The following is a 267,470-nucleotide window of genomic DNA, read 5'->3' as shown; positions in this document are numbered from 1 at the left end:
CTCTCCTTCCCAAAGAAAGTTTTAAGTGACTTGCTCAGGGACAGACAGCTAGTGCCTACAGCAGAAATTCAAGTTATTTTTCTTGAGCTCAATTCTAGCCTCCTATACTCCTATACTAGCCTACTAAATCTCAACCAAATGCCCCTCTCCAGAATGCTGCTGACCCTGGGCCTGCCTGGTGCTGCTTTGTGCTATTACTTTCTGAAACAGTCTCTTCAGAGCCATAAGCTATTAAAGTTCCTGTCTACTGAAGTAGACAGCTGCAAGAACTGTCAAAACCACTAAATCCAGCTAAGAAAAGCCAGCCAGATTGTCCTGAGGCTGAATTAAATCTCCTATAGAGGGAGATCAAAAAGACTCTTAACACTTAGCCGTACCTTTGCATAGTAAGCACTTAGTAAATGGTTACCAACTTAATAAGTTATTAAAGAGAGCTATCTAATTTAGGATCACATATGTCCAAAATCATCTCTGCTTGAGCTTATAAATGGATTTGAACTAAAATCAAAAGTGAGATTAAAGTCAGCCATCCAGCTCAACTTTCTCAACATTCCCCTCCAAACAACTTTAAAATAATGCTTCAGATCAAATTTTGGAGCCACAAATGTTCCAGGGTGAAACATTTTTCCAGCCTAAGAAGATTTAGGAAGTCTGCATGAGAGGCCTGTGGTACCAGGAAGGCCCATCCAGACTGTAACAGAAGAACAGCATCAACAGCAGTGGCTGCAGGAGCTCTTGATCCATGGATGGCAAGGGGTGGGTCAGACAAATGGTCAGAAAGGCATTACAAAAGACTCTTTCCTCCACAGGGTGTAGCTGGTTCCATGTGATGATTCTGTTATTTATATGCAGTTCTGAGTCACAGTCCCAGAGCAGAGAAGACCACTTCTGGTTGGTCATAAGAGAATAGGGGTCCTGGTCACAGTTGTAATTTGTTAATTTGCAATTGCAAGGAAGCAGGGACGCTTACTGGGTAAAAGCACAGCACAGACCAGAAGAGCAGTGCCATAGTTCTTATCAGATCACACCACCTTGAAAGGAGGCTCCCAGAACCAGCTCTGACAAGGGCAACACAAAAAAAACCTCAAGCTTAAGACAGTGCCTCCCTAACACCAGTTGAACTTAGCCCAACTTAAAAAAAAATAACAACTTTTTATTTTTCAAAATACATGGAGAGAGTTTTCAACATTCACTCTTGCAAAACCTTGTGTTCCAAATTTTTCTCCTTCCCTCTTCATCTCCCTCCTCCCCTAGATAGCAAATAATCTAGTATAGGTTAAACATGTGCAGTTCTTCTAAATATATTTCCACATTTATCATGCAGAGCCCAACTTCAACATAAAGTTTAAAGTCAAGAAATAGACTGGGTAAACACCAACAAAATAACTTAACCATAAAAAGCTACTATACTGGACCACAATATAGCATTTCTACTCTCTCTGTTATTGTTTGCTTACATTTTTGTAAGGTTATTTTTACCTTCTTTCTAAATCAGATTTTTCTTGTGCAGCAAAATTGTATTTAACATATACTTTAACATATTTAACATGTGTGGGATTATCTGCCATCTGGGGGAGGGGGGAGAGAGAAGGAGGGGAAAAGTTGGAACAGAAGGTTTTGCAAGGATCAGTGTTGAAAAATTACCCATGCATATGTTTTGTCAATAAAAAGCTATAATAATAATAAATAATAATAATAATGATAAGCTACTACACTAACAGGCAAGAACAAGACATAAATTTAGAAGAAAGCAATATGAAAACAGCTACAACAAAAGTCTCAAAGAAAAATGCTAATTGAACACAAGATAAATGAGAATTCTAGGAATTGTTAAAGAAAGACATAAAAGTGATAAGGGAGAGGAGAAGATGGTGGAGCAGGTTGGTAGATTTCAAGCTCTCCTCATTTCTCCCACAAGTAGAACAAATTTGCACTTCAGGGCAAACATAGCCTAGTGAAAAATAAAGAAGTCTGGGGTAGAAGAAAGGTCCTCCTGATATAACCAGAAAAGATTTGAAGAAAGACTTGGGGCTGGGATTAACCCGAATGAAGTGCAAGTACCTCCCAAGTCAAGAGGCCAGAGTGAGCTGGATGTAGCTGGAGCCTCAGCAGGAACCACAGAAAGCTTCACCTCCTGTTTTGGAGGCACAGAATTCACTAAAGAAAAGAACTCAAAAAAAAGTAGAATTGGCTAATGATTTATGATGGAAAGAGCAATCTGCATCCAGAGAGAGAATTATGGAGACTGAATGTGGATCAAAGCATAGTATTTTTACCTTTTTTATGGTAATTGTTTGCTTGCTTATTTTTTCCCCCTTTTTCTGATTTTTCTTGCACAGCAGGCCAAATATGGAAATATATTTAGAAGAATTGCACATGGTTGCAGAAATGTTTCTGGCAGCCATTTTTGTAGTGGCAAGAAACTGGAAACTGAGAGGAGGCCCATCAGTTGGAGAATGGCTGAATAAGTTATGGGATATGAATGTTATGGAATATTATTGTTCTGTAAGAAACAATCAGCGGGATGATTTCAGAAAGGCCTGGAGAGACTTACACAAACTGATGCTGAATGAAGTGAGCAGAACCAAAAGAACATTGTAAACAGCAGCAAGATTATACGATGATCAATTCTGATGGATGCGGCTCTCTTCAACAATGAGATGACTCAGAACATTTGTTCAGTGATGAAAAAAGTCATCTAGAGCAATCTATACTCAGAGAGAGGACTGTGGGAACTGAGGATGGTTCACAACATAACATTTTCACTCTTTTTGTTGTTGTTTGCTTGCATTTTGTTTTCCTTTTCCTTTTTTGATCTGATTTTTCTTGTGCTGTATGATAATTATATAAATATGTATACACATATTGGATTTAACATAATTTCTGACATGTTTAACATATATTAGATTACTTGCCATCTAGGGGAGGGAGTGAGGAAAGGGGGGAGGGACTTTGGAACACAAGGTTTTGTAAGAGTCAATGTTGAAAAATTATTCATATGTTGTAAAAATAAAAAACTTTAATTAAAAAAAGAATTGCTTATTATTAACCTATATTGGGTTGCTTGCTGTCTAGGAGAGGAGGGAGAGGATAAAGGGGGGAAAACATTTGGAACACAAAGTTTTGCAAAAATTAATGTTGAAAACTATCTTTGCATGTATTTGGAAAAATAAAAAGCTATTATAAAAAATAAAGTCAGCATTTTCCCCATATACACACAAAAAATAGAATTAGACAAAGGAAAAAAAGAGGTACAAAAGCTCACTGAAGAAAATAACTCCTTAAAAATTAAAAGTGTTCAATTAAAAGATAATGACTCCATGCAAGAAACAAAAAAAAAAAGTCAAAAGAATGAAAAAATAAAGGTGTGAAATATCTCATTGGAAAAAATAATATGAATTATTGGACTATTTGAAAGATATGATCAAAGAAAGAGCCTAGATTTCATATTTTGATAAATTATAAAGAAATTATTTTTAAAAACTGCCCTAATATTTTAGAGTAAAATAAAAATTGAAAGATTCCACCAATTACCTCTTGAAAGATATTCCCAAATGAAAACTCCCAAGAATATTATAGCTAAATTCCAAAGCTCAAAGGTCAGGGATAAAATATTATAAGCAGCTGAAAACAAAAAATTAAAGTATTAGGAACCACAGTGAGGATCACACAAGATTTAGCAGCTTTCATGTTAAAGGAAGAAAGAACTTGGAATATGATATTTTGGAAGGCAAAGGAGCTAGGGTCACAACCAAGAATACCCTACCCCAGCAAAACTGAATATAATCCTTTGGGGAGGCGGGGAATGGATATTCAATGAAATGGAATTTCCTTCAAACCTTCCTGATGAAAAGACCAGAGCTGAATAAAAAATTTGACATTCAAACACAAGACTCAAAGGAAGCATAAAAGTAAACATGAAAGAGAAATCATAAGGGGCTCAATTAGATTAAACTTATCATTAGTATGGCAGTTAAAAGAGTTTACATACACAGAAGGCATAGGTATGAGTCGGTTACATTGGAATGATTCCTTCCTGCCTCCCCCACCAAAAAAAAAGCGAAGGGGTAAGAAAGAGGGACATACTGGGAGAAAGAGAAAAAGAGAGAGAGAATGGGAATATTTTTCTCATATAAAAGGGGCACACAAGAAGAGCTTTTACAATGGAGGGAAAAATGAAAGAGGAGGCAGCCTCATTCATCTAACTTGGTTCAAAGAGGGAAGAATATAATTACACACTCAACTGTATATAGAAACATAACTAAGCAGTGAAATAGAAGACAAGAAAAAGGGATGGGGATATGGTGAAGAGGAGTGATAAAAGGAAGGGCAGATAAAAAAAGGCAGTGGTTAGAAGCAAATTAGACTTTTGAGGGGGGACAGGATAAAAAGAGAGAGAAGAAGAAACAGAAGAAAATGGGATAGAAAGAATTACATAGCAATCATATGAATGAAATGGAAGCACATAGCAGAATGGATTAGAAACTAAAATCTAACATGTTCTTAACAAGAAATGCACTTGAAGCAAAAAGACAGACAGAATTAAAATAAAGGGCTGGAGCAGAATCTGGCATGCTTAACTAAAGTAAAAAAGGGAAAGGTCAGATTCATGATCTCAGGCAAGCAAAAAAAATTAAAATAGACCTAATTAAAAGAAATCATCAGGGAAAGTCTATTTTCCCCTGGCTTACTCCCATGCGTGACAGTCTCCCCCTTTTCTATCTCTGCCTCTTGCTTGGCTTCCCTGGCTTCATTCAAGTTCTAAGCTAAAGTTCTGTCTTCCACAAGAAATCTCTTCCAGTTTTTCTTGCTGTTTGGTGCCTTCCTTCTGAAATGATCTCCAATTTATCCTGTATTTGCATAGGGTTGTTTGCATGTCCTTTCTCTCCCTGAATAGATGGTGAATTGGTGGAGAACAGGGTATGTTTTTGGCCTTTTTTTGGATCCCCAGTACTGAGTACCATATTAAATACATGCTTGTTAATTGGCTTGACTTGATCTCAGTGATTAACATCATCATTATCCAGCCAGTCACTAGCATCTCCAAGCTTGTTCCCTCACTTGTAAAACAAGAATAATACCCAGAAGATATTGTGGGTCCAAAGTGTGAGTCCATTTTGCGTCTGCCACTTTGCCGGGTCTCTCAGCATCATGGAACAAGATGTGTAGGATAAACTCATCACTTCTGATTTCACCATCATCCTGCTAACTCAAGCCTTGATTGACGCCGCTTTCCTTAATGTCTTGTCTGCGCTGACTGGAGGGTTGGAGGGGGGACTACCAAACTCAAGAAGGGCAGAAACTGGACTTTCAGATCATTCCACTTGACATCCGGTTCTCCTACTTTGTTTGAACTCCATAGAACAAGACACCCCTCGGTATTTCCTCCTCCCCCAGCTTTCCTGCTTTTTTTGTGTGTTCTCTCCCCTTTTAGACTGTAAGTTCTTTAAGGGCAAGGACTTCTTTTTATTAATTATATCCCCAATATTGAGCATAGTGCTTGGCACATAGTAGGCACTTAATAAATATTTGTTGAATGGATTGGTTAACTGAATACATGGATGAGAAATTTTTCACCTCTTTCTTCAATGAGGTAGGCAGAATGAATAGACTCTCTGACTTCTCTTCATCCATTAAATCAAATCAGCTTTTTTTGAGGTCTCTTTCTTCCTTTCCCTTCTCGTCTGAGAGAAGTCAGGGTGGAGACATTACCAAAGTGCAAGGAGATGAGCATGTTTGGAGAAAATGACATTTTTAATGCCATGTGGCTTCCTTTCTCTGCAAAAATACAGACTAAAAATCAAATTCATCAAATGTTCCCTGCTTCTAGAGAATCTCTAGATTACCAAGCCTGAAGGGTAGTTTCTCGTCCAGTTGAATTAGATGGAATGGATTATCTTTTTCTTTCATCATGGCCACTCATTGAGATTCTATTTGTGGTTTTCTGGGCAAGGATGCTGCAATGATTTGCCATTTCCTTCTCCCACATATTTTACAGATGAAGAAACTAGGCAAAAGGGTCACATGTAAGGCTGCATTTGACTCCAGAAATAGGAGTCTTCCTTATTCCAGGAACAATACTTTCTCCACTGTGCACCTAGCTGTCCCCTTATTCCCTGGTAGTTCTCTAGAAATGTTTAACAAGTCTTTCCCCCCTCCCCAAACACTCCCTATCCTGGAGAAAGCTGTGGGAATAGATCTGGGAAGAAATGCAACTTCCTGATCTTCAACAACTTAAGCCTCTGGGCAAAGTAGTTAGTCCAGCCTTGCCAGAATGACCATTACATTTATGTTTGTCGTAGGGACCAATGAGATAATGACTATAAGGCACCATAAAAATATAAGTTGCTATTAGTAGTAATAATCATAATTTATATGAGGGACTGTTCCAAATAGGAAGTATGGAAAAAAAGGAATTACGGGGCAGACAGTGACAGGAGATAAGAGATTTGGGATCTCCCAGTCTTTTACTAAATAGCCGCGTTAAGTCAAAGCAGCTAGTCTTTACTGAGTTCTTCTTATGTGACAGATACTGTGCTAAATGCTAGGAAACAAAGAGAGGCAAAATTCAGTCCCTGCTGCTTTTAAGCAGAACTCAGTCTAATGGAGGAGACACCATGTAAACAACTATGTACAAATAGGATATATACAGGGTAAATTGGAGATAGAAATCCACATGCAGAAGACAATAGCTTTGGTGGGAATTGGGAAAGGCTTCTCTTAGGCAGTGAGATTTTAGCTGGGACTTGAAGGAAGCCGGGAGAGCCAAAAGGTAGAGATGAGGAGGGAGAACATTTCAGGTGTGGTGGACAGCCAGTGAAAATTCCTGGACTCTGAGGGTGAAGTGTCTGTGTAAGAAGAGGAAGGAGGCTGTATTTATCTCTAGATAGCTGAGTACAAGAGGAAGTGGGTTTAAGAAGTCTGGGAAGATAGCAGGGCTTTGAATGCCAAGGAGAATTGAATGGGGAAGGAGACATGTTTAGATCTGTGATATAGGAAGATTAATGTGACACCTGAGTGGAAGGTCCTGGCAGATCAACCTGAAGCTTATTGCAGGGCTCTGAATTAAGGATCCACACCAGGGTGGTTGGGCAACGAGGTGTTGTCACAGATTGCCAGGCGGAAATTCGGGAAGACCTGAGTTCAAAAATCTGACTTCAGCCGCTTTCTAGTTGTGTGACCTTGAGCAAGTCCCATAACCCTGCTTACTTCAGTTTCCTCATCTGTAACATAAGGAATGACAAAACACTCCAGGCTCTTTTCCAAGAAAACGACAAATGGGATCATGAAAAGTATGACATGACAGAATGACATCACCAGCACCAAGGGGTGGCAGTGCCCAATCAGAAATTGGTAGAAACAATAGGACTAAAAATGTATTCTATGTGTGATCTTGGGCAATGTATTTAAACCCGCTAGACCTTAGTTCCCTTAACTGTAAAGAAAGACTCTGAGTGTCCCTTCCATCTCCAAACTTCTATGAATCTAATTACTGGGCACATAGGATAAAAATTTGATTTTTTTGTTGAGCTGCTTTTTATCCTGGTCGTTCTGATTCATTTTGCACAGGAAATAAAAAATTACGAGTCCCAACCTCTAATAACAGTTACTTCCTGGTGAAACTGGAGAAAACTGAACAGGCATTTCTTCTTCGTCCATAGCCTTTGCCTTACTGAAACAAGTTATCCCAACACTTACCTGATTAATTTGGGCTTGTTTCTGTTTTCCGATTTTCCAGGTATGTCCAGAGTTAGTGCTATACTGGAGAAATTTATCAGTCATTTTTTCCACCAAAGAATTTAAGCAAAATTCAACCCTCTGGTTTGAGCATTGCTGGTGGTAAGTGGCTTCTGAGAACAGGAGCTTCATAATTTTAGCTCTGGGAGGGACATTAGCAACCTGGTTCAAACTGCATTTTGCCAGCAAGGAAAAGTAGGCTGAGAGAGACCAAATTTGTCTGAGGTTCTCTAATTAGTGAGTGGCAAGTCCAAGATTGAAAACTGAACTCCCAATTTAATGCCCACAGTCTACAGTTTTTAGTTTCGAAACAAAATATTGTAGCTGTTTCTGCCATCTGAGAAGAGCTGAAAGTGGTTTTCTGGACTCTTGGAAAGCTAGAGAGGGTAAACTAATCAATGTGCCCGAAGATGTCCACAGATGTGAGCCTTTGCCCGAAGATGGAGTGTGGGATGTTGGATAACGACTTAAGGGAGAGGGATGTCAATTCTTGCTAGTAAAATCAAGAGGTTCCCCCTCCTTCAAGCTGATTATGAGGGTTATAGTTAGGACCCTCAGGTGCGAAACTGTTCATAATGGCATTTTTGGTGACGCCAAAGAGTTGGGAATAAAATATGTACCCACCAAATTATGGCATGTGAAGATGATGGAATATTATTGTGCCATAAGAACGGTGGATATGAAGAACTCAGAGAAACATGGGGAAGCTTGCATGAAGAATGAATAAAGGATAAACAAAAGAGCAATGTATACAATGACTGTAGACTGTAACAATGTAAATAAAGCCAACGTGGAAAGGCAAACCAGATCTAAGCCAATAAAATGTTTAACATGAATGCCATACTGCTGAAAGTAAAGGTTAAGTTAACTTCCTTTTGGTTAATAATTAACATTGTGAACCCAATGAAGAGATAAAAGAAAACACTTCCCCCATCCCTTTGTCAAGGTGGGTATAGAGCGTCGTATATTGTCTACTTTTTTATGACCTCAGTTTTACTGATTTTTCCCTCTTCTTTTTTTTTTTTTTCTTTTTTCTTTCTTTGGATAGGCAATTGAGGTTAAGCGACAGCCACTTTTCAAGTGGCTGAAGCCACATTTGAACTCAGGTCCTCTGCTCTAGGGTTGATTCACTACCCACTATGCCATCTAACTGCCCCATGTTTTTTCTTTTAAAAATATTCTGTTATAGGGATGATTCTCTGGATAGAAGAGTACAAATATAAAGTTAAGAGCATAAAAGAAGATATCAATACAATTTATTTTCAAAAATTGATAAACTTTTTTCAAGAAATATACTTTTAAATTTTTTTCTAACTTTAAATTTTCTTTTTTAACTTAAATTCTCACTGATATCTTTTGTTATTTAATCATCTTTGTTTCCAAATATACTATCCTCTCCCCTTTCCAAACAATCATTCTTCATAGCAAAAAAAAAAAAAAAAAGGAAAAAAATAGTTAAATAAAATACATTAAGCAAGTCTGACACAAGCTGAATTCCATATTCATAGTTTCCCTTCCCCCCTCCCACTTCTGCAAAGAAGAAAAGGGGATCCTTATAGCTCCTTTTTTTGGGTCAAGCTTACTCATTATAATTTCATAACAATCAGCTTTGATTTATCATTGTTCTTTAGTCATCATGTATTTTATTTTCCTGGTTCTGTTCACTTTGCCTTGTACCAATTCATACATGTCTTCCTATGTTTCTCTGCATCATTCATCATCATCATTTCCTATAGTAGGGTATCATTCCAACTCATCCGGTTGCTAACATATATTTAGCCTAGAAAATGTATATTAATTTATTTTGAAAATTTCCAAAATATATTCATGGATAATTTTCAACATTCATCCTTACAAAACCTTATGTTCTAAATTTTTTCCCTCTTTTCTCCTCACTCTCTCCCCTTGATAGCAAATAAGCCAAAATATGTTTATTTATTAAATGTATTTATTTATTAAAGAGCTTTGAGTATTTGTTATGAAGGATCTCTGTATGAAAACAAAATATGTATATTTTAAAATTTAACTTTTCAATTTAGTTCAAGCCAAGACAAAACTAAGAAACAAACAATTATCAGGGTTTTAACTATGTGCCAGGCACTGTGCTAAATGCTGGAAAAACAAATACAAGCAGGAAGCAACCCAATCTCTGCCTTACATTCCAGTGGAGAAAGACATACATAGAAGGGAGCTGAAAAGAGTGTGGGGGTGGAGGGAGAAATGAAAGTACACAGCAAGGGGACCTGGGAGTCCCTATGGAGATGAGTAAGTAGTTGTAGCCTGGAGAGGAATAAAAACAGATGGCCAAGCATTCTCCTTAAAATGGAGGCTCTGTATTGAAGCATACAATTTTCACCTTTTTGTTTTATTTATTTTTTCTTTCTCATGGTTTTTCCCTTTTGTTTTAATTTTTCTTTCTCAACATGACTCATATGGAAATATGTTAAAATTATTTACATGTATAACTTATATCAGATTACTTTGCTGCCTTGGGGAGGAAGAAGGTAAAGGAAAGAGGGAGTGAGAAAAAAAATTGGAACTTAAAATCTTTTTTTAAATTCTTTTTTTTATAAAACTTATTTATTTTCAAAACATATGCACAGATAATCTTCAACATTCACCCTTGAAAAACTTTATGTTCCAAATTTTTTTCCCTTACTCCTCCCAACCTCCCCCTAGACAGAAAGCAAACCAATATATTAAACATGTGTGCTTGTTCTATATATATTTCCACAAATATCATGCTACACAAGAAAGATCAGTTCAAAAAGAAAAAAAAAGAGAAAGAAAACAAAATGCAAGTAAACAACAACAAAAAGTAAAAATACTATGTTGTGATCCAACAGTTCTTTCTCTAAGTGCAGATGGCTCTCTCCATCACAAAATCATTGGAATTGATCTGAATCACCTCATTGTTGAAGAGAGCCATGTCCATCTTGTTGTTGCCATGTACAATGATCTCTTGGTTCTGCTCACTTCACTTAGCATCAGTTCATGTCAGTCTCTCCGGGCCTTTCTGAAATTATTCTGCTGATGGTTTCTTATAGAACAATAATATTCCATAACATTCATATACCATAACTTATTTAGCCAACTGATGGGCATCCACTCTGTTTCCAGGAACTATTGAAAACTGTCTTTACACGTAATCAGAAAAATGATAGGCTATTAAAATAAAATTTAAAAAAAATTTTTTAATGGAGATTTTGGGTGGAACTGAACAGTCAGAGATGTAGGGGCAGAGGATACTTCTATTGTGAGCAGTTATAACCAGGTGGTGTGAAGATCCAGAGTGAAGACATTTCTTTTGGCATCCTAGAGAAAATCCTCTGGACAGAGAAGAGTGTGGGTCATGGCAATCTTGGAAATGGTCAAGTTCCTTTTGTTTTTTACACACTGCAGTCTTCTCTTCCTTACCTTCCCTATCTCTACTCCTCATCTTAGTATGTAGTACCTTGCTGCTCTTTCCATACAACATCCCCTCAAAATCTTCTCTCTGCCACGTGGGATTTTTGCATGTTAAAAGAAAACAATCTAAAACAACAGGATAAGTTACAATTCTGGAACTTCAGGCATGAATATTAAGAAGGAATCTGAAGTGGGAAAGACAACCATCTAGTTTGCTCATAAAAATTATAAAGGATTTCCCCAAAATACCCACCTTGCCTACTTATAAGGTCATCTGGTAGGAGGTTCAAATTTGCAGTATTAAGAAGTCATAGCATATATTGTTCTCCTGGTTCACTTTATAGGAACCCTATAATTAACCCACATATTTCTCTGAATTCCATATATTCTTTTTTTATAGCAATACTATTTCCTTCCATTTACATATTGTAATCAATTGGTCATTTCCCAAATTTATGGGTACCACTTTGCTTCTAGTTTTTTACTGTCACAAAAAGTATTGCTGTGAATATTTTGGTATATAAGAGATCCTAGATTCAGAGCTAGAAGGGGAGTTCATTCCCCCTCCTCCCTCCCCCCATTGCAGATTTAGAAACTCAGAAAGAGACTTGTTTAGTTCATACTTGTAATACATGGAACAGACAAGTTCAGCAGGAATTTTCATGCTACCTTTCCCTATTTTTTCTATCCCTCCCCTTTCCCCCTTGCCCCATATCTCTGACTCTCTTTCTCTTTTTCTCTCTTTCTCTGTCTCTCTGTCTCTCTCTGTCACTATCTCTCTCTGCCTATCTCCCTAGCTGTGTCTGTTTTTGCTTCTATCTCACTGTCTCTCTAGTTCTCTTTCTGTTTCTCTGTGTCTGTCTGTCTTTCCCTCTGTGTCTGTTTCTGTCTCTCTGTCTGTCTCTCTGTTTCTCTCTGAAACTCTCTCTTTCTATTTCTCTATCTCTGTGTATCTGTTTTGCTTGTCCCTTTGTGTCTTTGTCTCTCTCTATTTCTCTCTGCTTGTCTCTGTCTCTCTCTGTCTCTGTCTCTATGTCTGTCTCTATGTCTCTGTCTCTCTCTCTCTGTGTCTCTCTCTCTCTCGGTCTCTCTCGGTCTCTCTCTCTATCTCTCTCTCTGCCTTTCTCTATGTGTGTGTGTGTGTGTGTGTGTGTGTGTGTGTGTGTGTGTGTCTGTCTCTCTGTCTCTCTGTCTCTCTCTTTTTCTTTCTACTTCTGCCTCTGTCTCTGTCTCTAGGTCTCTCTAATCAACTAAGAAAATACCATCTCTGACCTCGAGCATTCATGTTTGAGTCTTCATCATCTCTTTTACGATTTCAAAGTAGCTATTTTAGAGGATATTCCCTGGCAAATTGCAATCAAATTCTAACATCTCTTGTTTTCTTTAAGAAAAAAATCCATCCCTAAATAATGTGCTCCTTCCCACAATATTCTCCTCCTGGAAATTCTTGACCCGAGGCATAGGATGAGCCTCTAGTCTCAGATCTCCTAGTGCTCAGATCTCATAATACTAACAGCATTAGTAAGCATTAGTAAGTCTTTAGTAAGCAGCTTTACGAGCCACTGACTATGGGTCTCAAGACTCTTAATTATGATCTCTCTCAAGTGGCTTGAGAGAATTTTTCCCCACTGGAAAATACAATACAGCAGCTTATAATCAGAGATGATCAGAGTGAGCCGGAACCTTAGAGATCATTTATTTAATGCTGCCCCCTCATTTTACAGAGGAAATAGAAATTTATGGAAAGAAGAAAGCATGGAAGTCTACTCTACCACATTGGACAGTAAATGAGAGCAAAGGCGGGAGTGGGGAAAAATATTTCTAAAATTCCGAAATTAAGTCTGACTTATAGAAAACAAAGGGAATATGACTTCATTGGCAACACTGATTGGTGTTTGAGTAAACTGGCGATTGAGTAAAATCTATCTCTCGGGATTTCTACAGAATTACAATTTGCCCTTTCCAAGGAGAGGCCATCGGCCCGTTGGGAATCTGACCATTAAGGTCGTTAGTGTTAGATACGTAAATGATTCTTTGCCGTTACCCTGTTATCACATGACCTTCCTCCATGCCTTTATTTAAACAACATTGGGAGCTAAGCATCTTAGGCATTATTATCCTTATTTGATAAATGAGGAAGCTGAGGTAGAAAACCTTAGAAGCAAGATCTGAATCCAGCTCTTTCATGGATTAAGATATTTATAAAAAGAGCTGACTTTGGTGGATAGAGCACCAGCTGTGAAGTCAGGAGGACCTCTTCACCCTCAGACACTCGACATTAGCTGTGTGATCCTGGGCAAATCGCTTAACCCCGACTGCCTAAAAAAAACAAGCAAACAAAAAAGCTTACTTTGGGCAGGCGCTGGCCTAAGTCCTGGGGATACAAACAGAGGCAACAACAAAACAAAACAAAAAATCCCAAGGCAAGAGACTGACCCTCAAAGAGTTTACATTCTAATGGGGGAGAAAATATATAAATAAGGAAGGATCTAGAAAATCTATGCAGACTAGATGAAGATACTTTGAAAGGGAAAGGGAAGGGGGGGGGAGGGAAGGGGGACAGTTGATCATGAAATAATACTCTTGTATGAACTGGGACTTGAAGAAGGAAATTACAAGGTGCAGCTGTGAGGCAGAAGGGCTAGCTAGAGCCAAGGGCTGCGAAACAGATGGGCCACACATTTGCCGAGTGCTGATTTGGCAGGGCAGATGTCCCGGAATCATAACAAAATTACAGAAACATGATTTCCCCTCCAGGCAATTCTCAAATCGCTAGACTTTCCCTCTTATGCCAGAGAAACCTTTTAATCCTGAAAGCTCTCTCTCCCCTAGGATTTAACACACTGGAAGGACTCTTTGCCTCGATGGCCTTTCCCTCCCACGGACGAGCTCTTCCCAGGACCTCCGCTTTAAGGGGGGTCTCCGGTCCAAGCCCCAATTAGAATATAAGCTCAGGGCAGGGCCTGATTCTGCTTGAATTTGTACTCCTAGCACTTCTTATAGTACCTGGTCCCTAGTACACTTAACCTCATGGAGATTTTAGAATTGTAAAAGACAGGACTGAGTTGGGGAAGAGGGGAAGAGAACAGGTATTTATCAAGTAGCAAACACTATACTGGGACATACAAATATTAGCTCTTTTGATCTTGGAGGTAGGAGCTGTTATTATTCCTATTTTAAAGATGAGGAAACTGAGTGGGAGATGAAGTGAGTTGCCCAGTGACACAGACAGTGTCTGAGGTCAAATTTGAACCCAGATCTTACCTTCAAGCCTAGTGCTCTATCCACTGCACCACCTAGTGGTCTTATCTGCCTGTGTCCGCAAAAAGACGGTACAAGGTTAAAACTCCAAGAAGACGTGCTTGTTTAAGTGTATATATGCATACATGCACACATATACACACATATATACACATACATGTGTATACACACACATATTTCAAAGGCCAAAAATTAAAATTAATTAAGCTAGGTGCTCAAACCTGGAATCATGAAAACTTAATTGTCCTGAGTTCAAATCAGACACTTCCTAACTGTGTGACCCCGGGCAAGTCACTGCACCCTGTCTGCCTCAGTTTCCTTGTCTGTAAAAGGAACTGGAGAAGCAAATGGCAGCCCACTCCCGTATTTCTGCCAAGAAAACTTAAAAAGGGTCGCAAAAAGTCAGACAAGACTGAAAAACAACACACCAGAAGCCATTTCCGAAATAAATTGTCATTTATTAGAAAAAAATTCACACACACACAATGACTGGAGCATGATCATAAAAGGCAACTATACTCTGTTTAATTGCAGTGATCCATCTGTCTAGCAAACAAGGAAATGCTTTTCTCCTATTGGTTGGTAGAAATAGGGAATAATCTTTTATCATCATCAAATCTCCAAGTTTTACAATCCTTCATCTTTCCTGTAATCTTCCAGCACCGCCGCCTCTCGGTTTAATTCCAAGGCTATGTGCCTTCTGTGCCTTTAAGGTTTGTTGCTAAATCAGCTTAGGATTGGAAGAAAGGCAGTGGCTGAGAGACAGCTGCTTGAAATTCTGTTTGAGAGTTCTGAGATAAGCAGTTGCTGGGTTTTAAACGTGACGAGCTGTTATAAACGGGGGAGACGTGAACAACAAGGCTGGGTTTTGATTGTGGGATGGCTTTATCTGATTTTTTATTTATCCTATTAGAGCATAAGCCCAGAAAGAAAAGGGAAGAGAGAGGAAATAAAAGGAGAGATTTCAAAACTCTATTAGCTAAGTTTAAAGATGGAAATATTGGAAATCTTGCTTTTGAGAAGTCAGAGGGATGGCCTGGCAGCAGGGAGTAAAGGACTCACTCAGCTGATTAAATGGTTTGGCTGAGACGGCTGGCCCAACACTGCCCAGATCAACTGAGCTTAGCAATATAAGCAGCTCTTTAACACAAAAGCTAAACTCTTCAAGGAACCTTTCCAAACAAGCTCTGAGAAAAGAAAGAAGCTATCAAAGTTTGCGAGTCCACAATCGTGAGCTACGTGGAGTACCTAGATTTTCCTCATAATACATGCATCTTTTTGGCAGGGGTCTTCCACATAAATACGGAGTGCATTGGTGAAAAAGTGTGACCTAGATTTATATGTAGACGATGGTATATTATTTATGCATTTGCTTTAAGATTGAAGTTCCTGTAAGATTATTTCTCTTACCCTAATATTAAGTAAATGATTATAGTGAACATCTAAAAATGTCATATTTTTGCGTAACTGATTAGTTTATGTAAATAGAAATGCATTGATGGGGGCTCAAGAGATATACTGATGTGAGGGGCAATGTATTTTCCCTTCAAAAGTATTATCCCTAAGGGATGTGTAGGTGGCAGTAAATGGAGTACCAACTGGGAGGAGGAGTCAGGAGGAGCTGAATTCAAATCTGATCTCAGATTTCCTAGCTGTGTGACCCTGGGCAAGTCACTTAACCCTGATTGCCTCAGCAAAACAAACAAATAAATAAATAAATCAAAAAAAGTATTATCCCTGTGACCTTGAGAGAATTTGGGAGTGAGTGTAACCATGGGGTGATGAAAACTAGACTTAGCAGTGTAAGAGTAGATTGGAAAAAGCTGAGTCAGAGAGTAAATAGGTATGAGGTAGCCCAGCACTTAGCTATTACACCTGCACTGATCACTTTCTGCTTCCTCCCAACCTTTACCTCTTGGTGAACCAGTTTAATTTTAGACTATCTTCTACTTTCAAATCCCTGACCCCTTGTTCTATCACACCTTATGTATATAAGTATATATATATGTATATATAAATATATTTATGCACATATATATGATATACCTTTGGGCTCTATCATATTCCAAAGCTGAGCTTGTGGCTGGAAACGGTTCTATAGCCAATTGTTAAATTTTCATTGAGAGCATTTGCATTTCAGAAATTGTAAACACTATTTGGACGGAGGATTGTCCCTTTTTCCTCTGACTCTCAGGTGCACTTTCTGAGAGCAGCTTCGGGGGCTGCCAACTTCTTCCCTCGGCTCCTGCTTGAGATCTCAGAGAACCAGGCAACAGGGAGCTGCAGAACTTGGCTCAGCTGTCCCAGAAGAAGAGGAGAGGTTGGCAAGGGAATGGGAAAGGAGCCTGAATGTGTCCCTGAGCCCCAGAACTCCGTGGGAGTGCTGCTGACTAAGCTTGAGCCATTGAGGAAGGAAGAGATGAATAGGGCAGACTTGAAGAGCAAACAGGCTCAGAGAGTTTAATAATCCCAGAAAGAACAGTTCCCACAGTGCTTTTAAGAGACCCTTTGTGTGGAGGGGGGGCAGGAGTGGGGGTAAGGGACCCTGGGGTAAAGCAAAAGAAGCTTTAAATAGACTGAAGGCATTTTGACCCGGAAATGGGAAATGACTATGACCCTTTCCCCTTAGATTCCAAAGTAATCCCCTCCCTCCTACTCCCTAAATCTAGCCACAGACTGATGGCTCTTCCTGAGGGGAAGAGCTGGGCAGGATGGATCATCTGGGGAAGGACAGGGGATATGGGGAGAAGCCTCCACACCAGTGGGAGGGAGGTCTACAAGGGGACACCTGTCAGGGAGAAGCAGTAGCCCTCAAACCAGATCTCCACCAATGGCGGCAGGGAAACCAAGTCCTTCCTTGCTGGGGCTGAAGCCAGGGCAGTGAGGGACTCTCGTGGAGAGAGGCCATTCTGGCGGTTAGAGAGTTATAGGCTTTGAGTTTGGTGTCTACTTCTCCAATTCCATTTTATGGATTAGGAAAATGAGATCCAGAGGGCAGAAGAGAGAGGACTGAAACTGAGTTTCTCCTACTCCAAATCTGGAGGAAGACTCATCTTCCTCATTTCAAATCTATTCTCAGACTCTAGCTGTGTGACCCTGAGTAATTCATTTAACCTCATTTATCTCAGTTTCCTCATCTCTCAAATGAGCGCAAGAAAGAAATGGTAAAACATTCCAGCATCTTTGCCAAGAAAACTCCAAACAGGGTCACAAAGAGTTCAACAATAATAATAATTTTAGTAAAAAACCAAAAATAATAATTTTAGTAAAAAAATTAAAATAAAAAGTCTATATAGGTCCTGGATTGAGGATATCTCTTATTAGCAAGGAAAGTGGGTTGTGTCCCTTTACTGTTATCTAAAGAGGTAAGTTCTTTCTGTGTTCTTACTATGTGAATAAAAAGCCCACTTCATGTATTGTGGCAGCTAAATGGTCAAAACTTGCAAATGGCACAAACCAGAACCAGTCAAGGCCCAATGCCCAAGGGTGTTTCCTAAGCAGAGTGAAGAAGGAGAAACTAATTGTGTTGAGATATAGTGAAATGTCTGTGAGGGTTTAGGTGGCCCGTTGTAGTGTTTCTTGGGCTGGGTCCCTAAATTCTCCAGGTAAAGATCAGGCTTGTGATTTCTAGTGTAGGGGATTCTTAGCACAGTACCCAGAACAAGTAGGTGCTTAATAAATGTTCACTGACTTGACTGACTTTTGTGGATTCTTATAGTGCTGGGTGAAATCTTTGGGGAATTTTTTTTTGTTTTAATTTTTTGAGATGTTTATCTCTCCAGGTCCATCCTTCTACTCATCCCTTTGATAGATTTTCTAAAAATTTAGAGGTAGAATTGATCCAGAGTGGATTCCTTGATAATAATTATGGTCTGGAGAAAGTCTCCAGTATTGAACCCGTGGACACAGAAAGTCCTGAGGTTGCCTAAGGGTTAAAGGCTGGGAATACCCGGCTTCTTCCCTGTGGTGCTCAGCTGTAGCAAGCTCCTTGGGAATTCCAAAGGGATGGGCAGGAAATTGCATGGCAGTGAGGTAGGGCCTAACCCCTTATGTCTTTTCGGAAGGCAACACCCTCAGCCTGTGATTTTCACCTGTCTCATTAACTTGTCTGATTGACGTCACCCAGATCCAGGCCCTCGAGCAAATTCAGGAAATAGAGATTGACAACCGGAAAATGGGTCTGGCCTTGGGCAAAATTGTGCAGCCCTCCGAATGATCAACAACATCCCCAGCCTCCTGCTTGTGCTTTCCCTTACTTTGGGGCCCAGTGTCTTCTCCATAGATGTTCTCTTGTCAGAACTTCTCTGGAAATGATCTGAAATTCATTCACACAAAGGTGTAAATAGCTAATAAAGGTAACTTGATCAAATGAGATAATAAGTAAACCCACTTCAAGTATTATAAAAATGTCAGCTATTGTTATTATTTTGAAGTTACCCTTTCAAAAGGTATTTTCATTGTAATAGAGAACGAAAGCCTTTAGTTAAGAGAAATTCAGCTCTAAGGATAGAATTTCAGATAACAGCTAAAGCAGTATTGGGGAGTATGTGTGGAATAAAGGGATCATATTTAAAGCTCTAAAGGTTTACTGGGTAAATGTTTGTCTAATCTTGTGACTGACTTCATGAAGAAATATCTTTTGTACTTATGTCCTGATCCGTTTCTCTTGTGATCCTTAATTTCCCCTACATCTAAGTAAAGAGACAAGGTCCAATATTAAAGTGGGCCATAAAAGAGTAGGCCAGGAAAAAGGGAGGTGTGGACCAAAAAGTAAATAGAGAAACCACACAAAGAAATGGGCGCAGGAGCAGAAATACTGGGCTTCTCTTGATTGATGCTAAATAGATTACAGGATTTGGAGTTGGAAAGGACTTCAGAGATGGACTTAATCCAGTCCTCCGATTTACAGATAAAGAAGGGAGGACTCAAAGACAGTTGACTTCTGGAATCACACACTAAGTAACTGGAAGAAGACGGACCTCAGCCTAAGCAGTTAGTCAGAAATAAAGGCTATGACACATTCAGAGTGACCTTAGAGGACTTGTATGGACAGATACAGAGTGAAGTAAGCAGGACCAGACAAACAACTTGCAAAATGAGAACAGTAAAGAAAAGGAAAGCAATTTTGAGAGACTTTAGATTCTAATTAGACCTATTTTCGACACGGGCATTGTGTTTATTTGTTCTGCTTCTATAAAAAGGGTCTGGCTTGTGCATAAGCTACTTGAGGCGATGTCTCTCCACCTGGAGAAGCTGAGGAACCTGTTTCTTGGAGTCAGGAAGATTATAAATGTAAGGCAAATGCTTTGGAGGGTGCATGTCTGTAAGTGATTCTGTTTGGTTAAGCACATGATGAATCTCTGAAGCCATTTAAGTGTCAGTCAAGTCTTGCCTTCTCTTTTCTTCTCATTATCTAAAACTCTGCTCTTGAGAGATTTTGGTGACTGACTCCTTTGTTCCTGGCCTGGAGGCCTTCTCCCCTCTGAGGCTATGTGGCCCTGTAAAGGACCCTCTCTTCTTGGCCTCTGTCTTTGTTCTCTTTCATTTTAGAAGATTAATAGGTTGAGCCACAGAATTCCAGGAGTCCAAAGTCCAGGACAGTTTTGCTGCCGGTGGATTACTGATGCTACAAGGAGCCACCTTTAGGGCAAGGTGAGGACTCAGGCCAGAGTAGATGAGATAAAGACTCATCTGGATGTGAACTTGGACCAGTTTTAGGTAAGAACGCTCTCCTGAGACCAGCGTGACATAGGGGAGAGTATACCCCTGAGTGCTGAGAGGACATGTTTCTGGGTTTGTTCATGCTATATCTCAACGTAAATATCCCTTTATAAAAGCTAGCTGATTTAAGTGGTTCATTAGACTTGGAGTACTAACAACTGGCACCTAACAGTGGGAGGAACATAGGTGAGAGGAGTTTAAACAGATGGTAGCCGACAAGAGAGATATCCCAGATCCCTGAGGTACCCTTGAACCTGGAGGGGTAGGTGTAGCCTCTCTACTCAGGGAAAAAACAGGAACCTATTTGTTATTCTTAATCATGACTATTTTTAACAAGGGTAGCTTCTACTTTGAGGCTTCTGGGCATTAAGTACTTGTGGTGATGGAGATACAAAAAAGGGAAGAAAAGAATATTTACCAATTTACAAATATGTGGAAAAGGACAGAAGGGGAAGTTCAGAAGGTATAGCAGATAAGTAGGGTGTTTTTGTTACTATGGTATTAAATTTAATACACACATACACAAACCAAATTATATAACAGAAGTTCCTAGTTTCATAAGTCCATAATCCTCTTTTTAGTTCTTCTTTATAAAATATTCATGTCTATTGAGGTTTATTAAATTCAGAATTAAAAAGAAAAAATTCAGTTGGAACTATTATTAGAGGAAACAAAAATTTCTTTTTTCTTTTTTCTTTTTTTGGTGAGGCAATTTGGGTTAAGTAACATGCCCAGGAACACACAGCTAGTAAGAGTTAAGTGTCTAAGGCCAGATTTGAATTTGGATGCTCCTGACTTCAGGGCCAGTGCTCTATTCACTGCTTCATTTAGCTGTGAAATTTCTAAATTGAAACAAAAGAGTCTTAATAATTATAATTCATCTCTGATAATTCTAGAGTATTTTATCAAGTCAAGTATTAAGCCCCTTTTTGTGCTCCAGGCATTGTGCTAAACACACTATGTATGTAAGTTTCTTCATGCTGTATCTCAAAGTAAATATAGTTCATAAGTGGTTCATCAGACTTGGGGTACTAACAACTGGCACCTGGGAGGAGGTGGGAGGAACATAGCTGAGAGGGGCTTAAGCATCTTCCCTTCTTCCTTCCCCTTGTTTCTCTTCCTTTCCCTCTCCCTCTCTCTTTCTCTCTCTCCTCCTTCCTCTCTCCCTCCCTTTGCTCTTCTCACTTCCTCTCTTCCGCTTTCCTTCCTTCCTCCCCCCCTAAGATTTGCATATTTTATTTATAATTTGCAGTATTCCAACAGAACAGCCCTATCTAGAGGAGGTTGGTTGAGCTGGTGAGTGAACTCCAAACCATACACCAAACCATTCAAAAACTTTGTTACAAAGAGAAACTTGTTGGCTAAGGAAAGGAGGAAGGATATATTTGGAAATGAGAGTGAAACAGAAATAAAAGGCATCAATAAGAAAAATTTTAAAACACACCAGAAATGCATGATCAGAAAAAAAGAAAATGATGGGCTTGAGAACAATAGGCAACGGACAGTTGATTTGTTCCATAGATATCCACACAATGTCAAAAGAACCTAAGAGAGGCTCCTGCCACATTGGGTGAAGGCCAGTTTTGGTGGTCATGGGTAATGAGACAAGCTGGTAGAGATGGATCTTCTTCACTAGAGGAATTGCTCATCACTGAGATCGGAGATCCATCCAGTCTTGGAACGAGGGGTAAATGGCTGGGATGTGCCTGTGCTGAACCCATGGCAAACATCCCTGTTAAGGAAACTGAAATTCTACTCTTCTTCACACAGGTTGGTGCTGGTCAAAACCTGTTCTTCTGATTTAATCGCTATAACTCCTTGTGAACCCCTGTGCAGGTAAGGCAAAGTTGATCACCAGGTCCTCAGTTGAGCCACATCCAGAAAGTATCATCACACGATGAAACCTCACTAGAAAACATCCTGCCTGAAGATCAACTCAGTCTGGGAGCTAAATTATGGATAAGAATAAAAGGGAAGGGGTTCCCTGGAGGACATGGGGTTAGGGGAACAGAAGAAATTCAGGAAATTCAATGCAGTTCACAATTGCCAAGCAATGTCTGTTCATACATCTATCAATCTGCTTCATCTCTTATTGTTTATTAAACCACTTATTGCTTTAATAAAGTTAGTTAGGATACATATGGCCTATATCAAATCCAGAATCAAGTATACATGTATATATAGGTATATATGTGTCTGTATAAATAAATAAACATACACACACACACACACACACACACACACACACACCTCTGTGTCATAGCTGTAAGGTCATGTGCTTATGGCTTGCGAGGCAATGATATTATGTAGGAGATTGCTGAAAACATAGATTTGAGTCCTGCCTCACTGACTTGTTTAACAGCTTTGTGATTCTGAGCAGGTCCCTTAACCTCCATTTATCACAGATTTCTCATATATAAAATGGGGATAATAATGCAACCTATCTCCCGGGGTCATTGTGAAAACAAGTGAAATAATATAGTTAAAGAGCTTTTTAAACTTTAAAGTCTGACCAAAATTTTCTCATTATCATCCTTGTCTTGGTTTTATTTGTAAAATTAGTGGGTCAAACTCGATAATCTCTGGGAATCCCTTTGAACACACCATTCATGATTCCATGAGGAAATTATAATTTTTTTGAGCTATTTATCTTATTTTTCTGAACGTCTGTTAAGAGATTCAAACAGTAGGTGTTTAACAGATATATAAATGCTTGTTGAGTTCTTAAACGGATTTCCTTTGTCTAATCGTCTCCAAGTGAAAATCTTTCAAATATAGGAAGCTTTGATCTGGGGGATCTATGGATCTGCCATAGAACATGTCAGCAACTTGACCAGCCCCTGGGGAACTGAAACTGACTGACCATAATTTTATTGGAAACACACACATTTCATGACTCTCACCCCAGCTCCTTCAACCTTTCCCCCCATCTTCCCTGGTTATTGTGAGGTCGAAATAAGATCTGTAAAGTGCTTAGCACAGAACTGGCACATAGTAGGTCCTTAAATCCTTTCCTCCCCTCTCCTATGGGACCTCCTGGATCCCGCTCTGAAGATCCTGCTCCTCCTCCTCCTGGTGAGGAACAGTATTGCAGCCAACACCAAGAGGAAGCCAGCTAATGTGAGTGTGCGCCTTTTGGCCTCCATACCTGCCTTTAAAATAAAGTCTTATGGAAACCATTTGCTTTCCACATCACATTAATTTATGAGCATACCTCCCTCTGGCTCCCTGAACCTTTTATTGTAACAAAGATACCAGATTTTTATCTGATGGTCACCACCCCCGAAGCCTCCGCCTGTCTAATCAAAAAAAAAAAAAAAAAAAAAAGTGTCCTCCTCTGTCCTTGGAGGGGGACACCTTAGTCACCAAGATTACAGATCGTTTGGTTTAGTTTTAGTGCTCTTTTCATTTACATGACTGTAATTCGCCACATTTTTCTAGTTCTGCTTATTTCACTTAATTCAGAAATCTTCCCGTATTTCTCCGAATTTATATTTTCATGGCTTATAGCAGAGTAGCTAATAACATAGTTTAAAGGATCAGAGATCTGAGAACATAGCTTGCCATTTGGAAAGGATCGAGAAGGACCATCTTCCCATCTTTCTCTGAATATATATATATATATACACATATGTATATATACATATATACATATATATATTTCATGGCTTATAGCAGAATAGCTAATAGTAGTTAAAGTTTAAAGGATCAGAGATCAAAGCATAGCTTGCCATTTGGAAAGGATCGAGAAGGACCATCTTCCCATATTTCTCCGAATTTATATTTTCATGGCTTACAGCAGAATAGCCAATAACATTATAGTTTCATAAACAAAGATTTAAGATCTGAGATCATCATTTTAAACTTGGAAAGGCTCAAGAAGGAGCATCTGGACCCATCTCCTTATTTTTTAAAAGAGATCCATGGAGGTTAGCTGCCTTGTCCGCAGTCACAAAAGTATTAATGGTGGAGGCAGGATGTGCCCCTCCCACTGGACATTCAGCCTTCAAGAATCCAAGGTCCAGAAAAGTTAAGTGACTTGGCCAAAACCGCCCCAGAGAGTTGAAGTGATAAGCAGTCGAAACGTGGTTCTTGACCACACGCCCAGCCACCAATTTTCCCTTTGCTCCTCACTCCTTAGGTCTGCTTTCACCTGGGATCAATAGGAATATTGAATGTTATTGTCAGGTCCTTTCATGACTCCTTTGGGACCCCAGGGCAAAGACCCTGGAGTGTTTTTTGCCGTTTCCTCATTCAGTCCATTTGGCAGATGAGGAAACTGAGGGAAACAAGGTTCAGTGAATGGTCCAGGGTCATATAGATAGGGTCTGATGTCATATTTGATCTTGAACTCGGGAAGATGAAGGGGGTGAGGAAGTAGCACTGTGCGCTATGCTGCCACCTAGTGGCCCCATGTGGAGCTACAGCGAACCAACTCAGTTAACCAGCTTTTAAGATCCCCCAAGTGTGGGGCATACAAAAAAGGCAAAAACAATGCTTGCTCTTAGGAAGACTCCGCTCTGATGGGGAGACAACGTGCCGACAACTATACAGAAACAATATCAGCTGAGGAAAGACCATAAGGGGCAGGAGGAAAGGCTCTCATGGGATTCTTAACTGCGACTTCCTGAAGGAAGTAGAGATGAAGAGGGAGAGAATTCCAGGCATGAGCGCCAGCTGTTTACAGCTGGCCAGAGACTGGATTCGAACTCAGGATGTCTTGACAGAATGCCCTCACTCTGTCCACTGCACTATATGGCTGCCCAGCAAACCCAAGGTGCTATATTATTCTGGGGGTTCAGCAGATAAAATGCCATTAGGACATTGAGTTAGGAAGCCTCGAGTTCAAATTCTGCCTCAGATGCTGTGTGAACCTGGGCAAGTCACTTAACTATTTGTCTCCTCGTCTGTAGGATGATGAGAATAAGGGTAAGACCACTAGGTGGAGCCATAGTGCATAGACTTCCAAGTCTGGACTCGGGATGACTCAACTGTGTTCAAATCCAGCAAGTCCCTTCATCCTGTTTGCCTCAGTTTACTCATCTGTAAATTGAGCTGGAGAGAAGGAAAGGGCCAACCACTCCAGGATCTCTGCCAAGAGAACGCCAAAGGGGGTCGTGAAGAATTGGACGTGGTGAAGACAACTGAACGACAAAACTTCCAAGGGTGGTCGTGAAGAGCACATTAGAGAATAATTGTAAGGTGCTTATCACAGTGTCCGGCACATAATAAGTACCATATAAATGTTAGCTACCACCATCATCATCATAGTCATTGTATCCATCCGTTCCTCAGGAACAAAGATTGATTTTTGCCTTTTTTTGTATTCCCAGAATTAAGGTCAGTATAAGGGGCTGTCCTGATTCAGATTTTTTTATTCTGAATTTTTTTTCTATAAATCTTCACATATTTCTTTGTATTCTTCAGAGTTACCATTTTTGTGGCACAATAATATGGTTAGTCTAAGGGAAATAGTTTTTTAGGTTCAAGCTAACTTCCTAATTGCTATCCCTTAACAAGAAACAAAGGTCCTATCTATATATCCAAGGCTTGACTTTTCTCACCAGATACTAGTTTTACAATGAATATATACAGAAATTAGCAAATAAACTCATTTATCCAAGTCTATGGCAAAACAGAAATAAGGGAAAGTATATGCAGAAAAATACATCTGATTCATTGTCTCCATCTAGTTAGTCAACTAGCATTTGAGGGTATACCAAGAATTAGGCACTGTGCTAAGTGTTGGGGATAGAAAGACATATAGAATGAAGGAGCTCTCCCACTGGGAGGGAGCTAACTCACTTTGGCAAGATAACTTAGTAAGAGAGATAGAGGGTTCCAGATCTTAGCCAGAGAGAAATTCCCCAAGTCCCTCGTGTAGCAAGCTTGGAGACAGGGATATGCTAGAGATGGCCGGCTCCTCTACATGTTGATTTCTTCCCACAGTCTCTCTCCTTTTTTCCTTGAAGGGAGTTTGGAACCACATCTCTTGGAAGTCAGAAGAGTCCAGATCTCTTTTCGCTTCTGCTTTTTCCAAATCTACCTGCCCCTCATACAAGCAAAAGGTATTAAGTAATCAATCTCCACCAATGTGGAGAGAATCTGAAACAATTGGTCCTTTGGACCAAGGGTTACATTAATAATTGAAAAGTTTTTCCTCAGAGATGGTTGAAATATTCCTCTTTTAATGTTCAACTCGTGCTCCTGCTTCTGCTCTCTGGAACCAAGAAAAGGAAATCAAATAATCCCCTCTTCTCCCTGGTATACCAGATTCTGATTCATCTGGCTCATTGCCTCCATTTAGCTGGAATTAATCAGTAAACTAAAGTTTAAGTGCCTACTAAGTGCAAGCAAGTGGACAAAGTGCTGGGATATAAGGAAAGGCAAAAGATAGTCTCTGTTCTTTGTGAGCTCAAGCCTCGGGGTGGGGTGGAGAGACAACATATAAACACCCACTTACAAATGAGATGTAACTGAAGATGGTCTTAGAGAGAAAACTTTTAGATTGAGGAGGAAAGGCTTATTGAAGAAAGCATAATTTAATCTTGGGAACTATATTTCTGCTATAAAGATGTATAAAGAATACATGTATACCTTGTTCTAGAAACTAGATGTGGAAAGGACATTGTACCAGAAAAAGGGTAAAGTGGGGGTAGTACATCTCATGAAGAGGCAAAGGAAACCTATTATATCTGAGAGAAAGAATGGAGGGGGATGAATATAGTGGGTATCTTACTGCCTTCAGAATTGGCTTTAAGAGAAAAATTTTAGATATATTCAATCTATGGTGAAACTTCTCCCACCTCATTGAAAAGTGAGAAGAGAAAAGTGAAAAGGGAAGGAATAAGCTAAGCAGAAGGGAACACGGAAACTGGGAGGGAAAGGGGTAAGATAGGGGGAGGAACTTTAAGGCGGGGGGAGAGATACTAAAAAGGGAGGGCTATGAGAAGCAAGTGGTGCTCACAAGCTTAATACTGGGAAGAGGAGTAAGGGGAAAAGAAGGGAGAAAAGCATAAACGGGTTAACAAGATGGCAAGTAATACAGAATTGGTCATTTTAACCATAAATGTGAACGGGGTAAACTCCTCCATAAAGAGGAAGCGGTTAGCAGAATGGATTAAAAGCCAGAATCCTACAATATGTTGTTTACAGGAAACACACCTGAAGCGGGGAGATGCATGCAGGTTAAAGGTAAAAGGTTGGAGCAAAATCTACTATGCTTCAGGTGAAGTCAAAAAAGCGGGTGTAGCCATCCTGATCTCAGATCAAGCTAAAGCAAAAACTGATCTAATTAAAAGAGATAAGGAAGGGTACTATATCTTGCTAAAGGGTAGCATGGATAATGAAGCACTATCTATATTAAACATATATGCACCAAGTGGTGTAGCATTAAATTCTTAAAAGAGAAATTAAGAGAGCTGCAAGAAGAAATAGACATCAAAACTATAATAGTGGGAGATCTCAACCTTGCACTCTCAGAATTAGATAAATCAAACCACAAAATAAATAAGAAAGAAGTCAAAAAGGTAAATAGAATACTAGAAAAATTAGATATGATAGATCTCTGGAGAAATGTAATGGAGACAGAAAGGAGTACACTTTCTTTTCAGCAGTTCATGGAACCTATACAAAAATTGATCATATATTAGGACATAAAAACCTCAAACTTAAAGAAAGCATAACTTTAACTGGGACTTGAAGTAAGCCAGGGGAGCCAGGAGATGAAGAGGGAGAGTTCCAGGCATGGAGGACAGCCAATAAAAGCACCTGGAGTCAGAAGAAGTTGGATGGAAATGGTTGAGATGAGAGGAAAGAATTGAGGATGATACCTAGATTGGGAGGCTGGGTGATTGGGAGAATGCAGGTATTCTCAAAAGAAATAGAGAAGTTAGGAAGAGGGGAAGGCTTGGTAAGGAAGAATGTGAATTTCATTATCTTGAGTTTCCCCAACAGGTTACCCACTTACAAGCAGTCAGACTCACAAGGCTTCAAAAATATAAAATAGTCTTTTTACACGTTCAAAGGCCAAGTAAGATTTCACACCTATGGCCATAGAGTGTCAAGAGAAACTCCCTTCCAAAAAGTCAACCTAGTCCTAGGTACCTCTAGAGTTCTTAGGTTAAGGGTGTGTTGGAGCCAATTTGAATAAGGCTTGGTGGCCTTATTCAGCTTGTGCACTTCTACCTCAGAAATTCCGAATGCTACAACCAAGGGCTTGATTTATTGTTTTGTTGATTGTCTAGACTTAAGAAAGTGATGGTGAATATGTTAAAAAGACAGAATAAACTGAAAAAGTGTGTCTGCATGCATCCCCCGTAATGCTGTTAACCATTTACCAGCACATTGCTCATTGTATACTGGCACTACTTTGGGTGGAGCCTCCAGCAAACATTAGAGCCTCAGCTGACAGTGTTATTGTTATTTCTGGTTTTTGATTCATTAAAATTTAACTCCTTAAGCTTATTGTTCTTTTCTTGGATTCCATAACCCTACTACCGTCTACACAAAGAATTTCTTGGGGCATAATAACTACTAAAAACTTCTCCTTGGACTGATCAATGTTCTAATAAATGTGATCCTAAAAATATTCTAGATGTGACTTGACTAGGACAGAAGAACAATCCTATTCTTGGAAACTAGGCTTTTCCTTTTTCTTTCTTTTTTTTTTTTAATTATAGCTTTTTATTAACAGAACATATGCATGGGGAATTTTTCAACATTGTCCCTTGCACTCACTTCTGTTCCAACTTTTCCCTTCCCTCCCTCCACCTCCTCCCCTAAATGGCAAGCAGTCTTATACATGTTAAACATGTTAAAGTATATCTTAGATACAATATATGTGTGCAGATTCATAAAATTCTCTTGTTGCACCAAAAGAAAAAAATCAGATTCGGAAGGTAAACATAACCTGGGAAGAAAAAAACGCAAACAGTTTATATTCATTTCCCAGTGTTCTTTCTTTGGGTGTAGCTGCTTCTGTTCATCATTGATCAATGGAAACTGAGTTAGATGTTCTCTTTGTCGAACAAATCCCCTTCCATCAAAATACATCTTCATACAGTATCATTGTTGAGGTATATAATGATCTCCTGGTCCTGCTCATTTCACTCAGCATCAGTTCATGTCTCTCCAAGCCTTTCTGAAATCATCCTGCTGATCATTTCTTACACAGAACAATAATATTCCATAATATTCATATATCACAATTTATTCAGCCATTCTCCAATTGATGGACATCCACTCAGTGTCCAGTTTCTGGCCACTACAAAGAGGGCTGCCACAAACATTCTTGCACATACAGGTCCCTTTCCCTTCTTTAAGATCTCTTTGGGATCCCAATAGAAACACTGCTGGATCAAAGGGTATGTACAGTTTGATAACTTTTTGAGCATAGTTCCAAATCGTTCTCCAGAATGGCTGGATATATTCACAATTCCACCAACAATGTATGTGTCCCTCTTTTCCCACATACCCTCCACATTCTAGCCAATCTGACAGGTGTGTAGTGATATCTCAGAGTTGTCTTAATTTGCATTTCTCAATAGTGATTTGGAGCACCTTTTCATGGGACTACAAATAGTCTAAATTTCATCATTTGAAAATTGTCTATTCATATCCTTTGATCATTTATCAGTTGGAGAAAGGGACTAGGCCTTTCTTAATGTGGACTAAAATTACATTATATTTAGAAACCCTATATCATAGCAGATACAGGGCTAACTCAGGATCAGAAACAACTGGGAATAAATCCTGAAACATACTAGCTGGGTGTCTTCTGGCAAGTCATTTAACCTTTCAGTGTTCTTCCTTCTCCAATCTACTTTGTAGACCATAAACTACACAGAATTTACTGCTCTGTATTGGTGGAAGGATTGTGAGTTCCTCATTCTGAAAACATCACAGGGATGTCTCTTAATTACCATGTCATATTGACTCAGACTGAGCCTAAAATCCACTGGAACTTCATGATTTGTTTCACACTAATTGCTATCAAATCATGCATGACTCCCGTGTACTTGTAAAGTTGATTTTTTCAACTCAAAGTGTAAGATACTGCAGGTAGATAGATAAATAGATATATGCAGGTAGATATAAGTAGATAGAAGATCAAATTATGCATCAAACTGTTTATTATGTGTCAAGGTCTGTAGTAAGTGCTGAGGATAAAAATACAAATAAGCAAGATCGCTCCTATTATCAAAAAGCTTCTGTTTCAATGGGATAAATGTCTTAAAAGGGGGCAACTGAAAATTAGGGCAAGGAGGTGGGGAACTCAAGATGCAGTGTGAAGGCATGGCTAGGAGGTGGAGGAAAAGTTTGATTTCTGCTAAGAAAAAGTGAAAGCTGTTTGGGAGTGAGAAGGAGGGTGGGAAATAAGTCAGTCTAAGATTGAACTTATTAGTTCAAGAGTAGAAGACATTATTGATGGAGGTTATGTACCAGAAAAAGGGAACAGAAATGCTAGAATCACACGATTGTAAAACTATCTTTAAACATTGACTTTAAGTGTTAGAATATTTTTTTAACTGAAGCAATTGGGGTTAAGTGACTTGCCTGCAGTGTTAAGTGTACTCTGGTCCTCCTGACTTCAGGGCTGGTGTTCTCTCCACTGAGCCATCTAGCTGCCCTCAACTGTTGGAATCTTAAATATGGACTCCTTATTTAGTCACCAATGCAAACTTTACCAGTTTGCCTTTGACATTCTTGATATAGATGAAAACGAAAGCTAGTAGACAGTTTTTATTATATGCAAAATGGCTCATAGGTTCTTCTTGAAAAAGCAAGTAAAGAAGTTGATTTTACAATACCATATGATGATCAGTTCTGATGGACCTGGCCATCTTCAGCAATGAGATGAACCAAATCAGTTCCAATGGAGCAGTAATGAACTGAACCAACTACGCCCAGCAAAAGAACTCTGGGAGATGACTAAGAACCATTACATAGAATTCCCAATCCCTCTATTTTTGCCCGCCTACATTTTTGATTTCCTTCACAGGTTAATAGTACAATATTTCAGAGTCTGATTCTTTTTGTACAGCAAAATAATGGTTTGGACATGTATACTTGTTTTGTATTTAGTTTATACTTTAACATATTTAACATGTATTGGTCAACCTGCCATCTAGGGGAGGGGGCGGGGCAAAGGAGGGGAAAAATTGGAACAAAAGGTTTGGCAATTGTCAATGCTGTAAAATTACCCATGCATATAACTTGTAAATAAAAAGCTGTTAAAAATTTTTAAAAAGAAGTTGATTTTATCATGTGTTCAAAATTATCATGGGACTTGGTCAGTTCATATTTTAATGAGGAATATTTGTTTTTTAAAAAAAGACCACCATGAAGGCAATTGTTTCTTATGCATCAACGTTTGTTTCAAAGGATGAGGAAGCAGAGAAATCCTTCCTGATCCTTCCTCTGTTCAGACGCTAAAGAGATTTTCCTGAAGAATATGTTGGCTCATGGCCCATTCCCCCAATCCAGACACTCATCACTTTCAGGATCAAATACAAAATCCTCTGTTTAACTTTAAGCCCTTTAGAACCTAGCCATTCTTCTCTATTCCCATCCTTATAATCTTCTTACACTTTACTCCTGAGCATGTGCTCCTCCATGCAGGGACAGTAGTCTGCCTGTTCCATTTAACAAGGCCCTCCATCTCTGAGCACCTAGGATTTTCTCTGAGTCTATGACCAGAATGCTCTCTCTCATTTCCATCTCCTAGTTTCTCGCTTTCCTTCAAGTCCCAAATAAAACCTCAGGAAGCCTGTTGTAAACCTTTCTGAACTCTAGAGCTTTCCCTCTGTTAAGTATTTCTTGTTTATTCTGTATATATACAGCTTGTTTATACATATTTGTTTGCTTGTTGTTTCTCCCATTAGATTGTGAGCTTCTTGAGGGCAGGGACTACCTTTGACATCTTTCTAAATCCCAATTGTGCTTAGCATAGTGCCTTGCACACAATAGGCACTTCATAAATGTGTACAGACTAATTATATTATTGCTTCCGTTTCTTTAGCTGTTGCTCTTCACCTAAATGTTTCTCCTCTTTGGTACACACATCCTCCCCATCTCCCCTTAAATATATCCTTTCCTTCAGTTTCTCTTGTGTATTCTAATTCCTTTCAATACTTGGTTAATTCTATACAAATCTTGGATGTCACACTTTTATCATACATTTTATGCAAATATTTTCCCAATTCATGGAAAAAGTTTCATATAACTGATCTATTTTAGTTTTATTTTGGCAACCATTCTATTTTCCTTTCAATAAGAGTCATATTCTAGTTATATATGACTCCTGCTGCAACAAATAATAATAGCTAACATTTATATATCTATTATTATATGCCTTATACTATAATGGCTTCCACAATTATTATCTCATTTGATCTTCACAACAGCTCTGGGATGCAAGTGCTATTATTATCTCCATCTTACAGATGTAGAAACTGAGGTTAAATGATTTGCTTAGGATGACACAGCTAGTAAGTGTCTGAGGACACTTGAACTCATACATTATCCATTGCGCTACCTCAGTAACCGCTATGATCTCAAATTTGTTGTTAACCAGCTGTTGTGCTACCGGGAGCTACCTGACAGTGGCTGCTGGAGATCCAACCCAGACCTGCAGAATGGATCTTCTCGTGTGAGAGGATGATACAAGGAGACAGAGGCCGTTGGGTTGTCTGGCCTCTCTCCTCTTCCCTCTGCCTCCAATTTATCTCGTTCCCAGTCCGCAACACTTGTGTCAGCAAAGGCTGCCCTGCAGCTCCTCCAGATGCTATGACCCACAGCTGTGGAGGCTCTCGGAGAATTGACCTGCCCCTTAACAGCTAGCTTGTTGACTTATTAATCATATTTTATAATTGTGTGATGCTATGGATTTTATTGCTGACTCCTTTATTGGATTTCTTCTTGTATCAATTTCAGAACACCTATCTTAGTTATTTATATTGTAGATACCTATATTGTAGTTATTTTGAGGGGAGAATTCTTAAAGACTTTAAAAGCTAAAACTGATCATTTCAGTTATGTGAAACCTCATTTTTTTCCTCCTATGGATTGAAATGTCTGAAATTGAAATTTCTATGAAATGAAAATCTGATATTTAAGATATGTGGAAAATTAACAAAACATAGAAAACCTTTACTAAAAAGTTTCTCCCAGAAACAAAGACTCATCTTTTAAAAAATATCTTCAATCGACTAAATGAACAGTCAAACATTTATTAAGCGCCTCTTAAGCACAAGCCAGGCACTTAGTTAAGCACTGGGAGCAGATAACACAAACAGGAGAAAATTTCTCTTCTCCAAGAGTTTACCTTCTGCCGAGGGTATGTAACATAGTGGTAAGGGACGACTGTTACGGGCCAGAACTTGTAACAGGTGCTAAGTCAGGGGAATTGACAGAGACAATAGTTATTTAATTGAGCATGGCTCAGTATGGTTGATTTTATCCTGCAAGGAGAAGTTTGGGGCCAGAACTTGAAACAAGGCACTAAGTGGAACTGAGGGGACAATGGTTAAATCTAGTTTAGCATCGATTTAATCCTACAACAATAATGGTTTCCTAGGGATAGAATGATTGGTTTATACTCAGTGTGGGGCAAATAAAGAGCAGCTCTCAGGGCCGGAGAGGACAAGCGCATTAGAAGCTCTTGGAGCCTCAGCCGGGGCTTAGTCAGGGAGAACGAGGGTAGATTGGAGAAGTGGCGGCAGGCTCTCCTTCCCTTCTCCACTGAAACCAAGATCGGAAAGGCCTCCGAACAACTAGGCGAGCCCCAAGTGAAGGAGATAAGACTCTGAAGGAGACAATAAAGGATTTGGGCTTTAACCCCTGCCTGCCTTTGGGCTGATAAATGAACTGAAACTAAGGCTGCCTCCAGAGACCCTAAAAAACCCCACGAGAGTATTACATTTTGGAGAGAATGTTACAGATGACCTTTTCCCGGGCCCATGTACTCGTGCTCTTTTCACTTGCAATGATATTGTTATTATTATTATTATTTTTGCTGAGGCAATTGGGGTTAAGTGACTTGCCCAGGGTCACACAGCTAGACAGTGTCTGAGACCAGATTTGAACTCGGGTCCTCCTGACTTCAGGGCTGGTGCTCTATCCACTGCGCCACCTAGCTGCCCCGCACTGATATTATTATTGCTTGGACAAGGGGGACGCAGGACTGAGGAGGAGTGATGGTGAGATACCCTAATGAGCCGGTCCAGGGTCCTGCGGACGGCGGGGTGGGACGCTCGGCAGCTGTTCCGCAGACCCCCGTAAGGGGGTGGGAGGAGGGAAGTTAGCCGTGGGTGCGGGGAGAGTTGACCATCTGCACCTGGCGAGGTCGGGCATGCCGGTGGCGGCGGTCGGTCCCAGGACAGCCCGGCGCACGAGCCTAGGAGCGCCCATCTCCAAAGACGTTTCACTCAGAATGGGAGCTTGAGAGGGCTCCCGAGGAAGCGACACAGGGTCACAGCTAGGGGGCGGCCTGCAATCTTGCAGCTAAGCGGTCTCGGAGGAGCCTGAATCCGCTTCTTCCCGGGCAATCTAAACTAGGTACCTCCAGCGGGACAGCTGTACAGCGCCATGAATGGAGCTGGCTCTGGCTCACATCTGCCCCAGACACTTAACGCTCCCCAGCTGCTCAGTGACCCTGGGCAAGTCACTTAATCTCAACTGCCTCAGCAAAAAAAAAAAAAAAAAAAAAAGTTGTAGTAGCTGTTCCCGCAAGGAGGTCAGAGGTTCACCTGGATATATACAAAGGATATGATCAATGTTTAGAACTGCTGACTCAGCGGTCGTAGGAAAACCCGCTCCGAACCATTGTGAATAAGAGGACGCCAATTAAAACACGAGTCCGAGGAAGGTGCTCACCACACAGGGGAAGGGCCCTCCGAGAACAAACTGGCCCGCCCTTAGGGAAGCCCGCAGCCACACAGCCAAAGCGAGAATTTCTTTTTCTTTACTGTGTATTTGTTACAAGGGTTGCAGGTTTTTGTTTTTTTTAACTGGGTGGGAGAGAGACTTTTTTTTGTGTTGTTGCTAAGTGGGGAAAAAAAAATTTCAGAGACAAGCTAGGAAGACAACGTTATTGGTGAGAAGGAGCAAACATTCACGTGTCGCTCATTTGACTTGATAGAAGAGTGTGGAGTCTCCTTCGCGCCACTGGGGGGCAGAAAGACGACTTTCCTCTCAGTCCTTTCCCGAGGTGCCTCTCTTTCCCACGTAGCACCGCGTCAGTCGCCGGCTGTACATACTGCGCCTGCGCACGGGCTCTGGCCCTTTTTTTCCCTAGCGCTGCGAGGCCCGCTGGTCTGTGCCGAGGGCGCGGGTCTCGTTCGGCAGGATGGTGAGTATTCGCTGGACCTTGGCACCCGGGTAGCTTGGTGGTCCTCCCTGCTCGGTCCCATGCCCTCTCGGAGCCCATCCAAGCCACCTGAGCGGCGGATGGATTCCGATTGCAGAGCGGCCACGGCCGGCAGCCTGCTCTGCTCCCAGCGTGGCCTAATGGCGGCTGCCGGGAGGCTGTGCTCGGGCCGCCCAGGGAGGGAAGAGGGCACCGCTAGGGCGCCGGGGTCAGGCTGGGGAGCATAGAGTATCGGTCGGGGGTAGGGGGAGAGCGTCGGGGAGGCCTGGCCGGGGCCTGTCACGGAGGCCGCGCGCTGGGCCCCCGGGGTGGGGAGAGAGGGCCGAGCCTTGGGCCTGCCGATCTCGGGGGCCGCTGCCCCTGCGTGCGGCTGGGGCTGGGGTTCAGCAGAGCTGGGCGTCCGATCAGTCCGAGGGCACAGGGGCCCTCCCCGGCCTCAGGCTCCCCTGCCAGGTTGCAGGGCGCTTGTGCACCCCGGCCCGCTGGAGCTCGCGTCCGGGAGCCGCCGCCGGCCTTCCATGTGCTTGCCCGAGCTTCCGGCTGGGGCCGCGCGTGGATCCCGGCCCCTTGGAGGAGCGGGTCTGGACCGGGCTTCTGGATTTGTGAATGCGGGGAGGACGTGGTGGGCGACTTCCCCACGGCGGGGCGCTTTCTAGCATTGAGGTTGTCTCTTTCTCTCCAAGGGGTTTGTTAAAGTCGTCAAGAACAAGGCCTACTTCAAGAGGTACCAGGTGAAGTTCCGGAGAAGGCGAGGTAGGGCCATTTCATGGGGGTTGTGGCAGAGGCCTGGGCGCTTGAGCCGCGGGGACCTCTACTAACACAAGTCTCCTTTTCAGAGGGAAAAACGGATTATTATGCGCGGAAACGCCTCGTAATCCAGGACAAGAACAAATACAACACCCCCAAGTATCGCATGATCGTCCGGGTCACCAACAGAGATATCATCTGCCAGGCAAGTGGTCCTCTGGCCCCCTGGGGCGCCATCCCCGGAGAATTGGTTAGGAAATGGTGGGCTTGAAGCAGGGTTTCTTTCTGCCGTCAACAGAAACTTGGCAATCTCGGAACTAAAATCAGGGCAGTGGGAGGGGGAAAGTGCTGTCCAGAAACTTCTGAGTCCAGACATTTCCCCTTAAAATAGTGGGTGACTGCCCTCTCTGCTGGGGTCTGGGCCACTGTCATCTCTCCTAGCTCCCTGCAACCCGCTTTCTGCTCACACTTCTTCATTTGGAACGCTCTGCTTGCCTTCATCCTCTACAAACCATTGTTTGCCGCTCTTGACCACTTCATTTTCTCTTAGGTATTCTCTGTCATTCTCCCTCAGAACCTGGAGAGGCTGAATGACTAAAAGGAATAACAAAAACTAATCTTGCAAAAAAAGAAAAATTGCCATGCTATTTCTGCTTAAATTTTTTAACTCCTGGGAGTGATATAAAGAAACGTTTAATCATCCTAATATTTATTGGTGCTTATTCCCTTTCATGAACAGAAATACTTTCCTCCTCATATGTGCTTTCTGGATAGTTGTCTTTTTTTCCACCATACCTAGATTAATCTATGAGAAACAAATGGGTTTGTAGAGAAGTACCCTGAGATCACTTGGTTTCTATATCATTGAGGCCTAAGAGGTGGCTATGTTTTCTTATTTATGATAGGATCCATCATAAGACTTGCAAATTTGAGGGTAAACAAGATTCAGGATTTTTAATATTGGTTCCAGAAAACAAATAAATGAAACATAGCCACTTTTTCCAGGAGCTTGATATTATTTGGGCATATTATTATCAAAAGTTGTCACTGTACTGATTGATATTTGGTGAACTTGGTTACAAGAGTTTTATTTGGGAGGATTTAATAACTGATGTTTATGTTTTATGGTTGCAAAACATTTCATTCTTAGGATAAAAACCAAATACATCAATGAAACATTTAAGAAAAGATGGTGTATGCTTACAGCTTAACTATATAGTATTAAATCAATATAAATTGTTGTTACATATATTTGTCATTATTAGGATTTTCTTATTGACTGGGTCCAATCATTCTGACCATTGAGGTCTACTAGCAAGCTGATTTACTAGCTTTTACGGTTGGAATTCTTTTTTAAAAATCCATTAGATAATAGTCTTTATTATATGTGTGTGCTTTGTAAGCTTGTTTTCAAGCATTTGATATTTCAACCTGAAATAGGGAAAGCTAATACTCCATAGTGATCTAGAAAAATGAATGGTGCATGTTTTTGTTAAGCAGCATTACTAGTAATAGTGATTTGCTTGTCTTTTTAACCTTTCTTAGGCTATTTTTATCATATTAATAACATAATGTTAATTTATAATTATTATGAAAGTTTACTTAGGTAGTGAATTACAGGTCTGAAAAATTACTAAAACAATGACAATGTGGTTCCTGTGGGAGACACTAATCTGATTTTTTCTTTTTTTTTTTTTTTATTAAAGATTGCTTATGCCCGTATAGAAGGGGATATGATTGTCTGTGCCGCTTATGCCCATGAGTTACCAAAGTATGGTGTGAAGGTTGGCCTGACAAATTATGCTGCCGCTTATTGTACAGGCCTGCTGCTGGCCCGCAGGGTATGTTGTGGTAACTTCATTGATATTTGGGGTGGATGTGGCTTTTCCCCTCAGTCAAGTGCTTACATTTGTATTTCCTAGCCAACTGGTTAAGAGTTTATTATAATATGTATAATTTTATATCTTAAGATTTGATTTGATTCTTTAAAATCTCAGTCTCATTAATGGTATTATGAGAGTAACTGAGGGCTTTGAGGCCCTCCTGCTAATTACAGAACATGAAAAGTAGTGATGAAAATATTATAAGATTGATTGAGATCTCTTTGGTTGGACTCTAATTAGCCCAAACTTTTCATGGGTGTGTCTTAAGACATTTTTTGGCCATTAGGTGTGGAGGTGGGTTATTGTTTTGTTATCAGTCCCTAGATGGCAGCATTTTAATTAGAGAAAAATGGAGTTGAAAGGAGTATTATTAGGTAGCCTGATCATATAGCCCCTGCTTGCCCTTGTTTTTTGCTAAGTAGAATAATCGCGTTAACGGGCTTTCATTTTGAGTATGTGTGTATTTTGCTTAGAAAGCATTCAAGAAGTGGCTTAGGGTATGTGAGATGTTTTAAGCTCGTAGAAAGGTTAGGGCCTATAAAAAGACTTTGAAAGGGGAAGAAATTTACATTTTGGAATCTCTGAACTTAATGTCAGAAAATTAAAAAATTTTTAAAAAGAATTCCTAGTTCTGTATATTGAAATGTATGTTTAGTTGGTGTTGTTTTGTTGTTGTTGTCAATAGCTTCTTAACAGATTTGGCATGGACAAGATCTATGAAGGCCAGGTAGAGGTGACCGGAGATGAATACAATGTGGAAAGCATTGATGGTCAGCCTGGTGCTTTTACCTGTTACCTGGATGCAGGTCTTGCCAGAACTACCACAGGAAACAAAGTCTTTGGGGCCCTTAAGGGAGCTGTGGATGGTGGTCTATCTATTCCTCACAGGTAAATAAGATGGGTTTGGAGAGTTTTCCTTGGGAGGTATGGGAGGTAGAGCAACTTAGGCTGTTTAATATTTGCCCTACACCCCCCTAGGAGTAAAATGCTCAGGCCATTGAAGAAATAGATAGGATGAAGATTCTCACTACATCTATTTATTTTGAAATTTATGATTACTTTGGTCGGAAAATCAAGGATTTGTAAGAGCAGGAAATTTGGGAATTTGGTGATTTATATTTAGTGACTTGGGTATAGCTTTTCTTGATAGCGCAGAAATTTTCAACTAGCTTATAGTTTTACTATAGTGCGAGATTTTGAAAAGATTTTATGGAATATTTAAAGATGACTTTGGACTGTGATGAGTGTTATATTGGAATCTCAGGAAGCCCTTGAGCCGTTTTTAATTTTGCTATTTTTCTAGACCTTACTGTTTCAGGTCTATTTACACTTTTTCATTGGAATAGTGTACTGTATTTCCTCCTTAGAGTGGTTTAGGCTTAGCTGCTGAATGATGATATCCCACTGACTGAGTTGCTTATGATGCAATTAGTTTCAAGACGGGACTGATGGCAGATAATGTGTAGTTATTTGTATACAACTGCATTCTGTGGAAATACTAATTTCTAAAATTTTGTTTTAGTACCAAACGCTTCCCTGGGTATGATTCAGAAAGCAAAGAATTCAATGCAGAAGTACATCGTAAACATATTATGGGCCAAAATGTTGCAGATTATATGCGTTATCTCATGGAAGAAGATGAAGATGCTTACAAAAAACAATTCTCACAGTACATAAAGAACAATATAACTCCTGACATGGTAAGAAGTTTGCCATAATAGGCCCAAATTGGCCATGAAGTTTAAGGAAATTGACAGCTGTGAAGAAATAGCTTGAAAAAAGGGAACTGTTAAATGACCATATAAATGGACTGTATAAGCATTAGTTGGGGCTTTTCTAGGTAAGCATGCACATTTGATTAAAAAGGAAAATGGAAGCAGATAGAACTCAATACAAGTAGTTATGAACGTGTTGTGATTTAAATGGTCTCTTCCCCTTAGATCAGTGCCCAAGTAAACTTTATTGGGAGATAGTTTGCCTTGGCCCAGCTGCTATTTCATATAGCAGACATGCATGGTGTGTGGGTAGTACTGAACTCTTCCATGCTTAGTTTCTTTCTAGTCCTCTTCATGAATCAGAACTGCTGAGGTGCTTGTTGGGATGTCTTTCACTAGGGGCCTGCCATGACTTCTTTGGTCACTGGAATATTTAGGTACAATTCCCTGGCACAGGTCTAAAACTCTAATGGAGAACATGGCAGGGATTAGAGTGGCTGCTGCACCAGAGACCTGTCTCCAGAATGCCTTGATTGAGAACCAGCCACTTTCCTAGATGGCAGCTTGTCAACGTTAGGTAGTGTTTAAAGCCAAATATGCAAAGTTATGTAAGGAAGGAGGAATTCATGAGTGGTACCAGGTAGATTTTTTTTTTTTTTTTTTCAGGCAAAGGTAAAACTTGAGACTGAAAGAAAGCTTAGTTTGGTGACAGATTTTCAGCTTAGTTGAGATTTCTTTTTCTTAGTATGTATGTTGGTCCTGATCATTCTCAGGATAGAAACAAAAAACCCCTCGTGATCACATCCTGGTGCCTACCGAGCTAGGTGGACGGGCAGGAGAAAGGCAGGGCAAGTAATTGCTCTTTGGGTAGAGTAAAATATTTTTGCCATTGGCACGTAAAAGTAACTGACATCACATCTTAATCTCAGTCTTGGGTGCCTTTGAGAGGATATTTCCCAGTTAGTTGCAAGGACCATCTGACTTTACAGATGTGTTAAAAGCTACTGGTCCTTGTTATATGTTACTTGTAAGCGAGTTGTGAATGTAGCCGTCATAGGATTCCAAACATTTCAGGAGGGTTTCTGTGCTGTGTGAATGTCAGATCTGTAAACCTGGACGTCCTCTTGCAGAGCTAGCTACGCTTCCAGCCATCAGTAGATCTGGTCCTGATCCCTGCTCATGCTGTGCTCTGTGTAGGAATGACGATACAGATGTAGGTGAGCTTAGGTATTACATTAGTAAAAGAAGCACTTGGGCTTTTTAAAAGAAACAATGTGACCCTAAAAGTTTACTTGTAGACATTTTAATGAATGGGCAAGGTTGAGTAGTGGGTTAGCCAGGTTAAGCAGGAACTTAGCATGTGATTTCTGAACCACAAGCTTTTCATCTGTAAAATGGGAGTCATGATTTTACTGTCTCCCTTACTAGCTTGTCAGTGAGAGCTTTTTGTATGTCAGCTATAAACTAAATACTGAGATAGTTTAACGTAGCACCTTAATGAAAAAGGTCCAGTGCACCCGCCCTGCACCATTGGGTACTTGGTAGGTGCCAGCACAAAGAGCATCAGTGATGGTCTGACAAAAAGGAATGCACTTAGAATTCCTCTAAATTGTGATGCCATTTAACACTCTTAGTGTGCAAGTAGCTCTGGCATTAAAAGCTACTCATGTGCTAAGAGATTTGTTGAGTTAGGATAGAATTGTTTAATGACCATGAAATCCAGGCCCATCAGGAATCTGGTTTATTGGTTCTTTTCCCCTGTTTCCAAATTCTGGCCTCCTGCAGGACCTGGCTTATGAGCTTCCCATGTGCTGATGGGAAGGCTTCTTGGACTCCTGAGCTACTAAATCCCTTGTCCCCAAGGTTATCTTGTATCTGGTTTGTATTTTGCATATTCCTATATACACAGGCATGTTAGAATGGTAACATCTTTGAGGAGAGAAAATATTTCAATTCTGTCTTTATATCCCTGGTGTATATCCTGGTTTCTGGCTTATAGGGACTGTTTAATAAGCCCTGGCTTGATTGCTCTTTATTTAGAAAGTATAGTTGAAACAATTGACCAGGAACTAAACTTTTTATCCAGTCTGAAAATATTTTGACTTGAGAATCCTATGATGTTTGGAAGAATGACCCTTGACTTTTTAACTGCTTTTGAAAAGTCCTTTCAGAAATGGACTGTCCTAAAATAAAGCCTTTTTGAAAGAAGAAAATTGAGTCATTTAAAGAAAACACTATTTTTCTGAGCCTCTTTTCTTTCACAACAAGTGTTCTAACCTATATATAACGTACAAGCCAAGTTTGAATTAAAAGGAAAAAAACGAATACATTGAAAACTAACACGATTATAAATTGTATTTCTTATTTTATATGAGCATAAGGATTAAGCAGATGATAACCATTAAACATTTCAGATTATTTTCCCTTTGAAATTAGTAAAGGCTTTTGGAAGCTGTAGTGGTAAAACTTGCACTTAGTGATGCATAAGGTTTGGCTGGGGCATTTGAAGGGAAACCAAATACTGTTTGGCTCCCTTTATTTCAGATGGAGGAGATGTACAAGAAAGCTCATGCTGGTATACGGGAGAACCCAGTGTATGAAAAGAAACCCAAGAGGGAAGTCAAAAAGAAAAGGTATGTCGCATTCATTCTGGCTCAGTCTCTCTTTTTGTACGAGTACAATGCTGTGAAAATGTTGTACTGGGTTCTGCTACTCTTTTTTCTGCTGAGCCCTTGGTGTGAATTTGCAAACTCGATCACTGGCTCTGCATGACGTTGCAGAAGCAAGGGGAACCAGGTTTGCAAAAGTAATTGTGGTGATAGAAGTTTATTTGCCTCGGAATTGAAATTTTCCAGGCACCTTGTTCTATCCTAAGACAAGATAACTGGGCATTACTTTGTCTTGAAAATCTGGTATAATTGAGCACTTTGGGTTATTTGGGATCGTCAACTTATGATTGAGTTCGTTGGTTAAGAATTTACCATAGGGACCACAGTAGACATCTCAGAGTGACATGAGTGAATCGATAAGGGAATGTTGGGAATCATCTTGTAGAATAGTTAGACCTTGGGAAAGGAAGCCGACCCAAGTCATTGATTGGGGCTGGGGTAAGAAATCATTCACAGCATTCACATGGATACAAAGTAGAAACGGGCAGGGTGGCAGGAGATGGAATTACGAGAGTCTGGTTTGGCTGAAACATGAACTGAAAGACAAAGGTGAGTTGGAACCAAAAGGATGAACAGCAGCAGCATCAGGGGAAGGGTTATTCGTAGTGGGGAATGTCAGTGAATCCTTAGTGAGACCTTGGGCAGGTGAGAGGGAAAGTGAGTGAAGATTTGAGATTGCCAGAGTTGAAAGAACGAACCTGGCAAGTGAGTGGATATGGTTAGGAGGGAAAAAGAAGACTATGAACTTATTGATTCCTAAGGGGGTAATGGCAGTAGTGATGTCATCAACAGAAATTGGTATGCTGGAGGACCCAGTTTGGGGCAAAAATGACTAGTTTTGGATTGTTATCAATTTGAATTACAGACTTGAGGGTATTTAGCTGATCTTAGCCCAGGTGCTAAGGAGGCTCTTCAGGGCTACAAATGTGATTTTGGTATGACAGTGAAGCTATGGATTGGGATGTGGGGAGGGAAAGTATGTGTGGGAAGAGAACTACAATGAGAATTTGGAAGCCAGTAGAGTGCTTGCAATGTCGGGGAATCCAAGGGATGAGAAAGGCAAAGCTGCCAGGGAATAAGGAGGCATTGGTGCTTTGGTGTAGTGTCAGTCGGATTGCAAGGGGTTAAAAGGGTGGGTGGTAAGGAAAGGAGCTCAGTAGTCCTCTGTACAGGTCTGGTGATGAGTCAGGGGAAAGTTAGAGGAGGAGGAAGAAATAAAAGTGAGCAAGATTCCAAAAGAAAGGAGAGGAGGCAACTAACATCCTGAAAGCAGTCAGGGTCCCTTGCTGGAGGAGGGGTCCCTGAAGTATAGAAAGGGATTCAAAAAGAATTAAATGCCAAGTGATGGCCTACATGTGCAAGACCCATTTGTAGATCGAGAAAAAAGGCATATGGGACACTTAAGAAGTTAAGTGGGGTTGGAGTGCTGGCTAGTTTGTGGGACAAACTGCAGTTTGTGCCGTCAGGAGCTTCAGCATTTGCTGAAGACTCAAAGACTCCAGGTTAACATTTGTGAGCTCTGATCATGTTTTTTTTTTTTTTTTGCTTGGTAGATGGAACCGCCCCAAAATGTCCCTTGCCCAGAAGAAAGACCGAGTTGCTCAGAAGAAAGCAAGTTTCCTCAGAGCTCAGGAGAGGGCAGCTGACAGTTAAAACATCAAAATCTGTAATTTTCTATGAAGATTTTCAGATAGACAATAAACTTATTGAACAACAACCGTGTCTATTAATGAAGCTTTTATAAACTATAGCCCAGGAGGATGAAGTTCTTTTTTCCAAGATGGTGGTAATGATATCTGTTTATTTTCTGAACATATAGTCTTAGTTGAACTTGACTGCAGCAAAATGGGACTGGCAGCTGCATCTCCATGATGGTTACAGCCTGTCCCTAATGCTGCTAAAGTGACCATGATAGCCTATTGGATACAATAAGCAACATAGATAATGGCAGCTAGTTTGCCTACTAAGGAATGAATGAGCTGGATGGCCATCCATAAAATAAGTTAAGGTTCCCTTTTGGCTGTGACAGATGAGGAAATGCTACAAATAGGAAATACACTTCCAGCCATTTATTGAAACCAGATGCTTAGTGGAATGGAAAGGAAAAGCACCTTAAATGGTACAACTGTAAAGAAAACTGAAAAAAGAAAGGAAAAAAAAAAACCAAAACCGTGAAAACGCCATGATCAATAAAGTCCACTGCCTGATCAGACCATGTACAATTTAGACACAGCTGGAGGACACAAGCAATTGCAGTTGGAATCTTTTCCAGCAACAAACATTGGCTCTTTCTCTAAAAGTAGAACATTCTACTTTATGGAGAGATCAAAAAAAGATTGTCATTGTGCGCAAGGTTTGAAAATACATGCCAGAACAAAGTATGTACAGGTCAGATGCACTCGGGATCTACTTTGCTGCTAATCTTTTTGTCCTGAGTACATAGAAAGACGGGTGAAGGAAGGCTTTCTCAGTGTGCATACTCATAGACTTGATGTGGGATGCCATTTGGGGGACACAAGATAGCTTAATACTTTTCAGTTGATAACTTAAAGGCCTTATTAAGATTTCGTGATTAATTCCACGTCTGCCACATCTTAAACAAAATGGATAGAATTGAGACTTTGTACCTCAACTGGTTCGTTACCTTTTAAAAGTGTTTTGATCAGGTCAGCTGGCCATTTTACTTCTACTGGAGGTCAAATATGACAACTTTCCTATGCATATTCTGTATCTAATACCTGGTTTTGGAGGCATCTTGGACTGCAAATACTAAATGGCCAGAGCTTGTGAGGAAGAGACCTTTCAGAATTGTGGGAGAGCAGGATTTTAAGACAGTTTTAATTTGTGCCCTTTTACATAACCATTCCATTTCTAATACTTTGTAATTTACTGATGTAAAAAATAGACTAATAACTTGTGTATTGGTAGTTTTAAAGAAATTTCCAGTTTCCCCAAAGTTCTGATATAGAGCTAGAGGAAATATCCATAATTTACTCAAGAGCGTAGCGTTCAAGATCTGAATGAGGTAAGAATGTAAAGAAACTGAAGGTAAGTCCCATTACCTGTTTATACCAAAGAATTTAATTTATCTGCTTAGCAATTTAAATTTCCCATTAATGTGCAAATTCTGCCATGCTGAAACATTAGTAAACTATGTGAAAGTTAAATTAATTTTTAAAACAGCAGCTTGGATTTGACCACATTTCCAGCAGTGGCCTCTTGGCTAACAAAGAATTTCTTGCAAAAACCATTGTCATTAACATGGGTATTCACATGTAATGAGGATTTTCACAGCATTAGGAGTGAAGAACAAGTAGGCGTCTGAGAAACAGACTAGAGGTTCTTGTATTCACATCTCCTAACTTTTCTGGTACCATGAAGGGGCCAGGGACTTAGAAGCTGAAGCTGGGACCCAGAATCCTGGCTGCCACTCACTAGCAGCATTCAGCCTCAGTTTCCTGAGCATACAATGGGAATTATTCTGCCCCACATCCCTTGCAGGACTGTTAGAAAAAGTGGCGACTTATGTAAAATTTTGTAAACTATACAAGTAGAAGACCCTCATCTGCTGACAGTGGCTTAGAGAGGATGGGCTCTGACCTCCGCTAAGCCTTCGGAAAAGTTGCGAGGGGATTGGGCACAGAATGTTGAATTTCTGGGAAGGGGTTGGAAGGGACATTGATGGAGAAGGGGCTCTTTTTTAATGGTCAGGGGCAAGTTTCCCATGTCTGATATCAACTAGGAATCATTTGTATGAGAAATTTTCTTCCACAGTAATGTCTTTAGGTTATTTAATATCAAAGAATGCTCCATTTCCATCTGGTTTGCCGTGACCGTGAGGGCAACACAGGATTGGAGTTGCTTCTCCAACTCTTCCCGGATCTCTGTGGGTGCCCCACGCAGCAGGTAGTCTTTGAGCAAGGTGCAAGCCTTGGCCAGGTTGGGCTGGATCACTTCTGAAGTGCACTTCATCCTGCTCCGGTCACAGCTAGTTCTACAATCTGCACCGTAAACACAGTCCAGGTCAGATTCACAGTGACGATCTTTAATTAACTCTTTGAGATTCATTTCTGGCACAATTTTTCTCATGTCCACCATTTTCAAATCATACTTATCATTATATCCCAAGTTTTTGGCACTCGTGTCACACATAAGGAAGTTTCCGTAGGGACCATGAAAAACATCTTCTACAAATTCTAGAAGTCCTATGGCTATTTTAGCCTTCCTAGGCCATGAGGGTGTGAACAACTGATCCAGGGTTCTCCTGAAACCAGAGGGAATGAAAAGTTCAATTACCCAAGGAAGGCTTATTCCATAAAGAGAGGTGTAGTCCACTCTTTCCATCATGTAGAGATCTCCACAGAAGCCCATTAGCTTTGGTGTGTGCTCTTTGTCCTGAAGGATGACCATGAGCAGGAACTCGTTGAGCTGAAGAAGGGCCCAGGCAGACTTGGCTTCGGGCAGGGAAACTCGGCCATCTTTGTTTCCGTCGGCCACTGAGAGGATGAGATTGACCAGCTCCGAAAGATTTCCTTGGTCACCCAACTTGGCCTGGTGGTGACAAGAATTCTTAGCCATATTTAAAGAAAATCATCAAAATTGCTAAGGTGCACGCACGCACACACACAAACACGCACACACGCACACACACACACCTGAGTTCTGAAACATCTATTCTTGAGATAAGGGAAGCATTTGTTCCTCACTCTGTAATGTCCTTACCTAAATTTCTACACAAGTGAGCTACCTAGTATTCATCACTGTTCTAACCCTCTTTTGGACGTCTCCCAAATGTTGCTATGTGTGTTTTAGGACATTTTTTGCTTGGATGGGTAGATGTGGAAGGAAGGTGAGAGATGGGCCGGAAGAACTTGATTATCTTCTTTATAAAAAAGAGGTCACTCCATGGTTGTTTTTTTGATTATTCTCTTTTTTTTTTTAGCTCTTTAGCTTTTCATATTTATTAAGCATATTTGCAAAAAGCTAAGCATGGTAATCTGCCATACAACAGAAGCTTAATAAATGCTTCCTTTCTCTACTGAGAGGTCATTTCCACTGAATTGAGTACTCTGCTCATCTCCCACTATTGGAGCAATAGAATTCTGCCTCCCACTTTGTTTTTATAGGAATTTAAGGCATTCACTGAGAGAGACCATAAGGACAGCATTTAAACTCAAGGCATATCTCAAGATAGATTTTTTTTTTTTTTTTTGGGAGGGGGAGAGAAGGGGAAGAAGGATGTTTACCTAGGCCAGTGGTCCTCAAAGTGTAGTCCAAAGAATTGTTGGGGTCTTTGAAACCCTTTCAGAGGGTCTACAAATTCAAAATTATTTTTTATTTCTAATATAGTAAATAGCTATAAATATAACCCATGTGAACAAAAACTCTTTGAACAGATCCTCGATAGTTTTTTAACAACATGAAGATACTGAGAACAAAGGTTTGAGAACCACTGGCCTAGGCAATTGGGGTTAAGTGACTTATCCGGTCACACAGCTAGTAAGTGCTAAGTATCTGAAATCACATTTGAACTCAAGCTCTCCTGATTCCAGGGCTGGTGCTCTATCCACTGCACTATCTAGCTGCCCCATCCAGAGAGGTAGATATTAAAAACTACACTTGTACTTTGTCTTCTACATATTTTCATGCTGTTTTTACTACAAAAATTCACTGTTTTGTCAACTTTCCATAGTGCTAGCTTATCTTACTTCAGTATTTAAAAGACTAATTTCTTAATAAATAAAATGATGTTTAATCAATCATAGTTGTTGGAAAGTATTAAATTTTGGTCTTAGAGCCATACTAATATTTCAATCCTGGGCTAAAAGTTTGTTTCAATAAAGGAACTTCCACTGGTCACCAGGAAGTTGGCCACCCATGAGGAGACTCATTTTGGCCACAGCAAATCTTAAATACCATATTCTAATGCATAAGATCCCAGATTAAGAGCAGAAAAGGCCCCTGGGAGGCCTTTGAGTTTAACTCTCATTTAGACATTAGCATATGGAGGGTGACCCAGGTTAAATGATTTAAAGGAGCTCACACAGCTAGTCAGTGAGGTAAGTAGGATTTTGGACCCAGGACTCCTGATTACAGGCCCAATATCATACTGCCTCTGCTCCTCAATAATTACTCAGCTTGAGAACATTATAGATCCTTAAAGTGCAAGAGTTTTAAATGCTAAATCTTTGGTATTTATGATATTTTATTAGCATGTATTATATGTAGTTTCATCCAGCTAATTAGCAAAGTCTTCTAAATAAGAACAAAACATACTAAAACTGACTCAAATCTTGATTTCTCTTATGTTCTCCCACCTTTATTATCTTCAGTAATAAAATTACTAAAAGCAAAAAAACCCCCAAAAACCCAAAACAACTCTGTGACTTGGTCTAGGAAAATATCTTCTCAGCAAACTTGTGTTACATTGTGTACATTGTATAGTCAGAGATGGCTTTCACTTGTTTGCCACAAATCAGTTCCATATCTTTTACTTTAACCATGAAACACCTGCTGTCAACATTTTGCTTGAATATTGGCTGGATGAGTTCAGCTTAAAGAAACTCAAAAAAGCTCCTCCCAAAATGGAAGGTTAGACTCAGCCATATAGGCCAGAAACAGTATGTCCTCGGATGATTTCAGCTACATTCTTTGAGATTCTTACTCTGATTATAATGGGTGAGGGCCCTTCCAGTAGTACTTGTACAAGATGTCTGATCAGTTTAGCACACGGGAGTCAGAAAATGTATCCTAGAAATTTAGGAAATTTAGCTAGAAATTTATATAGAGCGAAAGGAAAAAGGTTTTATGAATGTCATGCTTACTTTAAAGAGACTATACACCATTTCTTTGAATTTCTGGACTGTTGTTCCCCGAGTCGGCTTCTCAAATAAAACAACTTCTTTTCTTGGTTCCAACTCAGTCCCGAAATCAAGGTGAGGGGCTTGTTCCATCTGACACTTGACAACGCCCTGCAGATTTCCCCAAACACCTAAATACATCTATGTGAAAAACATGAAAAGCTCAATGATCTTTTGGGGCTCACACATGAACACATTACTCTGAAAATACGATTTTTTCTTTGTCCTTTCTTTACCTATAAAGAATTGTTTGGATCTGAGCCACAGATTTTTCTTTTTGGGTTGTAGGTATGAAATATTTCCTCAAAACACATATGAGATGATATTTTGGGCTCAGTGAATAAGAAGTCTTTCTAGAGTCTGTGATTGGTTTCTGGAGTGAAGTTATATGCCTGTGTCAACCTCTTTGCCCAGAATCTCTCATCCCCTCTTGGCAGCAGAATCTTAAACCTGAAGACTCTTTCTTGAGTTTTTGAAGGGCTGTGATCTGTCCTTCACAAAATCACAAAAATGAAATTACAGATTGTTGAAATATTTGCAGTGCTTTAGCAATCTTGCGAAAAATTAGGGAAGCTAAAAGAATTTGTAGTCATAAACAGTTCTGCTCTGCCCAGCAGACTGTGAGTTCCTTGGGATCAGGGACTGATTTTTGAGTTTCTTTGTATTCCCAGTGTTTAGCACAGTGCTTGGCACATAGGCAATGCTTAATAAATGCTTGTTGACCTGCTCTGTCATGCTAGTGTGAATTTTCAGTGTGGATTTGAATCCTATTCTGGTTACAGGGAAAATGACGGATTGAGAGTTTCATGCATCCCATGTTTATTCCTCCTGGCCACACAGCACTTGCTTTAGGAGAGATTGCTCTGTGCACTTGAGCAGCATTGACTACTTGGCAATTGGTGTCAAGTCCCTATATTTGCAATACATCTCATTTGAAACAAAGGTCTATCAGTCATGGTCCTCTGTGTAATATTTAGGAATTCTACAGCTCCTTTCCTAATGTGAATATTGAAAATGATTAATCTGGATATTCAGAACATCTTACCCATATGGCTGCTATTACAGGTATAAACATGAGGATTAGGAAAAAGATGGATGACTCATGTTGCCAGCAGAGCAAGCTCTGGAAGTCTGGCTGATACCATAACCTTTTATTAATCTCCCATTTTGTAGTGCTTGATGGAAGCTTGCTGAATCATTTTTTTTCCCATAGTGATGAATACCTAAAATGCCTGTACTAGACAGTATTACCTGTGACCATGAGAAGCCTCCTGGAAGGAAGGTACTTACTTCTCACCTACGAGTGCTTTTCAGTCCTTCACTTTACAGGAAAGACTGTTAACAAGGGAATTGCTTATCTAATATTGAGAAGTTTAGTTCCTCATATTTAACATATATAGGACTGCTTGCCATCTAGGGGAGGGGATGGAGGGAGGGAGGGGAAAAATCGGAACAGAAGTGAGTGCAAGGGATAATGTTGTAAAAAAAAATTACCCTGGCATGGGTTCTATCAATAAAAAGTTATCATGAAAAATAAATAAGTAAATAAATGAAATAAGTGAAAATAAATAAATAAATGAATTTTAAAAAACCATTAAAATAATGTAATCTAGGAAAAAAATGTATAAGGCTATAAATTTAGGGAATTCTTTTTAACTTAGTATGTGTTAGTCTTATAGAATTATGGTTATTAATGCCAAAAGTCTTGTTCACCACAACTAAAATGTCCAATATATTAATTTAATGAATACTGAATTCACAATAAAACAATATTATAACCAAAAAAAAAAGAGAGAAGCTTAGTTCTTGGCCCCACCATGCATGTGTAGGCAATGCAACTTGGTGTCTGTCACTGAATATGAAACCTCAGTTATCTCTGAGATCATTTAGTGTAACCCATAATGAGTTACCAAGTAAAAGTAGTACTTATTTATTATTATTACGTCTTCAAGTATAGTCTAAGAGATCCACCATGCATCTGTATTCATACAAATGAATAATTTGGTTAAGGGGCCATTACTAAATTTCTCAATCCATTACTATTTTTAAAAAAAGGACAAGATAACAGTATTGCTTTGTGGGCAAGGGAACAATCAAACAAATGAGTCAATCTGATGGATGCTATTAATGAAAAGGAAGTAAACATGAATTTCAGAAGTAATTTAAAGTTTTTTATATAGGCTATTTATATCATTTTGAGCTGCTGGGAAGGACGTATTGGGATATGGATCATTTTCATTATTTAATACTGTCAGCAAGAGAAGCTATTCCTTTTTACAGATGCAAATTCAAGGGTTTATATCTGACACATTTTGTCTGTTAAAAAGATTTGCTTTTGTTTCTTTTTCATTCTCTTAAATCAAGATAAAAAATGAAAATGTAGTCGGTTACTTTAAACATAGGGGAGAGACAGACCACTAGAATAGGGTGCTCTGAAAAATGTTTTTTAAAGTAACTCATTTTCGAATATGTTTTGTTGCTCTTTGTGAATCCATTTGGGATTTTCTTGTTAAAAATCTTGGAGGGGTTTGCCCTTTCCTTTCCCAGCTCATTTTATAGAGGAGGAAACAGGCAGACAGAGAAAAGTTGACTTGCCCAGGAACACACAGCTAGTAAGTATTTGAGTCTGGATTTGAGTTCAGGTCTTCATGACTTATGGCCCAGAGCTTTATCCACCGGGCACCTACTTATCCTCATTACAGTGGTAACTACTATACATTCTTTTTTCATTTCTCTGTCAAGGGTATTAGACTTCCCAGCCAGGAGTTCCTAAACCAATGACATCTCAAGTCTCGTTCATAAACATTATTTTCCAAAGAAAAGGCTTTGAAAAAATATCTTTGAAGAACCTCATAGGGTTCCAAAATCTAACCAAAAAGGCTCATTCCCAGAACAAATCTTGATCAAGTAATTGCACGAGAAACATGTCATTTTAGATTGAGCCAGAAGAGGGCATTGTTGTGTCAAATACACAAGGAGGCCAGACAAGAAAGAAGGAAGCAGCCACAAGCTGAAAATGTCATTTAGAGGAATAATGTCCAAATTTGCCAACTTGACATTTCAGGCCTCTCCCCGTTGCGGCCCAAACAAGACATTCCAGCTTCTCTACCATGACTTTACACATTCCATTCCAGCCAGATATGCCCAATTCTGTCCTGGCCCCGTACTGTTCTCAGGGTTTAGAGAAGTCAAAAAATTATCTTTCAAAATGTCTTGCAGCTTTCAAGGCCCCAGTTAAATGCCACCTTTTTTATGAATCCTTCCCTGAATAGATGCACTTTCTCCTCTGGGATCCCCATAGCACTGATACCTCTCTCTCTAATTGCATTAATCAGCTCCTGTCTTACACTATGGAGCAATTTGTATATTTGTGTCTTCTTTCCCTTCACTTCTTCACCCAAGGTGATATAAAATCCTTTCTGGCAGCCACAGTTATTTTTCTTTCCACAGTGCCTGGGATACACAAGAAAATTTGCAATATTTAAATGATACTTTATTTAATGTAATATTTTAGAAATCCTTTATTGATTTGAACTTCTCTACCATTGGAAAAATAGGGTCTATAAGGAGCCTTCCTCTCTACTCTGCCTAGGGGCCCTTAGGTTATTCTGTATGTTTAAGACCGATCATCCTAAATAATTCGTATGCAGTTTAAAGTTTTAATTTTATTTCAATGACTAGCTCTAGTCTTAGTTTCATCTTGTCAGTGTTACTATAATGTAGTTTGCCATCTACACTCAGAGAAGACTGTGGGAACTGGGTGTGGATCCCAATATAGCATTTTCACTCTTGTTGTTGTTTCCTTGCATTTTATTTTCTTTCTCATTTTTTCCTGTTTGATTTGAATTTTCTTATGCAGCAAGATAATTGTATAAATTTGTATTCATATATTGGATTTAATATATGTTTCTACTATGTTTAACATATATTGGATTATTTGCCATCCAGGGGAGGGGGGAAAAAGGGGGAGAATTGGAATACAAGATTTTGCAAGGGTTAATGTTGAAAAATTATCATGAATATGTTTTGAAAATAAAAAGCTTTAATTAAAAAAAAATAATTATTGTCCAAGCTATAATGTAGCTTGGGCAATGACAGAAATGTTACTGCTGTTTTAAAACTGATTTGCATTTTCTTGTAAAATAATATATAATATTGGCACAACAGTAACAATAGCTACAATTTGGTATAATAATAAGAGAATTTATGTAGTGCTTTAAGGGTATTAAGTACCTTATAAATCTTATTACAATTAATTTAAAAAAATTATTTACTATTTTATTTCCCCTCAGTTTAATATAAAACAATTTTTAACATTTGTTTTTAAAACTTTGAGTTCTAGATTCTCTTCCTCTCTCCCTTTTCCTGCCCCTTCCCATTGAGAAGATACATGTAAAGTTATGCAAAACTTTTCCATAAAAGTCATGTGCATTTGATCTTGACTACAGTAACTGTGGGAAGTAGGTGATATTATTTTTCTTTTCATTTTACAAATGAGGAAACCAAGGTTGAGATGGGCTAAGCAATTTGCCTAGGGTCACACAGCTAGTAAGTATGAGGCAGAATTTGAAGTTGGCTCTCTCTGACTTCAGTTCCAGCACGAAAACAAAAACAACTCACTTAGCAAATGGAATTTTTATTCAAAAAGTCCATACCTGGTTGTTGGGTTTAGTCGATAAGCATTTTCCAAAATAGAGAGTTTCTTTAGCACAAAGGCTACTACATGCAGGTCCATCGATGACTCCGGTCTTATATTTATCACACTGGAAAACAAAGAAGAAAGAATAGGAAGTTCTGGATAGGAAGCTTATATTTGGAGAGGTTTTTTGAGATGAGCAATATAAACATAAACACAATTGTGAGTCTGAAGACTTGGGCTTTGTCTATGAACAGTCACGTGAGGAGACAGAAGAGTGTGGAAGTTGCATAGCTGCTACAGGCCAAGCACTTGATTCTCATGTATGGTTTTCCTTTTCAGTTTGGCACCATTGGCGTAGATACCCTCGGAGTTTCCTCCAGCTATGATCATGGGTGATGGAGAACATAAGAGACCCATGTATTATCTGTGATCTCTGCTAAATCCTAAGCAAGGCTTCAATTGTCCATAAGAATTTTCTTCCCAAATAGCTCTAAAGAAAACTTTGAATCGTGTAATATTGCCAGTGGGCAAGTACCGCCTTCCCTTCACTTCTCTCTCTCTATCTTTTTTTTTTTTTTTCATAATTATAACTTTTTATTGACAGAGCCCATGCCTGGGTAATTTTTTACAACATTATCCCTTGCACTCACTTCTGTTCTGACTTTTCCCCTCCCTCTCTCCACCTCCTCCCCCAGATGGCAAGCATTCCCTTCATTTCTCAAAGCCATCCTCTTTTCTTCCTTGGGTTCCCACCTAATCATGGCACCTTCCTCATTGCCCAGCATTGCCTAATTTGACTGTCCTATAACTGGCCTGATGGGCCAAGCTTTGTTGTTAAAAATACACAGTATTCTTTCCTTTTCTCTTCTTTCCATGTACAAGATGGCAGTCATGCGCTATAGTTTTCCTGGTTTTACTTACCTCATTTTGAAATAGTTTATATAAGACTTATAATGTATCAATCAGTGGGCATCCATTTGTTTTCAGCCTTTGTTATTATAAAGAATATTGCTATAAATATTTTGGCTTATCCTGGATCTTTCTTTGACCTTTTCTATATGTCTTGTTCTTTTGGTCCGAGGATATGAGTATTTTTGTTCTAGCCTAATTCCAAATTGCTTTTTAGAGTTGTTGGACCAATTCCCAGTTCCGCCAATGGTGTATTAGTGTGTCCCAATTTTTTAAAAGTGAAGAAAATAGAGTATGAAAAATGTAGGCCGGGAGTTGGAAAATTACTGCTGAGGGCCAAATCCATCCCACCACATGCTTTTGTAGGGCCTGTGAGCTAAAAATGATTTTTACATTTTGAAATAAAGTTTTATATTAAAAAATGCAAAAACTTTTCTCTGTGAGCAGTAGTAAAAAGGAGAGGCTGAAGTTGGCTGACCCTTGTTTCAGATCAGAAGTGTTGCCCAGCCCCAGGCCCCATGTTGCTCCTACATTCTTGATTGCAGCGCCAGCCAGATGAAAATGTAATAGGGAAATATTTAACAAAATAAGTGAAAAATATAGTAAGACAATTTACATTGCAAGTTAAAATGCAGTTACAGAGATCCTTTTTATATGGAACAGTGGCTCAGTTCCTATTTGAATTTTGAATGCATTGGTGTAGGCTTCTGACTTTGATGTGGATACCTGCAAAATTCCCAACTCAAATTTATAACTAATGAAACTGAACATCTAGAAAAAGAAGTGAAAGAAAGTTGAAGACTTGGGAGTTAGATGACAAAAATACTGAGATGATTCATCAACAAACTAGTGGGGCAAGAAGAGGGGGAGAGATAGTGGACTAACTAGCCAGAAATGAGAGGTTTACCCTATTCAAGCAGGCTGCTTAACATACTGGTCTTTTCAGAACATCTTGCGCATATAAATTATAATAACCAGGAAGAAGTAATGTTATATGGTAAATAGATATACTGTTTCTAATTCTGTTTTTATTGAATTACTTTTCATCTTTCCTTCTTTGTATTCCTCATTTGTCACTTTAATGGTAGAACAGTATAGCATTGTGTTGGTCTGTTCCAAATTTTTCTGCAAAACATTCACTCTCTAGAGATGAGGTTTTTGTTGTTATTGCCTCAGCTTTACAAATAAAGCAGCTATACATATATTTGGCATCCATACCTTTTTATTACCACCTTAGGGTAAAGTTCTTTAGCAGAGTTATTCCTGGTAAGAATGATGATCAGTTTTGTGTCTCTTCTTGCACATTCTCAGCTTGTTTTTCAAATATATTGCAGTAATTTACAATTCTATTAAAAGTGGCAGAATGCTTTCTTAGGTTCATCATTGCTGAATTTTGTACATTTCAATTTTGGGGGATAATTTACATGTAATGGAGAACTTCAATTGTTTTTCTAATTATTATGGTTTCAAAATTAAAATGACAATGTTTATTGGTCTCTTTTATATATCTTGAAACCCCTCTTTTTTATGTTATCTTCTCTAGGGAGAAAGTGAGATTCTTGGTGGCAGAGAGTGAATTTTTGCATTTGTGTCAACAATACTTAGCCCAATGTATGACACACAGTAAGTGCTTACTAAGTGCTTGTTGACTTGAGAGGGGGGGTGGAAAAAGGCTTTGAGTTTAGGAGATTTTAGTTCGAAATCTGGGCCTACTGCTCCTTCATATTTCTATATCTTCATTTATCTCTCTGCCCCATCTATAAAATGGGGAATTACACAAGATGGCCTTGACCATTCTTTCCCTAAATTCTATATTCTGTGAACACCATCATTTAAAAAAAAAAAAAGGACAACAAAATTGGGAGTAGGAGAGAAAGAGCAATACCTCTCTGGTGTTTTCTAGCTGGACTTCAACATTCCAACAATTGGACAAACATTAAGAGCCTATTTTATGCTAGGCTTTAAATTGGGATACAAAAATAGCTCTGTGACTGTCCTCAAGGAGCTTACAATCTCATTCACAGACTTTGACAGAATTGGAAGCACACCTGTATAAATACATAATTTTGCCAGAAGAGGGCACTCTTTCCTAATGAATTTTTTACATCAGCTTTTTATGTTGCTATCCATTCTTCCAGGTGGCAGCTGAGCAGATAGAGGTAGGTGGCAAATAACAGAATTGCAAACAAATAAACAACCCAACTTATGCTCCATGATATGTCTTGGGCAAATCACTCAGTAATCACATTAAGTATAAATGTGTTTTACTTTTTTTTTTTACACTAATACATTTTATATTCTATAAGTCATTTCCCAGTATACTAGCCCTGCAATGAATGAAACCCTCCTTTGTAACCAAAAAACATAAATTTCAGGCAAGAAAAACTCAGTTCTCCTTAAGGGTGAGGCAAGGAAAGAAAGAATCTACAGTAGTTTAGTTATTTTCAGTCATGTCTGACTCTTTGTGACCCCATTTGGGATTTTCTTGGCCAAGATACAGGAGTGATTTGGCATTTCTTTCTCCAACTCATTTTAGCGATGAGGAAACTGAGGCAAATTAAGTTAAGTTACCTCAAGTAAGCAACTGATTTTGTCTGCAACGCTGCATATTTATGGCCCCTCAGTTTTTCACTAAGCAAACAGTTTTCTGATCTGTTTTCTTGGACTAAGATTGGTTACTTTAATGATTAGGAACCCAACTTCTTTTTGCCATTATTTTCACTTAGAAACATCAGGGTCAATGTGTTTTCCACACTCTGCTTTCTTCAGTGGTTCTTTTAAAAAATTGACGTTAATTCTTTAATACTTTATAATTCTTTTGAAATTGGTATTTAAAGTCAATGTCTGAGCAAGCTGTCAAACTCCCTTAAGTAGCTCGATTCTTAGTTCTAATTGTAAATTGCTGCCGTTTCATTCTATTCCGGGGTTCCTGTGCCTATCTGACTGTTGGTCAGTAGTTGTTACTGATGGTTATGAGGTGGGTAGGCCCTGTCTGAGTTAGTTGGGTGGCTAAGTGGTGAGAATGCCAGACCTGGAGTCAAGAAGACTGAATTCAAATGTGTCTGTGGACATTTATGTGACTCTGGGAAAATCACTTGACCTCTATATTTGTTTCCTCATCTCTAAAATGGTGATAATAATAGCATCTATTTCCTAGGGATGTTTTGTAGATCAGATGAGATAACATTTGTAAAAAACTTAGTACAGTGCCTGGCACATAGATGCTTAATAAATGCTTATTTCCTTTCTTCCTTTCTCCCTTTTCCACAGACTTCTCTCCTTAATAATGGCTGTAGGGGCTAGACTGCACATGATCTGGAGGGTGCTGCTGTTCCCAAGGTTCTTGGGCTAAGGGTCCTGGGCTGTCTTCATCAAAGTCTGAGGGTGAGATGAGGGAGATGCTGGTGCTGGTGGTTTGACTTGGCTGGGTCATACTTTTTTATTTATTAGGACATAATTTATTATGTCCATATATGGACATATATGTCCATAATTAGGACTAATTTATTAGGACATTAAATTTATATGTCACAACTTGTTCAGCTCTTGGCCCAGTAACAATTATTTGCTTTGGCTTTTGCAACCCTGAAAGTGCTGCTACAAATAACCTGGCATCTAAGGTTCTCTTCCTTCTCTTTGATAATTCCAAACTGTTTTTTGGAAGAGATGTACCAACTCACAGCTCCATTAGTAGCTTCCCTGTCTTCTCATATCTCCTTCAACATTGATTATTTCCATTTTTCATCATCTTTCCAGCTTGATAAGGGGGAGCTGAAGTTTCAGTTTTAATTTGCATCTCTTCAATTATTAATGATTTGGATTTTTCCTCTCACATATTTGTCATCTGCCATCTTTTCACTTGCCCCCAATATCTTGATTTTTAATACTCATTTCCCATAACAAAGTCCCTAAAGAAAGCCTTTTAATATCTGTCTTTTAATTAGAATGATTCAAATTAATATTAACATTTTAATTTCCCAAGACTAAAACTGCATTTTGAGGGCTCATGTTCCTTTCTGGGGCTGAGTAAGTACTGAAATTAAAATGATCCTGTTGGCAGAGACTGTGTCTGATGTCCTGGGGCATGGTATATATACACCTCCTGTGTGCAGAATATCATAGTAGACCCAGCAGGCAGACTAAGGGCAATACTCAGAGAGGGACATGTATCCTGGATAGCATGTATGTCAGAGCTGCTGACTACTTACCTCAGTACTAGACAATATTCTGAATATTAAAAAATCAAACCAAACCACAGTTTCTTTAAAAACAAACAGCTTTGTTTTAAAGCAGTATTTCCCCCCACCTCCACCCCCCGAGTTTTCATGCCTATCAATTATCAACAAACCAACATATTAGTAAATAGGTTGAATCTGTTTATGTCTGTTTGTATCTGCCTTCACAATATAACTAATGGGTGCTATCCCAACTAAGACCTGAGCAGAATGATCACCTAAATTCTGGCTCACTTCTATGTCTTCAATGTTAATTGCTATTTTCTTTGATAGAATCCTTAATGAGGACTAATAATCAATGTAACTATAAACTAAAGTATAAACACAGTTATAACCTACTAAAAATAAAGTCTTCCTTTTTAGCCTGAAGTGTTCTTGAAAACTATTTTAGCAAGAGGAAGGGCAGAAAAGGAAAAAAAAAATTAATATTGGCTACCTTTAACCTAGACTGAATTATGCTGCCAGGTGGTGTCCTTGAGTTAACACGGCTAACAGCTGATTGTGTTAGCCAGGCTGAAAACAGGAAAAAGTCAGATAAATGGTATGGCTTTAGGGGTATTGTCTGAATAGCATATTGATGAAATGAGAGATACTGAGGGTCGGAGCCAAGATGGCAGATAATAGACAGGTTTTTATGTGAGCTCTTCCTGGTGTCCCTTCAAATCAACACCAGGTCAAACCTCTGAACTGGTTTTGGAGTAATGGAACCCACAAATATTTGGAGTGTAACAAATTTCCAGTAGAAGATATTTTAGAAGAATTTCCACAAGGTCTGTTTCAATTAGGTGGGGAGTGGGGAGAGGGGCAGGACAGTGTAGTGATCCAAGGCAGTGTGGTGATCTGCTCACTGGGGAATACAGCAGTGTTGGCTACTTTTCTGGTTTAGAAGCCAGTGGACCAGATTAGCTGGGAGACCTCCAACACAAATAAAAAGGCAAATAGCCTCTGAATCCCAGAATAATGGACTTGGTCATGCCCACCCAGCACAGGAAGGAAGTCAGCAGAACCAGTCCAGGGCAGTGAAAAGCCGTTGTCACTCATAGAGGAAACTTGGGAAAATCTCCCCTTTACCCTAAGAGCAGAACTTAACTTTTAGAAAATGAGCAAAAAAAAAAAACCAAAAAAAGCTCTGATCATAGATAGCTCTTATGGAGAAAGAGGATAGACCTCAAACTCTGAGGACACCAAAGGCAAATCGTCTCCAGATGAAGCCCCAAAGGGTAATATGAATTGGTCTCCATTTCACAAAGCTCTTTGGAAGAATTCGAAAACGATCTTAAAAGAGAAAGAAAAATAGCAAAATGAGAATGTTGCTGGAGAGTTTGGAAAAGAAAACAGAAATTATCCTAACAAAGTAGATTTGAAAAAGAAACCAACTCATTGAAAAAAAAAATTGTGAAATGGAAAAAAAAATCCAATGAATAAAACAAATCATTAAAAAATTCAATTGGCCAAATGCAAAAGGAGATTAAAAAATTAGAATTGAACAAATGGAAGTGAATGCCTCAATGAGACATCAAGAATCAGTCAAACAGTCAAACAAAATCTAAAAATGAAAAAAATAGAAGAAAAGCTAAAATATTCCCTCATTGGAAAAAACAACTGACCTGAAAAATAGATTTAGGAAAGATAATCTAAGAATTATTGGACTTTCTGAAAACCATGATGAAAAAAAGAGCCTAGACATCATCTTTCAGGAAATCATCAAGGAAAATTGCCTTCATGTCCTAGAACCAGAGGGTAAAATATCCATTGAAAGAATTCACCAATCACTTCCTCAAAGAGACCCCAAAATGAAAACTCCAAGGGATATTATAGCTAAATTTCAGAATTATCAGATCAAGGAGGAAAATATTGCCAGAAAGAAACAATTCAAATATCCAGGAGTCACAATCAGGATCACCCAGGACTTAGTAGCTTCTACTTTAAATGATTGAAGGGCCTGGAATCTGCTATTCTGAAAGGCAAAGGAACTTGGATTGCAGCCAAGAATCAACTATCCAGCAAAATTAAGCATTATTTTTCAGGGAAAAAGATGGATATTCAATGAAACAGGTGAAGTTCATTTATTTCTGATGAAAAGACCAGAGCTGAACAGAAAATTTGATCTTCAAATACAGAACTTAAAAGAAACATAAAAAAGGTAAAAAGGAAAAAAAAAAGTTTCTTTTAAAAACTAAAAAATGTACATCCCTATATGGGAAGATATGTTTAACTCTTGAGAACGGTATCTCTATTATGGTTATACTTAGAGGGTATGGGTATAATTTGATTTTATTGTGATAATATAAAAAAGAAACTGTAGGTGGAAAGAGGATTGTACTAGGAGAAGAAGAAAATGGAAGTAAAATGAGGTAAATTAGATCTCATGAAGAGGCAAAAAAAAAAATCTATTACAATTGAGGGAAAAATTGTGTGAATGTTACTTTCATCAGATTTGGCTCAAAGAGAGATTATCAGACATATTTAGCTTCATAGAGAAACTTGTCTCATCCTATAGGGAAGTAGGAGAGAAAAGAGGAAGGGGGAAAGGAAAGGGAGAGGCAAATTAGGAGAACTCTGAGGTACCACTATACACATCTCAGATTGGCTAAAATGAGAGAGAAAGATAATAATGAATGTTGGAGGGGATGTGGGAAAACTGGGACACTAATATATTATTGGTGGAGTTCTGAACTGATCTAATCATTCTGGAGAGTAATTTGGAATTCTGCCCAGGGTTATCAAACTGTGCATACCATTGATCTGGCAGTGTTTTTTCTATTGGGCTTATAATCTCAAAGAGATCCTAAAGGAGAAAAAGAGACCAAAATGTGCAAAAATGTTTGTGGCAGCCCTTTTTGTAGTGCCTGGAAACTGGAAACTGAGTGGATGCCCAACACTTGGAGAATGGTATATAAGTGTTATGAAATATTATTTTTCTATAAGAAATCATCAGTAGGATGATTTCAGAAAGGTCTGGAGAGACTTACATGAGCTAATGCTAAGCGAAGTGAGTAGAACTAGAAGATCATTGTACACAGCAACAGCAAGATTATATGATTGATCAATTCTTGTGTTCATGGCTTTCGTCATCAATGAGATGATTCAGAACAATTCCAATAGACCTGTGATGGAGAGAATCATCTTCATCCAGAGAGAGAATGATGGAGATTGAATGTGGATCACAACATAGCATTCTCACTCTCTCTGTTATTTGCTTGCTTTTTGTTTTCTTTTTCATTTTTTCCTTTTTGATCTGATTTTTCTTGTGCAGCATGACAATTGTGGAAATATGTATAAAAGAATTGTGCATGTTTAACATATTGGATTAGTTGCCATCTAGGGAAGGGATGGGGGGAAGAGAGGGAAAAAAGATTTGGTACACAAGGTTTTGCAAGGGTGAATGCTGAAAATTATCTATGAATATGTTTTGAAAATAAAAAGCTTTAGTAATAAAAAAAAGAGAGACCTTGCAAATTGGGGACAAATTTGCAGAGTTTAAATGAATAATCAGAATAAAGCAAATGAGAGAAAATATTAGGGCTTTATGGGCTACAAAGTATATTCACATGCATTTTCTTGTCTGAGCCTCACAATAACTCTTTTGAAGTAGGAAACACAAGTATTATTAATCCATTTTCCAGATAAGAAAACTGAAGCTCAGAAAGGTTGACTTGTTAAAGGTCACAGAGCGAGGTAAGTGTCAGAGCTGTGACTGAAATAGAGGTTTTCAGATTTCAGACTCAACTCCCTCTCACATACAAACATATTTAAAAGGTCTGCCCAGGAGGAGTAGGGGACTGCCCTCTTTGATCCTTCTTTCATCTAAAAAAATCAGTCCCTGAGGCTGCTTTGATAAAATTTGCCTTTGGATGTTATTCCCATTACTCTCTTCGTACTACATTAAGACGACCGAGTCACCCCAGGATAATTTACCTGGACTTGTGTCTGCCATTTAACTAGAAGAGCAGTCAGAGACCATGAGATCTGCAACTTTCCCTGCAGATCCGGGATTGAGTTCACCCCAGAAAAGCCTGATCACGTCCCCACGATGGCGGCACATAGGCTCCTGGACCATGGGGAGCAAAACTGGGCCTGGCCCTTCACTTGTACTGCAGGTTATGTGGCATTCTGGGACTTTTTAGGGCATTGCTTTTCTAGTAGTTAAATTGAACCCAATGAACAATTATTAAATGCCTACTATGTGCCTTGTCCATGGCTGAGCTCTGGGAATACATAAGAAAACCAGTCCCTGCCCTGTAGGAGTTTACAATCTAAGGAGGGGAGACAATATGTAAAATGAAGCAAACCCCAGAACTTTCCTCTTGTGGGGATGGAGCCGCCCTGGGTCATGGTACTGTGAGGCTGAAGAACCCAGAGTTCCTTTGAGGAGGTGGGGCTCCCCGGAGAGGGAAGGAGAGTTGCTTGAGTGCAATTTGTCTAAATAATTAAAGCTTGTCCTATAACTATAGTCTCTGTTTTGTGGTCTAAGCGTTTGCATGGGAGATTAGGGTCCTTTATAATTTCTGTTGCAGCTAAATTCTGATGTTCCCAGAGAAAACACTAGATGGCAACACAATCTAAAAAAATGATAATCTATGTGGCTCCTAAAACATGTTGAAGACTGAACCAGGATTCATGTAATCTGGTATATCCCTTCTGGGTCACCTCCCCATTAGTTTTAATCTTAATTTTCTTTAAAGTTTTTTAAAAATTTATTATTGATACTATCAATCAAGAGATTTGAGGAAAATATGGGCATTTAGATGTCAAAATAGGATATAAAAATCAGTCTGCATTTCAAAAACCGACATAAAAGAGAGACTGGGGATCTATACTTAGTTGTCACGAAAGGAAAGAAGTCAATTTTTTTTTTCCTGAGACAATTGGGGTTAAATGACTTGCCCAGGGTCACACAGCCAGGAAGTGCTAAGTGTCTGAGGTTAAAATAGACCTCAGGGCTGGTGTTCTAAACACTGTGCCACCTAGCTGCCCCCAAACTAAGTTTTTTATTTTTAAGCTATTAAATATCTGGCTTTTGAGTGTTCTCTTCCTTACAAGCAAACCTAGCAATTCAGCTGATGTTAAAGATATATAAATGCACAATGCTGAAGAAACCCGTGCTAGCCAAAGAATAATTAGTGAGAAGCAAATATAAATTTCCATATAATGGAAGATGTGGCTGGAATATCTCAAGGCTTAAATATACATGAGGCTAAAGTTAATCACTGGAGCAAACACACCAGAATTTCCAGTAATTGAATCATAGCGGAATCTGTAATAAAAGCTGGAGGCTCTAGTGCCAATGGAGCTTTCATTAGAATGCTCATGATGAAGTCACAGAAGTTCACTTAAGGTACACACTTGTACCTCCTTCTGCATATCAACAATCCCGAGCAGAACCATCCTCGCTCGCAATGGAAATGGCCCAGAGAAATTAACTGAATCTGTCTTGCTTAGCTTTGGAGACTTCCCCGCAGAGAGAAAAAGACCCTTTCCATCTGATCTTTTTTTTTTTTTTTTTCAGACTCTAGGAGATGAACTATTTGCCACAGAATATAAAAATGCCAAAGGAGGGTTATGGTCCACTCAGGCAACAAGCTGCAAAACCCTGTCCTTGCAGAGTCTGAGGAAAATGTACGTGCAGACAAAATGATAAATAAGACTGTGGTGGAAAAGAAAAGGCTAAAATCTAGAAAAATGATCCCTCTGTCAAAGAAAAACTGCGGTAACTTTGCCTCCAATTTCAAAGAATTCAGTACATTTGTCCCTATATAGAGCCTTTTCTCAGAACTGGTTAGGAAGCTGAGTCCCTTAGTCCCCTGATCAAAATGAAGTTTTTTTGTTTTTCTTTGTTCCAATCCATTAAATCCTACCAGGAAGCAAAGCTATTCTAAATTCTACACGTCAGGAGTGTGGCTGGCATACTGAATGCCCAATCATACCCCTCCTTTCCCAGTTCTAAAAATCAATTATGTTCTTGGTTCATGAAGTGGGCTAGTTTCAATTTATTTTGTCTTAAGGATGTTTGTACAGAGCTGTTTGCATGTTGTCTCCCCTAGAGACTGTGAGCTCCTGGAGAAAGGAACTGCCTTTTGCCTTTCTTTGTTACGTAGTACTTAGCAGCGCTTGGCATACAGTAGGCACTTAATAAATGTTTACTTATTGACTGAAGATGTCTACAGGATGCTCAGTTTGAGATATCCAACAGACCCCTGGAGATTCTAATTTGGAGGCTAGGAGAGGCTAGGACATAAATAGTTCTGCTCAGCCACAGCACGGAGTAACTGAATCCAAAATATAATAATACAGAGGGAGAAGGGACAGCACAGAACTCAGAGGCAGCTGGTATGGAGAGCTGGCCTGAAGTCCGGAAGATCTGAGTTCAAATCTCATTCGAGACATTTAACTGTAATTCTGGACAAGTCACTTAACCTTGTGTGCCTCGGTTTCCTCAACTGTAAAATGGGGGAAATAATAGCACCGATTTCCTAAGGTAATTGTGAAGACCTGGGAAGGTGATATTTGTGAGGTGCTTAGCATAGTTCTTGGCACATAAAGGTGCTTATTCCTTGTCCCCTGATAGATGTGACCTGGATGGAGCCAGATGAAACTGGAGGGATCAGAGATGGAGGAGAAGCAGGAGACGAGAGAAGAGGGGAGCAAGTGTAAAATTACCTTAGACACAGTATATTAAAACCTGAACTCGTTATTTTCCCCTCGCCTGAAGCCCTCCTCTCTCCTTAATTTTGCTACTGTTCTTGAGGGTGCCATCATCTCAGCCAGCCAGGTTCAGAACTTGGGGGTCCTGACTCCTCACTCTAACGCCCTCCCCCCATATGCTATCTGTGGCCAAATCTGATGGATGCTACGCCCTTTTTCCTCTGACATGGCCACTTCATTCCTGGTGATGGTGCGGGGCCCCACCCTCGAAGGCCAGGATTGCTGCAATATCTTTCTGGTGGTCTCTCCCCACGTCGGTCCATCTTCCACTCAACAGTCAAACTGACCAGGACCAATCTACTGACATCTCTACTCAACAAACTCTGTGGCTCTATATTTTCTCCAGGATCAAATTCAGAATAGTCTATTTGACAGTCAGAGCCCTTTATAATTTGCCCTCCTCCTTCTAGTCTAATTACACCTGATTACCCAACATGTACTCCTTGATCTAGTGACACTGACCTCCTGGCTGTCCCACAAACAAGACTTCCAGCTCTTGGGTCACGCTCAACGACTGTTTCCCATGTCTGGAATTCTTCCCTTTCTCATCTTTGTTTCTTGGATTCCTTCAAACTGCAGGTAAAATCACACTTCTACAAGAAGTCTTTCCCAATCTCTCTCTCTCTCTCTCTTTTTTTGCTGAGGCAATTGGGGTTAAGTGACTTGCTCAAGGTCACATAGCCAGGAAGTCTTAAGTGTCTGAGGCCATATTTGAACTCAGGTCCTCCTGACCTCAGGGCTGGTGCTCTATTTACTCCCAATCCTTCTTAAGGCTACTTTAGCTTGTGCTGATTATTTCTAATTTGTCCTTTAGATATCTTGTTAGTTCACCATTTTTGGCATGTTGTCTCTCCCATCAAACTGTAAGCTCCTGGGAAATAGGGATCTTTTTGCCTTTCTTTGTCTCCCTAGAACTTAGTACAATGCCTGATACAGGGTCGACTTTTAATAAATTCGTATTTTCTTGGCTTTTATTTAAATACAATTGATTTCTTTTGTAATCTTGTATTGTATGTATTTAAAAACATTTTTCTGAAAAAGGATCTCTAGGCTTCACTAGCCTGCTAAAGGGGTTCAGGACACAAGGAAAAATAAGAACCTCTGATGTAGACCATTAATTAATAGAGAAGCAAAATGAATCTGAGAAGTTAATTGATTGAAAGGTAAAAGGGACATGGCTCTACAGGCTCATGATAATAATGAGGGCTTCAAGGGCATTTACAATTTTTCAAAATGTTTTATATACATTAAAATATGTAAATGTTTTACGGGAGTGGAGGGGTCCTATTGGATACAAATCCTGAATGATTTCCAATGTATCACACTGACTTGAGAGCTTGATCTGGATAGATCAATATATTTAATTGCTTGGTTTGCAAGTGACTATAAAGAAACATTCAGTTTTGCTCAGTAAGAGAGGTAGTGTGGTATAATGGAGAGGATCCTGGTCTGGATGTCGCCAGATTCGGGTTCTAGTGTTGGATCTGTTATAGAATGTAGACCCAATTTGGGTGTTCTCTGCCTCATCTGTAACATAAGGGAGGAGGCTGTACCTGATGATCTCATTTTCGTCATCTTTTTCACCAGCCTCAGCCCCACCACCATCATCATCGTCATCATCACCACCACCACCATCATCACCATTATCATCAGTGAATTTCTATAGAGCTTTAAAGTCTACAAAGTGATTTATCTATATTATCTTATTTGTTGAGATGGAACAATTACTTTGTCTCTGTCTCTTGTCTTTCTCCCCACATTTTATTATGTCACTTAAGAGGTTTGGAAGTAGGGGGACAAGGGCAAAGAGAGAAAAAGAAAGCAAAGAAAGGAGGAGAGAAAACAGGAAAGAAGGAGAAAAAAGAAAAGAAGGAAAGTGGGAGGGGGTATATGGAGAGCTGATGGAGGGTGAGCATGAAATTCAGGAAGAGAGTGGATGTGGGCATGGGAAGCACACTGTGGATGGTAAAAAGAGAGCCATTCCTCAGGTTGTAAGGGGACTCTTAATCCACTGGTGACTTTCTTGTCACAGATGCTGTTTGCTCAGCTTTCAGATTATTATTTCTAGTAATCACAACCTCTTGAAATACCTGAAATGCAGCCTCCCATTCCACAGCAGCCATTTTTGGGCTGCCTTGCCTATCTGCCTTGCCATGTCACCACTGCCCGGGTATTCCTTGCCCATTTCTATTTTACGCCTTTGGGACCTGAATCAAATGCTAAAAAAAAAGTCATGTCCGTCAACTTTCCTATGGGTCCCCATTATCGTATGATTTCCCAAACCAAAGCAACACCCCTGATCGAGACTCCCTGTGTGTGTCTTTCCCATTAGAACATATGATTCTGGAGAGAAGTAACTCTCCCACCTACATGTTTTATCTCCACATTCAGCACAATGCTTAGATCATCGTAAGCACTAACAATGTTTTTTCCATTTATTTGTTCAAATTACTTAATCCACTGTTCATAGCTCAGAACCCCGACTGGCTCCCTCACAGCTGCCTACCAGGGCCAATTTTTTCTGTCTGATTAAAACATGGCCAGAGCAATATCACAGAATAATAATTATATCACACATACATGTATACATATATACCCATGGATTTTGCATATATGATCTCATTAGAAATCAAAATTGTGTGAAATAGGTGCTTTCTCGTTATTCTCATATTATAGATGAGTAAAATGAAGACGGAAATGTGAAGCCATTCTAGGATCTTTGCCAAGAAAACCCCATGGACAAAGGTTCACGGGGTTACCCACAGTTGGACATGATTGAATAACCATAACAACACTGAAGGTTGGAGACCTAGGGTGAGTTGCCTCAGATAATACAGATTTTAGGGATCTGAGGCAGGATCTGAATCAAGTCTTTCCAAGTCCAGAGCTCAATGTACTATGCCATGTTGCCCCTTATAGATTAATTACAGCTGCAGAGCCTTCCCATAAATTGGACCAAGGTCACAGATTCAGTTCCTTTGTGGGTCAGTTGTTTCATTCCAACTCATGGCTGTGGACCTCGGCGAGCAGTCCTCCAAGTGCTTGCACTTAGTCTCATAGGGTAAGAGATAAATAAATGTACATGAGAGTACACATCTAACACCATTAATGGAAAAACCAATCAAAGATCCCACATCCTATTGGTCAGTAGCATCATCTTCATGTACAAAGAGCAACGTAAAAATGTCTTATTTCATCCCCACAAAGGTGCTGGGATGTAGATGGGGCAGATAGTTTTCTTATCTGTAAAATGGAGGCAACAGAACACCAGAGACCTAATGTAATTTGCCTCATGTCACACAGCTCATAATTGGAAGAAATCAGGCTAATGTTCTGAGAAGTGCTAATCTAGGAATCCACAGGCTTCTGTTCAAATCCCAGTTCTGACAGTGGGAACTCAGCCTTCCCGTGGCTTACTTCAGTTTCTTTACCAGCTGAAGCATATCTGTGCTCCTTATCTCACAGTGTGGCTGCAAAAATCAAATACCACATAAATGTAAGCTGCTATGATTATTTTAACATCCAATTGTATATAAATATAGAGATCGTTTATGAAAACCCTTGTCAAGTGCTTTTGTTTTAAGCTAATAATTCAGATATTCTACTTCTGTAGAAGCAAGACTATTGAAAAAAGAATATTTTGAACCCTAAAGCTTTATCTTTTCAAGTTCCAAAATAGTGATTTATTTATGTCACACTAAGCCAATCTTTCTGTTCCTCCTTTTTATATAGTTTGCTTCTGATCTGGCCGGGGCTCAGGTGTTCAGAAGGACATTGTTTCTGATGTCATGGTGCTCAGACTCAAGTATTTTTGATTTATCTTTATTTCTTAAAATTTTATACAGTTTGCCTTTTTGAAGGTCAAACTTCTTATTCTTCAGAAACTTTATCTTGGAGAAACTTCAAAACCTGGGGCACTGTAAAATTCTCTTGCCCTTTTTTCCTGGTCTATAAAGTCTTTTCTCTTTGTTCCAAGTTGATAATAAAATAATCTGTCTTCTCTAATCTCTCTGGCCCTTCCCAGGCCATTTAACCCATCACAGAGTTCCCGACAGGATCTACCACTAAGCAAAGTGTGCTGATTTCTCCCATTAGAATGTAAGCTCTTTGAAAATTAAAAAAAATTCTGGGGGAATTTTTTAAGGCAATTGGGGTTAAATGACTTGTCTAGGGTCACAGAGGTAGGGAATGTTAAGTGTCTTAAGCCAGGGACTGTCTTTCTGTTTGTATTTATATTCCCAGCATTTAGCACAGTGTCCTGTACACAGTAAGCACTTAACTGATGCTTGTTGCTTAACTTCTGTGTCCTGCCTCCTTGTAAATCTTTTATAAGATCATGAGCTTTAGAGTTGGAAGGAATCCTAGAGACTCCCTTTGCCCAAAGAGCTGATTTCAGTGCCCCAACTGTCTCAAGTACTCCTATTTGTCTGGCACCACTAGGTGGCGAAGTGGACAGAGTGTTGGGGAAGACTTGGATTCAAATTTTACCCCAGACACTCATCGGGTGTGATCCTGGCTAAGTCACTTCATCCTGTCTACCTCAGTTTCCTCCTCTGGAAAATGAGCTGGAGAAGGAAATGGCCACCACTCCAGAATCTTTGCCAAGAAAACCCCAAATGGGGTCATGAAGAGTCAGAGGTGACCACAATAACAAAACCAGGCGACTCTCAGTCGTCAAGTCCCTGTTCTCAAGAAGCACAGAGTGTAGTTGGGGAAACGGGACTTCTTCATTTCTCTGGCCTCTGCAGGGGCCGCCCCCATCCCTGGAAGGTTCAGCCTGGTCACTTCCTCCCGTTGGGCCCACGACTGGGCTCTAGCACAGCCCTTCCTGAGCTCTGAAGCTGCTCCTTGCCCGAGTTACCTTGCAAACACTGATCTGGATACCCCTGGTGTATATGCATAGATCCACTCACACACAGAGTGTGAACACACTGAAGAAAATATAAGCTCCTCGAGGGCAGGGACTGTTTTTTTTTTTTTTTAAAATCTGGATCCCTAGCACCTAGTAGGGGCTTAATAAAATGCTTGCTGATTGATCATATGAGAACCTGATACAATGTAGAGTAGTAGTCAATGCTGCTCCATAATAGAATCATAATAATAATCATAGCTAACATGCATATAGTGCTTGTTATGTTTAAGTGTTTTATAATCTCATTTGAGCTTCACAACTGATCTGGGAGGTAGGTGCTATTATTATCATCCCCATTTTACAGATGAGGAAACTGAGGGAGATACAGCTGAAGTGATTTGTTAGGGTCACGCAGCTAGGATGCATGTGAAGTGGGATTTGTGATCTTTTGGACTCCAGGCCCAGGGTTCTATCAGGGATTCCAGGACAGGTTCCCTTTGTCTGGAGGTCCAGACCGGAAGACTTGAGCTGATCATCCCAAGAGGGTCCATCAGCTGGTGATGGACGCATGAAGGGAATGTGAGTTGCCACAGGGGAAGGCGTGTCCACCAGAAGTCCCTGTTCCTATAAATCCCACACCAAGTGCAGGGACAGAGTGAAGAAAAACCAGAACCAGTCAGACTAGTTGGGAGTTGCGAAAATTCAGATGTGAAGACAATGGCCTGGATTCTTTCAATATAGATTCCCAGAAAGTATGAATAGAAAAGCATTTATTAAGCACTTGCTAAGTTCTGGGGATTCAAGTAGAAAAGGCAAAATCGTTGCTGCCATCAATGAGCTTTCATTCTAAGGTGTGTATGTGGGATGGGGGGAGAGGAAGAAAATAACAAATGGGGGGTTTCAATTGCAGGGCAGATGAAATACCCAGGGACCCATATAGTGCAGAAGCAAAGCAGCTGTTTTTTCCATTCCTAAAACTGTTTCTGTTTGTGCTACCCAACCACTTGATGACGGTGGGGAGAGCTGAATGACCTTCAGTGGTTGCTGCTAAGGCGAGGGTGGCTGCAAAACGTGTTGGAGCCAAGGCCAAACCCCATTTCCACGGGACGTCCCCTGGCCTGGCTCTGGGGTCAGCCTAGGACCCTGGGGTCTGGGTGCCCTGCTGCTTTCAGAGCTCTTAGGCCCGGGGTTCTGAGAGGATGCGGGCTCAGTGGTCTGACCCATGCTGCTTCTCCCCCACGCCTTGTTGGCTTTGGTCTGTACTGGCCGTGGCGGGGACGGGGGTCCCCTTCTCCACAGACGTTGCTCTCTGGACGATGGCTGCCGCAGGACCGGCGGTACAGGGACACTGCTATTCCCCCGGCCCATCCCAGCCTCCGTCTCAAGCTCGGGGTGCCCGGCTGCTGGCAGCTCTGTCTCTGGCTGTCAGTTAGGGGCTGGGCTCGTGCCATGTGCCAAGTAGTTAGAAGGCTGTGACGTCATTAACACCAGAAGCTGGGGGCAGCTCATCGCTTTCATTTTAGTTCCATTATCTAGAAGTTGTGAAATAAAACTTGCAAATAGGTTGAGGTCCATATAAAACTGCTATTCTACACTCTCTGAAGTTAGGCAGACTTTAGTTCTGCTTTCCTCACACTCCTTTCCTCACGGGAACCTCAGGGCACTCTTCAATTTTTGACAGGCAATTGCCTGCTGCCTTCCTTTCTCCGAATCCCCGAGGAATCCTGGGAGTCACAGATGTGTCCAGGGGAAACTGGAGGGACATGGCTGCAGTAAGACATACGGTCTCTGACTATCATCTCTCCCTCAATATTCCTTTCCCTTTAAAAATTTTCTCTCCGGCTAATTCAGGAATCTGATGCTTCAATGGAATAATATGCTTAATTTGATGATTGACAGACTGTCTACCATGAAACTGATCTTTATTTAATATGAAATAATGGGCTTGAAAGAGTTTTGAAAAGTGTTCGTGTAAGATGTCATTAGAGTAATGGTGATTGCAAGACATTTTAATCAAAATAGAATTCCCTAATAGACTTTTATTGTTGTTCCCCTTTGAAGATGTTATTAAAAAACAAGGAATGAAATTCACTCTGTATTTTGGCAAACACTCCAAATATCAGCTGTCCTATTGGCGAAGAGATAGCGTATCTTATTACATGACTTGCAGCAATTAATGTGGACTAGAGAGGCTTTCCGGATACTTGATCCACAAGTATGATGAAACTATAGTGGAAAGGTACGTGCTTCCTGGTTCTGAATATTTATTTTGGGGTGTGCCTTACTTTATGTTGCTCTTGTTCAATCATGTCCAACTGTTTTGCGTTTGGAATTTTCTTGGCAAAGATACTGGAGTGGTTTGCATTTCTTTCTCCAATGGATTAAGGTAAACAGAGTTAAGTGACTTGCCTAGGATAAGGCAGTTAGTAAGTATGTGAGACTGGGTTGAATTCGGGGCTTCCTGACAGGTCTTCCAGGCCCAGTGTTCTTTCCATTGCACTATCAGTTGACCACCTTACTTTATGCAATACACATATTCTTGAAAGTTGTGTGGAAATAAAATTTTAATATGCAACTTAGATTTAAAACTCTGGTTAGGAAAGAGTTGGAAGTATAACTTTTGTTGTTCACTGAGGGTTCTGTTAAGTGCTTCCTTACTGTTTTAAAAAATTAATAAAAATTTAATAAATTAATAAATAATTTAAAAAGAAATAAGGAATAAAAAAGCCATAAAATTCAAAAATTTTCCATTTTAAAAAAAGAACTAAGTTTTAACAAAATAACAGCAAGTAATCCATCACGATCTCTTTTTTAAACTTACAAAATTTTGGTGGTGATGCTTAAAAAAAATCATATAGTCTATTTGTTTTTCTAATTCTATTTTCTTCAGTATGGATATTTTCTGATTTTCCTACATTTCTCTGTATTCTACTACACTGATTTGCCAACATTTTTTCAGTTAGTCCCAATAATTATATGTTCAGATTGTTTGTAGTTTTTTCCAAAATTATAAATTAAAAACTTTGAATAGTTTTGTACATATGTCTTTTTTTTGGATGTAGTCCTCATGCAAAATGGGATCACTGGGTCAAAGATATGATTAATTTTTAGACCATTATATGTTGTTAAATAATACCTCAAAAAGATGGTACCAACTTAGAATTTATCCAAGTGTAACAGGATACCTCTTGGGTCAGCCAACAATATATAGTAGTGCAGTGGAAAGGATTTTAAATTAGTAGTCACAGGATTTGGGATTAGCTCCTAAGGTTAGTGTGAGGATCAAACAAGATGATAATTACAAAGCACTTTACAGCACATAGTAGGTTCTATACAAATACTTTTTCTATCCTCTTCCTTCTTCCAGACCAATGCAGGTCACTGCAGTTGTTCTGAGTTCAGTTTCTTTTTAAATAGTTTTCATTTAAATTATTCTCATCATTTTGCACGCTGTTCTTTTGATTCCAGGCTGTTGCTTTTTTATTCTGAATTAGTTCAGATTAATCTTTTCATATTTCTTTGAAATCCTCATATTCATCTTTACTTCCAGTGCAGTAATAACCCATTACATTCCTATACCACAATTTATGCGTTCATTTCTTCAATCAATGGGCATTCACTTTGTTTCCAGTTTTTTTGTGATCACAAAGGGGCTGTTATGAATATCTGGGCATAAAAAATCATTTTCATGACTTCTTGCCACAGCTAACATTTCCCAAATGACCAAAGAGGGATTCCCTGTGAAGGATCCCTGTGAGATGCTTCTATTTGTGACTGATGTGCTAACTACATCATTAAATTCTTGGAGTTCCTGATTTTAGTCTCTTTGGATTTCTTATGCCATTTCCAGTGCTAATTCTGAAATATCAATGTGCATTTCTGGGGCTTTTTGCTTTGCCTCTCTGACTACATAATATTTTTATTGTATCATAGCTCGTATTCAACACGCTCATTTCTTTTTTGCTAAGTTTTAATTTTCTTGTGAGAACTTATAGCAATTATTTCTTTTTTGGCATTTTTATTATTACTTTCGAGATCTCTCTGCCATCTTCCCAGAAGCCCTCAAAAGAATCCTTTTATAATGAGAATAATCATACCTTCTTTTATTTTAATTGTAAAAATGAATCTCATGTATTTTTTTTTTTTAAAGGTAGATATAGGACAAGGCTGGGTCTGGGATTTCATCAATGTAGAGTACTCCTGAAGATTCCTCCTTCGTCCATGCAGGACATCACCTCTGCAACCTAGAATTTTGAAGAAGTGTCTGGGGGTATCTGAACGTTAAGTCCAGGGCCAGAGAGCCTGTAAGTGTCAGAAGCACAGCTTGGGCTTAGGTCTTCCTTGCTCCAAAGCCTGTTCTCTATGTACTATGCCAAACTACCAATAATTATAAGACTTCCTATAATTTATAAATCCTTGTTAGAACAATTTGGCAAAACAAAATTACAGTAAGCAAAATATATCTTTACAGTTTGAAAGTGATGACTTAAAGGACATACTTAAATATTGTTTAGACTATTAAAAGGCTATTCAATAAACTCAAAATCATAAAAGATCAATACTTACTATTATTTTCTTACAGTCCTGCCCTCTGCATAGTTCTGTATAAGTAGAATATTGGCCATATATAATCCAACTTCCAATAAATACTGCCAGCCAGGAAAAGAAAAGGTATTTCATCCGCATGTATGAAAAGCGAGCCTGTGTATATAAAAGAAGAGGGAACAACACTCATTCATTCAGCAGGGATGGTCGGCTTTAGTGTGGCTAGAACATGATTTCCTCGCTATTCTGGAGGAGTTCAGGCAGCCGGTTGGGATATATTCTAATCTTTCATATGGCAGTTCTAGAACAAAGTGCACTTTCAATGACGGCAAACAGCTCTGGGGCTAGGAAAAGGAAGCCTGTCGGTCCTGATAAAGAAAAGGGGACAAAATCCTCTTTGAATCATAGTCTTTCAAAGACCATCATCAGCCAAAGGTATTTATTAAGCAGGAGCACACAGTACTGATTGGGCTGGGGACAGGGCTAGATCAGGTACGGAGATAAAGTCCTAGCTTTCTAAGCACTCACAAAGGGCTGTTTCAAACAAGGATCTTAGGAGATTTTGTGAATAAGGATGATAATACCACTTTTGTAGAATCTGGGAATCTGGTTGCGCGCCAAAGGACTCCCGGAACAGCAAAACCAGAATTAGAAACGGGATTGTGTATTCCTATCCCTTCATTACACGAGCCACGGGTATTTTTAAAATTCAATCATCTAATGTTTTACCTAGATGTGATGTTAGAAACAGTAGAAATATTATAAATTAAAGCAGAAAGCATATTGAAAAGAGGGACAAGGTGGAATTTAGAATATCTGGTTCCTTGTACATCAAACTTGGGGAGTCAGTTCAGCTATACTTAAATAGATTTTGCTTCTAGGGATGCTCAGGGAATTTTAATCCTCTGAGGCCTTTGGAAAATTCGTATCAACAGAAAGCCACAAATATCAAGGTAAGCATCCCATTTCCTCCCTCAAACCTTTTGCAGCAGTTGGGATCCCAATTCTGGCCCCAAAGAAGTATCCCTTCTTTCCATCTTTGCAGAGATGTGGGACTATGGATGTGTCACATATAGACCAGGGATGATATCTTATTTACTTCTGCTAAATTGTTTTTAATCTTTCTTTTTGAAAAATTCTCCATTATGAGGAATGGCTTGCTGGATGTGGAGGAGAGAGATATTTAGAAATGAAGGTGAAAGAAAAATAAAATGAATAACAATTTAAAAATAAATAAGGTTAAGTAAAATGTTGATGGACATGTTTTAAAGTTGTTTTTAAGGATTTTTTTTAAGAGTGACTAAGGGCATGAGGTCACCATGTTTTCTAAAAGTCAGAATGCAAAGTGATTTAGTTTTTTTTTAAATTGTCATTTTAGTTCTAAGTTATTATATTTTACATGACTCTAGTATATAAGGTCTTGAAATAAGAAAGAGATTCTGCTACAGAATTTTAATTCCCTATGCCATTAAAATGGTCTATACGTGTGTTTATATATATGCATATTTATGTACTTTAATGTAGGGACAAAGTGACATCATAAGAAAATTTAGGAGAAAGGAAGAAAATACCTTTCAAATTTATGGATTGGGGACCAAATATCAGATAGAAAAGAACATAGAGGAGAAATAGACAACTTTGATCATATAAAAATAAAACCTTTTTTATACAAACAAATCTAATGTAATAAAAATGGGAAAAGAAACAAATAACTGTGAGAAAATCTTTGCAGCAAGTTTCTCTGAAAAAAAAGATCTCATATGCAAAAGCTATATAAGGAACTAGTTCAAATTTATAAGACTAAAAGTCATTCTCCAAAAGATAAATGGTCAAAGACTGTGAATAGGCAATTTCCAAAGGGAAAAATCTAAACTATTAACAACTATGTTTTAAAAAAATGCTTCAAATCTCTAATAATTAGAGAAATGAAAATTAAAGAAATTCCATTGTTTCATCTCATAGCTATAAGATTGGCAAAGATGATAAAAGAGAAGGAAAAACGATAAATGTTGGAGGGGCTTTGGGAAAATAGAAACACTAATGTACTATTAATGGAGTTGTGGATTAGTCCAGCCATTTGGGAATGCAATTCAGAACTATGATCCCAAAGTTATTAAACTGTGTTTATGCAATGGAAATGCCACAGCTAAACCTATACCCCAAAGAGATTAAAGAAAGAGGAAAAGGACTCAGATGTATAAAAATATTTATGGCCATTTTTTCAAGTAACCCCAAACTAAGTGGATGGTCATCGACTGGGAAATCATTGAATGAGTTACGATATATGGGATGGAGTATTACAGTGCCATAAAAATGGAACTAGCCCTCGTACCAACCCTTTGAAGAACAGGAGAGAGAGGAACAAAATAATTAAATGGGTCCCTAACCATACTGTGGTCCTGTATTAATAACTTGCTTCTTTACAGGATCTTTTTGATTACCATTGCTATGAAGCCTCCCCTCTTTTGCTTTAATTGAGTACTGTAATGAAGAGCCACTTTCAATTGCTTTCCTCATTCACTAATACCTATAACTTAGAATCACTCTTTGTGAAGGATAAACTCGCTTTGCTTTTATCTTTCCATATACTCTCCTCCCTGTCCAGTTCTTATTCCCTCCATCCCAAGATAATCCCTAATGTTCATCATTCTCTATTGTCCCTTCCACTATAGGTCCTGTAAATTCCACTCAATTGTTAACAAACACTCCTTCATTTTAGATCTTTCCCTATCCTGTTACTGACTTTCCTGTATCTAGAGAAATCTGGCTTTCTTCATCTGAGACCATATCTTGGACACCCCTTGTAGAAGCCCTTCTTTCACGCCATGAATGGATGAGAAAGCCTTTATTAAATAGTTACAGCACGTCACCCAGTGTGTGTGCTCTAGGGATACAAACAGAAAATGAAGTCAATTCCTATTTTCCAGGAGCCCCCATTCTAATTGGGGAGAAGCTGGTATAATAAGCCTTACCCAGACTCACTCTGCCTCTTCGGAAGTTCACTCTGTATCCTTTTAAACTAGTCTCTTGTTGCTACCATCTCCAGCCTCTAGTCACTTTCCTTCTTTTTTGGGGGGATTTGGTCTTTTCTACTCTAAACCCCTGTGTTCATAGTTGTTCAGATATTTCAGTCATATCTGACTTTTCTTGACCCTATTTGGGATTTTCTTGGCACAGATACTGGAGCTATTTGCCTTTTCCTTTTCCAGCTCATTTTACAGAAGAGGAAACTGAGGCAAACAGAGTTAAGTCACACAGCTAGTAAGTACCTGAGGCCAAATTTGAATTCAGGAAGATGACTCTTCCTGGCACTCAATCTACTGTTCTATGTTCCGGGTAGGGCCCTAAATGTTAATAATGAGTTCTCTTCAAATACTCTGATCTTCTAGTTCATCAGCCTCCTTCCCATTATCCCCATCTTCACTTTTCCTCAGCTAAAGGGTGACCCCACCATTACCCCAAATGCTACCACTTCCAAGAGTCTGAACTCTGAAATTTCTTCCTCTGATCATTATGCACCACCATCCTATCTCTTCCTCAAACTGTTCTTTGTCCAACATCACTTTGAATCTTGGAAAAAGCTTGATCTCATTCCTTTTCGTCCATCTCTACATTTGGTCCTTTTCCTAGAATGTTCCCCATGCCCCTTATAAGTAAAGGTTAGGGAAGGAAGGGATAGAAGATAATTCTTCCAGTTTCCTTTAAGCTGGCAAGTGTGTTATCAGATTTCACAGCTTGGAGGTGGGCCAGTTCTTGTTCAGAACTATTTCTTTCACGCCCGTCTGGCAGCCAATTCAACCTCGTGGTCACTAGAACAGATGATGCTGAATGCTTGGGCCTGTGAAACTGAGGTTCCTACTCTACCTGAGGTGACCCTATTAAACCACAGGGTGCTGCAACTAAGCAAAACCCAGGCTGAACAGCCAACTGGTCTCTTTTTCCTGAAGAATATATTGTTCTCCATTTATTATTCTGAAGCTCTCCCCATAGATTTCTCCTCTCCCCTGATAATTTACAAAAATCATTCTAATTTTTCAAAACTGTCAATTTTTCTTTTGGCAGATTCTCATCTTATAAAAATTAAAAAGAGCTATATCAAGGGCTCTGGGATTATAATATAAATTAGACAATAACCTCCTGCCCTTTAGAAGACTATAATATAATTAAAATGAGACAAATTAATCAGCACACACATAAAGACTATCCCCAGGCAATAATCTTGTTATATTTTAAAAGTTTGGCAGTTGCTTAGAAGTTAGAAAACATTTTCTCATAAAAACTGTGTTATGTACAATACTAAAGTAGGGAAAACACTATTTACATGCAATAAAAAATGATAGAAAACAACCCTATTGCAATCACAGAATACCAGTGTATGGTATAGAATATAAGGATCTTGGGCAATAATAAGTCACATTTATTTTTAAAGATCTTTAGGGTTTGCAAAACACTTCTTTCACAAGAACCTTCTGAATTAAGATATTGTATCACATCCCCATTTTATAGATGTGGTGCTGGGAGATCACACAATATCAAAGTCATGATTTGAATTCAAGTCTCCTGATTTGAAGAATCTGCTATACCAGGTTGCTTCTCAATAAAAAGCCCCCCTTAGTCCAAGCTACCGGGTTTGGAAACTTTGAAAAATTTAACTGTAAATGACTATCAGATGCCTGTACTGTGGTAAAGAGGGATGGAAAAAAACAGAACATGAAAATCTCTAGGGGAAAATAATTCAGATTTCTTAGTGGTATGGTTACATTACACCTACCCCTAACTCAACTGCTCCAACAGGTAGGGGTGTGTGTGTGTGTGTGTGTGTGTGTGTGTGTGTGTGTGTATTTTGCTGAGGCAATTGGGATTAAGTGACTTGCCTAGGATTACACAGCCGGGAAGTGGTAAGTGTCTTGAGGCCAGATTTGAACTCAGATTCTCCTGACTTCAGAGCTGGTGCTCTATGCACTGTGCCATCTAGCTGCCCTTGGGTATATTTTTTTAATGGATTTTTCACTTGTTCTGTCTTTGTTTCCATATTCTTTGAATTCTTCCTCTCCAGGCTGCCATACTGCTCTGTCTCTCTGTGACTTTTTCTCCATGATCATAGCTTACTCTGACCCTGGATTGTTTCTCATATTGACATTACCCTCCTGCCACTGGGGCCTCTCTAATTGGCTAGTTCTATGAGGAACTGATCTAACCATTTCTTTATTCCTCTCTAGCCTGTATTGCTGATTCATCTCCACAGGACTTTCTTTACCATGCTCTGCTCTTGTTTGTAAAACATTTAGCTAGTGCCTGGTACATAGTAGGTGCTTAATAAGTGCTTACTCTCTTCCTTCCTTTTTCTTGCGTGTTGGGATAGGGACTTTGTCCAAGCTTTCTCTAGACTCTAGCTGGACAAGATTCGTGGACCAGTTTGTTTGCCTTCCAGATTGGAGTAGGGATGGAAACACTGAGGAAGTTCATCACTAACTTTTCTAAGACATTGTCCCCAAAGCCCTTGTTCTCCTAAGGCACGGGAATGCTATAAGCATCTGCTCCCCCCCTCGAGTTTAACCACAGGCACATGTAGGAGATTTTGAGGGTTTGACTCCAGACCACTGCAATAGGGCAATATCATGATAGAGTGAATATCTCAATAAAGTGAATATAGCAATAAAGTGAATCACATGATTTTTTTGGTTTCCCAGTGCATATAAAAGTTATGTTTACTCTATACTGTGGTGTATCACAAGTGTGTTATTACACAAGTGTGTAATAGCTTTATATCTAAAAAATAATGCACATATCTCAATTAAAATACTTTATTGCTAAAAGTGCTAACCAACATCTGAGCCTTCAGTGAGTTTAACCATTTTGCTGGTGGAGGGTCTTGCCTCGATATCGATGGTTGCTGCTGATCAGCATGGCGGTGATTCTAGTGAGAAGTGGAGCACGGTCTTTCTCTCCCCTGATACAAAGATGACTCTACCAGCACTGACTGACCAAAGTGGCTGGCACAGGGGCCGGCAGTAATTTTTATCTGCTTTTTCTTAATCTGAAGTGAGTGACCCTAAGAGGGACTTGTCCCAAAGGTCCCACGGGAGTCCATTGATAATCAGACTATATTACCAGAGCAGCAGTGGTTGGTAGCAGGCCAGGCTTCCAGATGAGAAGGGGGGAAGAAGGGATAGAGAAAAGAAGAAGGAGAGATGTGGAGAGAGACAGAGACAGATAGAGACAGAGACAGAGAGAAACAAAGAGAGACAGAGAAGGGGAGAGAAGAAAGAGAGAAACAAAAAGAGAGAGACTGAGACAGACAGACAGACAGACAGACACACACACACACACACACCATTGGAAAGAAGGTAAAACCTGGGGCTGAGGCAAGATGCCTAATTAGCAGTATTATACAACTGCTCTATATTCTGATAAGGCTTAACACAGCCTCCCAACTGCTTACACCCATAGCTGTAAGTTACTGAATGCTAATAATTCTGCTAATGCTCACTGATTCTTGCATTTCTGTTTACAAGCAATCTCCCTGTCCCATATCTGATTTCTACTGTACCTTTAGCGTCTCTCCTGGACTCTTTGCATGTTGTCTTCCCCATTAGATGGGTAGCTCCCTGAGATAAAGGATTATTTTTGCCTCTTTTTTTGTATCCTCAGCACTTAACATAGTACCGACACATAGCAACACTTAATAAATACTTGTTGACTCGTGGACTTTTGCCTGCAAACCCCATCCCTCCCATTCTGGAGAGAAACCAGGTATGAACCATAATTCAAATTATATATTGGCATCATCCTTAGGATTCTGGAGCGGGAGCTTGTTAATGAGCTAGTGAGTTAGAGGTAGGGTCCCTTAGCAATGAAAATAAATGAACATCATCATAAACTACACTGGCTATGGCCATTTCATCCATTCATTTATTTATTTATCTTTCTGTCTGTCAATCCACCTACCCACCCACTTATCTATGTTTATTTGTAAGAAACTGGTGATGATTTTTTTTCAGCATATTTTGGCTCTAGGACAAGCATCTGGGGTAAACCTCAAGCCCACTCTGTAGTAGTTCTCATCTCTCCCCCTCACCTCCATGGCTGAAAGAGTTAAGATATAGACTAGCTTTTAGTAGTAGGCTGAGTGCTCCAATCAGTATGGAACTCTTGAATGGACCCCGATGGCATCTATATGCCATCTGATGAAAATGCACAGGCTGAGCAGCAATGGATTCTGGAATTAGGGCTTGCAGCTGCTGCCTGTTCCTTTTTTCCCATGTTCCCTGGATTTTTGTAGAAGGAAAGATCATGTCTTTTCATGTGTGCCCATGGGAGATGGTGCCATGCATATGCAAGTTTTCCTGGGCCAGCTTTAACCATGCCAGACTAACTGAATGAGGTCCTTTATTGTTTCATGGAATGGAAATATCCTTATACAATTCTGAATTATATGGTATATATGGTATGGGAGGTTAACATAAGATGCATCTGTCAAAGGTTGGTGATTGGATCTAGGATCTGTTTCCCCCAAGATTCGAGCTCTTAGAAAGTTTCCTGGATTTGGTGAGGAAAGGTACCATGTGCGAAGGATATGAAATATATGATGGACCAGGTGCCAACAGCATGAGCTTCTAAGGCGTAGTGCAGGTCTCCAGGCTCAAGAAGTCCCAGCACTTGTGTGTTAAAAAGGACATTTTCTGCTCCATCAAGTGGAGGGTTCCATAAGAACAGAAGAAAGATTGGAAAAGAGAAAAGAAATATCAGGTTTGGCTGGGGGTGATAAGGAGGTATTGGGAAGGTACTGGAGGAGGTGGATGTGGTTGGAGGAGACTTAAGGAGAGACCAGAAACTCCATAGGGAGAGCTGTGTTTAACCAAGAGTTATTGGTTGTGGGTGCTAGGGCAAGAAGGTGCTCTTTTTTTGTCTTTGCCAAGATTTCCTGGGAAAAAAGACAGAGGTGAAGTCTGACTATGAAGGGAAAAGGGATGACATGGGATATGACAGTGGGATTTGGGGCTAGATGGAATATTTTTTTTTAAATTTAATTTTATTTAATAATAACTTTGTATTGACAGAATCCATGCCAGGATAATTTTTACACAGCATTATCCCTTGCAATCACTTATGTTTCGTTTTTTTCCCCTCCCTCCCTCCTCCCCCTCCCAAGATGGCAAGCAGTCCTATATATGTTAAATATGTTGCAGTATATCCTAGATACAATACATATTTGCAGAACCGAACAGTTCTCCCGCTGCACAGGGAGAATTGGATTCAGAAGGTAAAAATAACCCGGGAAGAAAATCAAAAATCAAATAGTTCACATTCATTTCCCAGTATTCCTTCTTTGGGTGTAGCTGTTTCTGTCCATCATTTATCCAATGAAACTCAGTTAAGTCTCTTTGTCAGAGAAATCCACTTCCATAGATGGAACATTTTAATATTATCCAGTTCATTTCTCTCATTTTGCAGATCAAAAAACTGAGGCCTATGGAGATGAATGAAGTTTATTGGCTAACTAATATCATTAGTAGGGGAACCAGACCACATTATTCAATGCCAGAGCATTGTTGTTACCAGGAAATCAGGGATTGAATGGGCACTACTTTGAGCAGAAACAGGGTCGCTATCAGGAGCTAGGGCAGAGTCCAAAGGGGTAAGTCAAGAGACAATGGGAAAGGCAGATTTTAGGGATTCAATATTCTTAACAAAAAAATAGCCTTCAGTTGCTGTACTGGAATTATTAATTTTTGCCAGCATCTTCGTGGTTTTTTTTTTTTTTTTGCCTTGGCAATACTATCTATACAAGCCAGTGCCACTTGCAGGGCTCACCAAATTCACCAGATCTGAAGAGTTCTCACCCCTACCATCTTCATTACTTTTCATGACAATGGCCATCTCTAAGATGAGAAATTCACTTTGTAGGATATGCTCTGCCATTCAGTCTGGGAGATACCAGGATGGAGAAAGGCCACTCTCTTTTATCAGTCTCTTGTCACATGTTCTGATGCTATTTGGTGTTTCTAAGGAGATGGACTTGCAAAAAATATTTCTAGTCTGGTCTTGCAGAAATATTCACTAAAGGTACCACGAAACTGCTTTTCAAATTCATATTGAACATTATAGACTCTTGGAAGATAACACTCTTTCACAAATTCTCCCTCCTGCATGTCTAATTTAATAACACCATAAGCACTTTTGCTTTTATAGAACTCTCAAACAGTTATTTCTTCCAGTTTCCCCTGATATATTTTTGCTCATTATATGACTTCATATATATATGTCACACAAAACACACTTCTTCATTAGCTATGTTCTCCTCCCTCGCTCCCAAAGCAAGGAAAATAAAAGAACCAAAAACATGCTTCATTCTGCACTTAGAAGACATCAGTTCTCTCTCTAGATGTGGATAGTATTTTACATCATGAGCCTTCTGAAGTGGTGGAGGATCACTGTATTCATCAGTTACTAAGTCTTTTACAGATTACCTTTACAATATTGCTATTACTATTCTTCTATATAATACTACTACTACTATTATTCTTCTGATTCTGCTCACTTTACTTTGTATTGGTCCCTAAAAGTTTTTCCAGGTTTTTCTGAACTCATCCTCTTCATCATTTTTTATATACCACAATCTGTTAACCATTCCCCAGGTGATGGGCATCTCCCCAGTTCCCAATTCTTTGCCACCACAAAAAATGATACCATAACTATTTTTGTACATATAGATCATTTTCCTTTTTTTTTTTTTGTTGCCCTCTTTGAGATACAAAACTAGTAATGGTATTGTTGGGTCACAGGGTATGCACAATTGTATAGCCTTTTGTGTTTAGTTCTAAATTGTTCTTCAGAATGATTAGGCTAGTTCACAGCTCTACTAACTGTGCATTAGTATCCTTATTTCCCCACTTTCCCTCCAGCATTTATCATTTTCCTTTCTGTCATGTTAGCTCACGTGTATGAGATGGTACTTTAGAGTTGTTTTAGTCAGCATTTCTTTAATTATTGGTGATTTAGAGTATTCTTATATGATTATTTAGAGCTTTGATTTCTTCCTCTAAAAAAGTACTTGTTCATACACTTTGACCATTTATTAGTTAGGGAATGGTTCCTGTTTTTTATAAATTTGGCTCAGTTTTCTACATTTTTGAAAAATAAGACCTTTACCAGAGAAGCACATCATAAATTATTATATATTTTTTTTTTTTGCCACAAGCTTCCTGTTTTTTTTTTCCTAGTTTTGATTGCCTTGATTTTGTTTGCACAAAACCTTTTTAATTTTATGTAATCAAACCAGTCGATTTTATCTCCTATTCCTCTAAAAAATATTTTTCTTTTAATGGCATTTTATTTTTCCAAATACATGCAAAGATACTTTTCAACATTCACCTTCACAAAATCTTGTGTTCCAAATTTTCTCCCTTTCCTCTCCCTACCTCTACCCCAAATAGCAAGCAATCTGATATAGTTTAAATGATAGTTAAATTCTTCTGAATTTCCATATTTGCCATACTGAACAAAAAAATTCAGAACAAAAGGAAAAAAATGAGGAAAAAAAGAAAAAACAACCAACCAAGCAAAAAGCAAACAAACAAACAAACAACAACAAGGTGAAAATAGTATGCTTGGATCCACCTTCAATCTTCATAATTCTCTCTCTGGTTGTAAATGGCTCTTTCCATCACAAATCTATTGGAATTCTTTGAATCACTTCATTGTTGAGGAGAGCCAAGTTTGTCACAATTCATCATCACATCATCTTGTTATTGCTATGTACAATATTCTCTCGGTTCTGTTCACTTTACTTAGTACCCTGATATATTTTTTAAGTAAAAAAAAATTCGGTGAATTTGCTAACTGGCTACCATACCCACTCAGTGTCATGGTATATAAATGGCAAAAATCTTGCAAAGAAAACTTAATGAATTTCCCAGGAGGACCTTTTCTAGAAGCATATAGAAGTGAAATAAATTTTTATTCCAGGATATTATGGAATATTGTTGGTGTGGGGAATAGATAAGGTGAAGAACTTACAGGAATGTATGAATTCTTTTTCTGTATTTTATTATTTCTGTGTTTCCCCTATGACCTGTATAATATGTGCTGGCTCATATTAACTTGAACCGTGGCCAGCTAGAAACATATTTACTTAACCTGAGCTGATGACATTTATTGGTATTTGACATTTATCAATATTTAGTCTATTAGCTAGACCACTGTCTGCTTGATTAAGCCTGAAGGCCTGACTTTCTGTTTCCTCGAAATCAGGAGATTTCGAGGAAACAGAAACCTTCCATTCCAATCTCCCCTAATAGCAACAACCAATTAGATACCTCCCCCTCCCCTTCTCAATGCTCTCTTACTTGTGATGTAATTTCTTATATAAAAGTTATGTATCTTTACTACTTTAGTCCTCCTACTGCGAGTTTTCTTTTTCTTATCTCGCAATGGGACAGCTTATCCTCCGGAGGTTTTCAATAAACAATTTTTCTGCCTTCTATTGAGTGATCTCTGAGTAGTCATTTTGGGTAAGGGTCTTCTACATCCCTCACATAGGGCTGAGACAATGGATCTTATTACAAGGAAGTGTATTGTTCCCCATCATCAATATTATGTTATGATCTAATATCCTGACAATTCTCAAGTTTGGGGCAGTCCCATCTGCATTTTCTCTTCCTAATCTCTCACTTGCTGAACACTGTCCAAAACATTACAAATTCATATTATGTAATCTCAACTGCATTCTCACTGCTACATGATAAAAACATTTTTCCTTCCGGATTGAAACTGTCATGTTCCTACTAGAGCTGTTACAAAATTGTTCTTGAGTTCTTTATGTCACCCTGAGTCTTGGCAGATGAGTCAATTGGCCAGTAAGTATTTATTAGTGCTTCTATGTGGCAGTTACTGTGCTAAGAGATGGGGATACAACAAAAGGCAAAAGACAGCGCCTGCCCTTGAGGAGCTTATTATCTAACGAGGTAGATGACATGCAAACAACTTTGTATAAATAAGCTAAATAGAGGTTAAGTGGGAAACAATCAAGAGAGAGAAGGCACTAGAATTAAGGGGGATTGGGAAAGGTTTCCTATAGAAGGTGGGATTTCGGGTGAGACTTGAAGGAAGCAAGGAGGCAGAGATGAGGATGGGGAACATTCTAAGCATGGGAGGTAACCCGTGAAAATGTCTGGGGTTGAGAGGTGGAGTGTCTTGCTCAAGAAACAGCGTTTAATAAAAATCAGTTGGATCATTTGTTAGTAAATATCACATACTACTTTTCTTTATGTTTCCATATTAAAATTTATTTCAATCTTAAAATTGATAATTTTTGCTTTTCTTTTTATCGCCACAGTTTGGCAAAGTTTCTGGCACATGGCAGGCACTTAATAAATGCTTGTTGACTTGAAGCATCTCAAAGACAGTTTATATTGACTGATTGAAAAATGCATCTCTGCAAAGAAATCTGGCCCTAACAATGTTGCATTGTAAGGAAGAATGAATTTTCCTGAGAACTAATTCAGACAAATGGAAGAGGATGTGGTTGTAACCACACACACACACTTGTTTTATAAATCTCTGAAAGGACTGGCAGAGATGGTCTGGGCTCAGAGAGCATGCAAGTCTATTCCTTTGGTGAGCTGCATCCTCTGCATTATGGATTAGAATGGAGTCCTAGATTTTTTTCCAGCTCAGAATTTGGAATAATGGAAAATCCAGCTCCTAAAGGCAAAGACCCATTAAGATCTTAGAGAACATCCATTCTGACTTTTGATTGCTCCAGTGTGAACTTTCTCCTTCCTATAGCTCTGTTCCCAAAAGTACAGAGTACTATTTTATACTGTAAAGATTTGGTACAGCCATATTCCAAATCATTATTCCAAATTCTGAGCTGGAAAAAAATGCCCCAATAGATAGGCTATGAGTCTGGAGTCAGAAAAAACTGAATTTGAATTCTGCCTCAAACAGTTACTAGTAGGGAGATCCTGGGTAGGTCATTTTAACCTCTGTGTCTCAGTTTTTTCATTTGTAAAATAGGGATAATAACAGCATCTACCTAAAAGGGTTATTGTGAAGATCAGATGTGTTAACAAATGTAAAATCCTATATAAATACTAGCTATTATTATCGATTTTTGGTTTCTATTGTTATTTTGCCTGTGTGCCCCACATATTGGTGCTATGATAATTGTATTGGGCATTTTTATATTGCATTCTTTGGTTAAGGATGAGAGTTTCTGCCTTTGTTTTTGGTCTTTACTGTTTCTGATTTCTCTGTCTCTGTCTCTATGTCTCTCTCTCGGTCTATTTGTCTGTCTGTTTCTTTCTTTGTGCTTAATACAAAAGTAATGATTATTATCACTTCCCCTACTCTTTTTATTGGTAACTGTATTTATTGTTCAGTCATGTCTGACTCTTTCTGAACTTATTTTAGATTTTTTTGGGCAAATATACTGACAGAAATTATTTTTGTTATGTCATATCAACCACTAATTATTAACTTAGGATTACATTTCTATTTCCTTTATTTTTTCATTCAAGGCCCAACTCTTTTAGATCAGTCAGCCAGCCTCTGAGGGATAAGGCTGATAGATGAGATTGACCTAATCCACAGGATTGATCCTCTATCTCAGGCAGGACCTTATCCAGCTAGGATGCCTTTCTTCTGTATAGAGGGTAAACAGAATCTAATCTAGGTGAATTCTTGCTCTTAGGGAATAAGCCTTATATCCCTCGATTGGGGTTTAGGGTAACCCAACTCATGAAGGAGCAAACCAATCAGAGTCATGTGGGTAGAGATAGATTCTTCCATCCAGATTGTTGGAAGCAGCTGAGTCTTATGATCAAGCCACATTTTCAGCAGGAGAATTTGAAGACATCAAGACCACAACCTCATTAAAATGTCTGCCTTTTTTTCTAATTGTGAGGGGCTCCCTCCTTTCCAAAAGCATATCAAGATTTTCAGCTTCCAAGTGGTTTTGTCTTTGGTTACTGAGATAAACCACTGGTCATATTTATCATTAGCTAATAAATGGCTAATAATAAAATTAATTATTAATTACCAAGAAACTCTTTTAGGTTTTTCACTCTTCACAATACTGGGGGGAAGAAGAGGGAGGGTTTACCATTTCCTTCTTTAGCTCATTTTATATATAATGTTGATAGCCATGTCCTTTGACAATACAAAGTAGGGATGTGGAGTTGGGATAAGTTCTAAATGTGGCAATGGCTTCAAGTTCCATAGGAGTCAGGAGGACTAAAGTAGTCTTAGGTCACATTGAGAGATGCAGTATCCAGAGTGACTATGGGGTCACATGACTATGAAGATTGCACTCTGCCCACGTAAGGTCACATCCAAATAACTATGTTCAGTTCTTGGTGTTATAAATAACGATGGGTGGGAATAAACTGGAGCGCACCCACTCAAGGTGGGCAATGAGCATAGTAAAGAGCCTGGGGCTCATGCCAAATGAGGGTGAATTCAAAGACTGGGGATGTGTTTAGTCTGGAGAAGAGAAGGCTTGGGGAGAGGCCTGAGAAGGCAGGGAGGTGTCTCCTAGAATGGAAAGGGCTATTCCCTAAAGAGATCAGACTTGCTCTACTTGGATTCAGAGGATAGACTAAAAGGCAGAATTAGACTTGGTGCAAGGAAAACATTCTTCACAATGAGAGCTAGTGTTGTCTTTGGAGAAAGCAGTAGAAACTCAATTATGTGCCCCAAACCAGAATACAAGGTTACTAACAGTACAATAAATAAAAATGGTATAATAGATTTTATAAATATAAATAATAATTGGAACTTCCTGACTTTTAAAATATAGACATAGGAAATTTTTTTTAAATGTCTTAATGGTAATAAAAAATAGGGATTTAAAAATATCTTACAATCCTCCATTTTTTTTTTTTTGCAGTGAAAAAATTTTTAGAAATGCTTTATTTCTCAAAGTTCATCCAAGTTTTTCAACTAGTCAGTTGTGTGTTTCTTCCAGGATTTAGCCACCTTGTAGATTGATTATATTCCTAATCACCCGGGAGAGCCCAGAGCCTCCTACTATGGTCTAAAGTTGAACAGTCTAAAGTCTACTTTGGGGTGTGGGAAGGAGGGGTGGAGAGAAGATAGCTTTGGTTTTCTGGGGAAGCTTCATATGAAACTGTAACAAGTTGATCAGGGATAAACTATTTTCATTCTTGCCTGAGTTAGGGTTTGTATTTTTGTTTGTTTGTTTAGCTCAGAAGCCAAAAACTGTAAGAAAATCTGGGAGGTGATTTGAATAGGTGAGTATTGTAGGCTGATAGTTATATACAACAGAAATTAATCATTTAAAAAGTGACAAGGTGTCTTTAAAAAAAAAAAAAACCTTTTATGTAGAAAAATGTTCTAGAAATGTCAGTGAAGATATTTTTAGCTATGAAAAGGCTTAGGCTTGGAGAAATGAGACCTAATACTACCTAGACATGAATGCAAGAATAGAATAATGGAATTCCAGGACTGAGACCAGTTGAGGTTATCTGCTCTAATCCCTACCCAAAGAGGATAGGAGCACTGAGGGAGATTTCCATTACAGATATCTTGGTGTGAATTTCAGCTTATAAATTCTGGGAAAAAACCCAAGAATTTTCTCTTTTCTTTGTCTAAGAATTGTTTTTCATTAGCTCTTTGTAACAATGCAAATATAGAAAATGAATTTAGAAACAAGTAAAAAAATCATAACTTTGCATGAATCCTTTAAAAAATCAGATGTATTCAACTACACAAATCTTAGCAAGGAGATGTATTTTTTATTTATCATTCATTTTAAAAAGCTAAAAATTCACCACTTTCTTTGAATATAAGTTCACAAAAACCAAATATATGTGAACCAAATTACTACCATAGTCCAAGTCAGTTCCAAAGCCAATATTAAATTTTTTTGTTGTTGTTTTTTTTGTTTTTTTGATGAGGCAATTGGAGTTAAGTGACTTACCTAAGGTCACACAATTAGAAAGTGTTAAGTGAACTCAGGTCTTCCCAACTTAAGGGCCAGCGCTCCATCCACTGTGCCACCTAGTTGCCCCCTATTAAATCAATTGCTGACTATTCTCATACTGCTTACTGCCACATAGAACACATGTGAAGAAGGGACTAATTTTGAAAATAAAATCAGAGTAATGAAATAATACTTCTCTAAATGGCTATATTAAAACTGAAAAATGTTTTATCTTCAATCTTTGCCAAAGAAGAAGAGAAACATCCCATGTTAACAAAACTCACACCATCTATGTTTTCATTAATTCGCCGTAATTTTTGTCACAAAATAATTTGTGAAAATAGAGAGCATCCTTGGCCTCCTTCTCTCTGGGAATCCTATTTGTGTGCCCAATGTACAAGTAAAAATGGAAACCTAAAACTGAAGCTTATCCTTCCAGATTTCTCTTCTTCTCTGTACATGAGGGCACTACACTTGTATAGCTACTTAATGCTGGGAGCCAGGTATCCTGGTCAATGGGTAGAGAGCAGAGGCTTCAGAACTCTGTGGGCTACCATCATTTTCTCTAGATATGGGAACCCCAAGGCTGAAGGTTTCAATTCAGGCAGAGGGGAAAGAATCTACTGCATCTTCATTAGAAGCCTATTGTTTTGGCTAAAAGCTTTGGACCTGGGATTCAGAATGCAGTATTGGTGTGACAGGAAATTCTGGAGGTCTCAAGAAACCAGGCTTGAAGGCCACACCTCCATACATGAGGAGATAAGCTAGAATCCTTTCTGGGGATGTTGTGTCCAGTTCCCTTTCACAATCCACTTAGTTCCACTCCTTTTGGCTGTAAAAGGTACAGTTTTAAAATTAAGCAGCTTTTTAGAAAGGCCTGAAAACTTATTTAGAATCAGTAAAATCGCATTTCACAGATATCACAAATTATGAAAGCCAGATGGCCATCTCTAATTTTGGTATTTTTAAGACAGGTGCTAATAGAAAATGTCCTGCCCAACTTCTTCACACATTCCAAAGAGGACTAGAAAAGCTCTTTCTGGAAAGGTTTCAGATTATTGAGATGAGCAAAATGGCGGCCATTTATTGTTAATGCTGATTTTTACCAAGAAGAAAATAAGTTGACTCCCGAACATATTATGCTAACTTTTTTTTTTTTAAACATACCATCAGAGTGTCTTTCTGTGAAAATCGTAGAAGACATGGTGTTCTGTATGTACTGAATGGCTTTTCTATCAAAATGCCACCAACACCTTCCAAATCAGTGGCTTCATTCTGCTATTGGGAGAACAGCTGACATAGAATTACCTAAAGATTCCTCATGGAACAGAATCCCTTTTGCTGCTTAAGTAATGAAGTGAAAGCAGGTACTGATATTTTAAATATGACTCAAACATCTGGAAGTCTGGAATGCCAATCCATTTTAAAAATATGAAACCTTCTCAATAGGCGGAGGAAGGACTGGAGAGAATTGGAGCTGAAAATAAAAATTTAAATATATGTGCATTTATGTATATACATGTATTTGTATATGTAAACATACACATACTTATATACATACAGGTCAGCTGAGTCTTTGAATTCATACATATGTATATACATATATATGAATATTACATATTGTGCATGTTATATGTACATATATGTATATAAATATATCCATATGTCTATGTGCTGACCTAGCATCGTCGTCAACATTCAGATTCTCTTCTATCATACATAAACTCTGAGATCCTAACTTTTAAAATACAGAGCACCATGAAACCTCCCCATCTTGCCCTGGTTGATAGTAGTACAAGGGCTATTTCTGGGCCCAAATCCACTGATGCCCACTGGTGGATGTAGGCGCTTTGGTCTGCTTCACTTCTAGCCTGGGCCAGCTAATCTCTCCATAGGTTAAAATGGGTGTTCCTCTGTTCCCCAGGGCACATCATCATATCGATGTTGAACTTGGTGTGAATGCCTGATTGACTCAGGTCAGTTTGGAACTCCTGACTCATGAAATCTACCTGTCTCAGCTTCTCTGGTGGCTGGGGACTACAGGTGTGTGCTACCATATCTCGTTTCTCATGCGAATACACCTATTTCAATATCTAATATCTAAAGCTAACAGAAACATTTTAAGTCATTGAATACAAACTATTGTTTTATGGAGAAAGAAATGCAATCACTGAACTGATACGGTTAAAAGAGTACTGGGTGAGGAGTCAGGAAACCTAGATTTTAGACCAGCTCCGCCTTTAAGTAGCTGTGTGACTTTAAGCAAATCATTCCTTGGTATTTATTTTCTTTATCTGTCAAAGTAAGGGACTTGGGTTTGTTCCAGTTTCTTTCATATCTAAAACTCCTTCAGTACGTACAGTCTTTTTTTCAGTTCTTAAATTCTAGAGCGATAGATCCTAGAACTATGATCTCATTGGCATAGGGAGCTTCCATGGAAGAAGGAGCTTCCTCCATCATTCAATGCAGGTTGGAACCCTTCTTTGCAATTTAAAATCTTAGCCAGTTATCTAGGGCACTGAGAAGTTAAATGAATTGCCAGGATCACATAGCCAGGATAACCTGAATCCCAATCTATAACCAACTATCCACTATGTCTTTTGGTACTTTGCAAAACTTAAGTTTTATGTAATGTTAATTTTATTATTATTATTATCCTTTGATAGATATAAAATATATATTATATATGTCCATATATAAAATAATACCCTTGGATAGGATATTTTTTGATTGAATAAAATATTTATAGCATATATGGAATATTTTATAGTCAATTTAATATGCTCTATACAAAATTCCAAAATTGCTTTAAAAATGTTTTATTTAAAACAGTTAATTGAAATATTTCTCCTATAAACTCAAAAACACAAGTTTTGCTTTGAAATAAAATTGGCTCATATAAAACAATGAGAGTAACAATTATATTAGATGTGGGTTGCTTTTGCAAACTCTTAGTTACATGATAGCAAAATCTCTTAGTTACATGGGAGCAAATCTCAATTTAAATAGAGAAAAAAACTATATAACAGCTCAAATCAAGTATTAATGATGCTATGCCATAGTTTTATTATATGCATTACTACAAAACCGTTGATTATATATAAGTCAGATGCTACTGTTACATAGTAACTTCTTTTGTCTTCCCTGTTTTGACAATGAACTCCTTTGGTGATTCTGGGTCACATTTCACCTTTCTTCAGCTCTGGAGACTTTTATCCTGAGCATGCACATGACATTCTTGTTTCATTTTTGTATTCACTTTGCCTAAAGACTGAACCTTAGGAAGCAGAACAAACAGGCCAGTGTTCTCCTGTTGGTTACCGGCCCCTCCCAAGGACAATCATTGATATCAACAGCGACAGCATTATTGACTACATTATTATGTTGGCCTGTTTGGCCTTTCTGAAATCTCATAGTACAATAAGTATCTGTGGCTTTATAGACTGCAGGTCAAGTCAAGGGCAATCCCACACTGGGGTCTTCATGGGACTTAGAAATAAAATATGGAGAAGACTTCAGAGATTCGGTCACAGCAGGGATAAATTTATAGCCTAGGCTTGGGTTTAGACTTGTATAAATATTATATATGATATACATATATGGGAATAGGCATTGTAAATATCTATAAAGTACAGATTAGTGGTCACAGTTCTATGATTCTCTTTTTTTTTTAAAGTTACTTTTTATTCCCACAAAAAGCAAACAAAAACCAACTCAGAAAATGTCACATCTGAGAACCTGAATAATGTTGACAATAAGTCTAAATATATAATACATGCATAAAAATTCCCCCTATGTTGCTGTATTACCAGAGCAATGAATCAAAACATCAATAACCTTAAACTGAGAAGAAAACAATCACCAGCCCTTCCTCTTATTTCTAATTTTAACCAGCTTCTCCCTAAAAATGTCAGCAAATGTCAGAAAAGGCAAATGGTGATTATGTAACTTTGAGGGAGGGGGAATTCCTCTCTCCCCTGTAGGGTTGTTGTTCTAAAGGATGGGCTGATCTGCAGAGTTTTCAGACCCCCACTGTCTCTTCCCCTTTTAAGAGCAAAACATAATTATTCATCATCAATTACAACTACTGCTTGCAGGCATTCTGGAAAGCAGAACCATGGAACCATGCCCCAAAGAGTGGTTAAAGCATATTTACCCGTGGATCCAGAAATACAAAAACTAGTCCTATATCCCAAAAAGCTCAAAAAGAGGAAAAAGATATACACACAATATAAACATAGATACACACACATAAATATATAACACACATATACACATGTACATGTATGTAATATAAACACATATGTACCTACACACATATAAATCTTTACACACATATATCTAACACATATACATATGTATGTATATGTATATATATATATATACACAAATATTTGTAGCAGCTTTTTTTGAAGTTGTCCCAAATTGGAACTCAAGGGGATGCCCACCTATTGAGAAATGGATAACAATTTATGGCATGTAAATATAATGTCATTTTATTAAGCCATAAGAAACAACAAAGTGGAGGTTTTCAGAGGAAACTGGCAAACTCTATGTAATAATGGAGAGGAAAGGGAGCAGAGCTGGAACAATTTATGTAATGACAATGATATTATTCAGAAAGGCAATTTTGAGAGACCTTCGAAGTCTGATCAATGCAATGATTAATGCTATGATTCCTAAGGCTCAAAGAGAAAGGAGTTCTTGCCAGAGAGGAGATGGATGTCAGCGTAAGATGAGACCCACCTTTTTGGCCGTGGCCAACAGGGGAATATGTTTTACATATTTGTTATGATGGCTTTCTTTTTTTCTTATTGTTCAGTGGGGTGTGGGTGAGGAGTGAGTAGGAGAAATAATAAGTGCTTATAAAAATAATATTAAAAACACCATTCAATTACTGCTTGAGAGACTATATGTTTAAAGTGGAATGTTCTGATATGTCCCCTCCTGCTTCATTTGATGTGGGAGACTGTAGTGATAATTTAGCGTAACACTGGGTAGTTGGGATGCTGGGAGAAGGAAATAATGGAACATTTGGATACTGAGTAGCAATGATTAGGGATGGCAGCAGGTAATAATCTTACCAATCTCTTTTTTCTATTTTTAAACAAAGTTTACAGGTACTTGATAATACAAATCAGATCTGCTAAAGGTACCAAATAGATCAATTAGGCACAAACTTTGTGCCTAATAAACATGATTTACTTGGGTACTCTTATACATTATCTTGGGGCAGCTAGTTAGCTAAGTGGACAGTGTCAGGCCTGGAGTCAGGAAGACTCATTGTGCATGAGATCAAATCCAGCCTCAGACACTTGCTAAGCTGTATGACCCTTGTTATCCTGTTGTTGTTTTTAATCTGAAAATGAGCTAGAGAAATATCTAGTAAATCAGTCAGCATCTCTGCCAAGAAAACACAAATAGGTCACGAAGAGTCAGACACAACTGAAGTCACAGAGCAACGACATATTTTGCTTACTCCCTTTTACCCACTTGTGTCCTTTTCTGAACTAGTGGTTGATTTTGTTAAGTCTATGTTCTTTTTCCAAGTGATTTGAATTCATTTTCCTTCCTAGTCCATATGCCCTCTACAAAATCCTGCTTCTAAGGCTCAATGTGGTGGGTGAGACCCTGAGCTCTGAAAGACAGGCTAGGAGGAGGCAAGTGTGGTAGGTTGAGCAATGAGGGGAGGTGCCAGGTTTGGTCCTGCCATCGGGCTAGGGCTGCTTGCCAAGGACCAGCCTCTTCGTCACTCCCACTGCCTCTCACTCATCCCACGTGTCTAGTCTGCTGCCTGGTTTGGTTCCATAGCATTTCTCCTATGCCCCCTCTCTCCTTTCTCACCTATCTCCCCTCTCTCACTACACATTACTTCCCCTGTGCCTTTCATTCTCCGGTTACATTGACTTGCTGTTCCTCACACATGCACACTCTGCCTCCCACTATCAAGCTTTGGCCTATCCCCCAGACCGCTAATGTCCTCTCTTTCTCATCTGTCTCTCTGAATTTCTGGCTTCCTTCAAGTATCAGCTCCAGGGACACCATCTGCTGTTAGCACCTTCCATCCTAGGGTTTCCTTGTATCTAACTTGAATGTTTTTTGTATATAAGAAGTATATAAGCACATGAATGGAAAGTTTTTTGAGAATTGAGAGCTGTTTCCATTTTTTTTTTTTTTTTTGGTATCTCTAGTGCCTAATTAGCCCAATTCCCAACACATAGTAAGAGCTTAAGAAATGCTTGTTGGTTGATTACTTATTAATACCATGATTACCAAATATCCCCATGAAATAATGTTTCTGGTTCCCTTTGGATGCATGAGAAAACCAATTCCATGAACTCTTTTTTTTTTTTTTGCCTTGCCAAAGAAAGTCTTCTATTACTGTAACTGCTTTTCATGTCTAATTTTGTTAACAGAATTGTTATGTTTCAGCTCCTCTAGCAGTAATAAAGATATCATATTTATAGCAATGACAATACATTAAAATTAATAGGTGGTTTAAAAACTGTGTGACCCCTTCTCTGCAGGTTGTTGTGGTCAAAATGTCACCCTTAAGTGCCCAAGTCAAATGAATAAATATTTATTATTAAGCATCTATAACACATCAGGCATTGTGCTAACTGCTAGAGGAAAAAGGAAGGCAAAAATTAAAAAACAAAGAAAACAAAATTTTGTTCCTTCCCCAAAAGGTGTTGCACATGGAATCGAACTACTAAGCACAAACAAATATGGGATAAATGAAAGATTTAGGTCCCACTCCCAGAGAGGAGCCTCTTCACACTGGGCTGGCACTCTGAGAGCAGACCAGCCTATGGCCAAGGCCACAGAAGCCTCTCTGGCATGGGGGAACCCATCAGAGGGGATTCTTCTGGTGGAGGTCCCATAAACCTAGCATGCTCTTCATGATATGGCATTGGAGGATGACTCTGGAGTAGCTTGTCCATTCAGAGGCTTTATACAGTCCAAGTGATTGTATCTTCTGTGATCTGTTCAGACTTCAGTGATCCATGTATAACCCACTAGCTCAAATAATCAGAACAAGTGGTTTTTTGTATGTCTTATATTGGGTTTTTAAAAAATGATTACATAAAATAAGAAAGATGAAAAAATTATGAGGTCATGACCACCTATGTTCTAAAATCAAAAAAAAGCGGGAGATGTTAGGATTCTTACAAGTGCTAAGTCAGTTATCTAATTTAGCATGATACTTAACAGTTCTCTAGTTCACTAATGTACGTAGTACTTAGAGTTCTACAAGAGTCACACCTTTAAGAGAGCATATATAAGCTAGAAGCCTCAGCCAGGATTCAGTCTGGGAAATTCAGGACCAGAAGGACAAACCCACTCTCGGAGGAGGAGACAGATTCATTCCATTTTCCACCTTTGTGCTGGTTGGAGGCTGAAGTACAAACTTTTGGATTCAGAGACATTCAGAGGGAGTTAGAGGCAAAAGCTGGCAGAGGCAAAGGATAAGCAGCAAGATCCGGAAGGCCTCCAGAAAACTAGCTGAGCCCCAAGTGAAGGAGATAAGATTTTGCTGGAGATAATAAAGGATTTGGACTTTAACTCCTGGCTGCATTTGAGGTGATTACTTTGCTGAACTGAAATTAAGGCTGCTCCCAGAAGCCCCCCAAGAAATTTGCTCTCAGAGAACATTATATTTTAGAGAAGAGCATTATAATACTCCTTTCATAGATTGTTGTGATCAAAAATTATTCCTAAGTGGCCAAGTCAAATGACTTGTTCATAATATCTTAACTTACAAAAAGCTGACAGTATTACTAGATTTCTTACTTTTAGAGATCAAGAAGTATGTCTGGGGGCAGGCTAGGTGGCACAGTGGATAGAGCACCAGCCCTGAAGTCAGGAGAACCTGAGTTCAAATCTGACCTCAGACACTTAACATGGCCTAGCTGTGGTCCGGACCCTAGCAAGTCACTTAACCCCAATTGCCTCTGCCAAAAAAGAAAAAAAAGATAAAAAAGAAGCATGTTTATATATTCTAGTCTGTCAGGACAGTGCTGCTCTCCCTTCATCCTTCCAGCATTATCATGGGAGATTTCTCCTTCTATCTTGCACATGCAAGTAATTATGGATTGGATCCTTCAAGGACAAGGCCATGGATAGATGTAAAAGGTAAAGTTCTTTCAGGTTCTAAGCCCCTTTTGGATTCAGATTGAGCATAGCAGAAAGCTGGCCAAACATTCTTTTTCAAATGTGTGAATGTTTGAAAAGTATTATTTTACCCCTTGCAGGCCCTGGCCCCCACAATCCCTTTGTGCCAATGAGAAAATGAAAGGCACTCCATGTGTGCTTCTTATTTCTTCATCATGTAGTCTTCAGTCAGTAAAAAACAAGTAAAAGAAAACAAAAATCCTATGTATCAAGACTATAGACCACACTACCAATACGTGACCAGTTTATGGTCTAAATAACTACCTTTGTAACTGTGAGATATTAGGTGGGATTTGGAGTCCAGGAAATCTAATCATTGGCACTCATCCTGGAAAGAATGTCAACCTACTCCTCTATGGTCTCACTTTCCAAAACAAAATATCGTCCTCATCACTACTTTCTTTCACGTATTATTTTAACTTTAATATAATGTAAGTGTCTTGAGGAAGGATATTGTCTTCAATTTTGCATTAAATATCAAACCTTTGGCACAGTGATTGTTACATAGCATACGTAGACTACTGAATATTTATTTATTTGTTCATGAAAAAGGGAGAGGTAAATAATTTTGTCCAAGGAGACACAGGTGAGAAGAGGAAGAGCTGGGTTTGAGCTGGAAAGTTGGCTTTTTTTTTCCTTAAAGATTTCTGGGAAAGGGAAGTCCACATCTTTTCTCAGAATCTCATTTCTCAGAGGTTTTATTCCCTGACAAGACCTTTTTGAAAAAAATCATTTCTGTTCAAAAACTGAGATCAGTTTTCTCTTTCCTTAGCAGAGCTTCTCTTTGGTGGTGGGAGCACCCTCATGTCTGCTTGGACAGAGGCTTTCAGACAGAAAAACATTCTCAAGCTGTCAGCTGGAAACTGGATTTTTTTTTGAGCTGTGACTAAGAATGCCAATCCCCAAGGTCTCTTCTAAATCCAACTCTCCTAAAATGTAGAATGCAGTTTAGAGATCATTGGCTCTGCTGTGGTTTCTACGGAGACTTCATGGACCAGAAATAGCCAGAATTGGCTGAATGAATGAGGAAAACAAATGACAGATGTAGAGAGGAGTGATGGGCTAAAGACCTATGAAGGAAAAGAATTGAGGAGAATAAATTTCAGAGGGAAAAAGATGCAGTCAACAAGTGTTATAAGAATAAAGAGAAAAGCTTGAGATAGGTGTGACAGGAAAAGAAAGCCTGATTGTGGTTCAAAATTTAAACAGATCTCAAAGGGTTGCTTGGTAAACAGAGGAATTCACTTTATGACAAATAGCTATTAACCATGGAAAATCCATTTGTTTTAATTTTAATAAGATTTATTAATGTCTTTTGTTTTTCTATCACAATAATTTTTGGGTATACTTTCGCACTCTCACAGGGAAAACTAATTCCTTAAATAAATATTAAATAATGTTTGACAATGTATGCAATATTCTGCCCTCAGAATCTTCCATCTTTTTATTAGGCAAATTTAAATAGATAAAAACATACAAAAACTAACATAAGCTAATGTCTTCAGGAAAGAATAAAAAAGTATATAATGGAAATTCAATCAACAAGCATTTATTAAACACTATGTGATTTAGATACTCTAATTGTCTGTTGATGGGATATTGTTTGTTAGTCATTTTTAAGGGACAAAGGAAGGGAAGGAGAGGAGGAGAAAGGAAGAAAGGATGGTGTTTTTATTTCTTGAGTTGTGTACATTTCATATGCTTTAGATTTCATATGAGAAAGCAGCACATTTCATAAATTTTGTATTTCATGCTGCCCCAGAATGAGCTGATTGACCCTGCCTGACAGACAGAGCACCGAGGATGAGCATCATGGCAGGTCAGCTGAGGTGAGCCGACTGGAGCTGGGGTTTACATTGCTATAAGAGGCAGGGGAAGGGCCAGAATGCAGATGAGGGAGGATTGGGCAGATGAGCTGTAGACTGTGGGCTAAAGTCCAGGGGAATTGAGCCAAGAGTAGGAAGGTGACAAGGTCAATCAAGGAGTGGATGAGGTTGGGCTGAAGGGTAATCTGAGCAGTGGCCAGGGAGCCATTCAGGACCCGTTCAAGGAACCTGACCTAACTGGAGGAGGGGTCAGGTCCAGTGCTCCAATGAGGCAGAAGCTTGTGGTATCCATAGAGTCTCATTGGGAAACACTCAGGGAGTTCAAAATGTCTTTTTCAAAAGCTTCCAAATTCCATCAGTGAAAGGTTCTTCAGCTTCTTAGCTAAATGTCCTCAGAGCCTGAAGGCAAAGGAATTTCTTTTTTCTTTTTCTTTTTTTGCTAAGGCAATTGGGATTAAGTGACTTGCCCAGGGTCACAGAGCTAGGAAATATTAAGTGTCTAATGTTCATGTTCAGCCAGCATTTTCAGGTGGTAATAAATCTGAGATTATAGATTTTTTCTTAAGTAAATCATCACCTTCCCCTTTAACCTGTTCCTGATAATTCCTTTAGAGAGATATGTTTTATACTCTACTATTTTGATTCTCCTATCTATCTGATCATCCCTTCTAGGTATTTTTTCCTAATTTACTTTCTTCCTTCTATCCCCTAAATGGAGGTGTCCTTCCATCCCCAAGTTGGGCCTTTTTTCTCAGTCCCATTGTTGATCTCATTAGCAGCCTTGACTTCATTATGTTTATGCAGATTCTCCTAAAATATCCAGCCTTGATCTCATCATTGAGGTCCAGATCCACATTTTTAACTGCCTCCTGGACATCTTCACTGCCTCCCAAAGCATCCCAAATCGAATTCGTCATCACACGTGTAAGACAGCCTTCCTCCCTGCTTGCCCACTATTTTGCCAGGTTTGAAGTCCCCGAATATTCTTTTCCTTTTCCCTTGCCCCTGACATTGACTTAATTGCCTGATTAATCATCTCTGTTTTACCTTGATGCTAACTGTAACATATCTTTCCTATCTGTTCAAGCTGACGTGACCAAGCCAACCAGTTCAAATCCTCATTACCCCCGCTGGATTTCTGCAAAGGCCTTCCCCAATTATCCTTCACAAAGTGGTCCAAGTCATTTTCCTAACAAACATATTGGGTGACTAATTGCCTGCCACATTGGGATTGAGGAAATGGGGTGGACTCAAACCAAGACAGTCCTTTTTTGGCAAAGGCAGTTTGGTGGAAGGGGAGACTAAATGGATGTACTTGGGACAGTTTAATGTGAGTTGTAATCAAGCAGGACCACAAGGCTTTCCTGACTCAGGGATAGTTTTTTCTTTCTGTAAGACTTAGCTCAGGTGTCCCCTCTTCTGTGAAACCTTGAAAAATGTAACACTATGTATAGTTAAAGGCTAAGCTGTGTAATGGAAGCAGCTAGGTGGTGCAGTGAATAGCATGCTAGGCTTGATGTCAGGAGGACTCATCTTCTGGCTTCAAACATTTAATAGCTGTATGACCCTAGGCAAGTAACTTAACCTCATTTGCCTCAGTTTCCTCATCTGTAAAATGAGTTGGAAAGGAAATGCCAAACCATTCCAGCATCTCTGCCAAGAGAACACCCAATGGGGTCACGAATAGTTGGACATGATTAAAATAATTGATCAACAAGCTTTTGCGGATGGATTGGATTATGTGGCTACTGTGGTACTTCCACTTGTCTAATTCTGTGATGCTATGAAACATCAGTGGCTTCTTCTTACCTTTAGGATAAAATATAAAACCTTAAACTAGATTTCTTCTTCAGTTATGTAGCTGATGCATCTCCATAGATTTTCTCTATCAAGTCACAGAAAGTTCTTTCTACTCTGGGTTTCTTCCTACATGGGCAGGACCTTCCTCTGACAGATCGGTTCCTTCCTCAGCTCTCCTTGTAAGGAAGCTGCCTAGGGCAAACCTGTCTTCGTTGCTCCCTAGACTGTACAAATGACTCACTAGACTTGCTTTGCCCTGCACCTAGGCAATACTTTCACCCATCATTCCTTCCTCCATGCCAGCTCCCCACCCTACTTTTTGGCTCTCTTCTCCCAATAGAGTGTAAAGTAAACTCCTAGAAGATGGGGACTGTCTTTCTCTCCACTTTTTGTGTTACCAGCTTTCCCCACAGTGCTTGGCACACAATAAGTACTTAATAAATGCTGGTTGACTTGCCTTGACTCAGCATTTGAATTCACCCCAGACTGGCTCCAATCTACTTTGGGTTCTCAATTAATCTCTGAAATTTCATTAGCATTGATTTTCTATGTAGCCCTAAGTTAACCACTTGAAACTGTGGCTTCACAAGCCCCCTGTGAATTCATTTACTTTTTCTCTAGTCTACTAGAGGGTATAATTAGTTCAAAACATTTAATGAAATAGCATAGCAATAAAAGTTGCAACAGAACATTTCCTCTATAAACCTAAATCACCCTCTCCCACAAACACATGCGCTGTCAGTGGGAAACTTGGGTATGCATAGCTATCAAGCAGGAAGAGCACACAGACATTTGTAGCCAAGGGCAGACATATGGAGAGGCAGGTTCCACTGCCAGGATTCAGGATCACTGAGGTCTTTTGGATGATCACATCGTCCCGCTCTCATTGGTCCCGATGGCTGCCCGCTGGGAGGACAGCTCCAATGGTCTGTCATAATTGCAGGGGGCAGAAATCCCTTGCTGGGTGTTGTTCTACTGGCCTCATAGTGCCTTGTGACCACTGGGCAGGGAGTCTCTCTGTTGGGCGTTGCTCCTTGCTACCAGCTCTTGGGACCTCCCAGAGCACTGCTCTGCTCATTTTGGATGATCTTGTGATTAGGCTAATATCACTGCATTGGTCTTTTCTGGTAAGGGTCGGCTGAGAGCTCTTTGGTCACTGCTCCAAACCCCAGGAGCAAGATCCAGGAAAAGTTCCCCCTAAGCAAAAATCAACCTGAGATCTGGGTGCTGATCACCCTCAACTCAACTCAAACCTTATCTTCAGAGTTTGATATTCCCAAATCTAATCTCTCATTTAGTATATAAATGAATTTCAGTTAGAACAAAAGATGAGCTAAGGTAACAAGGCTACAGCTTTCCACCATCAAGCTTATGTTCCTGCCTTTATTATGTGCATCTGTTTCACTCCTAAAACCTAAGATCCTTGAGCGCAGGGAATTTTTTTTGTGAGTATGTCTGGCATATATTGGGCTCTTAGCAACATTTGTTATCTGTTAACAATGGTGAAACTGGGACAGTTAGGTGGTGCCACAGTGCCTAGTGCTGGGTCCAGAGTATGGAAGATGGGAGTTCAAATCCCTCTTTAGACCCTTACTACTTGTGTGACCCCAGGCACATCATTGAACCCAGCTTATCTCAGTTTCCTCATCTATCAACTAAACTGGGCAGGAAATATCAAAGCACTTCAGTATCTCTGTCAAGAAAAACCTCAATAGGGTCAGAAAGTTGAACATGACTGAGATAAATCAATAACAACAAAGCAAGAGTGAAAAACCTGTTTCTCTTCATCTATACAGTAAATAAATAGAACACTCAGTGCAATATAGTTTTAGGTCTGGCACAGCTAAGCCACCTTCATTTGCAGTTTCCCCCATTAATTCCCTTGAAATTGTTGACCTTTTGTTCTTCCAGATGAATTGTGTTTTGTTTTGTTTTCTAGATCTGTAAAATAATTTCTTGGGAGTTTGGCATGGCACTGAGTAAGTAGATTAATTTAGGTAATATTGTCATTTTTATTATATTAGCCCAGCCTACCCATGAGCACTTGATATTTTTCCAATTGATTAGATCTGACTTTATTTGTGTGGAAAGTGTTTTGTAGCTGTGCTCATATAGTTCCTTACTTTGCCTGGCAGGTAGATTCCCAAATATCTTATATTATCAACAGTTATTTTAAGTGGAATTTCTCTTTTGCTCTCTTGCTGACAGCCTTGCTGTCAGATAGATTAAGGATGGGAACTGTCTGGATTTGGGATGCCTCACAGCAGAGCTGTGGTTGCTTAGCCCATACTCAAGGAGGACTTAAGGCATCCAGTGTGTCATGCAGAATATGGGGTCAGTTACCAGGCGGCATGCAGATGTCAAAGGCAGAGGGGCCAGAAGTGGGGAGCAGTATTCAGAAGTAGGAGTCTGCATTGGAGCTCCTTATGCAAGGTAAGAAAGGACCTAGCAGAAGGAGTCAGTGCTGAAAGCACAGAGGTGGCCCAGGTTCAGCCCCAAAGCCAAGACCATTTCTTGGAGGCACATGCATATTTTCATGTCCTCAGCCCATGACCTCAACCCAGTGCTTTCCTGTTTCCTGGAATAAGCTTCAGCTGGATACCCCTAATGCTATCACTAGCAAACAGGATCTCACCAGATTTGAATCCAGAAGGTACCTCTGCACATTCGACTCAACAACCTCATTTAAAGAAGAGGTCCTGAGTCTAGGAGAGCAAACCAGTGAACAGATGCCTAAGATCATCTAGGAAGTAAATGGCAGAATTACAGTTTAGATTTAGGTGCTTGGAGTCCAGAGCCAGGAAATACTCTTCCCACTTACATGTTTTTGCATGAGCTGTCCCCTCATATTTCCATCTATTAGAATCCTTAGCTTCTTTCAGGATTCAGCTCAGGTACCACTTTCTTTCTACAAGAGATCTTGTCTAATTGCATTTGTCTATTAAATGTAGTCTTCCTCAGAACAATTTAAGCTCAGTAAGAACAAAGCTTTTTGTTTTTTAAAGTTTTTTTTTTTAATTTTGATCTGTGTAACCTACATGTTTAGCACAGTGATTTTAATATAGTTGAGGCTTAATAGATCCTTGTTGAATTGAATCAAAAGATCACCTCAAATTCAAAGAAGGTGGGGCTGAGTAAAAAGTATTGCACTGACAGAAGGGGCACAAAACATATCCTTAGTGAACTCAATGCTCAATTTTTTATTTCCCTGCCCTCCCCTCTCCCCTTTATAATCTGAGAAGCTTTAGAAATTTAAGCCTTTAATTTCTAGCATATTACTTTCAGTTATAAATGAAAATTTCTGACACAAACAAGGTTTAAAATCCAGATGTTAAACGTGACCTTTATCCCATAGTTAAATCAGGGAAATTTGCCAAATGCAAATATTGTCATCTTGATTTCCAGAAGGTAAGAACACTTTGATAATTTTACAGAAATGTCTGAAGAGCATTTGATAGCTTAATAGAAATGTTTGATGTATCTATTTTTCATGAAAGAACAGAAAGACTTTTTACAAATGCCGAGGAGCAAAAAAGAATTCGAAATGAGCAAATCTGGAAAACTTTCTGATCTATATCTACATATGCATACAAATCTGTAAAATTAATTTTCAGAAAAAGCAAACACTTTCCTCTTTTGATCTCATTTTTGATCCATCTTTACTGCTAATCCAAATCACCAAACATTTATATTAAGCATGATGGATATGACGTATTTGTGGAATCCTATTTGCTCTCTCTATCCTCCTCCTGACATTTTGCCCAGTTGGGCTTACCAATATAAGCACCAATATAAGAGATAATAAATGCTCTTTATTATCTGTAGTTGTGAGCCCCCAGTCAGAGAAAATTTCCAGGCAAAGTACCTCAGTGGGAGAAGGACTACTGCAATAGCCTGCTGGCTGGTCTTTCTGCCTCAAGTCTCCTCTCATTCCAGGTTATGCTTCACTCAGTTGTCAAAGAGATCTTCCTAATACATGGGACTGCCCATGTCATGCCTCCATTTTTGCTCAATAAACTCCTATTACCTCCAGGATTAAATATAAAAACCTTCTGTTTGGCATTCAAAATATATCCTGTCTGTCCCACCTCTTCTATTAATCATTTCCAAATTATCTGTCTATACATAGTTGTTTGCATATTATCTCCCCCATTAGGTCTAGAATTCTTTTGAAAACAGGGACTGTCATTTGCCTTTCTTTATATCCCCAGAACTTAGCAGAAAGCCTGGCACACAGTAGACTTTTGAAAAATGTTGACTCAATGAGATATATTCCTTCCTTTTTCTGGGATTTTCTCTCAATTTCCATTTTATTTACAATGATTATATTCATATTAGCAAAGGCCTATAGTTAATCCTGTGTACAATGACAATGCAACATTTCAAAATAAAGAAAGATAAATATGCTTTTTTTAATGTCCAAAAGGAAAGGTTTCAGGTTTCCATGAGGGAACCCAAAGGGAAAAAAGAGATACAGGATTCATGTCTCAAGTTTCTTAGTCTGGAGGAATTTCTGTTACAGAACTCCTGACATTGTTATTTCAAATCTATCCAAGTAGCCTTGCTTCCAGAATCCTGCCTTCCCCAGGTCCTTTCTTCACCATCTGAGGTTCTCTTGACACCTATGTCTCTAATTCTATGTATTTTCTATCCATCTCATCTCTCATAAATATCTGAATTCCTCTTCTGGACTCACTGAAGAGATTTTTGTAGGTCAAGCAGAAGAGTGATCTAGCATTCTTCAACTTAATTGTGCTCCTTCCTCTGACTCACTCAAAGAACCAATTCAAATTTCGTAAAGGGATTACCTAAAGAAGCAAGACTTTTACAATTAGTTCAACAATTCATTATCCCACCCTTTTTCTGTGATGAAAACCTGTAAAAAGAAAAATATACAATTCATTGTGTTGGACAATGGGATAAGAGAAGAAGTTTGTCTAAGAAATGGTTTTTGCCCTCACAGATTTTACAATTTAGTAGGAGTATATGATTAAGGATAAGGTCATTTAATCACCAATAAAGTTGAATAGAGGAGGTGGTAACCCAAAGTCTTGAAGTGTATACTCTACATGATAAAAGTATCATTTATTTAAATCAAATATCTCGACTTTCATTTTCTTTTCCACTAAGTTATGTGTACTGCACAGTAATTAAATATTCATCCCTTGGGATCCAGATTTGCCAAGAACACTTTTGGCAAAAGTCAAGTCTGGATGTTTTCCACACAACAGTAGGAGCTTTCAAGATGAAGATTGATTGCTGGCTGGCTATTCAGTAACTACCACTGGTTGTATCAAGATTGAAGAATGTTAGGTGCATATTTTTATGTCCCCAAACTGGGTACAATATGCTTTCTCTGCCTAACTCCTCACATTTAGCAATAATTAATGTGAAAGTGTTTACAAAGATGACAACTTGTGGTTTTCAAAGGCACATATTTTAATTCCCTTTAACACTCATGCAGCCTATTTTTACATCCTTTATTTCTATTGAATCTTTTCCAATTTTATCAACAGTCATATAACAAACATTTATTGAATGCATTTTGTGTGCACAGGACTAGGTTATGAGGGAGCTACAAAGAGAGAAAGATTTTATTTTCAATATCAAAAAGCTTATGGTCTAGGAGAAGGAAGGGTTAAATACACACAATTAGAAAACAAAAGTTTAAGATCTTAATCATAAGATCAAATGAAAAAGAGAGATGTCGTTTCCTTCCAGGGATGAGGGCCAGAGAAAATTTCAAGGAAAGTTCAACAGAGAAGGAAGTATTTGAACTATACCTTAAGTTACAAGTAAGATGAAGATGAAGAAAGAGAAAATTCCAATCTTAAAAAAATAACTGAAGGAAAGGAGAAAAGCTGAAAACACCAGGTAGTCCTATTAGGCTAATGTGTAGATTACATAGTGGTGAGAAATTTTGAAAGGTTAGAAGCAGACTAGGAGAAGCTACAATGCCAGGTCAAGGAATCAGAAATGTTTTCTCCACTAAAAAACAAATTCTCTGTGTTCAGGGACTATTTTGCTTTCTCTTTGTATCCACAATGCTTAGCACAGTCTTAAGGCACTAAATAAATGCTTGTTGAATGATTGATTGAGATTATCATGTAATTCTGTTTTAAACTGAATTTATGTTGCTTACATAGCACTTCCTTTTGGTTACTCCAATTTGTACTTGTGGGTTAGTTTCCCAGAAGACTGCTATTACTCCTGATTTCCAGGGTACCCTGTAGGCTCTTACCACTACCGCTCATAAGCCCCCACTGGTGAGTTTCTCCCTAACATTGCTAAAAGCAAAATTAGATCAATAATTACAAATCATTTCCCCCCAAACCATCCCCCCCACGAGAAAAAATGGGCACAAAGTTTGGAATACAATGGTAGTACAGCACACTTGTAGGAAACACACGTGGCCAAGTCATTTTACATATTCAAGTATTGAAAGGTCTAGATAATCTTTCTCTCCTTGTGGAAATCTCTTTGCAGCTTTCTTAGATGAAGCATTTCTGTTGGGAAGATTACTTAGGGAAGCTATCAGGGCCTGTTCTCCATACCATAACCGCTAGAACTAAGCTCTCCTTTGCATCCATAGTTGGCTCCCTTTTCTGCTGCCATGGTCAATCCTTGAAGTTGCTACTTCCCTCTAAGTCACCACTTCACTATGTCTGATGGAAGTCTGCATCTGTTCTCCTTGACAAGTACATCTCAAACATGCTTCAGATTTTCTAGAAAGGTGAATAGTCCTAATGCAAAGAAAGCACCCTAACCAAAAGGGGAGGGAAATAAGAGAAATCATTCCTGCCTCTTTATTGCCCTCTGATGAATGTACAGGGGTCATATTCCACAAAGCTATTCTCAGGGAAACTTTTTCTTAGACAAAAGATATAGAACATATCTTTACAGCTAATTTTAACAATTTGCTACCTGTCCCTTTCTTTCTACGATGACCTCCTAGGGTGGAGGTAGAAGGTGGGGTGGGTGGTGGTCAGACTAACTTCTCTATGTTTAAAAATGACTTAGAAAGTTATGAAGAAAAAAGAGTTTCAGCTTTTACAGAGGGCCTCCTTTAGAGGCCCTTCCATTTCACCTCACCTAAATTACAAAGTCAGAGATATAAATCTGCAAGGAAAATCTGAAGAGGTTGATGAATTAACCAATTGCCTGCCACTTCAAATAGTCTTTATACTAAATAGCTCACAGCTTCAGAGGGCAGGGATTTGGGGGTGGAGATATGCTCCAATTGAAGAGAATTACTTTCTGGATGGAAAAAGGGTCACAAGGTGGGATTCACAGTGTGACTCTACCACACAGGGCAGGCATCTCTCTTGTGTGGCTTTAGTTAAGTGCCATGGGGTAGAAAACTGGCTTTTTCCTTGTGCAGAGAGAGACAAAGAAAGGCTGGGTAGTTAGATCAAAACATCAGCTAACAGAATGAGAAAACTTGGACTATTAATTAAAGGCTGATTCTAAAAAGCACAGTTCCAGTTCCAACACCTGGAGGAGTTGGCAGCTAGCTGGCTGGAGATCGTGGAGGAAAGTCCCTAATAAGAAAAAAAAAAAAAAAAAAAGGATGTAGCATGAGTGTTTCTATTTAGGATTCAGGAAAGAGAAGGCTAGCTAGCTGTAGCTTAACAAGGTTCTTCTTAAAATATAGTCTCCAGAACCGAATGCAATACTCCTGATGGGGAGCTGACCACAAAGAATGCAGCAAAACTGCCTACTACACACCCAGTCCTAGACACAAGACCATTTGGTTTAGTCTCAGGTCACTTTAGCTGTCTTGGCTGCTATAGATATTATTCTATTGATTTCCAGGGAATCTTGTAACTCACTAGATCTCCAATGTCTTTTTTTGCTGAGGTAATTGAGATTAAATGACTTGCCTAGGGTCACACAGCTAGGAAGTGTTACGTGTGTGAGGCCAGTTTTGAAATCAGGTCCTACTGACTTCAGGCCTGGCGCTCTATCCATTGCGCCACCAAGCTGCCCCTAGATCTCCAATGTTTTTAGGACTCTATAGTCATGCCTCTCTCTTCTTGAACCTGTAAAGTTGATTTTCTTAACATTAAATGTAAAACTTTATTCCAGGGGTCCTCAAACTTTTTAAATAAAGGGCCAGTTCACTGTCCCTCAGACTGTTGGAGGGCCAGACTATAGTTAAAAACAAAAACTTTGTTTTGGGGACCTTTAAATAAAGAAACTTCATAGCCCTGGGTGAGGAGGATAAACGTCCTCAGCTGCCGCATCTGGCCCGCAGGCCATAATTTGAGGACCCCTGCTTTATTCTATTAAATTTTAGCTTTTTAGATTTGGTCCAAAGTTCTAACTCATTAAGGTCTTTTTGGATCCCAACCCTTATTGACCAATGTGTTAGTTATTCTTCCTAGCTTTATGTCATTTGCAAACTTGATAAGCATGCAATCTATATTCATATACACATCATTGATGAAAATGTTAAATAGCACTCAATAAATGTTGGATTTCTGACAAATATAAACAAATCATGTTTCTCAAGGCCATAATTCAATATGCATATCCGAGATGATGGAACAATTGATAAGCATGCTGAATTAGGACTTACAAACTGAATGGGATCACGTGATGCAAGTACTGGCATGTGTTAATGTGGACTAGCTATAGTAATAGTCCACCTGCTTTGATGCCATATGGCTCAGCAGGACATTAGCTATTCCTTGGGAGTGTTTAATGAGATATGGAAAGAAGCAAAACAGATAGTTTTTGTGGATTTTGTAAATGACAGTGGAATAAAAGATTTATTTGATTCATTTCCTATTTTAGATCTGCTTTGATCAATGATATGCTCTATCTCCAGACACAAAGTTAAAATATTTTTCCCTACTCCAAGTTCTCTACAAGTATTAGAAAAACCTTACCCAATAAACCATGTGACTTTAGTGAACTCCACCAAATTCTTTTCACACTCAAAATGTTTTACATAGTTCTCTTTCTAGTTTACAATAGTTATCTTTAAAATCTTAATTATTGTAGCGTACAGGGGGTGCCAAAAGTATTAATGTGGTTTTAAGCTATTTAGTAGCTTAAAGCTTTAAAGTTTCTGCCAGCGATAGCCAGAAATGGATAAGAGCTAATATTTACAAAAGTCTTTAACAATTGCAAAGCATATTACATATGTGAAATGTTACAGATGTATTTTGAAATCTTCATATAGGGGTCAGAGCCAAGATGGCAGAGAGTAGACAGGACTTTGCCTGAGCTCTTTCTGGCTTGCCTCAGAATCAACACTAGATCAAGCCTCTGAATGGATTCTGGGGTCCTTCTTATTGGATAGTGTGGAACATGGCCCAGCACAGGTATGGGGAGAGCAGCTCCAGTTTTTAGTAAGAGGATCTTAGCCAAAATACAGCACCATTGGCTAATCTGTCCTAGTTCAGAAGGCCAGTGGTTTAGCAAACTAACTGTGAGACTTCCAGTGCAACATATAGAAGGCAAATAGTGAATTTATGAACCCCAGAACAACGAAGGGACTTGATCAGGCCCACTCAGTGCAGTGAGGAAGCTTATAGCACCACAAGCTCCAGCACAGGCAGTGAGAAGTCCCTGTCACTCCGTAGAGGAAGCTCAGGACAATCTCCCCTGTGCCCTAGGAATGTATTTCAACCTTTTAAAATGAGCAAAACCAAACAAAAAACAAACCATACCAGAAAGAACTCTGATCATAGAGAGCTACTATGGAGACAGGGAAGTGCAGAACAAAAACTCAGAAGAGGACACTACAGGCAAAACTTCTCCAGATGAAGCCTCAAAGGGGAAAATAAATTGGTCTCTAGCTCAAAAAGCTCTTTTGGAAGGGTTCAAAAAAGATCTTAAAAGAGCATTAAAAGAAAAATGGTAAAGGAAACAAGAGCTTGGTAGGAGAGTCTGGGAAAAGAAATACAGCAATTGACTGAAGAAGAAACTGAAGAAAACTCCTTAAAATAAATAAATAAATATATATATATATATATATATTTAGTGACATGAAAAAAAATACTGAAGAAAACAACTCCTTAAAAATTACATTTGGTAAAATGAAAAAGAAAACAACTCCTTTAAAAATACAATTGGTCAAATGCAAGTTAAAAAGCTGAAGAAAGAGAAATGGAAGTGAGTAATTCAATGAGACATCAAGTATCAATCAAACAAAACAAAAAAATGAAAAAAATAGTAGAAAATATATAATATCTCATTGGAAAAACAATTGACCTAGAAAATAGATCCAGAAGAAACAATCTAAAGAATTATTGGACTACTTGAAAGCCCCAATGAAAACTAGAGCCTGTACAACATCTTCCAAGAAATCATCAAGAAAACTGCCCTGATTTCTTGAACCATAAGGTAAAATAGTCATTGAAAGAATCCATTTATCACCTCCTGAAAAAATCCCAAAATGAAAACTCCAAGGATCTTGTAACTCTCTAGATCTTCAATCTCTATAGCTAAATTTCAGAATTATCAGATCAAGGAGAAAATACTGCAAGCAGCTAGAAAGAAACAATTCAAATATTGAGGAGCCACAATCAGTATTACTCAAGATCTAGCAGCTTCTACTTTAAAGGATCTAAAATCCTGGAATCTGATATTCTAAAAGGCAAAGGAGCTTGTGCAACCAATCAACTACCCAGCAAAACTGAGTCTTATCTTTCAGAGGAAAAGTTGAAAATCCAATGAAATAGGGGATTTTCCATCATTTTTGATGAAAAGACCAGAGCTGAACAGAAAATTTGATCTTCAAATATAAGACTCAAGGGACATATAAGAAGGTAAAAAGGAAAGGGAAAGATATTTTTTATGGTTAAAATATTTACATCCCTACATGGGAAGATAATATGCGTACTCTTGAGCACTGTATCTTTGTCAGAGGTATACTTAGGGTTTAGGTATAAGGTGATTTTAATATGATGATTTAAAAAAAGAAACTAGGGGTAGAAAAGGGATTATACTGGCAGAAGAGGAAAGACGAGGTAAAATCAGGTAAATTATATCACATGCAGAGGCATGAAAGACTTATTACAGTTCAGGGAAAGTAGGAGAGGGATGAGTATTATTTGAACTTTAATCTCATTGGATTTGGCTCAAAGAGGAAATAAACATACTTAATTTGGTTTGGAAACTTGTCTCACTGTATAGGGAACTAGGAGGGAAAAGGGAAAAGGAAAGGGTGAGGCTAATAGAAGAGAGAACAGAAGTAGAAGGGGAAAAGGATAAGAAAGGGGGAGGGGCTGGAAAGAAGAAAGACAGATTGAGGGTGGTGGTGGTAAGAAGTAAAACACTGGTGAGGAGGAAAATAGTGAAAGGAGAGAGAAAAGTATAGCTTGGGAAAATAGGATGGTGGGAAATATAGAGTTAGTCATTTTAACTGTGAATGTGAATGGGATGAACTCTCCCATAAAACAGTAGAAGATGCAAGAATGAATTAAAAACCAGAATTCTACAATATGTTGTTAACAAGAAACACATTTGAAGCAGAGAGATACATACAGAGTAAAGGTAAAAAACAGAAGCAGAATCTATTGTGTTTCAGCTGAAATGAAAAAAAAAAGCAGGGGTAGCAATCATGGCTCAGATCAAACAAAAGCAAAAATTGATCTAATTAAAAGAGATGGAGGAAAAACTATATCTTGATAAAGGGTATTGTAAATAATAAAATAATATCAATACTAAACATTTATATATACCAAATGACATAGCATTCAAATTCCTAGAGGAGAAGTTAAATAAGTTGCAATAAGAAATAGACAGCAAAACTATATTAGCAGGGGATCTCAATCTCCCTCTATCAGAACTAGATACATCAAACCACAAAATAAATAAGAAAGAAGTTAAGGAAGTAAATAGAATTTTAGAAAAGTTAGGTATGATTGACCTTTAGGGAAAACCGAATGGGGGATAGAAAGGAAAGTACTTTTTTCTCAGTGGTACATAGCACCTACACAAAAACTGACATATATTAGGGTATAAAAACCTCACAGTCAAATGCAGAAAGGTAGAAATAGTAAATGCATCCTTTTTCAGATCATGCTGCAATAAAAATTACATGTACTAAAGGGCCATTGAAAATTATACCAAAAATTAATTGGAAACTAAATAATCTAATCCTCAAGAATGAATGAAACAACAAACCACAGAAACAACCAATAATTTTATCCAAGAAAATGACAATATTGAGATAATAAACCAAAATTTATGGGATGCAGTCAAAGAAGTTCTTAGGGGAAATTTTATATCTCTAGAATGCTTACATGAATAAAAAAAGAGAAAGAGAAGATCACTGAATTGGGCATGCAACTAAAAAGGCTAGAAAAAGAACAAATTAAAATCCCTCAATTAAATATCAAATTTGAATTCTCGAAAATCAAAGGAGAGATTAATAAAATTGAAAGTAAGAAAACTATTGAACTAATAAATAAAACTAAGAGTTGATTTTATGAAAAAAAACCTCCAACAAAATAGACAAATCTTTGGTTAATTTGATTAGAACAGAAACAGAGCAGAAAAACAAAAACCAAATTGCCAGTATCTAAAATGAAAAGGGTGAACTTACCACCAATGAAGAGAAAATTCATTTAAGTAATTATTAGGAGTTATGTTGCCCAATTGTATGCCAATAAATCAGATAATCTAAGTGAAATAGATGAATACTGTAAATTTCTCAGATTAACAGATAGGAAATATATTAAATAAAATTAAATATTTTAGAAAAATGAATCAAACAAGCTATTAATGAATTCTCTAAGAAAAAAATCTACTAAAAAGACTAGAAAGAAGGGCCAAATAGATTTATTAGTGAATTCTACCAAACATTTAAAGTGCAATGAATTCTAATACTATATAAACTTTTTGAGAAAATAGGAAGAACAAGTCTTATCGAATTCCTTTTATGACATAGATATGGTGCTGATACCTAAACCAGAAAGGCCAGAACAGAGAAAGAAAATTATAGACTAATTTCCTAATGAATATTGATGCAAATATTTTAAATAAAATATTAGAAAAGAGATTACAGCAATTTGTCATCAGGATAATAGGCTAAAAGCAAATAGATTTATATCAGGAAGACAGGATTAGTTCAATATCAGGAAAACTATTGCCATTATTGACTACATCAATAACCAAACTAACAGTAATCATATGATTATATCAATAGATACAGAAAAAGCATTTGACAAAATACAAAACTCCTTCCTATTAAAAACATTAGCGAGCATAGGAATAAATGGAGTTTTCTTTAAAATGATAAATAGCATCTATCTAAAACTTAGCTTTACATCAAGAGAAGAAAAAGAAATTGAAGGAACTAGAGTAGATAATGAGGAAGCAAAATTATTATTCTGTAAATGATATGAGAATCAATTAAAAAACTACCAGAAACAATTAACAACTTTATCAAAAATGCTGAATAAAATAAACCCAACATAAATCATCAGCATTCCTATGTTACCAACAAAGTTCAGCAGTAAGAGATAGAAAGAAAAATCCCATTCAAAATAACTGTAGATAATATAAAATATTTGGGAGTCTATCAGCCAAGATAAAGCTAGAATTATATGAACACAATTACAAAACACTTTTCACACAAAGTTAGAGCTAAATAATTGGAAGAATATCTCGTGCTCATGGATAGGCTGAGCTAAGATAATAAAAATGACAATTCTGTGTAAATTAATCTATTTATTTATTGCAATACAAATCAAACTGCCAAAAAATTACTTTATGGAGCTAAAAAAAAAATAACAAAATTCATGTGGAAGAACAAAAGATCAAGAATTTCAAGGAATGTTTCGAAGGAAGATGACCTAGCTATACTAGACCTACACTATATTTTAAAGCAGTGGTCATCAAAGTCATTTGGTACTAGCTAAGAAATTGAATAACATATCAGTGGAATAGATTAGGTTCACAAGACATAATAGTCAATGACTATAGTAATCTAGTGTTTGATAAACCCAAAGACTCCAGCTTCTAGGATAAGAACCCACCATTTGACAAAAATTACTGGGAAATTTGGAAAATAGTATGGCAGAAACTAGGCATTGACTCACATCTAATACTCTATACAAGATAAAGTCAAAATAAGTTCATGATTTAGACATTGAAGAGTGATACTATAAGCAAATTAAGACACCAAGGGATAGTCTATTCCAGATCTATGAAGAAGGAAGGAATTTTTGGCCAAAGAAGAACTAGAGAATGTTATGAAATGCAAAATGGATAATTTTGGTTATATGAAATTGAAAAGGTTTTGTACAAAGAAAACCAATGCAGCCAAGATTAGAAGGGAAGCGGAAAACTGGGAAAAAATTTTTACATCCAATGTTTCTGATAAAGACCTCATTTCTAAAATATGTAGAGAATTGACTCAAATTTATAAGAATTTCCCAATTGATAAATTATTAGTAATTGATAAATTTTTAATAATTGATAAATTTAGTTAAAAGTTATGAACATTCAGTTTTTAAGCAAAGAAATTAAAGCTATTTCTACTCATATGAAAAAATGCTCTAAATCATTATTGATTAGAAAAATGCAAATTAAGATAACTCTGAGGTACTACTTCATACCTCTGTGGCTAAGATGACAGGAAAATTTTAATGATAAATGTGGGAGGGGATGTAGGAAAACTGGGACATTAATGCATTGTTGGTGGAGTTGTGAAATGATCTGGCCATTCTGGACAGCAATTTGGAACTATGCACAAAGGGCTATCAAATTGTGTCTATCCTTTGATCCAGTAGTGTCTATCTTTACTGGGTCTATATCCCAGTAAAAGAGATCATAAAAAAGGGGAAAAAAAATCCATTTATGAAAAAAAATGTTTGTAGCAGTCCTTTTTGTAGTAGCAAGGAACTGAAAACTGAGTGGATGCTCATCAGTTGAGGAATGTTTGAATAAATTATGGTATATGAATGCAATGAAATCTATTGTTCTATAAGAAATTATAAGCAAGCTGATTTCAGAAAAGCCCGGACTTACATGAACTGATGCTCAAGGAAGTGAGTAGAACGAAGAAAACGTTATACATAACAAGATTATGTGATAACTGTGATGCCTTGGCTCTTTTCAACAATGAGATAATTCAGACCAATTTCAATAGACATATGATGGAAAGAGCCATCCACATCTGGAGAGAGGACTATGAAGACTGAATGTAGATCACAGAGTAGTATTTTCACTTTTTTTGGTGGTGGTTGTTCATTTGCTTTTTTTCTTCTTATTTTTTCCCCTTTTGATCTGATTTTTCTTGTGCTGCATAATAAATGTGGAAATATGTTTAGAAGAATTGCACGTGTTTAACCTATACTAGATTATTTGCTCTCTAGTGAAAAGAAAAGGGACGAAAGGAGAAAAATTTGGAATGCAAGGTTTTGCAAGAGTGAATGATGAAAACTATCTTTGTGTATATTTTGAAAAATAAAAAAGCTATTATTATTTTAAAAAATCTTCATGTAATTTGAACTAGACAAATGGGACTAGACAAAACTATACAATAATAATAATAATATAGGTAATGTTTACATAATGCTTACTATGTGCCAGGCACCAGGCTAAGTAGTTTACAATTATTAACAACAATCTTGAGAGGTAGGTGCTATTATCCCCATTTTATAGATGGGGAAATAGAGGCAAACAAAAGTGAAGTGACTGGCCCAGGATTACATAGCTAATAAGTATCTATGGTTAGATTTGAATTCAGGTTTTCCTGACTTTAAGCTCAGTACTCTATCTATTGCATCACCTAGCTCCTCTTTTACAGAAGGGGAAGAAACTGAAGCAAACAGAAGTGAAGTGATTGGTGCAGGATTACATAGTTAGTAAGTGTCTGAGATTAGATTTGAACTCAGGTCTTCATGACGCTAAGCCTAGTGCTCTACCTACTACTCATGACCTAGCTCCCCATAAACTATATAACATTAAAAAAAAAAATCCATATATTGATTTTCCTTAGGTTCACAGATAAGCATACATCAAGGAATATTTGACTGGGAGGAACCCAGCTTTTTAATTAGCCTGTTCTCAAAAATAAGTAGGGTAGAGGCAAAAATTCAACATGATGGCAGTACAGTGAAAAGAGCATTGACCTAGGAGTCAGAAAATGTAGGTTTTAGTGCCTAAATTTAGTAGCCTTGTTATTTTAGATAAATCACTTAAACTTCGATCCTATTTCTTTGCCATTTCTCATGGGTTCAAAGACCATTTCTATGCAGATGACACCCAGATCTATAAATCCAACCCTAGTCTCTCTCCTGAACTTATCATACATTATCAATTATCTGTTGAATGTTTTGAATAAGACATTCCATAGGCATATCAAACTTAACAAATCCCAAACATTTGAGCTCATTACTTCTTCAAATCTACCCCTCTTCTGGACTTTCCTATTTCTGTTGAGGATACCCCCAAGGTTTGTAACTTTGGAACTCTCCCATAATTCATCATTCTCCTTCACCCTACCTATGCAGAAAGTTGCCAAGTCTCATTAACTCTCCCTCTACAATATTTCTTGTCTCTATCTCCTTCTCTCCATTGACACAAACATTACCTTAGTCTAAGCCCTCATTACCCTTACCTGGATTATTGCAATAGGTTTTAATTAGCTCCTCTGCTTCAAATCTCTCCCCTTTCTGATACCTCTTTCACAACAATATTCTGAAAGCAGAAATCTGACTAAATGATTTCCATATTCAATAAACTCAGTAGATCCCAATTTAAATTCCTCTATTTTGACACATAAAGTCCCTTACAACCTAGCTCCAAACTACATTTCTAGGTTCATCATATATTAGTCTCTATCATATATTACTTCCTCCTTTCTTTAGGGCTCTTTCCTCTGAGTGAACAGCCCCTCTTGGAACTTTTATTGGATGAGGGCACCTAATGAGAGTCATCTCTTCATTTCCCATTAAGCTATACTCCTGGATTTTTCAAAGCCTTTTCAAAGCCTTCATCAGGCATATTCTCCCCCTTCTGGTCCCTGTCCAGCTTTCTTTTATGTGATTTTCCCTATTAGAGCATGTTCCTCAAAGGGAGGGTCTGTCTTTCTTTTTGCTTGCATTTGTATTTACTTCCTGTGCCTGGAACAAGGTAAAGGCTTCATAAATGTTTGGGCAGATAGGTGGCACAGTGAATAGGGTGTTGGGCCTGGAGTCAAGAAGACCTGAATTCAAATCCAGCCCCAGTTCTTACTAGCTGAGTGACCCTGGGTAAGTCACTTAATCTCTGCCTGCCTTAGCTTCCTCACCTATAAAATGGGAATAATGATAATTCCTACCCCCCACGATTGTTGGGATAATTCAAAGAGCCTAGCATAGTGCTCAGCATATAGTGCTAGCTATTATTAGCGATTATTATTATTGCTGACTGACAGGCTGATTTCAGGACTCTATGGTCCAGGCAAACTGTTTCTCCTCCATTCTCTAGCACTTTATATGGAGTATTTTTCTTGTACTATTTCATTTAGGTCTAACAGCTACCCTGTGAAGTAGCCCTATTTTAGTGTCATCTCCTTGGTTTGTAGAAACTGAGGTGAAGAGAAACTGAATGATTCACTGAAGGCTCTGTCACTTGAACATATATGAAATGTCTGATGTGTGTAAAGGACTGTTTCAGGGACCAGGGACAATGGAGAAAATAATGAGACAAACCAAAATATTTGTTCCAAAGTACCCTGAAGCATGGAGACAAATCACATCCTTTTTTACTTGAGTCCAGTTTATACCTCTAATCCTCAAATGATACATTCTGGTACAGCTTTTATTATTCTTTACATTTCTAAACAGAACTTTGCTAGATCTTAGAAGAATATTGTCATTTCAGAGGGTTTATTTTTATCTTATATTTAAATCTGATTCCAATTTAGTATGGCTTTGAGTTAACAGTGAGCTCCAATAGCTGGTGAGAAGAGCAAAAATGTTCCCTCCAATTAGGTTGGAAAGGCTTCAGGAGTGGGTAAAGACTGTACATCCATGGGCAGAAGACTGGCCTAAGCAGGGAGATGCATCATAACAGGACTAAAGAGTCAGGAATTTTTCTTTCGCAGCAGCTGGTAAGGATGGACTCTTAACTAAGCTGCAGAAGTTACTATTGTTTTTTCTAGAGCAGAGGTGCCCTCCTTTGAAGGACTTGAGTAGCAAGTCCTATCTTTAAGGAGCAGTAATTCAGTATACAATAGAAGTGCTTCTTGTGTTTATTTAGTGCCTGTCTCCATGTCCCTTTCATGTGTGTTAATGTGGTCTATTTTAGACTACTTGAGAATTAATGAGTCTTCTGGGAAAGAAGCTACTTTATAATGAAGTCATTAGTATTTTAAAAAACAACAACCCAGATTCATAAATCATAGGAAATGTTGCCTTCCTATGTGAGAACCTTGGAATTGCTTTTAATCTGTACCTCTTCTACTCGCTAACCCCAACTAAAAGTAAAAAGGGTTGACCCTATAGTTTGTAATGTCTAAATTTTATGTTCCCAGCCTCCCTTTCAGCCCCTCTGACCCAACCCCAGGGGCAACTTGTATTAAGTATTAGTAAATAGAACAAGGTACCGGCTGTCAAGGGGCAAAGTCCCACACTAGAAGTTCCAGTGGGCTTCAACTGATTAAACTTAAAAGGAATGGAGATATTTGTGCGAAATCATTACCATTTGGCCTAAGTGAGGGGAGGGCCCATTAAATATAATTACCATTTTACTTTTAAAGGTATATTCGTTGCTTTTTTCAACCATACCCAGACCCCTTCCCACAATCAAAACAAGAAATATGGTAATTTTATTTCATAGGATCTAAAGCTTAAATCTTAGAGATTATCTAGTTTAATCCTTTTGATTTATTGATGGGGGAACTGAAGCTTGGAGTAGCTGTCACATAGGTAGCAATCAGCAAGACCAGAGCTTCAAGTCATTTGAATCCAAATCCAAGGATCTTTTCACTATATCAGAATGTTTGCTAGTACACGGGACAGCTAGATGGCGCTAGTACATGGCACAGCTAGATGGTGCTGTGTGAGGGTTTTGGAGTCTGGAAATCTTGAGTTCAAATCCTGCCGGAGATACTTATTAGCAGGTCACTCACCCTCTTTAAAACTTTCATTTCCTCATGTGTAAAAGACAGTTACTTGGTATAGGGGATAGAGTGCTGGGCCTAGATGCAGGAAGAGCTCAGCCCTGACCTCAGACATCTGAGCAAGTGACCCTGGGCAAGTAACCTACTCCTGTCGGCCTCAGTTTCCTCATCTGTATAAAGAACTAGAGAAGGAAATGATAAATTCCTCCAAGATCTTTGCCCAGAAAACCCTAAAAGAGATCACAAAAAGTTGACACAACTGAAAAAACGACTAAGCAGAACAATAAAAAGAATGGGGATGATAACAGCAGCTACCTCATGGAGATGTTGTAAAGATCCAATGTATGGAAAGAATGCTATTGTTGTTATTATTATTACTGCATTATCTGGTTGATAGATTAAGCTCTACTATGAGTTAATTATATGCTAACTAATTTTCTAGTTGCATTTTTTTTTTTTTTTTAGCACTTTAGCTCTTAATGTAGAATGGAAGATTGCATTACTTCATGGAAATTCAGCTAACAGCAAGTATATGGAGAGATTCCTTTGGAGACAGAATGGTGGCTTTGGCCATGCTTGTTAAAGGGTCAACTCTGGGATCTACTGAGCATGAACCTGAATCCATTGTCACTTATATTCCTCTTCCCCCAGCTGTTCTCTTCTCCCCAGATCCTTCCTAATCGAAGCAGAGATTGATTATATCAGCCGTTTCCAAACTTCATATAGTGATTTCACCACCCTCCCTATTATGTTATCTCACTTTTCATAAAATAATCTGTGCAATAACTTTCTTAACTTATTTTATTATGACAAAAGTTATTTTATTATAGCAAAAGGATTACTATTAATTTATAACAAAGCATAAATATACAACATATCTATTTGTTGATTAAATTATTTGTAATTTGCATATTTATGGTTAAAAAGAATAGCTATATATTATATGGATAGTTTTAATTTCTGTGGTAAAATTTTTCAGAATCAGTGATACTGATACTAAAATTTCTTTTTTTCAATCAGTCAAAATTCTTTTATTTTCTTAACAATTACAGCAGGAAATGAGAATTAGTGAAGGGAAATAAGCATAAGTGTTAGGCATTGAGTTAAGAACTTTTTATTAAATATTTTCTTATTTGAGTCTTATAACTACCTGTGGTATAGATGCTATTATGATCTCTATTTCACAGTTGAGGAAACTGAGGCAGATTTAAATTAAGTGACTTACTCAGGGTCCCAGCAGGTAAGTGTCTGTGGCTAGATTTGAATTCACGTCTTCTTGACTCCACATCCTGTACTCTATTCATATTACCACTTGTTATCTCTATATGCCATTTCACACAAATAAAATGTTACAAGTAATAATAACACTTGTATGACTTTGATCTATTATCCAGATCCAAAATGTAGAAAAATATTAAGTTCAGTGCTGTTTTAATGTATTCTCACAAGACATAACTGTTCTTATTCATAACACCAAATGTGCCAGTTGGTTCATGGCAAATGAACTTAATCTCTTCCGACTTAGAAATAGTCGTCTTCTCCAATAAAGTAAGAGTTGCTTTTGTTATTAACATTCAGATCTTTCCTTCTCTCTCACTAACTGATTTTTTTTTTTAAATTGGGAACCAAAGAAACATTTTTGTTATTGTTATTGCAAATTTATTACCCAAGCTCTATCTTGTTCATAGTTATTTTATCTTTCTGATCAAAGAATGAATCGAGAACATTGCATTAATTTATTTAGAAAATTTGGTTTTTAAAAATATAAATTTGCAAGTTTCTTTTTTGTTCTCTTTTTTATTAAAGGTTTTTATTTTCAAACCATATCCATAGATAATTTTCAATATAAAATCTTGTGTTCTAGAATTTTTCTTCCTTTCCTTTACCCCATCCCCTCCCTAAGACGGCAATATATGTGCAATATGCAGGCAATTCTTCTATACATATTTCCACAATTATCATGCTGCACGAGAAAAATCAGATCAAAAAAATGAGAAAAAAAAGCAAGCAAACAACAACAAAAAAGTGAAAATGCTATGTTGTAATTCACATTCAGTCCCCACAGTTCTCTGTCTGGTTTCAGATGGCTCCATTGGAACTGAACAATATGCAAATTTCAAAAGAAAATTTTTGCTATAAAATTGATTTGCTTTCTTTTTATTATCATATATTTATTATCACAATTTCTTTTTTAACTCTAAAGTATACTGATGTTTCCCAATAATATAAGTGTCTTATGCTCTGCTTCTACATTATCAGTTTTTCAAAGAGTCTTCCTTTTTATGTTGATTACTCTTGCAGTAATTTGAAATAATAGAAGTACCTGATATTTTTTTCATTTGTTTTTGCGTTTTTGCAAAATCCCAGTTCATTATTACACAACTATTGGCTGGTATGAGGAGTTCATAGAAATACCAAAGGAACCTGTCACTTTCCTCCTTCAGTTCCTAATACACAAGGGGACACTTTGCTCTCAGTCCTCCTTTCCCATGTGATGAAGGAAAGAAATTTTGAAATTCAAGAATCATTTACTCAAAAGCAACATGTACCCCATCTTTTCACCCACTCTAACAATGTAAGAGTTCTGTTGTAAATTGATTGTTAAACCCTTTTCCATGGCTAAATTTCAATAAGAAAGGCCACAAACATATAGGGAAATGAGGTCACCGACTGGGGAGGTCTAGTTGAAATGACTGCTGGCCCATGACATGTGAAATCTATTTGAGTCTGGAGAGCCACACATTTGCTCTCTATAAGGAACTTTGAAAATACAGATTGGTTAAGACATGTGACTTTCTTTTCTGTTCTCCTTGGCCCAAAATCAGTGTAAAAAAAAATTCACATTTGGAAGGACACTTTCTCCCTCCAAGATAAAGAAATAATTTTGCTTCTATTTAGTGAAATGGTTAACTAAATCAGGGGAGGTGCTTGGCCAGGAAGAGTCCTCTCCTGCATGTTTTCATCAATTAACACCCCTAACAGACTTGGGCCTTGCTCCAGGTTTGTGCCAAATAGGAATGCTAATAACTACCAAAAGACTACAGTCTGGAGAGTCTTATCAGGGGTGTGGTTTGAAAAGACAAGTAGAGAAGACAAGAGAGGGGATGGGGTGGGGAGGGGATAGGGGGGACAGGATTTGCTGTCTGACTGTGTGAGGGGCTGAACACTCAGGCTGCTGCTACTGAGGACTTGGTATACTTTACAGTTGTCCAACCTATTCAGGCTGAACTCAGAGGCCCACATTTTCCTCAGACAACATCCAAGAGTGAGCTCACCCTTGCTTGTTAGTCTAAGGGTGCTGTGATAAATTACTCCTTACTGCTCTGGAATAGGGTGAATGCTGCTTGCTGAGGGGTGACAAACTCATACGCAGATTACAACAAGTACTTATTAAGTGCTTACTATGTACCAGACACTATGTATTAAGTACTGGGGATACAAATACAAGCAAAAAGATAGTTTCTGACCTTACGTCTATCTTCCCAAAACTGCTGTATGACTGCACTTGAAGGAAAGGATAGCAAGTGACTGCCACTCATGAGACTAACTGGCAAAAACCAGTGCATTTCAGTTCTGTCAATTGTCTTGTTCTTGAAGCATTGGCCGTACTAGGGCTAACGTGGAGGGGTTAGGAGACACTGTGTAGAGAGTGATAGAGATGAGCTTGTGCAGGTCCCCAGGCAGAAGAGGAGGAGAATCCCATCAGCCACTTTAATGAACATGAAGATGCTACCCATGTGTGCTTCACAGTGGTTGATTTTGGGTTTTTCGACATTGAGGAACAATAAGATCTCACTGGATCTGAGTCAGAAGATCTCTCTGAATGGGGAGCCTGAGGCAGAATAGTGGCAATTTCCTCACCAGCAGCACCAGAGAAGTAGCAGGAGACCCAGAAGTGGTAGTAGCACCAGAGCGGCAGGACCAGCCCCCAGAAGTGCTGGAGCATCGAGTATGGCAGAATGAACAGTGCCATCTTGCCTATACCTGATACAGCTTCTGCCATGCAACAAAGGACCTCCTCACTTGCATTTCTTGACTGTAAAGTAGACAGTGTGTTCAAATTGAGTGAGGTACTTGTACTTTTGTCTAATACTTGTATATTGGGCTTCATCTGTAGAAACTCCAATACAATGTTCTGACCTGGTAACTATGGATTTTATCACACTTCTGACTGTGCTCAATTTGCTTTTAGATCTCTTTAGTGTTCCTATTTTTACTTCCCCTCTGCTTCTAATAGTTCTGGGTGGATTTTTTTTTCTGGTGTCTTAAAATATGGTGTCTAGCCTTTTTTGTTTGGTTCTGGTTTTCAAGAAGTTCAGTGATTCTTAAATTATCTCTTCTCATCCTGTTTTCTAGGTCAGTTGTTTTTTATAGTAAATATTTCAAAATGTTCTTCTAATTTTTCAGCTTTTTGACTTTGTTCTAATACTATTTCTATCACTGTTAAGTACCATTTGCTCCATTTGTCTTTTCAGAGTGACCAAAACCTAAGTAAGGTTTTCTATTTTCTGCTCATATATATTTATTCTCTTCCAAGTATTCTAATTTCAATCTTTATCTCTTGTTTCAACTCTTTCTTTATTAATTCCATCAAATCTTGAAGCCCTTGTGGTCAATTCTTTTTCTTTTTTTTTCTTAAGGCAATTGGGGTTAAATGACTTGCCCCAGGTCATACAGCTAGTAAGTATTAAGTGTCTGAGGCTGAATTTGAACTCAGGTCCTCCTGATTTTAGGGCCTCCGGGGGCATCTAGCTGCCCTTCCCCTCAATTCATTTTGGGGGTTTCTATATACCTTTTCTTCTGAGATTTTATTTTGGGATTCTCTTAATACCTAGAGTATTTCTTTATTATATTTGGAGTTTTCTTTTGTTTACTCACCTCTATAATCTAAATTCCTGGATTAAGTATCTTTGTCAAGGTCAGATTCTGGCCCCCTCGTGCAATCATAGATGGGGTACCTAGGCTCAGGTCCTTTTCCCCATCTCAGTTCACCTCTTAGCCTGGATCTACACAGGATGACCACAGATTTTAGCTTGTCCATAAGCTTCAGACTCTATCTGAGGGTCATAATATATTAGATGGATGAGCTCAATTATGTTTCTTTGTTTTTTTTTTAATCTTTCTTTCATATGGCATTCTTCATCATGCCTTATAAGGTTATTTCTTTGGGGATCTGGGGTTAGTCAGAAACTTTCATTTCATAATCTCTTTTTCAAATATAATTTCCCCATATTATATAATTTTCATGAAAAATCTGTCAATTACATTAAAAATTTCTCTTGCTGTGGAATTGCTATTATATAAATAAAGTATTATTTATAATTTATAATATGTATAATATATATAATTTATAAAGTAACATCTTTTAAACTTTGATTTCAAATCTTTCTAACATCAATTTTGACAACATACCCTACAAATATAATTAAATAAGCACTTTTAACTACATTTGCAGCTTGAACTATTTGCATATGTAACAGTAAGATATTAGTTTTTCCATTAATTGATCTCATAGATCATCAAGACAATTTTTTCCCAACATATTATCTACAAGTGGAACCATTTGAAGCTGTTTCCATAAGACTCAATTTGTACCAAAGCATTTTTCCTTAAGATTTGTAATATACTTATTCAACATGAAGGGATATTTTTTTTTAAAGAGAATTAGAGACAACAAAAAATGTAATTTCAATTTAGTTTCTGACATTTAAAAATGATTATACATAAATATATTCATAAGTTGCAGTTAGGGAAAGCTAGTTTATTGTATTAGACATAACAAAATAAATGACACTGAGAAATTTAACAGATATTACTGTACTTTTAACTTCCACATAAAGATTTGTAAAACTCAAGTTTATACATGTTACATTTAAAATGCAAATGAAACAAACATGATAACAAAACTCATTTCTGTCATAAGAGAAGATGGTGATGGTTAGCACCATTATACCTGCCTCAACATTTGACAACACTGACCTTCTTTGTACATACCCTATTAAATAATATATGCAATGTATCTACTATTATTTGGAGGGAATTTATTATGTTAAATTTGTTTTTATTGATTTTGATTTGAACTTTTTTTTTTTTTTTTTGACGAGGCAATGGGGGTTGTGACTTGCCCAGGATCACACAACTAGGAAGTGTTAAGTGTCTGAAGCTGGATTTGAACTCAGATTCTCCCAACACCAGGGCTGGTGCTCTATCCATTGGAGATTTGAACTTTCTACTGAAAAAGAAAAGTAGATAGATTTATGGGGTGGCCATATTAAAAAAAAAAAAAAAGCCAAAACAATAACCATACAATAATTTTGACCTTTGTTTTGCTTTTTTTCTCCAAGGTCTTGGGTCTCCGTCCTTTTACTCCAAGACTCTCAGATGCATATTTTTTTCCTTTTTAAGCATTTTTGATCCTTAAAGTCTCCCACTTAAATGACACCCTCAAATGTAGCCTTCTATATTATTTCTGTTGCAGTGAAGTGTTTGATAAAGCACATTGTAGAAACACATTATCCTCTTTGGTAATTAAAGGATTGCCATATGAAACTTTTAAAGGACAAAAGACTAGGTATTTACACAGCTCTCAGTCTAATGAGTACACATATGACTATTAATAACAGACATTTTGATTATAAAAATCGGAAGATGACAAGCACCAAAAGTGCAATCAGATATGTCCTAAGAAAGAACTATTTGAGAGCTAATGGAACAGATTGAAGCAAATTAAGTTGTTGCTTGAAGCATAATAATTAAGGACTTTTAATTCACTAATCCATTCTGCTATTACCACCTAAATAGGCTTATTTATCTCTTCCCCATCCCCAGGGAATAAATTATCTTATAAGCCTTTTTATTTGTCCAAAATGCTATTCAAGGACTGAGGAAATGATCAGGTAGCCCATTATCGTAATAAAAGGTCCTTTGTAAAATCCAGGTATAATCAAAGAGCAGACAGTTTTTCTATGATACTGTATGTCTTCTTTTTAACAAGAAAAATTCTTGAGTACAATAGAAAAAGGGCTGTTGACCTAGCATCCATTACTGATTGAACCCAGATATAAAAGTATACCATTAGTGCTGAGTTTTTGAGGCCCTAATCCTCTTATTTGTAGCTTTCCTTACTAATATAAACTGCTTTCAGGGAATCACAGATTTATGGATAGGAAAGTGACTTTAAATATCTAGTGCTAGTCCTGAACGCAAACATTTCAGAAAAATCTGCGTCATCACACCCTACCCTTTAAGCCTTTTAAGGCTGCTCACTTATTTCTCAGCTTTGTTTTAGTGAACTGACTCATTGGCTGTTGAAGACTTAAACTGATACTGCAGTCTTGTAAACAAACAGGAGCCCACACACCCCAGACAAATTAAAAAAATAACACCACCAACAAAATATAACTAGGTTGGTAAATGTTTGGAAAACTGATTTAAATTTTACATCAATTGGATTCTTTACTCTTAGAAGATTTACACCACTGATCTTCAAAGCAGTTTATTATAACAAACATGGTTTTTATTTTCGTGGAGGCAGAGTGCAAAGACAATATTGCAGAAAGAGTACTGGGACCTGGGTTCACAGCTGAAAATGCAGTGAGATGTGGGACTCTAATGAGCTCCAACATTGATGAACCAAATTTCCTCATTCATAAAAGACATGGAGAATAATACATACACGATCACCTCCTAAGCCGAGGTACAATCCTTCACACTTGTTGTGTTCCTTAAGTGGCATTCTCTCCCTTCTTACTTTAGTTTTTCTTCTTCCTTTTTTTAAATTGAGGCAATTGGAGTTAAGTGACTTACTTACCCAGGTCACATAGTTAGGAAATATTAAGTATCTGAGGTCAGATTTGAACTCAGGTCCTCCTGACTTCAGGACTGGTGCTCTATCCACTGCACCAACTTAGCTGCCCCTCTTACTTTAGTTCTTGTAAAGAAAAAAGGCCATTTCAAAGATACTAAAGAATTACCAACTAGATATACATCTGTATGTATATACAGAGATTGATAACTAGATAGTAGGTGTCTGCATCTTCTTTCCCCCAAACCAAATATTTAAGACTTTTCATAACAATTATTAATGTGAAAAAGTACCATAATTATCCTGTAAACAATGTCTTTACTTCTTGCCTTCAAATCAAATAGCAAATGTGCTTAACCTATATTGAATTACTTGCTGTCTAGGGGAGGGGGGAGATGGGGAGAGAAGGAGAAAAGTATGGAACACAAGATTTTGCAAAGGTAAATGTTGAAAACTATCTTTGCATGTATTTTGAAAAATTAGAAAGCCATGCTTTTTGTTTTCTTTCTCATTTTTTTTTTCCTTTTTTGATCTGGTTTTTCTTGTGCAGCATGATAATTGTGGAAATATGTATAGAACTGTACATGTTTAACATATATTGGATTATTTGCTGTCTGGGAGAAATGGGAGAAACAGAGGGAGAAAAATTTGGAATACAAAGTTTTGAATGTTGAAAACAATCTTTGCATATATTTTGAAAATAAAAATTTATTATTTTTTACAAAGAAAAATAAAAAAAAACTATTATAAATAAATCTAATAGCAAAGTGAAAGGTTATTGAAATTCCCAGAAAACTATTTACAGTTTAAAGTATAAAATAAACAAACCAACAACAAACCAATCAACCATTGTTTAATTGAAGATATCATAAAAGAAAAATATTTTAAGTAAAGGAAAAAAGCTGTAGTGCCAGTTCTGAGATCCATTGCTTCTATTACTCGTACACATCCAAAGTGGCTACCCTAATTAGAGAAGAACTTAAGTCTTCTCTATGCTGTTGATTCTTAGATTTATGTGTTCAATCCCAATATCTCTCCCAACCTCCAGTCTGACATCTCCACTGCTTTGTGGATTTTTCAGGCTGGCTCTCTTCACAGACATAATTAACTCAATCTTTTCAATAATGGACTCTTATCTTTGCCTCTAAATCTGCTCCTGTTGCTAACTTCCCATTATTTGTGGAGTACCATCCTTCCTGTTACCAGGGCTCACATCCTTAACATCCTCATTCTCGCCTCCCCTGACCAATCACTCACCAAGTCCAGGCTTTTCTTCCTTCAGAATATCTCTTGTACATGTTACCCTTTACTCTTTTGATACTGTTCCCATCTGAGTTCAAGCCTTCATCACTTCAAACGAGGACTATTGCAATAAGCTGCTTGTTGGTTCCTGCCTCTAGTCTCTACACTCCAATACAGCCACTTCAGCTGGCAAATTAATGTTTTAAAAGCCCAGGTTTGACTAAGCCCCATTCTCTATTATCTCCAGGATCAGATACAAAATGCTCTGCTTGATATTCAAAGCTCTTAATAAGCTTACCTCTTCCTAACTGCTTAAATCTTATACTCTCATTGGTACTATTTGATTCAATGACACTGATCTCCTAGCTATTCCACGAACAAAACCCTTCATCTTTTCACTCCAAAATTGTCAGACTTTTCCCTATACCTGGAGCACTCTACCTCCTCTCTTCCTGGAACATACTCCCTGACTTATTTTAAGTCCCAGCTATCCCACCTTTTACTAAATGCCTTCCTCAACCCTCCTAATTATATTGCCTTCATTCTCTTACTCCCTTCTATTTACCCTGCATAGACATAACTTGCTTTGTATAGATTTGATTGCAAGTTGTCTCCCTTAATAGATCGTAAACTCCTTGAAGACAGGGACTATCTGTATTCCAGTGTTTAGCACAGTGCTTGGCAAATGGTAGCCACTTAATACATTTTAATTTTATTGATTGATTCCTTGCTGTTCTCCCAGTGACAAGCATTTCTTACTTGCATGCCTGGAATTTTCTACCTCCTCATCTTTGCCTTCAAACTACCACTTTGCATTAAAATCCCACTGCAAGAAACCTTTCATGATCTCCTTCAATGTCGCTGCCTTCCTTCTGTCGATTACCTCCAATTTATCCCATATACATCTTGCTTATACATAATTGTTTGCACGTTGTTTTTCTCAATAAACCGAGTTCCTTAAAAGCAGAAACAGTCCTTTGCCTCTCTTTGTATCCAAAGCTCTTTGCACAAAGTCTGGCACATAGAAGGTATTTAATAAATGTTGACTGATTCACTTACAAAGTCTTAGATGATAGTATATGGAGAAGCACACGTTGGGGGCCTATTTGCCGTAAGCTTATGCTCAGCTTGATCTCTAATGTTCCTCTTTGAACATTCTCCACAAATAGGCAAGTGAAGGGAAGGCAATGTCACAAGCCTTCCTTCTAATGCTATACATGACTCTAAGATCTGATACACAGAACAGATCGTTTTGTGCTCTGTGTACATAAGCACATCATTGTGCTCAAGTCTCGAAGGTTCAAACTAGACTCAGCAGTTTGGGGTTGGGGTATGGGCTTAGGTTGGAATGGCAATGCAGGACCAGTGACCAGAACTAAGCCATTTATTGGCTTGTCCCCTCCATTACCTTTGGAAGGAAAAAACCAAATTCTCTAAATACCCTGACCTTTAAAATATGGCGGGAAATTCCAAGTGTGAATAGACTTGTCATGCAGGATAGATCAAACATGACCTGTCAAATGTGACATAGACCATTAGCTTTTCAGTTATCAATTAATGTATATCAGCAATATTAATCTGATCTGACACTGGTTAAATTCCACAAGCATTTATTACATGCTTATTAGACACAGGTGGATAATAGCTAGCAAAACCTAGGTTCATGTTCCACCTGTAACATACATTGACTATGGGATCCTGGATAAATTGCCTAACCTCTCAGGAGGTGAAAAACCTTTTTAATACTCTAACTTGCAGAGAAGGGATTGGCCTGCATTTATAGATAGATATAATCAAGGATGATAGATAGATAAGTGATGGATAAGACAGGAATTTATTAAGCACTTACTATGTGCTTTAAATATTAGAATGAATTAATATTTTATATGAGAGGTAATTGGGAAATACTGAAGTCAGTCATTCAATTAATAAATAGTGTGACTGTGAGCTAAGAGCTGAGAACACAAAGAAAGACAGAAATGATCCCTACTCTCAAGGAGTTCATATTCTAATACAGGAGCCAACATGCAAAAACTATATATATACAACATACATTAAGGATAAAGTGGAGAAAATTTGAGAAAGAAGCACTAGTGATGGGAAGGAGAGAGAAATGTTTTTTGCAGATTTGAAGCCTAAGGAAAGAAAGGAGGGAGGTAAAGAAAAAGGACAGCTAAGTGGTACAGTGTATAGAATGCAGGGATTGGAGTCAGGAGACATCTTTATGACTTCACATCTAAGCTCGGAAACTTATTGGTTGTGTGATCTTGAAGTCACTTAACTTTGTTTGCCTCAGTTTCCTTATCTATAAATTGAATTGCAGAGGAAAATGGCAAAATACTTCAGTACTTCTGCCAAGAAAACACTATTTAGTGTCATGAAGAGTAAAATACGACTGAAACAAGTAAACAAAGGTAGAGGCAAGGAAGGAGAAGCTTGCCCTGGGAGCTGGCCAATAAAAAGATTTAGAGTCAGAAAATTATGTGGCAGTTGCAAGGAAGGCAAGAAAGCCAGTGTAGCTGGATCATGAAATATGTGAAAGGCAGTAAAGGACAAGGAAAGGAGAATGGTAAGGAGCCAGGTCAGGAAGGGCTTTAAAAACTAAACTAGGAATTTGATCCTCAAGGCAAAAAGGAACCAATGAAGTTTACTGAGTAGAGGAGTGCTGTACTAAGATTTGTTTTAGGAAGCATTTAGTAAATGTTTGTTGACTTGATCACTTTGACAGCTAAAAGCAGAAGACAGACTTCAGCAGCTAGAGACTTGAGGAAAGAAAGCCAACGAGAAGAAAACTGTATCAGTCCAGGCAGGAAGTGATGAAGGCTGGCATCAGTGGACAGTAGTTTTCAGAAGATTATGAGAGATGTCTGAGAGGTAGACAACACAGGACTCGGCATCAGATTGACTATGTGGAATAAGCACTAGGGAGGGGTCAAGGATGACACTATGACTAGGAGCCTATGTAATTGGAAGGATGGTAGCACACTCAACAGAAATAAGGAAATTTGGAAGAGAAGAGGCTTTAGGAGCAAAGCTATTGAGTACTGTTCTGGGCCTGTTTAGTTTAAAATGTTCAAAAGGTCAGAAAATACTTGAAGATGTGAGTCTGGATGTCAGAAGAGACATTCAGGTTGGACAAGTAGCTCTGAGAGTCATCTCCTTAAAGATGATAATTGAATCCATAGGAGCTGAAGAGTTCATCAAGGGAGATAATAAAAAGTAAAAAGCATTGAGCTCGGAGGACTATTGAGGACACCCATAGTGGGTAAGACTTGGATGACAATTCTGAAAAGTATACTGAGAAGGAGTGGTCAGAAATCTAGAAAAACCAGGAGGGAGGAGGGTCATGAATACAAAGAGTAGAGAGAAAATCCAGAGAAAAAGATGATCATTGTCAAAGGCTACAAAGAAATTGTGAAGTTCGAGGATTGAGGATTTAGCAAGTAAGGGATCATTGGTAATTTGGAAGAGAATGATTTCAGTTCAATGGTGAAGTTTTAGACCACACTATAGAAGATTTATAAGATAATGAAAAGACAAGAAATGTGAGCACTGATTGTAGTTTCTCAAAGAATTTAACCATGAAAAAAAAAAAATTAAAAAAAATTTAAAAAAAATTAAAAAAAAAAAAAAAAAAAGAATTTAACCATGAAAGGGAAAGAGATATAAGATAAGATGCTAATAAGCATGGATGAATTAAGTGATGTTTTTTGTTGTTATTGTTGAGAATGGGAGTGACATGGTCAGATGCATTTTAGGAATTTTAATCTGGCAGATATGTAAAGGAAAAGAGAATCAGAGAGGACAATGCGGAAGTGACTACAATTGCCCAGATTAAAATCTAAATTAGGATAGTGGCTGACCAAGTAGAGAAAACACTGCTTCCAGTGACTCTGAGGTGGGAGAATTGGCAAATAATATTACCATGAGAGGTTAAGTGACTTTTACAGTGTTGCACAGTTATTACATGTCTGAAATGGAATCTGAAATTAGGTCTTCTTGACTTCAAATTTGGCTATCTTTACTCCTGTTTGAAAATTTAACTATTTACTTAGCCCATAAGTCAAGCCAACAAGCATTTATTAAGAATCTATTATATTCTAGGAACTGTTCTAAATGCTAAAGAGACAAATAGAAGCAAAAATAAAGAGAATCACTGCTTTCAAGGAGCTTACATTTTTTAATGATAGTCATGTGGAGCCGTAATGATAAAGTGTGGAAAATAAAGAATGTTTGACACTTTGTCAACACTGAAGTTAAAGGAAGGGAGAAGGCAGGCAGCTGATATGTGATTGCTAAGGCCGGAGAGTACAGGTAAATTGAATAATAGAGCTATAGCCTGTAGTAACCTTTTTCATGGTTTGTATTTTGCTAAAACTGTGGGAAACTGGAAAACCCAGCTTTTAGGATTATAATAAATTGGTGAACTTATTTCTATTTTTGGCTTCTTTTTTTTAATTTTTAATTTTTTTTATTTTTTAATAACTTTTTATTGATAGAACCCATGCCAGGGTAATTTTTTACAGCATTATCCCTTGCTGTTCACTTCTGTTCCAATTTTCCCTCTCCCTCCCTCCACCCCCTTTGGGGTGGCAAGCAGTCCTTTACATGTTGAATAGGTCACAGTATATCCTAGATACAATATATGTGTGCAGAACCGAACAGTTTTCTTGTTGCACAGGGAAAACTGAATTCAGAAGATATAAATAACCCGGGAATATTTTTGGCTTCTAAGTAGAAGAATAGTTATAGAACTTTATTTAAAATCAAAGAAAATTTATATTTATTCAACAATTGATGAAAATAACATTTTCTTCCTCCCTTTATTTCTCTTCCTTCTTTTTTCCTCTCCCCCCTCCTTCTTTCACTCCTTCCTTCCTTTTGAAAACCTTGGGAGATTTAAATCAACAAATCTTGAAAAGAGGTACTCAGCTATTGAGGGCTTCAAAATATATTAGGACCACCAGCCATTCAGAGATAAAAGAGTACACAAATAGAATTGTTGGTATGGAAAAGTCTGTAAGAGAATTATCACAATTTCCTTAAATTTTTTTTTCTAGATCCTTAAAGATAGTAAGAGGACAGAAGGGATCTTAAGCTGAAATTAAGATGCTGCAGATCCACTAGTTGCAAACCTAAAATAGGAGTAGTTTCTGATTTGTAGAAAACAAGTTCCTAAAAATAGATAAGATGTAGGTGTCATTCTAGGTTACCATACCCGGCAAAGCAAGGAGCAGAAAAATGCAATGTTATTCTGCATGGAGGGAGATTTGTTATATATTTTTGGCACTGAAAGATGCTGGTCCAGAATCAGCACTATTTTTTAGTTAAGATTTTAAATATAGTAGTTGGAAGGGGGTCACCATTCATAGTTATCATAGGTCAAATCCTTGGCTCCTCACTTATTCTCAAAATAGTACTTTACTATAATATGTTCAGCAAATATTTGCATGACACTTTGAGATATAGCTTCCTTTGATCTTCATAGCAGCCAGATGGAGTACATAAGGCAAATATTATTAGGTTTTACAGATAAGGAAATTGAGGCTTAAAGTTACAGGGCTAAATGGCAAAGAATTTGAACCTGTTTTGATTGCATGTTCAATGTTTTTCTCCAGAATAAATACTTGCTGGCTTCTTATAGTATTTAAAAAAAACACCCACTTCATGTAGGCCACTGTAACATTCGCCAGTTTATGAATAATCCATGCATATAAATAGCTGGCTCATACTATACACTAGGTGATCCCCATATATCAGGAGACACAGAGAAAGAATTGTTTGCTGAGTCATCATGTTCTCTTTTTATGCACAACAGGTGTCCAGTAGCAGTGGGCTGGAAGAGAAGGAAGAGATTTATTCATAGGATTGCCTTCTCAGTAAATGCTTCCCCAAGAAGACACTGATTCCCCGCTTCCACTCTCTCCACTGTGGGATACACTTATCTTCATGTCCCCCACCACACTGGGCTAAGAAGAGATTATTGACAATTCCAGATGGGATCAGTTTTCCATGTTACTAACTCTCTAGTCACCCAAAGTAGATTTTACTTAGATGGTATATGAGCAGGAAAAATATGCTGACTGGTAAAATTGCTGCCCCATTTAGAAAATTTCAGAGTTAGGTTCTGTGTACTCATTTGTACTATCTGTTTGTCTATTTCTTGAACCCGAATAAAAATTCTGGAGGGACCAGTCTGTTAGCCACCCTGATTTTTCTGCTGAGTATGATGCTATGATTTTAGGAGTTCAGTGAATTGGAGAAGAAAATGGTAAACCACTCTAGTGTCAAGAAAATCTGAAAAATTTGGAAACGTAACAGGAAAACATCTCTCCCCTCTGTTTTTCTGGGTGAATACTGGGACAGGACTAGGATTCATCTCAGCTGTGTGCCCTTTCACCTTAAGGGTGAAATAATAAACAAGAGACTTTCCTATCTGGTTACTTATCTGTTATCGGTAATTACTAGACTCTTTTGGCTATCTTCCCTGATGAAATTCTTGGTTAGTCTGGTCTGAAGTAACTCTCAAATGGTCAAAAAGGATACCTATCACTAATAATGTAAATCTGATGCCTCAATTCTGCTTTGCATAATCAGTGATTATCTTGGGATCCCTCAGTTGCTCATAACCCTAGACTGTTTTTGGTAATTCTGCTTTATGTCAAATTGTCTATAGATTCAGAAGCTAAATTATTCCTGGTCAGATCTACTCCCCTTCTAGAGGTGGCCCTTTGATTGGGAGAAAATTCCCTTCAAAGAACCCAACCTGCATAAAACCTGGTTCTGAGATCTCTGTAAAAATATCTAGGCCAAGTGAACCTCTGAGACTCTGGGGAGGGTCTTTTGAATTTGAAACATTGCCTATACTGAAATTAATCTTTGAAGCTTCATACTCAAATTAGCTTTCCAAGGTGTCCAAGGTAATTATAATTCTGATACCAAGTTTACCTTCAAAAAACCCTAAACAAACATGGACTTTCATTGACTCTTTGATTAAAGTTGCACTGGAAGATGTTTTAAGAATAAGTAAGAAAAGACGAGGACTTTTTCAGTTGAAATTTTCCAAGCTTTCAAAAGCACATAATTTCATCTTTATGTGCCTTGTTCTGGCCAGATTGAGAAGGCAAAGAGAGAAAATGAGATAAAGATCTTTTCTCTTAGCAGAAATTTATAGCATTGTAAACAAAATAGATACTATATTTGGAAACTGAAAGGAAATGTGTTTACTATGCAAACCTCCAATTTATGAAAATGTAGTTTGAATGTTTTTATAAACACTGAAATGTCCTAGTGGGTTTTAGGGGTTGTAGTTCTCTTAAGATTTTTTTTTTTCAAAAAACTTTGTGAAACTTTCAACAAACAGCACATCTTTCTGCAGTTTCAAAAGCTAATCTCTCTCTAGAGAATAACAGAAAATGCTCACTCTTAAGTAAAATTGAAGTCAGTCTCAGGTGAGTTCAAAGAGATTTTAGGAGAAATTCTCCTAGAGAATTCTCTAAATAAAAGAAGAGGAAAAAAAGAGAAAAAATCAACAAAAACTGGTTTGCAGCTCTTAATCCTTATCCAGTATATAAGTGCTACATCATTATGTCTTCCTTTTTTTTCAAAGACTTTGGTTTAAATAGAAAATAAAAAAAATTAATTTTGGGAGAAAATTTCACTTATGTTATTTTTTCCTATTAATGATTTAATTGCCTAAGTAAATTAGAAGAAGTTACCTAAAAGGAATTGGAAGTGACTTTTCTTTTTGTAAACTCTAAGGACTGAAACTGGGAAAAAAATTAGATCTCAGGAGCTGAAAGATCAGGTAACTGGAATAGGGGGCCTCTCTATAGTCCCATCTAAATATATTGGTGAGCCAGGATGTTTCTTAGGAGAGTCAAGAAGCCTTGTCAAATTAGAATCAGTGAGTTTATCTTGTTGTTGATTAAAATGCAGATTCTGTGGAATATAGAAAGCTGGTTCTGAGAATGTTTGGGATATGATTGGGAAATAGAGATATATAAGACATCTACATAATTAGACGTAGGGCAGCTATGTGGCACAGTGAACAGAGGGTCAGGGCTTGAGTCAGGAAGACTGGACTTCATGAATTCAAATCTGGCCTCAGACATTTAATAGCTATATGACCTGGGCAAATCCCTTAACTTTCAGTCCATCATCTGTAAAATGAGTTGGAGAAGGAAATAGTAAACCACTCTGGTGCTAAGAAACCTGAAATGGGATCATGAAGTATTGGAAACAACTGAAAAATGACTGAACAACAGTGATTAGGAAATATAAAGATGTAGGGGCTGAGAAAGTAGTAAAGGTTAAATGTGGAAGTACTGAAAGACTAATCAAAGTCCACAGGAAGAAAGAGAAAGAAAGTATGAGAAAATTTTGGATCTCATTGAGATAAAGGGAGAATCATGAGATTTCTATGCTTATAAGATTGTGAATATTATTTGTAGAAATACTTGCTATAATTATTTCATGATCTCTGGGTTTTATTTAAACTATTTGGATATTTTTGTTGATGTGATAGATAGAATCATGTTCTTATTCAGTCGTTTTCAGTTTTGTCTAACTCTTTGTGATCCTATTTGGGGTTTTCTTGGTAAAGATACAAGAATGGTTTGCCATTTCCTTTTCCAACTCATTTACAAATGAGAAAACTGAGTCACTTGCCCAGAGTCACATAGCTAGTAAGTGTCTGAGATCTGAACTTAAGAGGCTGTCTTTCTGATTCCAGGTTTGAAAATCTATCCATTGCAACATCTAGCTGCTCCCTAGAATCACGTATTTATGTATTTTTGTAATTTATAGTATTCAATTACAAATTGTGTCAAGTGGAGAACATAGAAATAAATTTGCATCATGTAATTGGGGGACCAATAGAAAGGAACATTCTAATGTTTATTTGGGGAATATGCTAATAATTTCATTACTATCTAACAGAAATTATGTTTGTAATTCCTATATTTCAGAAGAGCTGAAAGTATACACTAACAACATTCAAGACTGACACATTAATCTTTGGCAATACATTTAGTAAAGGTAATGGGACCTAGAATGTATAGTGTTTGCTGTAAATGGTCCTTGGGAAACTAAAGATTCTATATGATATGGTTCATAACTATAAATCCAAATTTGATTTGAGTTTGTTCTAAACAAAATTATAATTTTCTCTCATTTAAAATGGGATGTGCTTTTTCCTATTAGGATGATTGTGATATTTGACTATTGATAAAACACATCTTGATAGAAAATACACTTAAAACATGGCATTAAGGTTTATATAATGCAGGAATAAGAATTATAAGTATAATCTTTCTACCTAAAGTAAGTCACATCAATACCAATGAGAATGACTGACGTACAAAATATTTCAACTTAAATTTTTTTTAAGGTTTGAATAAATTAGTCAAATAATCATTATTTATAGCATGGTTCTACTATCTTGAATGGTTATATTTTAGGTCATATAACTAGCTATATGATCTAACTTTTATATAACTCTAAACAATTAGATTTTAATTATTCTTATATTGGTCTCTTAATGCAATGAGTATAGTGTGCCTAAATTGATAGGTGGATAAAATAAAATTTTTATAATGTATTTCAAACATGTATTTAGCTGGATTAGTGTCATTTATCTTTCGATAAATCTTGTTTTAGGTCTAAGTTCTAAATCCGTCACATTAATAATCCATTATTACGATTAGTTTCTTGCATTGTGATTTTGAGAAACCATTGTATAAGAAATATTGTTAATCTGAGATATGATACTAAGAATATAATGCAGGAGGGTATCTCATCTTTTGATCTGAATACTGTGATGTCATAGCTATGAACTGTTAAGCTTTTGTCTGGAAAGTGGAGGCACTTCAGTTTAAAGACTGTCTTTAATATTTAAATACATATGCTCTGGTTTGTTTACTTGAAAATTCTTATCATCTGGAGAGGTTTGGCTAAATCCAATAAATTTTTAAACATCATAGAACAATATTAACTGTGTGAAAGAAGAAGCCACAGGAAAGGGGTATGGAAATAACAGCTTCTAAATTTTATTCTGAAATTAAATTATTTATATGATGAGTTGTCTGACTATTGATTGTGAAAATTATGAAAGTGATATCTAGAGTAGTATGTACAAAAATTACATCTTTGAGCCAACTAAGTATCATATCAACAAATCTCAGTTTAAAGAGATTTTTCTTTTTACCTTGTTGTTATTCAGTTGTTTTTCAATTGTATCCAACGCTTTGTTACCCTGTTCGGAGTTTTCTTGGCAAAGATCCTGGAGCAGCTTTTCATTTACCTCCCTAAATCATTTTACAGATGAAGAAACTAAGGTAAACAAGATTAAGAGATTTGGCCAGGATCACATAGCTAGTAAGTGTCTGAGGCCAGATTTGAGTTCATGAAGCTGAATCCTTTTGACTCCAGGTCTGGCACCTTATTCACTGTACCACGTAACTGACTCTTTTTACCTTAAGGATTACCTAATGATTAGCAGCAGTGTTAGAACAAGCTTACAGTAACCAGTGTTTTTTGTTTTGACTTTTGAGTGAATTATCATGTATTTGTATTATATATAAACTCCAGAATGCAAATCATTTATTAATTTCTTTTTAATTGATTTTTTTACATTAGGATATATTTAAACTAGAAAATAAAATCAATAAATATTTTTGGAAAAACCTTGTATGTACTTACTAAAAACTGAAAATAAATATTTTATTGTGGCTTATTATTAGCCAACTCTGCAATATGAAAAGTTGTACTTTCCCCTAAACTGTAAGCAATGAAACAAGCTATGTAAGGTAGACATATAATTTGATTTGCTCTGAGGTTTAAATTCAGGTATTAATTGTTGTCATCATTTAGGAGCAATTGTCAAGAGCTACTCAGAGAGGTTACATTCTGGAAAACACTGTTGGTGAATATAAAATAACTCGAAAGGTTGAGAAGATGACTTTATAAAGATTGTGGAAGAATTCCTTTTGACCCAATTTTTGTACTATACTATTTCCTTTCTGAATAGGAATATTTCCCATCTGGTTGGTTCTAATCCTGGCTATGATACCCTGTGAATAAAGTAGAACTCTTTTATGATTAGCTGTTCCAAAAAGTACCTATGACTTTTGCTTGAGATCAAACAAAACTAAAGGCATTTTCTCCTGGTATATATACAATAGTCAAATCTTAGGCCTGAAGGAACAGTCCTGATTTTGTTATAACCAAGTCTTTCTTCCTTTCATAGCAAATTTCTCTGAACATGGTAGAACTGTAAATGTTGGCTCTTTTTGTTACTATCATCTAGCATGTCTGAACTGATATAATGGGATATGTCTAAAGGACTCTATTGCTTTGATTTTACTGTTCTGAATTTATGACTATTCAATTTGCTAATCTAGATAACTATGAAATGTCAGTTCTTAGACTTGTCATCTTCTTGTTCATTTGTTAAATAGTGCTATATTAATGTATAAGATTAGGGCCATAGAATATCCCATTTTTTCTGAATGATATGATAATAACATATATCTTCAAAGAGAGGAAAGGATAAAGATATAATGCAATAAAGATATGGAAATTTTAATTTTTAATGGATTAGCAAACTTTACTTTGGGAAAAGTATCAAGATTAAATTGTTTTCATTTGAGACGTGGGATGTATGTGATTGACTTCCAAATGTTCTCACAAGAATAAAAGAAGTATGCTGCAATTATATTAATAGCTTTAAAAATTTGCAATTATGCCAGTGAAAAACAATGAAAAAGGCTAAGTAAAATTTTTAAATTTTTTTCAAGTCTTTTTAATGTTTTAAATTTTATTCTGCAGGTAATAGGTAACTACTGAACTTCTTTCAGGTTCATTTGAATATTTCATTTGGATACTTAAATGCACAGGCTTTGGATATGCTTTAGTAACTGTCTTGAGATTAAGAAATCTCAAGTTAAAGTCTTTCTCATATAGAACTATTATAATTACTTGTCAAGAAATGTTTAAACCATGATTTTTGTTTTAGAGTGAAAAGATAAGAAGGAATGAATGCTACTCATACCCGTCACAAAAAACAAAAACAAAAACAAATCTTAAGTTATTATACTGGGAGATACAAACATTAAATGAACACATATTAAGAAAGAAAGAAGATAAATACTCTTGGTCCTCAAGATGATCAGAAATATGGCCTCTTGTCAAAACGTAAAATAGGTTTTACAGTTACACAATCTTAAAAACATTTAGCTTTAGGAAAAAGTTTATCTCAATTTGTTGAAGCTCATACATCAAATAGACTGATTTTCCAGAGTACATCAGTATATGCAAGATGGTTAAATAGATATTAAAAAGAAAGTCTGTGGTGTGGTTTAGGACAATTTTAAAATTAGGGCAACTTTAGAGAGTTACAAATAAAGAGTAGGTTTTAATATTGCAGCTAAGTTTTTACTAAAGCTTCAAATAACTAAAAATATATATCTTATTTTGTGAGCTTACAAAATCAGAGATTTTCTTAAATGGGAGATTGATTTTTTTTTCTTTTTGAGCTCTTTATCAAAAAAGGGACTTATTTTACAAAGTCTTCCTTCTCCTCTTCTTTTTCCCTCTAGATAGAATTATCCATATTATGTGCAAAGTTCAGGTAAAAATAGAAAAAATAAGGATCAAATGAGATAATACTTATAAAAGTGCATAGCACATCACATGCCTGGCACATAGTAGATACTGAATAGGTAGCCTAATTTATTGTTCTTCTTAGAGCCATGATGTTTATATTCAATTGACTTCATAAAGTTTAAACTGGCTTTCATCACATGAAGACCAATGGGATTAGGTTTTATCAGGCTTAATTCATATAATTCAAATCACTAGGAGATTTAAGCAGCATTATTCAGGAAACTTCCATGAGGGGCTTGGAACTTGAAAAATCAACCTACTGAAAGAAATTCCTCTTAAAAGCTGCCTTAGAAACAAAGCTCCAAGAACTGTTAGCAATTGACAACCCAGCTAATGGCACTGGGATGTTGAGTTGGGAATTCATGTTCCTGAGCTTGTGTGGACCACACTGGATAGTGGTCAAGAACAAACCCCAATGACGCAGAATTTCAAGAGATAATGTTTCCCAGAAGCAGAGGACTTCATGCAGTAAGCCACTAAGCCTAAGATAATAAAATGAGAAATCTTTTGTTTAAATAAACAGTAACTGAATTCCGACCAAACCCTTAATATTACTCAGCATTTGAAATGCATTAGGGAGTTAGAGAAGAGTCTAAAAAAGATCAAACATAAAGGGATATGTGACTACAATATTTGATTTTGGTTGCCAAGAATGTTATATAATACTAATACTTTATTGGTTCTATTCAATGCTTCTCAATGCTTGAATTTGCATGTGGAAATAGCAAGTAACGGAGAGAAGATCAATAGGATGTTTAAGAATGTGGGAAAGATGAATGTATGATGTAATTTATGATCAAAGTGGAGATTGTCCTAAGAGAATTTTTGACTTAATTTTCTTAACACTATTTATATAAAATAAACTGACCACTTAACTATCAAGAGTCTATAAAATCAAGTTGAGACATTGACTATAATCTAATGTTATCTAATTAATCTCTGTTATGTCTGCCAATTCCAGCTTGAAATAGCAGTTATAGCATTAATATTTACTGACTGGTAGCCTGACTTACCCGGTCTTGTCCTTCTGCCATATATTTTTTAATGTGTAAATCATTGCCTTCCCATTCTGTTTTCTGTAAAATTCTTTTGTACCTATCTTATCTATGAAACCAGAACTTATATAACACTATTGAAGTTGATATTCTAGGCTAATTGATTTTTGAATACAATGATGTCTGCACTCTGAGTATAATAGACCAATTTTCCCCTATCTTTGCATCTTTGAAATTATTATTGGCAACAGTATCTATGAACAAATCCTCATATGATTTTTGTCACAGTTCTATTTCTTCACCTCTAATTCACTTCTTTCCATTTTGAAATCTAGCTTTCAAACAGCTAGATGGCCCAGTAAAATAGACAATGAAACTGGCATCAGAAATCTAGCTTCCAACCCAACTGAACTGAAGTTGCTTTCTGTGCCAGTGATCTTTAATTGCTAAATCCACTGGCCCCTTTTCAATTTTATTCTGTCTTGACACCTCTGTGACTTTAACACTATTGACTACCCATTTCTCTAAGATACTCTTGTCTTCCCTCAGTTTTCAGGACATTGTTCTTTCCTGGTTCTCCTCTTTCCTGTCTGACTATTCCTTCTCAGTTTCCTGTCCTGGAACATGATCCATCTTTTACATATTTAGAGTTTAAACAATAAATTCTTTTATTTAAAAAAAAAAAAAAGCCCTCAAGAAAGGAGAATCTGGTCAAAGTTAGGCTGCTAGTTATTCAGGATCATGGGTATGGGATAAAACACACTGTCTTCTTTCCCTCAAATATCCTGTTTCTCATTTAGACCACAAATAATAGATCCAGAACTAAAAATGACATTGATTTGGGGAAAAAAAAAAAAAAAAAAAGCATGAGTGCAGACATGGAGAATTGCTAAGTGAACTAATTAAGTCCAATAGTGATTATGATTAACCCTGGCTGGCTACAGGAGAAAAAGACTACAGTTTTTGTTGTTTTGTTTCGGGTAGCTGCAAAGATGGTGGCATAAAGGTTGCTGGAGTGCCTAAATAGAGAGCAAGCATTTAAATTATATTTTTTTCTGACATGAGATGAAAGTGACATAGTATAAAAATCCTTGCTATCACTATGTGCTTGAATGAAGTAGGGTAGTGATTGATGAAAGTTCTTCAACAGTATTAACAAATTGAGTTTGGTCTGCAGGGTCTGCAAAAAAAAAAAAAAAAAAAACTTAAAAGGAAAAGTATCAATTTTAGTTTTAAAATCTGGTTCAAATTCTCAAATATTATTGGGACTTGATAACCATGCTATAGTTAGTATAAACTATATAACTAGTATAAAGTATAAAATCCAGTTTGATTATAGCAAACTCTGGGAAGTATTGTTATGATAGAGGCAGCAAAGAATAGAGTACTGGGAGGAAGAAAGATCTGAATTTAGATCTGACCTCCAACACTTCCTAGTTAGCTGTGTGACCCTGGACAAATCACTCAATCTCTATTTCCCTCAGTTTTCTCAACTGTAAAAACAGGGATTATGAACTGCACATTCTTTGCAGTGTTGTTGTGAGGATCAAATGAGATAATACTTATAAAAGTGCATAGCACATCACATGCCTGGCACATAGTAGATACTGAAGAAATGCTTACTTTCCCCTTCCCTGTTAGTGACTATTCCTGAATATCATCATTGAATTGAAAATATATAATCCCAACACCTTCTCATCTAGTGACAATCCCTGGAAGAGATTGTTGCCAGAGAATAGCATTATTGTTAAAAGAAAAGGAGTAGGTAGCTCATTATGTTCAAATCTGTGTTTGTATATCATGATAAAATTTTTACAATAGCTATAGAGATGAAGATGATGAAGTCTAATTTGAAGCTTTAGCTGATTTTTTTTAATTGAAAACTGTTGTCATTTGGAAATTCTTGATTCTTAACTCATCTTAATAAAGATCAGTAAATTTGTCATGGCATTAGCCTAATGGAGAAGACTATTTTTTAAACTACAGATTTTATATTAGTTGGCAAATTTATCAATTTTGTAAAAGTTGGAAAATAAGGATAAAATAGGAATTGTAAAAAAAAAAATCAGAAATGTATTGCAAATTATTAGAGCATATTCTCACTATAAGGACATGTTTTATAAAAGAAGAATTGGGATTGGACAATGTGTTAATTTTTCCTTGTTTTATAATTAGTACAAGGAGAAAGTATAATGCTAAGATGATATCACGAATGCTTGGAAGGTTAAGAGAGAAATTTGATCATGAGAATGAGAAAATAACTAGAAGCTGTCTCATTAAATTAATTGGGGATAGTGGAGGAATGATGTAATGCTAGATTAGCCAGGATGGCTAGGAAGCAGAAGCACCTATTTAGCAAGAAAATGATTTGGAGAACTTAATATTGGCTAATAGAATAATAGGGGAATTAGGCCAAACATAGGTATATTCTAGGACTTTATCCTGAGCCACCTTCTCTTTTCTTCCTTAACTTTTTCTAAATGATTTTAGATTTACATAGGCAAATGACTTTCAAATAACATGTCCAGTTCTAATCTTTCTCCTTGGATTTAGCCATGAATCATTGACTTCCTGTTGGATATTTCCATATAGATTATATTCTATAAGCATTTAGAACTCAAAATGGTCAAACAGAATACATTATCTTTCCCCATTAACCTTCTAAGTTACCTATTTTTGTAAAGCTCAAATCCATCTTTCCAGTCAATCAGACTCTCTAAGTGTATTCTGATTTTTCCCTCTCCTTCACTGACATTATATCCAATTAGCAATTCTTATCAATACTACCTATAAAACATCTCTCGAAATTACTTCACTCAACAGTCACCACTGTGGCTCATGTCCTTACTTCCTCTTGACTGGTATTTTAATAGCCTCCAAACTGGTTTCCTTAACACAATCACCAAAAAAAGATTCAGGTTCAATTATATCACTCCCCTGCTAAAGAAGCTTCATTGGCTTCCTGTGATCTCTATTATAACACACAGACTCTTTGCTCCTGCCTCCTTTCCAGACTTGTTAAACATTTCCTGTATCAGTTGCCTTACTTGCTGTTCTATGTACACAGCATCTCATCTTCTACCTCCTAGCTTATGCAGTCTATCATGTACAAGAATAGCCTGAAGGATCTCCTTTATAATTAAGTCAGATGTGGTTTTTTAAAAAAACTGTTTATAAAACATTTGAAGTGAAATCCCACGGGGTATGACAACCCCCACCAAAATTAACTATGAAGTTTTGAGTTTGAGAAAAGTGTGGTACCGTTAGCAACTGCTCCTCAGACAAGATACCATGTACCCTGGTCTTCCTGGCTCTCATCAGTTAAAAATCCCATTTTGTACATGCAGCTTTTCCTGATTTTCATTAATGCCAGTTCTCTGTTGACTATCCCCAAATTAACCTATATATAATTTGTTTGTACATAGTTGCATGCTATCTCTCCTTTAGACCATGAGGTCATTAAGAGCAGGGACTGTTTTCTTCTTGGTCTGCAAACTCGGCACTTTCCATATGCCTGGCACTTAGCAAATGCTTTTAATAAATGCTTGTTGACTGGCCGATGTAATAGGGCAATGAGGAGGGTGAATCAGGGAAAAGAAAGGCATGGTTTTAGAACATATTGTGTGTAGAATGACAAGCAGATAACCAAGTGGCTTACCAAAATCTATGAAGGGCTTATAGCTGAAGCCATGGGGGTTGTCATCTTCAAATCAAGGAGCAACACAAAAGACTTAAATACTAAATCTCAAATAAATGTTCACAACTGAGGGATAAAAGAACCAGGATCGTGAAATATTATAGAAACTAGAGTAGAAAAATTTCAAGAAGGATGCAGCCAACAAAATCAACTGCTACTGAGGTAAAGCAGCAGAAGGACTAAGAAAAGACCAATCATCATTATTTTATTTAGTCCAATTTTATTCATGATTTATAGAGAAGATTAAAAACAAAAACCTCAAATGTGACTCCACTGTCCCCTCAAGTTATGATTCTGTAGTTCTCTTCTCTTTCACTGCTAAACTCAAAAAAAAAAAAAAATCAATACTCACTTCTTGCAATGGGGCCACTACTTTGCTGAAATTATTCTTTTCAATTTCACTAGTCACTTAATTGCTAAATTAAATAAATGACTTCCACATTTCTCAAGCTCCTCAATGTTATGATATCTCCAACTGTTGATCATTCTCTCCTATGACTCAGGGCACAACTCTCTTAGCGATTGCTTCTTATTTGCTGGGTCCCAGTACTCCAACCTTCTCTGTTTGGGTTTATGCCAAGACTCTGATCTCAATTCTTTTTTCTTTTCCATATTTTCTCCCTTAATGATTTATTCCCTTGGCTTTAGAACTTTAGTTATCACCTCTAAGTACATGACTCCAAAATTTATATATTCACCATGAACTACTGTCCAGAGTTCCATTCGTTTATAATTTTTTAAAAAAACATTTTATTTTCCCAGTTACATGTAAAACATTTTTTCTCCCTTCCTCTCCATCCCACCTTCCTCTAAGAAAGCCGTAAAGTTATGCAAAACTATAAATTCATTTTCAAAAGATCTACAATTTCTCCTTGATCTCCTATACCTCCTTTTTTCTACTTTATCACTGAGGAAGCAAGAAAAACCAAAATTTCACTTACAGACAAGTATAATCAAGCAAAACAAATTCTTATATTGGTCATGTCAAAAAAAATCAATTTGCCCTCTGAGTCCTTCACCTCTGTTAGAAAGGGGGCAATATTTTTCATCAGGAGTCCCGTGGAACTGTAGTTGGTCACTGTGCTGATCATAATCTGAAAGTTGTTTGTCCTTATAATATTTTTGTTATGATATAAACTGTTCTCTTGGTTCTATTCACCACTTCATACAAAATTTCCCAGGTATTTATGAAACCACATCCTTTATACTTTCTTTCAGCACAATAGGATTCTATCATGTATATCATAATTTGTTCAACCATTTCCCAACTGTGGCTACCCTTTCAATTCCTAATTCTTTGCTATTGTAAAAAGAGCCACTACAACAATTTCTGTATACTTGGTTTTTCTTGATCTTTCTTTGATATATTTTTGGGGGTACGGACTTAGTAGTGGTATTCTGAGTCAAACGGTATGCTTTTTTAAAATAGCTTTTGAGGCACAGTTCCAAATTGTCTTCCAGAATGGCTTGCCTAAGCTCTTGAAAAAAAAAAAAAGAAAATTTCAGAGCTTAACCAGGTATCTCTGCTTGGGTGAAATCACTTCAAACTCATTATAACTTCATCTTCACCCCTAAAGTCTGCTCTTAGTTTTGCTCTCAGCTTCCTTACTTTAGGAAAAAACCAACCTCCCAGTTACTGAAGCTGAAAACCTTGGGATTATTTCCTTTCTTTTTAATAACCCTCTACAATCATTTATCAAGGTTTTTTTCTTCTTTCATCCTAGTTTCATTACTTTTCCCTAGATTACCCTGCTAAATTTCTAACTAGCCTCCATGCCTCCTGGCACATTTTGCTCCAAATCACCTGCACATAGCAGCAAGGAGGATTTTCTTTTTTCTTTTTACTTTATAATTTTTACTTTTTTAACACTTATTTTTGGAGCTCCATATTCTCTCCCTCTTTCTAGCCTCATTGAGAAGACAAGCAATAAGATGCCTATTATACATGTGAAGTCATGCAAAACATATTCCTATATTAGCCATGGAAAGGCAAGAAAAAATTAAAAAAAAAAAAAACTGGGCTTTTCTGAGCTGAGTTTATCAGTTCCCTCTCTGGGGGTGAATAACATCTTTCATCATGGGTCATTTGGAACTGTCATGGATCATTATATCTTGATCAGAGTAGTTAAATCTTTCACAGCTGGTCAATGTTATAATATTGCCATTATGTTGTATAATAGTCTCTTAGTTCTCTCATTTTACTTTGCATTAGTTCATAAGAGTCTTCCCATGTTTTTCGCAATCCATTCTCCTTGTCATTCCTTACAGCACAATAGAGTTCCAATGCAATCATATACCACAAATTGGCCATTCCCCAATAGATAGACATCCTTCATTTTTCAATTTACAAGAAGACTTTTCTTTCTTTTTCTTTTTTTGCTGAGGCAATTGGGGTTAAATGACTTGCCCAGGATCACAGAACTAGGAAGTGTTAAATGTCTGAGACTAGATTTTAACTCAGGTCTTCCAGACTTCAGGGATGGTGCTCTATCCATTGCACCACCTAGCTGCTCCATGAAGACTTTTCTTAATACAATAGTCTGGGTGAGTCATTTGCATGGTCAAATACTTTCTCTAGCTCCTAAGTACACACTAAAGAGCAAACTCCTTAGTTTTGCATTTGAGAACTTCAAAAGCACAGAAATCTTGGCTCATGTGGTAGAGGTTGTGTAAATAGGAAAAGCGATGGGTTTGCAGTCAAATACCACTCTGCCAGTTACTACCTCTGTTCAGGTTGGACAAGTCACTTCAACTCTTTATATCTCAATTTCCCCATCTGTAAAAATGAGCAAATTGGATAACCTGGTCTCCAAAGCTTGTTTAAAATCTGGTATCATTTGAAGTATGCAATATATTTCAGGAGTCTATCAATTATAATTAAACATAGTCAAACAACAACCTGGCATGTAAAAAAGGGAAATCTGTGACTATCTGTAATGTTTAATTGTATTATGTGAGTAATTGTCTTACTTAAAAAATGAAGGAGGAGAAAGAAAAAGAGGGAGAAGGAGAAGGAGGAAGAGAAAGAAGAAGAAGAGATAGTCTTTAATATGAACCATTACTGAAGGAACACAAGGCATTTCACCCAAGCAGTATTTTTCATTCATATTCACAGAATTTTGTACTAAGAAAATTTTGGTTGAAGGGACAAATGAGTAAAAGAATTCACAATATAGATTTTTAAAACGAGAAATCGCTTCATTAAACTTATCCATATTAAGGTCCTAGACAAAGATAGTAGCATAAATATTATTTTCCCAATTTTATAATGTAGAAACTAAGTTATGAAAAAGTGTTCAAGGATGACTTAAGATCTCAATAAAGGAGTGAAATATATAAGAATAGAATTCAAGTCCCTAGTTCTGACATGCTGCCCTGGCTCCAGGTACTCCAAGGTTTTATTCCTACTTTAACCAGCAAACAACGATGTCAACAACAGCAGCAGCAGCAGCAGCATTAACAAGAACAACAACAATGGGACCACTATATGTATCACTTCTCTATCAATACCAAGAGAAGAAGTTGGATGATATTTTGTCTTGGAAATGTGATTTCATCTTGACTTTGTCCAGCACAGTTTCAAAGTTGAAGCAGCTGGTAGAAAAGAAAGCGTAAAGAGCAGATGGTGAGAAAATTTGGGCAATGAAGGAAGGGAGGAAAGATGAAAGCTGGGCAATTTTAAGGCCTCTTCTATCAGTTGAATTGTAGCAGAGGGATGAGTGATAAATAGTAAGAGCAAATTTAACACAGGAATAAGAATTCAACCTATGAATATGTTTAAAAAGCCAGTTCCCTTATAATCTTTCTATGAATGAGGTTGTTAATTTCTTCTTCAAAATGATGCCCAATATAACATTTAAATTATATTATAAATTATAATAAAGTTATCTTTATAAAATTTTAAAGTTATCTTTATTTTGTGAATTTTATTAGTAATCTACTTAAAACTTTCCTCTATAATACTATTTTTGAAACTTTCTTATAACAATTATAATTATTATAAGCATGTTTATAATAATTACAATAATTAGTAAGTGAAGAATACTTGGCATTTATTTCATTTTGCTTATGTATATCATTACTATTTTGCAATCAAAGCTAACTTTTAAAGAAGTATTTTTATTTTTAAAATGGGGTTGGTCATCTTCTCAGAGAATATAGTATTCTTCAGAAACTATATCTCTCCATGATACCACAATCTTATCCAAAAAACTTTTATGAAATTCCTAATGTCCTAATGACAAACAAGAACTCAGATAAATATATGTGAAAGTCATATATAAATATATAATTCCCCTTGACTAAAATGATTTTTAAAGTCTCTATTCAATGTTTTTAGCCTAACTACAGAAAGCTACATATAGAAATTTTTAGGAAAAAGAAATCCTTGAATATTATTGTTGTTTAAGAAACGATCAGCAGAATGATTTCAGAAAGGCCTGGAGAAAGTTCCATGAACTGACACTAAGTGAAGTGAGTAGAAGAACCAAGAGAACATTGTACACAGCAACAAGATGATCATATAATAATATATAATCATATAATAATAAATGTGATGGACTTGGCTCTTTTCAACAATGAGGTGATGATTCAGGTCAACTCCAATAGATTTGTGTTGGAGACAGCTATCTACATCCAGAGAGAGGACTGTGAGGACTGAATATGGATCACAACATAATACTTTCATCTTTTACTTGCTTTTTGTTTTCTTCTCATTTTTTTTTCCTTTTTGATCTTATTTTTTTTTTTGTGCAGCATAATATTTGCAGAAAATTGTATAGAAGAATTGCATATGTTCAACATATACTGGATTACTTACTGTCTAAGGGAGAGGAGGAGGGGAGAGCGAAAAAATTTGGAACACAAGATTTTGCAGGGGTGAATGTTGAAAACTATCTTTGCATATTTTTTGAAAACAAAAAAACTATTATTAAAAAAGGAAATCCTTGCCGCTCCCCCTATTAAAAAAGCTTATGTGATTTTTATTTGCCCCTACAACAAAATACAAGCTCTTCTGTATGACATTTCAAGTTAAACTCTTCTCCAATCTGACTGTTCTTCTCATAATCCTCTATAAGAGATAATTCATAGCCAGCCCCTAGCTGTGTACTCCTAAGGATCTGTCCTGTTCTTTTTCTCTCTCTCTCTATACCCTTTCTTTCAGGTGGAAAAACTAACAACAAGGAATTCTATTCTGGATTTGGTTCCCACAGGGACCAGTTGCCACAGTGGAAATGATGGGACCCCAGAGTGGGAAAATATCCTTTCTATCCTGGTTCTATCTATCCTAGAGGTTGTAATAAAGAAAGAAAGAAATCCAAATATAGTCTCACATGCACCCTGCATACTGGGAAAGCAGATTTCAAAGGTTTCATAGGTAGAACCCCATGGAAAAAAATGCTTCAGGGGGAAGGAAGTCAGCCTAGGAAGGAATAAAATTCAGAGAACAGAAAGGGAAACAATTGCAATGAGGAGGAAGAAAAGAGGATTTATCTGAAGAGCTCAAGGTGGATACACAGAAAACTCAACCACTTAGTTTAGATTTTATGATAAATGTATAGAAATGGAAGCAAGGCTGGCTAACAGAATGAACATGAGTTTGTATTTGTATGTTTTTGTAAAAAAAAAAAAAAAAAAAAAAAGGTGTCAGGAATGCTAAAGTTGTCAAAGGAAGCTAAAAAATGACAAAATAAAATTTTAAAAAGTTATACTGGGAGAAAAAGGAGAACTAAAGAAAGGATAAGACTTTTGTTTAGTGTAGATAGGACCTTGGAGAGAAAGAGAGCTATTTAATCTGTATCCTCTGCAAAGGAGAAGGACCTTTGCATTAGAAGTGAAAGAACAAACAGTTAACAGGGAGTTGATACCCCAAAATATAACCCCTGCCCTCAAGGAACTTCGCATTCACAACATGTGAAGAACTGGGTAAAAACAAGATACATATGGACTAGGTAAAAGCCATTTAGAAACTAGAAGGACCAGAAAAGGTGTCCATTAGGTAAGATTTCAGCACTGAAGGAGACCAGAAAAGTCCAGAGTCAGAGGTCACTGGAAAACATTTCGGGTATGGGAGATGGATATGCAAATTCAGGAGGGAGATGCATTTGTAGAAATTAAGTTCTCCAAGACTAGCAATTTTTTCAACTTTATCTTTACAGCCACAGTTCCTAGTGCAAATTTGGCATATAGTAAGTACCTAATAAATGTTCGTTGATTGATTCTGTGGACTGCAAGAGCTCGTTTTCTTCCAATTCATGGGATATCACTGATGCCGCTTTATCCTGGTACTTACTGCAATAAGCCCTAGACAGCACAGAACTCCCTAAAAGAGATCCATCGTTATTCAAAAGAGGTTAGACAACAATCTATCCATACTGGAAGAAAGAATGCCTCTTGTCCAAACTACCGGAGGTACAAAGCTGGCCCTGCAGCCCTATCTATGTCTATCAGTCCCCATAGTCTGAGCTGAGAATGTTCATGGTCAGCCAGTGAGCTGGACCTTGACTTGAGCAGGACTAGCAGAGGGGCCTTGATTGACTACATGAATTGAGGTCAGCATCAGGGAATCATTCACGGGGATGAGACCAGAAATCTACATCTATCATTTCATCCTCTACAGATACTCTTCTAAAATAAGCATTTAAGTCTAACCTCAACTATGCCTGGCCCACAGTAAAAACTTAATAAATGCTTGTTGATTTGACTTGCCAGTTATGGGGGCACAGAAAAAGCAAAGAAAAACAGCACAAATGCAAGTAACTACAATACAAAATAATACAATTAAATTCACTAGAGATCCAAACCTCTTGTTTTTCTTTAATGTCTACTGGATTTAAAAAAAAATAAAACAACTCTATATATCCACCTACCAAATAGGCTCCATCTAAAGACTAATTGTATTTATATATAATTTAAAGGTACTCAGACTTTCCAGACACCCACACCAGTTAAGAGTTTTGAACTTTTAATATCTTTAATTCCTTATGTTAAAAGTGCTGTCCTTGTACACTTAGATGACCCATCTGGCCAAGTAAAAAGTAGTGAATCACATTTGCTTTTCCACCAGTGATGATGGGCTTTGGCCCACATCCTGGTAGTTATTCCTTGAAACCAGCAGCACATACAAGGAATCATCATGAAATAGAACAAAAAAAAGCACACAGTAACAATCTCTGACAGGAGGCTGTACATTCACTCCAGGTCTTATCATCAATTTGACTCGTAGTGCTAGGAGTGTGGGCATCTTTTTTTTTTTTTTTTTTTTTTTTTTTTTTGCATTAGCACATCAGGTTTTCCTTCTGAGAGTCACTAAGTACCCATTTTAAAAACCCACACACAATCAGCAAGCAGTTCCCTGCAATTATTTCCTCCGAAAATGTATATAACTCAAAACATTACTGGGTGGAGTTAGGTCTACAAGCTCTTTTGAGTTCCCTCTCAACTCTTCAATTTTATGACCCTAAAAAGGAACTAAAACTATCGGCCAAGATGTACTTTAGACAGTTTCCTTTTTTAAATGTGGGAGAATTCCACATTACCTGTTCTTTCTATAGAATGGCAGCTCTCAGAAGGCAGGGACTGTCCCTTGGGTCTAGGTAGACACTTAATAAAAACTGATTGATTGCTATTAATCTCACAATGAAATAAACCAGCCAATAATGGGAAATCCTTGCAGGCTTGAGCCGGGAGATCAGCAGCCAATGGAAGTTAGAGAGGGAGAGAAATGAGTAAAGGTGATACACAGAGTGGGAGGTGAGGGCGGCGATCGAACCGAGCAAGACCGAACTACTACGCGTGTCTGGAGAGAGGAGCCCTAAGGAGATGGGGTGGGATGGGGAGGGACGGGGATGGGAGGAGTAGAACTCCAGGTATAGTCACCACCCACGAGAGAGAGAACACCGTAATACCTCAGCGCCCTGAGCACCTCCTGGAGCTGTCCATTCCCACCTAGGGGCGAGGGGCGGGCTGGGGTTGAACGTTCTGGGGGAAAGGAGGAGACCGAACGACCGGAGGAGAGACTGGGGGATAAGAGCGAGCGGGAAGTGGGGATAATCATGGGACAGGACAGGGAGACACAGGGAAGGAGGAGCAGACTCGGGGCAGGAGACGCGGCAAGATGGGGCACACGGTGCTAGATGGGGCACGGAGCAGGAGGCACGCATGGGGCAGAATGGGGCACACGGGGCAAGATGGAGCACACGGGGCAGAATGGGGCACACCGGGCAAGATGGGGCACGGGACAGGAGGGAAGCACGGGGCAGCATGGGGCACACGGGACAGGAGGAGACACGGGGCAGGACGGGGCACACGGGGCAAAATGGAGCACACGGGGCAGCATGGGGCACACGGGGCAAAATGGAGCACACTGGTCAGAAGGGGCACACGGGATGGGATGGGGCACGGGGCAGCAGGGGCACACGAAAGAGGAGGGGGAATCGGGACGTGTTGCTCCAGCCCCCCGCGCAGGGTATGACAGACAGACGGGCGGGCGGGGTCGGGGAGGGGGCAGCGGCCGGAGGATGGGGGTCGGCCGCGGCGGAGGCCGGCCTACCTGGAGGTAGTAGGGTTTCCTGAGCCAGGCCCCCGCACAGAGACTCCTCGCCATGGCACTCACACATCGCCCCGCCGTGCGAGCCGAGCCAGCTGAGCCGAGCCCCGCGAGCCGCTGCCGCCGCCGCCGCCGCCGCCGCCGCCGCAGTCAGAGGCGGACCCGGAGCCAGCGCTGGCGGCCCGGGCTCCCCGCCCCCTCCGCCGCCGCCCGGCCCGCCCCCGCGCGCCCCCGCACGCCTCCCGGGCAGGCCGGCCCCGCGCGCCCTCGCCGCGGCCGCGCGCCTCCCTGCAGGCCGCCCCCACCCCCTCCCGCCGGCCTCCGGGCAGCGGCGGCCGCAGCTGTCAGACCTTCTTAAAGGCGCACCTCTGCCGACATAAATCCGACTGCGCCTGGGCTCTTAAAGGGGAAGAGGGGAAGCAGGAGAGGAGGAGGAGGAAGAAGAGGAAAGAAGAGGGGGAGAAAGCGAAGGAGGAAAGACGACAGAGGAGGAGGAGGAAGGGAAGAAGAGGAGGAGGAGACAGTGTGGTGCGGCTGCAGGAGCCCGCCTGGCACGTGCGCCCTTCCCTCTGCCCCCTCACCCCATCCTCCTCCTCCTTCGCCCACAGCCCCACCCCCGGCTTGGCCAGCTGCCCGGGCGCGCTGCCTGCGTCCGCCCCACCCCCAGCCCGTCTTCATTTCGTTCAAGTTCATGCCGTGCGTGTCTGAGCTGAATGAATTAGGATGCTGGGCAGAGCCTTCCTGCGGGGGGCAGAGCCTTCCTGCGGGGGGCAGAGCCTTCCTGCGGGGGGCAGAGCCTTCCTGCGGGGGGCAGAGCCTTCCTGCGGGACGCGGAGCCCCAAGTCCGCTGCCCAGCCCAGAAGAGCAGACCCGGGAGCCGCTCTCCCCCTTCCCCGGGTCCGCGATGCTGGAGGCGGGGGCATCATCCCGGAGACGAGCCTCGGAACCCGCAGCCAAAGCTGCTCCTGGGCTGGGCACCGGCCCCTTCCTTTGGGAGCCCGGGCACTGAAGTGCGGGGCTAGCGGGGCACGTTCAGCAAACCTTCAGTTATCGAGAGGCAGTAGCGGTCTGTCTCAAACTTTTTTTTAAAAGACGTTTTTTATTCATTTATTTTTATTCATTTCAGGGAGAAGACCATTAACAGGAACTTCAAAGAAATCCTGACCACAGTACCCAATCGCAAGAATTAAACCCCCCAAAGGGGGCATGAAATATGACTCAGCCCCATAGCAGAAGTGAAGACAGACCTAAGACGTGGCACCGTAAGGCAGGGCGGGGCACTAGCCTCGAATTTGGCCGAGAGGTCCAAATAAGGGAAAACCCGAACAATGGGGAGTGACAGCTGTTGGTGGCCGATGACTTGGGCTAGATTTGCTTTCTTATTTACATCCCATTTTCACAGGGCGGTTGGCCCTGGTCATTGTGACCTAAGAAGTGATTTCAGGCATTAGCCAAACCCTCATCCCTCCAAATTAAAATATTAATCTCGGTTAGGATTTCAAACGAGGAATCCCATGCTTGCAAGGTTATTAGACACTCCCGTGCCCAGCAAGTTTCAGGAGAACATTCGAGGCTAAATAAAGGGAACTAGGGGCAGCTAGATAGCAAAGTAGATAGAGTACCAAACTTTCCTGTGTGACTCTGGTCAAGTCATTTAACCCCAATTACCTCAAAGCAGCAACAACATCAACAACAAAAGAAAGAATAAATGGAATAGTTTTGGAGTTAGATTTGGTGTGGGAAATTCTCCCCTTCTTTTGTTCCCCCCATCAGTTTGTGAGATATTAGACACATTATGGGATCATACATAGCTCTAGAGCTGGAAGGAATCTAGAGCTCACGCCTCCACTTTGCAGATAAAAAAACTGAGGTCCAAAAAGACTCAATGATTTGCTTAAAGTCTCATGGGTAATATGTCATAAGTAGGAGTAGAATTTGAACTCAAGTCCTCTGAATCCAAAGCTCCTCTTCTTTCACTTTATCAGATTCCCTTGCTGGGCCTCTGTTAAAATGTTGAGGTTTTTTTTTTGTTTGTTTGTTTGTTTTTTGGTCAATTGTGACTCTTTGTGACCTCATTTGGGGTTTTCTTGGCACAGATCCTGGAATGGTTTTCCATTTCTTCTCCATCTCATTTTACAGATAAGGAAATTGAGGTAATCAGAGTTAAGTGACTTGCCCAGGGTCACAGAGTTAGAAGGCCAGAATTGAACTCAGAAAAATAAGTCTGACTCTAGGCCACCCAGCTGCACAAGATGATTTCCAAAGATTCTTTCAGCTCTAAATCCTAATTCTTCATTCCTGGCAGTTGAATTTATTTTTCATTCACTTTTCAGTTTGGATCAAGTGACCAAAATTATTCCAAAATAAGATAATAATGGATCAGACTGGTTTGACAGAGCCAAAAACAGGGTCGGGGTAGAAGCTGAGGGATGGGAGAGAAAGAGAAGGCAGAAAGAATGTTCCAGCAGTTTTACCTGAGAAGCAACAAAGACTAAATATGTGTTCATATTCATGGTTAAAAGGGCTAAGCCAGACATTGATGTGGAAAGGAAAAAGTCTTCAGATGTAAAAGAAACATCTCACACATTATAAAGAGGCTTGGAGGACTCAGTTATACAGGAAGAAGCCAGGGAGACAAGGAACTTGCATTCACATCTTTAAACATAGCTATTCATCTTCATAAGACCCTGCCTCCCCCAACAGGAAATGGGGGATCCAACCTGCCTGACCCAGCCCAGCAGCTGATTGGTCTTTCTGGATCTGACATCATACTAGGTGAAGAGCCAGCTCAATTGAGCATTGGAATGACTTGTCCATCCTCTGTGCATTGTAATTCATGAGGACCTCTTTTTTTCTTTTCTTTTCTTTCTTTTTGCTGAGGCAATTGGGGTCATACAGCCAGGTAGTATTAAGTGTCTGAGGGCAGATTTGAACTTAAGTCCTCCTGACTTCAGGGCTGGGGCTCTATCCACAGCGCCACCGAGCTGCCCCAGGACCTGTCTTTTGGAGAAAGGAAGTCCAGCACTTAGTTGTAAGTTGCCTTGGCCACAGGTGTTCCCTACTTGTGTGCCTCATTACCATCGTGCTTTAAGCATACTTGTGGGCTTTTGGGAGGAAATACTTTGTAACTACTATTCTTGCTTTGCCATTTGAGTAAAAGCTTTTGCCAAGAACTATCTACTGGCAGATTGTTAAGGAGAAACTTAATAGTGGGGGCTTATGAGCTATAGTGTTGAGTAGTTACCCACAGAGTTTCCTGCTAAAGTAGTAGCAGCTACTCATCTGTAGATCCAGCCTCCTAGTGTTAGTCTGGTTTAGAGAAATGTACAAAGAAGGAGCGTTTTTTTATTTTATTTTATTTTATTTTATTTTTTTATTTGAAAGGTAACATGATGGGGCAGCTAGGTGGCGCAGTGGATAGAGCCCCAGCCCTGAAGTCAGGAGGACCCGAGTTCAAATTTGAACTCAGACACTTAACACTTCCTGGCTGTGTGACCTTGGGCAAGTCACTTAATCCCAATTGCCTCAGCAAAAACAACAAAAAAAAGAAAGGTAACATGGAGGAGGGATCAAGTCTTGTTCCAGTTCAGATTTATTATGAGATGCTACATAAACTTTGAAAGATTACAATGAAATCTTGTTGCACAACTATCCTTGAGGTTTCTTTGATGAGTATCATAGATAACGTTTTCTCTGTCCTCGGAACTATTGATCTTTGATGGGCCCCAAACAGACCCGTGCTGATTATGTACAATAGTCTTGGGTACTCCCTACTTCTTTTCCTGGTACACTGCCCTCACCCCTTACATTAAAGAAGCTCTTCTGGACAGTAGCTGCCTTATTAGTCTATTCCTGGCTCCTTCCAGATGGTGTCTCACACCGTTGGAGCTTTAGAATTCTGTACTTCAAGATTACAGGCACTAAATCTGATTTGCTAATCCATGATCATGTGTTCATAGATGTTAATATACATTAGGCAAAGTATATTTTAATGGTGACTTACTGAAGATTGGAGAAAATGTCAAGCAGGGTCTATATTCAGGCAAGCAGGACCCCAAAACACTCCTCAAGTCCCACCTATGTCTTTTGGTTAGAACTAGTCTTGGGCCTGTGTTATAATGAGTTCCAGCCCTATACTGAGTCATGTTATTATAGGAGTTAGGACCCAAATTAGGATAAATACTCACATTATTGCCAAAGAGCAAAAATACTGTATCCCTTCTATGAGATTTGTGCGTTCAAGCTGACCCCGTCTGAAATTCCTTAGTTCCTTGTCAACCTCTATGCCTGCTCCTGAATTGCTAAAATATTTTAGTTAAGAGTTCAGCTGGCCCAAATATCTCAAAAAGTCATTCAAATATTTTGAAAGTGATAGTCTATTGCAGCAGGAGAATGAGCCAACAGGTAACTAGAGCAGCTCTTGGAAAGAAAAAGCCATTTACAGCCCAAGAGCTTGGGGATAAAATTTTTCTAATTAGACCAATGCACCTAAGTACTCCAAATAAGAACCCTTTCTTTTTCATGCTTTCATAATCAAGAATCACCATGGGATGCTCCTCACAGGGTACCAAACGCCTCCTGAGTTCTGTAGTGTATCTGATCGACGCTTCCCTCTCTCTGATTAGGCTAATACATTTGAAGACCATATGGATGAAGAAATGACTACTGAAGGGAAACAGTGTTTTGGCAAAGAAGAAAATGGAGAACCAGTAGTTTCTCTGAGGTTTACTGAAAAAGGCAACTTCTGAATGGAACACGAGAAAGATTGGTGGTAGGAATAGAGTTGTTGGAGAACTATATATTGGCCTAATTAATACGAGTGCCTTGGGATTCTCATTTGAATATGCTCCTGGAAAAAGGTGAAGAAAAGATCCTTTCCTTTCATCTATACTGTAGAACTTGTGATTATTTCCTTTAGAAGACAAGGATAATAAAGTATTTTCTGCCTATTTCACAGTGATGTTTTGAGGAAACTGTCATAAACCACAAAGCATATATAAATATGACCTATTATTGTTGATATTACTTAGATGCAAAGAAACACGTGTAAAGTGGTAAAGTGAAATGATTAGATTTCAGGAATTGGGGGAAAGTTAGGTTGTTGGTAAAACTGAATAGGGGAATATTTGTTTTCACTACAGTGTAACTGAAAATTTGTATTTCTTTCCATTATGAATTTTTAGAAGAAAAATATGATTCTGAAAAAGGGGTCCAGAGGTGTCACTGGACTGCCAAAGTGTTCTATGTCACTGGCTAAGAACCCAACATTGATGTAGCCCAATATTAACAACATTGATGTTGTTAACTAACCTTTAACAACATCCTATCAAAAATATCTCTAGTTGAGAGCTCCTCCCCTTTGCCCAAAAACCAGCAGAGGGGGTGGTGGGGAACCTGACACTGCTAAAGGCAGCTCATTTCATCTTGGAATAGCTCTTAATGGTTAGGAAATTTTTGTTTTTATCAAATTGAAATCTGGCTTCTAAACTTTACTTTTATTTCTGCCATTAGGGATGAGCAAAACAAATTTAATCCTCTTTTCACTTGACAACCCTTTAAATACATGAAAGGAAGCCTTTCCCTATCTTCTTTAATGGTGGTGTCTTTCCTCCCTCATTATTTCCAATTATCCTGTATACATCTTATAGGCATATAGCTGTCTGTACATTGTCCCTGCCATCAGATTACGAGCTTCTTGAGGACAGGAACTGTTTTTTGCTTTTCTTTGAATCCTTAGATTCAACACAATGCTGGCACCTAGTAGGAGCTTAATAAATGCTTACTGACAATATAGTAAATGCTTGTTGACTTGAGACAGCTTTTTCTTCTCTCCCTCCACCCCCAGATTTTCTCTTGTCACCCCCTCAGTTCCTTTTATCCCCCACATGCCATAATGTTTAGGCTCTTCATCATTCTGGAATTCCTTCTTTAGGCTCTCCAGCTCATCACTGTTATTCCTGATGAGATACTGCAGGAAGGATAAAGAGTGAGGTGGGGAGTGTTAGGGAGAAAGGTACAAAAGTGTCTTTAACTCAAAGCAAATTCAATCTGAAAAACAGAATCTTGAATGACATAATTTTCATGCCTTTCCTCCTTATTTGTACATTCCCTAAAGAAAGGATGATCTTCACGTTGGCACAATCCCCAAGAAAGAGAATCATTTCTAACAGTTTGGTACCAGAGCTAGTCTTACCAGAAGCATAATATTATTAATCTGAAAATGTCCCTAATGAGAATCTGAAGCCAAAGGCTTGCTTTCTAGAAAGAATTCAAAGTGACTTGCAATCTATGTATCAGAGTGAAAGCTGTGTGAATCCTCTCCCTCTGGCAGTTTACTTGTTGGAGAAGGTTATGAACATAATCAAATGGGTCATGCACTTGCTCTGGGGCATGTTGAAAATATTTCTAGGATTCAGCAATAGTCTCAGGGGGTTGCCCAGAACGTCTGCTGATATCCTAGTATAAGGACAGCTCCTGTCAGTACAGTTTTGGCTCCTTCCCCTCCTATTTCCCTGCATACATAAGTCTTTCTACAGAGTAGCCAAGTGATATAAAACACGGTGCCGGAAGATAATTCTTGGCAGCCTCATGAAAGGTACTGATCGATGGATGATCACTTCTTTCCTCCAGGGGACAGAGCTCTGAGCATTTCCCGATTCTCCTGAAAGTCCGAATGATTATCTGAATCCAGGAAACAACTAATTCTCTCAAGTGCCAGCAAGGATCTTAGAGGATCCAGATGTTTCTTCACTGATAATCTCCAGCAAGATCCAATCTGAATAAATGTTGAGACCAACTCAGTCAGTGCAACAAGGGTACCTGGGGAATGCAGACTCAGGGGAATGTCTTTAGAGTAGTAGTTAGGCGTACATTTCTTATTTTCTGGGTTTCCTGACTGATTTCAGAAGATAGATACCCAAAGCATAATACTAGAAGATTGTAGATGATTAAGGCTGTCATTTTTGAAAGTGTTAGTGAGATTTGACATCTTTATCAAGATTTTCCAAAAAGCTTGCTATAATAATGCCTTCTTCATCAAGAATTACTGAGCTGTGAAGCTTATTCCTTTAAATATCAAAACTGTATTCCAACCTTCCTAATCATACTCACAAATTTTCAAAGTTGGAAGTAGTTTCAGAGGCCATCCTTTTTTTTTTCCCCCTAAAACTCACTTGATACCTAAAAGAGAAAGTCTTCCCTCTATTGAACCACCAACAAATGGCTTATTTAGTTTTAACCATCCTGAATGAAAATCTTTGGAAAATGTATTACTTCTCAACTTTCAGAGGAGTATAATTTTAGAGACACCCACCAAGAGTCCTAGAAAGGGGTCTTTTTCTCAAGGTCACAGAGGTAGAGATAAGCAAAGCAAGAATAACTCTTCAGAGGGCCATCTCTAGTTGGTCTATATCTTACCATCGCAACCAAATGGCTCTGGAGGAGAAAGTGAGGCAGGTCACCTTGCATACCTTCCCTCACTTAAATATGATTCACTTGCATGTCAGGGCATCACCTCCCTGATGTCGTGGTCTTCTTTGAGAATAAAGGACAAACAACAACATCCAAATGACAGCTTTTTAAGTAATTGAAAATAGTGTAGCCATCTTCTCAGCCATTCCTCCTCCCCCAATTATCCATCTCTTTCACCTGACCCATTTTTGGGGGCGTGTTTTCTAGATTTCTTGCCAGCATGGTCGATTTTTTTTGGATATGGGGAGGCAATTGGAGTTAAATGATTTGCCTAAGATCACACAGCTAATATCAAGTGTCTGAGATCAAATTTGAACTCGGGTCTTCTTGACTAGGGCCAGTACTCTATCCTCTATAGCGCCACCTAACTGCTTCTTGGTTGAAATTCTGATTTCGGTCTGTTGGCTTTGAACCTCTCTTTCTCTCTCTCCCTTCTAGTACCAAACCCTGATCTTCAGCCACTCTATGATCTCCAGCTCTTTGACCCCTCACTTCTCTCCCAGGCCATCTTGCCTTCATGGACCACTCTGTTTTTCCTTTTCTTGATCCTTTGCTGAATCGTCCCAACACTACATTGTCCTTCTCTTTGGAGTTCCCGACCCCCTTATAGTATCATCTATTGTGTGCTGCCATTCCTCAGACTCAAATCACTCCCACCACTTACCACCTTCATTCCTACACATGTGCTGCTGCACAGAAGTAGAGAAAATAACAAAGTCGTTCTTATTCTGTTTCAAGTTTATGTTACATAAGTTCAACTGTGCCTTCACTGCTGATAGTCAATTAGACTCTTCTTCCAGCAGATTGCCCCTCTAAATTCCCATTTTCTTAACTAATCTTTAATCTTTCACGGTTTATTTGCTGGCTTCCTTATTGCCTACAATAATCCCACATCTTTGCTGGACTTTGTGGCTAAACTTTTTGAGAAGGTAGTTTATTATAGGGGTCTCCACTTCTTCTCTCCCTTTTTAACTCTTAAAAATCTGACTTCTTTTTTTTGTAAATAGTTTTGATGAAATTGAGGTGAACAATTTGCATCAAATGATGAGATTGGTGTAGGCAACAAATATTGGGGTTTGATCATGTGACAAATTCACAATGGCCTTTCTCTTTGCCAAAAGGTATATTTATTTATGAGAAAAGGTTTCAGACAAAATTAAAAGGTAAAGCAGGCATCAGGAGTGGTAAATATGAAGTAGATTAGGGAGACCATATATTCTTTTAGCAAGGAAAGGAGTTTTAACAATTAATGGAAAAGACAAATTTTCCAGTGGAACTTATAACTAACCGGGAGGTGGGAATATGCTATTGACCTTCAGGCTAAATCCATGGAGGAATTTAGTATCCTAAAGAATTAATTGGCTATGAGAAGGAAAAAGACATCATGAGGTATGGGAGAGAGAGGGAAAAGGTGAGGTAAAATGCTATGATGGACTAACCCAAAAGGGATTCAGAAAAGATAGCATAGGCCATGGACAGATTTATAGGGGAAATTTTTTTTTTTTTGGGGGGGGGGTTAAATGTAATTGGATATAGTAAGGTGAGGGCCCATAAGTGCCTTTCCTTGTTTGCCTCAAGGAGTAATCTCTCTCTCTCTCTCTCTCTCTCTCTCTCTCTCTCTCTCTCTCTCTCTCTCTCTCTCTCTCTTTTCTTTTTCTTTTTCTTTTTTTTTTTTTTCTTGCTGAGGCATTTAGGGTTAAGTGATTTGCTCAGGGTCACACAGCAGGAAAGTGTTAAGTATCTGAGACCAGATTTGAACTCAGGTCCTTCTGACTTCAGGGCTAGTGCTCTTCTCTACTACACCAACTAGCTGCCCTCTCAGGCAGTAATCTTATCAGTACTTCAGGCTTTCTCTGCCAATGCCACCTAAAGCTCTAGAACCTCATCAATGTTTTCTTTTATTTTTTCAATAACACACGACACACAAAGATAGTTTTCAACATCTATTTTTATAAGATTTGAATTTTAATTTTTCTCCCTCCTTCCCATCCCCCTCTTCAAGATGGCAAGCAATCTGATATAAGTTATACATATATAGTCATGGAAACCTATTTCCACATTTGTCATGTTGGGAAAGAAGAAATAGAACAAAAAAGAAAAGCCACAAAAACAAAACCCAAAAAATTCCTGAAAATAATACGTTTCAATCTGCATTCAGACTCCATGGTTCTTTCTCTGGATGTGGATAGTATTTTCTATCATGAGTCTTTTGGAATTGTGTTGGATCATTGTATTGCTGAAAAGAGCTCAGTCAATCATACTTGATCATCAATGTTGCTGTTACGGTGTCCAGTGTTCTCCTAGTTCTGCCTGATGTGGTGCAGCCCTTAGTAATGATCTCCAGACTATCTGACTTGGGAATGGCAGTACAGAGCCTAGGCTATCTTGACTTAGTTTACCTTGTATGGTCAGGATGCTGAATTCAAAAGATTGCTGGCTGCCAGATAACAGTCTGCTGGTCAGGGATAACTGGATGTTTGGAGCTACCTCCTCAATAATGAGGTATCTAAAGTTTCCCCTTTTTTATTTTTATTTGTTAATTTTTTATTTTTTTAGTTTCCCCTTTTTTTAATGATCTCTTTGGGACACACACTATTGGATATACACCCAACAGTGACACTGCAGATCAAAGGGTATGAACAGGTTTGCACAATTGTCTTTTGGGCATAGTTCCAAATTGCTCTTTTGGCTTCTAATCTTATCATCCCACTGAAACTACTATCTCCAAAGTTACCTATGATCTCTTTCTCAATTTTCATTCTACTTGACCTCTCTATAACCTTTAACACGGCCAATCACCCTGTTCTCCCTAATATTCACTTCCTCCTTCGTTTTCAGGACCCTATTTTCCCAGATAGATATTTATCTATCTGATTTTTCCTTTTTAGTCTCCTTTTTTGTATCTTCATCTCGGTTATGTCCACAGGGTCCTGGACCCTTTTCCCTTTCTTTATAAGAAGAAGAAATGTAGAGGGCCAGAACTCTGGAGAAGTATACTTGAAACAGGGATACTTATAACAAGGTGTTAACTCAGTGGAATTGAAGAGATGATGGTTCTTTAGTACATATATACTTAGTACTTAGTATGGTGATGTAATGTTTCTAGTTCACACATTTCAGTATGCTGTAATGATGTAACTGTACATTCCATCTTTGAACATCCTCCTTGCCTTCTGCACTCCTCCACTAAGATCAAGACTGGGTCAGACTGTGATAAACACAGATTGTAAAGGAAACAAACTGTGAAGGAGACAATAAAGACTCCAGACCAGTGGTTCTCAAACTTTTGTTTTCAGTATTCAGTAATCCTATTAAAAAGTACTGAGGATCTCTCCAAAGCATTTTTGTTTATCTGGGTTATACTTATAGACATTTACATATTGGAAATAAAAACTATTTTTGAATTTGTAGACCCTCTAAAAGGGTTTCAGAGATCCCCAGGATTCTCTAGACCATACTTTGAGAACTACTGCTCCAGACTCTATTCCTGATTATCCTCTTAGTGTCTATCCTGCTGAGACTAAGGTCCGTTTGGAGGACCTCCAGAAAGTAGACATCATGAGGTATAAGAAAGAGGGAGAAAAGAAAAACACCAGGAGCCAGAATGACATGATGGACTAACCCAAAAGGGATTCAGAAAAGATGGCATAGGCCATGGAGGGATTTATAGGGGGAATTTAATGGGGAGGGTGACATCTAATTGGATACAGTAAGGTGGGGTTACTGTACCACTTAATTTTATGATCTCATCAGTTCCCATGGATTTAATTACTATCTTTAAGCTGATAATTCTCAAATCTAATTATTCAGTCCTAATCTCTCTGCTGACCTCTAGACTTGCATCTTTGAGATATCTTGAACTGAATGTCCCATGGGCAACCTTAATTCAATATGTCCAAAATCAAATTCATTATTTTTTTTCCTTAAGCCTTCCTTTCTCCCGGTTTCAAATTTCTCTTATTGTTCAGGATATCCCAAATACCCCTAGTCCTCTAGGCTAAAAACTTAGGTATCATCTTTGATTTCTCATTCTTTTACTTCCCATATTCAATCGATTGCTAAGACCCACCAATCTGATCTTCGCAACATCTCATAAATATGTCCCCTTCTGTTCTCTGACACTGCTACACCTCTGGGGAGGACCCTTATCTCTTCAATTCTGGACTATTATAATAGCTGTTGGTGGGTCTGCCTGCACTCAGATCTCTCCCCTCTAATCTATCCTGATTTTCCTGAAGGGCAGGTCTGACCATGTTACATCCCTACTCAATAAACTTCATTGGTTCCCAATTGCCTTCAGAATGAAATACAAGATACTAATTGGCATTTGAAACCCTCTACAACATAGCCAATCCTGCCACTTTTCTAGTTTTCTTATACCTTATCTCTCTTCCTCCTTTTCTTCCATCCGGTGTGATGACTTCCTTGCTGCTCCCCAAACAAGTAGTCTATCTTTTGGTTCTAGGAATTTTCTCTGGCTATTCTCCATCCCTGGAATGCCCTCACACTTCTCATCCACTTCCTGGATTCCTTTAAAATCCTAGTTAAAAATCCCTACTTCTATAGGAAACCTTTCCCAATCTATCTTAATTCTAGAGCTTTCTCTTTGTTGGCTATTTCTTATTATCTTGTGTATATCCTATTTGTACATATATGTCTGCACATTATTTCCCCCATTAAATTATGAATTACAAATTCTAGAAAGTGGAAATTATCCTTTGCCTTTCTTTGTAATTCCAGCACGTAGTTGGTGCTTAATAAATGCTTATTGACTGCCTGTTTGTCATTCTTTGGACATCCACTTTGTGAATGTTGTCTTTAAAACATAGTACTCAGAACTAACTGTAATACTCCAGATGTGGTCAGCCCAGGGCAAAATAAACCAGAATCATCATCTTCTCTGTTCTGGATACTCTACTGTTGACTTGTATTAACTTATAATTTACCAACATCCAGATCACATTTGTTAAAAAAAAAAAATGAACTAGTCATACCTCCCCCGTCTTGTACTTGTACAGTTTATATTTTGATCCTAGGTTTAGGACATTGTATTTATTCTTTTATATTTCTTATTATACTATCATTTTTCTATCAGCAGCTCTGCTTATATTGCATTTATTCCTTTATATTTCTTATTATACTACTCATTTTTCTATCAGCAGCTCTGCTTGACTTCCATTCCGGGAAATAATATTGCTTCTGTCCATCCTGTTCTTTCTTCCTTCCCCTCCCATAAAATGAAATCTCATTACCATGCAGATTGCCTCAGATTTTGATACTTTATAACTCACCCTCAGTTGCTTCTTGGCATTAGAGGGCTGGAAGACAGAGTGAAACAGTCCCACAGCCTTCCTGGTAATTCTAGTTTCCATCAGCAGCTCTGCTGGAGTTCAGCTTCACTGGAACACAATACCCTCATGCCAGTTACCTTCTGCTCCCCTCTCTCCCTCATCTCACCTGCCTTGTTTGTTTTATCTTTCCCCATTAGATTGTAAGTTACATGAGGGCAGGAACGGCTTCTTTTTATTTTATCCCCAGTGCTGAGTATAGAAGATGGCACATAGGAGACATAATAAATTATTATTGAATTGAATCAAAAATTCAGTCCATCATTCCATTCTATTAATATGTTTTTTTAAATTTGGCATGAAAATACACTATTCCTGCTATTTTTTATATATATTTGATAAGCATCTACACTTTCATCTAAATCATTGATAAAATTGCCAAATAACAGGATCCTTGGCACCCGAAAATTATGAGTTGACACAGATCCATCAATAAGCCTGATTCTATCTAATAAATCAATGAATGAGCCTTGACTAAGGATTCATTCTGTTCTAGGTTTGTGGGGACCTCAATGTAACATAGGCTTCCAACTAAACCTGTGATGTGTAGTGTATTGCATACGTTTGAGACTGGATTGGTAGAGAGAATGCTGATGCAATGCTGTGTGCCTATAGGAAGAACAGAATTGGGATCAAATTGGAATCAGATACATTCATTTCTTCTTTGAATCAATCAGCATTTATTAAGCACCTAATACGTACCAGACACATTACTAAATGCTAAGAGTACTAAGAGTATTAAGAAGGCAAAAGACAGTTCCTGACTTTAAGGAACTCACAGGAGATAATGTAAAACAATGATGTATAAATATAATCAGGCTAAATTTGAGAAGATCAACAAGGGAGAAGACAATAGTATTAAGGGGGATTGGGAAAGGCTTCTTGGAGAAATGGAATTTTAGCTGTGACTGGAAGGAAGCTAGGAAGTCAGGAATCCAGAAGTGGAGATGAGGAGAGAATTCCATGAATGGGGGACAGCCAGAGAAAACACCTGGAGCTGAGAGACTGAGTATCTTGCGGGAGAAACAATAAGGAGTCCAGAATGACTGGATGCAGGAGTCCATGATGGTGAGAAAGGTATAAGAAGATTTATGAAGGACTTTAAAAGGCAGAGGTTTTATATTTGATCCTGGAAATGACAGTGAGCCAAGGAATTTATCAGATAGGGAAGAACATGATCAGACTTGTAGTTTGGGAAGTTTATTCTGGCAGCTGAGTGAAGGATCAACTAGAGTGGGGAAAGACTTGTGTGGAGACCAGCAAAAGGCTGCTGTTGTTTTTATCCTTCTTTGTTGAAGAGGACCAATGACATCAGAGGGTGTTGTCTTGATTTGCTCATGAATTAGATTTAAATGAAGGCAGAACTATGCAAAGTCATCAGTCTCATCCTCTTCTCCAGTCACCCGGGTCCGTGGCAAGACAACTTGCCCAGGATGCCAACCAAAAGACTATCATCATAGTTAAGGCACGAGGTGGTAAGGGTCTAGACCAGGGTTTAGCAGTGTCAGAGAGAAGAAGGGGTTACAAAGGTATTACAGAACTTGGTGTGAGTGATGCCAGACTCTGGGACCAATTCCAAATATCTAAACGAAGAAAAAGACTTTGGAAGCTGGAGACACATAAAGGAAGCTGGAAACTATTTCCTCATGTCCTTCATGTCCAGCTGAACTTCCTGGAGAATTTGGAGAATTTCCCCCAAGGGAGAATAGGGCCCCTCTCTTGGTTGAGCCGAGACTTCATCTTGTTCACACTTGTGTATTGTCTGCCATGTTTTTATTCTCTATAGTTTCTCCAATTGCTGTTTTTGGTTTTATTTGGCTAAATGTGTTGACTCACTATTCAATATTATTTTTATTATTATTTGAGTAACTAGTACTTAGTGAAAAGAAAGCAAGTTAGTGAGTATAAGTGGAAAACAGTTTTTGTTCTAAACCTAAAAATTGTGCCCCCTTGGCTAGTTAAATTCAGGGGAAACATATACTATATCATACCATACCATACCATACCATACTATACTATGCTATACTATATATTATACTATACTATGACACAATATGATACAATATGACAATATAAGATATGTAAAGTAATATATTAGAATAGGACAAATTTATTATAATCTATGTATAAATTATGTAATATACCAAATAACCATTGATTATAAAGTAATATACTAGAATAGGATAAATTTATTTACATAAATTATGTATATAAATTTTTAATAATTTTGAATAACAATTAAATAACATCACAATATCAAAACTAACCTTATTACAATTGTGTTAATGTTTTATATCAATAAACATAATTTATATTATACCTGTGTTTATTATTTATGATTATTATATTAATTTATATATATATATATATATATATGTAATTCTAGCCCACTACCTCTCCCAGCATCTAGAGAACAGAGTGGCCAGCCTGGGATACCGTCTGTTCCCCTCAAAGCAAGAATCACACTCTGCCTTGTAGAGGGGTGGGCAAGATTCCAAAGTTAGCTATCAATGTATAGGATGTGAATATATATAGGTATATGTGCATATGTCTGTACATATATGCATGTACATATATAGTATATGTGTCTATCACATATATTTAGATAACTTATGTGGATATACATATCTTACATATCATATATTTTATGCACGGGAGCTTTTCTGCAAGAATACTGTAATAATTCCTGGTTGCTTATTTTTGCAAGAAGCTGATTTTTCACACACTTTACATAAAAAACCAAAGAGTTTACTTTTATTATCTACACATACTCTAATAGTGGGGGTGGGGATAGGGTAGTGCCAGTCTAGCTGATTGAATAGAGCTGGTTTTCTCCTTCTTTCCCAGCGATACAAAGTAGGGTTCAGGAGCCTTATCCCATTATACTTGAGTCCTTGCCTTTATTCTTTAGTGAATATTTCAGTTCATTTTGGACTGGAGTTTTGTCTCATTTCCTCCTCACCTGAAATCCTACACTGAGTCTTTGAGGTCATTCTGGACATGACTTAGACCAACTTTATGTCAGCATTTCTGCCTCCTGTCTTCTGCCAGAATTCTTCATGTGGTTCTGGGTTATGTATTAGGCCATTTTGCTTGATTAGATCTTAAATATTGATTGTCTATCTGCACGGTTAATTGGCAGTGGATAGACAGCTGCTCCTGGAGTCAGAAAGACCTCAGTTCAAATTTGGCCTCAGAAACTTTGGGTGAGCCATTTAAACTATTTGCCTCAGTTTCCTTATCTGTAAAATAGGGATAATAATATCACCTGTTTCCCAGGGTTATTGTGAAAATCAAATGAGACAATATTTATATTGTGCTTAGTATACTACCTGACGCTTTGTACGTATTATATAAATGCTCTTGTTGTTGTTGTTGTTGTTACCTTTCTCTGCCACTGGGAACTTTCCAGATACATAGAATTGGTCTGGTCTCTATGTCCTTATCTTCCCCATTTTGATCTTTTTCATTGTTCACTAATTCCCAATTATGTTATACCTATGTCCAGGTGAAAACAAATGAACTGTTATTTAATTCGGGCTTGATTTTCTGTTTCTGAATCCATTCTCTTCCCCCTTTTTGTAATTTCTTCAGCACCCAAATTTCTCTATATTAGAAAGTCAATGCAACCTACATTCTATTGAACGGTCAATCTCCTAGATTTCTGACATCCTATACCCAACAGATTGGACTTTTTCTTTCATTTGCCATTGGAAGACGTATTATCGAACTATTATCTTCCCACAGTCTAGACTGCCCCAAAACAATTCCCCAAATCAGGACTCAGAGACTAGGAAAAAAATACTTGCTTCTAGAGAAACAAGAGATATGAGATTTCTGCCCAGATAAATAACTTCATGTTTTATACTTTTGTCTCTTAATCAACAGTGCTCTGAGAAGTTAGAGATGTGTATTCTTTCCCAGACAGAATCTCAGAATATTGAGATTATGGACAATGGAGATGGAAAATGGAAATGTAGCAGGCAGGAAGTTGAGTTTTAGGTTTAGGTTAAACAATAGTTATCAAACTGTGTCAATCAAGTAGATAGAAATCACACACAGATACGGGACGCCTTTGTAAAGTATTTTGTTAGAAATTTGACAAGCAGTCAAGCTGAGAACATAGATTCCAAAAGGACAAGTAAAGGAATTGGCCAAAGACTGGGTAGCCAGTAAGGAATACCATGGGTACTAAAAAGCAAGTCAAGGTAGTGAACTACTATTACCCAGATAGCCAGATATCCATGCTTTGTGTGTGTGTGTGTGTGTAGGTGGGGAGTTTAGGTCCTAAACTTTTTTGATTATGCACTACTAGCAAGAAAATTTTGGGGAGCATTTAAATTTATTTAATTTAATTTACATTTATTTAAATTAACTTGCTTATATCTCTATATATGTATATATAAACTTATTGATTTATAAGTTGGCTTACATAAAAATAAATAAAAAGGATGAAATGAAGAATATTTCATTTTTATTATATGCATCATTATAATCTCTTTGATTTCATGAAATACTATTATTACTACTAATATTTTTTCATAAGGATGCAGGGAGGCAAGATGGTAGAGTGGTAAGAGCACTGACTCTGGCTTCAGGACTTAAGTTCAAATCCTATCTTTAATTCTTATCACCTGAGTCACTTCCCTGAGCCTTAATTTCATCTGTAAAATGAGAAGACTGGCCAAGTGGCCTTCTAAGATCACTTCTAGCTCTAAATTTATATTGCTATCCCTCACTTATTTTTGAACATTTTGGTTTCATATAGTGAAAACATAATGTCCAGATATGGTTCCTTATTCAATTTGTCATGATAATTGATTTTAATGCCTGTTATAGCTAAAAAATATAAATTATTAAATATATGTACATATACATATATATACATGTAAAGAAATATAGATACAAATATACTTTGTATACATGTATATTTCTATATTTCTATACACATACTTGTGTATTCATCATATACATATATACACATGCAAATAGAAGAATTACAGCATTGCCTGGCCTTTACTAAATCTTAACACTCATTTTTCAATCCTGTTCATCAGTTTTGCCAAGGTTTTTGTTGAAATCTGCCCACTAAACTTTTTACTTTCTCTGGTGGATCAGTTGATTTGTAAACTAATTAGATATTGCATTTTTATATTTTTAAAATTCAAGTTTAAAAACAATTCTGAAACTCTTCATTTCAAAAAAATTTAAACAGGTTATAAGTTTCTAAGTTTTTTAAATGAATAAAGAATTATTAGTAAGTAACCTTGGTTTTAGCAGTAGAAGCTTAATTTTTAAATGTCTTGCCAATTGCGTGCACTTCATACTATTATTAGCTAATGTTTCAAGGCATGATATTCACTTAGAGTGAAGGTCATTATTAATAATAGTGGATTATAAATCCATATTTCAAAGAATCTTGAAAATTTCTTCTTTTTTTTTTTTCTTAGTTGACTTGTTAGATCTCTGTTTTTAGCCTTTAGATGTGACTGATCAAAAGCCCATATTCAGAGTAGAATTGTCAATTTTTTCCATTTTCTTGCTTAATTTCTCATGCTATTAGTATTATCTTTAATCTATATTTTCTTTGCAAGAAATAAGGAAGTGGAATCAAGTTCAAATCCTAGAGCTGGAATGCTGGGAAAAACTGGCATTTACTGCATTCCCTACCCCAAACCAACTTTCTCTTCTGATTATTCTACTTGTGTCAACTTAATAGCTATGAGACTAAACAAGTCAGTTAACCAATGTGAGCCTTGGTTTCCTCATCTATAAAATGAGGCTAATAATATCACTGGCTTCACAGGTTGTGAGATGGACAATTACTTTACATAAAGTAATTGTAAATGTTCAAATGCTACATAAATTCTAGCTTGTAAAAATGAAGAGGTTGGGGGCAACTAGGTGGTATATAGCACCAGCCCTGAAGTCAGGAGAACCTGAGTTCAAATTTGATCTCAGACACTTAACACTTCCTAGTTGTGTGACCTTGGAAAAATCACTTAACCCCAAATGCCTCAGCAAAACAAAATGAAATAAAAACCCTTTAAAAATGAAGACGTTAGATTGATTCCAGCTCTAACTCTATGATAATCCATTTAGTTATCAAATTCCATCTATTCTTTCTTCAAAATGTTTTCTAGCATCTGTCATTTTCTTTTCAATTCCCCTGTCAACACCTTATCATTTTATTCTTAGACTATTAACAATCATCTCCTAATTGGCCCCCCTCCAATGTGTGGTGTGCATCATCATCAGATTCATCTTTCTAAAATATCTCAATGATTATGTCACATCTCTAATCAAACCCTTTAATGATTCTGAATTGCCTCCAGGTCCAAATCCAAATTGTGTAGACCTCCAAAATCTGATACTATTCTATCAGGAAATACTGCATTCTTCCTAATTTGAGATCTTCAGTGAAAGGTTGTTCAGTAGTTTCAGTCATTCCCAACTCTTTGTGACCCCATTTGGAGTTTTCTTGGTAAAGATACTGAAATAGTTTGCCATTTTCTTCTCCAGCTCATTTTACAGATGAGGAAATTGAAACAAATAGGGTTAAAGTGACTGAGGCCACATTTGAATTCAGGAAGATGAATCTTCCTTATTCCAAACTCAACACTCCATCATGCCATTTAGTTGCCCTTTGGTGAAAGGTTAGATGCTGATTTTCTGGATATGTGGTAGAAAAAATTCTTTTTGAATTCTATATATACTTGGAACTGGAAGAATACTGAATTCCTTTCCAATTCTAAAATTCTGTGATTCTTTGATACCCTTACAATCTTTTATCCCACTACGTTCTTACTTGTCTTCTGAGAAACTCTTCTTAGTTTCTAAGTTTCTAAGAGTTATACTCTTCTTAATATTCCTTATTCATTTTTGCCTTAGTCCCTTTTCTGAATTGGTCCTCTATTCCTTTTCCCAAAGTTTTCCATTTTTTTCAAGATGCAATTCAAACTCTTCATTGTCTGTGAAGTGTTTCCTGACTATATCAGCATGTAGTAATCTCTTCCCCATTCCAAACTTTCAGAGCATTTAATATCCATACAATTCATAAATATATGCTACCTTCTAATAATTCACATTTATATAGTACTTAAAAGCTTGCAATGTCTTCTTCTTCTGAAAAGCTCTATGAGGTTCACAATATATGTTGTTATCCCCAATGTACAATTTAGGAAACAGGTTCAGAGATATTTTTCTTTTTCTCAAGTATTAGAACAGTGTTGTTCAGAATAAAATATGTTTAATAAATGATTGTTGGGTCACATTGAACAGCTAGCAGTTGTTAGATCTAGAATGTGAACCTAAGATGCCTTGTTACCCCAGATATAGTGCTCTCATCTCACTTCCATGATACCTTGCTGCTATTTTTTTCCATTTTATTTTTATGTGGCTATGTCTTGTTTTTTCAGCTAAATTGCAAGGTCCTTGGTGCATCATAAATCTCCAATGCCAGTGTAAGACAGCAAGCAGGCTGCTGGCCAAGGTGCTGAATTGTCAATTTTGTACACTTGCCACCCCCCCCCTTCCCTGCCACACACCCCCTTCCTATATATGGGGCAACTATCATACCCTTCTCTCCTAGCCATTGCTGCATAGGTAGAATATCCCCTCTCCCTATTATGATGCCAACTCTGGCCAATTCCAGCTCTATTCCTTGCTGTTTCATGTATTATTTACAATAGCCCTTTCAGAGTTGGAGTTCAGGCAGCTATAATGTGGACAATATTTTTGAAGGATGTACCAAGGAATACCATCCTCGTGGTACTTGGTTTTCAGCTCCTTTCCCCCTATTATTGTGAGTTGTATTTGTTTTACTCTTGACTAGGACTGTTGATTCTGGCTTTGGTACAGAAAAGATATATCTTGTCATTTGTGTATCTCAGAGAATAGAGTTAGATTAAAGACACTGGTCTGTGTGTTTGTGTGGGGACTGGAGGGACCTAGTTAAACTACCAGTAGATTGTGATGAGAAATATTCTAATCTTTCCTTAGACTCTAGCCTAAGGCATAGTGCTCTGAGGTTCCATCCTTATCCATTAATTAGTGGATTGAAACAGGGAAGAGACATTGATTATGAGAATATTTAGCCCAGTATTTCATTCACATCAGCCATTCAAATATTTCTTGATGGCTATTGTGGAAGTACATTAAAACCTCCTTTTTAGTCTTTTAAAATCTCCTTTTTCATTCACATCAGCCATTCAAATATTTCTTGATAGATATTGTGGAAGTACATTAAAACCTCCTTTTTAGTGCAACTAGGAATATTAAAAAATCAATATATATATATATATATATATATATAAATATATATATATATTGCCTAAAATCATTACTAGACGTTCCCCTTTAGAATATATGTAAAGTCAAGGACCAAGGTAAAGGTCTCTGAAACAGAGGCCGAATTTCATAACCAAACTTTATCTTTTGTCTTGTTTAGACCCTTCCCCGTTCCCTGGAGTGGCTGGCCTGTGACCCAGCCACAGGAAGTATTCTCCATCTGATATTCACCTAGGATTGTGGTATTGAGACCTGGAAGTGAATATATTCAATCCTTGAAGGGGTAGGGATCAAAGAAGGAATTGCATAGAGATTTGTGGTGAAATGTTAACCCAAACTGTTAACAGAGAATGGCTTTTTTCTTTTTCAAAATACCTATAAATGTTACCTCAAATTGTCCAGGGGTGGAGAAATGCCCTCAAAAGATGGGAAATGGGCAGATGATGCCAATTTGGACATTTCTTTTTCAAATCTAAAAAGGTTTGGCTATTAGACTTATGTTAAATAAAATAGAGTTGTTTCTGGCAGAAAACAAAAATGCAGAGGATATAGTCCTATAATAAAGTCCTATAATGTGATTAAGTGCTGAATTAATTACTGTATTTAAATGCTGTTGAGGTTCAGAAAAGGGAGAGATCAATACGGTAGGAGTGATGGAAAAGGCTTCATAGAGTCCAATTTGATTCTAGAAGAGAAGTGGAGAGATAAAAAAGGCTTAAGAACACGACTAAATGTCTCCCCTCATCTTTTTACAATTGTGCATCTCTTTCCTTGTTTTATGTTTAACCCTCCCTGACAGAGAACTCGGGTGACCAAGCAAACAAGCTCAAGTATAAACAAGTTTTTATGCTTATTTATTTATGTAAATATATTGATTCCTTACTTCCTGTCAACTTGCCTATGACAAGACAAATGCTTTGCTAAGCTGTCCTTTTGTAATTCATTTTTGAGTTGTGTCTGACTCTTTGTGACTCCATTTAGAGCAGAAATATCGGAGTGCTTTGCCATTTCCTTCTCCATTTCATTTTACAGAAGAGGAAACTGAGGCAAATAGGGTTAAGTGACTTGCTCAGGGTCACCTAGCAAGAGGAGTCTTCCTGAATCCAGGCCTTCATTGGGCCACCTGGCTGTCCAAGCTATATCTTAGTCCTAGTCTACGCTCTTAGAAAACGCTTGGTTTAAGATCAGCCCAAAGACACCCATCTCAGTTGAGGCAGGCTTGGACTACACCTTAAGTCTGAGACGAGCCCAGTTTTGACTTACTTGGTTTCTGGTACTCCCAGGCAATGTTTTTGGCTTAGAAGTTTGCTGTAGGGGTCTGAAGGCAGTTTGGAAATGATACCAGGAGGAAAGGTTACATTATTTATATTAAACAACTTGAGCCTCCTAGAACTCCTACTCTGAGGAGTTTAGTATAAATAATATGTATTTTAGAACCCCCCGATGCAGGCCCAGATCTTTGGATGAACCTGGAACTGGTATGCTGTCTACCATATCTTCTCAAAAAGGGTGGATTTGCTGCTGGGCTGGCTCTAGGTCTTATCATTCCTTGTACTTAGCTGCTCCCCATGCTGCTGTTGGGGAAAAAACAAACTACTCAATCTGAGACCTGGAAACCTGTCAGACATTCCAGAAGGACCTTCCAAGTCCAAGAACTGGAACCGCCTGTCTTGAGTGTCTCTGAGCGCCTATGAATTCCACTCTTTCCCAAATGATAGGGAATGAGAATAGCCCTGAAGAAGTCTGTTGGCAGCCCACATTAGCTTTCCTCTCAGAACATCCTCCTTTTCAGTCTTTTCTCTCTGGTCTCTCAACATTTAATGAGTCTGTTTTGTGACAGATTTTATAGCTTCTTTAAAGCCCTAGATGTGTTTTTTTTTTTTTTGGGGGGAGGGGGCGGTAAGACAAGAGGAGAGAGAGCTGGCATTGGAAGGCTTGGGTTCAAACTGCACCTCTGACACATACTGCTGTATGATCCTAGACAAGTTGCCAAACCTCTGAGACTCAGTTTTTACTTGTACAAAATGGGAATAATAAAGTCTTTAGTTCCTCTTTTTCTTTTTAAAAAGTTCTTTCTATCAAGGATAGCTATTTTTGCAGAGATACTGGAGTAGTTTGCCAGTTCCTTCTCTAGCTCATTTTACAGATGAGGAAGCTGAAGAGAACAGAGTTAAGCAACTTGCTCTGGGTTAAGCGAGTATCTGAGTCCAGGTTTGAACTCAGCAAGAGGCGTCTTCCTGAATCCAGGCCTCCATTGGGCCACCTGGCTGTCCAAGCTACGTCCAAGAGAGAACAGCAGGAATACAGGGAAAAATCTAAGCAATTTAAAAACAAAATATTTTAATAAATTCCAATCAGCTATTATAATCTTAGCTTACCACTTTTAAATAAGAATAATCTACATTTATGTAGTCAATCAATAAACATTGGCACCTACTATATGCAAGCACTCTTGTGCAGCAGGTTCACAAAATTCTTTTGTCGAAGCAACCCTGTGAGACAAGTTAGGCAAATATGATCATTTCCATTTTACAGCTAAAAAATTTCCAAATAATGACCCAAAGTCTACTAACCAGCAAATTTTGAGTAGGATTTACATGCAGGTCTCCTGGCCTGAAATCCAGTTCTCAAGTAATTTTTGTTGCTATAATACCCTTGCCTGCATCTCCATATGTTGTTGTTTTTAAAAAAAAATTTTTTTTTGGTGAAGTAGCTGGGGTTAAGTGACTTGCTCAGAATCACACAGCTAGTAAATGTTGAATGTCTCAGGCTGGATTTGAATTCAGATCCTCCTGACTCCAGGGCTGGTGTTCTATCCACTGCATCTAGGTGTTTTTGATATTTCTTTTATGGAGTGGTATTTTTTTTTTTTTTAATCTACAATGGTTCTGGTTAATTGACTATAGCAGTTTTACCATTGACCTTACTGTTTGAAATTTACATAAAAAGATTCTTTTTAAAAATTAAATTTTTCCAAATTGACCTTTTAATTTCTTTGCTTTTTGTATTCTTGATATGTCTTTTCCTCTTTGATCTATAAAGAAAACCTCTTCTAATTTTTCAGTCTTAATTCTGTTTTACTATTTGTGATTTTGTAAAGGGATTAATTTGCAAGACTTTTTCCCCTCCTCCCACCCCAGGCCTTTCCTAAAAATTAGGGCATATTTGTATTCATCAATAAAAGGAAAAACAGGACAGCCATGAAGCTAAGCTATGACGTGCCACGTGTCCTTTTGTGTGTGATATTTTCTGGTATTTATCACAAACAGTGCCTTCTGACTCTTCCCATTAAAAATATTCAGATTATACAGTTAGGGGGCTTCAGAGTAATCAATAAATCTTGAGCCCGTTTTATTTCTTAATTCCAAACTACATTTGTCCTGTGCATTTTTCATCATCTTTTCTGTACTCATTTTTACAATGACATAGGTAAGTATCAAATTATATGTTGATTTGGTTTGGCTTATCTTGTCAAACTCTGCACAATTTCTCTACTTTATCTTCTGCTATAGAGATTAAAGCATGAGGTTTAACTTCATGTTAATCCACTTGTAGCTGCCTCCCCTTGCACTGGGGAGAAAATAGCTTTTTGTGCTCCAAGGAATTAGGCCTAAATACACAGGTGGAGTCAAGAGAGAGATAAATGAATGAACAAATGAATGAAAGTACATTGATTGAGTTTATCATGTATCAAATCCTGCATTTTTTTTAAAGCTTTTTATTTTCAAAATACATGCAAAGATAGTTTTCAACATTTACTCTTGCAAAACCTTGTGTTCTAAATTTTTTTCTCCCTTCCTTCTTTCCACTCCTCCCTTAGACAGCAAGTAATCCAATATATGTTAAACTTGTGCAGTTCTTCTATATATATGTCCACAAATTGTCTTGGTACACAAAAGTCAGATCAAAAAGGGAAAAAAATTGGAAGTAAACAACAACAAAAAGAGTGAAAATGCTGTGTTGTGAACCACACTCAGTTCCCGCAGTCTTCTCTCTGGGTGCAGCTGGCTCTCTCCATCACAAGACCATTGGAATTGGCCCGAATCACTTCACTGTTAAAAAAGAGCCACGTCCATCAGAGTTGATCATCGTATAATCTTGTTATTGCTGTGTACAATGTTCTCTTGGTTAGATAGAATAATTATTAAGTGTATACTACATTTTAGGTACAGTACCAAGTTCTAGAGATACTAATACAATCTTGCAAGACAAATTCTACTCTCAAGAAGTCTACGTTCTAATTGGGGAACACAACACATAAAAGGGACTGAAATGAAGGAAGTACAAGGGAGTAGCTGCCAGAAAGTAGCATGGAGGCATGATTCTGGGAAATATAAAGTGAAAGTTCCCTTATCAGAGGCTGGCTTCCCAAGAGCAGAGCCCAAGGATTTTGTGGGAAAGAGCTTTTTCATTTTAGTAGGTAATGCTAGAATTTGTGGTTCCTTGGCATGCCTTTGGGAGCCTAGGGCTCCCTTTAAACTGCATTAGTTGTTGAAGATACAAATTGGAAAAAAAATGAGACAATCTTTGCTGTCAAGGTGATGAGGTTTGGTGCAGTGCAGAGAGTTGTGGGAACCCCTCATTGGTCAGCGCAGGTCCAATGTGAAAGAATTCACAAACCCGAAAAGTTAGACTGGCAAAAAGAAGTTTATTGACACTGATAAGTCAGCTTTTGCTAGGAGGCTGACTTCCTCAGTGGCAAGATCCTGACAGAGAAGTAAAGGTCTAGCAGAGAGATCCTGGCAGAGAGAGAGAGAGATAAAGAGGGGTTAACCCTGAGAAGAGACTGTCTCCTCAGCGGACAGGGGGTTCTCACAGGCTGCTATGCCAAGGAGAGGTCCCTTGGCCTACTATGGTCCTGCTTTGGGGCCTCTGCAAAGAAATGAACCCCAAGATTGCCCTTTGAAATAGGAAATCTGAGACTGAAGTTTCTATTGAAAGAAATTACTTCCAATGTTGTCACTGCCCTCAGGCCTAGATTTCTGGTTGAATGAGACACTTACTGGGAGTGGTCCTGAGCCAATTTTCAGCTCAATAGAGATATCAGGTCCAGATCTCCAGCTAAATGAGACCACTTCAGTTTGGGCTAAGTAGGAGTAGTCCTGGACTCAACTCAATGGAGGGTATAGCTAAGATAACAGAATGAAACCACTTTATCTTGATTCCCTGAGGCAGGCCTGTCCCAGAGGAGAGTTTCTCAAGAGTTCCCCCCAAAGTCAGACTACAGCTTCAGGTTTTCCCCCATCAAAGGGATATGCTCTCAATGGAGATACAACTAATCCTAATATAAAAGGATTAAGCTGCAGGGTGGATAGAAATGCCTAGATATTTTAAGGGTTTCACTGTAGGATGGATGGCAAGACCCAGGCTCTGTAAGGTACACAGTTCCTAGAGTCTAAAGAGCAAAACAACAGGGCCCCTGGCAGGAACCAAAGGAAGAAGGGTGTGGTGATCACTGACTTTCGGCTAAAGGTATTTTTATTCTGAGCCACTGGCTTCCAACATTCCCATTATCTAATGAATGGAAGATACTCATGATTACTTTGCATTTTTACTGAAAGACACTTGAAAATAGATATTAATACACATTAACTGTCCCTAAGCAGGGTCAGTTGCTCCATTTGGTTCCTCTGTGTCTCCACCCTCCCAAACCCTGGAGATATGAGAGCTGGTTTGCACCGCAGGTCAGAGTCTTTTCAAGTTGAGTGAACCTCCCTTTCAGGGAATCTGTGTCTGAAGAAGGACATTAGACTAATGATCATGTGCAAGCCCATTTCATGCTGAGAATTACAGACTCTAATGTTTTCTCCACTCTAGGTTTAAGTACTGAGCATATTCTCAGCACTGGATGATAAGTGCAGACTTAGAAAATCTTCCATAGCTTTTGGTCTACATGTATTTCCACAGCAAGACAGCTACTTGTGGACTTGTACTTGGGGTACATTGTGGTACTTAGGGATACCTCAACAAGAGAGTTCTAGTGCTGTTTTCCCAGGGGATATATCTGGAACCTGCCAGAGAACCTCCTATGACTTTATAAGCCTCATAAGCGTTACCTTCTTTGGGTGTTTCATATGAGAACAAAGGACGCTGAACCTAGAGAGCATTACTAGACATTAAGATGTTCTGGATAAGAAACTAAAGACTTTAGAAACTAGAGAGTTGGTTTTATCATTACTACTGTGGATCAAAGTTTCAGGAAAGAAAGACAGATTTGGGACATCTTCATTGGAAAATAACATCTGAGATCTGAATTTAGGTTTCATGACATTAGCTTAAAATACAAGAATGATGAGTTTTTAATCAAGAATAGAGTCCAACCAAAAAGAACAGGATCTATTTATCTAGATATAGATATAAGTAGATATACATATTGATATGTGTGTACATAAACACACATATATGCCCATGTGTTTATATATAAAATATATGTATGTATACATATGCATACATTTGTGTATATATATATATTTACCTGAATTATTACAATCCTGAATAAATTATTATGAATATGAATTATTTATTATCCTGAATTATTACAATCCTGATTAAGAGGGTGATTAAGCCTAAAATGGAGATAGAGGAAATCAATGTAAATTTATCAAACTAGGACAATTAGCCAAGAAATATTTATTATGTATTAGGCCCTGTACTAAGTACTGGGAACACAAAGAAAGACCAAAAAAATTATCAACTTTCAAGTAGCTCCCAGTCTAAAAGAGAAGAGAACATGCAAACAACTGAGCACAAAGTACATAAAGGATAAATTGGAAATATTCTTGGAGGCAATAACATTAAGGGGGGTGGGAAAAATTCCTTGTAGAAAATATCATGGGGAATACTAGCCACCTTATGGGAAGGTGAATAGTATTAAGGATGCTTAATAACAGCCAAGAGACAAAATCTCCAGAGGCACCATCAATAAATCACATGGCTTCAAATATTTAGAAGTTTGACCAGTAAACAAGCTGAACAGCAGATATCTTTGGGATTGGGTGGTTCAGGACAAATGACTGGAAAAATGCCATAGAAGAGCATGCTCTATTCAAAAGGGACAAAAGAGATAAAAAGAGAAATGGAGCTGCATTGCATATTAAGAAGATAAATTCACGAAAAAGAAAGCCAAGACTGAAAGGGAGGAAGCACATTGGAAGGGCATTTGAGTGAAGATCAATGAACAGAAGTAATGGTACTTTTAGAAGAACTGAGCTTATTGCCAGAAAAGATGGCATTAATGCATTATTTTCAATAAACATTGATTATTGGCCATATAATGGGTTTATACACCTCTCTCTCTCTTTTATTAATGCTCTGAATATTTGATGATGTATGTATTTTGTTTTGTTTTTTGTTTCATTGAATTCATGGCATTCACAGGTGGGGAGCAGATGTTCATTTATTGACTGTCCAGTGAAGAAATTTCCCCAGGTTTGGAAGTAGGATTCAAGTCAATAAAAACATGAACTCTTTCAAAAGCCTAGCTTTTAAGGCTCCCTATAATCTGACTCCAGCCAACCTTTCTAGCTTTCACATCTTCCTTTTATACAATCCATATCCACTTAAGTTTTTTGGATTTTTTTTTTTTTTTTTTGGACAACTTTAATTCTTGTATAAAAGCATGGAAAAAAAAATAACCAAGTACAAATCAGGGGACTAAAGGCCTGAAGAAAGACACTTGGAGGGGAACACTACTTAATCTTGTAATTTTGTTTTCTTCTTTCATATATTTTCATAAACTGGGAACCATACTCTCACTTCTACCTCTCAGAATTTGTATCTTCTCTTAAGATTCAACCTGGAATTTATATTCCTCTTCAATGTTTACTAAATTGCTTACATTTGTTATCTCATTTGAATTTTGTACAACAGCTCTGTGATATAATTTACAGTTGAGAAAATTGAGATGTTAAGTGACTTGCCTCGGGTCACACAGCTCCTACATAACTGAGGGAGGATTCATAATCAAGTCTTCCTGATTCTTTCCTGATTCTGAACTCAATGTTCTGCCATAGCACCACCTCGCTGCTTTCATAAAAATGTCCTTTGTCTCCCCATTGTTCATGTTCCCTCCCTTCTCAAATTATTTTGCATCATGTTTATCTCTATACATTCTATTATCTAATAGAAGGGAAATTTTGATAGTAGGGATAATAGAACCCTCTCTCTCTCTCTCTCTCTCTCTCTCTCTCTCTCTCTCTCTCTCTCTCTCTCTTTTTTAAACTGGGAAGAGCTAGTATCTCAGAGAAGGACTCCAGTTGAAATTCCAGCGTGACAACAGCTTCACAAACATACATTGAGAACCATTTCTGCAAGCAACCAGCAGTGACCACTTGCCTGTGACCTAGGGCACTGTCCAGCAGTGACAATGAAAAATCAACCGTCAACAACACCTGCCAAGTATTTGGACTATTCAGTGAATATTTCTTAAACCACAAGTGTTTTTAATACTACAGTGATTAACATGAAAGTGATTTTTAAAAAGCTGCAAGGCAACTAAAAATATAAAAATTCAATATCACTTTTCCCCCAAAAATTTACATAGTAATAATATAACAAAATGTAAATAATACCTACATTTTCCTAATGATAAGGTGAGAGAATTGAGGATAAGAGATCCCCTCTGGTCGATGTCACAGATCCCTTGAGAAAGAATTTGTAAATCCGAAATCTGTGTGGCAAAAGGGGATTTATTTTCACTAAGAAGACAGCCTGCTAAGAATACAGCTTTCTTAATGGGCAAGGTCCTGACAGGATAGTTTTGCGAGGTGGGTTAACACTGTAAAGAAAATATCTTCATCAGTGAGCAAAATCCTGTTAGGACTTCTGCAAAGCTGTCTGAACATACAGTGCTGAGCAGGGGACCTAATCTCTGGATGAATCTGAGAGACTGATTTTCAATTCAATTCACTTTAAAACTGAATGAGATTACTTATCTTGGGAGTTTCCCTTATGGACAGAAGGGTGTGCCCCTCCTAGAGGAGAGTTTGAGACCCTGACTCACCTTTCCCCCACAGATGAAAGGGGACACAGTTCACATCAGGGCCTTTCCAACCCTTTCCCCCAAAAGATCTCTATCTTTTATATGTCTCAGATCCTTGCAAAAGAATTCACAAACCTTAAGTCTGTGTGGCAAAAGGGGATTTATTTTCATTAAGAAGACAGCTTGCGGCTTCTTATATCACTAATAACTAGGTAAACAATTGCTTTTCAGTTAGAAAAAGAAAAAATAATCATGCCCAATTTTCATAGTTTAAAAATTTGTATATGCATACATAAATATTCATTTCCTGTACTTCCTCCCTCCAATGTATATATCCTTGTTCCACCTAAGAGTGTCCCGGATCATTAATTTTTGCATAAATTGTTAGCACCTCAAATGAGTTTTAATATGGATAATACAGACTCATGGCTGAGTCCTACCTTCTAACACTTCCCACAATCTTAAAATCTCTTTATATTCTATACTCTCACAATCCTAATGCTAAAACATTGGTTGATTATTTTTGGGGGGCCAGCTTTTGTTGATTTGAATGAAAAATATTGATTCTCAAAGGAACAGAAATATCTGTGACTGTGGCCATTAGGTTCTTGTGGTCTAAAATTGTAAGGCACAACCAAAATACTTCCTGTAATCCAGGAACAGTGGTCTCTGGCACTCTCAACAATTTTTACTAATCTGAGAAAAAAGACATTGTGCTGTTGAGTGATGATTTCACTCATGGATAGTCCTTGTCTCCAGAGCCAAGTTTTATTCACCTCATTCAGAGACACAGTGTAATCTATCTCCGGGAGTAAAACGCCAATAGATAAATTGAGTAAATGATCTGTTGCTCATTAAAAAAAATCAAAGCGGTAGAAGTGATTGAATAAACCTTACTTTAGTCTTGTTTGTTGACTAGTCACTATTTCAAAACTGATGGACTTTCTGTGTTAGCAATCATTCTTCCCTCGCTGGAGCCAATGAACAATTGTTGAATAATACGTCTAAAACCCCATTGGTTGCTTTCCAGTCAGTTTTGAGTGACTGTGGTCAATTAATGAAAGACTACATGCAATCTAGTTCAAAAAAAAAATATATTCCCGGGAGATACTGTATATCACATGAGAGTGGGAAGCTGCCTGATGAATTTCTATTTCTTAACCATCTTTCTGTTTATTTTTGTCCATTAAGTATCATGTGTGCCATTGTGCAAATACTGCAAAGAAGGAAAACACAGGAAGGCAGAGAGATAGATTTCAAACTTCCAGTGTTTTGCTGGAGTTTTCAGGCTGGGGGCTGGGAGTGAAAGAGAGAATTATTGTTTCAATTTTTATACGTTTTCCAGAGAAGGAGAAAACTTAGCCTTAGAATGTTCTAGGCAAATGGGTCAACAAGTTTGTTGGGTTGATAGGGAGGAGGAATAATGAGCTGTCTGCCTTTGGGAAGTGAATCAATGACCACTTTCCTTCCCATTGTGCTAACCATTCAGTTTGAAAGGAAAACAATTCTTCCATAGATGAGAAGTCAAAGAAATGTTTGGGAAAGTGTAACCCAAGCTACAAAAAAAGTAAGAACAAGTAAGAGGAAGTGACTAACTCTGTTCAGAATGCAGCTTAGTAGCTTACCACAAGGCCCTAAAGTTAAAGTAATTTTGGAATATTTTTGCATATGGTTGTTGATAGGCTGGATTTTTTCCTTTGAAAATTGCCTTTGACTTCTTATTTGAGAGTATCTATTTTCCACAACAGGACATAAAGGGCTTATTTTGTTTTGAAGAAAGAAGAGGAAATGTAAAAAATGCTTATATTCTGATTTTTAGATAGCAATAAAATTTTTTGAACAAATGAAGCTGTTTAACTTTTTAAATGTAATATTCATCCATTTTTGAGATCTTTGCCTGTCAGGCGGATATTGTTGTCTATACATCCACTTGTACCTTTCATTTTTGTATTTTATTTTTGTCACAAATTTAACAGCCATTAAAACATTCAAAACAGCCATTCAAAACAAAGATAAAAGATTGTACACAAAGTATAAATTCTTGTTATTTATAATTTTTTAGAAATTAAAACATTATATATATATGTATGTATATATAAAATAGTAACACAATCGTTGTTTATTTCTATATTTCTTTCCAAAGTTTTTTTCCATAAAGATAATGATAAATGTTGGAAGGGATGTGAGAAAACTGGGACACTAATGCATTATTGGTGGAGTTGTGAAATGATCCAACCATTCTAGAGAGCGATTTGGAACTATGCCCAAAAGTCTATAAAACTGTGCATTCTCTTTGATCCAGTAATGTCTCTGGATCTGTATTTCAAAGGAATGATAAAAGGAGGAAAAGGACCTACATATGCAAAAATGTTTGTAACAATCATTTAAGTAGTGGCAAGGAACTAGAAACAGAAGGATGCCCATCAGTTGGGGAATGGCTGAATAAGTTATGGTCTATAAATATTATGGAATATTATTGTTCTATAAGAAATGATGAGCAGGCTGATTTCAGAAAAGCTTGGAAAGCCCTACATGAACTGGTGCTGAGTGAGCAGAACCAAGAGAACATTGTACATAGTACCACAAGATTATGTGATGATCAACTGTGATGGACTGGACTCTTTTCAACAATGGGGTGATTCAAGGCAATTCCAACAAATTTGGGATGGAAAATACCATCTGCATCCAGAGAGAACTATAGAGACTGAATGTGGGTCATAGCATAGTATTTTTATCTTTTTTGTTTCTTTGTTTTTCTTTCTCCTGGTTTTTTCCCCTTTTGAACTTATTTTTCTTGTACAGCATGACAAATATGGAAATATGTTTAAATGAATTGCACATATTTAACCTAAAAAAAGACATGTTTTTTTTTTCCATTTTGTTTATTTTTCCAGATTCTATTATAGTCATATAGTTATATATTTAGTGTTTATATTGTTTTGCTTCTGTTTTCTTCACTCTGAAATGATAAATCATTTCAAATACAAGGATAACAGGGAGAATAAGTTTGATGCTGAAGTTTTTAATTTTTGTCAGGGCTGTATCTGTCTTTGGGCTTGGATCTGAAAAAAAGATAGAGAATTATGGATTCTTTGATAAAACTTACCAAAGCACAAACAAGAATATTTATACCAGGAAATTCTTCTAGGCAACGATTCAGTTATAGGGTAAAGGGGACAAAATTGGAGTGACTGAACAATTCTGTTCATCATCTTTCCACTATTGTAATATCTTTCTATTATTAATTTATCTGTGTCTTTTAAAAAGACACAGTTTCATTAATGCCAATTCTGTGAATGTTATTTAAATAATTTTTTCCTTTGGAATTTTTGCTTTTGCTTCATTGAATTGATGTATTTTTTTCATGATTCAAGAATTCTTTTGTTCCTTTCTTTTATTGTTTCCTCCCACCCCCGATTTTCTTTAGAGAATTGTTTCTCTGGAAATTTTCAATTTTTGTTTTTGAGAATCTATACTGAACATTAGGATACATCCAACCTCTTATGCAACCATTTCCCAAGGTGGTCTTTCATTCCTATTCTTTCCACATTTCTTTTTCCACTTTCTGTCTCATCAAATGACCAGAGCACTTACTGAGGATATTGAATGGAAATTCCTGCTTAAATTTGTGTTGAATTAGATAACCTCTTAAGTCTTATCCAAATTTAATATTCTGTGATTCTATAGAATGTATTGATATGCTTTTAAAACAAGAATAAGAAGAATTAGAATAGATTTTTAAAAAATATTTAAGTAGTATGTTTCATATAAAATACTTAATTTAAAAAAATATATGAATGCTTCTTTACTATATATAGACAAAACCCATGTACTTTTACAATTAAAAAGGAAATATAGAAAATTATATGTAATAAATATAATTCTGCCAGGTGTTATTGCACTACCCTGTAATCTCTGCTTTGGGGAGATTAAACTAATAGAAATCTTGAACTTAGAAATTCTGAGTTGCAATAGATCAAGCCAATTAGGTATCTACAACAAGGTTGGCATTAATATGGTGAACCCTGAAGAGGGGAAGGTCCTAGGGGTCCTAGGAAGAGATGAACTGAACTATGTTAGAAATAACAGATCAAATCACCCCATTTCCATCCTGGGTGAACTAGAGAGACCTCATATACATACACATACATATACATATACCTGTACATGCACATAGACGTATAATTCTTTGGCTCAAAGGACCATTTGCATGGGACTATCCCCATTGGTGGATATTGATTGCTCAGTTTTAGGTCAGGAAGAAGCTGACATGATTGAGGCTTCTGGCTTCTCTCCATGTCAACTCCTTCTCAGAGTATTATTCTCCCTTCAAGTCCTGGAAGAGTGTCTAAATCTCATGTCTTCTTTCTGAAAGCTAGAAGCCAGAAGAACAGGATCTTTCTTCTCACAAGTTCTGATTGACTTCAAACCTTATAGAGACATTGAATATTGCTCACTGGGCAATCATTCTTCACCAATGAGGATAGCTCTATGCAAATGGTCCTTTAACCCAAAGATTATACATATACCACATACAACACATGCACGCATACATATTTCTTGAATTAGTCCATTGATGTGGAACCATGAATTATGTATATGTATATACATACATACATGTATGTGTATATATTTCAAAAATATTACTTACTCCATCTCATACCTTCATAGGGTGAGATAAAAAAGAGAAAAAGCTGAAAAAAGGAAAGAATTAGAAATATAGCATTATATTTTTAGGCTGTTCCCTATTATTAATTTTAAAAGCATGTAAATACTTTGAGGAAGCATAACATAGTAGATAGGAAGCCATTCTCAAAACCTGTTGCATATTGGCTGTGTTAGCTTGAATAAGTCTTTGAACTTCTCAGTACAGAGAAGGTACTGACCTGCATTGGTAAAGGGAAAGGGAGTTTTCTTTATACCAGTGAAATCACAGATCCAGTCCCTATTCCCTTTGAATAGTTTCATTTTAGAAGGTATCATTCAAAAGTGTCATCTTTTTTAGGTAGAATTTTGTTTTCTTGTTTTTTTTTTGTTTTTTTTTTTTAAGTTTTTGAATACTTCCATCCTATAGCATTAAGAATAAGAAACCAAAGATCTAGTTAAATAACTATAACACTCATAATACTATTCATCATACTAAAATAGAATTTTATGGTTTTTTATTCTTAATTTTATAAGCATGTGAATGAAATATCTCTCTTTAAAACATTACAATAACTTTGTTTTTAACATTGTGGTCTTGGTTCTTATTTATGGATCATTGATTCTTGGATAGAAAAATATATCTTTCATTCATGATACAGGGTAATTGTGACACCTCAGTCCACTTTTCTTTTTCTTTTGTCCTCCTAGTCATTTAAACCCAGTTCATGCATAAGTCAGGACTTCACCCCATGATGGCATTGGTCCTCTTCAAGAAATGAAGGATGAACAGCATTGTTCTTCCTAAAGTGTCAGATGAATGGAGTGAAGAAGGTGGGGATGGGGGAAAGTGTAGGGGTTGGAGGAACCATGATTAGGAAGAGATAGGTGAATCATACCTTTTCATAAAGTCTTAGAATTGTGGAACCTTCGAACCAAGAGCATCTTCCTCTCCCTGATCCTTGCCCCTTCGAGCCTGGCTGTTAATCATCCTATACTACATATCTCAGGTTTCTGCCAAAGGATAGTACATGCTAACTAGTTTCTAAATACAGAAAAAATTGCTTGATCTTTTGTAAGTGGAACCAATTACTCTAATTCAAGGGAACAGATTGGCATTTGTTTTGGCTTAAAAATGATGTGACATTTTGGGGAACGGAAGAGCTACAATAGATTTGTGGTATGTCAAAATTAAAACACCTGCCAGGTGCCATCTTTGCTCAGGAGAGGTGGGAGGTAGAGAAGGAAATTGGGATTCACAGCTGAATGTCTGGCTTAGATGTTAAGCTTCCCTGGCTGAGGATGTGCCCTCATTCTCTCTTTTCCCTCTGCTTCCCTCCTGTTTTTGGTGCAGAGCCGAGGGAACTGTCAGCTCTACAAATAATCTTTGTAGCTTGCAGTTGAAATCAGAGCTTTTTTAAAAAAAACAAAAAAAAAAAACAAAAACCACAACAAAAACCCTTCTAGGGTCATAAAAATGTTTTGGCCAAGAAAAAGATTTATGGTCAACCTGTTTTACCACGTTGTGCATGAAAAATGTGCTGACTAACACGAATCTCATGAAAAAATGTCAGCTTTCGTCTTTTTTGTCCTGGATTTAAAAAGACAGTGTCCCCAGAAACATAAGTTTAAATGATGTGGAAAACAGAGACGCATAAAGCTTGAAGTTTGAGATTCATAATGTTACAAGTGGCTCTGAAAAGGAGATGATTTCTTTGATTCGGATGAGACGAAGCTTTAAATAGCTGCTTATCCTCTTTTCAGAGAACAGAGAGGTGGTGTTGTTAGCTAACAGCTGTGCAGGAGACAAAGAATGACTCTTCTTAACAGCAGTATACAATTTCGTTTTCCAAAATGTATTTAAAATTTTTTTCCTATGAAGTTCTAAATTAAAGGTCATGTTGTGTCACGATGGTGGGTGATCCTGGACTCTTATAAGTCATAGTAACCGAAAAGGAGGGTTTTACCATGTTGGAAAGACTTTGTGTTTGATTTTGGCAATAGAATGTGTCTGTCTTCTCAGGACTAGACTGATTAACCACAGAAAAACTTGTTTCCAGTAGGCTGGTCAATAGTTGATGCAATGTTTGGCTATGTAACCCAAGGGAAAAAAAGAAAAATACAAAATGATTCTCAGGCTCATGTGATCAATCATTAAGAATTTATTAATTGTGTTTGATTTGTGGTAGAGCCTTCTGAGCTCATGTTGGTTTTATCAGCCACAATTGGATGTGCAATACTTTGATCTCAACATGGTGATATCATCCTAGTTCTCTTGGAGGACACCAATCAACCAACCAACCACTAAGTGCCTCCTAGCAGGTGCCAGGTATTGTGCTAATTGCTGGAGGGAGCTTCCCTTTCTATTCCTTCAGTGACAACGACAGAGAGGAGGAAAAATGGTAAAGGATGCTAAAGATCATTATTTTAAGATGGCCTATAAATATTAGAGGCAATGCGTCACAATGAATAAAGAGCAGGGCAAGAAGTTGGGAAGACTTGGCTTCTGACTCATGTTGTCTATGTGGTTCTAAACTCTCTAAAGAGAGTGCGTGGGCACAAGACTCTTTAAGACTAAGGTCTACTATTATATTGTTAATGGAGTTGTATAAATCAAATAATTCTGGAGAGCAATATGCCCAAAGGGCTATCAAACTGGGCATACACTTTGATCCAGCAAATTAAGATGCACCTATATCCCAAAGAGATCATAAAAAAGGGAAAAGGACCCACATGTGCAAAAATATTTGTAGCAGCCCTTTTTGTGGTGTCAAGGAATTAGAAACTGACTGGATGCCCATCAGTTGGGGAATGGCTGAATAAGTTATGGTATATTGATCTTATTGAATATTATTGTTCTATGAGAAACAATCAGCAGGATGATTTCAGAAAGGCCGGGAGAGACTTATAGGGACTGATGCTGAGTGAAGTGAGCAGAACCAGGAGATCATTGTACACAGCAACAAGATTATGTGATGCTCTATTCTGTTGGATGTGGCTCTTTTCAATAGTGATACAACAATTTTTCAACAATTCCAATAGACTTGTGATGGAGAGAGCCATCTGTACCCAGAGAGAGGACTGTGAGAACTGAGTGTGGATCACAACATAGCATTTTTACTCTTTTTGTTATTGTTTGCTTGCTTTTTTTTTCTTATTTTTTTCCCTTTTTGATTTGATTTTTCTTGTGTAGCATGATAATTGTAGAAATATCTATAGAAGAATTGCACATGTTTAATAAATATTGGATTACTTGTTGTCTAGGTGAGGGGATGGGAGAAGGGAGGGAGAAAAAATTTGGAACACAAGGTTTTGCAAGGGTAAATGTTAAAAACTAATTGCATATATTTTGAAAATTACAAAAAAAACTGTTACTTTAAAAAATTATTGGCAAAAAAGTCTAAAGTCTAGGGAAAGCCAAGTGGCGTAATGGATAGAGCATGGGCCCAGAAATTGGGAGGACCTGATTTCAAATGCAGCCAGACATTTAACACTTATTAGCTGTGCCACTCTGGGCAAATTATTTAATCCCAATTGCCTCTCCAAAAAATAAAAAGACTAACATCTAGAGCAGTTGTTACTCTACTCTGGTAAGTTCCCTACACTGATGAAATCAGAGTAAAAAACCAAGACAAATTAACATCTATTAATATGACTATTAACATAGCATCATAAACATGATTCTTATCTAGTGACCAAGAGTGAACATATCTCTAGGGGAACTTAGTCTTGTCAATCTTGATATTCTTGCTATAAGTTAGGAGACAAAGGAAGTTGCAGCTAAAGGGACAGATGGTTTTGGTGTGTTCCTTGGAAAGACAAATAATGGAAATATTGGGTTGGTTTAATCATGTAACTAGAGAAATATCATTTTATGGGACACTTGTTTACCTTGAGCTTATATGACAACATCTCTTGCAGGGAACAATGAGATAGAAACACTCTATGAAAGTATGTGATAAAAAGTCTTACAATTTAAGTCAACATATATTTTAATACTAGGTGACTTGAATGAAAAAGAGGGCATAGAGGAAGATGATGAAAAATATGTTGGAAAACAGTTCAAGAGTAAGAAATGAGAATGGTCAAAAGCTTGTAGATTATATAGAAGTTTATACCTATTTATTATGATTTATCTTAAAGAAGAGAATTAGGAATCACAGGAGATAGCAAGTATTGAATAACATCACCAAAAATGAAATTGATTATATTTTAATAAATAGGAAATAGCCAATTACCAATGGGGTGTGGTAGGCGTCATTAGAGTTAAACAATTGACTTGGTAGCAAAAGTATTGGAGTTAATAGTAAATCAGCATAAAGACAAAAAGTGAAAAAGTATTATAATATATATATAATTAAAGTAATCTCCAATCTGAATTGAGATCCCCTCCCCCCAAATATGGGAAATGGATAAAAGAACAGACATCAAGGGGCAGCTAGCTGGTGTAGTAGATAGAGCACCAGCCCTGAAGTCAGGAGGACCAAAGTTCAAATCTGGCCTCAGACACTTAACATTTCCTGGCTGTGTGATCCTGGGCAAGTCACTTAACCCCCATTGCCTCAGCAAAAAACAAATAAAAAAAGAATAGACATCATTCATATCTATTCATACCATTTCTAAGCAATTTCAACCAATATCACCACAAAGAGACCAAATCAATTTAAAACCACCTCAGACAGAAAATACTTGATCTCTTTCCAAAAAGAGAAATATAGCAGCCAAGAGCAACAATGGTTTAGGCTACAAACTTATTTGTTAAATGAGAAGATTATGGAGAATATCACTTAGGGCAGTTAGGTGCCACAGTAGAAAGAGCCCCATGTCTGAAATAGGGAAGAACTGAATTTAAATCCATCTTCAGACATTTACTAGCTATGTGACCTTGGCCAAGTCACTCAGTCCTATTTGTCCCAGCTCCTTCAACTATTAAATGAATAGAGGAAGGGAATGACAAACTACTTTTAAATCTTTGTCAAGAAAACCCCAAAAGAGATCATGAAGAATCAGACATGACTGAAATTGACTAAATAACCTCATAAAACATTGAAAATGAGTAAAAGGAAAAACAAGTTTATAGAAACCTTGCTTCTAGATACAATTATACCATATTATCCAAGATTATTTAAGAATGAACCTGGAAAAAAGGATATGTAATAGTGGGATCCATTATATGTGAAGGATGGGCCAAGTTTCCACTCACCATGAGAAAACTGTAATTGGGCTTTCACCGATCTGGATGATTAAGGTTTGAACTATTACTGAACCTTCCTGGTTACCTGACATATATAAAAAATAGCCTATAAGAAGTTAGGGCTCCTCAGGCTTAATGGAATCCCCATGATTGTATGAATCAATTTAGCTCTCTTGTTGGACATTGCTACCACGACAGATACAGAAGCAGAAGAAAGCTATGTCCACTTGAGTCAATTTTGTTTCCTTATTTAATCTTTTTTTGGATGGAGTAAATGTCTCATTATTAAATATTTTATGATCCACAAAAGTCTCATCACATTCCAATCCAGAACATTTGGCATTAGTTATCAACATCTGATCAGAATGACCTCATAGTTGACCTTGTGGTTGAAATGGAGAAAGGGTGATACAGAGGAAGGGTAGCCTTGAGGGACTGAATGATTGGAAACAGGAGTCTGGCATGGCTCCCAAGCTTCTGGCAGCATATGCTGCTTTCTCAGTGGGGTAAAGAATGAGACCCTACTGACCTTGTAAGATAAGTACCTCCTTTGTATCTCCGAAGGTTGATAGCATAAAGATATTCTGAGAACTAGGGTTCATTGGATTGTACTAATGATAATACAAAATCTGGGTTGTTAGTATAAAAGAAATAAAAATAAACTGTGCATTTACCAATGAGAGAGAGAGAGAGAGAGACAGAGAGAGAGAGAGAGAGAGAGACAGAGAGACAGAGAGAGAGAGAGAGAGAGAGAGAGAGAGAGACAGAGACAGAGAGACAGAGACAGAGAGAGAGAGAGAGAGAGAGAGACAGAGACAGAGAGACAGAGACAGAGAGAGAGAGAGAGAGAGAGAGAGAGAGAGAGAGAGAGAGAGAAAGTGAATATGTTTTTGGTTTTTAAAAATAGTGTTTTGAAAACAGGAGCAACATATAGACTTAAAAGCAGCACAAGTGAAAGGAGTGATTCTGATGGGAAAGGGGACCAAGGATGCAAGAGAGACAGATAACCTTCAACTCAGAGGTCTTGGGAGAGAAGTGTTGAATTCCACTGAGATTAGAGTTATAAGGGAAGAGAATGAGAACAGGAATGAGGGTAAGCACTGGAACTTACTCTGATAGTAAGATAATCTCAGGTTTAGCTTGTTCCAACCTTTCTTTAGGGTGACTTTTTCACAGGTAGGTTGAAGAATGGAAAGGTTTTCATCACTGAGGATCTTGGGAAATTGCAGGAGAAGTTTCAGCAAACTGCTGATGAGTCATTGGAGGAATAATTGGTGAGGGTGTGGTCCACTGGGGCCAATGCAGAGCTCACTTGCTATACTTTAGTCAGGTTGGGTTTCTCATAGAAGATTTATTTTTGCAAAGCTAGTTGAATCATAGAGGCCTTGGAGGGGAACTGGTTTTTGTCTCTTTTTGCCTGGTTAATATTGGAGTTTCGTATCTCATTTAGTCATGTGGGTGGAGAGAATTCTGATGATTATGGACATGGTCTAAAATAAGCTATTCACATTTGCCAGCACAGCAGACACTTACCAGCAATGACTTAGGTCCAACAGAAAAGGCACCACACAGGCACTAGCAGTGGATCTGGCCTCCAGAAAGACTCACCCAATAAAGATGGACTGTTTCTAGATCAAGAGTTTTTAACCTGAGTCACACAGACTCCCAAGGAGCCAAGAGCTAGATCTCAAGGAGCTCATAAATTTGGAGGAAAACAATTTCATCTTTGTTTTCATTAACCTGTAACTAAAATTGAATATTTCCTTAAATTATATATAGTCAATAAATATGTATGATGGTGAGAGAAAGGTTGAGAAAGAGGAGAGAGAGATTGAGAAAGAGAGAGACAGATAAGATAGACAGAGATTATAAAGGGCATTTTCCTTTCAAATTTTGGAAATTTTGTACATTATAATTGGCAAGACAGATAATGTGAGGCTTTGAGTAGTTGATTTGCACTAACTCCTGTGACCTCAGAGCCCTGATAGAGAAACAGTACTGGCAAGGCTCCACATTGTCCTTGGGTAAAAGTATCTGACCTTTTTGAAAGAGCACAGTGCTGCCTCAGTGGAGGGTTTCAGCTGAGCCCATACTTGGAAATAGTGGAGACTGTTGCTGCCACAAAGAAACAAGTCTACATGAGTGGATAAAAGATCCGACTGAGGGGATCTAGCAAAACGACCTTTCTAGCTATGATCATATATTCTGTGAGGATCTAGTATAGCCTAGCAAGAGATTGATTCAGGAAGGAAGGAAACAAAGAGGAGAAAGAAAGAAAGAAAGAGGAGAAAGAAAGAAAGAAAAGAAGGAAGGAAGGAAGAAAGAAGAAAGAGAAAGAAAGGAAGGAAGGAAGGAAAAAAGAAGGAAGGAAGAAAGGAAGAAAGAAAAAGAAAAAAGGAAGGAGAAAAGGAAGACAAGGAAAGAAAGAAAAGGAGGGAGGAAGGAGAAAGAAGGAAAGAGAAAAGGAGAGAAAGAAAGAAGAAAAGCATAAAGGAAAAAGGAGAGAGAAATGGAGAAAGAAAGGATGAATGAAAGAACTTCCTCTATTGGCAATTGAACTACATCCTCTGACTCTTTCACTTTGTACTTATCACATAAAAAAGTCAGGGATAGGTGTGAGATCCTATTCAATTTAAACTCTAAGAAAAGCATCTAAGCTGTTACATGTTGGCCTGCTTTGCTTCAAAGTAGAATCCTTATTCCAAATTTTATTAAATCATCACATTTATCTACTAAAAGTATAGCTCAGTGATGGAGCAAAGGTGCGGGGAACTATTTAGGTGATATTTTCAATCCAGAGTATGGCAGATAAGTGACACAGAGGATAAAGTACCAGGTTTGGAGTCATCTTCCTAAATTCAAATCTTGCCTCAAATACTTATTAACTGGGTGACCCTGAACAAGTCATTTAACCCTGTTTGCCTCAGTTTCCTCATCTGTAAAATGAGCTACAGAAGAAAATGGCAAATCACTCCAGCATCTCTACCAAGACACGGTAGAATGGGGTCATGAAGAATCTGAAATAACTGAACAGCTACAAAATGGTTGAAAGAATAGTTTATTGATGGGAGAGTCAAATGGTAATAGTATCGGATCTTTAGGAAAACTCTCCAACAAAGCCAGGATACTTTATGATTTTCATTTAACTAGATACAATGGGCATTTCACAAGTAAAAGTAGAAATCCAGACCATTAAAAACAAAAATCCCAAACAAATCACCAAAGTGCTTTCTATCTTTTAATTGGATGACTGATTTTCACATTTTTTCAACATTGCCATTCCAATTCCCCACCAAAAAGAAATGCAGGGGCTAATCAAAATGGAACTGTGAAGTGGATGAGGTGGATTGGAAGTGCTTTCCTTTGCATCATCCCTTCTCCCAGTCTCCCAGGCCACATTATCTGCCCTGCAGTCCTTAGCCCAGAACTCTTGGCACCTTTAAGCCCTCCCCAATTACTTTTTTTACTTCTTGCTTTACTCACTGAAATTATGTTCCATGCTCTGGGTTTGGGTCTTATGTGCCTTCCAGGGGCAATTTGATAATTGTATAAACTAATCATGTAATATTGAAAAAGGCTAGAGGGGAATAAGATATATACATATACACATATATACATACATATACATATATACATATACATACACATACATACATACATACATATATAGGATCTGGTAGACAGAAATTTTAAAAATCTAATAATGCTTACCTTGATAATAAGTAGCCTAAATAATCTTCTGTTGATTTACCTGGGGAATAATCATACCTTTGTAAGGAGGCTAAAAAAGCATTACCAGGAATTATGAAGTCTTAGGCAAGAAAATGGGACTTGGGGACATAGATAGAAAAATAAGCAGCCAGTTTCTTAAATGACATCAGAGAGGGGATAGTTAGATGGTGCAATGGACAGAGCCCCAGCCCTGAAGTCAGGAGGATCTGAGTTCAAATCTGACCTCAGACACTTAACACTTCCTGGTTGTGACCCTGGGCAAGTCACTTAACCCCAACTGCCTCAGGAAAAAAAAAAGCATTGGAAAATATGATTTGGATGTCCAGACTACAGATTAAAGTTTAGGAATTGTGAATTCTTTGCTACGGATGGAGTGCAGTTAATGAGAGTACACACATGAATTTATATCTAAACATATGTCACACATAAAAAGCATATATATATAATATATATGCACACAATGCATACACATCTATTATTTATATATACACATATGTATATATAAGTGTATATACACACATACAATCTCCCTGCTTTTATGTCTAACTTAAGGCAATGACTTTAATGAGGGAAATTTCAGGCCACGTAGAAGGGTGTCTATCCAGCGAGCTTGGGGGCGCGACTGAAAAAGGAAGTCACGGAGGCCATTTCCCAGATGACTTAGCCACTTGTCTGACACACAGGGGCTGTGTGGAGCTGAGACACTTAAGACTAGGAAGGAGCATCTATATTTACTAGTGAATTGAGACTGGCCACAGATTGCTTTAGCTGTTACATGCCAGGAATGAGAGATGGTCCTGGACGAGACAACGACCAGTGCAGAATCGCGCTCTGATAATCTTCCTGCGAGGCCGTTTTACTCATGTTGGTATCTTCTGGCCTCTGTTGTCGCACCGACCCCCCGCGAAGACGACTGCCATATACGTCCCCATTCCCTTTGTTGTCATACTGTGCGTGGGTCGGGGCAGAATCAGGGGGCCGCCCCTCTGTGCCCAGACTGCGTCGCAAATTTGGCAGCTGGCCACACTTCTGATTCAAGGCTCTGAGATGCCTTCCCCCTGTAATGCACCTGATACAATCTTGGTCGTGACAAAGGGGAGAACGGTGCTAGGTCATGCAGAACGCCTCGGATTTCATTCCTCTGCATCCTTTTCTGCACACGAGTGAAGTGCTAGCTCTAAGTAGTTCGGGACTATGTGAATAGAGAGGGCTGCCATATTTACATCCCAGAAATGACTTATGGCTGGGATTCTGGTTCCCTGTCTCGCCTGATCATGCATTTTAGCTAAGACTCCAGCCTGAAAATGATTAAACTAGGCATTAAACAAATTATGCAATCAGCAAGTCAAACTTGTGCTAAATGTTGCGAACACTCCCGGGTAGTCCCGGCAATTCCAGCACAGTCACATCAGCTCATTGCTGTGGGAATGGATATTGGAAATTTGGTGGCCCGGCAAAATTGTTCCCTAACCTAAGAGAATCGAGCATATATTTTGCGAGTTTCGGCTGATCTAGTCGATGAAGCACATTCGACTACAAGCACTGTCATGGAAAAGTGGTATTAATAGAAATTGACATTAGAATTCTATTCTCTCAGAGGGCTGAATCACCGGCAGGTTGGGGATGGTATCTAATCAAGTCTGATTCTGAAATGACTGGGGAAGACACAAGGTCATGTTCACCTCTTTCTTCTCCAGAGAGCAGCAGAATAATACTAGTGCGGTCAAAAGAAAATGGATGACAAAGATGACCCCTGTGGCGGGGAATAGATGCTATCAGAATGTAGACTTTGTTCTTTGTGGAAGTCTCATGGTATGATGTAAAGAGCTCTAGATTTTGTGTACCACTCCTAACAGCCACGAGCAAAGTGCTGAGAGTGTTAAGTGACTTGCCCAGGGTCACCCAGCTAATACGTGGCTGAGGCCAGATTTCAATTGAGGAAGAGGAATCTTTTTTTTTTTTTTTTAATAACTTTTTATTGACAGAACCCATGCCAGGGTAATTTTCTACAGCATTATCCCTTGCACTCACTTCTGTTCCGATTTCTCCCCTCCCTCTCTCCAGCCCCTCCCCCAGATGGCAAGCAGTCCTATACATGTTAAGTAGGTTACAGTATATCCTAGATACAATATATGTGTGCAGAACTGAACAGTTCTCTTGTTGCACAGGGAGAATTGGATTCAGAAAGTATAAATAATCCGGGAAGAAAAACAAAAATGCAAGCAGTTTATATTCATTTCCCAGTGTTCTTTCTTTGGGTGTAGCTGCTTCTGTCCATTTTTGAACAATTGAAACTGAATTAGCTCTCTTTATTGAAGAAATCCACTTCCATCAGAATACATCCTCATTCAATATTGATGTCGAAGTGTATAATGATCTCCTGGTTCTGCTCATTTCACTTAGCTTCACTTCATGTAAGTCTTGCCAGTCCAAAGAGGAATCTTCTTCACTTCAGGCCTGTATCTATGTGCCTCCTAGATGCCCTATTTAGAAATTTACTAAGAGAAAATTAATTAAGATGAGAAGCTTAAATCAATCAATTAATTAATCTGGAAGCATTTATAAAGTGCTTAGTAGGTGCCAGGTATTTTTCTAGATGGCCAAGTGAACTTGTTTTTCCTTACTGGCTGATCCAAGTCAGGAGGAGGACTTGCTGTAGGCTTTAGGTTGGGAAAAAGTCTCAGTCCTCTGGCAGCCATGAATACATAACCAGACTGTTGCTTCTGTCATTATTTGTTTGGGTTTTTTTTTTTGAAAGATAATTGGGGTTATAGGACTTGCCCAGGGTCACACAACTAGGGAGTGTTAAGTATCTGAGGCTGTATTTGAACTCAAGTCCTGCTGACTCCAGGGCCACGGCACCACCTAGCTGCTCTTCTGTCACTATTGTCCTTTGCTTAAGTGATGGAGCAATAAATACGATTGCAACTTTATGAACTTTGAAATGTTGAGATAATGAGTCCATGATCTGTCTAGGGACGAGAGCCCATGCTAGAATAACGAGGAGCAAAGGGTCTGACTGGCTTGCTCAACCCAATGAAGTGGAGGATGGAGTGCATGCAATTAATGAGAGTACACACATAAATTTGTCTATAAACATATAAAAAGCATATTACACACATACACAATGCACACATATCTATTATATATATATATATATATATACATCTATGTATATATGTGTGTCACACACACACTCTATCTCCCTGCTTTCATTGTCTAAACTAAGGCAGTGATGTCAATGAGGGAAATTGTAGATGCTGGTGCACTGCTTTCTTCAAGCATCTTTATATATCAGTGCTGTCCAACATTCAGAAGTTAATTTGGTGTCAAGAATGCTTTGTGGTGGCCACTTAAAAGTTTCAGCCCACTCTCCCTAGGTACTGAGATGCTATAGGGAAGGTCTTGTACCTGTTCAGGGTGTGTTTATGCTTTTGGTTTTGTTATATCTTTTCAGTAAATGTCCCTCTGGTAAAGGCTAATTGATGTCAAGTGGTTAATTGATGCTGGTATGATAATGCTATTGTGTGGAGGAGATGTTAATTAGCATCGATTAGATGACATCAAAATTCTATTTTAGAATTGATATTGGGGTAAACACACTGAAATGAGGACTTTAATCAACAGTGTTTGAAATTCATCCCCATAACTTTTAAAGTTAACTCTAGAATCCTGACAGAGGAATGAAGATAGTCAGCCTATTTGGGGGGACCAAGCTCATCAGGCTGAATGTCAGGATGGGAAAAGGACCCCTAACCTTTCTCTATCTCTCTTTCTACATGTATGAATATAAATCATATATATTTGTCATTGTTTGCCCTTCATTTTTGAAGAGGATCAAGGTAGTGTTTTGACTTATGGGTGAACTGGATTTAAGAGACAGAGCTGCAGAAAGTCAGCTTTATTTTCATTACTTACTTATTAAGGTCCAATGGCAAGACAGAAGTCAATGACGACCAAGAATGCCCCAGAAAGACACCTTGGAGTCTTCAAAGTTCGATCAAGCTCTAAGCACTTCATTCTGCCTTTTTCAGCCATTGGAAAAATGTTCTCATCCACCCACCACACCAGGGGAAGTTTTCCTATTCTTAGGGTAGACATCCCCCTAACTAACCTGCAGGTTTGAGGCACATTGGTTACCCTCGACATGGCTCAGTCCATCTGCGGAGAGTGTTTCACTGAGGTATAGCTGCTACACATGATACACAGCTGCTTGGAGCAATGAGTTGGGTACCAAAGGTGCATAAGAATCTCTGAAAAGAGTTCAATAAGCCCTTGCACTCTGAACACACTGTAACCTTTATGTATACACATTTATGTATATTTGTACGCACACTTATATAAAATAAATAATGATTAGGGATTGCTAAAAAGTAGAAGAAATCAGCAAAAGCCTCTTGAAGGAACTAGTCCCGAGTAGAACTTTGATAGGACATGGAGCTTCAAGAGGTAGATGTGAGGAGGGAGAGCACATCAGACATAGGAAATGAACCTTGCAAAAACCTGGAGGTGGATGATGGGAGGTCATATGTGGGGAACAGTAAATAACCAGTTTGATTGGAACATAGACTATGTAAGGGGGAGTGATGTATCATTCAGCCTAGAAATATAAACTGGGATCAAATTGTGAAAGCTTTAAATGACATATAAATTTGTATTGTATCCTAAGGGCGATGGTGGGCCCCAAATAAACTTCTTGAGTAGGGAGTGAAATGGTCAGACCTTTACTTTAGGCATATCCATTTACTTTTCACATAAAGGTTTCATATCACAAAGGAAGAGAACTTTTCTAAAATTTGTAAGACTATGGATCATTCCCCAATTGATAAATGGTCAAAGGATATGACCAAGACAGTTTTTCATGAAAAAAAAAATCAAAACTATATATAGTCATATGGAAAAAAATGATTGATTATTCATTATAAACTATTATTGATTAGAAAAATACATCATAAACCATTATTGATTAGACAAATACAAATGAAAACAACTTGAGATATCATTTCATGCCTATCAGATTGGCTAAAATGATGGAAGGGGTAAATGACAAAAGGGAATGTAGAAAAATTGGGACACTAATATACTATACCAATAATCAACCATTTTGGAGAGCAGTCTGGAATTAGGCCCAAAATGTTATTAAATTGGGTATACCCTTTGGACCACTAATATCATTATTAAGTTTGTTTCTCAAGGTTGTCAGGGGGAAAGAAAAAGAGCTGATGTGTTCTAAATATTTATAGCAGCTCTCCTTGTGGTAATCGAAGGGATTAGCCCATCGATTGTGGAATGGTTGAATAAGTTATGATATATGAATATTGTCATGCTATCAGATATGATGAGATGAATGATTTAGAAAAATGGTGGGAAACTTGCATGAAATAATGAAGAGGGAAATGAGCAGAACCAAGAGAACGTTGTATATAATAAACGGTAGCAAAATTGTTGGAAGAACAACTGTGAATGGCTAAGCTATTTTGAGTATTACAGATACTCAAATCATTTACAAAGAATTTATGAAGGAAGATGCTATTCCCCTTCAGAGGAAGAACTGATATTTAGAAGTTATGTATGGTATGGTTTTACATATGTATATATATACACATCTGTATTTAATGCTGGCCTTTCCTAATGTGGGCTGGGGAGGAAGGGAGAAAAAAAGTTCATAAGAAAAAGCAAAATAAAACTCAGAAGGAAGCACAGAAAAGTAGGGTAGCTTTGAAAATTATATGTAATACGTATTACATTGTTTTCTAAGAAAAAGTAAAGTGTGAAATGGAGATTTATGATTTCATACTGAGTCCTCTTTTTGAATTGTGCTATGAACATGGAAATGATTTTTTAATTTTTATCTTTAAGTTAAAAATGAATGAAACATTTTAAAACAAGAAATATCCAGTTAGAAGCCATGAAGGATGGGTTAGGAAAGGGAAATATTGTATATTCAAGTCTAGGAAGCTCTTTTCTCACACTTCTACATTACAAATAAGGAAATTGAGGTTCAGAAAGTGATTTGCTCAGTTGCACAGCTACTGGGCATTGAAGCTGGGATACACATTCGTATCTTCTGACTTGAAGACCAATATTCAATTTTATTTCCTGTTTCAAATTCTCTCTCCTTTTCCTCTACTCCTCACCTTGTAGAAGACAAATTTTATAATATCCTTTATATGTATGAAGCCATATAAACATAATGTGCTGAAGGCAGGGGAGGAAGGTTAAAATATATCCTCCAGTCCTATCTAGAAGCCAGAGAAATATTGGAAAGTAGTTATATGGCAATTTTTTTTATCATCCCCAAAAATTATGCCATGGAAAGATAGAGGCTGGATAATAGTACAGTTGAATGAATTTCTAACTTAATTGAATGGATGAACTTAAATTGTCACTAATGGTCTAATGTCAGTTTGGAAAACTGTCTATAGGATTCAAAGTCAAGAAGACCTAAGTTCAGATCTCACCTGAAATACTAGTGGTGGGATCCTGGACAAGCATTTAACCCTGTTTACCTCAGTTTCCTCATTTGTAAAATGAGCTAGAGAAGGAAATGGCCAACCACTCTAGTATCTTTGCCAAGAAAACTTCAAAAGAGCTCACAAAGAGCTGGGCATGACTGAAAACGACTACACAACAACTACCATGACTACAGTAGAGTGATATCCTACCTATCTATCTTTGACCCTAGGTTGGTTAATTACCTTTAGCAATGATTTAGATAAAGTAAAAATATTCTTTTTAGATTTGTGGATGACACAGATCCAATAGAGGCAGCTAGATGGCACAACAGATATAGTACCAGATTTGTATTAAGGAAGACCTGAGTTCAAATTCAGACTCAAACACTTATATGGGATTCTAGGCAAGTCCCTTAACCTCTGTCTGCCTCAGTTTCATCACTGGTAAAACGGGGATATTAATACCACTCAAAGCTGTTAGGAGGACAAAATGATACATTTGTGAAACCTTTGCAAACCTTAAATTGATACACCAGTGCTAGCTACTAAAAGTCGGGGCGGACAACCCATTGGAGGACAGATCTAGGATTTTTTTCCTTGATACAGAAATTTATATACACCAAGTCCATGAGTATTGGAAACATTGGTCATCCAGGCAGAGGAAAATATGGAGAAAAATGGATTAGATGATGTTATTAGATGGATTCAGAAATGATTAAATAACTGGATTTAAGGGAAAATTGTTATAAAACAATTATTAATACTGTTTGTTTTTATATCATCTTCATGTCTGAATATATCCCTCTCCTTAGAGGGATTCTAGGGATTTCTAATACATTTTTTTAAATGGGAAAGAAATTTAGCCAAACTGGCCAACATATTGATGGCCTGATAGTATAAGCAATGTTACACTCCCCCAGCCTTCTACCTCTGCCATGATCAAAGAATAATTGTTAACAGTTTTTGATAGTAACTTGATAGGGCTCTCTTGGGGGTATCCTCCAGGGATCTGTGCTAGTTAATGTTTTTTATCAATGGCTTGGATAAAGTACACGACACATTCATCAAATTTGCAGATATCTGGAAGCTGGCAGAGAAAGGGAACATACTGGATTACAGAAGCAGGATCCAAAAAGATCTCGAAAAGGCTAGAACATTAGGCTGAATTTTAATAAGATGAAAGGCAGTAGGTGTAAAGTCTTATAGTTAGCTGCAAAAAAAAAAAATCCATTTCACAAGTACAGAAGGAGGTAAGTCTAATTAGATAGCAGTTTATTTGAAAAAATCTGGAGATTTTAGTGGACCACAAGCTCAAGATCAGGCAGCAGTGTGATGGAGGTAGCCAAAAACCTAATGTAACCTTGAACTGCTTTGAGAAAGACAAAGCTACTATGGAAACAGACCCATCTCCCTATCTCCTCCCCCGTTATTTTTAGAACTACTAAGAAAACACTTAAAAATCATCTTGGTCTGAAGGCTTCGGACTAATCTGAAGGAGGAACTAATTAATGCTTAATCAAGCTTCTCGGTAAACAATGTCTATCACTAAAATCCTTTTCTCTGGCTGCCCTCCCTGCTTGGATGCTCTTTCTTTTCATCTCTGTCTTCCTTCAGATCCCATTTCTAAATACCGGGGACTTGAGATAAGATAGAGATGTTGTTGTTCAGTCATTTCAGTCATTTCTGATTCTTCATGTCCCCTTTTGGGGTTTTCCTTGTCAGAGATACTGGAGCTGTCGCTATTTCTTTCTCCCTCTCATTTTACAGATGAGGAGACTGGAACAAATGGGGTTAAATAACTTGCCCAAGGCCACATAGCTAGTATGTGTCTGAGGTCACATTTGAACTCAGATCTTCCTACCAGTCACTCTATCCACTGCCATGCCTAACTACCCCTAAGAAGGAGATACCTTCTACTCTTCTTTGCTTCTGGGGCAGGAAAACAGCTGTCCTGGGGCCCATGCACTCCCCTCCTGCTAGTTCTTGAAAGGACAATCTTCAGAATATTTGGCACACTGGTTACATCGTTTACAATATCCCTTCCCATAAGGATGACATTGTTCTTGATCTTCATACTTTCCTTTTCCACTCTACCCATTTACTCAGTGATGGAGATCAGTCAGTCAATAAACAGTTATTAAGCACCTACTATGTTCCAGGTGCTGTGCTCAGCAATGGATGCCAAAGAGATATTGTCTTCTTTGTTCTCAAGGAACTCTCGATCTAGTTGAAGAAATGACAAGCAAACAAATATTATATACAAGCTATTTCATTGTTGTTGTTCATTTGTTTCATTGTGTCTGGCACTTTGAGACCCCATTTGGGGTTTTCTTGACAAAGATACTTGAGTGGTTTGCCATTTCTTTTCCACATCATGAGGAAACTGAGGCAAACAGGGTTATGTGGCTTGCCCAGGATCACACATCTAAGAATGTGTCTGAGGTGGAATTTGACCCCAGCTTGTCTTGGCTCCAGGCTAGGTGTCCTATCCACTGCACATGCACTCCCTAGATACTTAGAAATACAAAGAAGTTATATACAGGATAAATAGGAAATAATTAATGGAGGAAGGCATTAAAAATAAGAGGAACTGTGTTTAGATAGGGCTGCAATATTTACATACGTGAAATGACTTATGGTTATGATTCTAGTTCCCTGTCTAGTCTAATCATGCATTTTAGCTAAGACTCCAGGTCGGATGTCGTTGATTTGAGTATTTATAATACTTTAAGTCATAGGGGCGGGGCATCCATCTTCTCCCAGAAGAAAAGATTGAGGAAGAAAAGATTTAAACCTGGAAGGTTCCCTAGAGTGAAGTCGACTAGCATTTAATAAGCTCCTACTTTTTAGGTATTTAGAGGGTTTAGAGATTGTCTGTTTTAACTTCTTCCTAGTGTATATGTCTCTGACTAACAGTTTCCTTCCTTCCCTCCATGCTGGAATATTCCATCCCCATCCCCCCCATTTTACCTGAGAAGATGTGGGAAGCAGCAGGTAATTTAGAAAAGTGGTTTCCACTTGAGCCTAGCGGTCCATGGGTTTGGGAGACAATGGGAAGGGGCAATCGGAATGCCTTAAGTTCTTAGGATTCTGGGTAATACCAAGGGCAGGGAATGCTACTTGGGAGCTGGGGGAAAGGGGAAGGCAGAAGAAAAAAAGGTGTGTGGTAAGAAGAGAAGGAGGCAACAGAGCTACTGCAACAAGATATTAGTGACCTTGGGCCTACCTCAGATATGAGAATGAAAGTAGCAGTGGGTGAATTGGAAACCTTTCCAAGGTTCAGGACCTAAGACAGAATCCTAACTGTGTGATCTCAGGCAATCTGTAGAATGAGGGGGTTGGACTAGTTAGCCATTGAATCTTTTTTGTCCTTATATCTATGATCTTATGATTAGATGATCTTTATAAGATACTTCCATCCCTAGAAAAGAAAATTTCTTAAGTTTCTCTGGCTTCAGCATCCTCATCTGTAAACTGAGAGAATGGATTAGGATGGCCAACCATCCAACCGTGACCTGAGTCCCTTTTAGGTTTTCACCGATGATCTTTAGGGCAGGGTATGTTCCTGTTTGCCGGAAGACCCCCTCCTCTGTTGGCTTCTTATTGGATGATGTGTGGTATAGTTCATAGAATGTTGTTCTTAGAGTCAAGAAGATAAAAGTTCAAATCTTGCCTTAGACTTTCACACTGTGTGCAATTCATTTCACTTTTCTTATCTACTCTTCTGTAAACTGAGGAACACTAGCTATTAATATTGCTACAGACTGTCCTACCCATACTACACTGAGCTGCTGTCATAGTATTCTGTACCATGTAAGTCTTTTGGTGTCAAAGCCTGGATAGTTCTGCCCTTGACCTTTTATCTGAGTAGAAACTGGAGAAAGCAACCCAACAGCCTTCAAGGATGTGCCTTTGCTTTGGAGGCAGCTAGATCAGAGTCCTTTCACATCCTCCTAAGATTCTATCCCATCCTAAGATAGCTATCTTATCTTCTAAATCAATCAATCAATCTATCTATCTATCTATCCATCCACCTATGGAGATATGTATCATTTATCTATCTACATTTTTTTTTTTTGTGATGCATCCCACCCTTAGCACACTGCAAACTCTGCTCCCAAGACTATTCCACCAATTGAGTAAAGGTAAGATTCTTGCTGTCACAGTTCTTAGATTCCGTAGCCCGTGGGTGGACACATTTATTGTGGAGGAGAGTTCCCTATTGGAGGATTTTGGAGTCCAACATAGAAACACCGACTTGGGTTGAGGTATCCTCGTGTTGGCCAACCTTTATAAAGCAGAGCTCGTGCTACAAGGAGCCTCTCCTAGTACTGAGTGGGGGAGAACGTGGGCACTTATCTCAAGTACTTTAGCATAAGCTTGATCTAGACTGAACTTTGTAAAGTGAGCATAAGGGAGGCTGTGTGCACATCATGGCTAGTGGGAGCTCTATTGGCTAAGCTGTTGTTCCTGGAACTCACAGCAGGTAATCATATTTCAAAGCTTTCTGATTTTGTCCTACTGTGAGCTTTCTTTTCTCAATGCAATCCATCTATAATTTGGTTTCATTGGCAGTTTCATAGCGTGTGGAAAGACTAAGTGACTTATTTATGTTTACACGTTCATTCAATCAATATGTCGCTATTAGCCACCTACCATGTATAAGCGCTGTGCCGGTGCATCTTTACCTCAAAGAGTTTGCATTCTACCATGTGGAAAGGTAGAAGCAAGGATGTGACATGTTCATAGATAAGTAAATATACAAAAACAATACAGTGCTGAGAAGGGGCGTTGATCCACGGTGGGGACTCAGGGAAGGTTCCTTAGATGGGAACCTGAAATGGAGCAGGAAGTTCTAAGCTATGGAGATGAAGAGGGAGAAATGTAAAATCTTTGGGGATAACCTGTGCAAAGGCATGAGGTGGGAGGAGGTAGAATCGTGTAGGGGTTACTGGCAAAGCAGGAAGCTTGATTGAGTACAGCGTGTATGGGGGAGAGGGATTAATGTGTAATCACTCTGGAAAGAGAATTAGATTGTAAAAGGCTTGAAATGACTAAAAATGGAGTTTGTATTTCATCCTCAAGACAATAAAAATTACTGAAGCTTTCTGAGCAGGAGAGTGATGCAGACCTACTTGAACTTTAGGAAGATCAGTTTAATACCTTTGTGGAGGATGGAGTGGAGAGGGGAGAGATGGGATACAGAGCAGTCAAGTATGAGGCTATTGCAATAATCTGGACAAGAAGGAATGAGGATGAGGGTTTGAATTAGGATGGTAGGGAGGAGGGGTCAGTAGAAAGAAAGAAACCCATAGGGGCAGAGGTGATGCCGTGGATAGAACAGCAGCCCTGAATCAGGATCTGAGTTCAAATCTGGTCTCAGACACTTAACACTTCCTAGTTGTGTGACCCTGGGCAAGTCATTTAACCCCAATTGCCTCAGAAGAAAGAAAGAAGGAAAAAAAGAAAGAAAGAAAGAAAGAAAAAGAAATCCATTCAAAAGGTAGAATTGACAGCACTTGCCAACTGATTGTATATAGGGTGAGGGTGAGTGAGAGTGAAGGGTCAAGGATAATACCAAGATTATGACCCTGGTTGCCAGGAGAATAGTGGTGCTACAGAGAGAAATAGGGAAATTAAGGGGAGATGGTTTAGAATAGGGCTTCTGCTATTCTACTATTATATAAAGCTTGTTTTTCTTTTTTGAATATGTAATAAATTCAAAATGTAAGTTCCAAAGCTAGATTGCTTGTCTGTGATTCCTTCTGGACTTAATTCTGCTCCCTTTGGTTCATTAAAATTATACTTTGATGATCTTTGGTTTTTCTTTAAGGAACAATCCTATCCTACTCTATTTTTGCTTCCCACCTTCCCCTTGGAGAAAAAAAAAGAAGCAACACAAAGCCCTTGTAACAAATATCCATAATCAAAATAAATTCCCACATTGGCCATGGCCATTTCTTTTACTAAGACCCAGAGATTCATCAGACTGATTTGTTAGCAACTCAAATTGGCAACCACTGGAAACCCTGACCAATACTTCCCTTTTCTTAATGGTGTTTTTATATGCATAGCATTACATGATATGCACAAAGAACAGGGCATCTGTGGGTTCACCTGCAGTGTTGCATCCCAAACTCTGGAAATAATTCACAAGTGGCTGGTAAGCCAGAGAGACATAATGGATAGAGTACCAGACTTAAGAGTTAAAAAGACAGTTTAAGACCTATTTCCAACACATTAACTGTGTGACCACTGGCACTTGCTTAACCTCTCTGAGATTTAGCTTCTTATCTGTAAAATGGGAATACCAATAATATATATCTCTCAACATTGTTGTGAGACTCAAATGAGATAATGTATGTAAATGCTATTCAGATCTTAAAAGCCCTGTGTAATTAGTTTTGGGGTTGAGGTAAGTTACTTCCCCACTAAGCCTCAATTTCCTTGTGTGTAAATGAGGGTAATAATTCCCATGGTATCTTCATATTAGAGCACCAACTTTAGCGTGTTGTGGGACTTAAATGAGGCTACTTTATATATAGTTCTTTGAAAAATTTAAAATGCTATATAAATATTACTTTAGGGGTCACTTATAAATAATAACCCATATTCATATAACACTTTTAAATAGGAAGAATTGAGGCTCTTACAAAGATCTGGTGTCAGAAGATAATTATGGAGAGTATCCCAAGCAAGGTATCTGATTTCCCACCTCCACCCTGACACTTAAATTCAGTTTGGCATAGATACTTACATCTGGTTGACCCAGGTTAGTCACTTAACCTCTGTTAGTCTCAGTTTTCTCATTTGTAAAATGGGGATAATTATAGTACTTACTTTTCAGGGTTATTGTAAGATTCAAATAAGTTAATATTTATAAAAGTGCCTGGCATATAGTAGGTACTTAATAAATGCTTGTTTCCCTTTTTCTTTCCCTCTTGGATGCCAGAGTCCTACAAATTCCAATATATACTAATGTAGGAGACACTTGAGTCCTGGCTTCTCTCTGGGTCTCAGTTTTCATCCGTGTGAAATGAAGGACTTAAAAAACTCTAGAACTGAAAGGGATCTATTTTTGATTCCCAATAAATGGTTATCCAGCCTCCTTGAGAGAAAGCCCATTAATTCCTGCGTCAGTGCATTCTACTTTTCAATAGCTCTAATTGTAGAATGGGTTCTCCATCCAATGAACTTACATCTCCTGTTTCTAGATCTGCTGTCTCGTTTAAGCAGAACAATTCTAATCTTTCCATGTGATATCCCTTCTGATAATTGAAGGCCATATTTATATATTTACCAAATCTCTGTTCCAAGTTAAATACAATAATAATAATTAATATTTATAAAGCAATTTATGATTGGAAATGCACTTTACATATATAATCTCATTTGGTCTTCAATGAGAAGTAGGTACAATAATGATAACTGTATTTACACAGTTTTTAAAAGTTATACTTAAGGTTTGTAAAGTGCTTTATATATCTCATTTGATATATTTTATTGTGAAGTTATTGTGAAGATCAGATGAGATATCTAACCACAGATATCATATCTATCCATAGGTAGATAGACAGATAGATAAGAAGATAGGTAGAGAGATAGATAGATAGCCCAGCATGGCTTACCCTCATCAAAGAAGGTGCTATGATCTATAAGCCCAAAAGAAACACAAGAAGTGCAAAATTAGAGAAGCCAGCCCAAATGTTCGTAGGGACTATTTGTGTCCATCTTGTGGCGGAGCACTATGAGCTTGTATTGGTTTGATCAGAGAAAGGCTAGCAAGTCACTAATCCCCTAATGTGGCTTAATATCTTATGCTCCTAAGAACAAAAAACAAAGGACGACACAATCAATATTTTCACAGGGCATTATGTTTGAGTTCTCAAAATATGGCCATATGGTGATTTGGAAAGTATTTCCAGAAAATGTCTTATTAAGAGTTTAGCCAAGGTTTGAAAAACCTTCTCATCATAGACTCAGGCATTCATTTTAATAATGGCTTATGCTTACAAAGTGCTTTACATAATTTATTTCCTTTGATCCTTCCAATAGCTCTGTGATTTGAATGCTATTATTATTCCCTTTTATGGATGAGAAAACTGAAGATCAGAGAGGTTAAATGATTTACTCATAGTGTCTGAGCCAGAATTTGAATCCAGCGCTAATCTCATTTCAAGTGTCCATTCTGCCCCATGACTTCTACTGAATCACTTGTGGCAGCCATTAGGACAATTTCTTTGTCGTGCCATGTATAGCACGAAGCATGTTCACAATATATCAGACACCTAGAGAAGGGACATGTTATACGTGATCCTTATGAATCTGTACTCTTGGGAAAGGGTAATCCTGGGGAGACTTCTTTGGAAAACCAGAGATATAGAGGTACATTTCCCACACCCAAAGACTCATCTGCATCTTATTTGCATTCTATGAATAATTTCATGATGCGCCAAAGTGGGTCACTAGGATTGGATCTCTTGGCCCTGAGGCGTACAGACTTCAGGAGTGAAGTGCTCAGTGCTGTCCACCACTTAAGTGCTGAACCAGCCAGTGCCTTTCAGCTTCACCACGGCTGATGTGGTGACATCAGAAACAACATGAAAGGGTCAGTTTGTAAAGCACACACAAAACTCTTAGTTGACTTCCAAGTTTCTATCTTGAACAATGCTTCTTACCTGAGACCCTGCTGTTTATATTTGGGGTTCTTAGACTGACTGGAGTCTTGATGGGGCAGGATAATCTCAGAAGATTCTGTACCAGAGATGTTGTCTCATTATGAGTTCTGTCTCATCAGAACTTTTTTTTTTTTAAATCACAAACCCAGGACTGTCTGCCCTCCTCTTTGAAGGAACAAAGCATAGACACAGCATGGGATTTCTGGTGGGAGAGAAGACAGACATACACTCTGGCTACTTTCCCAAGGGGCTGCATACTAGGAGAGATAGATAAGGATGCACCCACAACAGGGAAGGTTTCCAAGATTACCAGCTGTGCCCTTCCTGAATAAAGCCCAGTCCCCTGGGCCTGGGTTGCTGTTTGAGAACAAAGAAATGTGTTACAAGGTTTCACCACTGTATCCAGTTCATTACTTTAAAGAGCAAGCTTTACTCTTTTTCCTCTTCAAATATATCATTTGTACTACCCCCTGTACATCTATCCAGGAAGCATAATATAGCTTGGCTCCAAATTAGCTCAAAAAAGAGGAAGAAAGAGAGACCACTGAGGGAAGTTTTCCCCCATCAGTTGCCTTCATAGCCTAAGTGGGCAGTTTTTTTCTGGCTCAGTCAACAATCATCTTTGGCACTGTCCCATGCATAGAGATACATAGGGACCAACAAAGAATTCCTGGTTATCTGTATCTTTTGAGAAGGGGTCTCATCAAGTCATCCACAAAAGGACAAAGGTATATATTTAGCCTCGCCAATTTTGCTATAACTTAAATTCTTTTCCCTTCTGACAAACACCTCAGCTTTCAAGGGTCCAATGAGATAATATTTGTAAAGTGCTTAGCACAGTGCCCGTATATATTAGGTGCTTAATAAAGGCTTATTCACTCCCTTTCAAGGAGCATAAAATTATTGAGCCCCTTTCCTACAGAGGGACAATTTGGATCATTTAGCTTCAGAATCTATCATAGGCAAGGAGGTTTGCACCCATCTAGGAGGGGTTTATGAGCTGTAAATTGAGAGTCTTGAGAGCAATTAGGCATTTAAATTAGAACTATGTGTAAATTCAACAGCAGGCAAGTGCTATCAATTGCAAGCTATAGACCACCTGCTAAGCAAAATCTGCCTACACACTGAAGGAAATAGATGGAATGGGGGGGGCAGGAGAAAAAAAATCCGACTTTGTAAAATAATGCATCAATTCAGAAAGGGTGGGCATCCGGAGCACCTATCAGATGCTTCCAAAAGTGGAGCATTTCCTTTAGGAACGGTTTACCGGACAAAGACTTTGTCAGGCAATTCAAAATGTGCTTAATGTACAATTTCATTACGCTCTCAGTTAATGTTCCTGGAATTGTTTCCAAGAGGACATGACCTTGAGGAGTGATGTGCATTTATTTTACAGTCACTTTCTAGTGTCAAAAAAAGCATCATAAAGATTTGGAAACCTATATTTATATAGATGGATAGATATTTACAGAAACTCCCAAAGAATGGATTACTGGCAGCATGGGGGGTGGGGGGAAAGGCTGAGAGAGACACACTATAGCCCTTTCTTCCCCGTTTGGCCTATGCTGCTTCTCCTATCTCTTTCCCCTCTTCCCCCTCTACCCCCTCCCCCTCGTTTTACCAGCCTCCTGTCAATTCTGTTTGGGTTTGGGTCATTGCAGGTGATAGGCTTTCTTATCTTTAATTGACTTACTGATTAGTTATTAATGGATTAATAAGTTAATTAATGGATTAATGTGCTGTTGGGTGGGTCTTTGCTTATTAAAAGAAAACTTAATAAGTGTGAAAGCACTGGTGGAATCAGAGGAATTGGAATCAAAGCCTACTACTTTTTACTTCTCTGAATTGGAATAAATTATTGACTCGGTTGCTATATTTCAACCTCTGGCATGTACTTTATGGTCTGGGGTGGGGAAGCTCTACTTATGGAGTAATATAGAACAAGACATTGCTTTTATCTCCCATTGCCTATGAGAATTATATATACATCCCCATTTGAATTAAGTATGGATTATCATAACCACTTGCCTTATGTGTTTTTAAAATAATTTTTATTATATCTCATACACACACACATACACATATATATATAATCATGACTGAGTCTTTGTGATCCCATTTAGTGTTTCTTTTGGCAAAGATACTGGAGTGGTTTGCCATTCATTCTTCAACTCATTTTACAGATGATGAAACTGAGGAAGAGTTAAGTGACTTTCCTGGATCGCACAACTAGTAAATGGCAGAGTTCAGATTTGAACTCAGATCCTCCTGACTCCAGTGCCAGCACCACCTAGATGCTTTTGGTTTTAAGATTATCTATATTTTCTATCTCTTATCTTCTCCCCCCCCCACTTTCCACTGATAGCTATCTATTATAATAAAGAATTAAAAAGAGCAAAAAAGAAAAAAGTTATCAAAACTAACCAAATTATCCAAAATATGTGGCATTATGTACAGTACGGTGCTCCACACAGCATCTCCCATCTCTTCAAAGTAACAGGGGAGGTGACTTTTCATATCTTCTCTCTGTGGCCAAGCTTGATTATTGTAATTTTACAGAATTTAATTTGAAGATTATTTTTTATGGTGGTTATTGCTCCTTCCATTTACATTATTATAGTCATTGTATTGTCTGGTGCTGCTTATTTAACTTTGTATCAGTTCATGTAAATCCTCTTGGGATTAAGTGACTTGCCTAGGGTCATACAGCTAGGAAATGTTAAGTGTCTGTGGCTGGATTAGAACTCGGGTCCTTCTGACTCCAGGGCCAGTACTCTATCCTCTAGCTGCCCCTTCTGTATTTATCTTATTCATTGTTTCTTATAGCACAGTTATATTGGGTTAGCCATTTTCAGTCTTTGCTACCATACCCAAAAAAGAGATGCTATAAATATTGTGATGTATGTGTGATCTTTATTTTTGCTTTTGACCTTCTTGATCATTTTTATTTGCATGTTAAGATTTGTTTTCTTAGACACACAATCTTGTAAACTCATACTTTGCATACTAATTCAAAATTTTTCTATTTACAACTTTTTCAGGAAGTTGAAGAGCCCCTTCCCTTTCCCCCAAAGTAATGCTAGTTTTTTCACAGTTACTCTTATAATAATTAGTTACCTGAACTGGGCAGATTGTGTTTACTCTGAAATAACAGCAGCCTCCAAAGGTCACTGAATATGTGTCGTCCTTACCTTATTTATAAGAAACTGCTAATTATAAATTTCTTCCCATGAAAATGTTCACCCATTTCTGAGGACCCTGAAGATTTTGAATTTTGCTTCAAAAATCAATCATGAAGGGACAGCTAGGTGATGCGGTGCAGCAGTCCTAAAGTCAGGAGGACCTGAGTTCAAATCTGACCTCAGACCATTAACATTCCTAGCTGTGTGACCCTGGGCAAGTCACTTAATTCCAATTGCCTCAGGGAAAAGCAAAAAAAAAAAAAATCAATCGTGAATATAGAAGATTGTCCATGAATCTGTATCCTGATCAGTTAGCACTCCCAAATTTTCAAGATCTATATTCATGAATATGCAAATATGAAATATTTTCTAGCAAACTATATTAGACACAGACAATCCCCCCCCCCCAAACATCACAAACAGTCCAGTCTTTAATTGCATCATTGTCAAATACTTATGATTCTTACATGAACAATGGTGCTTATAGTGGCATGTCAGTGGTTGGTGTTAGAGGTCTGTAAGAGAAGGTTCTTCATTTAAAAATACCCAAGGGGCCCCTGGCAGCTTTCATATTTCCCATATTACTTGTCTGACCAATGGCTCATTGGTTGAAATGGATCCTTCAGTAAACCCTGCTAGTACTCACATGATGTGTCTATGCATTGGATTTGGCTTTCACCTTTTGGTGGTACAGTCTGGCCTTTGCCACATAAATGTCTATTGTTTAATCCTAACCTCTGTTCTGACCTCTAGTTTCACAGCTCCACCTTCCTCTCAGACATTTTGAATGGAAGTCCCATAGAGATTTAAACTCAACATGTCCAAAACAAAACTGGTGGTGTTACCCCCAAACCCAACCTTCTTCCTATTTTCCCTTTTACTGTGAAAGATACCACCATTCTCTTGTCACCCAGGCTCACAGTCTAGGTGTCTTCCTTTACTCCTCACTCTCTTTCCCTCCTATTCAGTCTATTGACAAGTCCCAGCCTTTCTACCTTTTCAACTTCTCTTCTATATGTCTCCATCTTTCCTCTGACGTTACCAAGAAGAGCTTGGTATAATCAGGAATTGTACCATGTCTGAATTATTTCCATAGCTTTTTGGTGAGTCCATCTGCCTCAAATTTCTTCAGTCTATTCTTCACTCAACTAAAAAAAATTGATCTTCCTAAAGTATAAGTCTGACTATGTCACCCCCCACTCACACTCAATCAATTTCAACAACTCCCTACTACCTCCATATTCAATTATGAAATCCTGTTTGGTTTTAAAGTTCTCTATAATTTGATCCCTTTCTTCCTTTCTAGTCAATTATAATCCTTTTTACTTGTGCTTCAAATTAAAGTTTTCTTGAAAGTATATCATAACCATTCATAGTCTCTTAGATTGCCTGTTAAAAGTTTGAGTGATTTTTCTCATCTTTTTTTTTTTTTCAACTTTTGTGAGGCTCCTGACTGTTCAGGTTCCCTTTTCTTTCTTTCTACTCAAGAGAACTTCATTTAAAAATCTATTACAAACTTCACAATCAGCAACAAACACAAACATTTCAATATACAAATGTAACACTGACATCACATAGGGATGAAAAAAATAAAAAAAATTAAAAATAAAGAAAAAATTAAAAAAGGAAAAAAAAAAAGAAAAGAGGGGATGTTTCTAAAAAGAGACAAGGTATTTTTTTCTCTACTCCAAGAGAGACTAAAAAAATTCTGAAACCTACTTCGCAATTCTGGGAATTCTAGCCCTGGAGAGATAGTGTAGTTTTCTCTTCTCCATTTCTATTTCCTGATTTTGCAAAATATAAAAACTATGATTGATCATAATTGTTTTATGAGACATGTATGTATATTAATTATATTGGGGAAGTAGAATAGAGGATACCCGTGGGAAGCTGGGAATACATAAAATTATAACCAACAAGGATCAATCAATCAACAATCATTTAATTCAATGTCTATTATGTGCTAGGGGCAGTGGATAGAGTGTTGGGAGTCAGCAATACCTGAGTTCAAGTTCTGTATCAGATCTTTCCCAGCTATGTGACCTGGGCAAAGGGTTAAGACCCTATTTGCCCACTTACTAGTAAATGCAAATAAAGGACAACAATAAAGTTTATATGAAACGATGAATTTCTCTTATATAAATAGTTTTCTGTAAAGTATCTATTTAATTTTGGCAGATAGACAAAACCGTCCTGTTTATGTGTGTCCACGTCTGCATTTCTTTCATATATTATGGCTTTATTGATACTGTTTCTTTTTGTTTTTTTTTAAAATTTTATTCTATTTAATAATAACTTGGTATTGACAGAATCCATGCCAGGGTAATTTTTTTTTACAACATTATCCCTTGCACTCGCTTATGTTTTGTTTTTTCCTCTCCCTCCCTCCACCCCCCCCCCCCAAGATGGCAAGCAGTCCTATATATGTTAATATGTTGCAGTATATCCTAGATACAATACATATTTGTAGAACCGAATACTGTTTCTTTTTGTATCTTATAAATAGTGACTTCTTTTAGGTCAATTTCAGAAGAACAATGAACTCAGAAAGTTGTCCATCCTAAGTTAACAACTGCCTGGAACAGAGGCAGTAGTGAGGAGAAGAGGAAAAATCCTATGGGCAAAGTTACTAGAAGAATGATGGGAATTTCTTTCTTTTTTTATAAAGCTTTTTATTTTCAAAACATATTCAGGGCTAATTTGACAACATCGACCCTTGCTTAACTTTGTGTTTCAGATTTTCTCCTCCTTCGCCCCACATCATTCCCTGGGAATTTCTTAAGCATGCAATCCTAAAGGCACAAAGAAAAACAATTCTGATAAAGGGTAAGAACCAGGAATTATCTGGAGAGATTGATATGATCTACAATTCTCCATATTCAGTATCCTTGGTACCTGATTCAGTGTCTGGTACAAAATAAGTGCTTAATAAAAGCTTATTGGAAAAAAAGTGCTTATTGATTGAATGAATAGAATTAGACTGGAGATAGAAGGCTCTTAAGACTGGTGGCAGTATTATAACTGATTCTGTCAAGATCAAAGTGGTTGAACAGATAGCTCATTGATACCTCAAATTAAAAAAAAAAAAAACTGTGGATTTGGATTTGTGGGAAATTTTCCATACCAAGAATTCCTTACATTGATGAAACAACTATATATTTTTAAAAATCCCTGGTATGGTATGGCTATGGTTCCCATCAAGACCAGGGCAAAGGAAGATGTCTTGGTGATAAGCCACCAGCATTACTTTGGAGAAAAACTAAAAGATGGAGAAAGGCTTAGGACTCCTCTGGCCTCCCAGGTTCACACTTTTGAAAATGGAAACCCAGAGGGGAGTTTAGTTCAATCTAGATAAAAATCTATTCTTTCACTTTTCATCATTGCTCACCCCATTCTGGTAAATGCCATTAGGAGAACTCTAGCAGCAAGATCATGAATGTGTCCTGTCCCCGGGGAAATATGACTGTAAGGGAAAGAGCTCTGGAGCAAGCATGGTAGCTCAGAGCTCCAAGCCTCTGTGTTCACATGCTATTATTTTCCCAAATTACTTATATATGTAGGTGGTAAAGATAAAATAATATTTGTAAAATCCTTGGCACATAATAGGTGAAACATTGACTATTTTTTTCTATTGACCTCTATCCTACTCTAATACCACTCAGACTGTCTCTCATCTCATGTTCCTGGCACTCAATCCAGCTGCCAACCACATTCACCCACATGCCAGCCAGCCAGCCCTCTGATTATTTAATGAGGCTCTTAAGCATGCTCATCCCCCAAGTGCTGGCAAGCACCCTGCCTGCTCCAGAGGTCATCCTCCCAGATGTGCAGCCACACCTGTCTTTCTCCCCTGCTCAGTCTCTCAGCATCTCAAACACCTAAAATTCTGGTACATATGGGTTGGCCGTCTCTCCTTGACCTTCAGCAGAAAACCTTTCTTGGAGGCAGATGTAAGTAGAACTAAGATAAAGGCTTCTGCTTCATTTTTTTGGGAAGGTCTACCCTTACTCTAATTTGTTAAATTGCTTCTTTTGAAGTCACTAGCTTATTAGACTCCTAGTGGGAAGAGAGTTTTAGATATTCAGAAGGCAATGCTTTTTTTCTCTCTGGCTCTTTTTGAAAAGCCAATTATTTTCCTTTCTACAATGTATTTTAAAATATATTTCTTTAGGGGCATTAACATGAAAGGAGCAATGACAAGTTAATGTACCATTTTGTTGCCTCCCTTAGGTCTATGCACTTAGAAATGGTCGGAACTAGAAACGAAAACTTGGGAGATATGAGCTTGTTTTTTTGGTCTAGGGGAAACTCTTTTACTCTGAGTTACTTAGTTAACTTCTCTGGGCTGATGAGAATTTTTTTTTAACAGTGAGAGAAACCCACAGCATCCTTGATATAAGAAAATTTTTGAACTGGTTCACAGAGGCTATCATTTAAACCATGTTTTTCCAATGTATCAATACTACCGTTACAAGAGATTTTTCTGAGAGCAAAGATGAATGATTTAATGACACCTAGTTGTATTTTAAAATCATCTCTTCATTTAGACTAGAAAACCCTATATTAATTTTTCACCTAAGATAAAAATTTGGAAGCATTGCTAAGTCCTTCAAACTTTGATGAGATTTGAAAAAATTTATTATTAAAGAATATTTGCATGAAATGAATTGGAGTATGTTCACAAAAAAAGTCATGGATCCAATGAATCAAGTTGAAGCATTATCATTCCTGAGTTAATAATATTAGTAGTGCATTGTTGGTGGAACTGTGAATGGATCCAGCCATTCTGGAGAGCAGTCTGGAACTATGCTCAAAAAGTTATCAAACTGTGCATACCCTTTGACTCATCAGTGTTTCTACTGGGCTTATATGCCAAAGAGATCTTAAAGGTGGGAAAGGGACACACATGTGCAAAAATGTTTGTGGTAGCCCTCTTTTTAGTGGCCAGAAACTGAAAACTGAGGGGATACCCATCAATTGGAGAATGGTTGAATAAGTTGTGGTATATGAATGTTATAAAATATTATTGTGCAGTAAGAAACGAGCAGCAGGATGATTTCAGAAAGGCCTGGAGAGACTTACATGAACTGATGCTAAAGTGAAATGAGCAGAACCAGGAGATCGTTATACATGGCAACAGCAATACTATATGAGGATCAATTCTGACGGATGTGGCCCTCTTCAACATTGAGATGATTCAAACCAGTTCCACTTATTCTGTGATGAAGAAAGAGAGCCATCTACCACCAGAGAGAGAACCATGGGAACAGAGTGTGGAACACAACATAGCATTCTCACTCTCTCTGTTATTTGCTTGCATTTTGTTTTCTTTCCCAGTTTTTTCCTTCCATCTTGATCTGATTTTTCTTGTGCAACAAGATAACTGTATAAATATGTATACATATATTGGATCTAACATGTATTTCAACATATTTAACATGTATTGGACTACCTGCCATCTAGGGGATGGGGTGTGGGGAAGGAGGGGAAAATTTGAAACAAAAGATTATGCAAGGGTCAATGTTGGAAAAATTACCCATGCATATGCTTTGTAAATAAAAAGCTTTAATAAAAAAATAAAAAATAATATTAGTAGTGATAGTAATAAGTGACTAATACATATATTACATTTTAAGGCTTGCAAAATAATTGGCATATGGTTTTATTTGGTGATAATAACTAACAGATAGTTTTTTATGGTTTATAAAATGTTTTCCCTATTTTTATTTCATTTGATTCTGACAAACCCGTGTATGTGGGGTGATATAGATATTCTTATTCTCATTTTACAGATAAGATATAGTGGGGTTAGACAATGCCCAAGATTACACAGAATTTGAAGCCAGATCTGATTCCACTTCCAGGGCCATTTACATTATTCATAGATAGTCAATCCATCAGGCAACAAATATCTAATAAGTCCTGTGTGTTATATATTGTGCTTAGTGTTAGGAATACAAAAAAAGGCAAAAATGTCAGTTCCTGCCCTCAAAGAGTTCACAGTCTAGAAGGGGAAACAATATGTAAACGACTATATTAAAGACAAGATACAAACAGGGTAAATTGGAGCTATTCAACAGAGGGAAGGCACTAGGATTAAGAGGGATCAGAGTAGATTTCATGTAGAAGGTGGAATTTCAGTTGTAACTTATGGGAAAGCCAGGAAGTAAAGATGAGGAGGGAGAGAATTCCATACCTAGGGATCAGCTGGTGATAATGAACAGAGCCAAGAGATAGAGGGTCTTGTGTGAGGAATAGCCGGGAGGCCAGCGTCATTGGACAAAGAGGACATTGGAGTGAATAAGGTACAAGAAGACTGGAAAAGTAGAAGGGAATCAGGCTGTGAAGGGCTTTGAATGACAGAGGAGTTTCTATTTGATCCTAGACATGACAGAAAGCAACTATTGAGTAAGAGTTGACATGATCATAACTGCATGTTTCTCACGTAGGAGATTCTGATTTTATCAGACTTGACTTTCCTATCAGTTGCAATTTTCCACGGTGGTGTCTCTCTGTAGAATTTTCTGTTGTCATTAGGAATCACGCCAATACCATCCTAGGCTTATGCTTCCCCACTATGGACTTCCATCTCTGCCCCAGGTCTTGGCAGCTCCTAGCAAAAATTTTGTTATGCAGTACTCATAATGTAGCTGCATAGATTCACATTGAAGTCTTCAGACCAAAGTTTTCACGAGCATTTAATCCACAGCAATGAAGAGAAAAGGGAGTGGAGCTGGGATGGAGAAAGAATTGCCATAATTTTATGCCCAGGATGAATCATTGAGATAAATAGAAAATGAATGGAAATCTGCCTGACTTGTTCTTAAAAAATGCTTCCTTGTGAAAAAAACAATCTAACCTCCCAATGAACTATTGCAAACTATTAAAGACAGCTGGCTAGGTTGATGTATCTTTTGATGAATCCAGTGTTCTTGGTTTAGATGTTCCCAGGTGGACTCCGTAACTGTTCCAAGCTCGAACAATGCAGAGGAAATTGGGCTAGGATTTTATTTCCTCTCTTTATCAAACTGTGGTTATATCAGCCACCTGCACACGAAGAAAATGTAATATTACCATCACACTATTTCTATAAGAATTCATTGTTTGAACAACAGGTTCCGGACCACAGAAAAGTAACAGAAATGAATATTCATAACCTGAGCAATTGATATTCCAAGGGCAAGTAAATACATGAAGTGAGTGTTCCTACAAGCAAGTAGTCAGTAGACAAATATTTGAATGTTGTACTTTTTGGAATCGGCAATTCATGCTCCAGAGACTGACTATATAGTAAGTTCTGTTACCTAGCATGGCCAGGTAGGACACTCTTCTGATTGCCGTGCTTATGATGTGTGTGTGTGTGTGTGTGTGTGTGTGTGTTTGTGTACCTGTGTGTGTGTGTTGTTCAAGGAAGACTAACACTTCTGGTGTGAAGACTTACTGAGCCCTTTTTAGGGCTCCTCATCTACCTTTGAGGTCTACCTGGCACCCAACTCTTATCTGTAGCTCCAAGAATCTATAGTATATACAGTGGCCACAGCCTGGTAAACCACTTTAGCAGACGGGCTAAACCAAGTTGAGGGTAACCAATAGACATCAGACTCCTTGAAGAGTTGGGGATGTCTAATTCAAAGATGTGAAGACTCCCCCAGTGGAATGGATGCATGAGAATAATTTGTTCCAATGAGCATGAAAGCAGCTGAAGGAGACGCTGTGGAAGACTTAGAACCTAGTCAGATATTGAAGTTGTCAGGGGCATCCACTGCATCCTGAACCATCACCAGTCATTCTGACTTTTGTCTTGTTACTGGAAGAGAGGAGGCTGACAACTTTGGGCAATTCTGCCTTGCTTAAACATGACTTATCCCTGAGTCGAGACATAACCCTATGATGTCATTGGTCCTTTTTTAAAATAAAGGAAAAACAACAACAGCAATAACTCATCATTTTCCAAAAATAAGTGTAATTGGGATTGGGGAAATCTCTATATAGAGGAGTTGAAGAGAATTCTTCCAGAAAGGCCTGATGAATCATATACAAGTACCTTCCTCTCTGATTTGGAGAATCCATAGGTATCCTATAAGGGATTCCAATCCACTAATCATGTTTCAAATGGGAGAGCAGGACAATGCCATTACCCATATTCTGCCTTTCCTTAAGCTGGCTCCCTAGCCTCTTCTATATGAGGGTTGCCTATCTCCCCGACCAAAAATATAAAAACATTTACTTAATATTGAAAATGAATATAATTTAATCTTTCTCTCTTTTAAAAATAATATTACAGTGTCACTTTGGAAACTTGCTGTGCCTTGGGATTGATTATCATTGTATTGCTGAGTATGGATGAGCCAGCTAATAGCGATTTATAATGAAAATCATATTAGGTTATTGGGTAGTCCTTTTCTCCAGATGGCTTAGAGCATACTCACTCATCATGTGAAAACTTGGATTGAGCCCACTTTGGGCCATGTATGATTTAGGGGCTTGCAATAATAGATGAGGAAAACCCCCCTCATCGACTGCTGATCCAGAACTCAAATTCCAGAACAATAATTAATTTAAGGTCCCTCCTGTGGCTCATCCTTTCAGTTTATGAGGATGGGGGATGCTTTGAGCTGCCTCCTGAGAGAGAAGTGGGGTATGAGTAGCTAGCCCAAATATTCTACCCAGCTCTCTACAGCTATGAGTTCATCTTCTAACTAGGCAAGCCTCTCTATAGCTATGAGTTCATGTTCTAACTAGGCAAGCCTCTCTACAGCTATGAGTTCATGTTCTAACTAGGCAAGCATAAACCTAGCTAAATTTGGATGACCTCTTTTGAACTTTTCTTGAATAGATTAGAGGTAGTTTTTTTTTTCACTCAGGTGTTGACTTTGTGAGTTCCAAAAGTTATGACAGTCCTGGGAAGTCTGAGATATAATCAACTATGTCAAACACAAGATCGGGGCAGAACCATCTCCAGTCATTCTGATCTCTGTCTTGTCACTGGACCCAAAAGGTTCCAGAGGGGAAAGTGAGGCAGGTGACCTCACCCAGCCCTCCCTCATTGAAATCCAATTGACTTGCATCATCTCCCTGATGTCATGGTCCTTTCTGAGAATGAAGGACCAATCCCAACTCCACCGCCACCAAACTGGCAATGTCTGAATGCAGGGAAAGCTTTTGCATTGGAGAGTTCAGTCACTGTCATCGAGACAGGGACGATCAGACAATGACAAGCCAAGGTGAAATGTAAAATCGATAACTTGACATATTGGTCAACTGTTTTGTGTTTCTGATGAATCTTCAAACATTAGTCTTCTAATAGATCGTAACCATAATTGTTAGTTCAATTCCTTACTGATTTTTCATCATTCTGTTCATGTTTGCTGGGATTCTTTTATGCTTAGCATCTTTCCCTCTGTAGGAATAAATTACCTGTCTCATATCCAATTCATATTGTACACTGAGTCTCCTCTTTTCCCACTTCCCTTTTTGGGATGCCCAGCGGTTGAACCAAAAAGCATCATCATCCCTGGGGTGCTAGGATGGGGGTGTAATGAGCAGAGAAGTGTGAAAATAGGGAGCTTAATCATCCTAATTAGAGGAAGGCTCCTGTAGCAGTGAATTCAGTAGAGAATCACATGTACAGAGCAGGGAAAAATGACACATAACGCTTTCTTCTCAGCAGCAGCTTCTCATGTTAGATAACAGAATTGACTTCTTTGCTCTCTACTAACCCAGGAGTGACTGTTTTTTATATTGAAAAAAGTTTTAATTTAATAAAACCTTTTTTTCTGCTCTTGGATGTTCTGTCTATATCTGAATTATAGGAGATAGTTTTTTTTTAATGTTAATTTTACTTTTTTTTCCCTACTGAGGCAACTGCCCAGGATCACACAACTAGGAAGTGTTAAGTGTCAGAGGTCAAATTTGAACTCAGGTGCTCCTGACTTCAGGGCTAGTGCTCTATCCATTGCACCACCTAACTGCCCCTATAGGAGATACTTTTATGATTTTGGGGGGCTTCATTTGTTTGTTTGTTTATTTATTTATTTTGTTTACAAGGCATTTGGGGTTAAGTGATAGGGTTAAGTGACTTGCCTAGGGTCCTGCAAGTAGATAAAGTCAGAGTACACTATGCCATCTAGCTGCTCCCATCATTTTTTCTTTTTTGGAGGGATGGTATCTAAACCTGTGATTTCATCACTGTGGGGAACTCTCAGTAAAGAATCCTCTTCATTCAAGCAGAACAACAACTTGCCTGTAATTTGTAGTCTTAATTTCCAGGGTGTATAATAGATACATGTTAAATAATACAAATAATTTAAAATTTGATGAGATATTCTTTTTCAGATACCTGTTCAGACTTGACAACATATATAATTGTTAAAATAGCTGTGGATAATAAATATGACCCTCGTGAAAGCTTTCTATCCTTTCTAAAATATAAATGATTCGCTTAAATTTGAGGCTATAAATGCAATCAGAAAGGTGTGCACCTTTATAACTCATTTTCTTTGTTACCATGTTACATATTGCACTGTGTTGTTATAACTATGTTATATAATGTATTATATTGAGTTATATTATATTGTGTTGTTATGTCATATTTATATTACATCATAGTTATATTATGCTACATTATATTACCTACTTGACATCCTGCAAAATTGCTAGTCTGAAAGCATTCATCATTACACAAGAGAACATTGCCATCTTGTGGCTGTGCCTCAGTCTTCAAGAAGGCATCAATTTAGCTCATTTTCCAATGGGTTCATAGCCTGCATTTTCTGGAGGAAACCATGTGTAGGCTCAATATGAATAAAATCTCAGAAGAGAACCCAAAGTTTACTGTCAAGATGCTAAAAGATTAAAGGTTTCAGGTTTGCCAAAGCCTGCCATCACAGGCCAATAGTTACAAGATGTAAACCAGGACATCAAATGTTTCTATTCCACTTAGATGACTTAAAGCTTTCTTGGACCCGCCGGGTGGTACAGAGTATAGAAAACTAAGCCCAGAGTCAGAAAGATCTGAATTCAAATCTACTCTCAGACATCTTATAGCTATGTAGGCAAGCCACTTAATTTCTGTCTGCCTCAGTCCGCTCAATTTTAAAATGGGGATAATAATAGCATTTACTTCTCAGGGTTGTTGTGAGGATCAAGTGAGATAGCATCCAGTATTTAGCACAAAGTGTGGCACAAGGTAGATGCTTTGTAAAAGTGCTATCTCTTGTTATTATTAATTCTTTCTAATGCAAGGATATGCTAAAAATGAAGCAATTCATTCTGCTCTTGGGAAGTTAACCTTTTCACTTAGTCTTATAGATTCCCCCTACATATATTTACACAAGCAAGCAGGATACCTTTTTTTTTTAATTAAAGCTTTTTATTTTCAAAAACATATGCACGGATAATTTTCAACATTCATCCTTGCAAAACTTTGTGCTCCAAATTTTTTTTCTTCCTTTTCCCCCCACCCCTTTCTAGACAACAAGTAATCCAATATATGTTAAACATGTGCAATTCTTCCATAGATATTTGTACAGTTATCCTGCTGCAACAAGAAAAATCAGATCAAAAAGGAAAAATATGAGAAAGAAAATAAAATGCAAACAAACAACAAAAAGAGTGAAAATGCTATGTTGTGGTCCACATTCAGTCCTCTCTCGGGGTGCAGATGGCTCTCTTCATCACAAGAGCATTGCATCTGGTCTGAATCATCTCACTGTTGAAGAGAGCCACATCCAGCAGAAGTGATCATCACATAATTTTGTTGTTGCCGTGTACATCTCCTGGTTCAAGCAGTTTGCTTTTGAAAGGCACATGTGAATTTATTATGTGTTGAAAAGGGAAAACAAGTGAAAAGAGATTCACAGTTTCATGCACAATCTTCTTTTCCTATTCTACTTTTTATATGGAAATGTTCATTTTATTTGGTATATGTTAAACAGTCCAGAATTTTAAAAAGAAAAGCAAACAACTAAGAAGTCAAGAAAAAAAGGAGGGTGTTTTGTTTGGTTTGGGGGGGTAGAATGCAGGACCTGAGTTCAAATCCTAACTTAGAAAATTACTAGCTATATGATATTGGGCAGGTAAAGTCACTTAATCTTTTTGCCTCAGTTTCCTCATGGGTAAAATGGAGATAATAATATTTACCCCATGGGCTTATTGTAAAGAACAAATGAGATAATTTTTCAGATCCCCCTTGATACTAGTGTCTCCACCCAATTCCCCATCCCGAGATTACCCCCAATTTACCCTGTATATTTCTTGTTCAAACAGAATTAATTACATTTCTCCTGAAATGGAATATGAGCTCTTTGAGGGCAAGAATTGTTTTTGCCTTTATTATAGGCTTAGCATAGTAGTCAGATCTAGCACATAATATGTGCTTAATAAATGCTTACTGACTTTTAAGTACCTTGCAAATGTAAAAATGCTATAGAAATGATACTTATCATTAGCATCTAGTTAAATTTCATCAACTTTTTAAAGACAAAACAAATACAAAAAGCAGATTTTATAGTTTTCTGTACATGCATTTTTATTCTTATTTATATATCTGTATATCTGATTGTTCCCCGCCTCCCTCCCTGCCCCCCCTCGTAATGATGTTCAAATTTAGATTGAAAACATAAGGAAGGAATAACGATAAAAGAAGTTAAAATCCCTCATAATGATCCTGCAATTATACATTTCCGCCATCAGGCGGCAGAAGATTTGTATAAATGTGTATTGAGAAGATTGGGGTTGGATCTGAACTAGCTTCTAATCTAAAATCTCTCCTTTAAAAGCAAAATAAGTTCTTAATAAAACCCCTGGTTCATTACCTATAAAGCATAATTACTCATGTATCTATATCTTCTTTTGTTGTTGCCTTTGTCCAATGGCATATCTGTTCCTTAAGCACATCCCCTTCTTTCTGTTCCCCACCTCCATCTGCTCTTTTTCCTCTCTCTTTTTCTAGAACTGTCTGTTCTTCATTCCCCTACGTGGGAACTTGGGCCATTCCAGAGTAGGACTTCAGGAGGATGCTAGAGGCCAGACAGCAAAGCCAGCAAGTCATCCATTGTTCAGAAGTGATGGTAGTGATAACAAATGGTGGAGATGAAGATGGACGTGGTCCCCAAGAGGATTGGGAGCAGGTGTCAACCCAAGGAGGAGAAGATGGAAAAGAAAAGACTACTATTTAGGAGCTGAGTGTATCTGAGGCAGAAGATTTCTTCTATTATCATTCCCGATGACAATTGCCTTAATCTCTCCATTGATAAAGCAGTCTGTGGGAACCAGATTCCTGAACCAGGAGTTGAAGGAGAAGACTGAGCTCCATCACTGAGAATCTGAACTTCTTTAGCCCTCTCATCACCAAGAATGATGTGAGATAATATTCCACGCTCTTTAGCAGAATGTCATTTCAGGAGACAACTGGCTCTAACAATCTTTTTTTTTTTTTTTAAAAAAAAGCTTTTTATTTTCAATACATATGCATAGATAATTTTCAACATTCACCCTTGCAAACCCGTGTTTTCCAAATTTTTTCCCCTCCCTTCCTCCCCACTCCCTCCCCTAGATGGCAAATGATCCAATATATGTTAAACAGGTGCAATTCTTCTATACATATCTCCACAAAGATCATGTTGCACGAGAAAAATCAGATCAAAAAGGAAAAAAAAATGAGAAAGAAAGCAAAATGCAGAAGAACAAAATGGAGGTAATAATAGCACTTGTCTCATAACCTCATTGTTGTGAGGATCAAATAAGATAGTATTTGTAAAGCTTTAACACATATAGTAGGAGTTATACTAGTGCTTATTCCCTTCTCTTTTCTTCCTACAAAATGTCAGTTGTTAAGGATCATGCCTAAGTACGAACCCAGAAAGCCTGTAAAGGGACCATTAAGGGGCCAGTCGGTTCTCGGAAAGCCCCCACAGCTATGAATCATGACACACAGGAAGGAACTGCAAATCAGCCTTTACTGACCCAGATGTGGCTTGTGAATTGGGAATGAAATAAATTGGAGGCAAGAGGGAAGAGGAGGGAGGTCAGAGAATGCACCTGCCACTCAGTCTCTTTCATGAAGGGATCTATTCTGCTGGTCAGAATGAGAGCCCCAGCAGCCACTAGCAGGTGGCTCCTGTAACAATCAGTTCTACAGTGAACACATGTAACAAGTAGCAAATAAACCCATTTAGTCACAGTTAATAGAAAAATAGGCAATCAATGGAAATCAGAGTATATATATATATATGTGTGTGTGCGCGCGCAAGCGCGTGTGTGTATACACATATATATGAAAATATACCAGACAATGCCAAATCAGTGAGCTCTTTCACTGAGAGCAAGATACTCAGCTCAACTAAGAGGGAATCTCAGAAATTCCTTGAAACCTCTAGTTAACTAGGCTGGAGATAGTAACATAATCAACATGGCGGCTTCTCCACATGTTGGCTTTTCCCCAGAGTCTTTTCTCCCTTCAGATAGAGAATCTAGAACCCAATGTCTTTCCCTTAAAAAGGAAAACCAAAAGACCAGTATTTCTGCTCTCTTGAGCTCTCACCACTCTGCCCCTCCCGCAGGAATGGAACATTGAATAATCAATCTCTGCCAATAAAGAGAATTAGCACATGGGCTTTGAGCCACCCATTAATAAAATAAGGCAAAATAAAGCTTCTATCAAGCTCTCTTGGACACTGAGCAGTTTCTAGATAGAGGTTTGATCAAAAAGCAGAAGTTTTAGGAAATGGCTTCATTTTGTTCCCCTAACCAGTCCTCTGGAAGCAGGCAATGGATTTCTGGTGATATTAGGCTCAGACTTCTAAGACCAACCTTTAGATGAAGGCTGAAAACTTGACCTTGGCTTTTTGGCTGAGCCTAGGGCCTGTGATATTGGTAGGAACTAGCCCTTCTGAAGGGTAGCCTCTTTCCCTGTCTCTGACAGGGACTTTTAAGTGATCCTGGTCTCTGTTAACTCATTTAGGGCAGGGGCAGTGGAAGACACTGTTTTGCCCTTGCATCTCTTCCCTAACTTTCCCCAAAGAACTACAACATCTGTCATTTCCAGATGCAACTGGTCCAATAGACCAAAGCCCACCACTCTGCATAGAAGGCGAGGGGCAGAGTTGGGGGCTATACTTTTATAGTAGTTCTGTCTATTTACTGGACCTGTACCAGAATGGGGACCTTTCAGATCCACTTCTTCCTTTGGCTGTAGAGACTTAAATTATCTGAGTGTACCTGCATCTCTGTCAGTAAGAAATGAGGGCAATATCACTTTAGTTATTGCTGGTCCTATAATAAGAATCCTTATTCTGGTTGAAAAAACATAATAATATCTCAGCTGAGGATTGTAGCTGAAGTAGAAGCAGGAACTGTTGGAGACTCTATTGTAAGGATATAAGGATAAAGCCCTGGAGGGTGGAGTTGGGGCAGCACTGTGGCCTAGCAGAAACACTATTGAGCAGCTAACAAATAAAGAGCATAGTAATCAAAAAACCCAAAGACCTCAATAACGGTTGCAAGGGCTTACTATTTAAGAACAAAACAAAACAAAAAGACTGTAAAAAATAAGAATACCATCTGGCAGAAATTAGTTATGATCAATGCTCACACCATATTGCAGTAGTTTTCAAATACATACATGACAAATTTTTTTTTTTAAATCGTATCACAAATAAATTACAGGAGCAGTAGAAGTGATACCTTTCACAATCTATGGCTTGGAAAAGAATTCCTGCCTAAAGGATAGAGAGCACTGGAGGAGAAAATAAACAATTTTGATTATGTAAAATTGAAAACTTTTTGCACAAACAAAATCCGTGCTCATAAAATCAGAAGGGAAACAATGACTTCCTCAATTAAGCAGTTCATTGAGGAAAAAAAAATCTTTGTATCATTTATCTGAGAAAGACCTGCTTCCCATTGTTATCAAATGACTCCATGGAACTCAGCATGGTTTGGGAGTAAGCCTGGGACAAGTTTCCCCAGTGACAAGCTGATCTAGGAGCAGTTTCTCACTCTTGGAGGGTGAAAGAAGAATCCTTTATTCAGGGATTCTCATGAGAAGAGGGTGTGCCCATCAGTGAGACACATAGAATACTGAAGCTGGGGCAAGCTTTATACTATTAGTTCAGTTCCATACCCCTCCCTTCAAGGTTCAGAGTTAGTTACAATTGGTCAGATTTACAATCAAATTATAATTAGGTCCCATTTACAATCAGAGTTACAGTTGGTCAGATTTACAATCTTCTTTATTCTCTCATTTCATAAATCCAAAGGCTAATGTTCCATCATTGACTTTCGTGGGTTTGAGCCAGTTTAAGCCTGGACCCCTTTGTCAGGAACTTTATTGTTTTATCTTTTTTTTTTTGACTCACACAGTCAAGAAATCTTAAGATATTTCACTCTTCCCTGCTTCCTGTTTTGACAATATCTGTGTAAATCTATTTTCTTATTCTCCTCACACTATGATATCTAAGGAATAACATGAATTCAAATAAACATGAATAACAATCATTCTCCTATAGATCAAGGGACAAAGAATTAAATAATCAATTTTTCAAAAGAAGAAATTCAAACTAACAACAGCCCTATATATAAAAAAGCTTCAAATCATTATTAGAAAATATAAATTGGAGCAGTTAGTCAGTGTAGTGTATAGAGACCCAGCCCTGAAGTCAGGAGGACCTGAGTTCAAATCTGACCTCAGACACTTAACATTTCCTGGCTGTGTGACCTGGGCAAGTCCCTTAATCTCAATTGCCTCAGTAAAACAAATAAACAAACAAACAAATAAAAATTAAAAAATATATATATATATAAATTAAATTACCTCTGAGGTTCCATCTCATACCCATAAAATTGGGAAAGGTAGCAAAACAGAAGAATGAGAGGGGAAGTGGGAAAGGTTTAGAGAAGATTAATTACATTGTATAAATTACATTAAGTCCTGTTGGTGGAGTTGTGAGTGGGCCAATCTTTTTGGAGAGAAATTGGGCTACAGCTAACAAATCACTAACTTTTGTATAAATGTCAACTCAGTAATGTTACCACCAAAAATAGACTTCAAAAATAAAATCAAAGAAAAAAGAAAACAAAACAAAACAAAAACAAAGAAAATACAAATCCCCAAATAGCCACAGCATTTTTTTGATGTAGCAAAGAACTGGAAACTAAGGTGAATAAGACTAGGTAAAGATTTCTCAAAAGGTCTATGAGGTGGAGTAGGTTAGATCCTGAAACCTAAATTTCAGGAAATCATAAGATCCATATTCTCAGAGAGAATTCTGAGTATTCTACAGAATTCTCTGTAGAGCAGAACAGGTCAGACCTTAGGCCTAAGCTTGAGTAAGTTACAGGACCCACAGGAAGCAGACAGCATTGCTGACCATTGATCAATAGTTGCTTCCTTTTCAGTTGATCCAACGAACCCAAGTCTTTTGCTGTTTAGTTATTCACTATTTCTGGCTCTCCAGCTCTGTCTGTTCAGCAGCTGGTGTGCTTGGTCCTCTCCTGGCAAGGACTGAATAAATGCTTCCTGTTTGTATCTGAAGAGGCCTCTGAGTAGTAGTTTGGATAAGGAGGTCTACACCCGTCCCACAAAGGGGTACCCGTAGAGGTTTTCCTTGAAAAGATGTGAAATAGTATGTACTTTCCTTTCAAACTGTAGTGGGTTAATAGCAGGAAGAAAAGTGACTTGTTAGGATGAATCCCATTCTGACTATATTCATGCTCGTTTCTCACCTATTAAAACGGGTGGGGAATATCCCCCTCCCACGTGGCAGGGAAATCCTGTAAATCATGAGTTCTTTAAGTAAGTTCTTTAATTTTGTGTGGCCCTAGATTGGTAAAAACATCCAAATGGCCCTTGACTGAAAAAAAGTTCCCCACTCAAGTTTTAAAGAGTAGAAATTTTTGGTAACTCATTTGCATAGGAAAAGGTCAAGAAGTATTCTGTTTCTCCCCATTTTTTCCCCACTTCATCTGCTTGGCTCAAGAAGAGAAGCAAAATTTAAGAAACTAAAGAGAGGGAATCCCAGAAATCCTTGACTGTATTTGGGCAAATGGCCATTACTTGGTTCTGCCCCATCTTGAAGAGATGACAATGTGAGAGGTCTATTGAAAAATCACCAAAAGCCAGGGGAGGTCTCTGCTGAGAAGCATCTGTCTACAGCAGGGGAAAGCCAGAGCGATGGCGTTCTTTGTCGGTGAGAGATTAGCACATGTGGTTTCAGTTCTGCTTTCCTGCCTGGCACCTGGGAGAACCCATGAAGTCAGACTGATGAGGACAGAGGAGGGAGGAGAGGTGTGGCAGGATTAGGGGAGCATCCTTGTTCTCCAAGATGCAGGTTCCTAGCGAAGGAAATTCACTTACTCAAAGGCTGTGATAAAAAGGCTTTTATTATTAGAAAGATGCCAAGATAAGGGCATTCGTGGCAGGCAATATCATTCTCAAGAGACAAGTGATTTTTGCAAAGAGACATTTTCTGAAAGCCAACTTTATATAGAAACCTAAGAATAGGCAAGACCACTTGAGTTTGTATATGAAAAGATACATTCTCTGGATGTTCATCTTCCTGGTTCCAGAGGGTGTGAGATCATTTAAGTTTGTATATGAAAAGAGTCATTCTCTGGAGGTTCCTCCTGGTTCCAGAGAATGTAAGACCATTTAAGTCTGTGTAACTTTTGTTGGTGACTTTATATCACTTTACAGGGCTGTCTGGTTTCACTCTCATCAAGACTACCCAGCAGAATTCCTGTGGCTTTGAAGAGGGAAGCAGGAAAGTCATGGGCAGGGGAAGCAGGAAGATCATGGGCAGGGGAAGAAGTAAGGTCATGGGCAGGGGAAGAAGTAAGATACTGCACTGAGGCTCTTGTCTGTCCAGGGGCGAGTCCCAGATAGTTTGCAGAAAGCAGGCCCTCATGTGGGACATGGGCAGCATCTCCCACCCCAAAGGAGCTGCGAGCCCGTGAGCAGAAGCAGCACCCAGATCACGACTGTGAGCAGCTCTCAACCCAAGGATGAGTGTCTGCAAGCCATATCCCCTCACTTCCCCTTTCTTCTGTCAGCCAAGCAGTTTGGGGGCAGGGTGACCAGAGAAGGCCGAGCAGCCGACCTCGTCTTGTTGAGTATGACACAAGATGGCCTCTCTTTAAAGCAGCACAAAGCTGGGCCTGAGGTGGAGGGCCGTGGGCCAGATGTTGACTGGGAATATCTTCTATGGATTCAGCCAAAGGAGTCAGCAGAGAAAATGTTCAAAGATACTGCATTTTCTGAGAGAAGGGTCATTCCTGCGGCGAAGGTTTAATTGCTTTTCTGGAGGTTAATTGTACAGGCTCTCCACGAAGAGGGCCCCAGAATGGGTCCCACTGTTTACAGTCAAGTGTTAGAGAAAATTTATTACAAATTTAGGAGTTTAGCTTTGACCCACTTTGGCCTAACACTCACAATCGAATAGTCCCATCAAGCACACAACCCCAACTGCGCTAAGGTTTTTTGCTTGTTTTAAAGTTAGGAAACACACATCTCCAAAACAAGACTGGGCCTAGTTCACTGGGGGGCCAGAGTATGCTAAAAAAAGACCAGACATTCTCAAGTTCACCTTCTCATGGAGTCTGTTGTCCCAGAGAGAGGCAGCTCCTACAGATAAGAGTTAGAGTCTGAGATTCTGGGTTCAGATCCTGCCCTTGGTGCTTACTGCTTGTGGGGTTTTGGGCAAAACATTTACCTTTCCTGGCTCTTCTGTTCCTTATGGAAGGAAAGAGAGAGAGAAGGGCCACCATGTTACCCTTGATGATGAGAGGTGGGTTGGCGCTGCTGGTATATGTGGCTTGTAGGAGGCAGAATAGACTTTTCCCCCATGAAGGAGACTTAAATTCCTGCAGAAGGGAAAAGCAGAAAGGTGGGTATAGAGGCCACACTGCCCTCCTCAGAGAGGGGGGTACCAGGTTAGGTAAAGATCTGTCTGCTCCCTTAAATGTTGCTTATCTCGTGGATATGATCAAATTTGAGCTAACTTTTGACCCCATTGTCATTCTGGGGGGAAGAAGGGGCCCCAAACTCTATATATCCCTCCTAATATCAGTTCCATATTGAAAATGTATAATAAAGAACAAATAAACACATTTATCTATTTATGTGGAGGATACAGAATGAAGGAGTTCTTCCACTGGGGAATGGGTAACTGAGCTCAACGGGAGAGTGTGCCTTGGAGCTTACTCCTCTGGGAATAAGGGACACAATAGAGGATACTGGAGACTCTTTCCCCAGACTCTTCCTTCAGAAATCTGAAGCGGATTTCTTCCCACTTCCATCTTCTATCTCAGAGCTGCTTGAGGAAGACTCTTCTTGGAGATCCCTGAGGAGAATTCAAAAGGACACTTTGGCTTGGAGAGTCTTCAACTCAAGTCAACTTTCATGCAGGGCAGGACATGCATTTCCTCCAATAAGGAGAGAATTCTGTGGAGCAATTGGACTTGGGGTTTCACATCTTTATTTAGTATTTACTTTTCCAGTTACACATAAAGACAATCTTGGACATTTCTTTTTTTAAAACTTTGAGTCCCAAATTCGCTCCCTTCTTCTCTCCCCTCTCCCCACATTGAAAAGACAAGCAATTTGACACAGATTCTACATGTGAAATCATGCAGAACTTTTCCATATTAGTCATGTTGGGTTACAGATGGTTAAAAGGAGGGGGTTAGACTAGATGACCTAATAGGAGACTTCCTGTTCTTTGATTCTAGGTTTCAGGAAATGGCCCTTCATGAGTTGGGTGGCAGAAGCAGCCAAGAAGCCCCTGAACAAAGATTAAAGGAAAAGAAGCAAGAACAGAGAAGACAGCAAGGAGATAGATGTTCAAAGGATCCTAGACTTAGATCTTAGAGCCCATTGAGTCCGTCCCTCCATAGTTAACACAAAAGGAAACAGAGGCACAGTGAGTTAAATGCTTAGTCAGGGTCATACAACTGTATTTGAACCTACATATTCCTTACCTCAAGATAAGTGAAGCAGTAAATAGAGTACTTGAACTGGAGTCAAGAATACCTGAGTTCAAATCCAGCTTCAGACACTAACAGTGTGACCCTGGCCAAGTCATTTCACTGTTTGCCTCAGTCTCTTTATCTGGAAAATGAGCTGGAAAAGGAAATGGCCAACCAGTCCAGTATCTTTGTCAAAGAAACACCAGATAGTATTGTGAGGATTTGGACATGACTGAAAACTACTTAACTACCAGTTTCTCAATCTAAATACAACACCCTACAACTACACTATGTAAAACAAGTATTTGAATAGAATTGAAGAAAACATTCTTCATTATTTGACTCCCCTCACCTTTCTTCTCAAAGATAAATTAACAAATCACACATGTCCAGGCTTACGGATCACTTTAGGTAAGACTCCTCTTCAGATTCTTCAACTCTAAGTCTGAGTACCATGAACCCAGAAAACTCAACCAATTTTCCATATCTTTTACCTCCAATGAGTCAGTTCTCTGAGTTTCCAGAGGAAAAGCAGGAATGACTTACTTTTGTGCTGATGGGAACTAGAGAAGAGAGAAAGATGTGGAGGATTTGGGGTTATCATGGTGGTCATAGTATTTCCTAAGCAAATGGAAGAGAGCATCCATCCCACATGGGAATTAATTAAAAACAAAACAAAATAAAACCATCTACCCTCTTCCTGATAAAGCAGTTTCACAAAACGTGTTTAAGGAAGACATTAGCTGATCATCTTCAGCTTGAGGTGACCAGCAGAGGAGACATAGAAAACAGGTATGTCAACAGTTGCTAAGAGATACTGTGGAATCAGCATCAGGTGAACTGCAGCTTCTGAGGAATTGCTGTCGCCAGGCTCTGGCAGTGCAAAGCTAAGATTTTTACAAGCAGAAAGGTTAGTGCTTGCCACAGAGGGTTTATTAGGGTAATTATCACCCTGTTGCCTTTGGGCCCTTTGTACTATTTACAAATGGAGTATCAGTCCCAGCAAAGGTAAAAGTCCTAGCTCTGTCTGATCCTTTGTGACCCCACTTGGGGTTTTCTTGGCAGAGATACTGGAGTGGTTTGCCATTTCCTTCTCAAACTCATTTTACAGATGAGAAAACTGAAGCAAACAGTGTTAAGTGACTTGTCCAGGTTCATACAACTAGGAAGGGTCTGGGCCCTGATTTAAACTCGGGTCCTGACTCCAGGCTCAGTGCTCTAGACAATCTAGCCGCCCCTATGTTTGAAAATAAGGCTTACCAATTCCTGTTTCTTCCTGTTTGTTTTGCAACCTGCCCCTGACCCCTCTACGTGAACTATCTTTTGCCTTCCTTTATATCACTAGCATGAAACATAGTGCTTGGCTCATAGTAGACACAACAAATGTTTACTAATTCCTCCACTCCTCAGTGCTTTTCCAGGCCATCACCCCTGAGCCCACTATAATTTTTCCTCTATTTTCCAACTTGTCTCCTTGGCGAAAGAATCCAATTCTACACTGTTCTTTTCTTTTGAATTCTTTGCCCCCTTTTTCTCTCACCAGACTTACTCTGCCAAGTCCCACGGTGTCCTAGAGATGCCTTCTGACTGGGTCACTAAAGCTAACTGTGAAATTTTCAGTGTGAGATTTCCACTTTAGAAGTTGTCAGAAGCTACACAAATCTAGGTTTGGTTTATTTACTTTTTTGTTGTGTGAAATTAAGAAAATGATGCCAAAATTTTTTTTTGATGAAGGAAATGTTAATAAAGGAATTTAAATTTGAAAGTGTTATGTATTCACTTAAAAAAGAGAGAACCAGTTGTTAATTTTATCAGCACTCTGTCTCAGCATTGGATCACTCCCACCATCTTCTGCTTTTGTCTTTATTCACATGCTTGGGTTTATTACAAATATCATCTCAACTGGCAAACATTTTATACCTCTAATTGATTTGCTGTCCCATCACAATGACTTTCAAACCTTTTCGTCCCTCTCAAACTTCTGTTTCCTCTATTCTTTCAACTGAAAATCTTGTCACCTATTTCTCAATAAATAAATAAGTAAATACATAAGGTTATTCTAGAAAAAACCCACTCCCCATTTCCCAAGATGCCTTCACCCCTGTTCTATACAATGAAGTAGCTTTTTTCCTTGGTAAGACAGATCCCTCTACACACACTCATGATTTTATTTCATACTACTTTCTCCGGAAGATTACTTCCTCTATCATCCTTACTCTCATGAATCTTCAAAATCTCTCTCTCTCTCTCTCTCTCTCTCTCTTCTATTGCTTACAATTATGCCCACATCTCCCTCACCCTTAAAAATCTCTTACTTCATCCTTTCATCTCCACTGGCTATCATTTTATATCTTTTTTGCCTTTTTTGTTGCCAGACACTTAGACAAAGATAATCTAAGGTTCTTCAACTTTATCTCTTACTGAGTCAAAAAATCCCAAACAGCAACAAAATACCATCGAGGCAAGCTTCTGAGCTGTTATTGATTTATTAAGGGGGACATGTCCCTAAGCTATCAAATCCAAGACCTTTCTCATGATCTAGGATGCTGATTCTCAGGGGCTGAGAAACTTTATAGATGTAGGAGAGTCTTTGGGCAGATCCTTCAAAAGAGAGGAAACGCCTATGATGGGGAAACGCCTATGATTGGTTAACCTTCAAAAGTGGAGGGGCTCCCATTATTGGCTAAGGGCAATATCCATCTGTCACAGTCACTTTGTCAGCAGGGCTTTCACAGGTCATTAGCTTTAAGTCATCGCTAATAGCTGTCAGTTATAGGCTGCCTCAGCAGGGGCTTTGTTCCATCACAGTTTTCCAGGGTTCAAGCAAACAAGAGCTGATAAAGTGTTTCCTAGGGACCCAGAAGATTGTGGTTTTGGAGAGAAGGTTACTAAGAACTGCGATATAATGACTCATAAGGGTGGAGGGGTGAATGATTCTTACTCCAGGCTTGGAGGGTGGGGGAGGGAGAAACACAGCTATTATATCCTTATTACATCCTTAGCTAACAGAATAAATCTCTCTAATAAATCAAATACAATTATTATAATCATGAATGCATGGTGGATTAATCATTCATAAGGCTTATCCTAACAACATTAACCAATACAATTGCTTTACATTGAATTCTGTTCTGCTTAATTCACTAATACAATTACTGATACCCATCAAATCACAATGAACTGAATAAGTGCTAATTAAATGGAGTGGGGGGGGGCGGGGAATCAAAATCATCTTCTCATGTCTTCAGTCTCTTCCATCTGGCTTCCAGCCTCATCATTTCTCTGGAACTGCTGCCTTTAAAGTCACCAATGAGCTCTTCAACTGTCAAGCCAATGGCCTTCCCCCCATCCTCCCCCTTCCTGATCTCTCTGCAGCCATTGGCGCTGTCCATCGTTAGCTTTTCCTTGACCCTCTGTTCTCCCTCGGATTTTGGTGATGCTTTTCTCTCCTGGTTCTGCCCCTAAGTGTCTGAGCCCGTCTTCTCAATCCTTTGCTGGATCTTCATCCAGGTCACACCTGCTAACCGTGAGGCTCTGTTCTAGTCCCTTTTCTCTTCTGTGCTATTTTGGTTAGTGGCAACTGGGTGGAAAAGTAGATAGAGCACTGGGTCTGGATTTATGAAGTCTTGAGTTCAAATCCAGCCCCAGACACTCGTTAGTTGTGTCTCTTTGAGCAAGCACCTTAACCTCAATTTGCCTTGATTTCCTCAGTCTGCCTTAGTTTTCCCGATTGTGAAATGGGGATAATAATAGTACTTACAATAGCACTCTCTCCTCTGTATAAACTGTCCCTAGGAGCAGTGAAATCAAATTCAAAGTTAAAGTATAATGGGTAGAGACCATTGAGATTTCTGGCTCTGGGAGTAATTTTGTCCATTCAAGGCATCAACAATAAATTTACTTTAGGAGCAGCTATCTGTCCATCTTTCATCATTTTGCTGTCAGTACAAGGCCCATCCAACTTCCTTTTCTTTCTTTTTCTTTTTTTAACAGGAAGGTAAAAAGTATATATAACAAACTGGGTAGATAATTCTGACCCACCTGATTTATCTATGAAGATCTGGCCCCTGAAATCCTACCTCTCTGACCCAGCAGATAACTTAGCTCCAGGGAGCCATCCTCTTCCCCGCCTCAGGTTTGGCAGAATGAAAGTCTCTGCTCTAAAAACACCTCTCCCTTCAGAAGTCTTCTTTAAAAATCCAGTGAATTCATGAAAAGTATAGTCATCTCATCTCTGAGAGCCAATGTTTTTTGAATAGGAAGATCTAGGATGAATGACTTTTTAACGCCTCCTCACATTAATTTAGATAATTATAAATAGATAATTATAATCTAAAATGTTTCATTTTAATCAATCAAGATTTTATTAAGAATTTTAAAAGTATATATTTTATCCTCATACGATGAGGAACAGGAGAGGTTAACATAGACTTTTAAAAGTCCATTTAAAAATTTATTTTGTTAAATATTTCCCAGTTGCATTTAAAATTTTTAAACATTCATTTAAAAAAATTTTAAGTTCCAGATTCTTTCTCTCCTTCCCCTCCCCATCCCACTCACTGAGACAGAAAGTAATACATCACTGATACAAATACATAGACATTTAGTACCTGTCTTTTCAAAAATTATAAATCCAACAATAACAAAAGTATCAACAACTTTGAAAGTCAGCCAACAAACATGTATTGAGTGCTCACTCTTGAAAGGGCTGCTGGGTGGTGCCACAGTGCCCAGAGTGCTGGGCCAGGAGTCAGAGAGACTCATTTTCCTGAGTTCAAATATGTCCTCAGACACTTCCTAGCTGTGTGATCCTGGGCAAGTCACTTAACCCTGTTTGTCTCAGTTTCTTCATCTGTAAAATGGGCCAGAGAAGGAAATGGCAAATACTCCAGTATCTTTTACCAAGAAAACCCCAAATAAGGTCATGAAGAATCAGACATGACTGAACAATAAATAACTTTTGAAAGAAATATAGGATCATTGATGAAGATCTGGAACGCACCTCTGAAGTCATTTAAACCATCCCTTTCATTTTACAGATGAGAGAACTGGGGCATAGGAAGGGACTTTTCTAAGGTCACAAAGGCAGTAACAGAAGAGGGACTGGAATCCAGGTATTCTGACTTCTCCCCCAATCACCAAATCTCTGATCAAATCAATTATTAAAAAATCAGATTTTCTTTCTGTGAATTGGACCATTGGTTATTTACAATGTTATTAGATAAACCTAACAGCAAAAACCCCGAATCAAACAAAAATTAAATTGAAAGAAATTTTTCTATCCCTGACCTCAGTAAAAAGCAAACGTTGAGGAGGCCAGCTTGACCTGGTCATCCAGATGCATTCGGGAGTGTCCTTGTTTGCCATTCCCTGGGTCTGGCGTGAAGGCAGGTTAAAGGTTTATTTATTCTCTTCCCTTTCCCAAAGGGAGGAAAACCAATGGTAGGCAGTGAGAGTTGTTGCAACAAATACCACTAGAGAGGACAGTTAAAACAAGTACTTTTAAAAATCATCATTTCCATAATTTTTACCTCTTCTCAATATTCTCTCTCTTTCCACATTCTAGGGTATTATAATTCTACCTCAGTTTATAAGTTGACATTAATACTCATGGTGACTTCCCACATTTACATCCTGAGGGCAAATGTCACCTTCAGCTAATTTTACTGAGCAGGTAGCAACATGAGATAGGTATTCATACATATGCTTTACTGATGCTTTCAAATGGATTTACTTCCCATCATTGCCTCTTATCTTTTTTCTTTTAAAAGTGAATATTTTATTTTTCCTAATACAAAGATAGTTTTCAGTATTTATCTTTGCAAGACCTTGTATTTCAAATTTTTCTCCCTCTCCCCTCACCTCACTCCTCTCTATGATAGCAAGCAAGTCAATATAACACCAATTTTTGAAATCAATTTTCAGAGGCAGGTTTCAATACCATCACTAATTCATATTGGTTTAGGAAGAAGAACATGGATATAATTCATCTCCAATGGATAATACTTATATTTCCTTTATTATATATTATATGATATATTATAATATTATATATTTATATATTATATATGTTTATCATATCATGTTGTCATATCATATAAAATCATATTTTATCACATAATATCACGTCACATCATGACATGTCATGTCATATCACATCACATCATATCGGCTATAATATCATATCATATAATGATATATAGACACACACACACAACTAGTTAGGGATTGGGAAATCCCAACAATCCCAACACCAGGAAAAGTCTCAGGAGATTGTCTTTGATCAAAGTCTTTAATACAGCTCGGGGTTCTAAAGGACAGGGAGGAAGAGGGAGACCATTACAGATATGGAGGAAAATCTTACCAAATGAGAAGTGTAATGTTGCCCAGTTTGTCTGGAACACACTGGTGTCTGATGAGGAGTAAAGAGAAATAAGTCTAGAATCATGTGTGGGGGGACTGGTGGTGGGTTCCCATCATTGAAGACATACAAGCAGATTCTGGATGACTACTGACAAAGGGTCTTGTGGAGGTCGACAAAAGATATTTGCTGATAGATTCTAGGCAATTGCTTCAATCAGTTGTCCAAGTTCATGTTTTTAAGTTTTCCTCCTGACTGCCTGACTTCTCTACGTAAGGCTGTGGTGGAAGAGTGGGACAGCCAGGTGCTGCTGCAGTGGACAGAGTGGCCAGCCTGAGCCAGGGGAATCTGAATTCAATTCCAGCCTCAGACACATACTAGCTGTGTGACCCTGGACAAGTCACTTCCTCGTCTGTAAAAAGAGCTGGAGAAAGAAATGGTAGCCCTCCAGTATCTTTACCAAGAAAACCCCAAATGGTTTCACAAAAAAGTCAGACATGACAAAACAACAATAAGTGAAGTTGGGATCTTTTTAGGCAAATCCTACTTTTCCAGAGTCTGTCTATAGGAAAGAGCTCCTTCCAAGCTAAGGGGCTTCTTTGTGCAAATTATCGTGAGGCTCGTTGGGCCTCAGTATCCTCATCTGTAAAGTGAATGCACTCAACTAGAAGGCCTCTTGAACTTCCTTCTTCATTGAAATTTCCAATTCTACTTTTGCTCCATCTCACTTTCAGATGAGGCCCAGAGCTTGCTTTTTTGGGGCTCCTTCTACCATGCTCTGTCCGGTTTGAATCCAGGAAACATAACTGAAAGTCTGCTTTTTGTTGCAGCAGCTGGGTCTGTGCTATTCTCCATCCTTCTCTATAAAAGATAGCTAAATAGCAGTTCAAAGGGACAAATGGATTTATTTCAATAAACAATGGATTCACGAGCCTCAAAGCAGCAGGCGATTTCCTAGGATACGGTACCTACATGGTACTGTTCGAAGAGCATGGAATGATTTTTCAGGAGATCTGGCTTTTAGTCCAGGTCCTATGACTAACCAGTTATAATGCTTGATGTGGTTCTGCTTTTTTAGTTGTATCGGACTCTTCATAACCCCATTTGGGATTTCTTTCCTACCTCCTGTTCCCTACTTTTCTTCCTTCCTTCCTCTCTCCTTTTCTGCCTTCTTCCCTCCTTCCCTTCCTTCAGAACAAAAGGGAAAAACCATGAAGAAAAAAATGATAATAGTATGTGTTGATCTTTATTCAGCCTCCATAGTTCTCTCTCTGAATGTGGATGGCGTTTTCCATCCAAAGTTTATTGGGATTGCCTTGGATCACTGAACCACTGAAAAGAACCAAGTCTTAATCACACAATCTTGCTGTTGCTATATACAAGATTTTCTTGGTTCTGTGTATTTCACTCAGCATCAGTTCATGTAAATCTCTCCAGGCCTTTCTAAAATCAGCCTCCTCATTTGTTATAACACATTAATATTCCATTACTTTCATGTGCCACAATTATTCAGCCATTTCCCAATTGATGGGCATCCACTCAGTTTCCACTTCCTTGCCACTACTAAAAGGGCTGCTACAAAAATGTTTGTGTGGGGATCCTTTTGCCTCTTTTATGATCTCTTTGAGATACAGACCCAGTAGTGACATTGGATTAAAAGGTATGCACAATTTCAAGATTACTGAAAAGATATATAAAATGTCTCAAAAACAAAGACTCTCTCCCTCCTATTCAGTTTTGGACCATTGTCTTATCTGGACAAGAGTCATGCTGGATAATTCACAATTTAAATGTAGAAAATAGGTATTTTCAAACATTTGGGGGACAGTATCAGAGAATCTTGATCTAGAATTTTAACAACTTAAGTTTCTGAGTCTTAGTTTTAATCATGGAATTTAATCATCTTTCAGAAAGGTCTGAACAATGTATGTGAAGTGGATAGAGCACCAGTCCTGAAGTCAGGAGGACCTGAATTCAAATCTGATCTCAGACACTTAACACTGCTTAGCTGTGTGACCCTGGACAAGTCACTTAACCCCAATTGCCTCAGCAAAAAAAAAAAAAAAAAAAGAAAGAAAAGAAAAGAAAAGAAAAGAAAGAAAAATATATACAATGTACGTGTGTGTGTGTTTATGTAAGGCATGTGCATGGTATAGATACATATAAACACATGCATACATGCATGGTATTGTACGTACAGATATGTCTGTGTATGTATGCATGTGCGTACATGTAGTGGGTTTCAGGTTTTTTTTTTTACACATATTTACATAGATTTTCTCTTTGGCAAAAAAGAATCTCTTGAATTTGTGACTTTTAATTACATAAATTATCTGAATCCTATAATTCTGTTTTAATAAGCTATTTCAGGCTATCTCTTCTCCTGTATTTCTTTTGAAAGTTTTTTAAAGAAAAAAATTAAACTTATTAATTAATTAAAATATTAAATATTATGTAAAATATTAAATGTTACAAATAAGTGAAATATGAAATATTAAATTGATTAATTAAAATATTAAATTTAAATATACAAGCTTAAAGAAAATATGAAAGATACAGTAAAACACCTACATTTATTTTGTTCAAATGATGTTGAATTAGATTCTTCCCTTGATCAGAGAACTGCCACATGGATGTTACCCCAAACTAGACCCATTTTTCCATTTCTCTGTCCCTTCTAGATTTTCTAGGGCATCTCAGAACGGGGGGCCCTACCTCCTAACCAGGATTATGGCTCCCAGGGAACAGAAATAATTATGTTCCCCAAGCTATCAGTCGCGTTATTAAAGTGAGCCAATCACTTCGTATTACTTTTACTCTTCTAGAAAACTATGTGATTTTGACTTTTTCTTGGGTAAAATCAAAGCTCTATTTGTGTCGGCAGAAATCTCTTTACATCCTTACTGTGGAAGGTTGGCTCATTATCTTATCTTCTTTTTGACCTGATTTCACCATGACCTGCTTATGTCAATTCTAAAGCATGTTAACTCTAAAGCATGTCATTTTAAATCTATGTTCGTAGCCCATTTTTGGATTAGTTTCTCATTAATACACCATGGCTACTCTGAAGCAGATAAGGAATGCCGAATGTTAGAGCAGGAAAGACAAATTATCTGCCAAAAGAAAGATGCACTATATTATATTTAGATATGCTGTTTATTTCTGCTGAATAAAATATATGACTACCCTTCTCTTTAAGACCAAAGGACAGCATGGTATGAGGGATAGTGGGCCACACTGGATTTAGAAAGACTTGTTTGTCAGACAAAAAGGTGTAAGTTAGGTTGACCTTTTGAATGAGTCCCAGTTTTAGACACATAGCCAATCAAAAAAGCTTCCCTTCATCACGTGCCCAGCAGATCAGAACTAGTTATAGAATGTCTGTGTATGCTCCAAAATCTTTCCAAGGTACCCACAATGCATGTCACACCCCCTCCAGAAGCAGCCTCTCCCCATTCTCTTTCCGGTGGGAGACTGCATCAGTCAAGCATCCTGATTTCTGCTGAACAACCCCACACTACCTCCATGACAATAGTACTAATTCACATTTATTTCTGACACATGATCATTGATAAATTAAGCCAATGCTGGGAACAGCTGTTAATTATTCAATCAATGAATAATCTTTCATTATACGAGCAATTTTGCATGAAGTTGTCTTAGCATCTTATGCTACTCAAAGCTGATTCCATAGTGTGCTGAACAAATCTCTCTTATAGAGCCAAGAAAATCTGGGACCGAATCACTTGTAGGACACTTGCTGTGTGATCTTAAGCAAGTCATTTAACCTTTCCAGGTCATTTGTCTGTTTATCTTCAAAATAAAAACATTTGTATCTGTGACTTCTGAGGTCCTCTCCAGTTCTAAAATCTAAATCCATGTCATAGAAATTCAAAGCTAGGAAGGACCTTTGAAAGAATGGATAAGAAAACACATTTATTGGGTGCTTTCTAGGTTCCAGTCACTGTGCTAAGAGATGAGTATAAAAATTAAAAACAAAAAAAGCCCTGCTTTCAAGAAGCTTACAGTCTAAGAGGGAATGGGGTAATTGATATGTCTTTTCTAGGAATCGTAGTTATGATCTGATTCCTGTTTCTAGAGCAGGATTTTTTGATTGGCTAGTTTTTTCTTTTGGCAGATAATTTGTCTTTCCTGCTCTAACATTCTGAATTCCTTATCTGGTCCGACACCCTCACTTAACAGAAGAGCATCTTCAGGTCTAGAGTTCATTGTTTTTCATCAAAATCTCAGATCTTGGCAGAACTGGGACCAGAAAATGGATCAGGTGACTATTATTCCAGTGTTTTTCTACTATAACATAACGTTGCTTCAATATGAAGACAGTTCAGACACAATTTAATTCAATTCAGCAAAACAGTTAGCCAATCATTTTTCTATGCAAGACTCTGTGATCCAAAATAAAATATGATAGACCATTCCCTCAAAGAGTTTACAATCTGATTGCAAAGAAGTGGATTTCCCTTACAAGCATGGAATGCATGGAGTTGGTGAATGCTTGATGCAAGGGGACACTTCATACCCCTTAGAGCTGTTCTTCAAAGAAAATAGACTGTCTTAGTACCTAGTACTGTGTATTCTCTCTCTGTCTCTCTCTTTCTCTCTCTCTCTCTCTCTTTCTCTCTCTGTTTTCTCTCTCTCTTTCTCTCTCTCTTCTCTCTCTCTCTTTCTTCTCTCTCTGTCTTCTCTCTCTCTCTGTCTTCTCTCTTTCTCTGTCTTTTCTCTCTGTCTCTGTCTCTGTCTCTGTCTCTGTCTCTGTCTCTCTCTCTCTCCTCCCTCCCAGTTCCCCCTTTTTCTTTCCTCTCCTCTGTCCCCCCTCGCTCTTTCTCTTTTGCCTCATCTATAAAATGAATTGGAGAAGGAAATAGTCAAACACTCCAATATCTTTGCCAAGAAAAACTCAAACGGGGTCACAAAGAGTCAGTCACAACTGAAAAATGACTAAACAGCCACAGCATGACAGAAAGCGCCAACCTGAAAGTTAGTCAGAGTTGATGACTGTCTATGATATTTGTGCTGATTGTTCTCTGTCACTGATCACTGCAGGCAAATCCAAAAGGGAGCCCTAACTAGCCCATCATTAATCCATCCTTCCTAGCGGTCATGTGTTGGAATCCTTACTAACTGCTAAGTAGTTAGAGTTGATCTAATCTTACAAAAAGATGTTTTGGGCAGAACCTGAAACAAGGTACTAAGTAGAACTACCCATAATCCCTCTCTCTGGAAGGAGCATAAATAGGCCAATGGGCCAGTCGGAGAGTTCTAGAGAGGAAGACGCTACAAGTCGAGATTTCACTGGAATGACATGAAGACTGGAGCTGGCTGGAGGCTGAAGAAAGCAGAGGCAGAGACTGAAGGACCAGACCTTTGGATTTAAAGACATTTGGAGAGAGCTCTTGGAACCAAGCAGAGAGATAGGCCTCTAAGCTAACCGGGCTATATTGGAGATATTAAAAGATTTGAACTTTTATCACCTGGCTGCGTTTTGAGAAGAAAAAGCTCACAACAGTCATGGTCATGCATAATCTGCTATTCTTAGAAGTATGGCAGATCAAAGTCTAAAAAATAAGTTTAAAACTATGTATGGCTGAATGGTAAGCAACAATGTCACTGTGGAGGAGCTGATGAGGTAAAAGCTTTTCTCCTCTCAATAAAAAAAACATATCTGTCTGCAAAGCTGCATCTGTCAATTTTATTTAACTATTTCTGTTGTTAAAAAGAAAAAAGGATGGAAGGAAAAAACTTTTTGTTAAATGCCTACAATGTACTAAGTATTTGACAAATATCTCATTTGGCCTTTACAACCTCATTTATTCAGTTGAGGAAACTGAGGCAGATGGGTTAAGGAACTTGCTCACAGATAGTAAATATCCAAACTCGGGCCAGAAATCAATCTACTACAGCATCCAGAGGGTTCAGTGGGACAGGGGGGATGTGGTTAAGGGGGAAATTGTGTTTACTATGATGTAAAACCAAAAGACTTTTAAAAAATTCCATTACATACACTATATTGTCTCAATCCTAAAATAAAATGGGCATCTGTTACCAGCATTTCCACTATTACAGCCTAATGATGCTAAGAAAGCAGTTCTAGGAATGAGAGAGGCAATGAGCAGACGACTGGGAACAAATATAAATGACTACTATGCTTTTGTGCAAATAGATTATGACTTTCTTTCCCCTTCAACAATTTCCAGTGCCAGATCCTTTATCTGGGTTGAAGCCAGAGCTGGGAGCCTTGCCTTAAAGACAGCAGAAAAGATTGTAAAGCTAGTTTTTGTCTTTTTATTTACAAATACAGAATTCATGGAGTTGGGAATTTCCAGCTCAGGGATGAACCAACCGGGGATTTTCTAACACTACAGAGCCAGTCAGTGATATGACTGGAAGACATTGTCATTCCAATTCAGTAGAATGTGGAAGTTAAAGCAAATGTCTTCTACAGGCTCTGGCTGTGTGATGGTAAAATGAAATTATATTATGATTGCTTGGGAACAATTTTATTTGTCTCTCCTAGTTCTTAAGCAACATATTAAGAGTATAAAAGTATCATTTATATAGTGCAATTTGGATAATGGAGATCCAGGGAGAAGACACGAGACCCTCTGCTGAATTTCAAAAGATAACACCATAACTATTTCCTAAAGAGAAATGACCTTCATTTGATTCAATCCAACAAGCATTTATTAAGCTCCTACTATATATAAGATGTTATGCTTGGTGCTGGGGATAAAAACACAATACCAGTCTCTGTTTTCAAGAAGTTATCATTGACAATGGACAGGAAACAAAATATAAATAGATAAATAACTAGATGATGTTTTGGGGGGAAATAAAACAGTAACAATTAAAGGGAAAGGCTTCTCTTATATTTTATCCTGGAGTTAATAGGGAGCCTGTGGAGTCCATTGAGCAGAAAAATGAAGCTGTGTGTTTTGGGAAAATCAATTTGGTAGTTGTGAAGAGAATGGGCCAATAGGTGGTTGTAATGAGAGATGATAAAGGTCTGAGGGGAAATATGCAAATAGGTGGAAGAACTATTGTCAAGGTTTCATTGAAAAGTCTTGACAGCTGATGGGTTACAGGAAATTAGGGAACTGGAAGGATTGTGAAGCTCTCCACATAAATAAGAATGTGCACAAAAATGCACTTTGAATGTGAGAAGAAATATATTCCATTTTGGATATGTTGAGTTTGAGATAGCTACAGGTCATCCTGATGGAAATGTCCCATTAGCATTTGGTGATGCAGGATTGGATACAAAGACTAAGAGTAAATCTATAAATCTGAGCATTAGTTGCATAGAGATTATAATCCAAAGGCAGCTCATGTGATCACCAAATGAGAAATTGTAGAGAAAGAAGAGGACCAAAGAGAGAATATTGGGTTATAATTCAAGGAGAGAACCTTGGGTTATAATCACAGTTGTGTGTGTATGGGGGAGGGAGGGCACATCATAGATGATAATTCAAAAAAGCAAGTTTCATAAACTCTCTGGTCCAGGCTTTGCTCCATATGATACTCCATCTCTCATATCCATAACTTTAGGTGAGTTGTTCTCCACATTCTAATTAGGCTTTCCTATATATACATATATTCTTTTTCTTTAAAAAAATTTTTTTTTGGACTCATGCCTAGTAATGATATTGTTAGGTCAAAGGATATGTATACTTTTATAACCCTTTGGCATAGATTATGTCTTTCGATTATTTATCAATTGGAGAATAGCTATTTAAAAAAATAAATTTGATTCAGTTCCCTATACATTTGAGAAATGAGGCTTTTTTTCTTGGATGAATTCTTTCTCTCTCCTTTCATCCGGTTTCTCCTCAAAAGTAGTTTGATTCTGACCCTAAAGTGCCCTCTCTTCTATCATCCTCCCCTCTACTTTCCTGCATGGTAAGATAGATTTCTATACTGAGTGTATATATGTTATTGAATGTGTATGTTAATTCCTCTTTGAAACAATTCTGATGAGAGTAAGGTTCATTCATTTCCTCTCTCCTTTCTCCCTTTCCCTCCATTGTAAAAGCTTTTTCTTATTTCTTTTATGGCAGATAATTCACACCATTCCACCTCTCTTTTTTCTTTCAGTACATTGCTTGTTCACTGCTTGACTTTATTTTATTTTTTAGATATTATCCCTTCATATTCAACTCACACCTGTGCTCTCTCTCTCTCTATACTCCTAACTGCCATAAAAATAAGTTCTTATGAATTACAAGTAGCATCTTTCCACACAGGAATGTAAAAAGACAAACCTTGTTAAGTCTCTTATGATTTCCCTTTCCTGATTACTTCCTTATGTTTCTCTTGAATCTTGTATTTGAAAATAAAATTTTCTATTCAACTCTGGTCTTTTCACTATGAAGGCTTGAAAATCTTCTATTTTATTGAAGATCCACCTTTTCCCCAGAAGAATTACATTCAATTTTACTGAGCAGGTGATTCTTGATTGTAATCTTGCTGTTGCTTCATTACTCTCTGGAATATCATATTCCAAACTTTCTGATCCTTTAATGTAAAAGCTGCTAAATCTTGTGTTATCCTGACTGTGGCTCTATTATGTTTAAATTGTTTCTTTCTGGATGCTTGCAATATTTTCTACTTGACCTGGGAATTCCAGAATTGGGTCATAATATTCCTGGGAGTTTTATCTTTGGATCTCTTTCAGGAGGTTATTTGTGGATTTTTTTCAATTTCTAACTTACTCTCTGGTTCTAGAATAGGAGGATTGTTTTCCTTAATAGTTTCTTGAAAATGTGATGAACAGTCTCTTTTTTAAATCATAGCTTTCAGATAGACCAATGATTTTAAAATTATTTCTCTTGGATTTATTTTCCAGGTCAATTGCTTTTGCAAGGAGATATTTCACATTTTTCTATTATTTTGTATTTGTTTTATTGTATCTTGATTTCTCAAAAGCTTCAATTTGCTCAGTTCTAATTTTTAAGGAATTATTTTCCTCAGTGAGTTTTTGTACTTCTTTTCCCATTTTTTAAAAAAAATTGCTTTGTTTGTTTTCATTTTTAATTCATTTTTTGTGTTTTTAAAACATTCTTCTCCTCATTAACTTTTTGTATTTCTTTTTTTCCTCAATAGTGTTCTATTTTCCCAAACTCATGTAAAGATAGTTTTCAACATTCATTTTTGTAAAACTTTGTTCCAAATTGCATTCCCTTTTGCATCAATCTCATTTCTCTTCCCAATTTTTCCTCTACATCTCTTATTTGATTTTCAAAATTCCTTTTGACCTCTTCTATGACCTTGGACCAATTCTTATTTTCTTGGAGGTTTTGGAAGAAGGAGCTTTGGCTTTGTTATCATCTTCTGAGTGTGTATTTTGATTTTCCTTATCACCACAGTAACCTTCTATGGTCAGAATCTTTTTCTACTGCTTACTTATTTTCCCAGTCTATTATTTGGTTCTTAACTCTTCGTTTAAAAGCTATTTCCAGCAACATGCTGCTAAATATGATAATCAAAACCTCTAACATACTATCACATTTAAAATTTTGAGCAGTGGATTAGCTGGAAATAGTGAAGGGGGGTTAAGAATTAATCTAGCTCTTTAAGGAAGTAGTAGAAAATGTTATATGGAAAGGGAATTATTGCCACATGTATTTTAAAAAAATAAAATATATGTCCATATCAAAAAAAATAAATAAATAAAAAATAAAAGCTATTTCCAGGATGGAGGGTGCGCTGTCATAAGCTTCAGGACTTTTGTGCAACTATTTTCAGAGACTCTTCTAGGCAACTATACTGTAAGCCAGCACTGTTACCCAGCTCTGAGTAGGCAAAGGAACAGAGTTCTGTCACAGTGCCAGCAAAGAAGTTCTCCTGACCAGCTGCCCACTTCACACACCTCACACATACCTGTGAGCTGAGATCTCCAGAAGCTGCCACTGAACTGTCATAGTGGCTGTTGCTGCACAGTTCCTGCTGTTGCCCAAGTGCTGTGGCCACTTCTGATTCACTGGCTTCCAAAGCCCGATCCTGGGCTGGGGCTTCCTTCATACCCCAATGTGCCCATCCTTTCCTGCTGAGTTGTCCTTGACCTCTATGGGCTGAGAGATCAGAAGGTCACTTCCACTGGCATAGATTCAAAGGCCCCACTGCTGTTTCCTGTTTTGTGGGCCCCAAACTGTGCTGCTGGTACCTGTCCAGACTGTGCTCCAGACTCACCCCATTGCAACAGACTCTGCCTGCCAACCTTTCAAGTCGTCTTTGACTGGAAAATGGTTCTACCCTCCATTTTGGGGGGGTCTGACACTCTAAAATGTGTAGACATTATTTAGTGGTATTTGGAAGGGTCTGGGGAAGAATTCAGGCAAGTTCCTACTTTCACTCTGCCATCTTGGCTCCACCTCCATGGTATTCTTATGATGTCAAGAAAAAGCAAAGACTTTGGCATCTTGAATGGATTTCCTTAAATAAGTTTGTGGGAGGAGAAAGATGAGAGTTATTTAGGATGACCAGTCTTGGTTTTCCAGTATGCAACATTGCAGGGGCTTGCCATGCTGATGGAAGAATTAAAGACGTTTATGATGATGGATGATATAGAAAGCAAAGAAAGCCAAAGGTGGAAATGAGACATTTTGCTTGGCAAACTTGAAAATGAGATCCATTTTAGGAAAATGTAACTTCTTCTTGAACATTGAAAGGATTTTCTAATTGGGCAGGTGGTGACATGTTTATGTAGGGAAGAGTGGAAAGTTTACTGACTGACTCTTCTGCCTGTATGATATTCAGCTCCAGAAATGCCTAGTTTTTTTTCTTCATTGAGCTAATGGGCTTTGCATTTGTTACTTGAGATCCCATCCCCAATCCTACCATTGGTTTTCAAGGTACTTCTCATCTCCCACTTCCAACACAAAATCTTTGTGAGAAACTCCAGTCAAGAACAATCATTGCAGTTGGCTCTAAATAAACATAGAGGTCAGAGTGAACTGGCAAAATGCTGTTCTTCCCCCCAAGAGTATTTCTCATAAAATTCTTTTTCATTTAAAAAAATTGTAGCCCACAAAGAGGATGCGGATACTGAGAGGCATGGGGCAATGAAAAGAGCGCTAGCTTTGGGGTCAGAGGACCTGGCTTCAAAGTATGACTGCCCTTAAAATCCTTGGGACTTTGGAAAAGTTATTTACATTTTCTGGACTTCAGTTTTCTCATTTGTGAACTTAAGCATTTGAATTAGATGTTAGCAAGTTTATGATCATACTATACCACAATTTTGTCATAAATCGTGAGAGATAACACTTAATATTTCTCATTTCCCCATATCTGTATACTAAGAGGGAGAGGGTAGTTTAGTAGATAGAACATTGAATTAAGTGTTAGGAAGACCTAGATTCAAATCCAACCTGAGACTAGCCTGGTGACTTTGGGCAAGAGGCTTGATCTTTATCTGCCTTAATTTTCCTTATCTGTAAAATTGAGATAATGATAGCACCTTCTTCCTAGGGCTGTCATAAAGACCAAATGAGACAATATTTGTACAACTTAGCACAATGCCAGGTTCACAGTAGGAGCTTTCACTTTTGCAACATAAATCAAGAACACCCTGTTCTCTCCTTTGACATTGTCACTGCCACCTGTTGCAGTCTTCATCATCTTACACCTGGACTACTGCAATATTCAACTAGTGAGTCCACCTGCCTCAAGTCCATCCTTACTTTCTCCATCTTTATTCAGTCGCCAAAGTGATTTTTTTTAAAGTCCAGTTCTGATTACTACTCTCCTACTCAATAAAATCAATGGCTCCCTATTACCTTCAGAATCAAATACAGAATGCTCTGTTTGGCATTCAAAGCCCTCCTACCTTTCTAGTCTTCTTATACTTTATTGCTCATCCACGAACACTGGGTTCCTTGCTGTTCCTTGAACAAGACCTTTGTCTCTCAGCTCCAGGCATTTCCTCCAACACTCCCTGATGCACAAGCTCTGGAAGAAGCTACCAGGCTAGAAAGACCAGCTCAATCTCTATGTTTCTCATTCAGGAACCATCCTAGTTAAATTCAAAAAGATTCTTCAGATTGACCTCTAGGAGATTAATTTCCCACTTGCTGCAATTCTGTAAATCAAGTGGGTGATAAAGAGGTTGAAATCAGTGGAAGGGGTTACCCATGCTGGAAGGCTTATACTCATCTTCAACATCCTTATCATTAACAATTGACATTTGCATTACTCTGTAAGGCTCATAAAGTGCTTTACGGTCAGTACCTCATTAAAGCCTCAAGACAACCTTAGGAGGTGAGGGCTACAGCAATTATCATCCCCATTTTGCTGAAGAGGAAACTAAGATAAGGAGGGGAAAGTCCCTCAAAGTCCAGCTGGATCACAGTTCATCACTCTATCCATCATCTAATTATAGATCCTTGAAGTACTGAAGCACACAGACGTGTAGATATATATATTGCATGTATGTAATACACACATACAACTGGATTACCCTATGAAAACACCACGACCAAAATAATGGTAATTTTCCATGGTGTTAACGTATTACATTTGCATGATATTTTATAGAAAGCCCTTTCATATCAGTTATCTCAATTGGTTCTCAAATAACCATCCTATAAAAGTTAGAAAGAACTGGTACAATTATTCCCATTCTATAGATTCAGAAGCTGAGACTCAGAATAAGAATCGACTCATTTGTTCAAAGTCACACAGCAGAGGTCTTCTGATTCCTATTACCCTCAGCTAGACTTTAATCTGAAAATAAAATAAATTATAGCTTCCTTGATTTCTATAGCCATTTGGTATAGTTTTGAGTATTATAAACAATGCTTTTTGAAAAAGTACTAGATATCACTATAGGATAAATGAGGATTTATTTTATAAAAAATCTCTATTATTGATAATTCCTTCCATAGTTATGAAATATTTCATTCAAGAAAATAAAAACACTCAAATTAATAATACATATTAATAATAGCAAAGCAAAATAATAATAGCTAATATTTACCTAACACTTTAAAGTTTCCAAAGCAGTTTACAAATCTGATATCATTTGATATAATAGTAAACACTTGCTGTCCCAATGGACCTGAGAGAGGTCTGTTTCTTACAAGATCGATACTGGCCCTAAAAATGTGCTTATTCATCACATTTACCTTCCAAAATAGCCATGTGACAGAAGGTCTATTTAAAAGACAGCTTGGGACAGTGACAAACTTCCCAATAACTGTGTTTTCACAATGAGAAATTTGATTCTGTTCCTTCTCTTTGTTCTTCCCCGTAAGTCTGGTCATCCAGCTTAAGTAGCTGCCATATGAACTTTTTTGGGATAAAATATAAGCTAGATTCACCTCTCAACATAAGCTTCAGCATTATCAATGGAGGCTTAATATGGCTCTAAGAAAAATGTCAGGATGATAAGAATTTAATTTGAAAGGATCTTTTAAATTGATCATTAGGATAGACTAAAGAATTTCTCTAAGAAGCTGAAATTGACGTGGCATGTACATTATACTTAATAAGTTATTCCCTAATATGTCCTTACAAATAAAGGATTCTTTTATTTGCATTTAATTGCAGTATTTCCTGTTTTTCAGGGCTTTCGTGGAACCAACAAGTTAATTATGGTGAGTATTATTTCTGAATCAGTTGTAATTACAGCTACCTTCTAAATCATAATATAGTAGTTGTTGAGTCATATCTGTCTCTTTGTGACCCCATTTCGGGTTTTCTTGGTAAAGATATTAAAGTAGTTTGCTATTTCCTTCTCCAGCTCATTTAACAAATGAAGAAGTTAAGGGACTTGCCCAGAGGCACACAGCTAGTGTCTGAGGCCAGATCTGAACTCAGGAAGATGAATTCCTGACTTCAGGCCCATTGCCCGGTGCACTATGGTGCCACCTAACCACCCAGCCACCCAAATAAAGTAGAAGGTGTTTATCAAATTTGAATATTTGAATGGCAATACAATGACAAGATGCATGGAATATTGAAGATGAGCCCTGTTTTTACAATTAAGTACCTGCATGGTACTTGGTACACAGAAAGTGCTTAATAAATGCATCTTTCTTTCTTATCAGGAACAATAGAAGGCCCATTCTTTAAAGCTGTTACTCCAGTTGTAGTTAGAGAACTGTATTTTCTTTTTTCAGAACCCAACTTTCAAGAGGGCAAAAAGTATACATATAAATATGACAGCGTCCTGTTAAGTGGACTGCCTGAAAAGGGATTGGGACGAGCTGGGCTAAACCTGAAAAGCAAAGTCGAAATCAGTTGTTCTACAGTCACATTTCCAGTTATGAAGGTAAGAAAACAGATCCAACTGGAAAGTTGATATTACCTTGCCAGAAGGAAGACATTTTTCAAGGTTTGGAGAAATATTCAAATTTTTATCTTGTGTTTTGCTTACTCGTACAGAATGTAACTAAGATTATCATTGTCATTGTTGTAGCTGTTGTTAATAATAAATACTAATAATAACATAGTCCCCAAAATTCTATTTCATGTGCTTGACAGGTATTTTTCTAGGCAAGCTAACTTTGAATTTGAGCTCTTTCTTTTGCTTTGTGTTCAGGGAGACAATAGAATGTGATTTTAAATACATAACTATTCATTACCAGATCAATTCTATATTCTAACACACTGCAAGTTTAAGATTATTTAGTGAATTGATTCTATAACTAGAAAACAATCAGGAAGGAATAGGAGAATTGGTTGAATTTGGCTAATTTCACAATTTCTGGTCATAATTTCTTAACATATGATTATAAATGATATATACATGTTAGGCATTCTATGTAATTCTCCAAAGAAATAGATTTACCATGAAATACAGGTACTAATATTTAATGATCTTCAATCAATAATTAATATTACTGATATTACTATTTTCTGGTGATGTATAGTACTTAATCTTAACATGTTGTGACTGGTAATAGACTCACCCCTAACTTTATTCCAACCCACTCTCCTTTAAATAAAAAAAAAAAATCCCAATCCTTGGAGGAAAAAAAAAAGATAGGCAAGTTCTACCATATTGGAAATGTTTCAAAGGAGGCCCTGAGCAATGGGGTCAGATTACCAGTAGACTGAACACATGGTGCTGAATTCTTTGCCATGGTAATCAATATAGATAGGCTGCAATCTGAGCTGTTAGGGCAAAAAATGAGATCACAGATCCATTTAAATATTTGAGAGCTTAATTAATTAAATCGTATAAGTGTTTTGAGTCATGAGAAGCAGACCAGGATAGACCAGTGGTTTACAGATGTTAAGTGAAAAAGGAAAAATGGTCCATTCTACTTCAGTCCCTCTTACCCTGAATGCCAGGTCAGTACAAGCCCAACGTCCTCTCAGGCCTAGAAGATTCATTCAGCCTCAGTTCTAAAAGCCATTACAAGGCTTGGTTGCATTATGGAGCCAAAACTAGGACATACAATCAGTGTTTAGCCTCAGGGCACTGAAATTTAATGAACACTGTCAGAATTTGCTTCAGCAGTAGAGAAATACAAATAAGTACATATATATACACACACACACACACACACACACACACACACACATACATATACATATACTTTAGGAGAAGTTATATAGTAGAAATGCTGAATTCAAATCCTGTTTGCGACACATAAGACTGTGAGCAGGGCAAAGTGTAACCATCCAACTTCAGTCTTCTCAAGTACTTAATAATTGTAACATGCAAGGAAAGAGATAGAAAAGGGTTTGAGGAGTGTGATAGGACTATGAACTTGGAACATTCTGTTCAGTCTCCTTGACATGGGGGGGTTCTAACTTTTTCTGGCATCCTGGTAAAACCTAGGAAGAAAACTGCATTTCAGTTCGTGATTAGTAGATAAAGACACCATTTTTCCCCTTTTGAAATTTTATAGATTCCCCTGAAATCTATCCATTGACCTCTTGTGGACCCACGAACCCTTGTTTTAGGGTGATGTGGCCATTAGGTCAGAGACCAGACCCGTCTTAGTTCTCTATGAATGACTCAGAAAAGAGATTAAATGGGAATGTCTAACTCAGTACTTTCAGTCACATTCTCAGGATGCAATAAATCCCAAGATATCTTAGGAAGGTTCAGAGTACAAAAGACAAAAAAAAAAGCTTTTAAGAACATCTGTAGATAAGGTTATGATACCCTATGTAGACAGAGGGAAGGAAAGAGGAAAGAAGAGAAGGAGGGAGGGAGGGAGGGAGAGAGAAAGGAAGGAAGTAAATGGGACCAGGTGAAGATTTCTCAAAAAGTCTATGAGATGGAGTGGGTCAGACCCTAGGCCCAAGTTTCAGAAAGCCATGTGATCCCTTTTCTCAGAGGGCTGTAGGGCAGAAAAGATCAGACCCTCAGTCCAAGCTTCAGGAAGTTACATGTAGACTTTCACTGGTCAGTGATTACTGTCTTTTCAATCCATCCAATGAACCCAAGTCTTTTGCTATATAATTGATTTCCTGTTTGTGGGCCTGACACCTCACATCATGCTGGGAGATTGGAGCTGAGAGGCTCTGTGTCTGCTCAGCTGCTGTGCTTGGACCTCTCCTTGCAAGGACTGAATAAATGCTTCCTGTTTGTATCCGAAGATGTCTCTGAGTAGTCAGTTTGGGTAAGGAGGTCTAGCACCTGTCCCACAAGGAAAGAAAAGGGAGGGGGGAAGAGAGAGGGGGAAGAAGAAAGGAAGGAAGGAAGAAAGGAAGAAAGGAAGGAAGAAAGAAGGGAGGAAGGAAGGAAGGAAGGAAGAGAGGGGAAAGAAGGAAGGAAGGAAGGAAGAAAGGAAGAAAGGAAGGAAGGAAAGAAGGGAGGAAGGAAGGAAGAAAGGAAGGAAGGGAGGGAGGGAGGGAGGAAGGGGAGAAGGAAAGGAAGGAAGGGAGGGAGGAAGGGGAGAAGGAAAGGAAAGGAAGGGAGGGAGGAAGGAAGGAAGGGAGGAAGGAATAGAAGGGAGGGTGAAAGGAAGAGAGGGAGGAAAGGAAATATTAAGGCTCGGAAGGGACCCCAAAAGGCTGGGGTCACAGACCAGTGTTGTGAGGTGTCAAAAGAATTTGCTGGCTTGAAGCCCTATCCAAATCAAGGGGCAAAGTTTATGGTAATGTAATGCCAGAGAAACTGGAGCAGGATAGAGATTAGAGAATAATTTAATAATTTATTTAAAAGGGAGAGATTTACTGGGACCAAATGGATCCATGGTTTGGTCCCAGGGCTGAATGAGACTATCGTCTTCAAGAATCCAGCAGTGAATGTCAGATACAAGATTTTTTATAGGATAACAAGAACAATAACACAATGGGGGGAGGTACCTGAATGGGGATAATCTAATGGGAGGAGGCACCTAGGATGAGGATGACATAATGGGAGGTACTAGAGAGTCTCCTGATATTCTAATGATGTCTAAAATGGATAAAGACCTTTATCCCATCAAACACTAAGAGGGAATGGTTATAACCTGAGGCAGAGTAACTTTATAGGACAATTAGGAAAACTGGGTCAGGACATTAAAAGGGAACTGTGGCACAAAGTAATTGTAAGGCCGATTGAAGTGGGTTAAGTTCCAAAAGAATTTAGCAAAGAACCAAGAGAAAGAAGACAAATTTATTCAGTTCTTCATGTCACTGATATGCTAATTTTATGACTCAAAGGTAGAATTGAGGAGTGGTCTATTCACTACAATCTCAGGAACTTGGTTATCACTGACCAGCAGATTGTCTGTCAGTCAGTTATAACAAGATAGATTGTTAGAACAATAGCATCAGAGGGCCTCAGGATCTCTAATCTATCTTCCCTAAAATCTAAGAGAAGAAATATTATTATATTCCCAGGCCAGAAGACTTTGACAGTCATTGACAGATTGCCAGAACAATAGCACTCCAAGGTCAGGGGGACTTTCCTCTTAGTCTTCTCCTCTGCATTTTGGCTAAACTAACCAATGATTTATTAGCCTGATTGTATATGTAATATTCCACATCAGTGGTCCTGCTTCTGAAAAGAAGAGGGACAGATTTTTACAACTCCTCTATGGGTTAGCTAAGCTTGACCTTTATTAAGATTACAATGTTCAGTTTGGTTTTTATAGTTATATCTTTTTTTGGGGGGTGGGGGGGTGGGGGGAGATAATTTCCTTTTTAAATTCCAAATGCATGAATTTTACTGTGTATTTAAGATGCCATAGGGTATCCTAAGTGGATATTAGGATGTAGTTACTCAACCTTTTTTTTTTTTTTTTTTTCAATTTTGTTTGATTCCTGTTGGGGATAGAGATACTGGAGTGGTTTGCCATTTTCTTCTACAGATCATTTGGCAGATGAGGAAACTGAGGCAATTAGGTTAAGTATCTGATAATCTAAGTGAAATGGATAGAACTTAGAAAAATGTACATTGCCCAGATTAACAAAGGAAGAAATAAAATCCAGTTTTTTTAGTCTTTTCAGGGGCATGTTTAAAATTTATTTAAAATGTCTTAAACTTATTGATATCTTTTAAAAATATATATCATATTTTATTTGTTGGAATCCTTACTAACTGCTAAGTAATTAGAGTTGATCTAATCTTACAAGAAGTTGTTTTGGCCAGAACCTGAAACAAGGTACTGCACTCCTGGTGTGCTGATTCCTTCTCACCCCAGACGAATCTCTGTAGAACAGCTGGCCTGGGTTCCTAATCAATGAGGCTCACTCAGTTCTCCCGGACTCAGACCCCACCTAGCCCCAGGGCGACCAATGGCTGTTTTTGTGGAGCTAGCCTGGAGATGTTGGCACTTCAAGTGGCTTAATCCCCATCCTGGGGTCTTCTTCAGACCTTCTCAGTTTGTACCTGGAGGACCCTACTTCTGCCCCAAGTCTTCTAGATTTTTCATCAGTTTATGTGTTCCCTGAGGTGCAAATTTGCTTTATTTGAGAGGAAAATGTGGAGAGCTTGAAATTTACCAACCTACACTGCCCTCTTCCTAGAATCCTCTCCCATCCTTTTTATTGTCTTCTTATACAAAATGACTAATATTGGACATATAATCTTGAAGTATCTTTGCATAATGAGATCAGGAGGGAAGAGTAAAGAAGGCAGGATGGTGACATGTTAAGGTGCATTTTGAGTAAATGGACAATTAATCTCAGAAACTGATGGGTAAAAATTCAGGCCATTTTGATTTTTCCACTTCCCAGAAAGTCAGGACAACCTTCTGTTTTTTTTTTTTTTTTGTTTTGTTTGTTTTGTTTTGTTTTGTTTTGTTTTGTTTTGTTTTTTTGGGGGGGTCCTGTTGATGAACTAGTCCAAACCTGCCAATAGCTGGAACTCTTTTTGGCGGGTGTGGTTCTAAAATACTTGGCTTTTCTATGGTGATGATGATGCTCAGGCTAAAACTAGAGTATCTTCTGCTGGTCACAGGGTGGTGACCACATCTTTTGTCTAATAAGTTCCTCCCTCTATCCCTCCTTTCCGCCTTCTCTCCTTCCCCTTCCTCCCTCCCTCCCCTTTAACCTCACTTTTTTCCTCTGTCTCTCCCTTTATATTTGTCTCTTTTTTTCCTCCCTCCTTCCTTCCCTCCTTCTCTCCTTCCCTCCCCCTTTCTTCCTTCCTTTCTTCCCTCCCTCCTTTCTTCCCTCCCTCTTTCTTTCCTTCCTTCCTCCCTCCCTTCCTCCCTCTCTTCCTTCCTTTCCTCCTTCTTTCCTTCCTTCTTCCTTCCTTCTTTCATTCCTCCTTCCCTCCCTTTCTTCCTTCCCCTTTCCCTTCCTTTCTTCCTTTTCATTTTAACCAATATCCAAATAGCAGAAGTAGAATATAAGCCAGGCATAGTGACTTAGGCTTGTTACCTTTAATGTGGGGAAGGTTGAGGCTTGTGAATTTCCTGAGCTCAGGAGTTCTGAAGCTAAATTCTTAGGTTAAATTTATGCTAAATTCAGCATGTTGAATGGGGAAAGGATGGGATGCTACCTTTTGCCCAAGAAGAGATAAACCAATCCAGCTCTGAAACAGAACAGGCCAAAGATCCTCTATAGATTAAAGAGAGACAGCCAATGAGCAGTCCCTGCACTTCCATCCTGAATGAGAGAGGAAGATAAATTCTTTTTTAAAAAGGGGGTGAGTGAGGAAGGAGATAGAATGTGAGCAAACACCTTGTGCAAATGTTCTGATGTTCTAAAATCTTCCCAGGAAAAGTAATCCTACAAATTCACTCTGTTTTCCAGATTTACTCAGTTACTGCAGCTGACTATAATGGTAGATGGCCAAGTGATTCATTTATTGAATCCCCAGAGCTTACACAGATTCTGGAATCCCAACTTAGCTACCCTATCCAGTTCCTGTACAAGAATGGCCACATTGGAGATATTTATGCTCCACAATCCATGTCAGAGGATGCTTTGAACCTCTATAAAGGTATCATGAACATATTGGAAGTGACCATCAAAAAGCCACAAACTACCTACAATTTGCTGGAGGTGAGTGCATTGTTCACAAAGAGGAACTTGTAGCCTGACTTAAATCAGATTTAAAAAAATTTATATATATATATATATATGTATGTATATTATGTGTTTTATTTTGGTTTTTACATTGCAGCAACTTCCCAGTAATCCTCTCCCCTCCTAGAGATCCAGTCCTTATGACAAATATTTTTAAATTAAATTTCTTCCAATTGAGAAAAACCTATTTTCTCTCCTTCTCCCCATTTTGAGAAAAATAAAACTCTTTTAAACAGATATGCATAATTAAGCAAACAAGTCTGACCTTCCTCACATTCTAAAACGTAGATCTAGTTTTCTCCATGAGCCCGGCACCTTTCTGTCAGGAAATAGTTAGCATCACTGAGCCTCTGGAGTTATACTGGTCACTGGATTGATCAGTGAAATCATTAGGTTGTCATGAGGATTAAGTGAAATGATACATTCAAAGTGCTTTTTCAGCTCAGATCATGATTGTAAATACTATAATTTCCAGAAAACATAACAATGTTATCTGTCACTGGGTCACCAGATTTTAATAATATTGCCAGACATTAGGATGAATCAGAGACTTAATTACAAAAACAAGGGTCCTTGTTCCTTCTTTCCCCTGAAATTGGCCAAAAGTTCACTTCATCCCCTTTTCTACAGTGTCAGCAACAGTTGTAGCACATAGTGAGCCTATGAAATCCCAACTGATTTCCTGACATAGTGTTACTCTTTTA

At 38.1% G+C, this 267,470-nt stretch overlaps 2 protein-coding genes and 1 non-coding gene across 4 annotated transcripts; 2 read left to right on the top strand and 1 right to left on the bottom strand.

The window, feature by feature from the left end:
• Window positions 1-35,365: 35,365 nt before the first annotated feature.
• Window positions 35,366-44,228, top strand: RPL5 (ribosomal protein L5). Of its 2 annotated transcripts, none has more exons than XM_051999990.1 (8): window positions 35,366-35,479; window positions 36,181-36,250; window positions 36,334-36,449; window positions 37,951-38,085; window positions 38,813-39,015; window positions 39,650-39,828; window positions 42,391-42,475; window positions 44,065-44,228. In XM_051999990.1, exons 1-8 carry the CDS (start codon window positions 35,477-35,479, stop codon window positions 44,162-44,164), a joined length of 891 nt encoding a protein of 296 aa, XP_051855950.1. In that variant the 5' UTR covers window positions 35,366-35,476; the 3' UTR covers window positions 44,165-44,228. The 2 variants fall into 2 exon arrangements, with proteins under 2 accessions (XP_051855950.1, XP_051855949.1); XM_051999989.1 differs by having other exon boundaries at window positions 35,368-35,479; window positions 39,650-39,827; window positions 42,387-42,475.
• Window positions 42,586-42,723, top strand: LOC127563605 (small nucleolar RNA SNORA66). The gene has a single exon (XR_007954046.1). It is a non-coding gene; the product is annotated as a small nucleolar RNA SNORA66 (small nucleolar RNA).
• Window positions 44,229-44,565: 337 nt separating the features above from the next.
• DIPK1A (divergent protein kinase domain 1A) lies at window positions 44,566-157,172 on the bottom strand. The gene is made up of 5 exons (XM_051999988.1): window positions 157,034-157,172; window positions 75,278-75,412; window positions 54,027-54,134; window positions 49,336-49,512; window positions 44,566-47,062 (listed from the first exon to the last, which is right to left on the bottom strand). Exons 1-5 carry the CDS (start codon window positions 157,085-157,087, stop codon window positions 46,250-46,252), a joined length of 1,287 nt encoding a protein of 428 aa, XP_051855948.1. The 5' UTR covers window positions 157,088-157,172; the 3' UTR covers window positions 44,566-46,249.
• Between the last annotated feature and the right edge of the window lie 110,298 nt (window positions 157,173-267,470).

Source organism: Antechinus flavipes, chromosome 4 (assembly GCF_016432865.1).
Source record: "Antechinus flavipes isolate AdamAnt ecotype Samford, QLD, Australia chromosome 4, AdamAnt_v2, whole genome shotgun sequence".
In the NCBI taxonomy this organism is placed as follows: Eukaryota; Metazoa; Chordata; class Mammalia; order Dasyuromorphia; family Dasyuridae; genus Antechinus; species Antechinus flavipes.
This window is presented reverse-complemented; position numbering and strand designations above follow the sequence as displayed.

Coding starts and splice junctions, on each gene's coding strand:
- RPL5 (XM_051999989.1), top strand. Junction 38,086..38,812: donor GCCTGCTGCTGGCCCGCAGG/GTATGTTGTGGT, acceptor TGTTGTCAATAG/CTTCTTAACAGATTTGGCAT. Junction 39,016..39,649: donor GGTCTATCTATTCCTCACAG/GTAAATAAGATG, acceptor ATTTTGTTTTAG/TACCAAACGCTTCCCTGGGT.
- DIPK1A (XM_051999988.1), bottom strand. CDS start 157,087: ATGGCGAGGAGTCTCTGTGCGGGGGCCTGGCTCAGGAAACCCTACTAC. Junction 49,513..54,026: donor CGACTAAACCCAACAACCAG/GTATGGACTTTT, acceptor TTTTTCACATAG/ATGTATTTAGGTGTTTGGGG. Junction 47,063..49,335: donor TGGTGTATAGTCTCTTTAAA/GTAAGCATGACA, acceptor TGTCACCACCAG/GCCAAGTTGGGTGACCAAGG.